The sequence below is a fragment of the Schistocerca piceifrons genome, chromosome 11, assembly GCF_021461385.2.
Source record: "Schistocerca piceifrons isolate TAMUIC-IGC-003096 chromosome 11, iqSchPice1.1, whole genome shotgun sequence".
Taxonomy (NCBI): Eukaryota; Metazoa; Arthropoda; class Insecta; order Orthoptera; family Acrididae; genus Schistocerca; species Schistocerca piceifrons.
This window is the reverse complement of record NC_060148.1, coordinates 115,248,227-115,536,584: the sequence shown is the minus strand read 5'-3', so window position 1 is coordinate 115,536,584 and position 288,358 is coordinate 115,248,227. Positions and strand designations below refer to the sequence as shown.

The 288,358-nt window shown below is 40.0% G+C and overlaps 1 protein-coding gene across 4 annotated transcripts; it reads left to right on the top strand.

Annotated features, from left to right (window-relative positions):
• The first annotated feature begins 45,545 nt into the window (after positions 1-45,545).
• Positions 45,546-249,363, top strand: LOC124719619 (zinc finger protein 708-like). 4 transcript variants are annotated; one of them, XM_047244830.1, is made up of 9 exons: positions 45,546-45,569; positions 45,788-46,076; positions 47,589-47,678; positions 62,104-62,166; positions 94,816-94,908; positions 103,492-103,533; positions 147,512-147,571; positions 197,451-197,488; positions 246,433-249,363. In XM_047244830.1, the coding sequence occupies exons 2-9, from the start codon at positions 46,065-46,067 to the stop codon at positions 247,856-247,858; spliced, it is 1,824 nt and encodes a 607-aa protein (XP_047100786.1). In that variant the 5' UTR covers positions 45,546-45,569; positions 45,788-46,064; the 3' UTR covers positions 247,859-249,363. The 4 variants fall into 4 exon arrangements, with proteins under 4 accessions (XP_047100786.1, XP_047100785.1, XP_047100788.1 ...); XM_047244829.1 differs by lacking the exons at positions 45,546-45,569; positions 45,788-46,076 and adding an exon at positions 46,170-46,356; XM_047244832.1 differs by lacking the exons at positions 45,546-45,569; positions 45,788-46,076; positions 246,433-249,363 and adding exons at positions 46,170-46,356; positions 216,454-216,567.
• Positions 249,364-288,358: the final 38,995 nt, after the last annotated feature.

The window sequence follows — 288,358 nt, the reverse complement described above, 5'->3', positions numbered from 1 at the left end:
TGTATTTCTTGTAGCGGATGAAGTCATGAAGAATGTAGTGGCTAGAACACTCCAAAAGGTTACAAGTGCGATCTTTGCTGTATGGTATGAGAAAGTGAACTCTTTTCACATAAAAAAAGTAAAAAACGAAAATTATAAGAGATGTTTCTAGAATTACATTATTTCGTTCTTAAATATACTGTTTACTATTTGTAGTAACTAATAAACAAATAAAAATAGCAAGTATTGTACATTTTTATGGTTTGTTTGTTTTTCGTGTTATTACCCAGTACTTTGCGTGTCATTACCCTCAAGGGTGGGGAATACCACGCATTTGCACCTTTTTTTTATTTTAATGTTCAAAATTAAGGTACTGTTTATAACTATTTATAGACGATTGGAATATGTGGAGAAATGTCCATTGTATGGTATGTACTTATTTTCGTAGGTTTTAATGACGTAACGAATGGTTCACATCGATTTTTCCTTAGGTGCGTGTATTTCCCCCACTCTCCCCTACTCAGTCCTGCGCAGATGACAAGCTTTGGGTGTATGTTTTTGTAATCAACAATATAACATACGAATTAATTTTATTTTTACAGAAACCCCACCACAGCATCGAAGGAGTGAGCCATGAGGAAATTCTTCTGCTTAGACTTTAAAGGGCAAGGATTACTGCCAAGATTTTCTAATTCTTCTGGTAAGTAAGTGAAAATGGATGCAACAAAATACTTCATGCCTTTCAGCATAAGAGTCAAGGAGATGCTACATGAAATGTAGATTGGATTTCAGCCTAATAGTAAGTAAGTTTTAATCTGCCAGGAAGTTTCATATCAGCGCACACTCCGCTGTGGAGTGAAAATTTCATTGTTGATACAGATAAGTACATTGTAAATACTGTTTTTTGGGATTTAAAACACCAAAACAGTCTTGCACAGGATCAAACACGCAATCTATTCTGTAGTTGTACATTTCAGCCCCCGCTCCCCCCCCCCCCCCCCAAACTGGTAATACAACCCTCTTTACCTAAGAACACTTTATAAAAATCTATAAAGTGGTTTCCGATAACTTTGGGGACATACCTGGACTTCTAAGTGACGTATATAAATTTGTTACTCTACATTTGGAGGTCAACGACATTAAACAGTCCATTCCAGCCATCTTATCTCTACCCACGAAAAATGACGGTTCCCCGTTATCATTGCTTCCATGTCGATTTTTTTCCTTGTATCCCCCTTTCTGTCACAATGTACAATAATTTTTCTGCTCCAAGCAGAAGACATGCAACTTACGAGATGCGTAGAGACAGACTATATAGAGTTTTGTTTGCAGTCCTTAGCATATAGGTTCAATGACGGGCTAGCTCGTTGGGAAATAGAGGGTTGAGTCACGGCCGCCTGTATAAGAGGCCGGAGTCGTCAATCTGACAACGGCGTAGCCTGTGACGTCAGTAGGCCGGCTAGCGTGACCAGCTAGGTCGAGACTGAAGTTTAGATTTCGTCGAATGGAGAAGACGTGTCAGATATAAATACGCAATCACTTTTTTTTGTAGATTTGGTCCCTATAAATAAGACAGTAACCTAGAAAAGCTAATTTCTCGCAGTATTACGCCGACTTTATGTCGGAATTACGCATTTTATTCTCGTTTCCTTGCAACGATGAACTTTTCAATAACTCACATGTTCTTCATATTATGACGTTTCTTACCCGGGATTTGGATATACAAGTTCAGCAAACAATTTTGTGAGTTGCCTACTGACATTATTTGCAGACTTGCAATTATTTCAGTCTGTTATTTGGAATGTATTATCATATTCCTTCCTATATAAATGACAAACACCTTCTTGGAGGCTGCACCTTACGATGGTAACCCAGGGAATATTTTTGGCACAGCTTCTGGTAAAAGCTGGTCTTTGACGAGGAAACTCGTGACAGTTCCCATCAGAATCCTTGTAAATCTCCACTCTTGATACGTCACTTTCTTCAAAATGTTTAATGCAAACAACACTTATATTTGATGGAGTCGAGTCCTTTCTGGGGATATTTCTTGTCCATCGTTTTCTGTTTTCCTCTTAAGTAGGGAATCTGAACACTGAGATGTAACCCTCTTCATTGCTGGATTTGTCGTTGCTGTTGCAACCAGGAACACAACATTTTTCTGGCATCTGCAAATAGAATGATGCATTAATTGCTAACATCTCAAATCAAAATACTATTATGTAAAAATAGCAAATGAGAATTTAAGTGGACTGGTTTTTTTCTACTGCTTGGACATCACGAAACACAAGTATACAATAGAATCAAATGTGTAGAAATATTCATAATATTAACACAAATCACTTAGGAGAAGATTCTGATACTAACCTTATGAATTCAAAACTTTATTTTCGAATTGTATCTAGAATATAGTAGAACTTTTGTTGCAATTGTGTACACGAAAGTCGTTCACGTAGCACACTTGCACATATACATGTAAAAACACTACAAACTTCACAGAATTGTATACTTACATTGTGTTATATCTTCTACTGTAGTCACGACTACCTGCTATAATTTTTGCAAAGTCCAGTATAGCATAATTACACTGTAATGTCGGATAAAACAGACACCGCGAAAGTACGTAAACAACTGCTTCCGTTCGCTGCCTTATAGCCACAGCCATGCAGTAGGCCTTAACGTAACGTTGCCACATTTCAGTCCTCCGGCCTCTAATACAGGCGGCCGTGGTTGAGTGCTAGAGCTTTGAATCTCTGACTTTACCCCACGAATGCGCGAAAATTTTGCGACTCCATCCACATAGGAAGAGATGGCAAATCGTAATAAAATCATGACGAATTTATAAAGTGTTTTGGCTAATGACCATAGTTTTTGCACCTCCTCTCTGCTGATGACTATTTCCCACACTAAGAAACAATATTTGTGTCATGTGATGTGGGCTTCGTAACAGGTTTCACAGTTTGTGCATATGTATATGACTCTCACAAAGTAATGGAGAGGGTAGTTTAGCAATGATACAGAATTTGAGAACCATGCTGCAATGTTACTGGCTGATATCATCACGAGATCGAGGCGATGAGACGTTTTGTTGACGTGACAACTTGTCGAGAGTGGTGATTTGGAGCTCGAGTAATTGAGTAAAATGCACTGAAATTACATAAAACTGATATTTCTAGCGCCACAGCCGTCAGGAGGAGGTATTTTCGATACTTCATTCATTATCTAATGTCACCAGATTGTGGCTGGATTCGTAGTATTTAATATTAAGTACACTGATAAATATCTGACTCGTTTCCTAGGACGACACTGCTTGACTTGTGGGGCACATGGCAGAACGGATTGACATTTCTGACTTAAGGCTGTCGCGAATGGCAGGTACATAGAAAAGTTTTGGCCATCTAGCTAGCCAGTTCTTTCCCACAGCAGTGGCGACAAGTCCCAGTGGCCGCCCTCGTGGCACTTTCTGAATAGCTCAGTAAGTGATGGGCTGCCTCTGCTATCATGTGTGTTGCATGTATTCTCTGTGAGCGATTCAATATTCATCATTGCCAAGTGTTAGCACTAGACTATTGATAACATCCAAATTCCTGTGATTCCAATCACCATGACACCCTCCACAGTTGGGCGGCCCTCTCTGGTGGGCCTAGTCCAGCTACTTACCTGGCGCGATACATGAGATGGATCTACATGGAGGCAGCTAGTGCTGCTCTACTCTCTGGCCTGTGGCACTACGCGTGGACGTCGAGACAAGAGCACATGGGATGGCTTCAAATGGCTCTGAGCACTATGGGACTTAACTTCTGAGATCATCAGTCCCCTAAAACTTAGAACTACTTAAACCTAGCTAACCTAAGGACAGTACACACATCCATGCCCGAGGCAGGATTCGAACCTGAGACTGTAGCGGTTGCGCGGTTCTAGACTGTAGCACCTACAACTGCTCGGCCACACCGGCCGGCCACACGGGATGTTTGAGTGTTTTAATGATCTCTGACATCTTATGTGTGGCAACAACTACTACTATGGAATGGAACATAATTTAAGCTTACTCTATCTCAGTACAGTCCAGTGGACTTTGTCTTTCAGCAGAAAGATGGTAGTGGTGTTCATTGTTGTAACTATCTTTCCGATGGTAGACCCTTCCTCCTCCTTCTTCATCCTGGTACAACTGAGAGAACCAACTTAGGGATTATACAGAGCTTTAAAAACCCAGTAGCAACATCAAATTACTGATTGATCAATTTATTGTTTCCAATAGTGTTACTGTGAGTACACACACCAGTCCAACCCCTTCGCAGATTAAGGGCATAGCACATAACTGAACTGAAATTCGAAATTGGCAGCTACCTACAATATAATAGACTTCCTACCAAATGACCTAACTGTGCCATTACCCGCCAACAGGAGGCAAGGGGAAAAATCCATTAGGGTTTGGAAACTGGGCAGTTGTGGGATTGAATTCTGACAAATATACCAATCCTAGCATCCACCAAGGAAAAAGAGTATTGATTTAACAAAAGTATCAATTGTATTAATTAATCAAGCAAACTTATCAAGTGAGGGAAAAAGAGTATTGATTTAACAAAAGTATCAATTGTATTAATTAATCAAGCAAACTTATCAAGTGAGGGAATGCTTCCAAAACATCCACAGCCAGTGTTTACCAGGTATCTACTACTTTATTCAGGGCAAAGATGGGTTTAGTGTGGCACGTGACAGATGCTATCTACTTCTTCTCAAATTTCTTTGTTCAATATGCTACTGGTTTTCGTAGCAGTGGAAGTGTGAGAGCAAAGGTATGTGCCGAATACCAATGCCAGGTCTGTTGAGTGATGAGGGTCGTAGGGGAGGGGGATTGAAGAGAGGAGGGATGCGAAGGACATGTTGGTCTGTGTGTGTTTGCATACATTGGTTCACACAAACAAGAACCACTCACTTGAGTCAGAGAGAGGGAGAGAGAGGCAGGAAGTGAGGCTTGTATCAAATTTGAAAGGTATGCTGCTACCTGATGCTTTGTTTTCGGAGGTTTAGGGTGGTCCCACAACAGTGGTAGTCCCTGACAAGTGGCATGTGCAATGCCGTACGATAGCCTTGGTAGTCAGAATGTGATCGAGACTCATTTTTTCGCCAGATTTGTTTAGGGATGATCTGTGATGGTGTACCTACTTGTGGTGAGTTATCACGATGGTATTCCTTGCACAATCGGAATAAAAAAGAGCCGCAATTGTTTAAATATTCCATATTGGCTTGTGACTGACAAATTACTTAAATAAACAGCCTTCCATACACTGCAGTCAATTTCCTGCCTTTAAATAAATAAAAAATTGTATTCCAAACACTGCCTTGGATCTCATAAATTGTTTAAATAAACAATATTCCACATATTGCCTTGCCTGCCAAAAATTGTATAAACAATACTCCACACACCTCAATCAATTTCCCACTAAATACTCAAAATAAATAAATATATTCCACACACCACCTTGTATCCCATAAATTGTTTAAATAAACAATATTCCACACATTGTCCTGTCTACTAGAAATTGTTAAAACAGTATTCCATACACTGCAGTCCATTTCCCACCAAATAGCCAATCAATCAGTATTTCCAGATGGGGGAAGGCAGTATCCACCAACAAAACCTTTGCACACAAAGGGTTCACAATTTAGGCAATTAAACAAACTGAGAGATTGGAAGGGGGCTATTTGAATAACTCAGATCCGACCTGAAGCAGCTCGCATTCAATGGCAGAATAGCGGGAGGGGAAAAGTGGCATAGAACTGAACAATAGGTTAACGGGAGGTGAGAGGGTGGCAAAAAGTGCACTCGTAGCAGGAAAGGGGAGGGATGGAGAGGCAGTAGGAGGGAGTGGGGTGGTAATTAAACACACGGAGAGAGTGGAAGGGAGCTATTTGAATAACTCAGGTCCAAACTGAAGCAGCTCATGTTCAATGACAGAATATCGGGAGGGGAAAAGTGGCGTAGAACTGAACAGTAGGCTAAGGGGAGGTGAGAGGGCGGCAAAAAGCGCACTCATATCAGGAAAGAGGGGGGAGGGAGAGGCAGTAGGAGGGAGTGGGGTGAGGTGGGGATTGTCCACATGGGAAGGTGACATGTAATTGCTGGACAGGGTAATAGTTGCACTTTCCACACCAACGGCTCTGCACAGGCAGTACTTTTCCGCCAGTTTTTTTTTTTTTTTTTTTTTCCTCAGTGGGGAGGGAGAATTGGGAGAGGGGAGAGCTGGAGATTTCCCAGAAGGAGATAATTAATTGATAATTTTAATTAATTAGCCAATTAATTTGATATCAAATGTGTGCTTGCATTGGCAATGGGGAGGGGGGAAGGGTTGGAGATTTCCCAGAGGCATGAGGGAGGAGAAGGGTGATGGGAGGTGGCTCAAAATGGCTCTGAGCACTATGGGACTTAATATCTATGGTCATCAGTCCCCTAGAACTTAGGACTACTTAAACCTAACTAACCTAAGGACATCACACAACACACAGTCATCATGATGGGAGGTGGTGGGGGTGTCAAAGAAGCACATATTACCCCTCAGCAATAATAAATTAACCCCCATGGAGTCATAAATCAGTCAACTTTGCCAATGAATGAAAGAAAGAATGAATAAATGAATGCATACCCCTAAATGCATGGAAACTGCCCAAACAAAATGTGTAAGAATATAGTTTATCCCACTACTGACAGGCTGTCTTCTGAAGTACTTATGTCTACCACACTTTCCTGGAATGTTCCTCATTATACTCTTGTCTCTGCTGAACATAGACTGCCAAGGAAAGTTAATGGGTTCTATTACTTAAGAAGTCTTTGAGCCACTCACGTATCTGAGAACCTATTCCATGTGCTTGTACCTTTGTTAACAGTTTGCAATGGGGCACTGCATCAAATGCCATTCAGAAATTTAGGAATATGAAATCTGCCCATGGCCCTGGAACCTGGTTCGAGGCTATCACTTAAGAAAAGGGCTACCTGAGTTTCATGTTTCATGCTAGCAATGCTTTGTAAATCCACACTGTTTTGTGGACAAGAGCTTTTTTATCTCACGGAAAAATATTATATTTGAACTGAGAATATGTTGAAGAATTCTGCAGTAAATGAATGTGTAGGATATTGGACTGATATTTTGTGGGCCCATTCTTTTACCTTTCTTATATAGAGGAGATACCTGCACTTTTTTCAGTCACTTGGTACATTGGGCTGGACAAGACATTCTCAATAAATACAAGCTAAGCAAGGGGTCAGTACTGTAAAGTATTCTCTGTAAAACTGCATTGGGATTCTATCTGGACCTGGTGTCATATATGTTTTCAACTCTTTCAGTATGCCAGGGATGCCTATTACTGTGTTCTTCATATGGGAATCTGTGTAATAGTACAACTTCAGTGTGAAAGATTTTGTAAACCATTTTTGCTAGGTTCTGTTGCCACACCAGACTGGTCAACAAGTGAGTGGACAGAAGCCTTTGATCTGCTTAATGATTTTACGTAGGACTGAATCTTCTTGGGTCCTCATCAAAACCTTTTACGAAGGTATGATAGTGATAGCTGTTGTATGCTTCACACACTGATGCTTTCACAGATGCACATATCTCAATTAACTAACTTTTACCTATCATCATTTCTGTTTTCACTTTTGAAAGTAGAGTGCAACAGTCTTTTGCTTCCTCAGCATTTTATGAATTTTCTTATTAAACTATGGTGGAGCTTTTCCACCCTCAATGCACTTATTTAGCACATACTTCTCCAAAGTGTGATTTACAGTCCGTTTAAACTTTGCCCATAATTCCTCTACATCCATTCTATTTGAGCTAAATGACGTCCATTCATTGCCTAACTGGAATGCTAACAGTTACCTGCTCTTTCTAGCAAAAATAGTCTTCCTGTATTCTTGATTCATTTATTATCTTTATTAATCATCATTTCTGTGATAATATCATGATCGCTAATTCCTGTCTCTATACTGACACCATCGAGAAGGTCAAGCCTGTTTGTAGCTAAGGTCTAAAATATTTCCATTATCTAACTATCTGTTCACAAGAGTTATCAGAAAACATATCCAACTGCCTCTCTGTATCCCTGCAATTAGTCTATAGACATCCCAGGTCATACTCAATAGGATGAATCCATCTCCAACCAGCACTGCACAATCTGGTATTTCCACACTTGAATGACACTAATACTGCCGTGGTGGAATGGAGTTGCCAGTGAACCCTTCCAACCATTAGGTTCATCTCAGCTAGACTTGTTATGTGCATACAGATGGGTTCACAGCCACACTCAAATTTGACCTCAGTTGGGGTAATTTTTTTGTCAACTGCAATAAACACTTCTCTTCCCCCCCTCTCCATGGCATCTAATCTGTCTCTTCAATATATCTTCCATCATCCACTAAATATATGAGAGCCTTCTACTTTGCATCTCAGCCAGTTCTCCATCGTGAGAATAATTTGAGCACAATAAATTGCCTCAAGGGCACTAAATTCAGGAACCTCATTATGGGTAATTCAATTATTTACTGACAAAATTTTGACAGTCAAAGGGTCTTTACTCTGAATATGGTCTTATTTTGCTATCTGCGTGTCCACTAGATACTGTGCATCAGTGTGCTCTTTACATAATCACTGTGGTACATAAAATACAATTTCTAATATTCTCTCTGTAAGTTTGAGCTTGTTTTTGTTTACAAAACAAAGAGCTCCCACTCATCAAAGACATCATTCATTTGCTACCAAAAAAATCTAAAATAGTGAAGAAATTACATGTAGGCAATATAAATTAAAAAGCTGTAGGAAGGGATGTGGTCAAGAAATTGATTTGTAGTTAACAGGAAACCCATGGGAATTAGGACAACAGAAACGCCAGCCGGTGTGGCCAAGCAGTTAATTCAAATTATTCAGACACTCTTTTCACAATAAACAAACAGAACGAAAACATAAAAATTAGCTCTCATCTTCTCCCATCCAAAAGGGTCCCTTCCAACTCTCTCTGAACAGAAACACACAAAAACTGCACTTATGTCCAAATTGTAAGTAAAACTCACAAACTCAACATGTAGAAACCTCACATTTTCTCTCAACTAATAATTGAATGTGAACAACACAACAGTTTTGAAAACATTTAAATTTAGATATAGAGAACACCAAAAATTATGTACACCATCCGGACATGATGTCACATGGTATAACAACAGCATGTTGTTAGTCAGAGCTCATGCCTGGTATCAAACTCCTTCAGGTGACCTCAGCTTTGAATCTATCCACATCATGTATATGTAATATGCACCCAAATCTGCCACAATATTATTTACACTATGTTTCATACAAATTCCTATGATAATTTTTCATATACTGATTGCAATAGTTTGCTTCTCTTCCAGAAACCATATTAATTAAAAGCAATGTCTAATTTCAAATCTTACCAAAGCACACTAAAGAGCTTTTGACTGAGGCAATCAGTCATTATAGACACTTTGACACATGCAAAGAAAGATCAGAATCCAGACTTCATAATAACATATTTTCACTTTCCTGAAACTAATTAATTTGAAAGTTAATTAGTATTAAAGTTTTCATCCACCAAAAATTACAGTTGCTTCAGTGAACTTATACCCATTTAATTACCAAGTTTGCCACTATACTTCTGTTTCCTTATGGTTTTTGCACCAAATGGCACTTCATTAATTAATTAAGCCATTAATTATGACTCTACATTAACTATAGTAATTTACTATGTTACAAATATACTTGTAAATTAGTAATTCCCAGTATAGACAAATACAATAGTTCTGTAGGTAATCTTTTGTATTATATTAACTCACTAGATATACTGTAAACTAAATTCTTTTCTAAACATAAAGCTCATAATCTAGTAAATTTCAGCTTAGTAGTTTTATAAACAAAGATGTAGTTTCTGATATCCAATAGGATCCATATACAAGTCCTTAATTATGCACCCCACCTGAAAGTGTACAGTACACAACTTACATTGCCATGAAAGTCTGCTATTGATCAACATCATGCAATAGCTTGTATTACCTTTTATGGCTTCTTTGATTCAAACTGGGAGTAAATTTCATTTTGCATGCCGCCTTGTCAACAAACTGGAATTTTATGCACTTGTGTATTATGTCAAGAAGTGTAGGGTGTTCACTGACTCTAAATGGACTTTCTATTTAAAAGTGCAAAATGCACTGTGACTGTCTTGCCCCTGTCATACTTATTAGCAGGAGGTTGTAATTAATTGCATGTGAACAACATTTTATGTGAGGGCTGAAAGTGGTTATTGTGTTACTAAGAGTAAGAGCATAATTTAATCAACACTGCACTTCATTTAAGAATCATAAAACAAGGTTGTATATGTGGAATAGCCTTAGAAACAGACTGATTATTTAATGACAAAAACAAAAGTTTAGCAACCAGACTTTAAATTCTAAGACATTTTCAGGGGTAGACTCCAACCACGCTTTATTAGTTCTGAATGGTAGCTTAAAATTGAAGAAATGGGGAAAGGGTAGGAATTGAGGAGACTGGAGCTGGATAAGATGAAAGAACCAGAAGTTGATAACACTTTCACAGCGTGTATCAGGTAACAGTTGACTAAAACAGGGGAAATGAATACAGTGGAAATCAAATGGGTAGTTTCAAGAGATGAAATAGTGAACACAGCAAAGGTTCACATAGGTATAGAGACAAAGCCTCGTAAAAATCCTTGAATAACACAAGAGACAGAGAATTTAACTGATTAAAGGAGAAAATTTGCAATGCAGCAAATGAAGCAGGGAAAGGGAACATAAACGTTTAAAAAATCGAATTGACAGTTAGTGCTTATGGCTAAGCATCAATAGCTAGATTACAAATGTAAGTATGTAGAAGCATATTTCACTAGGGGAAATATAGATACTACCTACAGGAAAATTAAGGAGGCCTGAGAAGCAGCTGTATGAATATCAAGGGCTTAAGTGGAAAAACAATCCTAAGCAAAGAAAGGAAAGCCAAAAGGTGGAAGGAGTATATGAAGGTTTATACAAAGGAGGTGTTCTTGAAGGCAATATTATTGAAAGGGAAGTGGACGTAGATGAAGAAGAGATTGGAGGTATGGCACTGCAAGAAGAATTTGACAGAGCTCTGAAAGATCTAAGTCAAAACAAGGCCCTGCAAGTAGACAATATTCCATCAGAGCTACTGACAGCTTTGAGAGAGCCACCCATGACAAAACTCTTCCATCTGGTGTGCAAGATACCCTCAGACTTCAAAAAGAATGTAATAATTTCAATTACTAACACAAATTCTTCACAGAAGAATGGAAAAATTGGTAGAAGCCTACCTTGGGGAAGATCAGTTTTGAATCTAGAGAAATGTAGGAACATGCAAGGCAATAAAGACCCTACGACTTATAGAAGATAGGTTAAGACTTAGAGAAAGCTTTAACCATTTTAACTGGAATACTCACTCTTAAATTCTGAAGATAGCAGGGGTACATTACAGGGAGTGAGGGGCTTTGAACAACTAGTACAGAAACCAGATGGTAGTTATAAGAGTAGAGGGGCATGAAAGGGAAGCAGTGGTTGAGGAGGGAGTGAGACAGGGTTGTAGCCTATCCCAGATGTTATTCAATCTGAACTTTGAAAAACAGTAAAGGAAACAAAAGAAAAATTTGGAGCAGGGGTTAAAGTTAGAATCACTTTTCTGAAAGTATATATCTGGAGTGTAGCCAAGCATGGAAGCTGGCTGAATATGGATGAACAGTTTAGACAAGAAGAGAACAGAAGTGTTTGAAATGTGGAGCTACAGAAGAATGTTGATGATTAGATGGGAAGATCACATAACTAATGAAGAGGTATTGAATAGAACAGCAGAGACAAGAATTTTGTGGCACAACTTGACCAAAATAAGGGATCAGTTGATAGCAGACATTCTGAGATATCAAGGGACCACCAATTTAGTATTGCAGGGATGTGGAGGGAGGGGGATAAATATCTTACAGGAAGACCAAGGGATGAATAAATAGGAGAGGTTCAGAAGATATAGGTTGCAGTAGTTATTTGGAGATGAAAAGGCTCACACAGGATAGAATAGCATAGAGAACTGCATCAAACCAGCCTTCAGACTGAAGATCATAACAACCAACAACAAAAATTATCTGGATTTTTATTATATTTCATTATACTTACTTTCAGTCACGTGACTGAACTATGTTTATTTGCTCAGAATACTGCAGACAGAAATTAATGAAACAATGGTAGGAAATACAAGGAAACCATGTACTGTTGAGCCGGACATGGTTGATATATAATTTTTTCCTCTGTTTTTATGCAAATAATGTTTCTGTAGCCCATCACTGTAGTTCTAGGCCTCTAGAAAACAGGAAATCAAATAAAAGCAGTCACATGGGTTGTAGCATAATGGTGGACACTATAATCATGAGTGCATTAGCTCTTAAAATATAAAAGTAAACAGTGAAATATATGTGTCATGTACAGAAATCGCAGTATTTATGTAATCTTAAATGATCATGCATCACAAAAATAGTGGAAGGAAGGAAAGCTGAAACAGTAAAACATAGTGGAACAAATCAAGATGCCAAGTGGCAACTCTTAACATGAAAATGCAGTTAATGTAGATAAAATTGTGAAAATAGGTGAGAAATATGTACTAATTTCAACAAATCATTGTGTTAAAAAGTGTACTTCTTTCCATTGTAATGACAGAAAAAACAGATACAGAAACTAGTGTGACACTGGGAAATTACAATTAAGAGAGAGTGTGCAGCGACCACATCATATTTTGACCGGCCAAAAACATGATCAATAATAAATTTCAGCTGCTGTTATTACAGGAAACAAGTCACAAAAGGTATTATGTGTACAAAATGTGACGTGGTATAACATTAAGGTTGTGGTGACACTAGCCCAAACCAAAAGTTCTGGATTTGTAGGAACTGTTATGAAAGAGATTTAAGTATTGAATCTGAAACAAGTGGACTTTTTTACAGTTACTTAATGAGCTAAAGAACTTAAAAGCAAATATGATATGGTGGGGAAGAGTAAGAAATATTTAAATGCAGAATTCAAAAGGCTGAAAGAATCTATGTTTGCACAGAAGAGAAAAGAGGAAAAAAATCAGAGTTAAACCATGTAAACTTGAAATCTACAGAGATGACAGTATTAAAATACCAACCATTGCCAGACTCCAAAACCAAAATGTACATTTCAATTAGAAGAAAAGAAGTAAAACAAAAATCCAAATGAAAGAATAAATTATTTCTACAAACTTATGGAGGTGTGAAACAAGTAACATATAAAAAATAACAAGATGATCATAGGCCAAAACATCGAGAAATCATAAAATTTGAAAAAATGTCCTTCTAGGAAACAATACAATATAGATGTGACACAAAAATATGTGCAGACGGCCATGACAGAAAACTTGCTAAAACTTTATTGTATGAGGAAGATGTAAAGATGAAATAGTAAAGAACTATCCCATGAATGATCCAGGTACACTGTCAATTCTATTAATAGCAGGGTCAAATGGAAATGAGCGTATGGCATCATTGGCCAGGAGGCCTCATCTGGGGAAGTTCGGCCACCAAGTGCAAGTCTTATTTCAGTTGACGCCACATTGGGCATCTTGGACACCAGTGATGAGGATGAAATGATGATGAGGACAACACAACACCCAGTCCCTGAGTGGAGAAAATCTCCAACACAGCCAGGAATCGAACCCGGGCCCACTTGCATGGGAGGCGAGTATGTTACCACCCAGCTAAGCAGGTGGACAGCAGGATCAGGTGACATCTACCACAACGAACACTATACAAGATATGGCACACACTTAAATGGAAAGTGAAAGTCTTTCATAAGTAAAAAAATTGCATATTTAATAAACAGCTATCATTTTGTGTCCCAACATACAGATACCAAGACATTACATCAAACTACCGAAAATGCCTCAAAATGCCAGAAAATACCTACAGTGCAGACTGTCTCCCTATATCACACGGAACAGCTAACACACTGTTCACAGATGGCAAATTAAATGCAGAAAATAGGGAATACTCGATTGACCATTGACGTCGTTACCCCACCAAAAACTCTATTTTAGCATATCCAACATACTGACTAAACATCAATCATAGCTCCAGCAGAAATACGAATAGCATGCAAACCATTACACTGACCACGTCCAGTATAATCAGTGGGACAACCATAGGAAAAAAAGTGTTTTGGGTAGGAGCAAACTAAAAATTGAATAATAAAATTAACACCATTCAAGACAAAGAACACTGCAAAAAAACATCGACATTGCTAAAAAAATAAAATCTGAGAAAACCATACAAAACACATCATAAGATCACAGTATATAAATAAAATCATATCTGTATGGGGTCAGTAAAGTATCTCAAACTGTGTCGTTTCATTTGTATGAGTACCTGAACCTGGGTTTCAGGCTGCATCCCCCATTTATGTTAGATGCTTAGGTGCTATTCCAGAACATGGAGAGCCTTGGCAGTTCTGTTAGTGTGTAAGAGGAATTTAAATAGACTGGGGTGGCAGTGAGAATCTGGATCGAGGAGGGAGGTATGCCACGGTAATCCATGTAGTCATGTGAAACACTGTGCCAAGGTGGCTAAGTGACTAATGCACCTTCCCAATAAGAAAGAGACCCAGGTTCGATTCCCAGCCTTGGTAAAAAATTTTCACTCGCTGCTTCAGTCTATATACATAAAATCATATCTGTATGAGACCTGTACAGAATGGCAGCCAGTCAAGGAGTGATTAGGGAATTGGTTGTAAAAATTTATTTCAAAGGCCCCAGTCAAATCTTTACAAGTCTTCTCCCAGAACAACTTCTGCTGTGCCTACATGACACAAGTTGCTTGCCTTTCAGAACTATGGCAGTTCTGTCTGGTTGAAGCTGGTGAAAAGAGACATCTTGGGCCCTCTGATGAAACTGCTAGCAAATTCACGTCATCGGTTTTAGTTAGTAACATGTTTGGGATACAGGTCATGTATGTGGACACTGGAAGGTCCTCCAGAGCAGAACACGGTTGCTTCCCCCTCTTGTGATCTGGACCTCGACTAGAACAGACGCCTTTCTTGAGAGGCCGATCCTCTGTCTCTGCACCAACATAACTTAATATGAACCTTACCTTCTTAGGTGCGCCCTTTGTATTCCATACACCGAAATATATTTTCTTTATTTGATGTAATTTCCTGTTTTGCCATTTAACCCTGGATACTCACTCAGAAGTCCTGACCACTCAACCTCCAGTACATTATGGTCATAACCCGTATGCAACAACCTTCTCCCTCTCCCTGCAGATGTCAGTATCGTGATTTGTTCTCACTGTTCAGTCCATGGGGCAAACATTTACTTTTGATTCATGTATGATACTGTGTGGTCGGTCAGTATTCGCCACTGTTATTCTGCTGCGAGCTGAGCCTACGAACCTGCCTGCTGCAGCTCGTTGTCTACAATGCTGCACCAAATGCTGCGTTTGCACATACTACCGCCGGGACAAAGGGGACAAAGTCTACTGTGCTGCCTCACTGCCTCCCACAGCATGCCGCACTAATTAATGCATACTGAGCACGCCGAGCCACACACTTGGGTGCTGCATGTGGGGTGACCCCATTTGACGGTCACAGACGGCCCAGCTTCTCATTCACTGCCCTTTAACTCTGAGCCTGGCATCAACACATGGAAAAAAAATGTGAGACGCATTCATACCATTCACCTTGTTCATCAAGCTCACAGGCGCGCTACCCAAGTCCAATGCCACTCCTCTGCCATTGTTGCCACACAGAGGCACCGTCCCACGTTCTTTGCCAGTAAGACTACTGCAGCCTTCTCCATTAGTGTCATGGACTCAATGGCCAGGCCGCATACTTCTGCTGACCATGATGCTGCCATGTGGTTGTCATGTGTGTATGGTCCTCAGCTGCCACTGGCATCGCCACCGCATTCTTTGCGTAATAACATGACGAGTGTACTGTAAGCATTGCAGCCATGTCTTCAGAGAAGAGAGTGAATAAGGACTCCCCGATCGGTAAATAATAGTGTAAATTTAGGATCTTATACAGTTATTGCCTTTTGTCTGGACATGTCTTTACTTACAAGAACGATCTGGACATTAAACTTTTGTGAGTATAGTTATTAGTAGTAGGATGACCTATGTTCTGTCATGTTTTGTTAGTGCAGGCCGCATGCATTCGGGCGCAAAATTGTTTTATTTATGACCCCTACCCTTCCCCTTAACCCATTGTTCTCTTAACTGATTTATGACTCCCTGCGGATAATCTGTCCTTCCAAGAAACCCGCCCCCCCCCCCCCCACACACACACACACACCTCTCCCTCCCCTCAATCTCCCCATTCCCCTCCCCTTGCTGATACAAGTACACTTTCAGGTCTCAGTTATTCGAATTGCTCCTTCCACTCTATCAGTTTGATTGACTAATTAATGAAACTAATTGATAAATTAATTAACCCCTCCCCTCACACCCCCACTCCCCTCTCCTCTCCTCCCTCTGGAAAGTGGCAGGAAAAACACTCATTAACTGGCTATTTGATGGGAAATCGACTGCAGTGTATGGAATATTGTTTAAAAAATTTCTGCTAGACAAGCCAATGTGTGGTATATTGTCTATTGAAAGAATGTATAGGATAGAAAGCAGTTTGTGGAACATAGTTTACTTATTTATTTAAAGAAATTGTTGGGTAATTGACTGCAATGTATAGAATACATATTTCAATATTTTGAGGTCGATAAGGCAGTATGGAATATTTCAACAATTGCAGAGCATTTTTAGTCTGATTGCACAAGGAACACCATAATGAAATACTCATCATATGTAATTACACTGTTCTAAATCTTCCGATCATGAAGCATGCACTGTTCGCCTTCCACAAGAGAGCACCATGCGCCAGCTGCCTCACATATTCCTGCACGCACAGGCTGGGAGACAGACCTGCACACAGTCAATACTGAAAGTCATGCTAATCTCCAAACAAAGCATCAGGTATTTACATCCAGGTATTTACATCAAGGAATGAGTTGAACTTGACATCCATTCATGGGTTATTTCTCTTTGTGTGCCTACGGACACATTGGCAAAGGCCCCCACAGATTCCTCATTCAAAGAAAAAAAACATGTCAGGATTGGTCAATAATTTGATGCTGCACTTCGTTTTTGCATTGCATCTGAAGACAACCCAGGTGCTGCAATGAAAGATGGGATCCGAGAATATGTAGTCATACACAGCCCAGAAATTTCTCAAAAACCTTTGCAAGCAAGTGCACGTCTACGTCCATGTAAAGCCACGCACACTCTTCTAACGTGGAAATGTTGAATTCCCTCCAGACATTCACACAATGCTAACAGTCTGCAACCAATTTGACATCACCTGTAAGGTTGCTGGATAATGCAGTTAATTCAGGTATTCTGGATTCGTTGAGTTTTGCCATACTATCCAGATACTCGCATGGAAAAACCCTCCTCCTAGTGAGAAGATGGGACCTTTTCCTTGTTGGGAAATGCAGCTCAAGTTAAGTACATATCCTCCTGAGGTACAGTTTCAGCGAGTTTATGGAGTGGTGTCTGCATAAAATGTAACATGACGAGGAAGTGGAGCATAACACGTGTTTTGTCATTTGGAGAAAGAAATATATTTTCTGACACTCTCAGGCAGGACACTGACCTGATCTTTCTTCATGCCGAAATCAGTCAAGTGCTCAACGAGAAAGTGAGCATCATACCCGCTTAAATTATGGAAGAAAACGGGTATATGCCTTGGTAACAGGTACTTTAAATTACACGTATTGTGAAATGAATCATGGGACTTCCCTGTAAGATAACAGTGGTTCCTACGAGGAGTTTCTGCTTTTTTATCTAACGGTAATCCACAAATATGACAGTCAATGGTGTTTTTGGTCAAATTTTAATCCTCCTTCAATTTGGTCATGGGTACATTGTTGTTGTAAAGCTTAACAAACTCCCTTGAAATTTTTCGACCTCAGTGCTTGGCCAAACTGTAGGATTATCCCCAACATACAATTTGTAGCGGTTAAGACTTGATTCATAGGACGATGCAATTTGGCATGTTGCTGCATATGATATGTGTTTTTCTCTAAAGGCAGTATTTGAGGCTGTAAAGTCACCTTCACAGTTGAACACAGGAGCGACAAGGCATTCAAAGTCGGTGTACACCACAAACTGGCACTGCCATCATCATACACAAAGACAAGGAACACACGAACATCAAGCTCCCTGCACTTGAGAGACTAGAAGCCACAGTTGTCAGGGTCAAGTTCAATGCAGGCAGCACCACACTGATAATGCTGTACAATCCTCCTAAAATCATAGTAACATACGATACCAGCAGAGTTCTCAACATCGAACGGGAGGGCGGGGGGGGGGGGGGGGGGAAATTGGAGGAATCTCCGTTGGAGATCTAAACACAAAACACCCCAACTGGAATTGACGAATATGTACCTCTAATGGCAAGAAACTGTACGAATGTGCACTAGGCCAAAACTACATTATACTTGGGCTGGACATTCCCATGTACATGCCAGCACAAGCCCAACTCAGGCCAGATGTGTTTGATATAGCCCTCATCAACAGCATCACATGCATACTCAAGATTATGGTTGAAAACTATCTGCACTCAGACCACATGCCTGTAATACTACACACAGAAGAAACACTACATGATACAGAATCACGCAGAATAGTGAACTACAAGTACACGAATTGGACCCTGTTCATGGAAACACTTGACGGTCTTATTCCAGACACTCGTGAAATTATCAACACACAACAAATTGATGAGATGGTGGAGGCTCTTACTACTGCTGTCCAAGACACGATGAGTGACGCCATTCCACACACAACACCAAAATAACACTCGATGGCCCTGCCCCAGGAAATCCTTATCTCAATGAGGAACTGCCTCACGAGATATTGGCAGTGTACCAGAAGCCTGTTCTATAAACTGCACACCAACAGACTCCAGGGTATAATACAGGAGAAAATACAAACATTTCGAAATGAGCAATGGGGGCAAAAACTCGTAGGGCTACATACCACACATTGTGGCATGTGGAAGCTAGCCAGACACTTCACCAGGGAGAAATATTACATTTCTACTCTACAAGGACAAGACAGCCTTCTCCACCAAGGAGAAGGCAGAGCTTATGACTGCACTCGCAGTGTCTTTCATGCCGAATCTGGCTCCTTCAGATCCAGTATTCACACGTGAAATGGACAAGGAGGTTACAACACTTGTAGCCCAGCCTATAAGCGATGAAATCTGATGTACTAGTACAAACGAAATTACTTGGGCTATAAAGCATACCAATGCTAGGAAAGCCCCTATGCCCAATGGGATTCTAAACCATATCCTCCAGGAGTTCATGGATAGAGCTGGAGAACACCTTGCACACATAACAAATGCCAGTTTAAAACACCAAAACTTCTCTGACTTTTGAAAGGCGGCCAAGGTCCTGATGTTCAGGAAGCCAGGGAAGGACCACTCCCTCCCACACAATTACTGACCCATCAGTCTGCTGTGCTCACTCAGTGCGACTGTTGAGAAGGTATTGCTAAAATGCATCACTAGGCACTGCATCGCCAATGAAACCCTAAGGCTGGAGCAATTCATGTTTAGGAACCACCACTCAACAACACAACTTCTCTGCATAGTCGAACATATAACACACGGCTACAACACAAACAAAGCAACAGAGGCCATGTTCCTGGACATTGAAGAAGTTTTCGACCATCTCTGGGACAATGGCCTTATACACAAATTAAGCGATGTTGGTTTCCCTGATGAACTCACACATCTCGTACACTCATATCTCATGAACAGCTGTTTCAACACTGACATGCAGAGAAAACAATTGACACAATATGGTATCCAAGCAGGAGTACCCCAGGAAAGCATCCTGGGATTCATCTTGTTCAATTTCTACATTAATGACCTTCCAGCACAATGTTAGTGATCTATGAAAATGACATGGGCATCCTTGTACAAGATTGGAAACTGTCAAACATAAATTCCTGAATATAGATGGCACTCAGAACTTCTGAGCCTTGCTTGGAATGATGGTGTATTAAAGTAAATGTTGACAAGTGTGAAGCAGTTCTGTTCACACAAAAACTAAAGCTACTGCACGAACATCAACACTGTCGACATGCATGCCCAATAAATTTCCGAGAGAAAGTCAGACATCTTGGTGTCTGGCTGGGCCTGAAACTTACATGGGGGAACCACAGTGAATCCATTAGCATCAGAGCCCACACAAGACTCACAAAACTCTACTCAGTGCTCAACAGGGAAAGGAAACTGAATAGGAGGGTGTTGAGGTCCATATACATCACACTGATTAGACCTCTGATGATGTGCGCAGCTCCCATCTGGGGATATGCAGCTTCTACACACCTACAGATCATACAGAAAAAAGTGCTACATGTCATAGCAATGTTGCATACTACACATACACTGTGGAGCTTCACAATGAATACCACCTTGAAACCCGCAAGGAAGTATTCAAAAAACTCACCACATGCCTATACAGGAACTCGAGACACTCGAACAATCCTTTCATACTTACTCTGTGGAACTATGATCACAACCATAGGTGAAAGCATAAGTGGCGAAAGACTCTATCAGCTAGGCATAACCACCTATGGTTTGCTAACATACACCAACAAATGACAACATCAGTGAGCCCCTGCATGTCAGCAACATTGACTGGATATGATAGCTGCTATTAAAGCCAACCGACAGGCTACAGTATGGAAACCAACAAGCTTGCACACTAATGCACAAACAAACTGCCAACACTACCCTACACTGTGAATCTGATATATGACCTATCAGACACAAAACTATGATGAACCTAACTGTTACAGGTATGCTGATGCTGACCGAGAAACCAACAATGGCAGCCAGCAGCAGCAGCCGCCGACTAACGACACAGCATAATGTCAAAGATTTCTACCTGCATGATACCCACTACTAACAAAGCCTACCCTTGCATGACCTGTCATAGACAGTAAGAAAACCACTAGTGTCTGTACAACCTGACCCAACTATCACAGAGTTTTTTTCCCTTGGCTCTTGCCCTGGCATATATTTCCCTCTGCCCTTCAAACCGCTACCCTTCGTCCAACTATTGACCCAATCTATCTACAAATGAGTGTGACCTCACTTTAGTGAAAACTAACCCTTAAGCAAATGTGGCACTAGACCTTTTGCATCCCCTGTATCCACAAAGGGCTGTAGTCTGGATTGCTGTAAACCAAGGCCCTTGAAGGGCAATGCAGTAACCATTGCTCAGAGTTGCTTTGCCTAGTCACTGCAAGCACGTACTCCTTGGCATGCATTGGGAGTTTTCAGCTCAGGCAGCAACAGTGCAAACCTGTGTGGTAAGAAGGCTACTTTGCAGGAACTTGACAACCCACCCCACAATGGGCTGGCTACTGTGCTGGGTTTTGGGTGTATTACTGTATTAAATTCACAGTGCAAAGATGGAGCATACACTGCATTGGGTGACCTTCCCTGCATGATCCGCACTTATGTAGAATTTTGAAAATTGGTGGCAGGTCAAACCCAACAGTTGGGACCATGTGTTTATTTGATGAAAAGTTGTAGAATATGCTGGAAGTGGAAACTCAAGGCCCAATCATAAACAACGTCCAAGCAGTGTAGGTAGCAAGATAACTGTCTGGTAGAGAAGCAGAGGGAGAAAGGGATTGTGGAAATATAAGCAAGCAGCATAGAAAGGAAGTAATGCTACAAATGCGTGGGCCCCGTGGTAGCCACAATGTACTCAAAGAAGAGTTGTGACCCCCACTGGGGGGAAGCCACAAGGAGGAATTTGGCCTGTTGTTGACTAGAAGATAATTTTGTATTCACTATCATTACCCAATCTCCACACATGTTTGCATGGTTCAAGGAAGCTAAGGTTTTCGGCATGCCAGATTTAAATCAGCCATACTACCAAATACCCCTATGAGAGTCGTCCAAGGTCTTAACTACATTTAGCACAGATTGGAACTTATATGAATTTCATTGATTTCTGCTCAGCCTTTCAGCAGATGCTGCAGTATTGTAACAACTCCTGAACCAAGTCTTCAATGGGATTAAAATTGAATTTCTGTCTCATTACCATGATAAGATGGCAGTACATCTATGAAAGACCATTTCTGACATCTTGAGATAGTTTCCAAGAGGTTACACAAGGCCAGCCTTGCAGTCAATCCTGACAAGGTGAGGTTAGCTTGTCCCTCGATACAGTTCCTTGGGCACGTGGTATGTGCAGAGGGTCCCACTATAGATAGTGCAAAAGTTAGGGCGATTACGAAATTTCTTATGTCCTGAATGCGAAGCAGGTGGCAAGATTTACAGGCATGGCTAGCTTTTTTACTAAATTCATTCCTAGGTTTGCCCAGAAGGCGGCCTCCTTGAATGCTTTGAGGGAAAGAGAAGTGAAATTTCAGTGAGGTGAGGCTCAAGATGCTAATTCCCTTGCTGTCAAAGAGGCCTTGGCGGCATCACCAGTCTTAGCACTGTCAGATTTTGATAAAACATGTATCATTCAGACTGATGCATCAAGACAGCTATAGTGGCTGTCCTCCTACATGAACATTGTGAAGGGTTTGTTCAGTTACCTTTGCTTCGTGTTCACTTAACCACTTGGAGCAAAATTATTCTTCTTATGATCTTGAAGCATTAGCAGTCTTATGTTTGAACTCGAGACTAATAATCAGGACCTTACTTGAATGCCAAGGCACCCTAGAAGAACTGGGCACATAGCTCAATTGCTGACATGAATATCTGCTTTCCAGTTCAGGATAATACTCGTCAAGAGTGGGGACAATATGGCCACAGATGCCTTAAGTTGAATGTTTGACAATCAGGACCAGAATGAACAAGATCTGGAGGGAGATCGGAAGTTGCCTTATGAGATCAATGCAGTACTGGCTGAGTATCCCATACCGGTTTACAGAATTGAGAATTATCAGAATCGGGATTCAGAGATAGAGCTGGTGATTAACAAGGGCAAGGAGAGCTGCACCTACCTATTGAAGAAAGAACATTTTCATTGTCAAAAGTGGGCTGAAACTCAGGTAAGAATTGTGGACCCAGATGCTGCAGCAATTTCTCTTTTACACTACTTTCATGTGTCCCCAATAGGTGGCACCCTGGACTGTTTAAAACTAGGGAGAAAGTTGAGGAACATTTTGTTTGGGCAGGTGTGGACAAGAACATAAGAAATTTTGTCAGGAAATGTAAAGAGTGTGCTTCTAGTCAGCCTGCACAGAATATCTTGTCTAGACATATGGTCTCACATCCTATGGAACAAATATTTGTGCCAGCCAGAGTGGCCAAGTGGTTCTAGGCGCTACAGTCTGGAACCGCGCAACCGCTATGGTCGTAGGTTCGAATCCTGCCTCGGGCATGGATGTGTGTGATGTCCTTAGGTTAGTTAGGTTTAAGTAGTTCTAAGTTCTAGGGGACTGATGACATCAGAAGTTAAGTCCCATAGTGCTCAGAGCCATTTGAACAAAATATTTCTAAATTTTGTGGGTCTATTACCATGTTCTAAGAAAGGAAATTTATCTATATATTTGTCAATATGGACACTGTCTCCAGGTTTACCTGGTTAATAACTAACAGAATGGCTACTGCAATGGCGGCAATAGAGGCTCTGAAAGCTATATTCGGGGTGTTTGGTCCTAGTTGAATCGTCGGGTATCTGATAATGCTACAACTTTCACCTCCAAGGAATTTAATAATTTTTTGTTTGCTATGAGGGGGGGGGGGGGGGGCATCACCAGACTATCCCATACTATCCCAATCCCTCTCTCTGTTGCTGAAAGGGTCAACCAAAATCTCCAAGCTGCCCATAACACTTACCATCAGGAGATTCAGTCAAAGTGAAATAAAACCTTGAGATGGTTAGCCTATGCCTTTAATACAGCGAGACATGAGAGCCATTTGCATATGCCAGTTTGACTAATATACATGTATGTCCTGAATTCACCACTGGGCAACTTGTGAAGAACTGAGTATTTGTTAGCTGAGACGTTCTCACCTTCCAAGATTAAAGAGCAGTCTCATAAGGCCTGGAGAAACATTCACCTGTCACACTAGAAATGGGTTCAAATGGCTCTGAGCACTATTGGACTTAACATCTGAGGTCATCAGTTCACCAGAACTTAGAACTATTTAAACCTAACTAACCTAAAGACATCACACACGTCCACACTAGAGGCAGGATTCGAATCTGCGACGTAGCAGTTGTGCGGTTCCAGACTGAAGCGCCTAGAACCACTTGGTCACAGTGGGTGGCCGCAGAAATGGAAATTCCATTACAATCAGAAGAGACTACCTTGAAATACCATGCAGAGGACAGAGCTTTTTGGAAGAATTTTGCAGCCAACAGCAAGGACAAAAATTCTTCAGAACCTACTGCCCTGATTTAAGGGTCCCTTCATCATTCAGGGGGTTTGTTACACTGCTCACAGCTGTTACACTGCTCACCAGAGTGGTGAGGTCCTTTACGCACCCATAAGACAGGTCAGACCATTTGCTTTGTAGGCCTCATCCACTGGGTATGGCTCACTCCCACAGGTAACATAGACTTTTGTGGGGGAAGGTTCCCCAGTTGGTTTCCTCCTCTGGCAATGTGCATTTTTCAACATTGAGGTTCTACCACAACTCCTGTGTATACCATGGTGTGTTGGTCCTGCCTAGATGTGTGAGTAATTGTGCAGTGATGTTTCAGTGTCAAAGGTGACAGCCTAGGTACTACAAGTGAGGCCGGACACTCAGTTCTGAATGACCATTTACAGCTGCAGCATATGGGCACCACAGCAACGAAGCAGTTCTTGGCCAGGCTTGCGGCTGAAAATATCAAATGTGTCTATTGGAATTAAGCTCTTCAAAAGTGTCGAAACATGTCTTTGATGGTTTAGTCCTATGCTGCTATTCGGCATTTTCATTATTAGTTGGATTCAGTCAGGATACTTTTTTTGTGGGGTTTTCGGGCGCAAAACATCTAAGGTCATAAGTGTCCAGTATAGAAACATAGAATGCTGGGACTGCAAGGGCAAAAAACCATTGTGAGATCCAATACAAAAAGGAACAAAAAACAAATCTAAAACATCAAGACTTTATGTAAGAGTATCTTCTAAAGGATGTCGGCAAGACACCAGAGTCACCAGGTAGAAATAAAATCTCTTTTGTCATATTACTGCTTTTAAAAAAACTTAAAACGCAAGCCGCAGCTCGCTCGTCATCCGCTAAAATGTCCGGCAAAGTGGGCAGCAGCCTGACCCTGAGACATAAGTGGCTCAAATGGGGGCAGAGGATCAGGAAATGTCTGACGGTTAATGGCTGGCTACAGAAAGGACTGCCAGGTGCAGGGTCGCCACTCAGCAAGTGGCAGTGACTAAAGTGACAGTGCCCTATTCACAATTGAGCTAACATTACTTCCTCATGGCGAAATGGCTAGGAGGAAGTTGACTGGGCTTTTGGGAGAGGTTTGACTTCTCTGAGTTTGTTCTCATGAAGGGAGCACCAATGGTCATGCCAAAGTGACATGATATGCCAAAAGAGAAAAGTACAAATATCTTGCCAGGGAACAAAGTAAGAGGCGGGCAGACCGAGATGGACTGTGGCCTTGGCTGCACCATCATTCCCTAGCACACCAACATGGCCAGGAACCCACATGAAAATCACTTGGGCTCCCCCATCCGAGATCAAATGGAGGCGTCCTGGATCTGTGGAACGACAGGGTGGACTGGATTGGGATCATCCAGACTCTGAAGGGCACTGAGGGAGTCAGAGCAGATCACACAGCAAGTGAGCTGGTGCCTCCAGATGTAGCGAACAGCTTGATGGAGGGCAAAAAGTTCTCCTGTAAAAATTGTGCACTGGTCAAGAAGTCGGTAGTGAAACTTATCAGCCCCGATGACAAAAGGGCAGTCAACACCGCGGGCAGACTTGGAACTATCATGTACAAAAATATGCTATCGGCAAGTTGTGAGTGAAGTTCGAGAAATTTGCAACAATAGGTCAGCTCGGGAGTCGAATCCTTCGGGAATGAGTTGAGGTCAAAACAACAATAAACTTGTGTCTGAATCCAAGGTGGTGAAGGGCTCTCTCCCACTCAGAAAGTGGCAGGAAGCGTGAACTGCAGCTGCTGAAGCAGGGGACCAAAGTGGACGTCGGGAGGCCGCAGAGAAAAAACGTACATGTTGTACTGGCAGTCAAGAATATCATCATAAAAAGAGTCAAAGGTTGGGTGGCCTGGCATAGAAAAAAGCCGTCACGCATACCTACTGAGTAGGATGTCGTACTGGTCTGACAGTGGTAGTTCACCGGCATCTGCATAGAGACTCAACAGGGCTAGTACGGAAGGCACCAGTGGTGAGACGGATCCCCAAATGATGTATTGTATTTAGGTGGTGTAAGATAGATGGCCATGCAGATGAGTAGATAATGCATCCATAATCCAACTTGGAGCAGACAAGAGATCGATAGAGGTGGAGGAGGACAGTCCAGTCAGCTCCCAAAGAAGTATCTCTCAATACAGTCAGGATAGTGGAGACAGTAATTTGTAGCCAAGTTTTGTGGTTAAGCTCAGGCAGTTGTTCCCATTGTCTTTCTTGAATGCTACTGGCAGAGTTCGATTAAACGTTGAAACTTACTTTATACTTTAAGAAGACAATGCCAACAGACCACGTTGGTTGACTATGAGATCTAAGACAGCTAAGTTGATTCCTCAGCTTCTTGGTGGCGTTTTTCATCATATTAAAGTGCAGTTAATGACTGCAGATTGCTAACATTATTGTTCACCTGTGTATGACATGTTAATTTCCTTGTCTTGTTTAGTGGTGCAGCCATTGTGAGATACTGTATGGACTGCCCCTGAGAACAGCTGTGCTTCATAGCCTTGTTGCTAAGGAGAACTACAAAAGCATGTCCACTGTAATAAAACAATGGAAGCAGTGAAGTGCTGCATCACCTGAGTTAGTAAATTTTAAGAAAGAGTGATGACCACAGCTGATAAGCTGGGTATGATTACATGGGCTTATTTAACATCATTTTGCACAGCAACTTAGTGTCCACACGGCTACAGCCAGTTTGGCTTCACTTGCATAGCTATGCCCCATTAAGGTTAAACTATTGCAATGCAGTTGTGGCTCTGAGAATGTATAGTGTGTCTGCGTGACTTTTTTGAATGTAGTGGCCATTGAGCTTGGCCAGTATTAATTTAGTGTAGTAAATTTTAAAAAGCCTTGTTGCTAAGTTGTGTTAGCCTATGCTGTTCAAATCGAGTAATCATGTCCTTCACCATTATAAAGTTCTTTTAGCATAATAAGTTGTAAAAGCCTCATTGCTAAAGATGGCGACCTGTTAGTTTCATTTAGTAACCATGAATTTGGCCACTGTTAAGTTTAAGTTGTAAGAACCTTGTTGCTAAAGCCTGATTCCATTTTGCTTGCCATTTATGTGATTGATGGTTAAAACATTACCCAAGTATTGAATGGTCTACCGCCCTCTCTTGTTCTGTGATATTTATACTTATCATGGGGCTAAGTAGTTCAGCTTTGGTCATGGGCTATCCCCATTAGAGCTTAAAAGGTTGATAAAATAACTTAACTATTCATTGGAAACTTAAGTTGTTTAGCTCACTGCTATCTTACTTCCAGAATGAAGGTAGTGATTGTGGTCCTAGTTTCACGGATACTGCTGCAGTGGTTTGGACATTTGGTGTGTGTTCAAGGCTCACCATCTGATCTTGCGGGAAGCTTTCCTGGGAGGAGGGTGGGGTTGTGGGTCAGCCAAGATCCCGAGCTCCATCAGGATTGAGACAGCATTCACTTCCTGCCATACAGTGGGCGACGGGTGTTGACCATCTGAGAGAGCCTGATTTTTAACTGTTGAAACCCATTTAAAGAAATTAGAAAGACCAATTACATTCTAGCCTCAATACTTAATAATCAAGCCCTCCAGTCCTACATTATCACAAACAGCAGTTTCATCAGAAAAGGAAAGTCATTATTCAGTAAGGCAGCTGTAGTTAAAGCAGGTAATTACACTAAAGACTTACTACAGTATTTGCAGAGCACATTTGTTCACTGAAAGATACCATAAGTGATGTACATCCTAGAGAAATATGACACTGATGACATATACAACTGTAGCAGTAGAACTGAAAACAAAACAGATGAAGAACATACAATACTAAAAATCCCACATATAAACCATACCATGAAGAAATCTGGGGAAATATACTACAACCTTAAATACACATGCTGATTGCTGTGTTATAGGAAGGCATATTAGCAGTATCACTAAAAGCAAGTAGAGTACAGCCAGTATTTAAGAAAATATAAAGAAGTTAATTTTGAGACTACAGGCCAATATCACTGATCCCCAATTTTGCTAAAATGTGTGAAATGATAATAAAGAATAAAATTTCAAGTAATGTACTCATCGCAATATGGTTTCATGGAAGGGAAATCAACAATAACGGAATCAACAGATTTAGAAGACCATATTCTGAGTTCACTTGACAGGCAACAGGAGATCTGTGGGATCATTGTGGACCTATATAAATTATTTGACTACATAAATAATTCTAGGATAATGGAGAAACTCTATCAGTGTGGGATTCAAGGGAAATGCTATGAGATAGTCAAATTGCATATTATGAATAGAAAACAGTAAACCGAATTGAGACGTATAAGTGGAGAGAATATAATCAATTACAGATGTGAATTAAAAATTATGAGACCTCATATGGCACAAGGTTCAGTACTTGGGTCATTCTCAATGTCACAGGTTCTCAAAATTTTCCTCTGATGGAACATATTGAAAATCCTGGTGCATTGATGGAACACCTTATTTATTTTGAAGGTCAGTAATGGTCAATAATATTTCAAAAAATTAGAGAGATTTATTTTAGTCAGTGATAACTTCAATTTTAAATGATAACACAGAAATCATAATAAAATTTTTAACAAGTGATTAGTATCACCAAAATGTCAATAGAGGGAAGAGAGGGAGGTGGGATGTGGAAAAGGTGGGAGTGGGAAGAGGAAAAGGGGTGGGGGGGGGGGGGGAGAGAGAGAGAGAGAGAGAGAGAGAGAGAGAGAGAGAGAGAGAGAGAGAGAGAGAGACCATGCCACTCCTAGCTTTTCATTGAGCAGTTATTAACGTCCCATGGAACACAATTTGGAAAATCCTGCTCAACGTAACTAACATCCCGGAATGTGTAAAACAGTTACTTACAATGTATGCTGATGATACTACCATTATATGTGCAGATGAGACAAAGGGAGCTTAAAATGGAAGCACTCATACATACTGAAACTGCTACGGTCGCAGGTTCGAATCCTGCCTCGGGCATGGATGTTTGTGATGTCCTTAGGTTAGTTAGGTTTAACTAGTTCTAAGTTCTAGGGGACTAATGACCTCAGCAGTTGAGTCCCATAGTGCTCAGAGCCATTTGAACCATACTGAAACTGCAAATAAATATCTAGTACAAAACAATATTCTTATAAATCAGTCTAAAACATTGTGACACTTCCTGGCAAATTAAAACTGTGTACTGGACCGAGACTCAAACTCCCGAGTTCAAATCTCAGTCTGGCACACGGCTGTAATCTGCCATGAAGTCTCATATCAGTGCACACATTGCTGCAGAGTGAAAATTTCATTCTTAAAGCAATGTGTGTATAATCTAAATATTAAACAGTGAGGCAATTAAAAGGCAAGTGACAAAAAAATTTAGGAACTATTATAGGTGAGCATTTAACATGGGGAGAGCACATAGATGTACTGTGCAAAATGATAAACAAGATTTTCTTCATACGGGAAACTGCAAAAGTTGTGGATGATAAAGTCCTCAGAACAATGAACAATATAACTTGTTACCATATTAATCCTACTCAATTTGTGAATGGGGAAGAGCACAAGATAGCTGCTTAAGAACAATATTTAAAATTCAGAAAGCACTGAGATGAATAGCCAAAAAACCGCCCAGACAAATTTGTAGACAAGCTTTTGTACACCAAAAACTTATGAATGTGCACTCACTGTATATATATCACAATATGATGGCAATGAGAGTAAATGTTAAACACCTACCAAACATGGAGGTACATTACATTCTAGCTAGAGGGAAGGAAAATAATTACACAAGACAGTGGAATCTCAAACTAATAATAACAGACAGATGGTTCTTTAAGAAGTTTCAAAAATCAATTAAGGAACTAAAGAAATTAAATGTATTTTACAATAATTTAAAAGTTTATCTTCCAGGGAAATGTGTATATGGTATGAGTGACGTTAAATATCAAATTAAATATTAACTGTTACATTCAAACAGAAAATATGTAATAGCCTCATATGTGCCCATACAATGTCATCCTGCTTTCTTTACTATACATTTACTGTATACATAAAATTGTATGATGCACCCTATACTCTCAGTTGAAAATTATCATCTAAAGTCCACAGGCAAGGAATAACGAAACGTTACATTTCTATTGTCACTGTGACATACACGTTAAAGGTGGCATTTTTCTGACCACTACACAAGAAATAAATTTCACAGTGGCTGGGGAACACAGAGCATCCATTGACAGGCACTAATTTACAGCTCTCTGTGTCTGAAGAGATACAAAAAACATAGTTCAAATGACAGAAAATAAGAATTATTGTGAGGTTATTGTTAATCTTTTATGCAGTTTAAACATCATAGTTTCTGTACATAACAAGGAAGAGTATCGTACGTTGAACACTATGGAAGACACACTTTGCTTATCCACATAAAGTGTAACTCAAGTGTTATGTATACTTTATTCCTCTCAATTTTGGCTTGAAGTGACAACAGTGGTTCAATGTCCCAAAAATAGAAAATAGTCTCTGTCGCAAGTGTTGTATTAATATTGACACATTTTCCATTCTTAGCTTACCTTCAGGTTACCTTAAACCATCGAGACCACATCAGACATATTTTATTTATCAATTTGTGTTCCGTTGATCCAGTATACAAGAGAACTGCATAGATTTGGAACAAGTCATAATTATATATGAGGATGGTACTTATAGATGCTAATAGATGCAAATTGTAATATGCATACAGGAACAAAATATGCAAATAATTACCAGCTTAGACATTTCCAATAGTGAACAGAGGTATACAACAATCAAATAACACACTAAAATTATTCAACAATACAAATTTGATAGAACTGAAGTTCATCAGCAGCCTGAGTGAAAATTTCTGTGCTAATGTAAGTAACTGTATTCCACTACAAATTGGTAATAGTAAATATTAGAAGTACAATGTGTGTCTTATCTAAATTACAATGTAGAAATGTTTATATTAAAGAATTCATGCAGAGGGTAATGGGAGTTTTCCAGAAGACAATCCTTTAATTTACTTTTAAACTGTGGTATTATACTGGTATTTTTTTCCCCCTTTTGCACCTAAGATCCAGCACGGTAGCCAGTCCGTTGTGGTGGGGCCGCCATGTACCCTCTTGGTTGTAGCCCCCTGACAACACAGGGATCGCTCTACTGATGCCTGCGCCGTTAACTCCCCACGTATGCCAAGGAGTAGATGCCTATCCTACTGGGGTATCGGGACTCCCGGCAACGGCCATCCTGCCAGGTGGCCTTTGCTGTGGCTGGGTGGCGCCCGTGGGGAGGGCCCTTGGTCAGAGTAGGTGGCATCAGGGCAGATGACCCGCAATGAAGCGTGGTACATCATCTCTCGCTGGTGGCCAGCTGCCAGCAGTCTCTAAGCGTTCTCGGGCTCAATTTAATGCTAGAAGTACGATCCGAAAACGTTCCCCTCCCTGGCCACGCCATGGGAAGAGTGTAAGTCTCAGGATGGAGGTAACAGTTATTCGCCCCGATTCTTAGTTTGCACGAGAGCTGATGGGGAGTCTTTTCTCTCCACAAAGCCTCAGTTCTTCGTCGAGCATTTAGAGGACAAGTTTGGGGAGGTGGAGGGCTTGTCTAAAATGCGCTCTGGGTCAGTACTGATACAAACGGCATCCTCCGCCCAGTCACACAGGTTACTTGCTTGTGACACGTTGGGGGATGTTAACGTTACTATTACACCACATAAGAGTTTAAATATGGTCCAGGGTGTTATTTTCCATAGGGACCTCCTTTTGCAGTCTGATGACGAGCTGCGCGCTAAGTTAGAACGTAGAGGTGTTCATTTCGTCCGGCGCGTCCATCGGGGTCCGAGGGACAATCAGGTTGCTACCGGTGCCTTCATCTTGGCCTTCGAGGGTGATACGTTACCGGAAAAGGTCAAGGTGATGGTCTACCGATGTGACGTCAAGCCCTATATCCCTCCCCCGATGCGGTGCTTCAAGTGCTGGAAGTTCGGCCATATGTCTTCCCGCTGCACTTCCAGCCTCACATGTCGAGATTGCGGACGCCCATCTCATCCCGATACTCCATGTGCCCCGCCTCCCATCTGCGTCAACTGCGGGGAGCACCATTCACCTTGCTCGCCAGACTGCAGAGTGTTCCAGAAAGAGCGCAAAATCATGGAATATAAGACCCTGGACCGGCTGACCTATACTGAGGCCAAAAGGAAATATGACAGACTCCATCCCGTGAGAATGACATCTTCTTATGCAGCTGCTACAACAACTGTGCTAGCCCCATCAGTTTTGCGACTTCCAGCCAGCTCGATCAGCAGTAAGACTCCTCCTGCCCCCTTGCCCATGGGGGGCTCTACCCAACTGGTTGCTCCTGCACCACCTACCTCAGGAGCAACCTCCTCCCACCCGTCGGAGACATCCGTCCCCGCTTCTCAGCTGGAGAAGCATCTAACTTCTTCAGCTACTCTCGCCCGTAAGAGTTCCCTTGGGACCCTCCCTTCCCATGGTTCCACCAGTGGGAAGGATGACGGCCGCCAGTGGCATAAGTCCTCACCAGCGGCCGGGCGTAGGGCTTCACGATCCTCCTCTGTCCCGGAGACTGAATCGGTGAAGCCTTCCCAGCCAGTGAAACCCAAGGTTCAGCGAGAGAAGTCCAAGAGAAAGACCTCTAAGGCCAAAGAACTTGCGGTGGCACCAACCCCACCGCACCTTTCACGCTCTGCGTCTGTGGATGAAGTCGAGATTCTGGCGTCCGCTGAGGACCTTGATCTCGCTGGTCCCTCAGACGCCATGGATGCCTCTCGTACGGGTACTGAATCGGTGGCAGTGGGTGAACAAGCGGCGTAAATTTTCTTCCCAGTCCTTTCACGCCTTTCTCAGCCATGGACAATATCATCCTCCAGTGGAACTGCGGCGGTTTTTTCCACCATCTAGCTGAGCTCCAACAACTTATCAGCCTTCGCCCTTTCTTCTGCATTGCTCTTCAGGAAACTTGGTTTCCAGCAATGCGAACCCCCGCCCTCCGTGGCTATCAGGGTTATTATAAGAACCGGGCAGCATATGAAAGGGTGTCGGGTGGCGTCTGCCTCTATGTCCTTCACACTCTGCACAGCGAGTCTGTCCCTCTCCAAACACCTTTAGAGGCTGTCGGTGTTCGAGTGTGGACGCCACAGGCTGTTACCATCTGCAGTCTTTACCTTCCGCCGGATGGTGATGTCTCGCAGCATGTCCTGGCTGCGCTGATAGCCCAATTGCCGCCACCTTTCTTGCTATTGGGCGACTTCAACGCCCATAACCCTCTGTGGGGTGGGTCAGTGGCAACAGGTCGAGGCGCCATCGTTGAGCATTTATTGTCGCAGCTCGATCTCTCGATTTTAAATGATGTTGCCTTCACACACTTCAGTGTGGCGCATGGCACATACTCCGCCATTGACCTTTCAATCTGTAGCCCTAGCCTCTTACCGTCTGTCCAATGGAGTGTGCATGACGATCTGTGTGGTAGTGACCACTTTCCGATCTTTCTGTCACTACCACAGCGTCACTCTTCTGGGCGCCCTAGCAGATGGGCTATGAATAAGGCTGACTGGGACTTGTTCTCCTCCACTGCCGCTCTTGAGCCTCTCTCTAATGACGACATTGATGCGGTGGTTCAATCGGTCACCACCGGCATCGTTACTGCCGCCGAATCTGCCATTCCCCGCTCCTCTGGGTCCCCTCGGCGGCGGACTGTGCCTTGGTGGTCGCCTGAGATCGCTGCAGCGATTACAGATCGCCGGCGGGCGCTACAGCGTCACAAGCGACATCCCTGCATTGAACACCTGATCACCTTCAAACGGCTGCGTGCGCGGGCCCACCGCCTTATCCGCCAAAGCAAGCAGGAGTGCTGGGAGCGGTACGTGTCCACCATTGGCCTCCATGTCACTCCATCGCAGGTCTGGGCCAAGATTCGACGCGTCTACGGCTATCGGCCACCTGTCAGCGTCCCTGCACTCTCACTGAATGGAGCAGTTTGTACTGACTCCGACGTCATTGCAAACCACTTAGCAGAGCATTTTGCTATGAGTTCCGCTTCTGCGAATTACCCTAAGGCCTTCCGCACCATTAAAGAGCGGATGGAACGTCGGAGTCTTTCGTTTCGCACCAACCAACCAGAATCGTACAATGTTCCATTCAGTGAGTGGGAATTCCGCAGTGCCCTTGCCGCTTGTCCTGATACCGCTCCTGGACCAGATAGTATCCACTGCCAGATGCTGAAACACCTTTCAGTGGACTGCCAGCGGCGGCTCCTCGACCTTTACAACCGTATTTGGGTCGAGGGTGAGTTTCCGTCGCAGTGGCGGGCAAGTATCGTTATCCCCATTCTGAAACCAGGCAAGAACCCTTTAGCGGTGGACAGCTACCGCCCCATTAGCCTCACCAACGTTCTTTGCAAGCTTCTCGAACGGATGGTGAGCCAGCGCTTGACTTGGGTACTGGAGTCTCGGGGCCTTCTGGCTCCACCTCAGCGTGGGTTCCGTAAAGGCCGCTCCGCCGCCGACAATCTGGTGAGCCTGGAGTCGGCCATCCGTACTGCCTTTGCCCGCCGGCAGCACCTGGTCGCTGTCTTTTTCGACATGCGGAAGGCGTATGATACGACATGGCGTGATCACATCCTTTCTACGCTTCATGGATGGGGTCTTCGGGGCCCTCTGCCGATCTTTATCAGAAATTTTCTGTCGTATCGTACCTTCCGCGTGCAAGTCGCAGCCTCATATAGTTCAACCCACGTCCAGGAGAACGGTGTGCCACAGGGTTCTGTTTTAAGTGTCTGCCTGTTTTTAATAGCCATTAACGGGCTCGCTGCGGCCGTGGGAAATTCTGTCTCTGCTTCCCTGTATGCTGACGATTTCTGCCTTTATTACAGCTCTACTGGCATTGCAGCTGTTGAACGTCAGCTACAGAGTGCTATCCGCAAGGCGCAGTCTTGGGCTGTAGCTCATTGGTTCCAGTTTTCGGCAGCCAAGACCTGCGTACTGCATTTCTGCCGGCGACACACTGTCCACCCGGAGCCGCGGCTTTATCTTGCCAGCGAACTTCTTTCAGTGATGGAATCACACAGGTTTTTGGGGGTGGTTTTCGATGCCGGGTTGACTTGGCTGCCTCATATCCGGCAGCTTAAACAGGCGCGTTGGCGGCATCTAAACGCTCTGAGATGCTTGAGCCACACCCGCTGGGGCGCCGACCGATTTGCCCTGTTGCGGCTCTACCAGGCGTTAATCCAATCCCGTCTGGATTATGGGAGCCTGGCTTATGGCTCAGCATCCCCCTCTGCGTTGCGGGTACTGGACCCAATACTACACAGCGGGATCCGACTTGCCACTGGTGCCTTCCGCAGCAGCCCTGTGGACAGCATCCTTGTTGAGGCAGGTGTCCCTCCACTGCGGGTACGACGCCAACAATTACTGGCTGCTTATGCTGCCCATGTTTTTAGTTTGCCCGGGCATCCAAATTACCGTGTCCTGTTCCCGCAGTCGGTCGTCCATATGCCGGACCGTCGGCCCCAATTGCCGTACGCGTCAAGGAGCTTCTCTGTGGGCTTGGGTTTTTCCCCGTTCCACCTCCTTTCCAGGCGCCTCTGCGTACACCCCCGTGGTGTGTTCCTCGCCCTTGCCTTCGGCTCGACTTGGCACAGGGCTCGAAGGACTCGGTCCCTCCAGAGGCCTTCCGACGCCGCTTTTATTCCATCCTTGCCACGTATCAGGGCTCTGGAATTGTTTACACCGACGGTTCGATGGTTGCTGGTCGTGTCGGGTATGCGCTAACTCTAGGGGACCATTCCGAACAACGGTCCTTGGCAGCTGGCTGCAGCGTTTACACTGCTGAGCTGGTCGCCATCTTTCGAGCCCTAGCGTATATCGGCTCCTGCTCAGGTGAGTCCTTCGTGATCTGTAGCGATTCCCTGAGCGGTTTACGAGCTCTCGACCAGTGTTTTCCTCGTTCTCGTCTGGTGATGGCTATCCATGAGTCCCTGCATACTCTTGCGCGTTGCGGCCGCTCTGTGGTCTTTGTGTGGACCCCCGGTCATGTTGGTATCCCGGGCAATGAACATGTTGACCGCCTGGCGAAAGAGGCCACGTGTAAACCATCTCTGGATGTTGGCCTCCCAGAGACTGATTTGCGGGCAGTCCTCCGCCGAAAAGTTTTTGCGCTTTGGGACGCTGAATGGCGCGATCGGATCACACCCAATAAACTCCGTGCCATTAAGGAGACGACGACTGTGTGGCGGTCATCCATGCGAGCCAACTGCAGGGACTCAGTCGTCCTTTGTCGGCTCCGCATTGGCCACTCCCGGCTAACACACAGTTATTTACTGCGCCGGGAGGACCCTCCTGTCTGTCGCTGTGGGGCGGCTATGACAGTGGCCCACATTCTGTTGGCCTGCCCCCTTTTAGCTGTGGTCAGGCAGACATTTGCGCTGCCTGATACGCTCCCTGCCGTTTTATCTGATGCCCCTGTTATGTCTGCCTTAGTTTTACGTTTTATTAGGACAGGGAGTTTTTATTCTTTAATCTGAGTGTTTCTGTTTTATTTTATTGTTTTGTGTTGATTCTGGCCTTTGGCCTATGGTTTTAAACTAAGTTTTTAATGTGTTTTCGGTGGTTAGCTTTTCCATTTTTTTTGTTCCTATGGTCGGCCAACCACCGTCACACTCAGTGTGATTCTATTTCGTTTTGTCTGGTCCTTGTCTATGTTTCTTTTGTTGTCTGTCTCCTATTCCGTTGAACATTTTTTTTATTCTCTGTGGGTATTTTTAGTATTTTGGAAAAAGGGACCGATGACCTCTGCAGTTTGGTCCCTTTGATCCTTAAACCAACCAACCAACCAACCATAGTCATGAAACACACTATTGGCTTTGCACATGGAGAGGTTCTTAATTAAAAGGCGCATAAAGGATAGGATGTATTGTGAGGTCATTGTTAATCTTTTATGCAGTTTACAATATTTCTCCATGAATGTCTTCTGTTAACTGACCTTATAATTTGGCTTGCTCTTTTCTGAATGACAAATACTTTATTTTCCATTGATTGGTCACCCCAAATATTATGCTATTGGACAACAATGGATGAAAATAGCAAAAATAACCAATCTTACCATCATCACTATTAGCAGTTGCTGCTATAATATGTAGAGCATAAGTTGCTCAAATAAGTCTTTCTGAAGTCCAGAATGTGGCAAGACCAATTTGGTTTATTAGGGATGAGGAGGCTTAAAATTTTTGAAGAATAAACTTTCTGTGTATTATGCTCATTACAGCTTAGATTTATGCCCTCCTGAACTTTGAGACCCATCAAAATGAATGTACGTTTATTTCCAGCTGGACCACTTATGAAGATCATGGAACACAAAGTTGGCACATGTTGTAATGTCATCATCTGGTATTTTTTTCTACTAAAAGAGGTGTATCATCACCAAAGAGAGTAAATTTGCTGGTAGCCTTTGTACAAAGAGAAACGTCATTAATAAAAATAAGAATTTAAAAGCTGTCATATCAAAGGCTTTTAAATATGACTAACATGGTCTCTTACAGTAACTGCAAGAAAGAAGTCATTACTAATAAAACACTTGCAACAGAGACAGTTTTCTATTTTTCAAACATTTAAGTATTATGATAAATGAAAAAAATAATAATAAAATAAGAAATAAGGAAAGAAAAACAACAATAAATGTATAGTGACTTTGCTGAATAAAACCAGTTGCCTACTGTCAAGCAATTTTACAGATAAAGAAAAAAAAAAGGTTGAAATTGAGCTTGAACCTCCTGCAGGCTCACTGCTTTATCTATTTTGGGAACATCTTAATTTATACTATTATCCAAGAGGTTTAAAATCCTGTTCTTATTAATGTAAATAAGAACATTACATGATTTGTACTACATCATTTACGTAGCACTTGAAATACATTATCTCTAGGCTCATATGTCATTATGAAGATTGTTAACTATGTTATACTATTTAACTTAGTTGACCCACAGAAAATGAATATTAGCAGCCTGTGAAGTTCATTTTTAGCAGACAATTTTCTATTCTTTCTTAACACAGCCATTTTCTGGTATGTTCCTTGTACACATTCAAAGTTTTATAGCCCTACCCAATTTAGAAAAATCACTGTCATATTCGAACCTCTAACCATTCACTAGATTCAAGCACACATACAGCAACGTAAAACAACCAACTATTGATTAGCAAAAACATTTTATCTGGTTAATTTTCTCTTACTAAACTGATTACTGAAACAGCTTACTGCTGTATGGTCATGGTGAAAGTTCTGATGTCATGCAATGCTCTTTCTCAGTGAAAAATACATTTACCTCTTGGCTCTTCCTGAACCATTTGCATTTACACGTTTGTACAAAAGAACTATCACATTATGCTTGTATTAAACTGCCCTGCAACTTGCACTGTTAACACATTCTTTACAGACCTATAGCACAGAACGGAGTAATTAAATGAATGCCCAAAGCGTTCTGATTGGCATCAATTAATACCTACTACAGCTTATCCTTTCTTTGCATTTCCATATAACTAATACTTGAAATATGACTATAAGCACTTCAATCCAAAATATTCATTATTACACAATAGCTAATGTTATAATCTAGAGAAGCTGCAATTAGATTGCTATTGTCCCTAGTCATCTCTTCACAAATATTATTGCCACACATGAGGGTATGCAAGGCAATATGAGCACAAAAATACTGTCGATGTGTATCTAATACGTAACGAAGTATTTTAACAATTACTTTCACATTTATTGGAGATCGCGGCATAAACTACAGCAGAAATTACACTCAATAAATCACAGTTAAGTCGTTAGTTTTGTGAAGTTACAGAATATACACGCACAAATGTTATTGTATGTATCAAGAACAGCATCTTGACTAGGCGCTATACATACAGGACCTTGGGTTTTCCATAAATGTACAGCATATGTATATAATACATATCACAATATTACTGGGTAAATTATCATCCCTCTTTCGGAATCGGAAAACTTACATGCTGCTAGAAAATAAGTCTGATGGCTTTTTTGCATTAACCATTATTCCATACTATATTCACGCACTGTACTAAACTACTATCAATTCGCCGGGGCGACTGAAGCGTCCGATCCCACCCACCGGCGTTGACCCGTGACTTAAGGCTGTTGTGGTGTGTGACGTCACGACGGCGCGGAATTTAGTTTGTGAGAGTGGCGTGTTTGTAGGTGTCGTTTTGATGCGATCGGTGGTGCTCTCTAGTGGTGTGTTAGGTGATGTTTTTGGTTTAGTTTGCGAGTGTGGTGTCGTGTGTGAATTTCGGTAAATTGCGTTTTCTATGTCTTTGGTAGGTATGGATATGACTGACAGGATCAACAGTTTTCGGTTGTCGGCTATGATGGGGGACAGTGCGTTGTCTCTAAAAAAAATTACTTCAACTATTCGGATTTTTGGATGAGGTCGTGAAGTGTTCAGTATGTCGTGAAGAAATGAGGCTTACTTAAAGTTCCGGCATCTCGGACCAGGGACGGCTGTATGTGGAGGTCAAGGGAAGTGTTTGATCCCAATGTGTGGGTATTGGGAGATGTTTTTGAGCTATATAGGTCAAGGGAAGTGTTCGATCCCAATTTATGGGATCGGGAACTGCTGTTGAGTTGTATAGGTCAAGTGAAGTGTTCGACCCCAATTTATGAGATCGGGAGCTGATGTTGAGCCATATAGGTCTAGGGAAGTGTTCGATTCCAGATGATATTGTGTTTATTGGTATTTGGGGAGTTTTGTGACGTCTGTTTTTTTTCGTCGTTTTGCGTGGTTTTGTATGAGGGTGGGTCTCTAAATTTGTTTATATTTAGTTTGTCCCCAAGCAAAAACCCCCTATTTCCCGCGCTTGTCCCGTTAGTGTCATTAGGCTTTTTGTGGAACGTGTGTGTGTGTTTCTTTTTCGATGTATTTTCGTCCTCATAATGTGTAAGTAACCTTATATGCGCCATATTGGAATCGCGGTTTATGGTCGTTTCCGCTATATTTGTGATGCCATAGGTCAAAGTAGACGGGCAGGATCGGACGCTTCCGTATTTCCCAACGAAAACAACACGAATAATAATAATAATAATAACAACAATACTTTCACCAAAAGTTACTATGGCATCATAACATGACGCGAGCAAATGCAACTGTATCCGATTATGAGTTTACTGTTATTTCTGAATAATTCGTTGTTTTTATTCATTCATATATGCAATCTGTTGATTTTGTTTAATATCTGGGATTCTGGGAGACCTTACATCAACATTAGTTTAGACTCAAGACTCAGACTGAACACTCCTACGCTGCTACGTCAATGAGTCAAGAAAAAATTTCCTCATTGAGCAAAAAGGACTTTTCCATCTTCCTGGCGGGATCAAATGATATACCTAGGAACGAAAAAAACGATCTCTTAATCTCGCTAAAAAGAAAACTGTATGAGCTGAGAGGAACAAATGTTATTGTTTTTTCAGTGCCACACCGTTACGACTTGATGGAATGGTCCTGTGTAAACAAAGAAATTGAAACTGCAAATAAAGAGATGCAAAATATTTGCAAGCGGTTTGAAAATGTAAAATTTGTGAACATCAGCAATTTAGGGAAAAGATTTCACACAGCACATGATTCCCATCTAAATGTACTTGGAAAAAACGTAATAGTAACAAAAATTTTAGAACTTGTAAATAAAATCTCAAATGTGCAGTTTGATGATAGAAAAGTCATACCTCTCATGGACAGGAAGTGTGTGTATCCTGTAGAATCCAATGTGAAATCTGATGTCAGTGAAGCTACACCCCTCCAAGACAAATGTGAAATTTTATTAATGCAAGTGAACACTCCAAATATGAACAATTCACAGAAAGGCACAGCAGTTATAGAACAACAAACACCCGAAATAAGTGAAACAGCAGCAGCACCATCATTATCAGCAGAAGCAGCAGCAGAACCAACAACGACTGGAGCAGCAACACAGCAATGCTTAAGGAGGAGCCAAAGGAAAAATACATCTGTGTCATTCAGTGATAATTTTTTATGGTTTCAAGCCAAGAAGAAAATAAAAATGTGAAAAACCAGCCTGCTAACTCACAGATAAGTCACAACAACATCCTATTTTTAAACATTCAGGGTCTTGAAAATAAAGTTGAAATTCTGGAGGAGTCATTGCCACAGAATAAGTATTCTTTCTTATGTCTATCAGAACATTGGCTTAAACCGGAACAAATACAATACTATGTACCAGAAGGTTATAAATATGGAAACAGTTTTTGCAGATCTCAGTACCGTAATGGTGGTACTGTTATCTATGTTTCAAATGAAATAGAGTGTAGAGAACTAGATCTTAGTTGGGCATGTGTAGAGAAACACTTTGAAATTACCGGGATCTTATGTGATATGATGAAAATTATCATAGTATGTATCTACCATTCCCCTGACTCAGATGATAAAACTTTTTTAGATAATTTAGACAGTGTACTCTGCTACATAACGAAATGGAAACAGTATGTAACTGTAATTGGGGGAGACTTTAATTCAAGCTTTGATGTAACATGTAACAAACCCAGTGTAAATAAGTTACTGAATATGCTAAGGCAGCACAACTTCCATCATGTAAATTCAGAACCAACAAGACTACAAGTGTGCTTGGACAATGCTTTTGTCAACTGTGCTCGTGATATGTACTCCACCAAGGTAAAGGAATTTGTTTTCTCAGACCACTCCATGTTAACGGTAGAGTTAAGACATTTTATAAAAGGGGATGAGAGCAAGGCTGCACAAAAGTTAACAAAATCTAATACCTTAATATTAACAAAACACAATCTCATAAAACTAACACACCAGCTGAGCATAACAAACTGGGACAAATTATTTCAAAACTGTGATTCCAGTGCCCAAACAGTTTATGAAACATTCCACAATTGCTTAACAGATATTTTAAAAGCCCATCTTGTTCAAAAGAAATACCATAAAACAAGAAAGGGTAAATTTTGGTACACCAAAGAACTGTAGAATCTAAAAAATAAGCTACTGCTGTTGAAGAGCCTTGCCAAAGTAAACAATTCTAATGAAATTAAGGATCTCGAAAAAATCACTAAGAAACAGTATAAGAAAGAGTTGCAATTGGCGAAACTAAGATACAACACAAATTTCATAAAAAATAGTAAAAACCAATGCAAAACAGCCTGGTCAGTAATTAATACTGTTAAAGGTGAAGTCAGAAACTTCGACAAGACAGTCCCAATACCAGCAGATATATTCAATAAATATTTTGAAAGCTGTGCTGATGATATCAAAAAGCTGATCAGTAAACCCAATGTAACATGTATAGATTATCTGAAGAGAGCAAACCTAAATCATAATAGGGCCAGATCATCATTGAAACATTTCAAAGAGGTATGCCAACATGAAGTTCTTAAAATAGTCAAAGAAATGAAAAATTCATACAGTACAGATATTTTTAATATGTCAAACAATCTATTGAAAGAAATCATACATTACATTGCAGCACCATTAACATATTCTATAAACCTGTGTCTCATAGAAGGGTTTTTTCCTGATCCTCTCAAGCTATCCAAGGTAACTCCAGTCTTTAAGAAGGGTGTCAAATCAGATCCTGCAAACTACAGACCAATTTCACTAATTCCAGTACTAGGAAAAGTGTTTGAAGGCATAATATATAAGCAGATGTATGAGTACCTAGAACTAAATGGTATGTTAAGTGCATCACAGTTTGGTTACAGAAAAGGAAGTTCAGCTATACATGCCATAGAGCTCTTAGTCAGAGACATTCTAGCAGCATTTGAGGACCATGCGCACGCACAGGTAACCTTATGTGATCTGAGCAAAGCTTTTGACTGTGTTGACCACTCACTTCTGCTCTCTAAACTTGAGTACTATGGAATATGTGATAAAAGTTTAAAACTCACCAAATCATACCTCAATAAAAGGAACCAGGTGGTGAGTTCAGGAAGTCATCTGTCAAACATACTCGAGGTTCACCATGGAGTACCACAGGGATCTAAATTGGGACCACTTCTTTTCCTTGTACACATAAATGACTTACCAGGAAATATAGATGTAAAGACATATATGTATGCAGATGACACAACTTTTCTGTCTGTAAACCATGTACTTGATAACCTTGTAAGTGATATGAAATTGGCAAAAGAAAACGCAACATCATGGTTTAATGCCAATGGTCTGCTATTAAATGAGGAAAAGACCCAGAATATGTGGTTCAGTCTATCAAAGACTACAAAAATAGAAAAACAAAAGGCAAAGTTTTTAGGTATTGTACTTGACAACAGTCTAACATGGAACTCTCATGTTGATCACATAGTGGTTAGGTTGTCAAGAGCTATATATTTGTTGAAGAGACTGATGTGTTGTGTGACATTTGAGTACGTAAGGACAGCGTACTTCGCCTTTTTTCAATCTGTTTTAAGGTATGGGTTAATACTCTGGGGAAACAGCAGAAAAATAAATGAAATTATGGTGATCCAGAAGAAAGCAATCAGAGTAATGGCTAAGGTAGATAATAGAACACATTGTAAACCATTGTTCATTAAATATAGAATTTTAACAGTAATTAACTTATATATTCTTGACAGTGTTAACTACATACTTGCTGAACTACCTAATTTAAGTGTAACAAATGAAATGCATGGCTACTATACAAGAACGTGTACTTCTCTGCTGTTGCCACAAAATAGATTAGCTAAAACTAACAATAGTCGTAAGTATATGGCAATTAAAATATATAACAAATTGTCTAAAAATGGGTCAATCAAGCCTGACAAATTATTTAAAGATAATGTTCATAACTTCTTGTTAACTAATCCATTCTATTCATTAGATGAATTTTTAGAAATGCGCAATATCTACTTAAATATGTAAAAATTTATTTTGTAAAATTAATAGGTTAAGTGAACTGACGAAGTCTATTGCACGTAACAATGCTGAATGACTAATAAAGAATCTGAATCTGAATCTACCAACAAGGAAAACGTATTGCGTTCAAAGAAAACGAGCTGCGGAAGAGGTGAAGCTGAACCTATCTTGTAATACCATCCATTGACAATGAATTTGGTTGTGTAACAGACAGTTGTGTCATGAGCAAACACAAATTCTTATTTGTTTGACTCTTAGACGTTTTCGAGTGAAGTTCTACGATCATCAGGGGGTTCATTTATTTTATAGTATTAAATACTGACGTTTATGTAGCTGTCTGACTTAAGGCCCGTCCACACGCAACGATGTGTCTGCGCACATCATATCTGCGCAGACAGATCGTTGCGTGTGGACAGAAGATTTGCACCAACCTGCGATGTGTGCAAACCTGGAAGTTGGAGGTTTGAGCGAAACCTCTCAAATCTGAGGGTTCAAACCACTTCTGCGCAGACAAGTTGGAGCGTGTGGACAGGAGGTCGCCGCAAATCTGGCGCGAAACAGCTGTTTGCTCAGTCTAGTGTTTGTATTTGTGCACACAGGGCATTAAAATGGCCGATACTCGTCAGTGTTCTCGAGAGTTTGTTAGTGAATTCATTGAAACATGTAGAAACCACCCATGTTTGTGGAAGATTAAAAGTAAAGAATATAGTGACCGAGACAAAAAGACAGCACCATACAATGCTCTAATTGAAAAATTGCGGGCTTTTGACGCCTTGGCAAACAGAGAAACAGTAATAAAACAAATTCGTTGCGAACTGTTTACTGAAAAGAGATATCCAAAGTTCAGAAATCTAGAAGATCTTGTGTAGGAGTAGATCAAGTATACAAGCCAACGTTATGGTATTTTGATCTGCTTGGCTTTCTTAAGGTTCGCCCTGCAAATCTCGCAGTAAATTTATGTGAGAAAACTGCTTTCGCCTTAGCAGCCACTGTCTACACCATTTTGATCGCTTTTTCTGTTTCCTGCGGTTGGTCGGAATGTTTTTTGCAACACAAATTGTGAACACAGAGCACAACAGAACTTCCTCCATTTCTGTATTTCAGAATAACTGAATTAAATTTTTGACGTTTACGGGGAGCGTAGTCGCTTGCCACTGATATTTTTTTTCTACGCCGAGAGATGACGGGCGAGTAGTAGATTGTGGTTTGTTTCGTGTGAACACACCAGTCACCACATTTGCAGCGATCTTTTGCGTGTACAGACATCTGCGTCGATGTCTGCGCACTGCGCAGACAGATCGTTGCGTGTGGACCGGGCTTTATGTAGTATAGCTGATATTTTCCTCTAGTTCGTCATTTTTTGTGATTCCGGTTTTTCATGCCTCTAGAGAGAATGTAAAATATGCTTTGCAGTATCCACAGAGTCACTGCTTGTCGAACGTGCATCAAAAATGGAAAAATACGAACTACAACCCCAAGATGAAAACATCTTTCCAGTTAGGTTCTCGTCATTAAGCAGCCATTCTTGATTCTAGCGAAGTGGTCGCGATCTTGTAGCCAGTAGAATGAACAAAAACTGCGTCCTCCAAGCAGTAAAAAAGTGAGGAGGATTAAATACATGAAAGAACGAAAGACGAATATTTATTTTCGAACATAAACCCAACTACAATTTCCTTTCTATTATAACTGGGTAGGACCCATGAAGCAACTTGTGAGTATATTTTTATGAAACACTCGTATCTATTTCTATCAATGTTGTAACAGTTTAATATGATTTAGCCGACAAACTTCACTGCGATTTTATCGACATCTGAATGACTGTGATTGGGTAACGCTTGGAAAATGTGGTGACGGAGTGTCGAGAGGGACAGCTTGTGCAGTTGTTTTAGGTTATGTCGTCTCGATAAAACGTCGCTGTTAGCTTCTATGAAGTTGCAAGTTACGAAAAATATTACATGTGCGTAGGCCCATATCGTCTTGTAAAGTGCCCGGTAATTTGTCCACATGACATCTATGCATATATGTTTTCCCGTAGTTTGTAAAAGGCTGTTTGTTTACCTTGCGATCTCAAGTGAAAATGAAAATCGTCGTTAAATACTTTGTGATGGGCGAGAGAAGACGTGTAATGAAATTCGTACAATCACTATACTAGTATGTTTATGTTAACTTGCTTACTGCCGCTGATGATGTACCTAGTTGTGAAGAGACAAGAAGTGTGTTAGCTGTGTAGCTGCTCCGGATTATTGCGTGTGAAATTGGGTACTAATCTTAGTATTTCAGATTCAAATACCAGTAATTTATACATCTTATCAGATAATGTTTGTATTGGAATGAAAGAAAATGCTGTAGAAGGTATTAGGCCATGTCTGTTGTTTACTGTGGCTGTTCAGAAAGTTTTGAGCACTTCTCTAGTATGAACTTAAGTACGGGAATTATTAAAGTTTCCGCCGTGGCAGTAGTTGTTCTACATTTGTATATACAGCAATGATGGGGATGAAATGCATATTAAATTGCCTGAAAAAATTACCGTCTGAAGGCGGCTGAATTCAGAAGGGGCAGAATTTCATTTTATGCCTGCAACGTAATAAGTGAGAAACAGTGTATAGAATGACATATGTGTTCATAGATTAAGCCTTTGTGTCTTATATGCGATTAAGAAATACAAATTCTCTTTTGTTCTTGGTTATATCAGTAAGAATCGGATTATAAATGTGTTGGATGACAGCATTCATTACCAAACGTCCATAATATATTTAAAAGCATTGAGCTCACAGAAGGCTGCAAGCTTCATTTCAAATTTTCTCATCATGTGTAAAATCGAGGTTGGCCATAGTAAATTGTTTTATTTGGAAAAATCTCTTTGCTTGTATGAGTCGCTTTGCATGGCCATATTGCTGAAATTAGAATTCATTTGGAAAGCTTAATATTCATGTCTCATAATGCCTACATTATTATAGTGTACCATTGGCCCCTGTTTCAAAGAAACATCAATAATCATTTTTTTCCATTGCATGTGATTTTGATCTGACATTTTGAGGTAATTTGTTTCAACTCTTCTTAAGCAGGGAGCTGTCGATCTATTGGCATTATAATTTGCTTTCTTTAGGCAGTGTTAAATTGGTTTTGTGTGCACTGGCTCATATGTTGATGCTGTTCATGAGTTCTGTTATTGTGATAATGAATTTTGAATATGACTGTTTTTATCTGATTCCTTGTTTTTCAGGGCCTTCACACTGCAGCAATGGATTACAGAAACATTATTTGGATAAAAACAGAGCCAACAGATGAGATATCGACTGTGCCAGACTCCACTGTAAGTAGTTTTCTTGTATTGTTTTAATAATTTCTGTGTGTAGTATTCTGAACGAATAAACATAAATCAGTGATATGCTTGGAAGTAAGGAGAATGCAGTGTAATACAGAATCCAGATCTTTTTGTTAAACATAATGATCCACAACACTGAATAAAGTGTGTGTGTTGAACATCAGACAGAGGGAATAGTTTGGATTAAATATTTAGCAGAAGCTAGAGAACTTCTTAAATCACTACTCATTGACATTTATAATACATAAGCATAAACATGGAGCTTATTCTGATCTGCTTCTTTTAAATATCAACTTCAATTTGCAGCTAGAAAGTTAGGTAGACTTACAGTAATTTTTTTTATTATCATTCGATGTTTGCTGGCACATAAAATATTTGTTTTGTAAGTAAGGTTGAAGAGATGTTTACTGTGATCACTGGTGTGATAATTAAGCTTCTGTATTCTAATGTATACATTAGCAGTTCTCTTTGAATATGTAAACAGTATGTCAGTAAATTTCATTTCAGATAAAATTCATTACTGCACCTCAATAAATAGTTGATAGCACTCTGCTTGCACTGTGATAGATTACAATTTCAGTGATATTGTGGGTTGAACCAATCGATACCAGGCTTTGGCTGTAACCCTTGGTGGAATGATGTTCAAACGGTTCAAATAGCTCTAAGCACTATGGGACTTAACATCTATGGTCATCAGTCCCCTAGAACTTAGAACTACTTAAACCTAACTAACCTAAGGACATCACACAACACCCAGTCATCACGAGGCAGAGAAAATCCCTGACCCCGTCGGGAATCGAACCCGGGAACCCGGGCATGGGAGGAATGATGTGGCATATGATGTCATACGTGCACAGGGGTCAACAGAAGCAACCGATTCCATTTGTTGCTTTGACTCATGACATAATAGTGGTATTGTAATGTTGAGTTGGTTTTATTTGTAGATGTTGAGTTGTTTTTGTATGGTGTCCTGTGAGGGTGGAAGTGGACATGCTGAGTTTTAGGTGTGTACCAAGTTCATTTGAGTTTTGGCTTGTATTGTGCTAATTTGGTCTTCAGTTCAAGTAGTTCGTGGGGCAGTGTGGGTTGTGGAAGTGTTTACAGTGAGTTATTAAGGTTTTTTGTTTATATGTTTGGCATTTTTGTTATGTCTGATTATATTGGTGTTGGTTGTGCATACAGGGGTCTATGATTTTCATTGATTTTTTGGTTGGGTGTGGATATGACAGTGAAATACATAAGTGCATCGTTACATTCTGCGAGGGTGGTGATATGGTGTCTGTCACACAAACAGTTTCTGCAGATGGGCGGTCTCACTGCTGGTGTCACATTTGTGGTGACAATATGAGGTTGACAAGAGTTCCGGTGGCTCAGGCCAGGGACATGTATCTGTGATGTCAGTGCGAACATACCTGGCAATCTATGAGATGTGGTACCTGGTTTGAGAATTCTAGATTAGCCCTGTGGGAAATTGTCTTGCTCTCTTATTATTTTTGTCGTAAGTCCTTTATAAATATTGCTGCATATGAGGCTGCTGTGTGAGAGAGAACTGTTTTGGATTGGATACCTGTTTGTCGAGAGGTTTGTTCGGAGTACGTGAAATGTAGAAGGAAGTTGGTTGGGCCAGGTGTGGTTGTTGATGAAATTGATAAATCACTGTATGGTAAGAGGAAGTATGGGAGGGGCAGTTCTCTGGTTGGTTTGTGGGTGTTTGGGGGGGGGGGGGGGAGGGAGGGTGGTTGTTACTTCAGGGGATGGGTACGCTGATTGTGTTTTTAGGGTTTTACTGAGCTGCAGTAAGAGGTAACTAGTGGGTCTGATTGAAGAATATATTGAGGGGGTAGCACTACTGTTTCTGATGCATTTTTGTGGTGTAGGGGTTTGGGGAAGAGGGGTTATAATCATTGAGTAGTTAACCACAGTAGTGAGTTAAAGGGTTGTGACAGTGAGGCTTGTACTAACATGATAGAGGGGCTTTGGGAGCAATTAAATCAGTTATAAGGAGGGGAAGAGGCACTCGTACAACCTGCAATCTCATTTGAATTACTATTGCTGACAGAAGATTTTTTGAGGGGAGGATGTATAGGGAGAAGTTGGTGAGTTAAGGTTTTCTTTCTGTGTGTGTGTGTGTGTGTGTGTGTGTGTGTGTGTATGTGTTTGTGTAGGTCTTGTTGGTAAGTAATTTTCGTTTTTGTTTCATTCTATAGTGATTGTGACATTTTGTCTGTTCTGTATCTATAGTAGGTTGATTGTGTTTGAATTGATGTAGTGAATATGGAGTATTTGAGTTGTTGGGGTTTTGGTTCCACCTTCGGAGTTCTAGGTGCTGTTTTTTTGTCATCAGAAGCTGCGGTTGAGCTATATAGGTTAAGGGAAATGTCCAATTTCTGAGGTGTTGTTGGTGTAATGGAATGTTGTAATGTAAACTTTTTTGGATATTATTTGTTTCGGCATAGTGTAGTTATTGTTGCGTATTTGACTTATCCCCACCCTAAAACCCCAAATTTCTGTGGTTGTCCTGTTAGTTTCACTTTATTATTTTTGGGGTGAAACATTGTATCATACTTATTTTTCTTAGTGTTTGTTTGCGTGTGTATTTAGTGACATCATTGTAACCATTTTGTATACGCTGGAAGTAGCTGCTTCCATCTCATGGTTCAGAGCAAACAGGTTGAATTGAATCCTTCTGTAATGCCATACAGAGAGATATAGTAGAATACTGATAATGTAACTCTGTTTGTATATTATGTTTTGAGTGGAAGTTGCGATGATGACCTTCACCATAGCCCGTGCTGCATATTATTTTGTAAGGTGACAGTTGGGTTTTGAGTAGGCGAAACCAAGTCCTCTGCCCTGAGAATAACTATAATTCTTGTTATCACATTTATTTTACCCCTTTTCAATATTTGCAAGTGGTGTATGTTTACTATTTTAATTGTGATGTCAGTTGAGGTGGTTGAGATTGGCAGGTTCAGATTTTCTAGTAAATACCTCTAAAGACTGTGTTATAATTTGATAAGGGAGATAAACTTCAATTAAAATAATAGTCTTACAAGATTAAAGTCGTATTTGATGAATACTAGTTTTGAAGATTTGAACACTGCTTAACAATGGATATGTCACATGGAAGCTTGTCTCACATATTGAGTGGATGGACTGAACCTCCTTGGACCCTTCAAAAACCATATTTAGTATATCATGTTAATTGAAAGCCACTGAGATAGCAAAAATACATAGTACTTCCTACACAGTCTGTGTATTTTATGTCATAAATAGATGCATTTGACCTCTCTCCCCACTTTTCCAGCAGTTGTTTTTATTTGTTTGGCCAGTATCACATTGTAAGTCATTGTACCAAATGCGTGTTTAACAGGTCTGTGTTCAAACTGAATATTGATGTATTTTATCCCTCTGTGAGGATTGTTCATTGTAAATGTAGTAGCAGAATGTCACTGTGAATTCAGTGTAAATATTCATGGTAGCAGAAAAAATGTTTCTCTGCTACAGTTCCTTAATGTTGATAGTGGCATGTGCAGTGTTACATGGCTTTATGCTTAATTACAGACTTACTATTTTATCAGTTGATTTGTTTTCACCACGTAACGCCCGCTGTGTACGTCGTTAGTTGCTGAGCAATGTATCACTTTTCGTTCTGATGCCGCAACTCTTCCTTTCCTATATCTGTACTACTTTTTATCTATATGAATGATGAACTATTGGTTTTGCCATTTAACAACTTTTCAATAACTGTGGAAGTATTACAGGCATCGCGGCCCACCTAATGTGTCATCCGCCTATACGTTTTACATGAACCTTTAAAGGCTTGATCGATCTGTTTACAAAGAGAAAGCAGAATATCTTTTCCTTTGATGTTGTCCAACAACGACCTAGGAAGCTCGACGCCCTCGCGGCCCAGGCTCTTCTGCGGCTTGCAGTAGTTTGCAGCATTCGTTTTATTCCTTGCTCACGTGCCGCTACGTCGAGCTTTCGTGGTGATCGTTGGGGAACGTCTTCCACGTTATCTGCAACATAAATAAATTTTCTTCCCACAGTGTTTCTGAAAACCCAAAAACAAACTTACAGAACATAATAATAATAACTGTTTTTACAGTTATTCGTATAAGTCTCGGTCGATTTAATGAGGGGTGAGACAGGCCTAAGCCTTGTGACACCACACATGCTATGCTACGTAAACTCTTACTGGGACAGGATGTGCTATTACAAAGATGTCAACCCAGTAAGAAATAACAAATAACATTTATTAAAAATATTTTACAGAATGGTATCTAACTTTGCTAAACTTTGATGTATGGCGGATGATGTCCTGAACATGATGCAGTGGTATGTAACTAATTTTGCAGTCTCTTGACAGTCTGATATTGTCACTGATAGAAATCTTTGCAAAGACTCTGTAATTGTTTATGGTTCCCTGTGAACAGCAACTTTAGTGTCAGAAGGTAATCTTCAGAGTATTGTGTGAGAATTTCCAGCACTGAAACTACTGTCTGGCTGCTGGTGCGGAACTGTTTGTTTGTCCGCATCTGCATCCCATTCTATTTTGAGTCCGTCAGTGGGAAGATCCCTGTCTGCCCAGTGGAGGCAAAAGCTGTGTAGTCTGCAGTTGACATTATTTCCTATTGGCTGTCTACACTGTGAGTGGACATATACGATGTGCTGAAGGAGGTGGCACAGAAGCAGGAAGAAGTGTGTGTTAGGGAGCACTATCTGGAGGCTGCTCACATGGAACTGTTAGATGTCAGGCAAGGGTTTGTACCTGTATGTTGGTGGTGGCCTCATGTGGTATTTGGTGTGTACTTCTTGCCCAGTACACAAATTTCCTCAAAAAGTATGTTGTGAGGTAGCCCTAAGCAGGTGGCTAACCGCTACTGAAGTGTACAAGGCGGAATGCAAAAAGTATCTCCATCACTTCTTTTCTGTTTATGACCATCCCAAAGAATGATATTGAGGCTGGGCTGTTATTACACAATAGGAGAGTCAAAATTTTCATTGCCTTTTAGCCAGCACATATTTACATTCTCAATCTACATGTGCTGCAGTCATATTAATTATTTGTGTGTTAATACTCACACAAAACTTAATCATGTGATGTGCTGTTCATTGTTGATAACTTGTACTTTAATCTGGTGAATTACATTGCTTAAGGTGGGATGTAATGGGAAGTGTAAACATTTATTTAATAAGTCATTAAAGCCATACTTATTAATTTACAAATCCAAAATTTTACATATGTAAAGCAGCTGAGTTGTGATTTAATGGAAAAATATAATAAAATATGCAGGATTAATATTTTTCCAGAAATTGTAATTTTTAATTTTTTATTGTCTTTTTATAAAAAGCCATAACTCATTCTAATCATGCAATTAATCTGAAAATTTTACTGTAGGGTCCTGAGAAGGTTATAAAACCACTGAACTACAGTTATTAATTTATGGTACAAATTGTATCATTAACAGAGTTTTTAATTTTGCGTATCCAAAATTAACTTTTTTTTCTACACACAATCATCTAAAAATCAGAATGTAATTGCAGGATCTCGTAGTTTTTAGTTCTAGAGAGACAGCAACACGTTTGAACAGTTCCTGAAAATTTCATAGGATTAGCACATGTACTTCTTCAGAAAAGGCTTCTAATAATGTAAGAGATGTTAAACAGAGAAAATGAGGTTCAAAGATTTTCTTCTCACACTTATACATGTAATAAGCTTACCTTAATTTTAAAATCCGCCACGTTTCTCTTCCCTCCTTTTCAAATCTGCCCGGCCTGTATTTGCAGGTAAGACACTGATTTATTAGCTTTCTTGACCCTGCTATTGTCGATGGTGTAAAATACTTTTGTTGTAAACACACCAGGATCTATACCAACTCTCTTCAGCACTTCAAATCTGCCATTATTTCTGTTATTGTAACGTAAAACTGCATGATAGACACTTATTTTAAGTACTTCAAGTCCACAGAATGTCCTTTTTGAGCATGTAATCCAAATTAAATTATTGAGGCTTTCAGGCTTTCATTTGCATTTTGTGTCTTTCTGTGAAGACACTTCCTCAATAAATCAGGGTTTGCAAGGCACCTGAATGTGGGCTTCAATGCATTCATAACAGGTTCTGTGGTCCACAACTCTTTTTGTGGATACGTGCGTGGCGTGCACGGGGCCCTGAGCTAGTGCAGTTCTCCTTCCTTTCCAGGCTGTCTTGTTCTCAGCTTTGGCGTTTGAGATTCTTTCTTCTGTCCCCCTATCCCTTTCTCTCTTTCCTCCCTGTGCGTGTCTGAAGGCCGACCCAGGCGTTCACACACATAGCCAGTGACGGGGTAACGTGTAATTCCCCGCCCTGGGTAGACAAGTAATGCACGTATGTACCCCCTGATAGAGGCCAGGCCCAGGGAGTGGTGATTGCCTGAGCTGTTACCTTCCGAACATGCCGATTGGTCCCTCTGTCTGTTTCTCGGGAGATGTGTCCTGAGGTGTGAACAATCACCTAAGGTGGGAGTGCCCTCTGAGAGGGCCTCCACAAGGAAGGAGCGCACCATCGGAGACGCTGGCAATCATGTGGGATTCATCCACAATAGATTTCTCTTCTTCTTCTTCTTCCATGTCTTCTGTCCAAAAATGAAAGCTAGATGAAACTCCTGTTCCGAAAATTCTACCACCAGCACCAAAGTTTCTTGTTGTCACAATATCTGATGGTCACGATTTCTCAACAGTCAACCCTTTTGTCATTCAGAAGGGTGTAGGTGCGATTGCTGGACCAGTGAAATCTTGTACTCGGTTGCGCTACGGTACCTTACTGTTGGAGACAGAGAGCACCTTCCAGGCCCAAAAATTACTTCGAGCCACACTCTTACACGCATTTGATGTACAGGTGGAGGCCCACCACACCTTGAATTTGTCGCGTCATGTGGCATGGTGTGTAACAGCTCACTCGACGGACTAACTGATGCGGAGATTCTGTCTTTCCTCTCTGATCAGGGAGTGATGGCCATCCATCGGGTTGTGAAAAGGATCGACAAGGACCTCATACCAACCCGAACTATATTCCTGACTTTCGACAATGTGCAATTGCCTTCACGAATTAAAACGGGTTCTGAGATCATTTTTGTTCAGCCGTATGTACGCAACCCTACAAGGTGTTACCAATGTCAGCAGTTTAATCATACACAGCAGTCTTGTTCAAGTGGGGCTAAATGCATTACCTGTGGCAGGGACGCCCATGAGGGTGACTGTCCACCTCCGTCCCCTCGTTGCATCAACTGTATGGGCGACCATGCTGCCTCCTCTCGCGACTGCCCCGTCTACAAAGATGAGAAAAGTATACAGGAAATTCGAGTGAAAGAGAGGGTGTCGAGCTCGGGTGCTCGCAAGTTATTCAATAGCAGAAAGCCCACTGTGCTTCTGGCAGGTAAATACAGTACTGTTTTCACCTCTCCTTGGCCTACCAGGGAGGTAGCTACACAGACATGTGATCTAACATTTAGTGATTCGGTGGTCAGATTGGCCAGTGCTAAGATCACTCGATCAATGTCTCCTCTTACTCCCACTGACCCTAAGGCTCAAACATCATCATCTGGTACTGTTAAGACAGGGACCTCTAAATCAGATGCTTGGACCTTCGAAAAAAGAAGCGACACGCGAAGATTTCTTGCATACTCAAACTTCATAGCCATCAACTGTTACTTCGACAAAATGTAATTCTTCAAAGAAGGCTCATAGAAACAAGACTTCTCCTGCGCCACCCAGTGGTTGTCATCCCCGGCTATCTTCAGTTTCACCAGGCCGCACCGCTTCGAGCTGATCATCTGGCCTTTCACCGGTGGAGGAAGCTGCCCCACCTGACCAGCTCAGGAAGGTGGCAGACACAACTGTTGAGTTGATGGACCATGACTCACCACCTATCAACTGCAGTACCAGTGCTCCCTTGAAGCCAGACCCTCAGTGGCCATCGAGTTGACCCTTTCTTGTTTCTGCTTTTTCTTTTTGTTTTCATAATGGCACTTCTTCAATCGAATATTCGCGCCATTTGGTCCAACCGAGGGGAGCTAAAATTGCTTCTTCGAATGCACTGCCCGCTTGTAGGTCTCCAAGAAATGAAGTTACACCCATGCGATCGTATTGACCTGTCACACTATACCTCCATGCGTTTCGACCTACTCCCTGTGGCAGGTATTCCGGCTCATGGAGGGGTCATGTTGCTGGTTCGGGATGATGTCTACTATGATCCAATCACATTGCACACAGATCTGCAGGCAGTTGCCATCCGAATTATTCTCTCCACTTTCACATTTTCCATTTGTACTGTTTACACTCCATCATTGTCTGCCTTTACTATGGCAGACATGATACAATTGATTGCTCAACTTCGTACACCATCTTTTTTGATTGGAGACTGTAATGCCCACCATCCCCTTTAGGGCTCTCCAGCATCCTGCCCGAGAGGCTCCCTCTTGGCAGACCTTTTCAACCACCTCAATCTAGTCTGCTTAAGTACCGGTGCACCTACCTTCCTTTCGGACGCAACACATACCTATTCTCACTTAGACCTCTCATTATACACTATCCTACTTGCACGTCGGTTCGAGTGGTCTGTCTGACACATAATCAAGCGACCATTTCCCCTGTGTAATCCATCTCTTGCATCACACCCCCTTCTCCACGTTCCACTAGTTGGAACATCTCTAAAGCCGACTAAGGGCTTTTCACCTCCCTGGCTACCTTCAATGATCAATACTTCTCCAGCTGCAATAGTCAGGTTGCATACCTCACAGACGTTATTCTCACTGCTGCTGAATATCCAATCTCTTGTACTTCCTCTTCTCCACGGTGAGTCCCAGACCCCTGGTGGGCTACAGCATGCAGTGATGCTATTCGTGCTCGACGACGTGCTTTACGCTCCTTCCAACGCCACCATACAATGGCGAACTGTATCAGTTACAAACGACTCGTTGCACAATGTTGTCGTGTTATCAAAGGAAGCAAAAAGGCTTGCTGGGTGGCTTTCACCAGCTCATTCAACAGTTTTACTCCTCCTTCGGTTGTCTGGGGTGGCCTGCACCGGCTATCTGGCACCAAGGTCCACTCCCCGATTTCTGGCCTGACAGTAGCGAATGGACTCCTTGTGGGTCCTGATGATGTCTCAAATACCTTCGGCCGCTTTTTCGGGGAGGTTTTGATCTCTGCCCATTACCACCCTGCCTTCCTCCTCTGAAAACAAGCATAGGAGGCACGGCCAACTTCTTTCCAGTGTTTGAATCGTGAAAGTTACAATGCTACCTTCACCGTGTGGGAACTCGAAAGTGCACTCACCCGGTCCTGATCCTCTGTTCCGGGGCCCGATGGTATCCATATTCAGATGCTGAAGAACCTTTCTCCTGCAGGTAAAGGCTTTCTTCTTCACGCCTATAATCACATCTGGACTGAAAGTCATGTTCCTACACGCTGGTGTGAAGCAATTGTTGTTCTCATACCCAAACCAGGAAAGGACAAACACCTTCCTTCAAGTTATTGCCCCATCTCCCTTACCAGCTGCATCTGCAACGTGACGGAGAACATGGTAAATTCTCGATTGGTTTAGCTCCTTGAATCTCGACGCCTTCTTTCCAATGTTCAATGTGGCTTTTGTAGGCACCGCTCTGCTTTTGACCACCTTGTCAACCTTCATTATGAGCAATTTTTTGTGTAAGCGCCAGACGGTGGCTGTGTTCTTCGATTTGGAGAAGGCTTACGACACCAGGAGAATGGGGTGCCCCAGGGCTCTGTTTTGAGCGTGGCCCGTTTTGCCATAGCTATCAATCCAATAATGGATTGCCTTCCAGCTGACGTTTCAGGCTCTCTTTTCGTGGACGACTTTACGATTTACTGCAGTGCTCAGAGAACATGTCTCCTGGAGCGTTGTCTTCAGCATTGTCTAGACCGTCTATATTCCTGGAGTGTCGCTAACAGTTTCCGTTTTTCTGGTGAGAAAACGGTCTGTATGAACTTCTGGCGTTACAAACAGTTTCTTCCCCCAACCTTACATTTCGGTCCTGTTGCTCTCCCATTCGTGGAGCAAGAAAATTTGTAGGTCTTACATTTGACAGGAAACTTTGCTGGTCTCCACATGTTTTTACTTGGCTACTCATTGTACCTGTTCCCTAAATGTCCTCCGTGTTCTCAGCGGGACGCCATGGGGAGCAGATCGAATGGTCCTGCTTCGCTTATATCGGTCCATTGCCCGATTAAACCTGGATTATGGGAGCTTTGTCTACTCCTCTGCCCGGCCGTCCATCTTACGCCGTCTAAACTCTATCCACCATCAGGGGTTACGTCTGGCGACTGGAGCATTCTACACCAGCCCTGTTGACAGTCTGTGCGCCGACGCTGACGAATTACCGCTCAACTACTGGCGCGATATGTTGCTTTGTCGGTACACCTGCCGACTGATGTCAATGCCCCACCACCTGTCATATTTCTTCTTCTTTGACAATGCTTTCGACTGCCAATACAGTCTGTACATCTCTGCCCTGTTACCTCCTGGAGTTTGCTTTCGTCGCGTGCTTCAGCAACTTGATTTTACCCTACCTACGACTTTTCGAGTGGGTGAGAGCCCGACGCCACCTTGGCTCCAGGCTCAGGTTCACGTGCACCTTGAAGAAGAGGACCCCAGATTCGATATACTGCTCGAGGTTTGTCAAACTTCGTTTGAGGCTTGCTAATAACATCTTTATTTACACAGATGGCTCCAAGACTACTGCTGGTGTCGGATGGGCCTTCGTCGTTGGGGATAATACGTTTCAATACCGGCTCCTTGACCAGTGTTCAAGCTTTACAGCTGAGCTTTTTGCTCTCTATTAGGCTGTTCAGTATATCCGCTGCCATTGTCATTCTCCCTATGCATCTGCTCTGATTCTTTGAGCGCCATTCAGAGTCTCCGTGACACCCATATTCGGACCACCCTCTCGTGCAATGAATTGAACGGTTCCTTCAATCACTAGCTGATGCTGGCGCTTGTGTCCTTTTTTTGTGGATTCCTGGCCACATTGGTGTGCTTTGTGTCTCATCAACTGATGTTGGTGGGGTTAGGGCCATCAAACCGATCCTGATGGCTTGGACGACCTCCTCACACCCTTCCCGGCGAGAGGCGGTCATTTTGGCCAGGTTGCAGATTGGGCACTGACGATTTAGCCACCACTACCTGTTATCCGGTGACCCCACCCCGCAGTGCCCCTGTGATCATCCATTGATGGTGCACCATATTTTATTGTCCTGTCCCCATTTTATTCACTCTCGTGTTGTCCTGTGTCTGCTGTCTACCTTACAGGAACTTTTAGCTGATGACACTTGAGCAGCTGCTCGTATTCTTAGTTTTATAACATTGAAGGACTTGTCCAAGAAAATCTAACTCTTTTATTTTGTTTATCTGTGTCTTTGTAAGTACATCCTGTTGTTGCCCCCTTGCGTTTTTCTACGCTATTAGTGCACTAACATTTGTGGCTGGGCACTAATACCTTAGTAGTTGAGTGCACTAAAAAAAAAAAGTACTGCTAATTAGTGTTTTTGTGAATACATCCCATTTCTGTTGTTGAATGTACACCAATTGCCTATCGGACACAGATTGTGCATTGGTGTTTTGTCAGTGGATAGTTGGAAAAAAATTGCCCACACAACATGCCTCAATACCTCTAAATTGTGTGGGTTTTTCCTGATAGCTCTCCCATAAAATAAATGAAGAGAACCAATTTCTTTCAGAGTAAACCTGCTTTTTCCTCCTAGTGGTTTTCCAGCTTCACGTACTTCACCTTTCTTCTCTTTCAGCAAGTGACGAAGCCTACCACCAAGCCTCTTTTTGAATTGGCAAACACATTTCAACTTTTCTATTGTTGCATTGTACAGATTTTTGTCTGTCACAGCTTTGAACAAAGAGGAGTCCCCATCATAAAAGTATTTAGTATCTCTGACACCATACTGGTCCTCAGATCTGGAAAACATCCTAACTACTGCAGCAGCCTCCATGCCCCCACTTGAGCCACTATAATTATTAGAGCATGCTACTGCATGCCTTTCTTTCCACAGTTTCTCCCTGTCTTCATTGTTGGACATTTTCCTTGTTGCACGCTGGTGGCAGTATTTAGACATAATTTCTACGTCTAAAACTTTACCTGAGTCAATACCTATAACAGATGCAACTCCATATAGGGATGTGTGACCCCTTTTCATCCAGGTCCCATCTGCAGACACACATGGGTCAGTAACATTTGTAGGATATTCACTGTCATGAATACCTACTCTAGGATCTATTTTGTTTGTTTGTTTGTTTGTTTGTTTTGTTTTGTTTATTTCCCCCAATTCCTCAACCGCTTTCTTCATAGAAACTTTGGCAGTATCACATACACCTCCAGATATTTCTTTATTTATTTTTTCAAACCTTGCACAAGTTGGAGGCATGTTCAAGGAACCACACAATAAATTACCTCCTTCTCTGCCTTGTTCAAAGCATCTCATAGCATATGTTAACCTAAAATTGCTATCATATGTACCAGTGTCGATTTTTTTTGGAGGAGAAAAATGAAAATTAATAGCCACATAAATTACAAATTAATTTAAAATCACAAGCTATTCCACTCTTCTTTCTTCAACAACAATTGTGCATTCTGTATTTTTACAGCTAACACATGAACATGAAAACTTTATAGCCTGACAGTCAAGCTCTAACCTGGCAGACAAGATCTAAATCAGTAAGTCTGAATACGGTGGTATCCATATCATCATTGACACACCTGTACAATTCTCCTATTCCAAGTTTTGATGTGGAAGCTTAATTTCGAACTAAATCCTCTTTTTTTGTTGGTAAACCGATTTCCATGAAACTTCCATTTCCTAAACACAATTTTTCCACTACCCATTATGCATAAATCTTGACTTCCATGTGAAGGTGTGCAAATTCAACCTTCCACCCATAATGTGTGTTGGTATTGTCAAAATGTAAATAAACCACATGCAACAATGTTTTCAGGCAAAGGTATAGATGTCAGCCAAAGTTATCAAAAGAAAATAGCCTTCACACTGACAAACTCCGCTGAAGCAAGCAGTTTCCCAAATGTTAGAAAAGGTGGGAGTGGCCGCAAGTGCAGAGCAGTTTAACAATTTACAGGCATTTCTGAAGCTACTATCATCATAAAATTCACACACAACATAAACTGTGTAGATCAAGGAAATAATATTTTTGAAAAATATATTTTTTGGACCAAAATCCATTACATCCTCATTTAAAATTAATGCTAAAACTTAGTTCATGTTAGTTTTCTTCAAAATGTGGCAATATCATCCAGTTTTAAGGCTGAAATTTAATGGGGAAACTGAAACAAACTTTTCTGTCACCGTGAATTTTGTGTTCTTTCTTTCAGTTCTTTCACCTAGAAGAATTCAGAAGAAGCAACGAAAACACAAATGCAAGAACTCACACAAAATTAACCCTTGGAATATAACGGGGTAAATTGACTACCTAACCAAGAAAGTCTTCGTTGAAACGGGTCAGTCTGTGTAAGCTGAGCCTAGGAGAAACAGGGTACGAATGAATATCCCCCAACTCTCAGCCCCTGAACTTTGAAAATCTCATTTCTCTACATTTTTGTGACTTCAGTGTAAGAATTGTCATGCCTGTATCCAGGACATTTTGTTAGTGAGCGGGTTTGTGTATCATCCATAGGTATACGAAAATCACCTGTTGAGAAAAAGTCATTTGTAACAATATTACGAAAAAATAGATGAGCACTTATCGTGCAGAAGAAACATTGAGTAACACAGGGGCAACAGAAAAACTTATTTTGCATTTTAACTTCTGACCAAAAGGCTTCCTTTTGGTGTAGAAAATGCCTATACACATTCGCACAAGAACAATTTGCGTAAACATTCATGTGACCACTGTAGCAGTCTTTTCACTTTGCGTGTCAGAGACTCGGCATCTTTGCTATGTGTTGAGTAGAGATCTAACTTCATATTATTGTTGTTATTCAATCCTTGACTTTCCATTACTTGGCAAATGGTTTATGATATATATGACACATCTTTTCTGTGTGAATATCGATAACATAAGGGAAAGATGAGACACTAAGTTGCAGGCAGACACAGTGAAAAGACACTTACTCATTACCTTAGTCAGAAAAGGACAAAACTAATGTGTAAGTTTCTTTTCATTGTATCTGTTTGCAGTTTGACATGTCATCTTTACAGTCACTAGCATTCTATCTTTTGCTGATATTCCAACCTGGAGTTTCCATTGTTCGAGATAATTCCTCTCAGAAAAAAGAACTAGTAATAAAATTATTATTATTGTTAAACTTAATAGTGTCATAAGTTTTACAGAAAACTGTTAAAATTACAACTGCTTAAGCACACTAATTATGTGGTTTTATTATTACCACAGGTCCGGGTTTGCCCATCCACTGTGAACCTGAAAGAAGAATTGCAAGAGTGTGTGAATCAAGAGGTAATTCAAGAATTTATGTAACTATATAAAATTAAGCACATTTGAATAGTGCCACAGTTCTGATCATAATGGGAATGATAAGCAATGCAGCTCTCCATTGGCGTTCAGGCTTTCACTGTAGTGCTTGTAATGATTACACTCATTGTAATATTATAGGCCCCTGGCAAAAAACTAGGGAAAGCAGGCAAAATAGAGCATTATAATTTACACCAAATGAACCGAAGTATCGGTAAATGTTAAATTTGAACCTCCTCCCTTGTATTTTTCAGTATGGCATGGAGATAAAGATGGGGCTTCACTACTAGTCAGCTTATTACCACCACAAGATTTTTCTGCTTTTACATCCATTAGCTTTGCCAACTCTCAGCCAAATTGTCACCTTCAAACATAACCTAGATCTCAGACTTAGCTACAAATCAGACTGTCACCACAACAAAGACTTTAGGGGGGAGGGGGGGGGGTCGGTCCTCTCTCAACATTAGCCGAAGTAGTATCAGTGAGCTTGTGCAATAGTTTTAGCATGTATGTTTTAAGAATTAGTTCCTTGTATATGTCACTACAGATAAGAATTATGAGTTATTGTGATGATATACTTACGAATCAAAATATGAAAATTGCTGCCTTGACCGGGATTGGAGCCTAGATTCCACGCCTTAATGACTAGTTGTGTGAATAAGTCGGCCATCTACGTATGCATTCTGGACCCTGCCAAATTCTCATTGTTGTAGCATGTGATCAAGGCAGGAAAACCGTGTTCAATTTTTCCTTTTGTCAAAAGCAAATTTCTACGTAATACATTCAGTAATTTTTACTTGGAATAATTTCTTACTTCTCTGTCTGCAATCCTTTTTGGAATGTCTGATGACCTGTAAACATCTGGTATTTGAAACAATTATTTGTCCATATAAATTTATACATTTTTTCCTTAAATGTGGCAGATTACATAAACACATCTTCTGAATTCACAGTGCATGTGTGTGGGGTGGGGAAGAGGAGGGAAGGAAAGCACAAAAATGTTGTAATTTCTGTAGTAAATATGTACACATGATGATGGAGGTAGCAAGTCCCTCAAAGGCTATTCGAAATTAGTATTGTAGTTAGATTTAACAAGTATTTGTATTGCAAATAGTTTACTATTCTTTGTTGAGTGCTGATTATCACTATGAAAAGCATTCATTTTCCTCTCATAAGTTTTGTCAGTTTGCTTTATCTAGCCATCACTTTATAATTAGCAAAGATGCCATTTGTTATACAATCTTAAAATTGTTGGCATAGCTTGTGTAAATGACATTTTGTTGTAAAATAACCACACAAAGATGCTAAAAATCTTGTTTTCTGTTACTCTGTACCTAGTTACAACCTAGTGGTGATTGTCTGCCAGAACTTCAATGTAGACTCAAAGCCTCCAAAGTGTACATGATTTCCTGGCACAATAGCCACAGTCATCCTAGTACTTCCTCCAAATACTACATTTACAAATACAGAGAAGTGATGTCTTCTCCACACATTAGGCCCTCCTAAAATCTTGTGTGTGTGTGTGTGTGTGTGTGTGTGTGTGTGTGTGTGTGTGTTTGGCACCAGCATCCTCAGTAGAGACTACCTGCAAGCTCCTGTAAGCAGGATTGTGGTGATGGCGGCATACGTAAAACCACCTTGCCCTTTTAGAGGCCTATTACTCAGTATACACTGGACAGAAGGGAGGCAGATATTTCAAATGCTCAGGGCCAGTTTTATAAAGCAGTTGATCATAGATTTTGGGAAAAAAATTGTCACATTGAACTCTGAAATCTGTATTGTACATACATTACCTGCAAATTAATATGCCATGTACTAGTATCACCTTTGACTAGGAGAATCTCGGGGATCGAGTTAATTTCAATTGTAGTCAACAAATCATATAATAAAGACACTGCAAAACAATAGACTTCATGTTGTGTGACTAAAAGTTGAAAAATTCTCATGCTGCTGTAAGAATTTTTATTTTTAATGATAGGCTAAGGAGAATATCTGTGATGTAAATAATAGCTGCAGATAATAACAGCCACCCTAAGAATTTCTAGAGAAGACTTCTAATAATGTGAAAAATTTACAGGAATTTCATAGACACACAACGTAATTGTAAAAAAGGGAATGTGAAACGTATTTGCAATGAATAGCATGTGTGTGAATTATTTGGCAGGGAATAATGATCATCCTTTACAGAAATCCACTCTGTACTTTAATACTGCATGTCAGTAGCCATAGAAGGACAATAATTTAACTACAGAATGCCAATGTCAGTTATCAGTCATATTTATTGGCTAAGGTGAAAACTAAGTTGTTTCAGTGGCTCTGTAATTGTGTAAGAGTATGGATCTAAACAGTTTAGCATTCAACCCTTGTCAGTCCAGTTTCCATTTCCTTGTTTTCCATGTATTTTTCCTCTAATATTTGCAGGATATTATTTGCAAGATGTGAAGTTGCACCATGGGTTGGAATCCACTTTAAACTGTAGCCACCCGTACATCTGGAGAAGTAATTCTGATCAAAGGTCTGAGAAAGGCAAAGGTATACCACCTTTAAAAGGTCTATACCCAGTGAATGTTTGTGCTGGCAAAACCAATCTTGGGATGGGTGACTGATGGTTAATTAGTTAGTTAGTAAAGTTGGTGTGTAGATTCTTGGTCTGTGGATCATTTGTACAAGGAATTGTAATGATGTGGAATGAGTTGTCATAAGTACACATTTATATGTGAGTATGATTAATGCTGACCATTTACAAGGTTTTTTTAATTTTTAATGCAAATGTGAATTAGAAGCTGTTACCCACAATCTTTTTTGTGTAAACAGAAATCCTCCTGTAGAACAGACTAGTAGTGAGACAAAATTTTTCAGGTTTCAGATTTAATTTTTCTGGCTGTCAGAAATTTTATTTAATTGAGTAAATTATCAAAACTTTTGGTGGCAACATTGTTCATCCCCATTTTGTGCTGAAGGCAACCTCAGTGTGGAATAATGAATGTCATTATGTTACTGCACTTATATTCATCAATGTTCCTTTTGAACTGGACTGGATTATTTACAACAGAGTTCATGAGAGAATAAATGTACTGTGAAGCAGTAGTCAAAATGCCTGACTCCTTCAACAGATGTCTGCAAATGGTGCTGGGTGAGCAGCACATAATCTTCTTATAGCAAGTTTTTGATCAGTGCAGACTTTGTTTCTTAATGATGAGTTGCCCATGAACATTATTCCATATGACATTATTAAATGAAAATATGCAAAATGTTAACTTACTGATTTGTCTCTTCCCAAGATTTGCCATGATACAAAGTGCAAATTTAGCTGAACTGAGTTGTTTCAGGATTTCAGAAGTGTGCTTTTTCCATTTAAACTCTCATCCATATGGACACACAAAATGTTGTTGTTCCCAGTGTAGTTATTATTTCCCTACTTTGTGTTTATTATTGGTGTGGTGCCTCCTAATGTGTGTGTCAGAACAATAGCAGAAAACCATCCAGTAACACTTACAAGAACATTATCTACTTCTCCTTCTGTTGCTGTATATAGATTTTGGATGGTAACAACACTAATGTCATCTGGAAAATTACTAATTCTGCTTATTGTATACTGGGGATTTTGTTGTTCACATGTATGAGAAACAAACACTTTCTGCATCTGTTGATTAGATTAGCCAATATCCATTTGTAGGCTGTCCCATTAATTCCATGAAACGTTAGTTAACTAAGTTGTGATTCACAGAGTCAAGTGCACTAGATAGGTCACAGAGAATACAAACTGGTGCTATTTTGTTGTTCAATTCTTGTAAAATTTTATGAATGAATGCACAATGACTTTCTCAGTTGAAAGCCAAACTGTAGTTTTGATATTAAAGTTGCACAGGAGAGATACTATTCTAGAGTGAATCACCATCTCAGAAACTTGGATAAATGATGTCAGTGAAACATCTTGGTAGCTACTTACATCGCTGTTAAACTTTGCTCACATAGTGGTTCAACAATGGTGTGTTTCAATACGTCTGGAAAAATACACTGTCTTTGTGATGCATTACATGTTTCAGAAAATACAACACATATCATAACAAGTCTTCACTTTGCTGAAAAACACCATCAAGTACAGATGAAGTTTTATTTTTGAGAGAATATGTGATTTTCCTAATTTTAGAATGAGGAGTAGGTGAGACATCCATATGATGGAATATTATGTGAGTTGACTTTTGAAAATACCATTTTGATTTTACTCTTGAACTGCTTATCCCTGTGTTACAAAGTTTTGAAACACCCATCCACACTGAATGTTGCATAAGTTCTTGTTTGCATCGTGTTCAGCGAACTTCTTAAGCTCTGACTGACACCACAGTTTGCAGTATGTTCAGTTGAATCAAAGTTCTGCCTAAGAGCCAGTGCCAAATAATCATTAATTATCTGCTAGGAAACAATACATTCACTACCATGTTGGTTATAAAGATTAATATCTACAATACCCACCACCTTAATACATAATTTGCTGTTTCCTAGAATTATGAGTACTGCAATGGTCAAAATTCTGTGCTCAAGAGCTATAAATGCTGAGAGCTGTGTATTTTTGTTTACTTCAAAGATATCCATATCAATACTTGTCCCCATGGAGAAGTGTCTTGAAGAATTTGAAAAGTTTCTTCCACGTCGTGTCCTCCATTGTTGAAACACAAGACCTTAAACAATTTTGTAGTGTATCTATGATGTACAATTAATGGCTTGTAATCTATCCCTCCCTTCTTTGTCATCACTACTGTCTACGATGATGATGTTTTTTCATGAGATTCGAGATAGGTAAGATTTACAACCAACTTTTTTCCTATCTTTTCTTGCACAGTTGACTCCAATCCTTCATACCTAGGGGTCTGAATTTTGAAGCTGAAATTTTCACATTTTAAGTTTTCATCGTCTAATTGATCCAAATAAATGTGAAGAATGTCTGTGCAGAACTTTTGTTTTTTCGATGATTTATTGTGTGTATTTTACTATACACACGGTCTTTTGAATTTTCACATTAGCAAAGCCAAAATAACATTGTTCACCTCAACTAAATAAAAAGACCTCTGATCACACCAGAAGCACACTTTTTTCCACTTTGCTCTGCGGTAATAACATTCCAGAGGATTTTCAATTTTTCTTGACAAATGAATTTCTGTCAGTTTAAAATATTATTTTATGATGATATCAGGAATAAACATAATAAACAGTACTAGATTGTGTAATTAATAATAAAAAATTGAAATGTGCCGAATGTTTCATAATTTCAAATGTTTAAAAAAAATATAAGTGTACATTTAGAGCTAGTACATATCAAGTGTAACTACGAAAATAAAGTAATTTCTTTTCATGGGTTTTAACTTGAAATATAAGGTATTGTGTATAAAATTATATGAAATTTTTCAGAAAAATGGCTGATATAATACTGACATGTTGAAAATTCAAAAAATATTTCTGGTATCGGCTACTTCTGTTGACGAAAAGTAATGTTGCAGGAGGATGTCCCTTTACAATGTGCAGTCTGATGAACAGTCAGGTCAAATGCTGATTCAGTGCTTTTTCCAACCTACCTCACCTAAACTAAATTAATACTGAACGTTGTTCAGTTAGTGCAAGTTAAGTGTTATACAACATAGCAAATTTGTGAACTGGGTTCATTTTACAAGCTAAGATCAAAATTTACCCACATTCAGGGATGTTTAAAAAATTGATCATTACTGCAATGATTACTGATTCCACTATATCCCTGTATAGATCCGGTAGAAAGAGAACTTGTATTTTTATCTTTTGGTTCTTTGGTCAGTGCACCTGAAGACAATCTAATAAATGTAATTTTTCTCATTTGCACTATCCATATATTCCAAATTGTTTTTACATCAAGGCTAGGTTATTGTCTTCATGTGATTTTTAAGGAAGAGCTTGTATACATAATGGTTGACATTCATTAATTGCATGGATGTGAGGCACACGTTTGTTATTTTCCACATACTAATATGGTTGGGAAGGGAGTGAGACAGGGTTGTAGCCTCTCCCCGATGTTATTCAATCTGTACATTCAGCAAGCAGTAAAGGAAACAAAAGAAAAATTTGGAGTAGGTATTAAAATCCACGGAGAAGAAATAAAAACTTTGAGGTTCGCTGATGACATTGTAATTCTGTCAGAGACAGCAAAGGACTTGGAAGAGCAGTTGAACGGAATGGACAGTGTCTTGAAGGGAGAATATAAGAAGAAGAACAACAAAAGCAAAACGAGGATAATGGAATGTAGTCGAGTTAAGTCGGGTGATGCTGAGGGAATTAGATTAGGAAATCAGACACTTAAGCTAGTAAACGAGTTTTGCTAATTGCTGAGCAAAAGAACTCATGATGGTCGAAGTAGAGACGATATAAAATCTAGACTGGCAATGGCAAGGAAAGCGTTTCTGAAGAAGAGAAATTTGTTAACATTGAGTATAGATTTAATTGTCAGAAAGTCGTTTTGGAAAGTGATTGTATGGAGTGTAGCCATGTATGGTAGTGAAACAAGGATGATAAACAGTTTGGACAAGAAGAGAATAGAAGCTTTCAAAATGTGGTGCTACAGAAGAATGCTGAAGATTAGATGGGTAGATCACATAACTAATGAGGAGGTATTGAATAGGATTGGGGAGAAGAGGAGTTTGTGGCACAACTTGATTAGAAGTAGGTATTGGTTGGTAGGACATGTTCTGAGGCATCACGGGATCACTAATTTCGTATTGGAGGGCACTGTGAAGGGTAAAAATCGTAGAGGGAGACCAAGATATGAATACACTCAGCAGATTCAGAAGGAAGTAGGCTGCAGTAGGTACTGGGAGATGAAGAAGCTTGCACAGGATAGAGTAGCATGGAGAGCTGCATCAAACCAGTCTCAGGACTGAAGATCACAACAACAACAATGTGTGTGTGTGTGTGTGTGTGTGTGTGTGTGTGTGTGTGTGTGTGTAGTATAGCAGTTGTGCCTGATAAGTCAGTTTTAGTTGTCATTTATTTTCTATATTCAGGGGAGAATACGTCAGGGTAACATGTAAACTTGTCACAATCGAAGTGAAAAAAATGTTTCTAAGTTTAAAATGTAATTACATTTGACATTGCCTTCTGTTAGGTCATTGTCATCTGTCAGACATTCAACATTTTTCCAGTGACTGGGATCCATCCCTGAAGTGAGATGCAGGACAGTCGATACAGTACTAGTTTGTATCTTCCATGATTTTTTTGTTGTATCCAAAAACATTTTCCAGCAACACACTCCTCAGATGGAGGAAAAATTCAAGTTAGGGATGCAAAGTCAAGTGAATTTTGTGGATGTTCTTCAGACCTCTTAATTTCTACATTGCCAAATCACCTTCATTGGCAGAATTATTGTCTGTGCAAATGGCAATGTTTTTTCCCATCCAATTCATCTTAAAAAACTGATGTGTTGTTTGCCTGCTATCGGTTATCCCATGTGAATCACTTCATTACAAGAATCTGTTTTGCATCTCAGAAAAAATTGTTCACAACTTTTCAAGCACATGAGACTGACTTACTTTTTTTGTGTGGGACTCTGTTTGACTGCTGTTGTTTTTTGACTTGAAGCATGAGATACACATCTCATATCATCATCATCATCATTTAAGACTGATAATGCCTTTCAGCATTCAGTCATCTCATCTGTACTAACAAATCAGTACACACAATTTGTTTGTTTTTCAGTGCTTGAAACAAGCAAAACAAGAATTTTTCTTCAAATTTCTTGTGCTCAGTACTCACCCAAGGTGAATAATATTTAATTATTCATGAGATAATCCATCTACAATTTCAATTTTCCTTCCCATTAGACGATTCACAAATGTTTGTCAAAGCTGCTATGGCAATATTCGTTCCAACTACTTACATAGATGTGTTCAGGTGTGATAGCACACAAATTATTGGCACTCATGTAACTCTGAATAACAAATATTTAGTTACAGATACGTGTTGGTGATAAGCAAGATCTTGAGATTTGTAAATTGCAGTAAATTAACACTAAGCAAGATGTCTACCTACTCAATAAAGGAGTTTTCATTGCCTGCCTAAGGAACATTCCTGAACAAAACTGTAGATGCTGAATCAAGAGCACCTGTCTTGTGAACTAACTGACAGTTACGAAACACAACAGGTGATGGTCTCATTTGCTACATCAGTCCCTTAAGGATAAGTGGAACATCGTCCAAATATTGTGTCAGAAAATGAACGCAACACCTGGAGTGTATTTTGAATGATAGTACATGTTTTGAAGCTGAGGCTGGCTTTGAGGCACAAGTGTATGTCACATTTTTTTTTGGAAATAAGTACTCTGGTTTTACTGTGTTGAGATAGTAGCTGTTTTGTTGTTTTACCATTTAGTAAAATACAGGGTATTTGAGAATGAATGTATTGGTTTTAAGGCTCTGAAGCATTTATTACCTTCAGCTTACATTATACATAATCATGGTGTATACGACCCGGGAGATCCGGGAAAGACCCGGGAATTTTTTCATCCGGGAGAAAATTGGGAAAAACCCAGGAATTCTTTAGAGTTCTGGGAATTTTTTGTTGTTTTAGTTTTCAGCTAGTTTTTTGTGATTTTGATTGGTAAGAAGCAATACTCTAACAAAGGATATTACTGTATCCCGCTACTGCAGAATAATACTGCAGCAACAAAACATGAACGAGAAAAAACGAAAATAAAACTTTTAAGTTGCGAAGGAAATGCGCCACATACAACAACAAAACACAGTGCTTATATAAGCGTCTACCAACAGCAAAGTTTGTCAAAGGCTTTAGGAAGAATGCGTAATGCTTCATCACAACATATTTCCTCCCATGAGCCTGACGTGACAACTGTTTAAATTAGATCCGTTTGAACAGTTGTGTCGTGTATGAGTATTACGTTCTCCTGCTTCTGGTTACAGAAGTGTGGCTAGGTGTCACTATGTAATATTGCCCCAGTTCGGTAACACAGTAAATCCGGGACTGATGCATAGAGCAGTCTGAGTTGTGGTGTGGAGGTGTGTCGTCTCGACGTGACCTGTGTATACGTTCAGTGATTTTATTGTTTCCTCCTTGTTTATGGCTCCCACGTTAAATGAAAACAAAACAGATTTTTGTGACCAGGAGCTGTCAAATGAATTTATAGAAACGTTCGCATAATAACGGAAGGCTAAATATGTTATTAGTTTCAGATTTTGTTTCCACCTTTCTGACAGTGAAGCATTAATCGCCTTGCAGAACAATGAAGTTATTTTTGAAGGTTTGCTAAAGAGATTTGGCTTTTATTAATCTTTTCTGCTGAGGCAGTCAATTTATCTGAAACAAAGTGTTTAGTTTCACACTATTGGCTAGTTTCAACTGTTCGCTGTATTTCAAGTACACTTATGGCATTATGCTATACTAAAGAACCGAACATTAGGTAATACTGTACTGGTGCTCCATAAAATTTACATCCGAATCTGGACAAACGAATGTGCACTTTAAACCAAATTATGCATTTTAGTATGGTGCACAAAATTCCGATGCTTTTGAAGTATCCTCAGATGTCTTGTTTCTTTCATTACATAATGTAAGATCTTTTAATGTTTTACATGTTAGGAACATCGGGTTTCCTGTGTCATCGTAGCTGCGCAAGCGTGGTGTCACCTGTTATCTGTCACTCTCTGCCAACTGCCGAAACGAACCTATTTCTAACAGGTCGCGGGAAAATATTGCGAATGGTGGTATGAAAAGCGTTAAATTCAGAGCAAATTTCCTTTTACGCAAGATGAACTATGTGCGGGAATGTACGATGAATTTCTTAAATCACAAAGAGTTTGACTCATTTAAAAATCAATTCTTTGAGGAGGACCGTTTAGAAGATTTGCAAGCCCAGAAAATCGGACATTTAGGTCGTTATTAAAAATTTTACTGGCACATTTGCGTGATGTGTCTTAAAGTGTAACACGCGCAAAGATGATCAACATTATATGTGCAAGCTTAGCTTCTCTTCCAGCTTATTGATCTTGGAGACCAATATTATATGTGAGTGCTATGTATATTAATTTAAACCATTAACTTTTCTTATTTGTGTGTTCGCGCTACTTAAGTGTGATGTTGCTGTTGGCTGACTACATCAAGTGTCGTGTGCTGTCATCAGCTGGTGAGATCACATGACATGAGCTATGACACGCTTACAAAAGTGCAGCGCAATCTCGATTTCAATGCTTCAGAAAGTAAGATGTTTGGTGCAATCCGAATTTATACCTTCATAATTCGAAACATATGCAGCGTACCTGTTGCTGCACATCAAAGGTCTTTCAAAACATTTTTTTTTTAAATTTTATTTTCTTCAACCCCCCCCCCCCCCCCCCCCAAGGTTAGTTTTCGTTTTCTAAAGTGCCAGGAGATTCTCTGTCGGCATATGAAACCATAAACAATCAAAGGACTGATGAGTTTTACAGTGGCAAGGAAGAGTATACTGTCACTTAACACGGAAAAAGTCTCTCTTCACCCGGGAAAAACGGTATTTTTAACTGGGAAATCCGGGAAAAATCCGGGAATTTTTTTCCTTGTCCGTGTATACACCCTGATAATAGTAAAATGAAAGAGCAAGTCAAACAGGGTTTTTTTTGCAAATGTTCAATGCGAGCATCATTTGTCACACATAAATTTAATAGATGAGTTCTTCCCCAACCTTGTTCAATGTGCATGGAGTAATTGTTGCAACAATGCTGTTCATGAAGTCAGGTTTATCAGCTGGTAGGGGAGGCACCGATACATGATCCTTTGTGAACCCCAAAGTTAAACTGCATGGCATCAAACTGTGTGTGAACATGGAGGTAATGCAAACCAAGCTCTTGTCACCCAGCTCCTTATGACCAATCCATTGGTCAGAGACAATGTGGTATAATCAATTGCATAATCGCATATTGAGTTATACCAGTTAGGTGGCACATAATATTGCTGCCAAATAACCTTCTGTGGTTCAGCTTTTTCCAGTTGAAGGAAGAGCTGCTGTTCTAGTACAACAAGATGAGAAGCACGAATTACAGTTGCTTCAGTGAGAAAGCAAGGCCATAAACTTTCTGCTGGGATATGGAGCAAAAAAATTCAATTGAATGGAGTCTCATTGCAACTGTCCACATAGGTGTAATGTGGATTCATCACTGAAGACCACATGATTGAAAATACGCTCCATACAGAAACTTTTCATATACAAAATTGTCAAGTAAACCATAGGATGTAGTCTTTAGAGCTTCTTACAACTGCAAACAATAAGGACATAGTTGTGTCACCTTATGTCTCCACACATACATCACTGGAACAGTTAGTTCACAAATAGCTTTCTTAACTGATTTCGTGGGCTACGCGTGAAAGACTCTCACTTGTTCAGCACATTCATCAGTTATTATTGGTCATTCCCTAGTATTCTCTTTGTGCACAGCTACACAGACAAAACCGAGTTGCTCTTTCATTTGCTGAATTATAATTGTAAGTTGCGTGTAATAAAAGCTACATTACTTTAAAAGCTGTATATTCTATTTCAAGCACCCTGTATTTATGGTTCATGCTTCTCTTTTGATAACCCAGTGTGGGCCCGTGTACAGAGTTTGTGGAGATAGTGACACCATATGTGTACAACATAATGTGTGCATGTGGGCAGGTTGTGATATGCAGAAAGGTAGGTGCCATTAAACATCATGAGGCTTGATGTGAGCGAATGCATACAGCATGGTTCCACAGGCAGCAAATGAAGTATGATGGTACAGGCCTTGGATTGATGAATCCACTGAGCAGTTGAAATGTTTCACAATATTAGAGCTCTTTTGACAATGAATGTTTTGAAAGGCCAATAAGATCATAGATAACTCAATTCTCCAGCTGGTTGTGCCACACATTTATGCAGCCTTTATAGAATTAAGCCATTGTTTTACCATGATGTAGCTTGTTGGGTGGTAAATGTCCTCTAGTAATGGAGAGCAGGGCAGAATTTTCTTAGCTGGTTAAAGAACTCTGGCCTTACTTTTTGGCCTTGGTCTGTGCTAATGTCCAGCAGACAGCTAAAGTGAGAAACCCAATTTGAAATGAAGGGAAAGGCCAGCATCTCAGCCTATATGCAAATTCCCCAGTGGGCACATGCACATAACGGGCTATTGTACTGTGCTGACATTTTTGTATAAACCGAATGGCATTATTACAGAAGTCTTCGGAATGTCTGTTCACCACATGAATTTGCATAAGTCTTTGCACAGTCCAGTACACTGAACACAGTAGCGTCCCTGAGAATTCAATTGTAGTCACATAATCTTTTAACTGCCCCAGATGTGCTCTCCACATTCAGCAGTGGAGCATGACACGTTAACTCATCCATAACAGTCAAAGGGTTGGTAAAGGAACTGGATATGAGTCTGGAATTGTTCGTGCATTCAGGGCACTGTAACTACGCTGCAGGTGCCACGCCAAATTTTTTGGTTATAAGGGGAGTAACGCTTTCCATGAGCTTTAGGCTAAACTTTGCCTTTGCAAAATGACCAGAAGATGACTCTCTAAGATGGCGTGAAACTGGCAGTCCATCATTAGTTTAGCCAGGGCATCCAATTTGTCTAAAGGGTGATCATAATCTGCCTGTGTTATTGCTGATATTCAGACACCATTGCGTGGCACTATAGTGCTGATTGATGGTGGTGCTACTACTGCATCCTGAGTTTCATCAGCAAGATCTGCAACAGTGTCCAAGAATGGTTGTGCCTGAGATGCTACTATGGCTTTAACCTGAGCCAGAAAACAGCTATTCCAAAGCATACAGAGTAATGAGTCGGGTACTATTCCCACGTCAACTTTACTATATATGTGCCTAAGGTATGGTGACAGCTTCCCAACTTCGATGTCTTCTTGCATTAACATTTGACACACATGCTCTGTTTTTCTGCAGACACTTTGCAATCCAATCCTGTTGGCCATTTGCTACATGAATTTTGTGCAAGAGGTGATGTGATTACAACCTTAAATTTGGCAACATAGTGATGGTAGAGCTCACTAACCACTAGCAGACTTGGTAGAATCTGTGGATATTCCCGAATTATGAAACCCAGCTCCAACCTGCACAAACCATAATGGCAGATTATCAGGCCAGAATGGTGCTAGTCGCAGGGCATGCCATGACACTGTCATACCTTTAGGACTTGTGGAGTTTTGTATTTTATTAGTTTGAAAATTGTGTAGTCAATCCTCTTCTAATATCTGTCGGCTTATCAAGTCAGTGTCGCCAGTGTCAGTGGAGCTGTAACAATATCCTTTCAAACCATTTAAGTTTGTGCGTTTGGGTAATCCATCATGATAGCACAGCTATTGGAGGCACTTATGTAACTCTGAATAACAAACATATTAAGGATAAGAAATGGGAGGAAGTTAACAGCAGGCTAGATGAGTGTATTCAGCAAAGATCACCAAACATGACATCTATCTTGCACGAAGCTTTACAATAATTAACTAATTATTTATGGTACAGTATACTATATCCAATTCCGATTTTCCTACTCATTAAATGATCCATAAATGTTTAATTGCAGTTCATCCAATACCATATTATCCAATGTCTAGTTGCTGTCTTACAAAATTATACATATGTATAATCTTCACAAGAAATGAGGACATACTTTAATTCAATTATTTCAAAGCTCTGAAAATGAAAGAGGAGACTACTTGTGACCTTTCGTGAATTTGAGTAACTCTACATTGAGAATAAACCAACCAAAGCGGAGAATATTTTATGGGGCAGCATTCCAATTTATTTATTTGAGTATTATTGTTGTACTTCTCAGTTCAAAGGCTGGTTTAATGCCACACTATTCTAAACTGTACAAGTTTTTTCACCTCAGAATGACTACTACAGCCTTTGTTGCCTTTCACCTGTTATCGCAAACAGGTATTTGGTTTCCTCTACATTTTCTTATCCCTCCATCCCTCCCTCTCTCCATCTCTATATCCCTCCCTCCCTCCCTCCCTATATCCATCCCTCCCTCCCACCCTCCCTTGCCTCACAAAGTAACTATGCCTTTATGCCTCATACTGTATCCCATCAATCTTTCCTTGTCCTTTGTCAAGTTTTGCTGTAAATTTCTTGTGTTCCTGATTACATTCAATTCCTCTTTATTATTTATGGAGTATTACCAACTATTCTTCAGCATTCTTCGGTAAATGCACATTTCAATCAATTCTTGTTCTCTATTTTCCTTGAGCTGCTTATCGACCACTTATCAGTTCTGTACAAGTTTACACTCCAGACAAATGCCTTTAAAAGGGACTTCTTAACACATTAAAGTTATATTTAAAGTTAACAAAATTGTTTTTCAGAAAACTTTCTTGTGCTATAGCCAATTGCCATTTTATATTCTCTGTACTTTGGCAATCATCAGTTACTTCACTAACCAAATGGCAAAACTTGTCTACTCCTTTTATTGTCCCATTTTCTAATCTAATTTCCTCACCCTCAGCTTAGTTAATTTGACTACCCTTGTTTAACTTTCATGGATATTTTTCATATTACTTTTTTTGTGGCATACTGTTCAGCTGATCTTCCACATTCTTTTCCATTTCTGACAATTATGGTAACATCAGCAAACCTTTAAGGTCCTCCTTGTCTCTTAATCCCCTGTCAAAATTGTTCTTCAGTTTCATTTCTAGTTGTTCAATTTCCAGAGAGAATAGTATGGGGACAAGTTACAACAATATCTCACATTGTTAACCAACACAGTTTCCCTTTTGGTTCTTCTTCAGCTCTTCGAACTACAGTTAATTTCCGTATAGTTGTAGACACACTTTCACTCCCTTCAGTGTATCTTGGATAATTTAAGAATATCGAAGACCATGTGCCAGTTAACATTCTCAAAAGCTTTCCATTTATTTTCATGGGCTATAAATATTGGTTGGCTGTTCTTCAATGTGTTTCCTAAAACAAAACCTCAAAATTAATACTGCTTCCTGTATTCCCAATTTTCTGGAAAATCCACCGTGATCTCCCCACAGACTGGCTTTTAGAAGTCATTCCATCCTTCTGTAAATAATTTGAGTTGATGTTCCACAACCACAACTCAGTAAACTGATTGTTCAGAAATACTCACATCATTCCGTACCTGAATTCTTTGGAATTTGGATTATTATATTGGCCATGAGGTCTGAGGGTGTATAAGGTGTTATATTTATCCTGCATATCAGTTTCGTCAGTTTTATCATAGTCCTTTCTTGCAGAGAACTTAGTACTTCTTAAGAAATATCAACCACTCTAGGTGTCTTGATACATTGATTTGTTCATATGTTCATTGGTATGTTTAGATACCATCAAGGAAGGGAACATTCTAGGTGGAATGACTTAAGATATACATTAAAACCACACAGAGATGGCACATAAGCTTAATCTGCGTTCTGTTTTGTTATAACCCAAGGAAATTGTACTTTATTGCTCGAACAGTACACACACATGGAAGACGAGGTACTGTAAAATTAGCAGTACACAAGTGGTTGGTGGAGCCTTGCACTACAGGTTATATAGTCATTAGTTCCAAGGGGGGCCGCAGCTGCCAGAATGTGCACACAGTTGCTGTTGTATTAGCATACCAAGTGGCCTCTAGTGGCCAAATCAAGCACAGACTTTATGCGCAAACTATGAAGTGATGTACACATTAAGCTGGTAGTTAAAGCACTCCTCTTCCATTGCATGGAGGTGAGCACTATGCTCATGTCCATTTCTTCTGTGGGCAATGCAGGTTGTTGAGTCATGTGATCTACTGCCACCATGCGTAGGGTCGTAAGTGGCATGAGTGCGGACAGGTGCAGTGCCTGCCCTCTTGTCTAAGGCCATATGGTAGGACAGGCAGCACTGGTGCAGCTTCCATTTCCATGTCTGATTTCAACAATAGGGAAGGAGGTTGTGTTAATGGTGAAGGAACATGTGGCACTGGTTGTGATGGAGGTGGCAGCACTGGTGGTGTCAGCTGCAACAGTGTGGGACATGGGCCCCCACCATGGTCCGTGGCAGTTGAATGGGGCATCCACTGCAGAGGAGATAGTTGTGAAAACATTGACAGTGGCGACAGAGAAGGTGAGGGTAATGGCCGCGATGTATTAGACGGCTGGGCAGACAGACGACACGGGAGACGGAGGCACAACTAGCGTGCAGCCACCCGTGGGAGGTCATAGCTGGTCAGTGTGTCACATTGCCCTCCCCTCAGCCATGCGGATGTCGCAGAGGCATTGGCCACTGGTACTGCACTGTGCTGGCTGATGGCCCTGTGTCGGGCAGGGCAGATATAGTGAAGTCCAGGGCCGATGTCCATGGAACAAGTCTGCCGGACTCCTATTGCCAACAGGGGTGAACCTATAAGAACTGAGGAACCAGTCAAAAGCTACTTCCGGTGAAACAAATGAAACACATTTCTCATCTGAGTCTTTAAATGTTCATGCCAGTCATTCAGCTTCCCTGTTCGACTGAAGGTGGAAAAGAGGAGCCATACATGGTGAACGCCGCTTTCTTCACGAGAATCTTCAAATTCCTAAGATATGAACTGGGAGCTGTTGTCTTTAACTAATGTATACAGAAGACCTTCCATTGCAAAAATTTTTCACAAAGCTGAAATAGTAGCCACCACAGAAGTATACAGAAACTACCAATAAGCATGAATTACAAGAAGCCAAAAGAGATTCAAAACAGGTCCCACGAAATCTACATTAATTTGTTCCTAAGGCTGCTGTATCTGGCTATGGTGTCAGACAATCACAGGGAATCACTTAATGGGTGGCTCACTGTTTGCAATCTGCCAGAACTAGCACTATTTCTCCATCAGTGCCTACCCGAAAAATGCATGTATGCTAATGCTTTTGTATGTGATACACCCCAGTGCCACACATGTAACAAACACGTAACCTTACTCTGAAGGGCAGATGGGACTGTAACCTGGGGAGCAGTGTCCTTTGTAGCTAACAGCAGCCATCCATTCCAAACAGAAAGACTTCATAATGTAAAATAATTTCTCAAAGGATTGGAAGCATGATCCAGAGGTTTATCCAGCCAGCTGTGTTGCACAAAAGAAACAATTTTAATTAAAACAGGATCTGCAGATACCTCAACCACAGTTTCAGTGCTAGTAACAGGAAAAGCATCAACATTTTGAGCTTCTGCGTCTAAATGAAAACAGTTCTCCTTTGTCAAACTCTGGATCCTGGCCAGTTGGCAAGTGCTAAAAGACATTTGCATGTTGCACTATAAGCCGAAAATATATCTCATATCATGACAGGAAAAGAGTTCACTGCTGTAAGTGCTGTATGCCCTTGTTCGGCAAGGACACCAAAGCGTTAAAAAGAAAGACCAGTGGTTTGTGGTCTGTGATCAGGTGAAATGTAGACTTGTGTAGAAAAACATAATTTTTTTATAAAACATACGCAATCACCAAAGCCTTTTTCTCTTTCAGAGAATAACACTACTGACCCTACTGCATTGAACTAAAGGATTTAAGAGGTACGTGCAATAGGGTGTTCAGATCCATTCCCACACGTGTCAGCAAGGATGGCACGAAGATCAAACTCAGATGCGTACATTGCTAACGCAGTGTGCTGGTCCAGCTGAAAAGTGACCATACAAACGGCCAACTGCAGCTTACATTTAAACAACTTAAATGTCCGGTTGCAAGCTGGGACCAGTGAAAACAAACATCCATATGTAACAATGTGTTGAGCACTTGTGGCACAGTAATAATGTCTGGTGTGAATTAGTGCAATATGCAATTTTGCCTAAAAATGCTTGTAATTCTGTGATAGATGTGGGGTGTAGTAGTAGGTCAATAGCATAAATAAGCTGGTGCAATGGTTTAATGTCAGCATGTGACACTTCAAAACCCAAATAAATAATGGATGGTTGAAAAGCTGTCTTTTCCAAATTGCACTTTAACCATGCAGACTGTAAAACAGAAAATGGAGTGCAAAGCTTCTGCAAATGTTTCTCTGTGGAGGTGCTGGACACTGCAGTGTCATCTAAATAGTTGATGCAGCCTCAAACTGTTGCAATAAGTTGCCCTAAGATGTTGAAAAATAGGTGGCGTGCTTGCTACATCAAAAGGCAAATGATGGTATTGATAATGCTCAAATGGGTATTGATAACTATAAGGCATTTAGATTCCTCATTGAACAGCAGCAGTAAATATGCCACTCCGAAGCCAGTCTGTGAAAAATATGGCCCCCAATAATATTGTTAACAGATCATCAGGGTGCAGAATAGGATAGGTATTGATGATTGACTGTGGAGTAATAGATTTTCAAAATCACTGCAGAGGTGTTATTTACTGGTAAGTCTTTTATCACCAGTAGTGCTGACCATTCACTGGAAGAAATAGGTCGAATAACATAAAGTGATTGAAGACACATTAATTCTGCTGTTGCTTGATCCTGTGAGTTTACTGGTACCAGGTGGATCCAGAAAAAATGCTGTCAGAGAGACTGTTTCATCAGAATATAAGCCTGACATTCTGTTGCACCACCCAGTCCTGGGAAGAATAGAGAGGAAAATTTGACACAGGGTATCTAACTGTTTATATGGAAGTTTATCATAAACCACATGCACTTCATCATTGATGCCGAATCAAAATCGTTGAAAAGCACCCAAGCAGAATTTCAGTGCATACATTCTCCACAACTAGGAATTTTAATGAAAAAACCACAGCCTTGGAAGTCACTGGTGCAGAAAATGTTCAACAATGGGAATGTGTTGTTTCGTATTACTCATCAACCTCTGTGACACTGGTGTCAGAGGGGGAGAGTCCAAATCCACATAAGTCTGAGAATTCACCAGTGTTGCTACAGCCCGCGCATGCGCGCACACGTCAGTGTATATCTTGCTTTGGAACACTGTCACTGCTGACAAACTGTTCATATCAATGTTCATTTCATCCTCACTCAGATTTGGGAAGGAGTTAGGAACAGAAGCAATGTGTCCTTCGTTATGGCACCTGTTACATGTTTTCCAGCTCTTGGGACACGCAGTCCATTCGTGTTGAATGAAGCAGTGTGGGCATAAAGGCAGTAGAGCATTAGCCTGTCACTGTTGTGATTCGGTCTGTTGTCACAAATGACAATTACCTGTACAACATAAAGACATCTGCTGGACTGCTGCAGTAGAGTCATATTCCATTGTGGACTGACTGAAGGCTGGGAAGTGTGAGAGGGACAGATTCCTGATATTTCAGATCAGGCTTCCACCTGACTGCCTGCAGCCCATGAAACGTCAAATGACTTCCAAAACGGTACAATTTTCACATTGTAGAACTCACTCTTGAACTTTCCTATCAGGAGAAAAATGTGTTGCATCACGAACCATTTGATCTCCATAGGATTCCCTATGAAAATTTATCACAAAATTATTATGGCTAAGTCAATGTATTTCTGCTGCCCATGCCCTATATGACTCTTTTGGTTGCTTTTTGCAGTGGTAAAATTCCACATGAGCAGCCATAACATATGTTTACAGTGGATTTAGAAAATAACTCACAAGTGATTGAAAGAAGGGCTGGAAAATTCTTGTAAGGGGTTGGGCTGACGCAACAACTGATACACGTGAGGTGAAATCCATGACAAAAAAGGGCCTTGCACAAGTATATGCATGTTACCTTAAATGCTTGGAATGTTGCTACAGGCATTTTTTGTGTATGTCCTGGTTCTCTGCTGCATCATTGTATACAGTGAGTGGCAGAGTGGCAACGGGTATGTTGTTGGCGGGGCTCCAGGTTGTGCCAGTGTAGTCGTTAAACTGGAAATAGCAGCTGTCAATGCTGTTGCTTGCAAAGAGATTGAAGCACTGCCTCCATGAAAATTAAACTCAAAGGATCAATGACTGATGTGCAACATGTGGAGTCAGGTACTGTACTAGCCACCAAAAAAGTGTTCTAACTCCAGAACACAGTATGTTATTGCTCAAAACAGTACACACACACACACACACACACACACACACACACACACACACACACACACACACACAGAGACACAAAAATGTAAGACAAGGTAGAATGCAATTAGCAATACACAAATGGTTGGCGGAGCCTTGTGCTCCAGCCTACATTGTCATTAGCTCCATCAAGGGGTGGTTGCACAAGCAACTGCTGTCGTATTAGCAAGCCAGGCGACCTCTAGTGGCTGAACCAAGAACAAACTTCACGTGCCAACTATGAAGCAGTGTACACACAAGATTGGTAGTTCAGCAGGTGTAAACAATAAATTATCATCTTTTGCTTTATACAGGTTTGTGCCATCAGTAAATTGGTAAGGAAGGTGATATATTGAAAAAAAGATTTGTGTTTCAGTGATCTGTCAAATTTTTCTTGCAGTAGCACTTCCCTGTTATTATTTAGTTTAAAACCAAAATTCTTAGGTCTGAGACATGTTACAGGCAGGCAGTCCTGAAAACAAGAACAAAATAAGAACAGAAAATATTCAGTGGTTTCCAGATGGTAAGGTTAGTATACAGGGTGATTCACAAAGGTATGCAAATATTTTAATATGTTATTCTACCAGTAAAACTAAAGGAAATAGTTCATATAAACATAGGTCCGCAAATGTTTGGTTATGGAGTTATGACTATTAAAAGATTTTGTCTGCAAGTTTATCTACTTTGTTAATACGAATCTATCGCAGAACTGTACAAGGTTAAAGTAAAGTACAATTTCCATTTATTTAGTTGTTATTGGTCTGGTGAATCTGATAAAACATGTTCCAGATGAGTATCTGCAGTAGTTTTGCAGAATATCCTGAGAAGCAAAGGTTATTGTACAAGTAAATTTGTATACTTTCCATTAAGACTGTAGAAACATTTGTCATTGTTGGCAACCGTTAGTGAGTTGTTTCTCATTTCCTAACCATGAAATGAGTTAGTTCTCTGTATTGTTCAGTGAAAGAACATAACAACAGTGTGTTTAAGTGAAACCACATGGTAAGTGTTCTCGATTGTAGATTATTTATGAAATAGGGATGCCTATCAAATTTATGACCAAGAAATGTTGGTTATTTATGGCAAATGTGATGGTAATGCTATGGCTGCAGTTAACAATTCCTAAAGTGTGACCCTTTAGTGGAAGATTTCAAAATTTACGAGAGACAAGTTCTCTACCTAGCGTTTATTATCAGTGCGAGATCTCGATACATGAAGACAATGATGGGGATGTTATGGATGCTGTTCAACATAGCCTGGGTACCAGTACCCGACACATCTCTCAGCGATTAGGCATTTCACAATCTAAAGTATGGCGTACACTGAAGTAAATAATCTGTATCCTTACCATAAACAAAAAGTGCATCATTTACATGAGGGAGATCCTGCTATTTGCTTGGCGTTGTGCAACTGGTTAAATACTTATCAAGTGTTACACAAATACATTTTATTTACTGTTGAGGCACACTTTACTCGAGATGGTATAAACAATTTTCATAACAAACACGTATGATCTGAAGCAGTCCGCCCCGGTAGCTGAGTGGTCAGCGTGACAGACTGTCAATCCTAAGGGCCCGGGTTCGATTCCCGGCTGGGTCGGAGATTTTCTCCGCTCAGGGACTGGGTGTTGTGTTGTCCTAATCATCATCATTTCATCCCCATCGACGCGCAGGTCGCCGAAGTGGCGTCAAATCGAAAGACCTGCACCAGGCGAACGGTCTACCCGACGGGAGGCCCTAGCCACACGACATTTCCATTATTTATTTATCTGAAGCAAAACCATATACTACAGAGCAATGCAATTTGCACCAGCAATTTAGCATTGCAAATGTGTTTTCAACATGGTGGTGCACCTCTAAATTTCACCAATGCTGTTACTGCACATTTAAATGAACATTTTCCCCCAGAAATGGATTGGTCTTGGTGCTACATGTATGTGGCCACCGAGATCATCCCATTTGACACCAATGGATTTTTGTGTATGGGGATGGATGAAAGACAGTTTATGAGGCATTACTTGCTTGAATTATGAATGCATTAGGCAAAATTAAGAACAACCCTGTGAAACTGAAACGAGCAACAAAATCTATTCATACATGTGCAGCTAAATGCATTGAACTTGGAGAAAGTTTTGAACATTTATTGTGAATGCATTGTGAAAGTATTGTGAAATTGTATGAACACTGTACAACTTCCTTATCACTGAGCTTTGTTTTTGCTGGTTTAACATGAATTCATACAAGCTATGATTCTAATAACAGCAGATTATCTGACACATTCATGCAGTTTCAGTTAACGTTATTACCGCCACTTTTCCAAACTTAAATTCTCTTTAACTTCTGTTGCAAACATTGTATAATTGTGTGGAATTTTTAAAAAAAACGAATGGGGCCAAGTAATTAATAAATTAAAAATTTAATGAAATTACTTCTTTGGTTTTCTAGGTGTTGTTAACCTTGCACAGTTTTTCAATGGCTTCATATTAACAAAGTTGCTACATTTCAGGCAAAATCTTTTATTAGCCATAACTCTGTAACTAAACATTTGCAGACCTATGTTTGCATGAATTTGTTTCTTTAGTTTTACTTGTAGAATATCATATTAATATATTTGCATATTTTCATGAATCACCCTGTATTTCATCAGAATGAATGGAACTGAAAAAAAAAGGTATATTCACAAATTCGATATGATGGAGCAGATCATATATTAGAGCTATTTTCTGTGCCTATGTAAGCACCATGTAACCACAGGGACAGAAAAGTGAAACGTAAGTGGAAGTCATGTGTACTAAAGAGTTTTGCGCTAGTGTTCGTGTGTTTACAGTGGTTCTGCACTTATATGAAATATACCCCATACCTGAGAAAGGTGTGTAAAGAGAGAGTGGTGACACAAAAAAAAAAAAAAAAAAAAAAAGAATCACATATTGTAGGATAATTCAAGAAAACCAAACCTTGCAATGCGAGTGATATTGTTCTACATACCAAGTTGAATAATCATGAATTAATAGTGATTTATTTCATAAAAACAGTGTGTCCTCACAAAAATCTGTGTCAGTTTATCTGTGGCCCTTGTCCATTTAATTTTACCCTTCCCTCCACAAGCAAAGACTCATCTGAAAGGATATACTTTTGTGAGAGTGATAAGCACATAAAGCTGTCATTTTCTTTACCTTTTGTTACATTTCATCGTTTGGAGTGGCATTTTCTGCCTTCAGCACATTTGCACAGTTCTTTCATCACCACCACAGTTCTTTCATCATCACTCATTCAACCGGTAACATAGGTCCCATCAGGAAGGATAACCTTCTGACATTTGGAATAAGTCAAAGTATTTAAACAAGTATCATAGCTACAATTACTTTCGACTGGGTCACATTTATAAATTTCTGTATCTTTATCCTTGCTAACATGGCCTCCATTTCTGCTGGTTGCAGCTGGATGATTTCCTTTCATGGATTTGCAGATGTGTGGTGGAATGTCCCCTGCCTCCCCCACTACTGCATGTTGCCTACTGGAAACCAGCCTGCTGAGGGATGTTCTGTATAGGGAGGTTCAATTTGAAGCCAATAGAGTTGGTTGTTATCCAAGCCACAGTTTTGCAGCATGGGACTTCTTGGAAAATTTCTGAAAACTCGCATATTTTCTTCTGGTGAAGGACAGTAGTAGAATGACGCCAGAATAAAATTTGCCATTTATTGAATGGTTTTATAAAATTAATGACAAGAGCCCAACAGAACATTTATGACATGCCAAATTAGAACCATGTAACAAGAACTATATTAAACTTCTCATAACTGGGATTCACAGCCATGTGAAATTTTTGGAAAGACATCATGTTTACGCCAGTGACAGGTAAACTTTTTGTTTCCACTATTGCAATTTTGGCCTTGCGCCATTATCAAGTGCAGGTGTTTTGGCTTTAAACCAAGTCAACTTTATACAGGCTGACACATTTATATGTCATTGTTATTTTTGCTGTTATATACATTCGTAATGCTGCTAAGTAGTGTGAGCACACATGTTGATATATTGTAAAACAGCACAGTCTGTACATACACATGTTCGTTCCCCCATCACTAGCAACTTTTGCACTAAACCACAGTAGTTCGCTGCTGTGGTTTAGTGCAAAAGTTACTAGTGATGGGGGAACGAACATGTGTATGTACAGACTGTGCTGTTTTACGATATATGAACATGTGTGCTCGCACTACTTACCAGCATTACAAATGTATATAACAGCAAATAACGAGGCCATATAAATGTGTAAGCCTGTATAAAGTTGACATGACTTAAAGCCAAACCATTTGCATTTGATAATGGCCTAAGGCCGACATTGCAATAGTGGAAATAAAAAGTTTAACAACCATTGGCATAAACATGATGTCTTTCAAAAAGACTTTATTAAACCTTCCTTAATTGCAATCCCTGTAATTACCGTATTTTTCAAGAAATGTGTCACATCCTTCATTGCAGCTTCCTGTAATTATTGTATTTTGCAAGAAATATGTCACAGCACACTAAGGTGTGCTGAAAAGTGATGCCTCCAAATTTTTTATGTGAATACTCTTAAAGCTCTTTAAATAAAAGAAACAATCTACATGATGTTTAAAGCTATCCCGGCGAACTGATTGTTCCATAAAAACACAGGAGAACTGCCGGATATCAGTAACGTTCTGCCACGATATTTCGGCGCAGAGTCTTCTGGCCATCTTCAGGTGAATGCCACTGTAGTATTACTGATGAGTACATGCTGAGCTCCGCTATTTAAAGCCTTCTGAGGTGACATTGCACATGTGCTGCTCAGCGTGCGCGTTCATAATGGCTCCGTGCGCTGCGCCTCGAGCCCTCCACTGTGAAAGCCTGGCGTATCGGTATCAGGTCGATTTCCATCTTTATGCAGATAACTATGTTGAATACGAAGTTTCTCTATAACAGGATTCCAAGCAGAGTTTAGCTGATAACCGCTATCTCGATTGATGAGAGTCTCATTGTCAGACAATCTTATTTCCACAGATTCATTGATAATCGAGCTCCAAAAGTTTGATGTATGGGCCAAAATTTTTGTGTCGTCGTATTTCATGGGATGGTCTGTGGAAATACAATGTTTGGCGATTGCGGACTTGGTGGGTTGGAGAAGGCGAGTATGCTGTTGGTGTTCCACAATGTGTTCCTGCACAGTTCCTCACCAATGGAGAGGATAGCCCTCCGTAACTTACGAGCAGATGTGGATACAGTAGTCTTAAAATCTGACAAAGGAAACGCTACTGTCCTCATGCCAAGGGATGACTATATTAATAAGATCAATGTTTCATTGTGTGATTCAACGTATCGCAAAATCGATAAGGATCCCACGGGCCGAGTGGTGCGAAAAACAGCAGAACTTTTATCAAATAGTTTTCTACCGAAGGTGGTTATCAAGAGACTGAAACCAAACAGTTCAGTTCCACCTAGGCTATATGGACTGCCTAAGATCCACAAGGAAAATGTGCCATTACGTCCAATTGTGAGTAACATTGGAGCAGCCACCTACGACCTAGCAAAATTCTTGGCATCTTTGCTCAAACCAATGATAGGCAAGTGTGCACATCACATAAAGAATTCTGGTGATTTTATCAGTCGACTTCAGTCACTACAACTGCAAAGTAGTGACTTATTGGTCAGTCTTGATGTGGTTTCACTGTTCACAAAGGTGCCTCTGGTGGACTCACTACACCTCATTGGCAATATGTTTGGTGCAGACATTACAGCGTTGTTTGAGCACACTCTCTCCTCTACATATTTTATATTTAACAATGAGTTTTACGGACAATCTGATGGTGTCGCCATGGGGAGTCCCTTGTCTCCCCTGGTGGCCAATCTTTTTATGGAGGATTTTGAGGAGAGAGCACTCGACTCTGCCATTTTTAAACCGACAGTATTTTGGCGGTACGTTAATGACACTTTTACAGTGTGGCCTCATGGTCTGGACCGTCTCCAAGAATTTTTACGTCACATGAACTCCATACATGAGAACATAAATTTACCACGGAGATAGAGAAAGATGGTTGTGTGCCATTTTTAGACGTCTTGGTACGACGGAAGAGTGATGGCACACTTGGTCACTCGGTGTACAGGAAGCCCACTCATACAGACCTATATCTACAAGCTACTAGTTGCCACCATCCAGCACAAACAATGGGTGTTCTCAAAACCTTGGTCCACCGTGCCCATACTATCTCTGACGCCAACAGTCTTCAAGCGGAACTGGAACACCTGCAAAAAGTATTTTTGAAGAATGGCTTTTCACCTAGGCAAGTGAACAGAGTGATGAAGACCTACAAATGACGGAACAAGGAAGAGGAAGAGGCTTTCAGGTCGACTGTTTATCTACCATTTATTGGGAATATTTCTTCACAGATAGGCATAATATTGAGAAAGTATCAAGTGAGAGTCATCTTTCGTCCTCCTTCCAAAATTTCATCACTGGTGGGATCCGTTAAAGACGACCTGGGCCTGCGTAAACCAGGTGTTTACAAAATTCCGTGTGAATGCGGCAAATCATATATAGGCCAAACGACACGAACTGTGCAGGAACGCATTGTGGAACACCAACGGCATACTCACCTTCTCCAACCCACCAAGTCCACAATCGCCGAACATTGTATTTCCACAGACCATTCCATGAATTACGACGACACAAAAATTTTGGCCCATACATCAAACTTTTGGAGCTCGATTATCAATGAATCTGTGGAAATAAGATTGTCTGACAACGAGACTCTCATCAATCGAGATAGCAGTTATCAGCTAAACTCTGCTTGGAATCCTGTTATAGAGAAACTTCGTATTCAACATAGTTATCTGCATAAAGATGGAAATCGACCTGATACCGATACGCCAGGCTTTCACAGTGGAGGGCGCGAGGCTCAGCGCACGGAGCCATTATGAACGCGCATGCTGAGCAGCACATACGCAATGTCACCTCAGAAGGCTTTAAATAGCGGAGCTCAGTGCGTACTCGCCAGTACTACTACAGTGGCATTCACCTGAAGATGGCCAGAAGACTCTGCGCCAAAATATTGTGGCAGAACGTTACTGATATCCGGCAGTTCTCCCGTGTTTTTATGGAACAACGTTCTACATCTTTGTTCTTAAAGTCTGTATATTTGCAGCTCTCTGCCACTACAGGCTGCTGAATCACAGCATGCTGTAATTGAGTTTCAAATTTAAGGAGTTTGTCCACAGATGGAGCATTTTCTCCTTCATCATTACAATGACAGACCACACAAGAGCCCTGCAGCATCTGCAACAGTCTAACACCTTGGGTACACTATCATTGATCATCCTCTATACAGTCCCAACTTGGTCCCATCTGATTTCCATCTGTCTCTAAAATGTGAAGGATACCTTTGAACACTTCACTTTGATAGTGATGTGGTACAAGCAGAGGTTATGTTGTGGCTTCATCAACAAAGTCAAACATTGACGGTACCAACAAACTGGTCTCTCACGGGGAGAAATGTCTTCATCGCCAGGGTGACAGTGTTTAGAAATAAATATGTTGACATGGAGGATAAAACTATAGAATCTTAATAACATTTGTTTTATTTGAAAAGGTGTAAGAGTTTTCATATAAAAAATTCAGAGGCTTTTTATCTTGCCCTTGTATATTAGGAAAGGCTGCAGTGGCGTGACTCGTTTGTGTATCTGTGTGTATCTGTACTGTTGGCACAAACATGTTGCATGGGGGAGAAAGGTTAACTGTAAAGAGAGCAGACTAAAATATGGTTCCTAAAGTGGGACAGCTGCCTCTCCAGAAGCTGCAGAGGGAACATGCTGAAAGATTCAGTTAGATGACCTTATTAGTCAACAGGCCTGCGCTGTGTTATTGCTGTGAATGGTGTGAAGGAAAACTACAGACATTCAATTTCCTGCAGATACACATATCTACTGTATGATTTAATTATGGTAGCATTATCTAAAGTGAACTATTCCATGATTAACATTCAGATCTCTTGAATAGGGATAGGAAACTAGTCAGGAGGAGAATGTTGCAATCAGATAAATCAAACTTGGCATTCTGCAAGTCAGAGGATGGAATGTCTACCCAGTATATTGGGTAGATTGGTACGTGCACTTAAAGGCAGAAGTACATATCTTAAAGTGTGGTAGCAGGAAGAACAGGTTTTATGTTCAGGTGAATAGAGCTTTATGAACAGAAACACAAATGCAGTAGACGTAATACTGAATAAAAAATATCACATTTAATCTACTGCAAACAGTGTACTGAATTCCATAATGTAATCCAGATAGTCACAAAGCCAAGACCTACAACAGTAGTGCAAATATATGTGCCTACTAGATCCACAAATGATAAAGCAATTGAAAAAATGTATAATGAGATAAAAGAAATTATTCAGATTGTCGAGGGAGATAAAAATTTGAGATGGGGCTGGAATTTGATTTTAGGAACAGGAAAATAGTACAGTAATGGAAATCAGTATAAAGGCATGAATATTTGTTGGAAAAATTGACATTGTTGGCTGGAATAATTGTGTACAGTGTGTATGCAATAGTCTGAGAGCCAGTATGACAACAAACACAGTCAAATGGTAGTGCAATTGATGTAATACAGTATATAACAAGACATCAATGTTTCAGGTGGTAGATGGTATAACTCAATATAGAGGAGCAGGCTCTGTCTGGTATTACTGTGTACATATTTGCCTTTACCACAAACAAGAAACACACTATTAATGGCAGTGTGAGTTGTGTACATAAACCATGATTGTGACACTGTCATATGGGAAACAGCATGGGATGAAAAAGATCAATGTGTCCAAGGTAATGGAATTATCTGACCATCATATCACTAAGAGGTTGAACCATTCAATTACAGTGATTGATAATTTCGTTAGATTTGGTGCACGATATGGATGAAAGGAAAATACGAGAAAAGTAGAAAATTATATGAGTCACAGAAAGGGTTCCTTTTGTGCAAAGCAGGGGCTATAAACTGTTGTTCTTCTCAACTTGTTCCTGATTTACACTTGTCAGTAACTGCCAGATGTGTACAAGAAATTCTGTCAAGTTCCAAACATCTTGCATTCAAGGAATGACTGCAGAAACCTGCTCTAACACTCAAACATAAATAAGCTAGACTGGAGCTGTTCACTGAAGAACATATGTGGACTTCAGATTGGGATACAGAGATTTTCAGTGATGAGAAGAAATTTAATTTAGATTTCCAGTTGGACTTCAGTATTATTGGAATGATGTGAGGGCTGTGCAGCAAGTAAGATTGAACATAAATTTTGGTGGCAGAAGTGTTGCAGTTTGGGCAGTCTTCGGGACTAAACATAAATCAGCCATTGCTTGGCTAAACACAAGAATGGACTCCTGAGACTTACACTACACTGAGATGCTAGAGCCAGAATTGATTAGAATGTATCAGAACATAGGCAATGAATGTCAACAAGTTAATGCATCTACGCATGTTTCTGCTACATGCAAAGAGTGGTTTGAAGATACAGATATGGATGTTTTGCTCTGGTATGCGCACAGCCAGGATAGGAACCCCATGGAAAACCTTTGGGGAATACTTGCAGAGTGTTTTTGCCACAGTTGAAGGCAATTTGAGGTTGTATGTGAGCTGAAAAGTGCAATAAATATCACTGCAAGAACTACAAATTGCAACAAAATCAACTCTGAAGAGAATTTTAAACAAAGGAACCAACAATCCAATAACACAACAGGACAGTGAGTGTCTTTATACCATCTTCCATCCAGGAAACGCAAATGCCTTATTTTGCTACGTTAAGAAAGAAGCTATGTAATTCCATCATAATAGTGCGTGTATTATATATATGTACTACATTCATAATAAATTTAATACAGTATGCTACAGACATTGCAATATTACTTTCATTGCAACTGTTCCTTTATACCGATTTCCAATACTATAAAAGAACTGAATGGAGAAAGAATAAAAGGGGAAACTGTCTGATAGAATTTTGTATACAGTAGAATTTAATCATTGCTAACACTTGGTTTAAGAATCCTAAAAGGATTCTTTACATGAAAGGGACCTGGAGACATGAGAATGTATCCGATTGTATAATGCCGAAAGAGAGAGAGAGATTGATTTCGAACCCAGATTTTAAACTACAGAATGTTTCCAAGAGCAGTTGTGCATTCTGATTATAATTTATTTTTATGAACTACTTATTAAAACTGAAGAAATTTAGGAAATTTGGTACATGCAACTTGGATAATCTGAAAAAACCAGAGGTTGTTGAAATGGGAAATTAGGCAGCTATTGACTAAAACAAGGGAAAGGAATACTGTAGAAAACAAATAGGTAGCACTGAAATTTGCTAATGGCAATGTATTTCTGTCAAAAATGGCAAAATACTTGGGAGATCAACTGAACATAATTCTGTGTATCTTGGAAATGGGTTATGCAGTGAACATCACCAAATGTAAAACAGTGTTGCTGGAATGTAGTGCAATTAAATTCAAAGATTCCAATGTAATTAGATTAGAAAATAAGACAATATAGTAGTAGTAGTAGTAGTAGTAGTAGTAGTAGTAGTAGTAGTAGTATGTTTTACGTTTTACTATTTGGGCAGCAAAATAACTGATCACTGATGTATAGAGGATATGAGACCAGTAATAGCAAGAAAAACTTTTCATAAAGAGTGTATGTAAATTTCTAATAAAATTTCAAGTGTTATGAAATACCTTCTGAAAGTAACTTTTGTGCTGCAGCCTTGTACAGAAAAGAAATGTGGATATTAAACAGCACAGAAAAGAGGGGAAGACAAGCTTTTGAAATGTTGCGGATAAGGCGGGTAGATCAGGTACCCACTGAAGAGGTACAGAATTGAATTCAAAAGGAAAGAAATGTATGGCATAACTTATCTAAAAGAAAAAGTATGTTCAGAGGACACATCTTGTGCCATCAGGGAATAGTCAGTTTGGTAATGAATAGAGGTTTGGGAGTTGAAAATTGTAAATACACAGTAATCCATAATTACAGGAAGCAGTGTCAATTATGGGGGTTTTAATAGTTATGAAATGATAGAGACTGTCACAGTATAGAGTAGGGTGGAGAGCTGCCTCAAACCAGTCTTTGGACTGATGATGATAACCATGACCATAACACATACAGAAGTCTAGAATTGTGCAGCATCAATTATTTGTTGTATGTAACCCAGTCTCCCTTCCTCCCTGCAGCTCCTTCTAGTACTGTGGAAATTATTTCCCGGTGTATTAACATGCCCTATCATTGTGTCCCGTTTTCTTGTCAGTATTTTCCAAATGCTTCTTTCTTTGTCAATTCTGGTGACAGAAACAAAGGAAAAAATCCCTTGGCTCAAGAACTGCTAACAAATGTTGTTCAAGTGCTGTTTTATATGAGAGTGGTAAGCACATTGCACAAAGATATTGAAATTCTGATAGATTGGAGGCACAGTAATATAACGGATACCAAATTGTTCAAAGTTTGTAGAGAGAGTTTCAAGAGATAATCCAGCAGTGCAGTGTTTGAAATAGGTTTAAATATGTTATAAAGACCAAGCAAGAGACCAACAAGACAAATAGGGAGTTGTGATATTGACAAGTAAAGAAATTTTCAAGAAAATACAACACCCAAAAAGTGGTAAATGATGTAGTTTTGGAACCAGAGTGAAAGCATTGGACATTATATGCATTGTCGTTAGAGTGAGAGAAAAGGGGAAACTTCAAGGCAAATAGCATCTTCAGTTACAATGTACAATAAGTGTTACAGTATTTCATTTATAAAGGGACATTGTTGCTGTGTTACTTCAGAAACTTCTTTTTTGATAATGTTGGCAAAATTGAAGCCATTCACTGACTCAACATCTCGTTGTGAGCCCTTTGACTGTGATATTAGTTGAAGCAGCAGTTTAGTGCAGCATTGCTCTGGTGTGGTAGCAGTGTAGCTGTTTATTTGAAAACACTTGTTTCTCATTTTACTTAGAATACTGGGTCCATTTGATTTCAGGGATACAAAATAGTCAGGTCAGTAAGTTACTTTGGGCTTACCCCAAGGGAGTATTAAAAAGTACTTACTGTTCATTATATATGTAAATGATAGAGCAGAGGACACTGAAAACCCTGTGAGGCTGTTTAAGGAAGCTACTGTTCCATATTGCCGCAACACCATGGATCTGTAGCAACATTCTTTAGGCATTACGTACTGTATCATATATAAGTGAACAGTTATAAGTGTAACCCAGCCATAAAGAAACTGTTTCTGGAACACTTGTTTTGCCAATTTATGAGTATAGAATTGTTACTGGGAAGGTTAGTACAGGAGATACAGAAGATTTAATGAACAGTGATGCAGTTCATCATGAGTGAATTCAGTATGCCAAAGAGCCACGTATTACTTACCCTGTATACTATTATACAGTTAAGTATGCTGCTTATGAGACAGAACTGTGATTGTCTACAAAGATTATTGAGCAAGGTAGCATAGATATGAAACCGTATTGATGTAACTTAGAATAGCTGCTCAGAAAATTAGTTTCATTAAATTTCCTTGTGTGTGAGAGATGAGAATCATTGCAAACGGGATGATATTCATAATAAAATATTGAGAGGCATGTAATATATGCAGAAATGTGTAAGAAATCATAACTGAGATTTTCTTTTCCTTTCTTTCAGTTTCCTGAACATCCGTTGGTAACGCTGGAGTCCACTAATTGTTCCAAGGAGGAAACACAAAAAAAATTGGGACCAGAAGAAACTGAGAACATTGTAAGCACTAATGTCTGTGAGGTACTGCATGTGGAACAAAAAATTCCTTGTCTAATGGCAGAATGTAAAGGATGTGTTACAAAGAAATAAGTCATCTGGAACTAAGTGCTGTTTGTAATTTCCCACCATCCGTGTACAGTTCTTCCTGATGCAGGTTTTTTCTGCCACTTTGTAGCAATTGTGAGGAAATTCTTATTAGTGCTTGGAACAATATTTATAGCCATACCTACAGCAACTCTTCTTGAAACCGAACATTTTGTATAATGCATGTGTTGGATGTTTTAAATCCAAATTTAGAGGAGCAGTTAGAGGGAAATGGATAATTGCAGAATAATAATTTGACATGTTTCTCTTTAAATAATGCCTGATTCTTTCATCTTTCCATGGCATTCGGCTACTCGTTTTAACAAATCATGTACATTTCTGTTTTTTGTGCCGTGGAGGTTATCAAAGGTAATAAATATAACTATGTGATAGCTCACTCCTATGTAGGTTGATACAGGATTCCAATATATATGCAGTGTTGCTAAATTCCATGGTACATTCACAGAAAAACTTTTGAATTTGGCTTTAGCATGCAGTTCTCCACAGAGAACGATTTGTAACAATACAGATTGTCGTGGCAGAGCTAAGCAAGAAGAATAATCTTGGTATATTTTGTGAGCTTGCTAACGCCTTTTGTGGAGTACAAAACAATTCACTATGTGATCAAAAGTATCTGGACACCTGGCTGAAAATGACTTCCAAGTACGTGGCACGTTCCATGGTAATGCAGGATTTCAGTATGGTGTTGGCCCACCCATAGCTTTGATGACAGCTTCCATTCTCGCAGGCATATTTCTGTCAGGTGCTGGAAGGTTTTTTGGGGAATGGCATTCTTCATGGAGTGCTGCACTAAGGAGAGGTATTACTGTCAGTTGGTGAGGCCTGGTACAAAGTCGGTGTTCCAAATCATCCCAAAGGTGTTTTATAGGATTCAGGTCAGGACTCTGTGCAGGCCAGCCCATTACGGGTATGTTATTGTCATGTAACCACACCACCACAGGCCATGCTTTATGAACAGGTGTTCGATCATGTAGAAATATGCAATCGCCATCACCGCATTGCTCTTCAACAGTGGGAATAAAAAAGTGCTTAAAACACCAATGTAGGCATGTGCTGTTGTAGTGCCATGCAAAACAAGGGATGCAAGCCCCCTCCGTGAAAAACACACACACTATAACACCACTGCCTCCGAAGTTTACTGTTGGCACTACACATGCTAGCAGATGATGATCACCAGGCATTCGCCATACCCACACCCCGGTATTGGATCGCCACATTGTGTACCACAATTCCTCACTTCACACAACGTTTCTCCACAGTTCAGTCATCCAATGTTAGCACTCCTTTCACCAAGTGAGGCATTGTTCGGCATTTACTGGTGTGATGTGTGGCTTAAGAGAAGCCTTGTGACCATGATATCCAAGGTTTCTCGCCTCCCGCTAAACTGCTATAGTACTTCCAGTGGATCCTGATGGAGTTTAAAATTCCTGTGTGATGGTCTGGATGCATGTCACCTATTACACATTATGACCCTCTTTAACTGTCTGTGGTCTCTGTCAGCCAACTGACAAGGTCGGCCTATACGCTTTTGTGCTGTACGTGTCCCTTCAAGTTTCAACTTCGCTATCACATTGGAAATAGTGGACCTAGCGGTGTTATGGAGTGTGGAAATCTCACATACAGGCGTATGACAAAAGTTAAACCCAATCACCTGCCAACGTTCGGAGTGCCCCAGTCTGCTCTCTCATGATATCTAATGAGGACTGAGGTACTGATATGGAGTACCTTGCAGTAGGTGGCAGCACAATGCACCTAATATGAAAATTGTATGTTTTTGGTGGTGTCCGGATACTTTTGATCACATAGTGTACTTCATAAAGTAATATGATGTGGAATTTGTCATCCATCTTGTGTGATGAAATGCAGATGGTCACATCAACTGCTTACCTGCTGTTGACTAGTTAATTCATTATGCACTGTCACTCCCAAGATGCTGAAGATATGTTTAAATGTGGTCCTGAGTTTTACTGATGCACTGTTGACATATTTACGTGTCCCATTCCATTGACCTCTCACAGCTGTGAACGAGTTACTTCCCTATCTTGGTCAATGCCAAATTTTTGATTATTTATGATACAATACATGTGCCTTACAATACATGTGCCTCTTTCTGTGATAACATTTGCAAGAAACCTCATTACGATATCTTGAACTTTTTATGAAATTTGATGACTGTTATGACAACATGACTCTCAATGCGCAGGGACGGGAATGGGTGTATCATCAGACCGTCTGTCTGATATAAAAATCAATAACTCTAGAACAAAATCAGATATTATTCTACTCTCAATTTTATTTAAATTTTGATATTTTAGCTACATTTCATAAGCTCTGACGCATGAGCCTAAAATCAACCATACACAAAGTTTGTGCAATTTGTTTTTTTCTCTCCAAACTTCTTAGAGTTCCGCACAATAATTTACTTAAATTGTTGTAGCACAGTAACTGTGATGTATAATGAAAACAAATTCTGTCAGTTATCGAATTAAGATATCAGATTGTTAGGTATGCACAGAACTGAATAACTGTACGAAACAGCATTATCACAACAAATGAGTGCAGGGAGCATGGATGCCAAAGAAGTGTTTATGGTGAAACATCTTCACACAGTGATATTTGCTGAAAGGAAATTATAAACAACTTTGTGAGTGCAACACAGTTCAGATATGGAAGTATATAAAAATTTTCCCACAAATTTGTTGCCCATTGGATTATGTAAGGTAATTAGTTTGCCTGTATGTTGCTTAACTGGTTCAAATGGAAGTTTAGTCCAGTGATGATCTTCCAGCACTTTGTACAAGTGAAAATATAAATTACTTGAAAAGTATGTAATCTGTATCAGTTCCAATATACTGATAATCAATATCACAAAGCGAATTGCACCTTAGCTCTGGTTTTTGAATGTCACCTAGAAAGAAAAAAATAAGACATTCATTGCCCATGTATGTGTAACTGTTACGATGTATGACGAGAGAGAAATAAGATAATTGAAATATTACTCAACGCCGAGGTCATACTAGTTCAATATCTTTATTCAGTTAGTTTTGTAATTTGTCCTTACATTTTTTCTAAAGTGATTCTTACATAAATCCTGAACAATTTTGTAAAGAAAATATATTTTGAATGTAAGACCTGCAAGCACTTGAGGGAAAAGATTCAATGGTTGAGGGAATCTAGCTCTTCAGAACAAGCAGTTTGATGGAATGCACCATGGTGATGAGAAGGTTGTTTAGAGAGTTTCAAAATGTTCACTTCAATATCTTAACAACTGAGAGAATACAAAATTATAGACTAGAATTTTCCCCAGGATATTGCAGTCATGGAGGAAAGATATACTGGGAGGTGAGCTGTTACATTGGCAGACTACTACATGACTGTAGACGTGGATGCTCAAGAAGCAACTTATAAGCTGCAAGGCAAATGGAAATGCAAAGCCAATTTATAATTTGATTAAAAATCTTCAAAAGTCAGTTAAGAATTTTGACATTAACAAAAAAGTATTTGTTGTACTGAATATGTATTCTAGCAGTACTTACCATTATTTTCTCATTCATAACAGGTTTATGGTTCTCTGATAATTACTATAAGAAATTTTAAAGAGCATGGGAAATTATTCTTTTTTTTTTGGTTTTATTTAGTAATTTTGTGAGTTGGTGTTTTTTGAATTTTATCACTGCAAATGTCTCATATTACTCAAATAGTTCATCATCTCAAGGATTCACAATTATGAAAAAAAATTCCTGTATTAAACTTTCAAAGCTACATTATGATCTAAATAAGTATGTATATTAATGGTATAAAACTGGTTATGTATTTCTGAAGCTGGTGCTTAGTATTTATTTTAATGTCTGTTTTTCATCATGTTATATCTAAATAAGTGTAGCAATCCTAAATATAAATATTTTCAAATATTTGATAACACTTCATTGCATAGTTTATCAGATGTGAATGTAGTTACTACATTTTTATTATTTTTTGTTTGAAGTAGTGTTCATTTAATCTCAAACATCATAATAGTTGCTCAGGACCCACTGAGTTCTGCTAAATGATGGACACATCTGAAAGCTCCATGAGTACTGGTCTTACTTTCTGTAGCATGTGCTTACAATTACCTGAATCCCTCAAATTCTTTTATGCATGTTGCCAGTAGCATGCTTTGACCTTGGCGTAGTACTGACTACAAATAACAAAGTAGTTTTTAGTGTAGTCCCCCTGATGAGAAAATCATATTACTAGATAATACCAGAAACTGCTGCTGCACCTATAGTCAGACCAAAATAAATCATTTTTCACCAGTTGTACCATGTTGTCAACCAGTCTGGGCTGTGTGAAACAAAAAGAAAATTTCCTAAGTTAATGTATCCAGTGTTATCAGGTCATAGAACCCAGTTCTTTTCAGATAAGCCTGATTACTTTGTAGATTTTGTAGACAACGCAACAAACCTAAAACTATCATCCAGCTGCATTCAGAGATCACCTATGATATGAAAAACTGGTGGAAGATGTAGGATGAAGGAAAAAAAAAGCAATCAACAGTAGTACTGTCCCATTAGTTATATGGAACACACATTCACTCAGGATGCAAGTGTAGAAAGTGAAACATGATATCCGAAAGAGCTCCCTGTTTCTGTTTGCATAAAGTATATTTCAAATTGACAAATTCATCTGTATTGTAAGTTCATATTGCCTTTGAAACAAGTGCCAATGTTAGAAGTTGTTTTGGTAACTGATGCATACCTCTCCTTACCTTTCTCCTCACTGCCATCTTTCAAGCAACTACTGCAACTGTGAATGTGGATAATATGATAACAGCCCTTTTTTCATAAGTGCACCTCTACAATGTCATACTCCAACTTCATCATGAAGCTCCCACTTCCAAGGTATCTGAATAAGCAAGTAGTGATAGAAAACTGGTAACAATATATAAGCTGGTTTAGCTGCAATCCATTTCTCACTGTTAGAGTTGAGATAAATATGACGAATGTCTGAGGTCAAACTGTATTGTGCCTGGAAAAGAGATTTATTTAATGCAGAGGATTAGCTTTAAAAAAAGACTTATTAAAAATACTTTGCCATGTCATGAAAAACATGAAATCTGTACACTATATACAAAAAATGAAAATTTCAAGAACAAACGGAATTTTGGAATGAAATGAATAAACTCAATAAGACAAATAATGGTCAATGCCATAGCGACCATAGCAGTGAGACAAATGAAATTGAATTGAATTCATTGTCCATAAAGTTCAGTGCATTCTTCTTAACACTTGCTGATAACACAAGGATAGGAAACAGACCATCAGAAGTAGAAGCATTAGACTTACTTGACAGACATTGTATGCTCCTCTAGCTGACATGTTTTGCGTTACCACAGATGAAAGATATAACAAAATCGGTATCTCACATAAAATAATAACTCTTCTGATTATGGCTGTATTACAACCGAAGTACTAAAATTTTGAAATGACTTTGTAGCACTCCCCTCACCCCCAGATCTTCTGCACACCATATTACTTACAAAACATTGGCATGTTAGAAGTAACAGTCATTGGCAGAAGTGCAGTAAAGCAAGTGACCTCTAGTTGCAAGCCCCTCTACCTGCATAAAAATTTGTCAGATTGTAGTAAAATATAGACCAATGTTTGTCATGATCTTCTAACAAGAGCTCTGTTTGGCTTCCATAGAGGCTTGTGTACAAAGAAAGTCATATATGAACTTACAACTCAGCACTGGAAGAATTAGACAAAAAATTACCCCACATGAATTTTTTTTTTATGTTGGCAAAGCCTTTGAATTTTGTTGTTGTTGTTGTCGTCATTCTGAAGACTGATTTGGTGCTGGACTCGCATTCGGGAGGACGACGGTTCAATCCCGTCTCCAGCCATCCTGATTCAGGTTTTCCGCGATTTCCCTAAATCGTTTCAGGCAAATGCCGGGATGGTTCCTTTGAAAGGGCACGGCCGATTTCCTTCCCAATCCTTCCCTAACCCGAGCTTGCACTCCGTCTCTAATGACCTCGTTGTCGATGGGACGTTAAACACTAACCACCACCACCACTGATTTGGTGCAGCTCACCATGTCCTCAAGAAATTTAACAGCTATAGTTTATCCTTGCTTTCGTTCATTCAGTGTCGTGTTGACTAATTTTACAATGCCAAATAAATCAACCATGTCTATTGTAGCCCCTGCAACAACTGAAATAGATGCTGCCCCTTGTCAGCAACCATATGTTACTCTTCCTCGCCTTTTCAAAAAAACATCATGTTCACATCTCGAACCTAGCGGTACTGCGCAGTGATATGTGTAACATATGTTAAGGAAATGACACCTAGGATGGAAACTTCAAAATTTTTAGATCTCTGTGTAGAGAAGAGTTCAAACTAAACGAAAAAAAGAAAACATTTTGGAACTCATAGAATGACTTAGTTCATTCATATTTGCACTTCAAATCATTTCAGTTCTTGGGGAGAAACAAGTCAGTAAATTCACGTGTCTTGCATATCTTAATTCAATAATGTCTTGTGGAAAAATCTTCTGGGGTAACTCAGCTTTAAGAAAGAAAGCCTTCATTGCACAAGAATATTATGTGGTGCTAACCCATGTTGTTTACGGTATATCTACTCCTTTGTGAAATTTCTTGTGAATAATCCACTACAGTCCAAAAGGAACAATGATGTAAGTACCTACAGTTCCAGAAGAAAAAATGACATAATTTCACAATAAGGGTGAGGTTATCCTTAAGACATAGAAGAGTGCACCATGCTGCCACCAGAATCTTTGATCATCTATCCAGTGACAAAAACTGTCAGTCAGACAGCTAATTTCAATAACAACTGAAAAATTTTCTTCTTGACAATTTCTTTAGTTTCATGGAAAAATTTATATTTATCTGTTGTGTAAAGAACGGTGGCTAGGACTTACTAATATACATACATGTACACATTTTTTTTAAAAATACCATTGTAAATGATCAGTATGTATCCATATTCACTTGTGAATGTGGAATAACTCATGGCACATTATTATTAATCTTAATGGTACAAAGGATCCATGGAACATGGAACAGACTGACTAGCCTCCACAGGTAACCTTCCCGTGTGGTTGCATGTACGGTGCTGCTACCTGTATTGTTGAGCCATGGAAGCCACCCAACTGCATGTGTCTATGCTCTGTGTGAGGATATAAATTATCTGGATCTTTAAATTATACCAGGGAAACAAAAATGGAATGATGGTAAAGGCATTCCCTCTAGATTTATGAAGTGATGTTATCAACACAGGCAGCAGAGTTTCATATTAATAAATAATACTACAGAAATGACATCATGTAGAATTTGATGCCCTAAGGTTTTAGTGTTTGGTCCACTTCTGGTATGATAGCAGTAAACAGATTAAGGGTCCAAACATGTACCACGTTGCCAGGAGGATAATAGGATGCCCTGATTACTGGTTCCCAACAGACAGCTTAACCTAAAGTAAGATGACTCACAATGTGCAGTTGCAAAAAAAGTGAGAATAACTTAAAAAGTTCCAGAAGTAAATATCAGTGGGCACTCATTACATGAAATCTTGGAAGAGCCTCTTCAAGGATCAAGATTATGAAGTACTTAGTTGCTAATAAATGAACTCCATAATGGAATATGTGGTTAACAATTAATTAGGGTGAATTATGGCATCACAGCCACACTACTTGAAGAAAGAGCAATATCAATATAAAGTATTTATACCAGTGCAAATATCAGAATAAGAGTTCAATATATGGAGTCTGTAATAGGTTTCCAGTGGGCATTAGGCAGAACATTGAACATCTTCAGCTATTACAAAACCTTTTTAGGAAGCCCTTTAATCTATACAAATATTTGGACTGAGGGATGCAATGTCTACGTGGTTTTGGCTTTGCTGGTATGTAGGTACTGAACAATGTTACAGAAGTGTTCAGTTTGAGCAATAAATAAAAACACGCTTAGTAAGAGGAGAGCCAGTGTATTTTTTTTTTTTTTTCCCCCCGAAGTAGTCACTGTCCCATTTTTAAAGTAATCCAAAGAAATGTTCATAATTGTTAGTGTGAAAGTATTGGCACTAGTCTCAATTATTTATCGTTAGTATACTTTAGAGAAGATGTCTGCAGTGGATTCTTTGGGGCTATTAATCTATATTTTGAGGTGTTCTTCATCCCTGAAAGTTTTAATTTCTTTCAACTAATGTACAAATGAATGAATGCATGAATGACATTAATTAAAATGTGAAACTTCTACAATGAGGAAAGTATGTAATCTTGGAAGCCATGTTTTAACCTGACATGTGACATTACCTCATTCTTCTCTGCCTGTGATAGGACACATTCTGCTGATACTAAATGTAAGAATTTTCTCATGCAAAGAATCAGTGCATGTAATGCCTTTACAGTGATAGTATTCAAGCTAATCAAATTCATGTCTTCAAAAGTGGTTTTATTTATCTCTGTTTCTTTTTGTTACAGTTATACGTTCCTGAATTTGATCCTCAGGCAGTTAAAGAGGAGGTGAGTTACTATCATACATTAATGTCTAATACTTCTTTCTTTTCCTCATAACACACTCTCTCTCTCTCTCTCTCTCTCTCTCTCTCTCTCTCTCTCTCTCTCTCTCTGGTTTAGTTTTTATCTATTTGCATGATTATTGCTTTGAATTTTGGAGGGTAAGGAGTAGTACTCTTAGACAGAATTACATTTAACTGCATGTGAAGTTTTTTTATGCAACATAGTGAAGACGGGATGGAATTCAAAATTGCTGCAGCATATTCATTGTTAGAAATGAGATATTGAATATCAAAAATATCACAGATAAATTTCTGTAGTCTGGTTTAAATAAACTGGTAGTTGATTTTGGTCACTTGCTACTACAGCTTTGGTACATTGCTTGCTAGCTAATGCTCGGTTATAGGTGACACACAAACTTTGCCAGTAAAGTCTGTTAAGTGCTGTTACCTGCGTGTAACAGGGGGCACTGTTGGAAACAGCTGCTGTGAGGTATGACAGGAATGTGAGATGCTCTGTCAACAACTGATTTTACGTGATCCATGACTGAACTGGGGCAGATAATCTGTTTTCTAGCACTGAATTTGCACTCTTCCTAACCTAACGACAATATTGGATGTGCAATATAACTGAGACAACAGCAGTCAACCTGTAGCAGAACTTTTCATCACACTTGCTTTGTTCACAGCAATTAAAGCTAACCTCTGTGAGCAAATTCACCACAGAAAAAATTGTTTCAGAACTAAAAGCAAACTACTTTCTCATTTTCACCTGAACCTATCCTCAGACTGGTTACATGAGCTGACATGTTACCAACAAATGAACAGTACTGGTTAGTACTCAGTTGCAGGTGATAGGTATCACAGGAAGCTTCAAAATGAAAAAAGAATCATGGAAAGGAAAAAGTAAAGGCAAATAAAGAAGTCAGTACATTGATGAAAGTAACACAGCAAAGGATAATAAAGAAGAAATTAGATTTCAACCTGCTAATTGAATAAAAGTAAAAAAGTTGTTTTCATAAAGATTCAAATGTAAACAGTTTTAAAGCACTTAGCAAGATTCACACCCACAATCATCTATTTATGAGGCATGAAACATGACAACTATACAACACCACTGCTTATCAGTACAATGTTATATTTATGACTCTGAAGACCAATAGCAGTGATTTGTTGCCTTCAAGTACTTTGGCTTAATGTAATGTTGTACAAGCCTTATCTAATTTCAGCCGACATCTGTGGTGGTGATAACTGTATATGTGGTTCTGAATTGCATCTTGTGCAAAAGGATCCAATAGTGCTTGGTTAGTATGAAATGTGCATATTTTGTTACTCTCCCTCCCTCCCTCCCTCCCTCCTGCCTCCACCTCCACCTCCACCTCCACCTCCACCTCCCCACCCCCTCCCCCCTCCCCCTCCATCTCCCCCTCCCCGTCACCCTCCTCCTCCTTGTCCCCCTCTCCCTCACCCCCCACCCCTCCCCCTCCCCGTCACCCTGCCCCTCCCCCTCCCCCCCATCACCCTCCCCCCCATCCCCTTCCCCCCCGTCCCCATCCCCTTCCCCCCCCATCCCCTTCCCCCCCGTCCCCATCCCCTTCCCCCCCGTCCCCATCCCCCTCCCCGTCACCCTCCCCCTCCCCGTCACCCTCCCCCTCCCCGTCACCCTCCCCCTCCCCGTCACCCTCCCCCTCCCCGTCACCCTCCCCCTCCCCGTCACCCTCCCCCTCCCCGTCACCCTCCCCCTCCCCGTCACCCTCCCCCTCCCCGTCACCCTCCCCCTCCCCGTCACCCTCCCCCTCCCCGTCACCCTCCCCCTCCCCGTCACCCTCCCCCTCCCCGTCACCCTCCCCCTCCCCGTCACCCTCCCCCTCCCCGTCACCCTCCCCCTCCCCGTCACCCTCCCCCTCCCCGTCACCCTCCCCCTCCCCGTCACCCTCCCCCTCCCCGTCACCCTCCCCCTCCCCGTCACCCTCCCCCTCCCCGTCGCCCTCCCCCTCCCCCTCCCCGTCGCCCTCCCCCTCCCCCTCCCCGTCGCCCTCCCCCTCCCCCTCCCCGTCGCCCTCCCCCTCCCCCTCCCCGTCGCCCTCCCCCTCCCCCTCCCCGTCGCCCTCCCCCTCCCCCTCCCCCTCCCCGTCGCCCTCCCCCTCCCCCTCCCCCTCCCCGTCGCCCTCCCCCTCCCCCTCCCCCTCCCCGTCACCCTCCCCCTCCCCCTCCCCGTCACCCTCCCCCTCCCCCTCCCCGTCACCCTCCCCCTCCCCGTCACCCTCCCCCTCCCCGTCACCCTCCCCCTCCCCGTCACCCTCCCCCTCCCCGTCACCCTCCCCCTCCCCGTCACCCTCCCCCTCCCCGTCACCCTCCCCCTCCCCGTCACCCTCCCCCTCCCCGTCACCCTCCCCCTCCCCGTCACCCTCCCCCTCCCCGTCACCCTCCCCCTCCCCGTCACCCTCCCCCTCCCCGTCACCCTCCCCCTCACCCCTCCCCCTCACCCCTTCCCACCCCTCCTGCTCCCCTCCCCCCTTCCCACCCCTCCTGCTCCCCTCCCCATCCGCCTCCCTGTCCCCATCCCCCTGCCCCTCCCCCTGCCCTGCCCCTCCCCCTCCACTTCCCCTTCCCCCTCCCCTCCCCTCTCCCCTTCCCCTCCCCTCTCCCCTTCCCCTTCCGCCTCCCCTCTCCCCTCCCCCTACCCCCTCCCCCCTCCCCCACCTCCCCCCTCCCCCACCCACCCCATCCCCTTCCCCTTCCCCCTCCTCTTCCCCTTCCCCCTCTCACCCCCTCCCCCTCCCCCCTCCCCCCCTCCCCCTCCCCCCCCCTCTCTCTCTCTCTCTCTCTCTCTGTGTGTGTGTGTGTGTGTGTGTGTGTGTGTGTGTGTGTGTGTGTGTGTGTGTGTGTGTGAGAGAGAGAGAGAGAGAGAGATAAAATGTAAAACAAAAGGGGCACACCCCAGATACAAGATTGAACCACATCAAGAAAGTAAGTTTCACAAGGAGTTGGAATTCAACTGGCTGTTTGTTGTGGCAATTTGGCAGTAATGAACAGTTGAGATGTGACACTGAACACTCTGGTAGGAGGCAACCAGCTCCAGAGTGTGAAGTATGAACCAACAAGTAATTTTAGTCATACAATAGTCTTATTGTTAGTATGGGAATGCTATTCTGCAAAGTGCAGTAACCATGAGTTTAGTGACAGCTTACACATCTATTTCTTCAGAATTATATTTGAGATCCATTAATCCTTAGTTTTTAGAACAATTGAATCCTTATTCAGCACACACGTTTAAGGAAGGAAGATTAGGATTTGACATCCCATCGACAAAAAGGCCATTAGAGGCAGATCACAAGCTTAGATTGTTTAAGGAATGGGAAGGAAATCATCTGTGTCCTTTCAAATGAACCATCCCAACATTAGCCCGGATCAATTCAGGAAAATCACGAAAGATCTTGTCCAGGATGATCAGATGCATATTTGAACCATAGTCTTCATGAAAGTGAATCCAGTGTTCTCATCACTGCACTGCCTTGCTCAGTACTACACATTTTCTCCCCTGACAGTAGCCTTCTACTGTCAATCTGATAACGCCTGAAGGACTTCGAGAAGTAAGAATATCTGAACTGCTGTACTCAACTAAGTATACTGGTGTGTGGTGAAGATGATAAATATTGGACCATAAATCCAAAGGTTTAAGGTAGTAGCATCAGTGCCTCTGGCAAAGTGTGAGGAATGACGAGTTCCAGCTTTGTTTTGAATCCTCACTAAACACTGATTCCCAGATAACTGGTTGGGTAAGATAGTTAAAATGTCAAAAGATGGCAAGGGCCACTTCCAGTAGGACTTGTAAAGGACTGGTGTTCAAAGTAACTTTGTGGTTAAGTTTAACATGGGGCTGCAAATTATAGTATGACCTTAGATGTTTCACATCTGCTGGGGAACTACCAGACGTGAGTTAGTTACATGTTCCATTGATTGTTCACATGATTTCCATAAAAATAATACACAATATATGCCTGTTGTTGACATTAAAACAGTGTTAAAAACTGTAGGGCTCACTTAATACACAGTACTGAGAGTGAGAGTATGCAGTACTGAGAGTGAGAGTATGCAGTACTGAGAGTGAGAGTATGCAGTACTGAGAGTGAGAGTATGCAGTACTGAGAGTGAGAGTATGCAGTACTGAGAGTGAGAGTATGCAGTACTGAGAGTGAGAGTATGCAGTACTGAGAGTGAGAGTATGCAGTACTGAGAGTGGGTGGAAGTAAAATATTGATAGTAGCAAGATGTTTAGAACAGGTTCTATTGTTTACTTAAATGACAGGGTAAATGTGGTGAAATATATTTGTAGCAGTAGGTAACAATTTTAAATCAATGGTATGCAAACAGGTATGAGTGTAATTAACATTCAGAACTGGGATAAAAGTTGTAACTGAATTCTTCTGTCAGCCATCAGTCGGCCACAAAAATAACTTATAGCTTCTAACAAAACCCCTGTTTACTAGAACAACTGTATCCAAGTCATGCCAAAAAACAGGTGAGGAACTGTTAATTGTCCCTCTGAGATTCTTGGTATATGGACATTGGGAAGATACTCAACAAACTGTGCGGTAGATACAAAACATAAGATAATTGTTGTTAATCTTGAAAGCCAATGGTTTAGTGAATTGTGGTTGATGAAATCTCAAGCTTTTTGCAGATAATGAAGCTTTCTATAAAAGGGTCTATCTGGTAAAAATTCACTAATAACTGGTCAAATCTTGCCAAAGTATAAACCAGATGCAAAGACTGACAACTAGCTCTTCTTAACATAAATTACGCGAAGTTGTGCAATTTATGAAAAGTAAAACTGTGGTATGCTTTGACTACAGGCTCAGTCATACCACACAAATATCTTGGAAATAGGAAATGGAGCAACTACGTAGGCTTAATTGTAGGTAAAGCAATTTTTGTTTTACGATACATGATAAGCTAGTGACAAACTGCAGTTTGTAGAAAAAACAAATATGCATGCAAATCACTTGGAAAAACCTCTACTTCTTGATATCAAGTGAGGTGATGCATTGGTTAATGCACTGGATGTAGGTTGTTAGTGATTTTCCTAAATTGCTTAAGTCAAATGTTGATATTATGAGAAGGAAAGTTGCTACTCACCATATAGCAGAGATGGTGAGTCACAGATAGGGACAACAAAGACTTTCACACTTAAAGCTTTCAGCAAATGGCCTTGGTCTCACACACACACACACACACACACACACACACACACACACGAATGAAGTTTCATGCAGCTGGTGTGTGTGGTGGGGGGGGGGGGGGGGAGGAGGGTGTGTGTGTGTGTGTGTGTGTGTGTGTGTGTGTGCACGGGTGCGCCCACATAATTGGGTCTATTGTTGACCGAAAGCTGTTGGTGTGGAAGTCTTCTTGTCATGCCCATCTGTGACGCTGCACCTCCGCTGTATGGTGAGTAGCAACTTTCCTTCTCATAATATTGTTACATTCCATCCTGGATATTCCTAAGTCAAATGTCAGCATGATTGCTTTGAAACAGAATGGCCAATTTCCGTCCTTGTTCATAATTAATTTGAGATGGTATACCATCTCTAATAACATTGTTATCCAAAGGAAATCAAGCTCCGATCTGCATTCCTGAATTGCTTCGTTCCTTCATACTTGAGTGTGTTGGACCCACATCTGGTCAGACTACATAGAGACACTGGTCATGTACAGAGAAGGTTAGTGACAATTGTCAAAGGCTTGTACAACTGACAAAAAGTGTAATATAAATTTTGGTAGATCTTAACTGGTGGACACGCAAAGAAAAAATGCCATACAACTTGTGACCATCTAGAAAGAAAAGTTTCACCCATTAATTGAAAAGCTGGAGAGTACGTGGGATGGCTGGCTGCTGTGGCCAAGCTGTTCTAAGCATTTGAGTCTGGAACCGCGCTGCTACTGCGGTCGAAGCTTCGAATGCTGCCTCGGGCATGACTGTGTGTGATGACCTTAGGTTGGTTAGGCTTAAGACAGGCTGTTCCAACCAAACTCCAGGGAGCCGGAGCGCTCTGGAGCACTCACTGCGGCAGCTTGGAGCCTGCGTGGAGGGGGAAGTGAACTCACTGCCCCCAGGCCACATGCAGCTGCAACAGAGGCAATTATCTGTGTTCAATGACAGCTATGACTAGCTGCGGGAGACCTGTACCCCTATTGGAGGATACCTTTCTATTCATAGAGAGGAATGGTCGTCCACAGTGTCTTGTATGTCATAAAGTATTTTATTCTGCGAAGAGGTGCAATATACGACGACATCATACATGTCTTCATGCAGCGCACTACAATCAGGTAGAAGGTGTTGCACGCAGAGAACTGGTAGCCAGTCTTAAGAACGACATACCAGGAGACGTAACTTTAAAAACGGTTTCGTAAATCGGATGGTATCAAAACATGCAACATAGTTCGTGTTCTGTAATGCGTTTATAATTTTCAGGTGAATGAGAGCGGAGACAACATGAGAGCTGAGAAAACACTACTGAATTTGCAATTCGAGCAAGCTACAGGGTTTCTCACATCATTGTGATGAGTGGCAAGCCGTTTTCACTGAGACCGCTCGTAAAATCGTGCATGGTAGCAGTTGCAGGATGTTTGTTTCCAAGGGAGGTGCAGGCAATTAAAGGGGTTTGCCTGCTGAAGCAAACAATGTCTCATTGAATCCTGGACATGGAAGCAGATTTAGAGACACAGCTCAGGAAAAAGGCGGAGAGCTTTGTTGCATTTTCGCTAGCGCTTGACAAAAGCACCAACATATCGGACTGTGCTCAGCTTGCAGTCTTTGTGCATGGTGTCGACATGGAGCTGCAAGTAACTGAATAACACTTGGATGTGGTACCACTTGATTACACCGCAACAGGATGTGACATTTTTGAAGCTGTTTGTGAATCAGTGGACAATATGAATTTGCCATAGGATAAGATCCATTCTGTAGCGACAGACGGTGCACTGCAAATGATTGGGCGTCACCAAGGTTTTGCTTCTCGTTTGAAAAATAAACTCAGGGACGACTTCAGGAAAGACATTTTGACTCTTCATTGTTTTATTCACCAAGAGGCACTGTGTGTTGGAACAGCAGAGCTAGGTGGTGTAATGAAAGATGTTGTGAAGTGTTTGAATTTTGTGCGGCGTCACAGTATGAATCATCGCCAATTCAAAGGATTCCTGAAAGGTATGGAACGGAGTATGGGGATATACCTTACCACAATACAGTTTGTTGGCTGAATTGGGGAAAAGTTCTTGATGTTTTCTTTGCCATTCGCAAGGAAATATCCCTTTTTCTCGAAATGAAAGGGGAAGAAATGCATTGCCTGAAAGATTTAAAATGGATATCAGACCCAGCATTCCTAGCTGACATAACTGTGCATCTGAATAATTTAAATCTGTCATTGCAAGGCAAAGGGCACCTAATCGTTGACATGCACAACCAGATCAAAGCATTCATGGAAAAGTTATGTTTATTTGAGAGGCAGATGAGTAATGGACATTTAATGTTCTTCAGTCATATTGCTTCTTTAAAACTACCTGAAGGTACTACTTTCGGCAATTACCAAGCAAAGTTAAAGCAGCTCATCACGTCGTTTGAAACACAATTCTGAGACCTCACTAGTTTGGAAATGGAACTTAAGGTGTTCAGCACTCCTTTTTCAGTTTTCCCTGATGACTTGTCATCGTCACTTCAATTGGAGATTATCGATTTGCAAAATTCAACTTTGTTGAAAGAGAGGTACAACAACACGTTGGATTTGTCGCGATGGTATTGTTCATTATAGCAAAAAACATTTCCCGAGCTTCACAACAATGCCGCTCAGATCATGTGCCTGTTTGGGTCTATGTATTGTTGTTGGCAGCTTTTCTCAGCAATGTAAAGTGTGAAAAGTAAGGAACGATGGTTTCTTCAGGATGCAACAATGAAGGCATCCTCTGCATTAATACTGCGAACTCTTTGATACCTGATATTTCCGATCTTTTAATAAAAAGAAAATGTCGAGCTACAGAGGCCCAATAAATTTACTATGCAATTTCTTGTAAAATAGTTGTTTCTTATTTATTTCCTGTACATCCTATTTCCTTGTGTAGCATGTCACCATGTCTTAGCAGCTAAGAGTATGAGGTTGTTGATCTTGTAAGACGCAGCTGGCACATCAAAATGCTTGACTTGCCACCTGCCTCAGTCAGCCGTGCCACGTGCCGGCGTGGTGGCCCACTTGAATGGTCACAGCGAGCGACACGGCTCCCTGGAGCAGGGAGCGCTCCACGGCTCACAATGGAGCCAACAAGGTGGAACAGCGTGGTTTAAGTAGTTTTAAGCCTAGGGGACTGATGACCTCAGATGTGAAGTCCCATAGTGCTCAGAGCCATTTTTTAAATATTCAGGATGTTAATATTTACAACAACTTAAAAACCTGAGAATACTCGTCTGTCGTTACATTGAGTCATTTACAGATGTGGTCGCAACAGAGCACAAGAATGCTACTTTGATAATATTACAGCATCTTGAAACCCCCCATTGGCTAGCTGCAGTGAAACTTAGAGGAGGAGAGATTCTAGTTGCCATTTCCTTTTGCTGTGTAGAGATGTTGTTATGTGTTTGGTTTTTCCCTTTGTTTTTTCCCCCTATTATGGAGAGTGATGAAAAATTTGATATAGAATTTGTTGGGTCAGAAAGTGACTCTTCAGACACTGACAGTGTTAGTGAAGTGATGACAGATCAAGAAAGTGACTCAAGTGATGTTAGTTTTTCCAGCATCAGAAAAAATATGAAATAGAAACGGCTGTGGAATTGCCTCTTGCACATCCAAGATTTTTGTTTACTGGAACATCTTCAGACTTTGCACAGAATGACTCCAGATAAGGTGCAATATGTAAGTAAAATAATGGGCAATGAGTTTGTGAATATAGTAGTTACTGAGAGTAGTAGATATACTCGAGATAAGAACATTACTGGCTGGAAGGACACACAGTGATCAAATAAGGTTCTTCTTTAGTATACTACTGTTACAAAGTACTATGATCAAACCAAACTACCAGATGTATTGATCTAAACCTCCACTATCTGCAGCTCCAATACGAGGTGCATTCAAGTTCTAAGGCCTCCGATTTATTTTCTAATTAACTACTCACCTGAAATCGTTGAAACTGGCGTTACATCACGACGTAATCGCCCTGCAGACGTACACATTTTTCACAACGCTGGCGCCATGATTCCATGGCAGCGGCGAAGGCTTCTTTAGGAGTCTGTTTTGACCACTGGAAAATCGCTGAGGCAATAGCAGCATGGCTGGTGAATGTGCGGCCACAGAGAGTGTCTTTCATTGTTGGAAAAAGCCAAAAGTCACTAGGAGGCAGGTCAGGTAAGTAGGGAGCATGAGAAATCACTTCAAAGTTGTTATCACGAAGAAACTGTTGCGTAACGTTAGCTCGATGTGCGCGTGCGTTCTCTTGGTGAAACAGCACACGCGCAGCCCTTCCCGGACGTTTTTGTTGCAGTGCAGGAAGGAATTTGTTCTTCAAAACATTTTCGTAGGATGCACCTGTTACCGTAGTGCCCTTTGGAATGCAATGGGTAAGGATTACGCCCTCGCTGTCCTAGAACATGGACACCATCATTTTTTCAGCACTGGCGGTTACCCAAAACTTTTTTGGTGGCGGTGAATCTGTGTGCTTCCATTGAGCTGACTGGCGCTTTGTTTCTGGATTGAAAAATGGCATCCACGTCTCATCGATTGTCACAATCGATGAAAAGAGAGCCCCATTCATGCTGTCGTTGCGCGTCAACATTGCTTGGCAACATACCACACATGCAGCCATGTGGTCGTCCGTTGGCATTCGTGGCACCCACCTGGATGACACTTTTTGCATTTTCAGGTCGTCATGGAGGATTGTGTGCACATAACCCACAGAAATGCCAACTCTGGAGGCGATCTGTTCAACAGTCATTCGCCGATCCCCCAAAACAATTCTCTCCACTTTCTTGATCATGTCGTCAGACCGGCTTGAGCGAGCCCGAGGTTGTTTCGGTTTGTTGTCACACGATGTTCTGCCTTCATTAAACTGTTGCACCCACGAACGCACTTTAGACACATCCATAACTCCATCACCACATGTCTCCTTCAACTGTCGATGAATGTCAATTGGTTTCACACCACGCAAATTCAGAAAACGAATGATTGCATGCTGTTCAAGTAAGGAAAACATCACCATTTTAAGTATTTAAAACAGTTCCCATTCTCACGGCTGGCAGTAAAATTACATCTGCCATTCGGTGCTGCCATCTCTGGGACGTATTGACAATGAACGGGGCCTCATTTTAAAACAATGCGCATGTTTCTCTCTCTTTCCAGCCCGGAGAAAAAAAATCGAAGGGCTTAGAACTTGAATGCACCTTGTATTTCTCTGGTTACTTAGCTGCAATTTTTGACACTAAAGAAATGCCTTCATTTTTCATAAAACTCAAGTTATTACCCTGCTAGCTGTACAAACCTAAATCTAAACAAAATCTTGCCTCTTTTTAGAACATATCAATAAGAAATTCAAAATTATTTGTACTCTTGAGAGGGATGCCACCATAGATGAGTCTTATGTTACATAAAGGGAGATTAGGTAGGTTTCAGTATCCAGCTACCACTAATGAGCGCAAGATATGGAATAGACCTACATGTTGTGTGATTTGAAGTCTGACAATGAGTAGTCTGTAATTATATATACAGATAAGAGTACAATATTTGATGGTGAATAGAAGGATGTGCCCAATCATGTCAAGAAGTATTGACGCTAATGAAACCACTTCTCAACAAGAGCTACTGCCTTACAGTTGATAATTTCTGCACCTCTCTGCGACTATAAGATCTCCTTATTGCTAAGAAAACTGACATGTGACCCTGTGCAACCTTCTATAAAACATATGCCACTGAACTTTTGTATTAATAAATGGAACAAGGGAGATATTGTTGCATTTCAGAGGGATAAATTTACAGCAATGAGATGGAAAGACAAGCATGATGTGCATCTTTTGAGCACTATCTGCAATACAAAAATTCAAAATGCAAATATAAGGTGCAAACAATTAATAAAACCAGCAGCAGTCATATCATATAACGACCTAGTGGGAGGAGTGGGTAAAGTTGCCCAGCATATATTAGACAATCCAGTAACACAAAAAGAGGGAAAAATACCGCAAAAATATTTTTCCATCTACTTAAACTTGCTCTTAGGAATTCAGTCAGATTGTGCAACAAATGTGGAGGAACAAGGAGTGTTCTTGGCAGTGACTGAGAAGATGACAGTTGAACAGGAAGAAATTATCTTCAAAATAGCTGGTTGTTCATCCATGAGCAGCAGTCCTTTTTGTCCAGCTGACCATCATTTACCATTGTTCATTCTACTAATGGCAAGGAAGCAGAATCCTACCAGATGATGTGGGATTTACAGCCGAGATCATGATGCAAATGGGAAGAAAAATGAGAAGGACTCGTGATATATGTGTGAAGGTAGTGATGTACCTCTATGTATTGTACGATGCTTCAGAGCCTTTCACACAGCCACAGACGTATGAAGATGATTGTTGTGCAAAAGTGTATTATTGTAATTTTTGTTGTTTAGCAAAAACACTACAGAAAGTTTCGAAAGAGATTTGGCCAAAATACTCTGTCCTAAGACAGAGTTAGTTTTTAAAATTGCAAGTATAGTGGGGGTTTTAATATAGCGACTTTTTAACAGTTTCCAATTGCCCATTAAGTCAATAATTTGCCAAACTACTGTTTGAAATAATCTATAATCATAATAGAGTTGAACATAAGCAGTTAAAAAAAACTGCAAATTTTTGTGTCCACTTCTACAGAAAAATTGTTTAGTTACAGTGTTAAGAAGTCTTTCTGTATAGAAACTATGAATATTCCTCAGCTCCGTAAACAACTGTCATGCAGAGATTGTACAGACAAAATTAATCAAATACCAGCTTGCACAGAGGTGTGTAAGCCGACATTCTTCCTATAATCCATCTGTGAATGGAACAGGAAGAAAGTGTAATATATGTTGTAGTAAAAAGTATTTTCTGTCATAAATGTGACAGTGATTTGCAAAGTGTAGGTGCAGGTATACCTGTAGTTACCAGCAGGCCATGAATTTTCTTCTTCTTCTTCTTCGTCTTGGCTATTAAGTCCTCTTGTTTCTGCGCCTCTATGGTCAGTGGTTAGTTTCTATTTGTCGCTCCATCTGTTTTTTTGGTCTACCTTTGATCTTTTCCAGTTGGTCACAAATTTATCACCTAGTTTCATTCCATATTGTGACATGGTCTTTCAATTTAGTTCTGTACTGTTCTATCTGTCCAGTTGTGTTTTTAAGTACTCATTCTTGTGTGATTGTTGTTCTCATCATACCAGGCACTCAAAGCTATCTACACTTCTTAAAAATCTGATTTCTACAGCTTATATGCTTTGTTCATTTTCGGCTATTGTTGTTAAAGTCTCTCTCCTCCTCAGGGGACACCGCCTTAACGTAGCACTGTCCGTGCGGGCGAGGAGGTTTGCGTGCTCCGGATCCGGAGGGCTATGCCTGCGGTAGCGTAGCTACCAGCAGGGTCACCCATGCCGGACAGGCCAAAGGGGAGGAGCCATACAAAGTGTGTCCCACAACGATCTATCGCTTCCCTTTCCTATCCCAAACCTGTCCTCACCATTTCCTTTTCCTGTCATTCCCTGGTATATGTACAAAAGGGCAGAAAGACCTCTATAGGCGTGGAGAAGCCAATCTTTCTATGGGAGAAAACCCCGAATGAAAAATCCTGGTCCTCCAGGTTGGGGGTTGGCGACGGGCTACCAACCCGTCCTGGAAAAAATAATCACCGGTACTAGCATCACAGAAGAGCCTTGGATAGGACTGATCTCTGTAAAACGACTTGAGCAAGAACAAGGACTACGGAAAGAAATACAACTAGGGACCTGGAATGTCAGAAGCCTATACCAACCTGGGGCAGCAAAATGTGTAGTAAGGGAGGCAGATAAGTATCAAATTGATCTATTGGCCCTGCAAGAAACAAGGTGGACAGAAACCGGAGCTACAGAAATGGAACACTATGTCATATTCCATGGAGCCTCAGAAACAAACCACTCACTAGGAACTGGTTTTGCAGTGAAGAAATCACTCTGTACCACTCTCATAGATTTTAAATCAATCAACCCCAGAATCTCACTCCTAACCACAGACACGGGAAAACACATACTCACATATATAAATTGTCATGCCCCAACCGAGGAAAGCGATGACATCAAAAAAGATATTTTCTATGAGGAATTAGACACGGTTTTAGACAATGTACCAAGTGAACAGTACAAAATTATCCTTGGAGATTTTAATGCGAAAATAGGGAAAGAAGCAGTCTTCATGGGGACCATCGGAAAGCACAGTTTACATGATGTGAGCAGTGATAACGGCACTAGGCTGGTTAGCTTTGCGACTGCAAAAGGCTTGTTTATAAGTAGTACTGATTTCGACAGGAAGAGAATATATAAAGGAACCTGGGTGTCTCCAGATGGGAAAACAGTGAACCAAATTGACCACCTAATTGTAGAGAAGAGAATAAAGAAGTGGATATAAAATGTTAGAACGGCAAGAGGTGTGGAATGTGGATCAGACCACTTCCTTGTCAGAGGAAGGATGAAAACAATATGGAGAGCCAGGAAGCACAAAAGAATGCAAAGAGTCACGTGATATGAGCATGAGAGTCTGACTGAAGATAATATAAGAAGAACTTTCAAGATAGCACTAACAAACCGTTTTGAGGCTTTGAATGAAGAGGAAGGAGATACTGTGGTAGATCAGAACTGGAAGGCAATTGCAGAGACCATTAAAGAAACAGCCCAAGAAGTAATCCCAAAGCGAACTAGGGGAAAAAGAGTGTGGTTCAATGAGGAGTGTGAGGGAGCTATCAGGGAGAGACAACGGGCCAAACTACTGTGGATACAAAGCAATATGCAAGAAGAAGAAAAATCGAAGTTTGATGAAACATTACGGCAGACCCAAGCCACATTGAGGAAAGCAAAGAGAAAATATGTTAAAAGTATCATGGAGGAAGCTGAACAAGACTTTCATGGAAATAGGTATAAAGAACTTTATAGAAACGTGAAAAGTTTTAAAGGAGGGACATACCATCAACACAGATTTATAAAAGATGCCAATGGAAGAATGTTAAAAGGAGATCAAAAAATTGGAAGAAGATGGATGGAATACTTCAGAGAATTACTAAACTCTGATGAACCAACCGAACTACTTGAGTTTGATGAACCAATAACAGTAGATCCAGAATATCCTCCACCCACCATTGAAGAGATAAGGATCCAGATTAAAAACCTTAAGAATGGTAAAAGTCCAGGTGAGGACGGTATTCCTGCTGAACTTCTCAAGGCTGGAGACGAAATCCTCTGTTTCAAAATCCACAAGCTAATCGAGCAAATTTGGGTAAAACATGAAATACCAGAGGAATGGAAGGTAGCTGTGATATGCCCCATATATAAAAAGAAAGTCAAATCCGTATGTGACAACTACAGGGGCATAGCGCTACTCAACACCTGTTATAAGATCTTCTCCAACTGCCTATTAGAACGAATAAAACCTATAGCAACAGACATAATTGGAGAATACCAAGGAGGTTTCCAGGCAGGGTGATCAACCACGGACCAGATTTTTGTCCTGAAACAGGTCTGTGAAAAAATGTACGAATACGGACGAGAGATACATCTCCTGTTTGTAGACTTCAAGAAGGCTTACGACAGTATACATAGACCTAGCCTGATTAGAACTATGACAGAGTTTGGTATACCAAAGAAGTTGGTCAAACTGGTAGAGGTATGCCTAAATGATACAAAACTTAAGGTTAAGGTAGGCAATCAAATGACAGAAAGCTTCCAAGTTGTAACAGGATTACGCCAAGGAGATGGGCTATCACCTGTCCTCTTCAACCTGGCACTTGAGAAGGTAATGCGGGATTTCAACAAAGAAAACATCAAGGGCATTCAAATTGGTAATGAACACATTACATATCTGGCCTATGCAGACGACATTGCACTATTAGCATGCACACAAGAAGATCTGAAGAGAAGTATCCAGACCTTGGAGTTATTGGCAGCTAGGATCGGTCTACAAATTAGCTCTGAAAAGACAGAGTATATGACCATAGGAAGAAAGATCCAGAACTCTCAAGATTTAATTGTGAACAACACCAGGTATAAACATGTGAAAGAGTTCAAATACCTTGGATCATTTTTTACAGAAGTAACATCAACTGAAGCAGAGATAAAAGCACGACTGCAGGCGGGAAACAGATACTATCACTCTCTAGACCCTATATTAAAATGTAGAAGTGTCTCGCAACAACTAAAGCTACGGTTGTATAAGACATTAATAATGCCACTAGTACCTTATGGTTCTCAAACCTGGAGCACTCGAAAACAAGACCTTAAGCGACTGCTAACATTTGAAAGGAAAGTCCTCAGGAAAATATTTGGACCAGTCAGAGATCAGACTACTGGAGAATGGAGAAGACGCCATAACACTGAATTAGAAGAGCTGTACAAGGAGCCTAACATCTTGGGAGTGATGAGAAGCAAAAGACTGCAATGGGCTGGACATGTTGTTAGAATGGAGGCAACAAGATGGCCCAAAATCACAATGGACTGGATCCCGTCAGGCAGCAGACCAGTGGGAAGACCTAGAAAGAGGTGGATCGATGGAGTGAGAGAAGACCTGTTGCAGCTGGGAGTCACGGAAAACTGGAGACAGATAGCAGAAGACAGAGACGGATGGAGAGCTCTAACTGTGGTGGCGCGCGGTCCTCTGGGCCTGATCGCGTGGTGGTGGTGGTGGTGGTGGTGGTGGTGATGATGATGTTGTTAAAGTCTCACACCATAAAATATTTATTATTAAATACAAATATGCTAAATACATCCAATTAAATCTGTCATACAGTTATTCATGATTTTTAAAGGTTTAATGTGATTAAACTGCTAAGATTGCAAAAGTGCTAATGAAAAGGAAAGCTGCTTTTGCATTTTGAGTAGTTAGGTCTATATTTTAACTTGGAGATTGAACATAACCTCAACATATATTGTGGATACAATCAAAATTTGTTACAACTCCTTTTATGAGATATGTATAGTGTGTTTCACACATGAATGATTTCAGTAATCCAGCTTCCAGTAAAGTGGCAATTAGAAGTGGAATATTTTCCCATAGAAATCTGAGAGTTAGCACAAGAATGAAAATCCATGATACTATATGGAAATGGTGACAAAGAATAAACTGCTTGTATTCCATTTTATCAAGTAATCCAAAGAGAACATTGATAGTTACAAATACATTTTTATTCAACCATCATCATATGAGTCCACACACGTGAACCACTGTGAAGTGCATGGCAGAGGGTACCAAATATTCAGGTTAATTTTAATCCTTTCATGTATGGAACATACAAAAAATGGTTGCATCAATTCATCTGTGCTCACTGTAGTGTAATCTTGTCCTGGCAAACACAATGGAAGAGATAAATAGGGGTTGTGGTATATTCGTAGATGCATAATTTAAAGTTGATTCTTAAAACTGTGCAAATAGGCCTTGCTTCTGTCTTTAATAGTCATGGGTGACTGGAATTAGAGTGTAGGAAAAGGGAGAGAAGGAAACATTGTAGGTGAATATGGATTGGGGCTAAGAAATGAAAGAGGAAGCCGCCTAGTAGAATTCTGCACAGAGCACAACATAATCATAGCTATCACTTGGTTTAAGAATCATGAAAGAAGGTTGTATACATGGAAGAACCCTGGAGATACTAAAAGGTATCAGATAGATTATATAATGGTAAGACAGAGATTTAGGAACCAGGTTTTAAATTGTAAGACATTTCCAGGGGCAGATGTGGACTCTGACCACAATCTATTGGTTATGACCTGTAGATTAAAACTGAAGAAACTGCAAAAAGGTGGGAATTTAAGGAGATGGGACCTGGATAAACTGAAAGAACCAGAGGTTGTACAGAGTTTCAGGGAGTGCATAAGGGAACAATTGACAGGAATGGGGGAAAGAAATACAGTAGAAGGAGAATGGGTAGCTTTGAGGGATGAAGTAGCGAAGGCAGCAGAGGATCAAGTAGGTAAAAACACGAGGGCTAGTAGAAATCCTTGGGTAACAGAAGAAATATTGAAATTAATTAATGAAAGGAAGAAACATAAAAATGCAGTAAATGAAGCAGGCAAAAAGGAATACAAATGTCTCAAAAAAGAGATCGACGGGAAGTGCAAAATGGCTAAGCAGGTATGGCTAGAGGATAAATGTAAGGATGTAGAGGCATATATCACTAGGGGTAAGATAGATACTGCCTACAGGAAAATTAAAGAGACCTTTGGAGAAAAGAGAACCACTTGTATGAATATCAAGAGCTCAGATGGAAACCCAGTTCTAAGCAAAGAAGGGAAAGCAGAAAGGTGGAAGGAGTATATAGAGGGTCTATACAAGGGCGATGTACTTGAGGACAATATTATGGAAATGGAAGAGGATGTAGATGAAGATGAAATGGGAGATATGATACTGCGTGAAGAGTTTGACAGAGCACTGAAAGACCTGAGTCGAAACAAGGCCCGCGGAGTAGACAACATTCCATTGGAACTACTGACGGCCTTGGGAGAGCCAGTCCTGACAAAACTGTAGCATCTGGTGAGCAAGATGTATGAACCAGGCGAAATACCCACAGACTTCAAGAAGAATATAATAATTCCAATCCCAAAAAAAAGCAGGTGTTGACAGGTGTAAAAATTACCGAAGTATCAGTTTAATAAGTCACAGCTGCAAAATACTAACACGAATTCTTTACAGATGAATGGAAAAACTAGTAGAAGCCAACCTCGGGGAAGATCAGTTTGGATTCCGTAGAAACACTGGAACACATGAGGCAATACTGACCTTACGACTTATCTTAGAAGAAAGATTAAGGAAAGGCAAACCTACGTTTCTAGCATTTGTAGACTTAGAGAAAGCTTTTGACAATGTTGACTGGAATACTCTCTTTCAAATTCTAAAGGTGGCAGGGGTAAAATACAGGGAGCGAAAGGCTATTTACAATTTGTACAGAAACCAGATGGCAGTTATAAGAGTCGAGGGCCATGAAAGGGAAGCAGTGGTTGGGAAGGGAGTGAGACATGGTTGTAGCCTCTCCCCGATGTTGTTCAATCTGTATATTGAGCAAGCAGTAAAGGAAACAAAAGAAAAATTCGGAGTAGGTATTAAAATTCATGGAGAAGAAATAAAAACTTTGAGGTTCACCGATGACATTGTAATTCTGTCAAAGACAGCAAAGGACGTGGAAGAGCAGTTGAATGGAATGGACAGTGTCTTGAAAGGAGGATATAAGATGAACATCAAAAAAAGCAAAACAAGGATAATGGAATGTAGTCTAATTAAGTCGGGTGATGCTGAGGGGATTAGATTAGGAAATGAGACACTTAAAGTAGTAAAGGAGTTTTGCTATTTGGGTAGCACAATAACTGATGATAGTCGAAGTAGAGAGGATATAAAATGTAGACTGGCAATGGCAAGGAAAGCGTTTCTGAAGAAGAGAAATTTGTTAACATCGAGTATTGATTTAAGTGTCAGGAAGTCGTTTCTGAATGTATGTGTATGGAGTGTAGCCATGTAAGGAAGTAAAACATGGACGATAACTAGTTTGGACAAGAAGAGAATAGAAGCTTTCGAAATGTGGTGCTACAGAAGAATGCTGAAGATTAGATGGGTAGATCACATAACTAACAGAAGCTTTCGAAATGTGGTGCTACAGAAGAATGCTGAAGATTAGATGGGTAGATCACATAACTAATGAGGAAGTATTGAATAGGATTGGGGAGAAGAGAAGTTTGTGGCACAACTTGACTAGAAGAAGGGATCGGTTGGTAGGACATGTTCTGAGGCATCAAGGGATCACCAATTTAGTATTGGAGGGCAGCGTGGAGGGTAAAAATCGTAGAGGGAGACCAAGAGATGAATACTCTAAGTAGATTCGGAAGGATGTAGGTTGCAGTAGGTACTGGGAGATGAAAAAGCTTGCACAGGATAGAGTAGCATGGAGAGCTGCATCAAACCAGTCTCAGGACTGAAGACCACAACAACAACAACAACAACAACACTGTCTTTAAGCATCTGACAGTTTGGTTCTTCCAGCATCTCTGTAAAACTCCCATGAAGTCAAACATACGTGTAACTATCGGTGTTGTGCTCCTTTGCGTATGTGGCACTGAGGACCATAAGGGCCTAAAGCACAACATCATGGTGACCCATATGTGTGTGGATATCAGTGAAAATAGTGAGATTGCTTTTCGTGAATGTTCACAAAAATCTCAGAATTGAAGGTGGTATGATGTAGCAATAGTCTATGATCCACACCTCAGGTGAGAGCTCCTGCAAAATCAAAATGCATAGTACTAGTGAGTGCATGAGTGAGTGAGTGAGTGAGTGAGTGAGTGTGTGTGTGTGTGTGTGTGTGTTTTCTGCCCTTGGAGAACTGTTGTACTGGTATGAACATTCTATCAACACCTCATACCTGTTGTTAAGGTGTATAGGGATTGCATTACAACAGCGTTCAAAGTGAGCGATGCTGGGGAGGCACACAGCTGCAAGTGTGTGCTCACACATTGAACAATGTAATGACAAACGCTGCCGGCTGGCCACCTGGAAGATCACAGCAGTGATGACCCAACAGGGCACAGTAAAACGTAACAGGCTTTCATCGCTGCAATTGTGCAACGTAACTTCTTACTGTCCCCAATGCTGAGCGAAGTGTGTAACTCTTCTTCTCTGAGTTTTCTCTTTGTATAATATCTGGGTGTTTCAATGTATGTGAGGCACTGTGTATGTTGTTAATCACTAAATGACAAAGCCAAAAGAGGGTAATTGCTTTAAAAACTTATTCGTCGCTTCAAAAACTCTCAAAGACTGACACAATACTGACTTCAAAGTCTGGATAAATACGGGTTTTCTTATGAGTACTGCCGCTGGCCCTCAAATATGTTATAACAATATGATGTCAGATCATACTTTGTTACAATCAGACTTTGTATAGTTCACAGTTAAGTTTTAATTCAGTTAATGAAATTGGTTATAAAATTTGGTTGTACTATGTTACAGTATTTATGAAACAGTTGTTGTTGATGTTGTTGTTGTTGTGGTCTTCAGTCTAGAGACTGGTTTGAGGCAGCTCTCTCTCCATGCTACTCTATCCTGTGCAAGGTTCATCATCTCCCAATACGTACTGCAACCTACATCCTTCTGAATCTCATTCATATCTTGAAATTTCTGTTCTTCAGAAATGCTTTCCTTTCCACTGCCAGGCTACATTTTATATTCTCTCTAATTCGACCCTCATCAGTTATTTTGCTCTCCAAATAGCAAAACTCATTTACTACTTTAAGTGTCTCATTTCCTAATCTAATTCCCTCAGCATCACCCCACTTAGTTCAACTACAGTCCATTATCCTCGTTTTGCTTTTGTTGATGTTAATCTCGTATCCTCCTTTCAAGACATTGTCCATTCCGTTCAACTGCTCTTCCAGGTCCTTTGCAGTCTGTGACAGAATCGGTGAACCTCAGAGTTTTTATTTCTTCTCCATGGATTTTAATTCCTACTCCAAATTTTTATTTCGTTTCTTTTACTGCTTGCTCAGTATACAGATGGAGTAACATCGGGAACAGGTTACAACCCTGTCTCATTCCCTTCCCAACCACTGCTTCCCTTTCATGCCCCTTGACACTTATAACTGCCGTCTTGTTTCTGTACAAATAGTAAATAGCCTTTCGCTCTCTGTATTTTACCCCTGCCCACTTCAGAATTTGGAAGAGAGTATTCCAGTCAACATTGTTAAAAACTTTCTCTAAGTTCACAAATGCTAGAAACATAGGTTTGCTGATCCTTAATCTGTCTTCTAAGATAAGTTGTAGGGTCAGTATTCCCTCACATGTTCCAACATTCCACGAAACCCAAACTGATCTTCCCTGAGGTCGGCTTCTAACGGTTTTTCTATTCGCCTATAAAGTATTCGTGTTAGTATTTTGCAGCCATGACATATTTAACTGATAGTTTGGTAATTTTCACATCTGTCAACACCTGCATTCATTGGGATTTGAATTATTATATTCTTCTTGTAGTTTGAGGGTATTTCGCCTGTCTCATTAATCTTGCTCACCAGATGATAGAGTTTTGTGAGGGCTGGCTCTCCCAAGGCTATCAGTAGTTGTAATGGGATGCTGTCTACTCTCAGGGCCTTGCTTTGACTTAGGTCTTTCAGTGTTCTGTCAAACTCTTCACGCAGTATCATATCTCCAATTTCATCTTCAGCGTCTTCCATTTCCATAATATTGTCCTCAAGTACATCACCCTTGTATAGACCCTCTATATACTCCTTCCACCTTTCTGCTTTTCCTTCTTTGCTTAGAACTGGGTTTCCATGTGAGCTCTTGATATTTATACAAGTGGTTCTCTTTTCTCCCAAGGTCTCATTAATTTTCCTGTAGGCAGTATCTATCTTACCCCTAGTGAGATACGCCTATACATCCTTACATTTGCCCTCTAGCCAGCCTTGCTTAGCCATTTTGCACTTTCTGTCGATCTCATTTTTGAGATGTTTGTATTCCTTTTTGTCTGCTTGATATACGGCATTTTTATATTTTCTCCTTTCATCAATTAAATTCAGTATATCTTTTGTTACCCAAAGTTCATCTCTCAAAGCTATCCATTCTTCTTCTACTGTATTTCTTTCCCCATTCTTGTCAGTTGTTCACTGATGCTCTCCCTGAAACTGTCTACAACCTCTGGTTCTGTCAGTTTTTCCAGGTCCCATCTCCTTAAATTCCCACCTTTTTGCAGTTTCTTCAGTTCTGATCTTCAATTCATAACCTATTGATTGTGGTCAGAGTCCACATCTACCCCTGGAAATGTCTTACAATTTAAAACCTGGTTCCTAAATCTCTGCCTTACAATTATCTAATATGTCTGAAACCTTCCAATATCTCCAGGCCTCTATCACGATTCTTGAACCAAGTGTTAGCTCTGAATAAGTTGTGTTCTGTGCAAACTCTACCAGGGGCTTCCTCTTTCATTCCTTACCCCCATTCCATATTCTACTACTACACTTCCTTCTCCTTATCCTACTATTGAATTCCAGTCATCCATGACTTGAATTTTCATCTATGTTCACTATCTGAATAATTTCTTTCATCTCATCATACTTTTCACCAATTTCTTCGCCACCTGAGGAGCTAGTTGGCATATAAACTTGTACTACTGGTGTAGGCATGGGCTTCATGTCTATCTTGGCCGCAATAATGTGTTCATTATGCTGCTTGTTGTAGCTTACCCTCACTCCTATTTTTTAATTCATTATTAAACCTGCTTCTGCATTACCCCAATTTGATTTTGTATTTATAAGACTCCCACCATATCTATCTTTAACCTATCCATTTCCCTTTTTAAATTTTCTAACCTACCTGCCTGATCAAGGGATCTGACATTCCACGCTCCGATCTGTAGAACGCCAGTTTTCTTTCTACTGATAACGACGTCCCCATGAGCAGTCCCCGCCCGGAGATCTGAATGGGGGAGTGTTTTACCTCTGGAATAATTTACTCAAGAGGATGCCATCATCATTTAACCATCCAGTAAAGCTGCATGCCCTCGGGAAAATTACAGCTGTAGTTTCCCCTTGCTTTCAGCTGTTCGCAGTACCAGCGCCACAAGGCTGTTTTGGTTAGTGTTACAAGGCCAGATCAGTCAATCATCCAGACTATTGCCCCTGCAACTATTGAAAAGGCTGCTGCCCCTCTTCAGGAACTACACATTTGCCTGGCCTCTTAACAGATACCCCTCCATTGTGGTTGCACCTACGGTACGGCTATCTGTATCGCCGAGGCACACAAACCTCCCCACCAGTGGCAAAGTCCATGGTTCATGAGGGGGGCGAGGGGGGGGGGTGGAGTAGATGAAACAGTTAACGTGCCAAAATATATCATCATGACCAAATTGCATCAACTATGCATACACAATAATACTTGAATATATAATGTTGGAAATAGAGATATTTTTTTGTTACTAACATGAATCCTACATTGATAAAATTGGTGGAATGCTAAGTATGCTATATAACTCTGTGTAAACTAGGTGATGTGGTATCATATTCATCAAAATGGTTGGTATTGCAGTTATCATTTAATGTCATCCAGTTCTGCTATCAGAATGGGTCCAACTGATTCGTGTGATGGGCTAGTTGCTCTTGACAGACATACACAATAAACAACTACCAACCTTCGTGGTGCGTCATGACACCTGGCAGTCATCCTTTTGGTGGTGATTCAGAAACCTGATGATGCTGTCCACCGTTGCAGTGGTTTTAAACAGTCAGTCAGTGTTCAATTTGTCACAGATTTATATCCAATTCTGTGGCTGGAGGAGTTGTTAGCAAAGTTGTAAGGGGACCAGTGTTTTCCACACATTGACTTGCACAACCCACACCTGCCTTTGCCATTGAATGCAGCTTCTCAGACTTTCTGATACTTGACATCCCATTTGGGTTTTACCACTGTAGTTGGTGGCCTTACATTTCCTGATGGTAAACAACCTCAATTACACTGGCTTATGGGCTCTGCGCAAGAAGCACTTAACAAAACCTACAGTCAGTTTTACAATGCCTTCTGAAGAGTGGCCTTTGTTGCAAGCTAGAAAAGTGCAATATTTTTCTCCCCTAAAGTTTCATTTTTTGGGATGTGTGCTAAGCAAAGATGCCCGCCTCACTACAGATGGACATATCAAAGCCGCCACCAACCTGCCAGCACCAAAGAACCAGAAGGAACTAGAGTATTTTTGGGCAACATTTTGTATTATACTAAGTTCATTCCCCAGGCTGTGCACATCTGCCATCCTCTTAACTGGCTTCTCCAGAAGGATGGTAAATTTCTCTGGGCTGCAGATTGTGTGCAGGCTCTTCATTTCCTCAGGCGGTGTTTGTACTCTACTAGTTGTTTAGCTTCTTTTACATGGCCAATGAGGTGTCCCAGTATGACACTGGTGTTGTCCTCATGCATTGTTTGTGCTTTGCTGCTTGTTTGGCTTCTTTTACATGGCTAATGATGTGTCCCAGTGTGACATTGGTATGGAATGAGCTTTGTGGTCAGTAACAAAATTTTGCGACAGGTGAAGCAGTGTCAGCCATTTGGTGAGTGTGTCTAGTGTCTCACCATGAAACTGAGATATGGAGATATTACGCTGATCAGTGCTGATATTGCTCATTTTTACCTGTGTTGTTGGTAAAGAAGCCATGGCTCTTAGTGGAGACACATATAAAGCTGTAGTAATGTACATGAAACCTTGTTATCTTATTGCAGATGGTAGGTAGAAAACCACATCATAATTTTTTTAAATTTGAACTAATGAAATGGCAAGGACAGAATGCAGGTAGCATCTTTTTTAGTGTATACTGAACTGTACCAGTTTCTAGCTAGGTGCAGTCCTCAGAACAACCTAAACTGTCTATTATTTAATTTGTCACTAATTCTGTTGAGATAATTATATGATAATTCAACTAAATTGTAGTCAAAAATAAAGTTTCAAGGTAATATTCTTGGTCTTCATTAAATCAAGTAAAATCTCTCTCTCTCTCTCTCTCTCTCTCTCTCTCTCTCTCTCTCTCTCTCTTTCTCTCTTTCTCTCTCTTTCTCTCTCTCTAAAACTACAGTCTAGCTGTTATTATCCATTTAATTTAGAAAGACTGTGGTACAACGCATTCCAAGAACTGACTACATAAAGCAGTTATTATCCTCTTTGAAAATTAAACTGTTTATTGATTACTTGCAACATATGAAGCACCAAGATTTTCTGTTGAGCATTTGACTTACTCATTGAAAATTAGTAACCTAGTGCTAGCTGCTCCATGATTACCTCCCCACCCCCCCAAAAAGAATAATAATGATAATAATAAACATCTTGTGGAATATTTTGACACTAATTACAAGTAATATTTTGTATTCTAAAAAAAATACCAGTCTAACTAACATACATTCTAATATACAAATATTAATAACTGTGAGCTATGCATAAATTGGCATTTCTCTGGCTATTGTAAGGAGATGGCTTCCTGTCCTTATAAGAAATTATTTAAAGGAAATGACACGCTAACAACCTCTGGTCAATTCAAATATAAACATACCTGCTTCTCAGTGCTCTAAATGGGAATCGGGGACAGACTGGATGTGATTGACACTACCATTACAACTAAAACGAAGTAAAGCATACAGAAATCTTTTGTCAGCAGAAATTTACACTCTGAGTCATGCTGGTGTGTTGTGAGTACCCCTCAGTATTCTGTATACAGCTTAAATTTGCAGTTTAAGATTGTGTGATCAACAATTGCCGCTGATGAGCACGGAAATTTTAACATTTAACACTGAAAATCTATTAACAGACCTAAGGGGTATACTTACCATGTAAGAATATAAAATGTGTCAAATTGTTGATGCTGCCCAAACATTACCATGCACTTGTCACTTGTATCAACTCCATCAGGATCAAATATTTGTTTGTTAATGGAGTTATCAAATTGTGCACTTAAAAACTGTATGATTCAAAACTGCTACAGCAGTTAATCACACCATACTTCCATTGGTGCTGAATAACACTCAGCTGCTGTTAGGGCATAGTGCATTTAGAATACTGTGGCATTCCACTACAGCCAAAGGGTTTGAGAATGATCTGTTTAATTAAGTAATTGCTTCATGTTTGCTAAGATGATCAACTGAAGAACATTGCAAGATACACATTACAGCTGTGCTCCTGTATGATCTTTTAAAATTTCTTTTGCAGTTCATCTCGCGTATTTTACCAGAATGCTGTTTTCCACTTAGAATGTTTCTTTTTCTCTTAGCCTGAGTTCTGTACATGTAAACATGCCTCACTTTTATACTGTGTTCCACAACTGTCCCAACCAACCTCAGTGAACCATTTTTTCTTGGAGTATTCTCTTTTCCCCAGAGACTGCTTTACATTTGTGACTGTACTTTTTTTGTGCATGGTCAAACACATTTCATTTCAAGAATCAAATTTTATAGTGCCAGAATTGATGGTACTAATAACAGTTCATATGCTTTCATCATCTCAGCTTACTATATGTCTTTCCTGTGTTACTGTAATATCAAGTCAGTGTTCCCCTTTTACAGGAAATATGAGTGCAATCATGTACTAATGTACTTTAAGCAACTGGGCTATTGATTTTGTGTCCAAAACTAGAGACATGCACTGTGCTGGCTTCAACCCATCTAGCCCGTGTATCGCTGCCGGCCCATACGGGCTGTGTGCTCAGTCAGAGCAAAGAAACTGACAGGTCAGTTCACCAGCCTATTTACTTACCACCCCACTACGCTGTGTGCTCAGTGTACGGTACTGCCGAGCCCTCTGCCTGTGTTGCGGGGTACCTTGCATCTCTTTGCAATGTCTTAAGATATACGAGGAGAGAATGACTCATTTACATTTAGTGCTGTGTGATTCCTGCTATGAGTCAAATCATTACTACAATAACTGTGATTATCAGGGACTCCTCCTAACAAGAATACAGTGCCTTTAACATATGTTTGATTTGTGCTGTTTGAAAATTGAGACACATAATTAAAAGAATGTGTACACAGTAAATATATTCTGCAATTGCTACTAATGGCACAAACATTCTTATATATACTGAAACAGACTGAAATTACAAGGAAATATGCTGTTCCCCATGTTTTCACATTTCTTCAGTCTAGTTTGGCGTTGTAGTCAAAGCTCTTGTTTTCATGATTGTTGCTCATAAAGTGAATACATAAAATGCTATAATCTAAGATGTCAGTTGATGAAATGGATCACCAGTGAAAATCTGATACTGGTATTCAGTACTGTAATGAGAACTGGAAATGTAGCATCATATTTTGATGTTCAGCTATTCGTATTATTTCTCCTGGTGAAAGGTTACGGTTTAGTGCAGATCTTTAGACAAATAAAACCACAACATTTTGAACTACAGATGTATTGAAATTGAATTGCAGAAAGTAATATGCTGATAAACCAAATTCTGAATAGCAGTTTACTGCACTGTAAAATAAATATCACTATTTGTTGAGTGGATCCACCTGGCTGTTAGAATCATTCTTCTGTCCCTAGAAACTAAGAAACAGAATAAAAGAGTAGGCACCACAGACTTTTGTGCGTTGACAAGAACTGCAACATATAAACAAAATAATCTTCAAAATTACTATTTCTGCAAAATAAACCTTAGCAAATAGAAGTTATGCAGAATCAGCAAGTTACTAACATTTTGTGAACTGATCAGTGATGTTTTCTCATTGATAATCAGCCCTACTCACCTAAAATTTATTTCCTTAAATGCATTTTCTGCAGGGATTATTAGCATAGATTGAGCTAATCTGAAGAGTCTTGGAAACTTTTTTTCATGTACACTCCTTTATGCCAGCAGCTCTGCTGGATCTTCATTTTCAGAGTAACTTGCTAAGAAATGTGCAATTTCGTCTTTTATATTGCTTGTCCTCTTGCAAGAATCATCTACATGTATGTTATCTACCCCATTGCCACCTCAACTTTTCTTTGGTTCCATAGGGCAAAGACCACCTTCCTGGACTGGAACTGAAACACACGAACACACACACACACACACACACTGTTGTGTTACACTGACAGCACAACTGTGACTTACCATCCTTTAATGCACCATATGTTCTGCACACTGTACTATGCACTTCCTGTCTTTCTTCTGGCTTTAGATTCTTCAGATTTCGAATGTTAATACAAAATATGTTGTGAAAAGATATTCGCTACAAATCTTTATTTTCTCTTTCAGAAGAGATTCTGTCCTTTGCTTAAGTGCTGTGATTTCTGTCTGCACTATAAAATAAGACCTTAACAGTAGTCTCCTTTGGTGGCAATAAATGCTTGTTAACAAGGAAGTAGAAGGAATCCATACCAGTAACTCTAGTTCCAAGGATGTTGTTGATGTAGTTTCTGGAACAGACAAGTGGGAAATCGTATTGTAGTACGTTACCAAAACAAAAGGGAATGTTGGATGCTTGTCTGTTTGAAGCTTATGAGTGATGCATTAAAGCTTAGAGAGGAAATGAATCAAAGCCATAGTAAGCCTCTGTTCCAGCCTTCTAATTGATGCATTTGATTCCATACTGATAATGTGACTATGAACTCCTACATGACATTTGGCATAGACTCTGTTATATCAACAATAGTATTCAAACTGATATCCGTTATGGACTTTAATGTTTTGGTGACAAGTTTTCTTAAACTAATTTTTTTAAGTAATTCATGATATTCTTTGAAGTTATTAGTGTGAGTGTTTGTGACACAAATTCTTTGATAAATTTCTCTTCAGCTAACACGTATCTTAGCATTGTTGCAATGCAGTGTGGTGTACAGAAAAGCCGCTTAAACAGCGGAAGTGCTGACTTGATATTAGCTGTGTGGTCTATTACAGATATTCCGGCTTCTAAATAAGTGCCACAAATTCCATCTTCAAAAAGAAATCCCAACCTGCATGAAATATGATTTAATCTGGAATTCAGGATTCATATAGTGACCAGTAATGGTAACGTATTCAGTTTTAGTGTATTCGTCAGACCATTAATCCATTTCAGAGGCACATGCATTGGTTGCCAAGCTACTTTTGGTTTCCTGCTTTGATTTTTTTTTTTTAGTTGCTTCAGAAATATTGTTATATTGTTGACAGATGAAGAAGGACATTAACATTTATGCAGAGAGATTTTGCATACTTTACACATACACCTGGAAAGTCCTGACATAAGTTCCTGAACCCTTCACCTTTGACAGTATTATAGGAACATAGGTCCTGGGCATAGAGTCATACGCAGCTAATAATGATACTAGATTTTGTTCTTGAAGATGGCAATGAAGTGTTTCTGTGTCTCAAGAGTTTCTCAGTTTTAATGCATTTGCACTTTTGTGCAGCCTAATTCTTACTTAATAAACAGGTTAGGAAATGAACAACAGACCTTACTGATTCAATGATTCGGTATGATTCCTGACACAGTGTCAGTGGTGTCAAGGATGGTGAACAGTAACATGTTAAGAGACCATTTGTAATATATCTGGAATGTCTTCATGCTCAAACTCTATTAATCTGAGCTGTCTGATTGATTTGTGTGTCACTTGGCAAAACAATACATCCATGGTGTGGAACAATGTAGTAGTGGAGATGAGCCCAACAGATTATAGATTTTGGCTATGTCCCTTTTACAGAATAGGGACTGAATTGTCTTCCTGGTGATTTTTTACATGCGATTAGCATGCATCTTACCCGTATTGTTAGTCGCAAAACTTTATTTTTTATTTATTTATTTATTATATTTTTTTAGAGGCAATGTTTATATTGCAACCACACCACTATTGTTAACAAGTAATCAGTAGATTATAATGTAAATAATAAAATTTTAGTAAAATACTACATAAACAGAAATTTGATAGATTTGTGCCCACATAGTACTTGCACTTTGAAGGAAAAGTGGTCATTAAACAAGATAAAATATTAGCATTGGAGGGTTCTGTAAAAACAAGTGGAACAGTCCCACTTTTCTCTGTTACAATGTCCCTAGACTGCATCATAGTGTCATGTAACTGAAAGTCAGAAAGTTCATTTCAGTGTTTAGGATTTGATTTTCTACTACTTGATATAAGTCTTTTGAGGAATGTATGTTGTATCTTCTCAAAATAGGCAAATCAAGAAACTCCTTCCAACTCCGTGCTCTGTTAGAACAATAAATCTGTTGTGCACCATTAAAGCATTTTTATTTGAATTTCAGGTGTAATCTTACATACAACATTCACACTAACAGCCCATAGTTAATCAAACTAAGAATGTTGTGATACTAAATGTTGATAGTCAGTATATAAGAAGTTATCCTTTGATTTGGTATTAAGTTTGTTCTTATGTTTGCCAAAATACTACAATGTCCATTACTTAGATTATAAGTGACTTCTGCATAATATCCTGTGTGGAGTTTCAGCATATAAAGGCCTCTTTCACTTCATCAAACTACACTGAAGTGCCAAAAAAACTGGTATAGGCATGCATATTCAAATAAAGAGATTTGTAAACAGGCAGAATACAGAGCTGCAGTTGCCAGCATCTATACGAGACATCAAGTGTCTGGTGCCGTTGTTAGTTCAGTTACTGCTGCTACAATGGAAGGCTGTCAAGAATTGAGTGAGTTTGAACATTACAGTAAGCGTATGAGCAATGAGACATGGCATCTCGGAGGTAGCAATGAACTGGGGATTTTCCTGTATGACCATTTCACAAGTGTACTGTGAATATCAGGTATCTGGTAAAAGATCAAATCTCAAATGCCACTGAGGCCAGAAAAAGATCCTTCAAGAATGGGACAAACGAAGACTGAAGAGAATCGTTCAGCATGGCAGAAGTGCAACCCTTCTGCAAATTGCAGCAGATTTCAGTGCTGGGCCATGAACAAGTGCGAACCATTAAATGAAACATCATTGTTATTGGATTTTGGAGCTGAGGGCCCGTTTATGTACCCTTGATGACTACCCGACATAAAGCTTTACACATCGCCTGGGCCTCTCAGCACCGAAATTGGACTGTTGATGAAACATGTTGTCTGGTCAGATGGATCTTGTTTCAGATTGTATCGAGCATACGGATGTGTATGGGTATGGAGACAACCTCATGAATCTATGGACTCTGCATGTCAGCAGGGGACTGTTCTAGCTGGTGGAGGCTCTGTAATGGTGTGGGGCGTGTGCAGTTGTAGTGATATAGGATGCCTCGCAGAATGCTGTTCAGAAGAGATCTCCACCTCCTCATACTCTTATGGATTTATGGATAGCGCTGTAGGATTCATGGTGTGAATTCCCTCCAGCACTACTTCAAAAATTGGTCTAGTCCATGCAATGATGTGTTGCAGCATTTCTGTGAGTTCGCAGGGGCCCTACATGATATTAGGCACATGTACAAGTTTCTTTGGCTCTTCAGTGTATCTTAAATGAATTACTGTTAAAATCAGGTATTGTAAACATATCCCTTGTTGACTGCACCATCTTTATTACCATTATATTGCATTTTAGCAGCATTTTCAGAAGTTCATGAGAGTCACGGTGTACACATTATTACCGATTGTTGATTCAATTGTGACACTCTGACTAGCATGCACAATATATCTCCTAGCTCATGGGTGTGGTAGGTAGTAGGTGCCTTTCTAAGTGGCAAATTGTAGTTACAGCCTGTAAGAGTTGTACGTGTTCTCATACACATTCCCGATCAAAAAAGTGAAGTATACGTTAGGGGATGATTAAACAAAATGAAACTACATGGCTTGTGAGGGTATGTGTTGTTGTTTAGGTGCTTACAGAATTGAATCAAATTTACAGACAGGGTGTATATGCTCTGGGGCAACTATGAAATCTGGGAAAAACCTGGTAATTTTTTAGAATTATTGGAATTTTTCATTGTTTTAGTACTCAGTTAAATGTTTGTAATTTTAACAGTTGAGAAACAATAAACAGCAAAATGTGTCAAAGGTTTTACGATGAAGACTGTGGAATACTTCATAACAATAAACTGCTGCCAATGAGCGTGACATCACAATTGCTTACATTAATTTCGTTTGAGCAGTTGCCAGGAGGCTCACATGCATTCACAGTTACATTGCTTATGGGCAGTACCTTTTCCCACTTCTGGCTACTTGAAGAGTGGCAGTTCATGTATCATCAGTAGTAACAAGTGGCCAGATGCTACCTAGAAAAATTTTTCTGGCACGCCCAAGCTGCCAGATTTGTGCATGCGTAGAGCAGTCTGGGTTGTTGTGGGGAGAGGGGTAGTCTCCACATGAGCCGTGTTTACATTTAGTGATTTTGCTGTTTTCTTCTCATTTACAGTTCTCAAGTCAAAGGAAAATACAATGGGTTTCTTTGATTGGTAACTGGCAAGTGAATTAAAATACATTCACATAATTATGGAAGGCTAAAATACGTGATTAGTTTCAGTTTTTCCGATTTTATTTGCATGGTTTTGGGCAGTCAAGCATTAATCACCTTCCAGGACAATGAAGTTATTTTTGTCAGCTTGCTAAATAAATATGGCTTTAACTAATCTTTTCCACAGAGACAGTCAATTTAATGGAAACAAAGTGTTTCATTCCACACAATTGGCTAGTTTCATCTGTTCACCGACTGATGACCTTAGATGATAAGGTCCATAGTTCTTAGAGCCATTTGAACTGTTCACTGAATTTCAAGTGTACATTTTTATCTTCTGTCATGTATGGCATTATGCCATAATAAAGAACCAAACATGAGATAATGCTGTACTGGTATTCAAAGAAAATTTGCATCCTGAAAACGGCAGTGGAAAGCTGAATATCAGGCTAGGCATCCTATTCCATTTTTAACCTGAACATATGAATGTGCACTTTAAGCAGAATTATGCATTTAGTATGGTTTACAAAATTCTGATGCTCCAGTAGCATCTGATGTTCTATTTCTCTTATGTTGTCAACGAACACACACACACACACACACACACACACACACACACACACACACACACACACACGAACATGCGAGCTTCCTATGTCATTGTAATTGCCCATTCACTGTAACGCATGTTTTCTGGCTCTTTCTGGAAACTGCTGAAAAGAACCTATTTCTAATAGGTCACAGGAAAATATTGTGAATGGTACCTTGAAAAGTGTACTTTCAAAGTAAATTTCTTTTTGTGCAAGATGAATTATGTTACGTGTGAGGATGTGCAATGAATTTCTTAAATCACAGGGTGTTGACTCTCATTTAAAACTTGACAATTGAGGACTAGCCACTTAGAAGAATTTTGAGCCCAGAAGACCAGACATTAATGTCATTATGTAAAATTTTACTTTCACATTTGTTTTATGTATCTTAAAATGTAACACACGCAAAAAGACCAATATTATATGTGGGAGCTTAGCTTTTCTTGTAGCTACATTACGTACATTAATTTAAACCATTAACTTTTCCTATTTGTGTGCTCATGCTACTTAACAGTGATACTGCTATTGGCTGACTACATCACATGTGGTATGCTCTGAATATCTGCTGTCATTCACTGGTGAGATCACATGATATAAGCTATGATTGGCTTTAAAAAAGCACAGTTCAATCTTGATTTCAATGCTTCAGAAAGTAACGTGCTGTGTTTGGCGAAATTAGAATTTACGCTTGCATAATACAAATATGAAAATATGCAGCATAAAATTTGCTGCACGTCAGATATTTCCAAAACCTTTTTTTGCGAGTTTTTTTGTTCTCTGAAATGCCAGGAAGTTCTGCCTGGTGTATAAAACCTTTATCATTCAAAGGATTGATATTTTTACAGTTCTGAGTGAAAGTGTACTGTCACTTATCATGGAAAAAGTGTATTTTTCACCTTGGAAGAAGTGTATTTGAACATAGGAAAAAGTGCTTCTTTAACAGGGAAATCCGGGAAAAAATTCAAGAATTTTTGTTTTGTTTTCTTTTCTGCTTATAAACCCTGAAAGAACTTGAACATCATAAAGCTGTTGCATCATCTCCTGAAGCAAGCTGGCCCACAACAGTTGTAACCTAGTTCTTGGTATACAAGGCCTTGATAGAGTTGACACCTGAGCTGGTCCCCACACATTGTGTTTAGGACAGATCTGAGGATGTTGCTCGCCACAGGAGTACTTCAATCTCACGAAGACAGTTCAGAGGAACATTCCATGTATAGACAAACTTTGTACTTTTGTAAAATGGCGCCATAAAACTGTAGGTTGGATTTTAACATATGACACAGTATTTCTGTGACATACCATTCTGCTGTCAGAGTTCCCTCATTCATTACCAGCCATGACTTACGTCATACCCATTGGCTCCTCGCTCCCTGACAGCAGGAGTAACACCATTGTGCCTTTCTAAAATATCAGAGGACAGACCTTTTCCCAGGTTGCCACCATACTCACCAACGAGAGCCATGCGGGGTAGTGCAGAAATGTAATTCATTGCTTTATACAATGTGACACTGTTCATCATCAGACCATGCTTCATGGTCACAGCTCTCCTCCAAATGCAGCTGTTTGTGTTATGGTGTTACTGGCAGTGTACACATAGAGCAGTAATTCCATAGTCGAGCTGCTGCTAGTCTCTGACAAGTGGTGCTAGATGACACAGAATAATGTAGGGAGTCCATTATTTGTTCTTTGATGGCAGATGCTGATGTGAAGCAGCTATGAGCGCTGCTTGTGCAATACAGTGATTCTTCCTTGTGGTGGTTAGACTTCATTGACTGGAACCTTGCAAGTATACCTGCCTCTCATTACCATGCAGTCCAGCATCAGGTAATTATTGCATCTGAATGCAGCACAAATTTTGATATTGCATAGTTTGATAAGCTAACCAAATGGAGGCCCACAAAGGCACCTCATAGTCATCACTCAGCATCTTGCAATGTTCTTGCCTGTTATATACCCTACCAGGCCAGTTAACAATTAACACTATTGTACTCCGATGGCTGTTCTACTTGTCACAGAAAAATAAAAATTAATCATTAACATACCTGCTGGTAGCATGTACTTTTTTCACTTTTCTTCCATTGACTCAAAGTATATGGCTCACTCCATTGTTGGGAAACATTACTTCACTCAGACATTAACTGCTCACAAATTGAAGATTTGTTCTCCATGTACACTTTGAACGTATTCCATACATGTATTCAAAACTGTAAAAGCTGGTGACTTTAGATACATATGGTGAATTCGTACTGATACAGGGTGTAAGCAATAATAGCTAACAATGTACCAGAGCAGTATAGGAGAAGTAATGATAAAACAATTTGAGCTAGGAAATTTGTGCTCACTCAGACCCGGCAAAACCTCAATTTATCTTACAAAAACCTCAAAAGCCACAGAGCATGCACACAACATGTGCCTGGAATATCCTCTGATTTTCGTCTGTGTCCAGGTTAGATGGCTATTTCATTAACATAGTTAATTTAAAATTCCTGTGAGCATAATGAAAGGAAAAAGTGTTTTGTAAACATTATGCAAAAACATATTATATTTGTGATTAGATGTAAACTTAACTCCTACTAGCACAACAGTTTCATAGTAAAGGAACCAGAAAACAAAACAATTTTATCATTAATTGTGTGCCATTATTTCATAATATTTTGTGCTAAGAGTTATACGAACATCAGTTTTGCATCTTTAAAGTGCAAGAGCAATGGGTTTTAATATTAAAGGCCGATTTTAGACAAAATCTCCTGTGGCAGCATACGCACTGTAGCTTAGTGTGTATGAAGGCCAATTTGAGACTGTTTCTTGTCTTGATGGACCACAAGTGTCTTATTTCAGTGTGTGTGTGTCTGACTTCCCATACACTATTATGATACATTGTAAACAGTTACTCTTTGCGTCCTGTATATTATTGCGTGTTACAAAGGTAGCTAATTTTAGACCATGGAAATGACAAAAAGTATAATCAGTATGTGCTGCGTGATTTGTCTTTATGCTGCATCTGTACATGCTATATCATTCCACATCCATCCACATCCACATCCCTACTCTGCAAGCCACCTGACAGTGTGTGGCGGAGGGTACCTTCAGTACCTCTGTCGGTTCTCCCTTCTATTCCAGTCTCGTATTGATCGTGGAGCGGAGGATTGTTGGTATACCTCTGTGTAGGCTGTAATCTCTCTGATTTTATCCTCATGGTCTCTTCACGAGATATATGTAGGAGATTCCAGATAATGCATTGCATAGGAGGGAACCAACCACCTGAGCTTCTCCAACATATAGCATCTGCAAAGGCCTAAAAGTGCAGTTAATGCTGAGGTACATGTTGCTGTGCCACATGTAGATAAATGGTACAACTGCTCCTACCAGTAGTTCTGATTTTGATAGACTGGAGGAATGTTAAAAATAAACCAAAGAGACAAATTGTGAATGTAAAAAGTGTGTGTTGTTGAGCAACCCATAACACAGTTTAATATGAAAAAGATAGTGACTTTGAACGCTATCTCCAAAAATCCAACAGCCTAGTCATATTATACAGTTACGGTTTAACTGGCAGTAAATTAAGACAAAAGTAAGACTGTGCCAAAGGCAGCAAAAGAGAACTGTTACTTTGTCAGCGTAACATCTTGGTGAAGAGCATTGGTCTTCTCCAAGATAAAGATTGATGTTCATGAAGGAAGAACTGAGGCCCAAAAATTGCCACAACTACCTATCTTTTCTCCAGAAATTGAAGACTGGGAGACTTCAGTGGTCATGTCATATAACTTGCATGCCCGACCATATTTTTAACTAACTGACAGATTTTCCAACTACTCGTTGAAGTAAGTTTTTAAAATGACTGGATAGAATACAGATAACACTGTTGCTGGAGGCAGGATGTCAGGTCTGAACATAAATTTGAAGGTCTATAAATTCCATGACATACAATACAAAAGTGAAAGAACTGTCTAATTCTCAGCAAAGACCGATGTGTGTTGTAGCATTGGGATGACATCATGCCAGTACATGGTAGTAAATGATGCATCAGAAAATTGGCTTAGTTACATTTTCCTTTGAACAGAAGATTGGAATCATTTAAAATTATGATGATATTCATAAGAACAAAGGTGTGTAAATGTCAACTGATTTGATTGAGGAGGATAAAGAACTAAATTTGGAACCAGAAGGTGCTGAGAATTCTGCATGCATTCATTTTATATACACTCCTGGAAATTGAAATAAGAACACCGTGAATTCATTGTCCCAGGAAGGGGAAACTTTATTGACACATTCCTGGGGTCAGATACATCACATGATCACACTGACAGAACCACAGGCACATAGACACAGGCAACAGAGCATGCACAATGTCGGCACTAGTACAGTGTATATCCACCTTTCGCAGCAATGCAGGCTGCTATTCTCCCATGGAGACGATCGTAGAGTTGCTGGATGTAGTCCTGTGGAACGGCTTGCCATGCCATTTCCACCTGGCGCCTCAGTTGGACCAGCGTTCGTGCTGGACGTGCAGACCGCGTGAGACGACGCTTCATCCAGTCCCAAACATGCTCAATGGTTGACAGATCCGGAGATCTTGCTGGCCAGGGTAGTTGACTTACACCTTCTAGAGCACGTTGGGTGGCACGGGATACATGCGGACGTGCATTGTCCTGTTGGAACAGCAAGTTCCCTTGCCGGTCTAGGAATGGTAGAACGATGGGTTCGATGACGGTTTGGATGTACCGTGCACTATTCAGTGTCCCCTCGACGATCACCAGTGGTGTATGGCCAGTGTAGGAGATCGCTCCCTACACCATGATGCCGGGTGTTGGCCCAGTGTGCCTCGGTCGTATGCAGTCCTGATTGTGGCGCTCACCTGCACGGCGCCAAACACGCATACGACCATCATTGGCACCAAGGCAGAAGCGACTCTCATCGCTGAAGATGACACGTCTCCATTCGTCCCTCCATTCACGCCTGTCGCGACACCACTGGAGGCAGACTGCACGATGTTGGGGCGTGAGCGGAAGACGGCCTAATGGTGTGCGGGACCGTAGCCCAGCTTCATGGAGATGGTTGCGAATGGTCCTCGCCGATACCCCAGGAGCAACAGTGTCCCTAATTTGCTGGGAAGTGGCGGTGCGGTCCCCTACGGCACTGCGTAGGATCCTACGGTCTTGGCGTGCATCCGTGCGTCGCTGCGGTCCGGTCCCAGGTCGACGGGCACGTGCACCTTCCGCCAACCACTGGCGACAACATCGATGTACTGTGGAGACCTCATGCCCCACGTGTTGAGCAATTCGGCGGTACGTACACCCGGCCTCCCGCATGCCCACTATACGCCCTCGCTCAAAGTCCGTCAACTGCACATACGGTTCACGTCCGCGCTGTCGCGGCATGCTACCAGTGTTAAAGACTGTGATGGAGCTCCGTATGCCACGGCAAACTGGCTGACACTGACGGCGGCGGTGCACAAATGCTGCGCAGCTAGCGCCATTCGACGGCCAACACCACGGTTCCTGGTGTGTCAGCTGTGCTGTGCGTGTGATCATTGCTTGTACAGCCCTCTCGCAGTGTCTGGAGCAAGTATGGTGGGTCTGACACACCGGTGTCAATGTGTTCTTTTTTCCATTTCCAGGAGTGTATATACTGCATGTGGAGTAAAAGTATGTCATCTGCTTATTGAGGAAGGTGAATGATGCATTACAGTTAATTAAACATCGATTACCTGGTTGAAATTTTCCAGTAATGTTGTGTTATTGCACTTTTCTTATCTTTAGTTATTTGCAGGCCGTCAGGAGTAGAATCTGAGCAGTTGTAGCTATATGTATAACAATACTTGCTGTGACTCTTCTTGATATCAATTCTTTTGTGTACTACATGTCTGTCATGGGTGCCTAAAATTCACATTTATTACAAGTGTAAATTCTTTTAGTGTACATAAGTTGACATAGACCCTGCCCTAAAAAGAATACATACTGCTCTCTTGTATTTTCAGACAGGGACTAGGCGTGCTGCTTTAGGGAAACATTGAATATACAGGATGTTACAAAAAGATGCGGCCAAACTTTCAGGAAACATTCCTCACACACAAAGAAAGAAAAGATGTTATGTGGAGATGTGTCCGGAAACGCTTAATTTCCATGTTAGAGCTCATTTTGGTTTCGTCAGAATGTACTGTACGTCCTCGATTCACCGCCAGTTGGCCCAATCGAAGGAAGGTAATGTTGACTTCGGTGCTTGTGTTGACATGCGACTCATTGCTGTACAGTACTAGCATCAAGCACATCAGTACGTAGCATCAAAAGGTTAGTGTTCATCACGAACGTGGTTTTGCCGTCAGTGCAATGTTTACAAATGCGGAGTTGGCAGATGCCCATTTGATGTATGGATTAGCACGGGGCAATAGCCGTGGCACGGTACGTTTGTAGTGAGACAGATTTCCTGAATGAAGGTGTCCTGACAGGAAGACGTTTGAAGCAATTGATTGGTGTCTTAGGGAGCACGTAACATTCCAGCCTATGACTCGCGTCTGGGGAAGACCTAGAACGACGAGGACACCTGCAGTGGACGAGGCAATTCGTCGTGCAGTTGACAATAACCCACGTCACTGTATGGAGAGTGCTACGGGAGAACCAGTTGTTTCTGTACCATGTACACCGTGTGCAGACACTATCAGCAGCTGATTGGCCTCCACGGATACACTTCTGCGAATGGTTCATCCAACAATGTGTCAGTCCTCATTTCAGTGGAAATGTTCTCTTTACGGATGAGGCTTCATTCCAACGTGATCAAATTGTAAATTTTTCACAATTAACATGAGTGGGCTGACGAGAATCCGCACGCAATTGTGCAATCACGTCATCAACAGAGATTTTCTGTGAACGTTTGGGCAGGCCCCATGTTCTTCCACCTACGCTCGATAGAGCATGTTATCGTGATTTCATACGGGATACTCTACCTGTGCTGCTAGAACATGTGCCTTTACAAGTACGACACAACATGTGGTTCATGCACGATGAAGCTCCTGCACATTTCAGTTAAAGTGTTTGTACGCTTCTCAACAACAGATTCGGTGACTGATGGATTGGTAGAGGCGGACCAATTCCATGGCCTCCACACTCTCCTGACCTCAACCCTCTTGACTTTCATTTATGGGGACATTTGAAAGCTCTTGTCTGCGCAACCCCGGAACCAAATGTAGAGACTCTTCGTGCTCGTATTGTGGACGGCTGTGATACAATACGCCATTCTCCAGGGCTGCATCAATGCATCAGGGATTCCATGCGACGGAGGGTGGGTGCATGTATCCTCACTAAAGGAGGAAATTTTGAACATTTCCTGTAACAAAATGTTTGAAATCACGCTGGTACGTTCTGTTGCTGTGTGTTTCCATTCCATGATTAATGTGATTTGAAGAGAAGTAATAAAATGAGCTCTAACATGGAAAGTAAGCATTTCCGGACACATGTCCACATAACATATTTTCTTTCTTTGTGTGTGAGGAATGTTTCCTGAAAGTTTGGCCGTACCTTTTTGTAACACCCTGTATTTTGTTTTTAATTATATAGTTCAGGATCAACTTACACAAATATTATAACCAGCGTTGACTTACGATCAAGGAAGTGTGACCATACCTTCCCCAGGCCTTGAATTGAATTGACTTAGTTGCTTAAACATAGTCCTACACTTTCATTTGTACTGCACATTTAGGTGCTTCTTGACATATTTCTTGTTATCTAATAATATCCAAATGTGAAAGGAGCAATAAAGCCTAAGGACTGACGAGGAGTTTGTAGCACAGCATGTAGTCCCTTAGACAGAAGGGCACACAATACAGTCTTATTATATTAATTTTCACTCATTATTCATCATGGTCTGCTAGTATGTTAACAATGAGTTTTTTCAGACTGAGCTGCGTCTACGAAAATCTTACGAATTTGGGAGCACACACATTGGAAAATTTACTATTTGAATCAATTTGTAACAGTAGAAATATGTTTCCAACTCATTATTTTCCCAGTTTAACATCGCTATCAGCAGACATGATGAAGTCAGAAGAGCTGGCCTGGGTAGTGCTGCAGAGCAGTGCAGAAACCTGCCGTGGAAGTCACATGTAGCACATGGGCAGCTGTAAGCCGAATAGGCCAGTGCTTACACTGAGTTCAACTGTTGTTCACATTGCCTTGCACATCATGCTGAGTGTTGTTTGGTGATCAGCTGACAGCCTCCCATGCCAGCTGCATGCTGAGTTCTCTAGGATGGTTCAGACTTTTCATTTCCTGTAGACTGTTTTATGGCAAGTTTTCATTTCCTCACACATGGTATTTTCCCCAGTCATTGTTGAGCCCATTTGAGCCTGTTAAATGTTCACACCTATTGTGTAATGCAGTAGTGTTGCCACTCCGGTACAAATACTAAAATGGTGACGGAATGTTCTTATGTATTTGATGCACCTATTTTTTGTTTCCCTTTTCCCCAGGGTTAATTTTGGGCCACCATGGACCCAGCATGTGTGCAATACTGGTAGGAATACAAAAGAAGCAGCAAAGAATGACATCACTAATGAACCAGAATGTAGAGTTGCTTCAAGAGCTTGCTCCACCAGCAGCAAACTACACCAATGGTACAGGTTTTTTTCTGTACCCACAAAGCCCATGGTGTTGTTTGTTGGTTTTGGTCTTCACCACAAGTGCCCTGGGCAGTAATATGTGGCCTTTATTGCCGATTTTCAAGGTCTATTGCTTAAGTGTAGTTTTGTGTGTCCCAGATGTGCTGTCTCTTATACAGATTTGCTGATTTGGGTTGTGATTGTCTACTTAGTGCATGATTCTGAAATTCAGACTAGGGCATTAACTTTGCCCAAAGTTTCTTTAGACAACATCACCCAGATAATGGACTCATTTTGGATGATGATGGTGGCGAGGATGTCATTTCTGATAATTGGTGGGAGTGCAGTTAGGTGTGTGTGGTAAATGCGACCCCTGGTGCCCTGCAGATGTCCTGGCCTGCAATTATTAGTGACATCAAATGTCTCATGTGGACTTGTGGGGCTTGTGCACAGAACCAGACTGCATCAGCTACTGTGCCACTTTGTTTCTTGTCCAAACCAGAGCACCCTTCGGACAGGGGGCACGTCACTTGCGTGTGTTTGGTTTTGGACAGTAGTGTGATTGTTGATGATCATTGCATTGTCCAATTTCCTGCACATAGCCGAGCTGTCCTACACAATTTAGATTGCCACTGTTCAGGCATTATTGATTATTTTTGCCATTGAGAGTTTCCACAGGACCCTGGTATCCAATAATTGTAGGAAATTTGTGTTGCAGGAGTTTGAGGTCTTTTGTGTCTGCAGTGGGATTCAGTATCTCACTACCACACCATTTCACCTGACATCTAACTCAGACATGGAGTGCTCTGTGCGTACATTTAAGTTCCCCATGAAGCAGTTGGTGTATTTCTTTTTCCACAACAATGCATTGTCAAGCTTTCTGGCTACATACCGGGTGACATCAGACAACAGATGCAATCTGGCAGAATGTTTGCATGGGCACACGCCATGGGGCTCCTGTAATTGTTGCACCCAGAGTATCATGCTGTGTTTTTTTCTTAGGGCTGCTGTTTGGCTCCAGTTCTTCAGCCAGTGGCTGCTGGGTATTGTGCTGGGGCACAAAAATTGGCAGTTGTTTGTGATGGATGCCAGTTGGGACAGCAGACCTGTCATGCAATCAGTTGTGCCTGCACCCTGTCATGACTTCACCACCAGTCTTCTGGTCGTCTAGGTGACAAGATTGGTCATGAGATTGTTTGATGTGTGGACTCCCACTGGCAGCAGTGTGCTTTCCCATTGTCCCCCCTCCACACCATCTGCTGTTCTCCCATTGCCTACAGCCTTGGGCCTAGTGAAGTATGCACCTGCATCTGCTAATGTGGAGCCCATGGATTTTGATCCACTCCTCCTCCTCCTCCTCCTCCCCCGCTCCCCCCCTCTGCTTCCACCTGTGCCTCCACCTCACTTATCTTTCCTCCACTGCTGCTGGTGGACCCCTGTTGGCTCGTCAACTCCATGCCTTTCTGCTGTAATCAGTGTTGTTTGCATTGCCTGTTTTATGAACTCAGTCCGATGCTGGGTTCTCTCGTTCTGCACTAGACATAGTGGTCAAAGCCTGGCTATTGTCAGTCTTACTTGCCTTTCTTGGGAGGAGGGTTTAGTATTCCCACTAGTGGATGTTGTGATAGAGGCAGATGCCCTTGCCTGGATAACACTTCGTACTAGCGTGTAAGCCACCATGGAGGACACATGCAGTGGAGGGTATGGGCAGGTCCATAGATGGAGATGTTAATTTGTGGACAGCTGTAAGCCAAGTGGGGCAGTACTTACACTGAGTTCATCTACCGTGGACCTTGCCTTTCACATGATGTTGAATGTTGTTCCTTAGTGCTAAGCCAACGGGCGCCGATGCCAGATGCATGCTGAGTTATCCCCATGCTTGTCTCTGTAATGATTTATTTCTGTTTTCTGTAAATTGACTCACATGATGATTTTTTTGTTTCCTCTCATGGGGTTCTTTTCCCCGGTAATTATCAAGGCATTGTTTGCCCATGTAGTGCCCACACCAATAGTGTATTGTAGCAGTGTTGTAACGCCAGTGAAGCTACTAAGCCCAATTTGAATGTTTTAAGAAATCTATGTTGAACTTTTGTGATGAGTTGCTCAACAGTGAATTTAGATTCCTCATTAAGAATTGAAATATCCCAGTTGGGATCCATGGATTTTCAACATTTATAAAGGAAATACTTTTGATTAGCATCCAAGAAATACATGGGTTTGTGTTATAATCTGTATCAAAAATTGGTTGTTTCAATACTTCACCTAATATTTAGCAATACCTGTTTTCATAATGTATGAATAAAGAAATGATTCTAGCTCACAGCTAAGTACAGTAAATTCTTATTGTGCCGATAGCATAACCAACTAAAATTTGTCTATGGAATATAATTGAAAAGAATGATGGCATTAGCAGGACTTTTTGAGTGGCTGATATTAAGTTACATAATGTGTGTATCTTGTTTGTAGATGTTACTTACTGCTAAACACTTTGCAAGACCATCACAATATGTTCTTGTGGGACCATAATTATATGGGTAGCTTTGTCTCTACAATAATTTGAAATTTGTTTTCAATCATTCATTAGTGTTAAAAAATCTTGATTTCCCATGTATAATGATGGCAATACACAACATTTTAAATAAAACCAACAGCGAGATTCCATGTTTTTTCTTTGACTAAGGATACAGTACCAAAAACTAGGGTTCTAAACACAACAGTGTATTTTAATTTTCGTATTAATGCTCTTCAATTTGTGCAGGGTTTGGAATTTGATGACTGTCTTCATGAATGTGACCCATTGGATATGACAGATGAGGAGGTAAGCCATACTTCTTTAATGTAAAGATGTTATCTTACTTTAATTCTGACTTCAAGCTGCCATATAGTTATTTACTTAGTAAATAAAATTACATTTGAGTGGAAAAATGTGGATGATGTATTGGCTACTATCTAAGATGGTTTGAAACCATGGAAATTTGAAATAGTCTTTTTGTTGCATCTGCAGACTCAGCTGATAGAGAACCAAAAAATCAATGTGTGCTGTGAAATGACATTTATTTATGACTGTAAATAAATAACTATATAAACATTCTTTGAATATCAGTCAGAATTTTAATTTATGTTTGCCATCCCATCGAGTTTATCAAGGTAATTCGAGATGTTGACTGAGAATGTATATTCATGTGGCAGGATTCAGAAGTGGCTGTTTTTAAGCATGATAATGAGATCCAAAGTAATATGTTTACTGAATTGGGAGACTATTTGTGGGGCTGCTTCAGATGTACACATAAATCCACGTGTTTGATAATGTTTTAAAATGTGTGAAAATGCTATAACTTCTAAGAAATCTGTTTTGATAAATGATGAGGTCAGCTTCTATTCTTTGTTGCCCTCCCCATATATTACAGCTGAGGGGGACTTGTATATTTTTACAGTCCAGCTATATATTAATTAGAAGGAACATTAAAAGTATTGTGTTATGTATGACATGCTATGAAAATAAAGCTCTTGGACATGTACAGTGCAGAGTACTGACCTTGATTTAAAAACAAAGATCATAATTCAATCTCTTAAGTAGTAGACAGATAAGGAAATGGGAGTAAATAATACATCAGGTAGTAATGTAATTGAAAGGGGGAAGAGAAATAGGGAGCAAAAACCACTCTGAGTGCACTGTAGGAAAAAAAAAGTATTTAAAAATATAGGAAAATTGATCCTGCTTCCACAAGGAGAAACCTTGACTGAATGAAACATGCTTTTCAGATACATTTTTGTTGTTTCCTGTGCTGGTTAGTTTTATTTCATTACAGAAAAATTGAAGAGACACTACACCCTATGCAGTTACATTTTTGCTACTTTTTAAATGGAAGTAACAGTTCAACAGCAGAAAATTGTTATTGAAAGATGATACTGACGTGCTGTTGTTCAAGGAACTTCCACTTGATTTCAGACACTTTATACTCACAATAGTTCAGTTAGTTGTAATAATTGTTAATCCAAATATAAACTAAGGAGTTACTTCAGCTATATTTGCCTCCTGGTACAACCATCAGTGATGATTGAGGCAAGGATGTCTCCAAACACAATATCAGTACATCTCACTGATGGTGATGGAGTATTTTGTTTGCATTACTGCAAGTTCCAGCCAGGAGAAAACTCCTTCTTCCACTGCATTGATGATCAGGAGCAGTAGTCACTTAGTGCCAACACTTTAAGGTAAAGCTAACTTGTTCTCTGCGTTGTGTGTGCTATGAGGGTGTAATTATGGGCTTGTCAAGTAAAGAAAACATCCTGTATTTCTGATCACACATTTTGTATGTGTTACAAATATTTTTTGATCTTTCTAATGATAATTGCTGACAGTTTTGCTTATATTCTGTGTATTCTTAAATTTGCTAACAGCAGATATTTCTACACAGAAATCTCTATGTGGAACATCTTAGATTTTGCAAAGGACTTAAAAAAATTAAAGCCTCTAGGAACCGGTTCTCAGCCTTGCAGTATCCTAAACTTCTTTGCATTTTATGTGACGTAGTGCCAGAAATATCCTATCACATATTTCTCATGGTAGAACCTGAAATTCTGTTATTAAATTTGACTTGTTTAGCCATGGATGTTAATGTTTTCCTTGATAAGCAGCCTATTAGTTCTTACAATCTCAATAATTTTAGTGAATTTTTGTTCTCAATTTAATTTCTTCAAGAACAACATGGCAGCTGCGAAAACTGAACTCCCATAGGGAACTAAAGTATTATTATTAGTATTGGTGTTGTTAAGAGAGAGAGAGAGAGAGAGAGAGAGAGTGCATGCCAATTACAGCTATTACATAGTCAGTGACTTTTACTTACCTTAAAATTGTATCTCATATTTTTTGTGAAGATTAATGGTCACCATCTATTTTTCTCACAAAGTCAGTTCACACTTTTATAAACAGCCAAGAGCAGCAGCATGTTGACCCAATATGGAACATCAACTCTGTCTTGCTGAACTGCAAATGCTGGATGGTGAATTCGCTGTTATGAGAGACTAATGTTCTTACCAAAATTTTCAAGGGTCGTAAGATGAAGGGGCGAGTAGTGGTAGTTGAATTTATCAATTGCTGGAATGAAATTAATAGTGGATGCCCTTAACAAATGTCATAAGAACATTTCTACTCACTGTGGGAAACAGATAAAGGGTGTTGCACAAACTTTTCAAACCACCGTATTTGATTGCTCCAGAAGATATAACAGCAGCTCAGCAAGAGCAATAACATTAGAAGGCAGTCATATTGCTCTTCCTCTTTATCCTTGCATCTTGTTTTCAATTTAGACATCTAGTTGTTGTTTATTCGTGAGCAGAATATTTGACTGTTGAAGCAGCTTACGTAAAAACGTTTCTGAACAAATACACTACTGGCCGTTAAAATTGCTACACCAAGAAGAAATGCAGATGATAAATGGGTATTCATTGGACAAATATATTATACTAGAACTGTCGTGTGATTATATTTTCTCGCAATTTGGGTGCATGGGTCCTGAGAAATCAGTACCCAGAACAACCACCTCTGGCCGTAATAACGGCCTTGATATGCCTGGGCATTGAGTCAAACAGAGCTTGGATGGCGTGTGCAGGTACAGCTGCCCATGCAGCTTCAACATGATACCACAGTAGTGACTGGCATATTCTGATAAGCCAGTTGTTTGGCCACCATTGACCAAACGTTTTCAATTGGTGAGAGACTGGGAGAATGTGCTGGCCAGGGCAGCAGTCTAACATTCTTTGTATGCAGAAAGGCCCATACAGGACCTGCAACATGCGGTCGTGCATTATCCTGCTGAAATGTAGGGTTTCGCAGGGATCGAATGAAGGGTAGAGCCACGGGTCATACCACATCTGAAATGTAACATCCACTGTTCAAAGTGGCGTCAGTGCGAACAAGAGGTGACCGAGACATGTAACCAATGGCACCCCATACCATCATGCTGTGTGATACACCAGTATGGCGATGACGAATATACGCTTCCAATGTGTGTTCACCGTGATGTTGCCAAACACGAATGTGACCATCATGATGCTGTAAACCTGGATTCATTAGAAAAATGATGTTTTGCCATTCATGCACCCAGGTTCGTTGTTGAGTACACCATCGCAGGCACTCCTGTCTGTGATGCAGCGTCAAGGGTAACCACAGTCAAGGTCTCCGAGCTGATAGTCCATGCTGCTGCAAACGTCATCGAACTGTTCGTGCAGATGGTTTTTGTCTTGCAATTGTGCCCATCTGTTGACTCAGTGATCGAGACGTGGCTGCATGATCCATTACAGCCATGCGGATAAGATGCCCGTCATCTAGACTGCTAGTGATATGAGGCCATTGGGATCCACCACAGCGTTCCACATTACCCTCCTGAACCCACCGGTTCCATGTTCTGCTAACAGTCTCTGGATCTCGACCAACGAGAGCAGCAATGTCACGATATGATAAATCGTATTCGCAATAGGCTACAATCCAACCTTTATCAAAGTTGGAAATGTGGTGGTAGGCATTGCTCCTCCTTACACGAGGCATCACAACAATGTTTCACCAGGCAACGCCTGTTAACTGCTGTTTGTGTATGTGAAATCGGTTGGAAACTTTCCTCATGTCTCCATGTTGTAGGTGTCGCCACCCACGCCAGCCTTGTGTGAATGCTCTGAAAAGCTAATCATTTGCATATCACATCATCATCTTCCTGTTAGTTTAATTTCGTTTCTGTAGCACATCATCTTCGTGCTGTAGCAATTTTAATGGCCAGTAGTGCATTTATCATATTATTTATGCCAGTGCAGGGTGTTAGTTTGTCCCTATCCATGGTGTCCCTTCCAAACTTCCAAAATTTTAGAAGCTCAAGAAGAACTTCAGTAGATATGATAATGAAATGGTGTGATATGTAGGAGTATCTCAAAGAAGCTTTTTAATAATCATCAATACACCTCTACATGTTAACAATTGTTAACATGAAGAACATGAACTTTGTTTTCATTTCTTGCCATGTTCTTCGTAACATGTCATGTGTCACTGTTTTAATCACATCAGTATCACATCTTAACATACAATATCATCCTTTTTGGTCACATACATGCGGTCCTTCTCTAATCTAAGCAGGATAATTTTAAGGGAATGTTGGTGGCCAGGCAATGGGTTATCTGTACTCAGTCCAGCAACTGGGGAACTTCATATCCCTGAACTTCCAAACAAATAATGACCACCGTTACAGAGCTCCATCTTGTTGAAAGTCGATGTTGGTTTGCAAGTTTCATATATAAACTGCTCAAACATATCCAGATATGCTGACCCATTCACTATGTTTTTTGCCAAGCAGAACAATTCAGAAAACATGTTGTCAGGCATCATCAGATCCTCAGTGTAGGGCTGTTGCAAACATGTTCAATAGTAGTGTGCAGAAGTTCCAAGCCCCGTATCTGAACATCATGTTGATTAACCATTCCTGATACATCGAAGATTTCCTCATCTGAGAATAAACATATTTCTAGAAAGCTGCCATTCATGTCAATATGCTTCAGCATATCCATAGAAAATTATTGTCAGCATGGTTTGTCACTTGGTTACAGAATTTGCACTTTATAGTAATACATATGGTGATGTATGTGTACTACATGATGCAGTGTTGATCAGGGAACATCAAAATGCCTGTCGAATTTCTCTTTCCTGAGAAGTGCTTGTGTGATGTCCTCTGTTGCCTCTTCCAAAACACTATGATGTGCACCACCAGAATTTTCAGAACAGTTCCAGTTGCTAGAAACTTATGATCACAGTTCTTAACTGTTTCAACACCAGGTGAATCACATCCATACAACGTAGGATAATTTCTCTGTACAATAACTGGATATTTTACTTCTACAAACTACACTACAGCTTGTGCTCGCTATAGGCATCATTTTCATTTCATGCAGTCGTGCTGGACTCCAAAGATAATAGTTGGCATGTGATGTGGAAAATTCTCTGAGATGCTTTAGCATATAGAGCAGTTTCATCCTCATATGTACTGTCATTTTTTTCCTTTCCTTTAGCCTTTAAAATCTGGAAGATTCACTCTTGCAGAAATGATCAACTTCACATGCAACCTTCACAATGTGCCACAGACATTAAGCTAACAACAAAATAAAAATTAAAAAACACCAAAGCACAAAATCTACTACCATAAGAAGAGTATGTGTAGGGTAAGAGGAGGTTATCTAATTTAAGTGAACAGTATTACTGTACTTTCAATGGCAGATTTTGCCTACTTGACTTTGCCATTCTGTTCCATCAATGGGTGGGGTGAACAGAGGTGGCTCATAGTTGAAATTAGTGTGAGTGCTACTTCATAAAATCTTTAGCCTTTATTCTAAAATTGTGTAAAAGGAAACAATCATGTATACAAAGAAAATTTGTTCAGAAACTAGATAAAATCATAAAAGAATAAATTCATACAATTTTTACTTCTTAAATGTAAATTGCTACAGTTAAAGCTTGTTCTGTTGATTTTAAAGTGAAAGCCACTCTTCTTGTTTTAAATTGCTCAAACAGATAACATTTTTTGTTGTTTTCTGGGTGACAATGTATGAGTGGAACTCCCCATCACATCCCCCCTCAGATTTAATGGTAACAGAGCCTGTTAATAACTGAACATGTATCAAGCATGAAAACAGGAAGGAAAAAAAGCAAAACAGAAACAGTGAACAGTTCAAGCTCAAGAAGCAATAAGGAGCAGTGTAAAACAGCCAGGGCATTGTGGTTCAGTGATCATGGTGTTGGACTGCAAAGTTGACAAGCCATGTTCAAAGCTCTTTGTGCCAATTTCTCTCTCTCTCTCTCTCTCTCTCTCTCTCTCTCTCTCTCTCTCTCTCTCTCTTTGTGTGTGTGTGTGTGTGTGTGTGTGTGTGTGTGTGTGTGTGTGTATGTGTGTGTAGGTTTCCCTTGTGTGGAAATGGAAACTTAACTTCATTGAAAGCACTGCCAACACATTTACCCTTTCTGCATTCATAATGCATCTTAGAAAAGTTTTCATCCTTTCCATTGTTAAAAGCAGCATTCTGCCTCTTATTTAGTCATTGGAACTGCAACAGTCTAGGTAATTACATGATATAAGAGGCCGTCAAATGAAAATGAGACACATGGAAGAAACCTAAGTAAACCATTTATTATTTTAAAAGTAACTATCGTAACTCCTAATACATTTATCCCACTGTGAGGCAAGACACTCAGTGCCTTCATGGTAAAATGTTTGCAGTTGCTTCTGGAACCATAATTGTGCCCAGGCGTGCACCTCTTCATCCGAAGAAGATTGCTTGCCACAGGTGTCATTCTTCAGGGTTTCAAGAATAAGGAAATCACCTTGGGAGGGATTGCAAGTGTGGAGGATGTGTAAGTGAGACCTGTTGAAACTTCTGCAGTGTGCTCAAAACAACAATATGTGGCCAGGCCCGCATGTTATTGAGGTTTTTTCAGCTACACTGCTGAAGTTTCACTGGAAAGTCCATACTAATTCTTCATAGAGTCCTAATTTCTCCCCTTGCACTTTCCGTATTTATGAGTATAATCATTGTTCTGCAGGCCACAAAAATCTTCTTTCTGTGAAGGCATTGACCATCTTGCTTCACAGTAGGAAAAATGTATTAACATTTATGGTAACAACGTTTGAAATAATGAACAGCTTACTTCCTTTTTCTGTCTGTCTCATTTCTATTTGACTGCCCCTTACAGATTGCATGAGCAATATCATAGATATCAGACATGTAGTAGATTACTTTTAGTTCAGTTTCAGGCTTTTCTTTGTCAATAATGGTATGTGCTTCACTGGTCAGTACTATCTTCTCTGTAGGATGTCCATTCTTAAAACTAGTGAAGCATTTTCTTTGAATAATTTAGTATTAAAATATCTACAATTATATCAACACACATACAGTCCCACACTCCCTTAGCTTCTCCAGTGAGTGTCTTTGAAGGATTCTAGCAGGATTTTGGGGCTTTTTAGAGCAGTCCCGAAATTTTTTTTGTACTCATTAACTTTAAATTTGCTAATGTCTTGTGATTATGTTAATTTGTAAATTATGTCAACATGAGACATGGTATGATGACATTGTTATCATTTAGGTGTTCTAAAATTCGTGTTGCTGCTGCTGTGGCTTTATCTGCATTTGATGTTGGCCAATTTCAGTAAAGCAGCTTTTTAAGGGTTGTAAATTTTCATGCATTCTGTTTACGCTTGAGTATAGAAAATTATGTCTTACGATTAGATTAGATTAGATTAGATTAGTTTAGATCAGTTTTTGTTCCATAGAACCAAAAAATGAGATGATTCTCATGGATGTGGAACATGTAAGAAAGTTGTTGTTGCGGTCTTCAGTCCAGAGACTAGTTTGAAGCAGCTCTCCATGCTACTGTATCCTGTGCAAGCTTCTTCATCTCCCAGTACCTACTGCAACCTACAGCCTTCTGAATCTGCTGAGTGTATTCATATCTTGGTCTCCCTCTACGATTTTTACCCTCCACAGTGCCCTCCAATACGAAATTAGTGATCCCGTGATGCCTCAGAACATGTCCTACCAACCAATACCTTCTTCTAATCAAGTTGTGCCACAAACTCCTCTTCTCCCCAATCCTATTCAATATCTCCTCATTAGTTATGTGATCTACCCATCTAATCTTCAGCATTCTTCTGTAGCACCACATTTCGAAAGCTTCTGTTCTCTTCTTGTCCAAACTATTTATCATCCATGTTTCACTTCCATACATGGCTAAACTCCATACAATCACTTTCCAAAACGACTTTCTGACAATTAAATCTATACTCAATGTTAACAAATTTCTATTCTTCAGAAACGCTTTCCTTGCCATTGCCAGTCTACATTTTATATCCTCTCTACTTCGACCATCATCAGTTACTTTGCTCCCCAAATAGCAGAACTCCTTTAGTACTTTAAGTGTCTCATTTCCTCATCTAATTCCCGCATCATCAACCGACTTAATTTGACTACATTACATTATCCTCGTTTTGCTTTTGTTGATGTTCATCTTATATTCTCCTTTCAAGACACTGTCCATTCCATTCAACTGCTCTTCCAGGTCCTTTGCGGTCTGTGACAGAATCGGTGAACCTCAGAGTTTTTAGTTCTTCTCCATGGATTTTAATTCCTACTCCGAATTTTTATTTTGTTTCTTTTAGTGCTTGCTCAATATACAGAGTGAATAACATCGCAGAGAAGCCACAACCCTGTCTCACTCCCTTCCCAGGCAGTGCTTCTCTTTCATGCCCCTTGACACTTATAACTGCCGTCTGGTTTGTGTACAAATAGTAAATAGCTTTTCAGTCCCTGTATTTTACCCCTGCTACCTTCAGAATTTGGAAGAGAGTATTCCAGTCAACGTTGTTAAAAACTTTCTCTAAGTCCACAAATGCTAGAAACATACGTTTGCCTTTCCTTAATCTATCTTCTAAGATAAGTTGTGGGGTCAGTATTGCCTCACGTGTTCCAATATTTCTACGAAATCCAAACTGATCTTCTCTGAGGTCGGCTTCTACCAGCTTTTCCATTCGTCTGTAAAGAATTTGGGTTAGTATTTTGCAGCTGTGACGTATTTAACTTATAGTTCGGTAATTTTCACATCTGTCAACACCTGCTTTCTTTGGCATTGGAATTACTATATTCTTCTTGAAGTCTGAGGGTATTTCGCCAGTCTCGTACATCTTGCTCCCCAGATGGTAGAGTTTTGTCAGGGCTGGCTCTCCCAAGGCTATCAATAGCTGTAATGGAATGTTGTCTACTCTTGAGGTTTTGCTGTGACTTAGGTCTTTCAGTGCTCTCTCAAACTCTTCATGCAGTATCATATCTCCCATTTCATCTTCATCTACATCCTCTTCCATTTCTATAATATTGTCCTCAAGTGCATTGCCCTTGTATAGACCCTCTATATACTCGTTCCACCTTTGTGCTTTCCCTTCTTTGCTTACGACTGGGTTTCCATCTGTGCTCTTGATATTCATACAAATGGTTCTCTTTTCTCCCAAGGTCTCATCAATTTTCGTGTAGGCAGTATCTATCTTACCCCTATATGCCTCTACATCCTTACACTTGTCCTCTAGCCATCCCTGCTTAGCCATTTTTCACTTCCTGTCGATCTCATTTTTGAGACGTTTGTATTCCTTTTTGCCTGCTTCATTTACTGCATTATTATATTATCATCTTTCATCAATTAAATTCAGTACATCTTCTGTTAACCAAGGTGGTACAGACAAGCAGTCGTGTGAATTACTCTTGAACACATTATCTGAAAACTGTCTTGAGCAGCTAAATCAACAGCCAACGCGTTATGGAAATAGTTTAGATCTGGTAGCCACAAACAGACCAGACCTCATCGACTGTGTCAATGTTGAGACAGGGATTAGTGATCATGATGTTGTCATTACGACTATGGTTGTGAAAGTTAAAAAGTCTGTCAAGAAGGCTAGGAGAGTATTCTTACTAGAAAGAGCAGATAAGCAGTGGTTAGCACCCCACTTAATAAATAAATCGACTTCATTTACGTCTGGTACAATGGACGTGGAAGAATTGTGGTCAGATTTTAAACACATTGTAAATCACGCATTGGACAAGTATGTGCCGAAAAAGTGGGTTATGGAGAGAAAAGACCCAGCGTGGCTTAACATCGCAATTTGGAGAATGCTCAGGAAGCAAAGACAGTTGCACTCGCGGTACAAGAAAGATCGGGAGAATGAGGACAGGCAATAGTTTGTAGAGATTAGTACTGCTGTAAAAAGAGCGATGCGTGAAGCATACACTCAATACCACCGTCATACCTTAGCAAAAGATCTTGCAGAAAACTCAAGGAAATTCTGTTCTTACGTAAAATCTGTAAGCGGGTTGAAGGCTTCCATCCAGTCATACACTGATCAGTCTGGCCTGGCAATGGAAGACTGCAAAACGAAACCTGAAATTTTAAATTTAGCATTTGAGAATTCTTTCACGCAGGAGGATAGTACAAACATACCGCCGTTTGAGTCTCGTACAGATTCCCATATGGAGGACATAGTGATAGACATCACTGGGGTTGTGAAGCAGCTGAATGGGGTAAAAATAAATAAATCGCTGGGGCTTGATAGGATTCCAATTCGGTTTTACAGAGAGTACTGTACTGCATTGGCTCCTTACTTAGCTTGCATTTATCGTGAATGTCTTGCCCAACGTAAAGTCCCGAGGGACTGGAAACAAGCGCAGGTGACACCTGTATATAAGAAGGGTAGAAGGACTGATCCTCAAAATTACAGACCAATATCCTAACATTGGTTTGTTGCAGGATTCTCGAACATATCTCAGTTCGAATATAATGAATTTCCTTGAGACAGAGAAGTTGCTGTCCATGCATCAGCACAGCTTTAGAAAGCATCGCTCCTGCAAAACGCAACTTGCCCTTTTTTCACATGATATCTTGTAAACCATGGATGAAGGGTATCAGAGGGATGCCATATTCCTTGACTTCGAGAAAGCGATAGACTCGATGCCCCACTGCAGACTCGTAAGTTAGGTATGAGCATATGGGATTGGTTCCTAAATATGTGAGTGGCCTGAAGACTTCGTAAGTAATAGAACCCAGTACGTTTTCCTCGACGGTGAGTGTTCATCAGAGGTGAGGGTACCATCTCGAGTGCCCCAGGGAAGTGTGGTAGGTCTGCTGTTGTTTTCTATCTACATAAATGATCCTTCGCATAGGGTGGATAGCAATGTGCATCTGTTTGCTGATGATGCTGTGGTGTACGGGAAGGTGTCATCGTTGAGTGACTGTAGGAGGATACAAGATGACTTGGGCAGGATTTGTGATAGGTGTAAAGAGTGGCAGCTAATTCTAAATATAGATAAATGTAAATTGACGCAGATGAATAGGAAAAAGAATCCCGTAATGTTTGAATACTCCATTAGTAGTGTAGCGCTTGACACAATCATGTCGATTAAGTATTTGGGCATAACATTGCAGAGCAATATGAAGTGGGGCAAGCATGTAAAGGCAGTTGTGGGGAAGGCAGATAGTCGTCTTCGGTTCATTGGTAGAATTTTGGGAAGATGTGGTTCATCTGTAAAGGAGACTGCTTATAAAACACTAATACGACCTACTGTCGAGTATTGCTCGAGTGTTTGGGATCCCTATCAGGTCGGATTGAGGGAAGACATAGAAGCAATTCAGAGGCGGGCTGCTAGATTTGTTACTGGTAGGTTTGATCATCACGCGAGTGTTACAGAAATGCTTCAGGAACTCGGGTGGGAGTCTCTAGAGCAAAGGAGGCGTTCTTTTCGTGAATCGCTACTGAGGAAATTTAGAGAACCAGCATTTGAGGCTGACTACAGTACAATTTTACTGCTGCCAACTTATATTTTGTGGAAAGACCACAAAGATAAGAGAGATTAGGGCTCGTACAGAGGCATATAGGCAGTCATTTTTGCCTCATTCTGTTTGGGAGTGGAACAGGGAGAGAAGATGATAGTTGTGGTACGAGGTACCCTCCGCCACGCACCGTATGGTGGATTGCGGAGTATGTATGTAGATGTAGATTTCTACTAGCCCTCGTCTTTTTACCTACTTGATCCTCTGCTGCCTTCACTACTTCATCCCTCAAAGCTACCCATTCTTCTACACTGTTTCTTTCCCCCATTCCTGTCAATCGTTCCCTTACGCTCTCCTTGAAACTCTGTAAACTTTGTGGTTTAGTCGGTTCATCCAGGTCCCATCTCCTTAAATTCCCACCTTTTTGCAGTTTCTTCAGTTGTAATCTACAGTCATAACCTATAGATTGCGGTCAGAGTCCACATCTGCCCCTGGAAATGTCGTACAATTTAAAACCTGGTTCCTAAATCTCTACCTTACAATTATATAATCTGTCTGAAACATTCCAGTATCTCCAGGCCTCTTCCATCTATTCAACCTTCTTTCATGATTCTTGAACAAAGTGTTAGCTATGAGTAAGTTATGCTCCGTGCAAAATTCTACCAGGTGGCTTCCTCTTTCATTTCTTACCCCCAATCCATGTTCACCTGCTACATTTCCTTCTCTTCCTTTTCCTACTATCATATTCCAGTCACCCATGACTATTAAATTTTTGTCTCCCTTCACTATCCGAATAATTTCTTTTATCTCATCATTCCTTTCATCAATCTCTTCGTCATCTGCAGAGCTAGTTGGCATTTAAACTTCTACTACTGTGGTAGGCATGGCCTTCATATCTATCTTGGCCACAATAATGTGTTCACTATGCTGTTTGTAGTAGCATACCCGCACTCCAATTTTTTTATTCATTATTAAACCTACTCCATCATTACCCATATTTGATTTTGTATTTATAACCATGTTTTCACGTGATCAGACATCTTGTTCCTCCTGCCACCGAACTTCACTAATTCCCACTATATCTGACTTTAACCTATCCATTTCCATTTTTAAATTTTCTAACCTACCTGCCCGAGGTAGGGATTTGTCATTCCACACTCCGATCCGTAGAATGCCAGTTTTCTTTCTCCTGATAATGACATCCTCTTGAGTAGTCCCCGCCCGGAGATCTGAACGGGGAACTATAATTACCTCTGAAATATTTTACCCAAGAGGATGCCATCATCATTTAGCCATACAGTAAAGGTGCATGCCCTCGGGAAAAATTATGGCTGTAGTTTCCCCTTACTTTCAGCCGATCGCAGTACCAGCACAACAAAGCTGTTTTGGTTAGTGTTACACGGCCAGATCAGTCAATCATCCAGACTGCTGCCCCTGCAACTAGTGAAAAGGCTGCTGGACCCTCATCAGGAACCACACGTTTGTCTGGCCTCCCAACAGATACCCCTTCGTTATGGTTGCACCTACAGTACAGCTATCCGTATCACTGAGGCCTGCAAGCCTCCCCACCAACAGCAAGGTCCACAGTTCATTTGGGGGGGGGGGGGGGTCAGAAAGTATAACATAAAAAACATAAATCATTTAAATATAATGCTCTCTACCTTGATCATTTGTCAGGAGATCATCAAAATAGGCAAATACATTACAGTAAACTGGAACTGTTAATATTTACAGAATTATTACACTGTAGGACTGAAGGATTGTTATGTACTTTCAATAAATTTATCATACACAAAATACCTAATCTTGACTTTTGTGACCATGTGCTGTCAAAACTGAAATTCAACAGACATTTTTACTAAAGCTGGTCTAGCAGTCTCTGTTAAGATATTCATCTGTAGAGTAGAAAGAGTTGCCTCTCAAAAAATCTTTCAAGCTCTGTTTAAACTGTGCTTCATCTGCAACCAAGTTTTTAATGGTTGCTGACAATTTATTGAAAATGTGTGTTCCTGAATATTAGACCCCTTTTTTACCAAGGTAAGTGATTTTAGGTCTTCATGTAGCTTGTTCTTAGTTCTAGTGTTGATAGTATCTGTTGAGCTGTTGGTTGGAAATAGAGATATATTATGTGCAACAAATTTCATTAAGGAATAAATATACTGAAACGCAGTGGTTAGAATACAAAGTTTCTTGAGCAGGTTTGTATATGATGATCTTGAATTTACATCGAAAATGATTCTTAAAAGTAAGCAAAGTATGCATTTTTTTAATATTTATATCTCCTATGTCTGACATCATTCTCATTGCAAAGACAGACTCTCTTTAGGCACTTAAGCAATTCTGTGGTATGCCCTTCCCAACAGAGTTTATTATAGAGTTGTAACCTCAGAAATTTAATAATGTCAACCTCTCCAATCTGCATATTTTCATATGTTAAAGACGTGCTGCACGGAAATCTCGCACAGGTTCTGAACTGCATATAGTGGGTCTTATCAAAGTTTAAAGACAGTTAATTAGCTTTAAACCATTTATTAATGTCAGTGATAATTTGCTTAGCAACTATTTCTAAATCTGTACTTGACTTGCTACTTATTTCAATGTTTGTATCATCTGCAAACAAAACAAACTTGGCATGTGTAAATGTAACAGATGAGAGATCATTAATGTACACAAGAAAAAGCAATGGACCCAAGGTGGAACCCTAAGGAACACCACATGTGATTAATTAAGAGTCAGATGAAAACTGGCTGCTTACTGCAGAGGTATTTTACAATGACACTCTTTGTTTCCTGTTAGTTAAATAGGACTCGCACCGTTTTGCAGCACTGGCAGTGACACTATATTAGTCTAATTTACTTAAGAGAATGCTGTAGTTCACATGGGCAAAGGTTTTTGAAAAGTCACACAAAAGGCCAGGAGCCTCTAATTTATTGTCTAATGAATAAAGAACATTCTCACTGTAAGTGTAAATAGCTTTTTCTGTGTTGAAATTATTAAGAAACCCAGACTGTGACTTGGACAATATATTAGTTGCAGTCAGATGCCTAAGGAGACACTTGAACACAACCTTTTGAAATATTTTTGAGAAAGTTGTCAAAAGTTAAGTTTGGATGGTATCCTTTTATGCCCCTTCTTGTAAAGAGGCTTAACTTTGGCATATTTTCGCCAGTCTGGAAATTTTCTGCTGAAAAGAGATTGATTTCACAGATAACTTAAAGATAGAACTCAACTCACATGAGCACTCTTTGATTAACTTTGCTGATATGTTATCATATCCACTAGAGTACTTACGTTTTAAGTATTTTATGATGGATGCTACATCTTTGGGGGTCTTGAGTGTCATTTCCATTTTACTGACGTTATTTTTAAAGACTGGTCTCAGATACTCCATTGCACTGCTCACCAAACCTGATAACTACCAAGCTGTCAGTAACAGAAATGAAGTATCTTCACTATATTTTATACAGTTTTCATTTTGTTGCCCAATATAATTATGATTTTTTATAGTAAAACTGCTTCAATTTCTGGATTACTTGCTTCAATATTTTACGGTAACTACTAGTCATTTATTCCGTTCAGAAATTTCCATTACTGTTTATGATTCATATTTTGAAGTTCCACCTTGCAGAAGATGGGTGTGGAATGCTTACATTCACTTGCTTTTTGAGAAATATCACTCATTGTAGTGGCATTGAGCAGAATGTTGGAACAGGGAGAACATAAAATATTTTTATATTTTGTGTAATACTTAATGCATTTCTCATTATTAAATTAAGTTGATGTACATAACAGTGAATGAAATGTTGATTACTGTTAACTGCTGTTATTTTTACTTTAACTCCTGCTTTTTTCCTTTCAAGAAATCAGTACTTCAGGATATCTGAGTTGAGCTATCAGTTTGTCAATTTCATTGAAGAATTATGCCTAGTTCTGAACTATATTGTGATATGTTTTTGGCATTTTGTTTTGTAAAAAGAATCCCCCCAAAAAGCTCAAATTTTTGTGCATTCAATACATACCACAGAACAAGGACCTTATGAGTGTGTTCCAAAACATTTATCATCATCCGTGACAGCTATGAAGCAGACTTTTCGAATTTCTGCCCTTGTCTCCTCATGGGATATGGTATTTCTTGAGGTGATCAGGTTATTCATTCGAAATGGTGTTAAAACAATGTAGAAGACTGCACTGGTCTCTTAGTGTCTTCAAATTTGAATCTTAATTTAGATGCAAAATTTACAAATCCTCCAAATACCCCATGTTTACTAAATCATCTACATCTACATTGATATTCTGCAAGCCACCATACGGTGCATGGCAGCAGGTACCCTGTACAACTACTAGTCATTCCCTTTCCTGTTCCACTTGCGAATGGAGTGAGGGGAAAAAGGACACTCTATATATCTCTGTGTGAGCCCCAGTTTCTCATACCATATCTCCATGGTCCTTAGGCACAATGTATGTTGGCAGCAGTAGAATCATTCAGGTACAAATGCCAGTTCTCTAAATTTTCTCAATAATGTTTCTCAAAAGGAACATCACCCTCCCTCTAGGGATTCCCATTTGAGTTTCCAAAGCACATCTGTAACACTTTTGCGGTGTTCTAACCTATCAGTAACAAATCTAGAGGCCCACCTCTGAAATACTTTGATGTCTTCCTTCAATCCGAACTCGTACATATCCCAAGCACTCAAACAGTACTCAAGAATAGGTCACACCAGCATCCTATCTGCAGTTTCCTTTACAGGTGAACCACTCTTTCCTAAAATCTCCTAATAAACAGAAGTTGACCATTCGCCACTTTGCAATGTTGTGCCCAGATATTTAAATGAATTAACTGTGTCAAGCAAGACACTAGTAATGTGGTATCTAAAAATTACAGGTTTTATACTTCTACCCGCCCACATTAACTTAGACTTGTCCACATTTAGGGCTAGCTGTGATGCATCACATGAACTGCAAATTTTTGTGTATGTCTTCTTGCACCTCCCTACGGCCGCTCAGCGTCTCCCTACGGCCGCTCAGCGTCTCCCTACGGCCGCTCAGCGTCTCCCTACGGCCGCTCAGCGTCTCCCTACGGCCGCTCAGCTTTAACACTTTACTGTGAGCCATGGCATCATCAGCAAACAACTGTAGACTGCTGTCTACTCTGTCCACCAAATCAGTTATGTATATATCGAACAGCAGTAGTCTTGTCACACTTCCCTTGGACACTCCTGACAATATCCTTGTCTCTGATGAACACTTTCCATCAAGGGCAACATACTGGCTTCTATTATTTCAGAAGTTTTTGAGTCATTCACATACATGTGAACTCACTCCATATGCTCGTACCTCCATTAACAGCCTGCAGTGGGCACTGCATTAAATGCTTTCCAGAAATCTAGAAATATGGAATCTGCTTTTTGTGCCTCATCCATTGTTTGCAATATATCATATGGGAAAAGGGCAAGCTGAGTTCCGCATGAGTGAAAACCATTCTGGTTTGTGGAAATAAGCATCTAAGTCTCAAGAAATCTTGTTGTATTCGAACTTAGAATATGTTCAAGGATTGTGCAGAAAACCTAAATTAGGGATATTGGTATGAAATTTTATGGGTCCATTCTTTTACCCTTCGTATCTACTAGAGCACATGTGCTTTTTCCCAGTCACTTGGGACTTTGTGCTGGATGACAGGTTCATGATAAGTGCATGCAAGTTAAGGGACCATTGCCATAGAGTACTCTTTGTAAAATCAAACTGGGCTTCCATCTGGACCTTGTGATTTATTTGCTTTCGAATCTTTCAGTAGTCCCTCTATGCCATGGAAGTGTATTACTGTGTCATCCATACAGGAGTCTGTCTGATTGTCAAATGATGGTAAGTTTGTATAATACTCCTGCGTGAACGATTTCTTGAAAGTGAAATTTAAAACTTTGCCTTTCGTTTTGCTATCTCCAACTGCCACATAAGTGTGATCAATAAGGGAATGAATGGAAGCCTCAGACCCACTTACCAATTGTACACAAGACCAGAATTTTCACAGGTTCTCTGGCAAATATTTTGCTAACATGTGACAATGGTAGTAGTTATACTATGCTATAGATCTTTTCACAGATGCATGAATCTCTACTGACCTTTGCTTGTCATTATTTTTACATTCCCTTTTGAACTGAGAAAGCAATGTCCTATACTTCCTTAGCATCCTCCAAATTTTGTTATTAAACCATGTGGGTCTTTTCCATCCATTATCCAATTACTAGGCACAAAACTGTCCAGACCATGATTTACAATCTGCGTAAACTTTGTCCATAATTCCCGGACATCCACATTACAGAAACTAAGTGATGTCAATCACTGCCTAAGTGAGATGTTAACAAGTGCTCATCTGCTCTATCCAGCAGAAACAGACTCCTAGCCTTCTTGACTGCTTTATTAACTGTCATAATCATAGTTGCTATAACAACATCACAATCACTAATCACCATTTCTATACTGACTTTGTTGACAAGATCTGGCCTTTTTGTAGCCACATGGTCTAAGATATTTCCACTGCACGCAAGCTGCTGAGCCAGCTGCTTAAGCCATGTAGGGATGTTTCAAAGTTTCTAAAAAAGAACATGCACTCTATTATTCTGGACAAAATTTCATGATTGTTTTTAACCTATTTGTTATGCTCATTGATTGACTGTCTGTATGCCACACTAATGCTTATGGTTCCTAAAAGTGATGGTGAAATTCCATTGTCTAACACTCTGAGACCTCATGCTTTTCAGTTTATTCTTTCATATTGTTTATGTTTCTGCCACCATTCTGTCTGCATTATATCACCTCCAAACAGAAGACATTTTAAGCAAAATAATGTATGTTTTACTCCATAGCCACAAAGTCAACTTTTCCGTTAGGACCACTCAGAATTAAAGCTGTAAATATGTTTATTGCTGTTACTTGAGCCTGGCTGAATATCAGAATATTGTGTGTTGAATGACCTCTTTTTGTAACTGTAGCTTTTTCATGCAGAGACAGCTGTGAGTATTTAAAATATTGAAGTTCACTTACAGTCACAGAATTCATTTCTTGTGAATGAAAGGCCAAGGTTGAAGGTTTCTGTAAAATAAAATAAAAAAACAAAAACATGAATCAAATAGCTCGAAGAAGGATAACAATGTGTGAGGGTGAGTCAGATATAAACAGTAATTTTTTTTATAGATTTATGTAAGCTTCAGATAATTTCATATACACATACTAATTGTTCCAAATAATCTCCTGAACAGAAAACCCAATCTTCCCAGAAAGTAAGCACTTTATTGATACCATTTTTAAAATGAACGGCTATGATAGCAGCTAGTTGTGCACGAACACTTCTATATGACCATCATCATCAAATATGTCCTCTGACTGCTTCCTAGGGCACAAACAAAGGAAAATTGAGGGTGGTACATCTGGACAGTAGGGAGGAAGTTCTAGTCTGGTCCAGAACAATTTTGGAATTTTTTGTGTAGTTTGGGCAGTTGTGTGGGCTCGGTCATTGTTACGAAGCACAATTATGTTCCAGATCAGAACTGCATTCTTGTTCTGAGAGTATACACATTTTGTTTGGTGGGAAGATGTCAGTAGTGTGCAGTGTTTGCAGTATGGCATTGATGGAGAAAATCAATGAGAAACACTCCTTTAAAACCTTACCTACAGAGAGATGGTCTTTGGGTTTTGTGGCTGCAGATTTGCCTTTTTTTTTTGCCATTTTCTGTTGGTTTCTTTCTGTTCTGGGGTGTAATGGTACTTCCATGGTCAATAATCTGGTGCAAAAAATTTCTTCAGTTTTGTCGCACTTCAGTAGCCATTTGCACACCTTGAGATGACGAAATTTCTGCCGTATTGTGAGAAAGTGAGACACCATTCTTGCAGACACTTTCCAAAACGTCGTCACTAATTATCACCTGAGCACTAGTGTAGCCCATGCCAACCACTGGAGCAGTTTCAGAAACTGTTATCAAGTGGTTGTTGTCAATAAGCTGTCTAACCATGGGAATATTCTCCTCAGTCATTCTGGCCCTTGGGTGATGTTGGTGAGTTGCATTCTCAATTGTTTCTCATCCTCATAAAAACTATTTGTGCCATACACACACTTGAATGTGTTCAGGGTGTTGCCACTGAACTGTGAAGCAAGTATCTTCAAAATTTTTCATAATTTTATGTCCTCTGTTGGAAGACTTGATTATAATGCATTTGATTATAATCCATTTCACAACAAGTGACAGTAACTCCTACACAGACATTGCAATTCTGATTAAAGACACAGTACAACAACATTATAGTTGTGAAGAACAGTCAAGGGAAATGAAAGCAACAATGAGCGGATATTGTGACACTCTCTATTTACAAGAAAACAAGTAAAACAAAACTTCTGTTTTATCTGATGCACCCTCGTAATTCTACATTCAAGAATGTGGTATTAGTTTTTAAACACAGCACACACGGAGTAAAAATATACCTTCCACAACTCTCAGCCTTGCATGCAGCTTCCAGTGTGTGTGCATGTGCTCAGCAGCCAAACACCACACCACTGGAACTGTGAAACACATAGTACAGTGCAAAGATATGTGTGTCTTTTCTGAAAACTGTGGGATGGCAACTGAATTTAAGCTTAATGGTGGTATATTATGCAAATATAAACAAAGAATTAGAGAGTAAAGAATCATCATGTTAGATGTTGTTGATAATATCAAGCTGAAATAGGTGGTGCTGAAGTTCTACATCGCCTCACGTGAGTCATCACTGAATCTGAAATATACTGTAGAATGTTTTAAAATGATGTAACCTCTATTGTGAATGTACTAAATGTGATTGCAATTACCCATCGTAGCGCAAGCAAGACATTTACCAAGAATCTTAGAAAAATCTAGGCCTATGTAAAGTTACTAAGCAGGTCGAAGGTTTCTATTCAATCTCTCTGGTGTGCAAATGGGCACAAAAAAAGGAAAGCAGAAGTTTTAAATTTTTCATTAAAATCATGCAGGAGGATTGCAAAGATGTGCTGTCATCTGACTGCCACACAAACTCCCATCTGTAGGACATAAGAGTAGGCATTCTTGGTGTTGAAATGCAGCTGAATGAGTCAAAAACAAATTAAGTCATCAGATCCATTTGGAAACCAATTTCAGAGAGTATACTTCAGCATTGGCCACAGGCTTAACTTGCTTGTATTGCAGATCTGTCACCCAGAAGAATGTGTCAAGTGACAAATCTGCAAGAGCACATGTGAGGCAAGTGATAAAAGAACAGAAGAGAGATTCCTGGAAGGAATTGGTGACTTCCAAAAAGCAGTCCGCTTTCACTGCACAAGTTTGGGAATCAATAAGGTGGATCTTGTGCAAGGGCAGTATGTGTTGCCTTATGGCCTTGTTGAGAAATGGGATCTTGCTGGACGTGTGTAAAGACACTGCTCAAGTTTTAGCTGAACACATTTTTACAGTCACTGAGTCATCCAGACAAGTTTCTGCATTTCAGTGGTTCCGTAGGACTGTGGAGATGAGGAAGATCCATTTCTTCTTGCATAATGTAGGAGCAGGAATCAGCTCTTCCCACTGCCAGAGGCATTCCCCCATGACCTAATGATGTTCATTAAGGAATGCTCTGCCATCTGTGCCAAGGATAGATCCTCTCGTTTCTGTCGGATCATGTTTGATGAACAGTACCCCATGGCATGGAAAGAGGCAATATTAATTCCATTGTGGATACCTGGCGATGATCGTAGCACCTCTAATGGTTACCAGGGTGTAGCCCATTTCAGTTGTGTGTGTAAGACTCTTGATCATATGGTCAACTGCTGCCTCGTCTGGCTGCTTGAATCCCGAGGTCACCTGAACCACTCCCAGTGTGGTTTCAGGTGCTATTATTTCACCCATGACAACTTGATTCTACTGGATACGACGATACAGGTGTCCTTAACATTTGGTTTGTGTGCTTTTTACCTCGAAAAAGCATATGACACTACTTCGAGGAACAAAATTGTTTGCAAACTTAATGAATGGGTACTATGTGGCTGTCTGCCAATTATTATGCAATCCATTTCTCTAGGACTGGTGTTTTTGATATCGCGTTGGTGATGCCGTGTCTGCCTGCTATGTTGAAGAGAAACGGATCCCCCAAGCCAGTATACTCAGTGGCACATTTACCATACCTGTCAACGGCATTTCCTCTCTTGTCAGGAGCCCTGTCAAATGCTCTGTGTTTGAGGATGACTTCACAATCTTCTACTTTTCCTCTGATCTTCCAATGATGATGAGGCAGCGACTGTTGATCATCAGAAGGCTGAAACATGTGTGCAGGCAACTGGTTTTCGGTTTTCACCAGAGAAGACTACATATGTCAATTTCAACTGTGCTTGTCGAAGTTGTAACCGACCAGTGCTCACAGTGGGGAGGAGGGGGGGGGGGGGGGGGGTTTGCTGCAATATTGTACATTTTCAGGAAACTGTGCACTTTCTGGGTTTATTATTTGACTCGAAATTAACTTGGCTTCCAAACATTAAGGACCTACACACAGAGGACATCCAGTCATTGAATATTGGGAAATGGCTTAGCAGGAAAGCATGGGGAGCTGACAGGTCCCCTCTCATGCAGATTTATAGGGCATTTATAGTGTCACGTTTAGATTATGGGAGCATGGTCTACAGGTCAGCCCATCTTTCCTACCTCATGTGTTAGATGCTGTCCACCATCTGGACATTTGTATATGGACTGGAGCCTTTTTGACCAGCCCAGTTCAGTGTGTCTGTCTGCAGAGGCTGGTGAACCACCGCCCTGCATTCAATGATGTATCCTTTTGACAGGCTCTGAAAATCTCAGCATCACGTCAGTCATTGGCATTTACTGCAGTGGTCCAAACCAACTTACGATGGCTGTTCAGGAATCAGCCCCATGTAAACAAATCATTTGTAATACGTGCCACTAATTGTCTTAAGGATCTGGATCTATCAGATCCCCAAGTACACGACCAGGGATGGGATGCATTAGTGCCTTGGTGTCCGGTACAAGAAAATTTGTACTCCAGATTACATTTTTACAACTTTGTTTTCTTCAATTTTAAGTATGTACCACACTTTTGTCATTGTTGATACAGAAGGATATTAACAAGAGAATATCCTCAGTTGTTTCACTGTTTTCCCCAATAGGGTTTTCAAAGTGCGTCTTTCGGAACAATTTACAAATTATGATGCAGAGTTTTATGGCACTGGAGAGGATTCACAGATATCATCATACAAGGTTTTTTTGCCTGTTCCAACTCGCTTACTCAATATAGTAGACCAGCTGATTCAGCACATCCATGAGTCTTTACAGCAGCTCCAACACCATGGCAAGAAAGTGACATTTTGGTGGGTATCTGGCCATACCAAGATACAGGGAAACAACATGACCAACAAAGCAGCTAAGGGATCATGTTGGGGTGGTGTTGTCTGTCAATGTCCTATTGTGTTGCATGCTGTCACCTCATTTTCTGACGGGTGTGCAATGCATCAGTGGGAGACTGAATGTTTGAAGGTTACAGAAGACAAATTGTGGCTACCAAAATTGACCACACAGGCATGGCGGTCTTCATGTTTGCCTAACTGTTGAAAGGACGTTCTACTTACCAGGCTGTGCACTGGACATAGCCATTAAACACGTGGCTTTCTCCACCAGCTGGAGGATCCACCACCCTGTGAGGTTTGTGGTGTGCCACTTCCAGTTCCGCACATTTTGGCAATGTGTATCTTATATACAGATATCAGGGCAGCCCCCAGCCTCGATGGACATCCGCCCACCATCCTCATCGATACTGATTTCAGTGTTACAAGAGTGGTGAAATTTTATGAACTGTCAGGCTTTATGCATTATAAACTGCTCCACATGTGGGTACAGTCTTCACCCCCACCCATGAGATTGGCATGCTGACTTCCTGTTTGGGTGCTGGTGACCACGATGTTGAGCGTCCCTTACTTAGAATCATTATTTTTGTCATCATCTGGGAAAAACTACAGGTGACTCCCTTATAGAGAGTGTCCCACACGAAATGTTCAATATTCAGGGATATGACAGGAACGATCATTCAGAGCAAAAATGTCTAGTAAACATGGGCTCTAAAATAAATACCTTAAGGGCTGTGAGTACTTGTTCAATAGAAAAGCTGTGTTCCACACTAGTGAAGAAGAACAGGCACTTATAGCTCTACAGGTATGCACTTTAGTGCCCAGACTTTTTTGTTTCAGATGAGCTGGCCTCTGTGGCCGAGTGGTTCTAGACACTTCAATCGGGAACTGCACTGCTGCTGTGGTCGCATGTTCGAATCCTGCCTGGGCAATGAATGTATGTGATGTCCTCAGGTTCAGAATTCAAATATGATAAGTATCCTTCAGAGGCAAAAGCTCCTGTCAACAAATCAATAGATTTATAAAGCATCATATGTGCAAAACTCTGTTGGCCCTTTTCTTACACAATATCTGCAAACCATGGAAGATGGGCAACAGGTAGGTTTCATGTTCCTAGATTTCTGGAAAGTGTTTGACACAGTGCCCCACTCGAGACTGTTAACAAGGATCTAGCATTCCAAATAAGTTGTCCAGTATGTGAATGGCTCAAAAGAATTTTAATAAAACCATGTAAGTCGTCCTGCATTGTGAGTGTTCATCGAAGACAAAGGTATCATCAGATTTACCCAAGGCAAGTGTTCTGGATATGCATAAGCTATTTGGTGGATAGGACGAGCTGTTTGCTGATGTTGCTGTATGTATAGGGCATTGTAATCTTTAAGTGACTGTAGAAGGATCCAGCATGACTTGAACCTAATTTCTGTATGGTTTGTTGAATGACAGCTTGCTCTAAATATAGAAAAATGTAAATTAGTTCAGATTAATAGGAAAAACAATCATGTTCAAATATATAAGTAATGGCACAGCAACATCAATTACATATCTATACTGAAGCGCCAAAGAAACTGATACAGGCATGTGTATTCAAATACAGTTATAGGTAAACAGGCAGAATATGGCACTGCGGTTGGCAGTGCCTCTATAAGGCAAGTGTCTGGCACAGTTGTTAAATTAGCTACTGCTGCTACAATGGCAGCTTATCGAGATTTAAGTGAATTTGAACATGGTGTTAGAATTGGCGCATGAGCGATGGGACACAGCATCTCCGAAGTAGTGATGAAGTGGTGATTTTCCCATATGACCATTTCACGAATATACTGTGAAAATCAGGAATCTGGTAAAAAATCATACCTGTGACATCACTGCTGCTGTAAAAAGATCCTGCAAGAAAGGTACCGACGACTGAAGAGAATCACTCAACATGACAAAAGTGAAACCTTCCACAAATTTCTGCAGATTTCAGTGCTGGGCCATCAACAAGTGTCAGCGTGCGAGCCATTGGACGAACCATCACCAATATGTGCTTTCAGGGCAGGAGGTTCTCACGTGTACCCTTGATGACTGCATGACACACACGTTGTCTCACCTGGGCGCATCAACACTGAAATTGGACTGTTGACAACTAGACACATGTTGCTTGGTCAGACAAGTCTCGTTTTAAATTGTATTGAGCAGATGGATGTGTACAGTTATGGAGACAACCTCGTGAATCTGTGAACCCTTCATGTCATGGGGAAAGTGTTGAAGCTGGTGGATGCTCTGTAATGGTGTGGGGCATGTGCAGTTGGAGTAATATGGTTCCCCTGTTATGTCTAGATATGACTCTGACAGGTGACACACGTGTGAGCATTCTGTCTGATCACTTTCATCCATTCCTGTCCATTGTGCATTCCTACAGACTTGAGCAGTTCCAGCAGAACAATCTACATCTATGTGGATACTCTACAAATCACATTTAAGTGCCTGGCATAGGGTTCATTGAACCACATTCACAATTCTCTGTTGTTCCAATCTCGTATAGCATGCGGAAAGGACGAACACCTATACCTTTCCAAACGAGCTCTGATTTCCCTTATCTTTTTCGTGGTGATTGTTTCTTCCTATGTAGGTCAGTATCAACAAAATATTTGCGCATTCGAAGGAGAAAGTTGGTGATTAGAACTTTGCGAGAAGAGTCTGTCACAACAAAAACGCTTTTCTTTTAATGATGTCCAGCCCAAATCCTGTATCATTTCAGTGACACTCTCTCCCATATTTCGCGATAATACAAAACTTGCTGCCCTTCTTTGAATTTTTTCGATGTTCCGTGTCAATCCTATCTGGTAAGGATCCCACACCACACAGCAGTATTCTAAAAGAGGACAGACAAGTATACTATATGCAGTCTCCTTAGTAGATCTGTTACATTTTCCAAGTGTCTTGCCAATAAAATGCAGTCTTTGGATAGCCTTTTCCACAATGTTTTCTATGTGTTCCTTCCAATTTAAGTTGTTCATAATTGTAATTTCTAGGTATTTAGTTGAATTTATGGCCTTTAGATTTGACTGATTTATCGTGTAACTGAAGTTCAATTGATTGCTTTTAGCACTCATATGGACGACCTGACACTTCTCATTAGTTATGGTCAACTGTCAATTTTTGCACCCATACAGGTATCTTTTCTAAATCGTTTTACAATTTGTTTTGCTCTTCTGATGCCTTTATTAGTCAATAAATGACAGCGTCATCTGCAAACAACCTAACACAGCTGCTCAGATTGTGTCCCAAATCGTTTATATAGATAAGGAACAGCAAAGGGCCTGTAACACCACTTTGGGGAATGCCAGAAATCACTTCTGTTTTACTCGATGACTTTCTGTTAATTACTATGAACTGCGACCTCTCTGACAAGAAATCACAAATCCAGTCACATAAGTGAGATGATATTCCATAAGCACACAATTTCACTATAAGCCACTTGTGTGGTTTAGTGTCAAAAGCCTTCTGGAAATCCAGAAATACAGAATCAATCTGAAATCCCTTGTCAGTAGCACTCAACACTTCATGCAAATAAAGAGCTTGTTGCTTTTCAGAAGAATGATGTTTTCTAAATCCATGTTGACTGTTTGTCAATAGACTGTTTTCTTTGAAGTAATTCATAATGTTCAAGCACAATGTATGTTCCAAAATCCTGCTCCATATTGATGCTCATGATATGGGCCTGCGATTTAGTGGATTACTCCTACTACAGTTCTTGAATATTGGTGTGACCTGTGCAACTTTCCAGTCTTTGGGTACGGGTCTTTTGTGGAGCTAACAGTTGCAATACCCCACATGTGCAAGAACATGTTTCTGAGCCTGAACACTTCTGCTGGCCACCAAACTCCCCCGACATAGTTTATTGAGCACATCAGGGATACCTTGCAGAGTGCTGCACATAGACGTCTCTACCCGCTTCATACTTATAGAGATTTATGGACAGCCCTGCAAGATTTATGGTGCCAGTTCTCTCCACACTACTTCAGACATTAGTTGAGTCCATGCCACGTCGTGCTGCAGCACTTCTGCCTGTTCGCAAGGGCCCTAAATGATATTAGATAGGTGTACCAGTTTCTTTGGCTCTTCAATGTAGGTTCATATTGCAATGTGATATGAAACGAAATGAGCCTGTGAGGTCAGTTGTAGGGAAGACAAATGGTCCACTTCATCTGTTGGAGACTTCTAGGAAGGTGTAGCTCATCTTTAAACAAGACTACGCACAGGACACTAAGGCAACCCATTTTTGAGCACTGTTTGAGTGTTTGAGATACCCATCAGATGAGATTAAAGGAATACAGTGAAGCATTTCCGAGGTGTACTGCTATATTTGTTGTTTGTGAGCAGCAATCAACAAATGAGTACTTCGGAAATTTTACATGACCACAAATGGGAATCCCCAGAGGGAAGATGATCTTTTTGTGAAATACTGTTGAGAAAGTTTTTGTCAGTAGGGTCAGCAGCATGAACTAAGCCAAAATATGACATTTTATAAGAAGTCAATTCCAGTAACAGCAACATAATCTTTATTTGCTTATATTTACAGATTTCTGCACAACAAACTTTCCTCTCTAAATTTACATTGCCATTTTGAATTGCACCTGTGGTTGTTGTGAATACTCAATTTTCTTTACATCACTCATATTATCATTGACATTATCTTTATAAATTATATTTTTACGTACATCTAACTGGAGTTGATGATCGTCTGGCATCAAGGGTCAACTGTAAGCTGTCCATTATGAAACCACATTTGATTGAAAGACTGTAGCAGAGCATGTGAAAGCAATCAGTCAACTTTCTACCTATATCTTAAACATGAAAACTACAAAGCCGAACACATTGAAAACACTGTACAAAGTTTACACAAAATATCTAATTGACATTCTATGAATATTTTGGAAGAATGGGAGATGTACACATATATGAGAAATTTCCCTAAGAACTTGCGCCGGCCGGTGTGGCCGAGTGGTTCTAGGCGCTTCAGTCTGGAACTGCACGACCGCTATGGTTGCAGGTTGAATCCTGCCTCAGGCATGGATGTGCGTGATGTCCTTAGGTTAGTTGGGTTTAAGTAGTTCTAAGTTCTGGGGGACTGACGACCATAGACGTTAAGTCACATAGTGCTCAGAGCCATTTGAACCATTTGATCAACAACTATATACATACATACATACATACATAAATACATTAATCTTTGTTCCATAGATAATGGATATGACGTTTCATAATGATGTGGAATGTGTAATTTTAAATAGTTTTCTGTACATAAAATAATAATTTTTTCTTTATTCTTTTTATTTATTTTAATACAGTTACTACTTCATATCTAAGAATTCATCCATTGAGTAGGAGTAGTTGTCATTCAGAAATTCTTTTAATTTGCTTTTAATTGGTGATTGGCTACCTGTCAGACTTTTAATACTATTTGGCAAATGACCAAAGTTTTTTGTGGCATCATAATTTACCCTTTTCTGTGCCAAAGTGAGATTTAATCCAGAGTAGTGAAGATCATCCTTTCTTCTAGTGTTGTAGCTATGCACTTTGCTGTTATTTTTTAACTCGTCCTAGATGTAAGTAAAAATATAATTTATAAAAATGATAAATAAAATCATAAATAACATGTGTATAAGACTCACTTTTCCAAACCACAAAGGCACATTTGAAAATGGCATTGTATGCTGAAACAAGCGAACTTGTTGAACAGAAACCTTTGTATACGAGGTCTGTTCAAAAAATTCCATAACTTTGTCCACTAGCAGACCTTTCACATATTGTGCATAGTCTCCTTTGAAATACTCTCCTCCACAATTGATACACTACTTGTGATGCCATTTCCACTTTCAGGACCATTGTTGTTATGCATCTTGCTGGATCGCTTTAAGTTGCATCTGCTGCGAATTTTCTTCAATGTTTCCTATTGTTGCAAATCTTTATCCTTTGTGTGATTTACTAATTTGGAAATTAAAACAAAATCCACAGGAGGCAGGTCTGGAGAGTACAGAGGATGAGGCAGCACAGTGATTTTGCTTTTTTGTGGGATAGTCACAAAAGAACAGGGATGAATGTGTGGGTGCATTATTGTGACGCAAGAGCCATGAATTGTCTGACCACATTTCAGCCCCCCTGGGATTAGAATAGACCAGAGATATTCCTGCCTGTCATAAGAGGTGACTAAAAGGAGTCTTATCACCTTCCGGCCTGTATGCGATGGTCCCCTGTATGGTTTGACCTCTGCTTTTCAAAATTTTCCCAAAGAGCGAGCCAACTGGGGTACGGCACCTTACATAGTGCATCGTGTCCATCATGCATTGAGATCTTTAGCCCACTTTCTCGTCGTGGCATTGCAGTCCCGCTCATCCTCCATCTCTTGGGCAAGGACACCTTCCTGGGTGCATTTTCCTTCACCCACTATGTTGTGTCGTTTTCTTTGCCGATGATGACTTTGGAATTCTTGGCACCTCATATACATCACAGTAGCCAGTCTATTTAGGTGGGACCGCCATGTACTCGGTCGGTTGTAGCCCCCTGACTACACAGGGATACCTCTGCTGATGCCTGCACCTTTAACTGGCCACATATGCCAAGAAGTAGATGCCCATCACCCTAGAGCGTCAGGACAGCTTTTGCTATGGCTGGGTGGCGCCCATGGGGAGGTCCCCTGGTCACAGTGGATGGCATCTGGGCAGATGATGCACGATGGAGTGCACCACGTCATCACTTGCTGGTGATCAAATGCCAGCAGTCTCTAAGTGTTCCAAGTCTCAGTACAATGCAAGGAAATATGATCCTAAGTCATTCCTCTCCCTGGCCACACCAGGGAGGAATGCCGGTACCTCATATGTACAAGAGCTGATGCGGACTCCTTAGTCTTGATGAAGCCTCAGTTTTTTGTAGAACATTTAGAGGACAAGTTTGGGGAGGTGGAGGGCTTGTCCATACTGTGGTCAGAATCAGTCTTGATAAAAACAGCATCCTCTGCCCTGTCACGGGCATTACATTCTTGTGACAAACTGAGGGATGTTTCCGTAACCATTATGCACCATAAGATCTCAAAGATGGCCCTTCGTTTGCTGTCTGACATCGGGGTGTGCGCCAACTTAAAGCAATGAGGAGTTCGTTTCATCCGGCGCATCCATTGAGGTCCGAGGTCGCGGATCACACCATAACCGAGAAGATCAAGGTGTTGGTCTACTTCTGTGATGTCAAGCCATATATCCCTCCCCCAGTGAGGTTCTTTAAGTGCTGAAAGTTCGGCCGTATGTCTTCCTGCTGTACTTCCAGCATCATCTGTTGAGATTGTGGATGTCCATCTCACCCCAGTACTCCATGTGTCCCGCCTCCCATGAGTGGCAGCTGCAGAGAACGTCATTCCCCTTGCTCACCAGGCTGCAGGATTTTACAGTGAGAAAGGAAAATGATGGAATAAAAGACCCTGGACTACACTGAGGCTAAGAGGAATTTTGAGCATGTATATCCTGTGGCTAAGGCCTCCTCGTATGCCACCACTACGAGAACAGTTGTAGCCCCATCAGTTCTGAGAGTTCCAGTTGCCTCTCAGAGCTGGAAGACATCAGCTGCCCCTTTGATGGTGGGGGGCACTTCCCTCACTGTTGGTCCGGCACCACCTACCTCGGGAGCACTGTCCTCCAACCATCAGGGACACAAGTCCCCACTTCTCAGCTGGAGAAGTGTAAGTCTCCTTCGGCTCCTCTTGCTACAAAGTTGTCCCTTGGGTCACTCCCTTCCCAGGTTTCTGCTAGTGGGAAAGATGACACCTACCACTGGCTGAAGTTTCCAAAAGTAGATGGTTGTAGGGCTTCATGATAATCCTCCATCCCTGAGACAGAATCAGTGAATCTGTTCCAGACAGAGAAACCCAAGGACCGGCGAGAGAATTCCAGAAAGAAGACCCCCAAAACCAAGGGAATTGCGGTGGCACCCACACCAACTGCTGCCTACAAGCTCTGCATCTGCATCTGAGGATGAGGTAAAGATTCTGGCATCCACTTAGGACCTAGATCTCGCCAGACCCTCAGACACAATGGATGTAGCCTGTTCAGGAAAAAGTCGGTGGCAGCATGTGACCCTGAGGCATATACTGCCTCATTGAGTGTTTCATGCCTTCCCAGTCTCACGAACACATCATCCTCCAGTGGAATTGCGGCGTTTTTTTCCACCACCTGGCTTAATGACAACTGTTAAGCTTTACACCTGCTTTTTGCATCGCCTTCCGGGAGACATGGTTCCTGTCAGTGTGGTCCCCTGCCCTTCGTGGCTACAGGGGATATTACAAGAACCACAGCGAATATAATAGTGTGTCAGGTGGAGTTTGCGTTTATGTCCTGAACTCGGTATGTAGTGAACCTGTGCCCCTTCAAACTCCTCTTGAAGCTGTGGCTGTCAGGATACCGACAACACAGGAAGTAACTGTCTGCAACGTCTATCTCCCTCCAGATGGTACAGTACCCCTGAATTTATTGGCTGCACTGATTGATCAACTCCCTCGATATTTCCTATTTATGGGAGATTTTAACGCCTATAACTCCATGTAGGGTAGCCCCATGTTTACTGGGCGTGGCAGAGATGTGGAATTGTCCCAACTCGACGTCTGTCTCTTAAATACAAGTCGCCCCCACACATTTCAGTGTGGCACCTATTCGGCCATTGATCTCTCAGTCTGCAGTCCTGGCCTTCTTCCATCTACCCACTGGAGAGCACGTGTTGACCTGTGTGGTAGTGATCACTTCCCCATCTTCCTGTCACTCCCCCGGCGTCATGCCCATAAACGCCTACCCAGATGGGCTTCAAACAAGACAGACTGGGTAGCTTTCACCTCTGTTATCACTTTTGAATCTCCCTCACATGGTGCTATCGATGTTGTGATTGAGCAGGCCACTATAACGATCGCTCCTGCGGCGGAAAGCGCGATCCCTTGTTCTCTAGGGTGCCCTGGCGAAAGACAGTCCCTTGTTGGTCGCCAGAAGTCGCCGAGGCAAGAGCGTTGGCAATCTCTACAGTGACAGAAGTGGCACCCTTCTCTAGAGCACCTAATAGCCTTTAAGTGGCTCCATGCCTGCATTTGCTTGCTTATAAAACGACGAAAGCAGGAGTGTTGGGAGAGCAATGTGTGGATCATTGGGTGCCAAATGTCACCTTCCCAAGTCTGGACGAAGATCAGACGTCTTTTTGGGTACCAGACCCTAACAGGTGTCCCTGGAATTAACATCAATGGTGTGCTCTCTACCAATGCAGACGTGATTGCTGAGCACTTTGCTCAAGCCTGTGTGTCAGAGAACTACCCCCCAGCCTTACACACCATCAATCAAAGGAAAGTCCTCTCATTCACTACATGCCACAGTAAACCCTATAACGCCCCCTATAAAGAGTGGGAGCCCCTCAGCCCTTGCACATTGCCCCGACGCAGCTGCTGGGTTGGATTGGCTCGGATCCACAGTCAGATGATTAAACGTATCTTGTCTGACTACAAGCAATATCTCCTCGTCATCTTCAGCCGGTTGTGGTTTGATGGCGTCTTTCCATCGCAATGGCGGGAGAGCACCATAATTCTGGTGCTAAAACCCAGTAAAAATCAGCTTGATGCGGATAGCTATTGGCCCATCAGTCTCACCAATGTTCTCTGTAAGATGCTGGAACGTATGGTGTGTCGGCAGTTGGATTGGGTCCTGGAGTCACGTGGCCTACTGGCTCCGTGTCAGGGCGGCTTGTGCCAGGCTCGCTCTACCACTGATAATTATGTGTCCCTCGATTCTGCCATCCGAACAGCCTTTTCCAGACGCCAACATGTGGTTGCCGTCTTTTGTAACTTACGTAAAGCATACGACACAACTTGGCAACATCATATCCTTGCTACATTGTACGAGTGGTATCTCCTGGGCCCGCTTCAGATTTTTATCCAAACCTTCCTGTCACTATGTACTTTCTGTGCCCAAGTTGGTGCCTCCCATAGTCCCCCCTGTATTCAGGAGAATGTTGTGCAGGGCTCCATATTGAGTGTATCTCAGAGGCCATTTACAGCCTAGCTGTAGGGCTGTTGGTGTCCCTTCTCTGTATTCCGGTGACTTCTGCATTTCATATTGTTCCTCCAGTACTGGTGTTGCTGAGCGGCGCCTACAGGGAGCCAATCACAAGATGCAGTCATGGGCTCTAGCCCATGGCTTTCAGTTTTCAGCCACGAAGTCTTGTGTCATGCACTTCTGTCAGCATCATACCATTCATCCAGAACCAGAACTTTACCTTAATGACGATCCACTCACTGTACTTGAGACATATCGGTTCTTAGGACTGGTTTTCTGATTCCCGATTGACTTGTCTACCTCACCTTCGTCAGCTTAAGTGGAAGTGCTGGCAGCACCTCAAGGCCCTCGGTGGCTTGAGCAACACCATCTAGGGTGCAGATCGCTCTATGCTGCTGCATCTACAGAGCCCTTGATCAATCTCGCCTTGAATATGGGAGTCTGATTTACGGTTTGGCAGCGCCCTCGGTGTTGTGTTTACTCGACCCAGTGCATGACTGTGGCATTCGCCTAGTGACAGGTTGTTTTAGAACGAGTCTGGTGATCAGTGTTCTGGTGGACGCCGGAGTCCCTCAATTGCAGCTCTGACGTTCACAACTTCTCGCCAGTTCTGTTGCCCACATTCGTAGTTCTCCTGAGCATCAGAATTGCCATCTCCTTTTCCCACTCACAGCAGTTCATCTCCCATATTGGCGGCCCAGGTCAGTGTTCACGATTGCGGTTCGCATGCAATCCCTTCTCTCCAAACTGAAGTTCTTCTCTTTAGCACTTCCACTTGAGGTCCATTCACGTACACCTCCATGGTGTGCAGCTTGGCAAAGCTTCGTCTGTACCTTTTGCATGGCCCAAGGACTCTGCTAACCCCGCCGCTCTCCGTTGTCATTTCCTCTCGATTCTTGAACATTCCGGGGCTCTGAATTTATTTACACTTATGGCTGAATGGCTGATGGTAATGTTGGCTTCGCCTATATCCACAGAGGCCATATTGAACGGCAATCCTTGACTGCTGGCTGCAATGTATTCACTGCAGAGCGTGTGGCCATATCTCGTGCGCTTCAGTACATCTGTTCCTGTTCTGGTGAGTCGTTTTTTCTCTGTTCTGACTCTCTAAGCAGCTTATAAGCTACCAACCAGTGCTACCCTCGCCATCTTTGGTTGCAAACGTCCAGGAGCCCATCTCTGCTCTGGAACGGTCCACTCATTCAGTGGTGTTTGTGTGGACCCCAGGACATGTTGGAATCCGAGGCAACGAACTTGCTAACAGGCTGGCCAAGCAAGCTATGCGGAAACTGCTCCTGGAGATGGGCATCTCTGAAACTAACCTGCATTCTGTTTTAAGCCACAAGGTTTTTCGGCTTTGGGAGAGGGAGTGGCATAACAGTATGCACAACAAACTGTGTGTTATTAAGGGGCTGTGAATGAGTGGAAGACTTTCCTGCGGGCTTCTCACAGAGAATCAGTTGTCCTTTGTTGGCTTCGCATTGGCTGTATGTGACTCACACATGGTTACCTCCTCCACTGCGAGGACTGAACTCAGTGTTGCTGTGGTTTCCAAATGACAGTCATCCTCCTCTTGCTGGACTGCCCACTTTTATCCACTCTGCGGCAGACTTTTAACTTTCCCAGTACCCTACCTTCGGTGTTGGGCAACAATGCCTCAACAGCAGCTTTAGTCTTCCCTTATTCGTGAGGGTGTGTTTTATCATTTGATCTGAGTTTTAACGCATGTCCTTTGTCCCTCTGTGTCCTCCACCCTAGGACCTTTATGGAGAAGATATTAAGGTGTTGCAGAGTGGCTGGCTTCTCCTTTTTTATTCTCATGGTCCGCCGGCCTTTGTAATTTGTTTTCTTGTTTTTAATATCTTGTCCCTGTCTCTTGCGTCTTTCTGGGGTTTTCTTGTCCTGTTTTGTAGTGTTCGTTGTCCTTCTGTCATTTTTCTGTTTCTTCCTTTCCACTGTTATTGTGCCGTACATCTTCTTTTTTTTCCTCTTTTGTTTGGGTAATTGTTCTACTGGGACCGATGACCTCGCAGTTTGGTCTCTTTCCCCCCCCCCCCCTCCCGCCCCCCTTTTAAACCAACCGACCACATTCAGGCCATATCCTTCTCACAATTCCAAACAGGTGTCGCAACACATCCCTACAGTATCATCGATTAACAGTTTGTCCCTGTGGTATGAATTCATGATGACGTTCTTGACATTAGTTTCATCAGTAGATGTCGAAGGGCGTCCTGAATGAGGGACATCTTTGATTTGCATCTGGCCATTTTTAAACAGTGTGAATCATTTGTAAACGGAGTACGCCTTAAGCGCTTATGCCGTAGGCTTCCTGCAATATTTAGTGTGTCTATGTAAATGTTTTCTCGAATTTCACACAAAATTTAATGCAGACATCTTGGTCCTCTGGCTCTGCCATATCAAAATTTGCAAACTGTGTGACACATTTTAATCAATACATCACTGAACAATAGCTAACAGCCATACAACAATGAAACTTCCGGCAGTTACTCATTAAACACAAACGTGTGCAGGGCTCGAAACCGCATTTCAGTCCAATACACCATTGGCACAAAATTTACGAATGGTTTGCAATTTTTGAACAGATCTCGTACAAGTAAATAAGGATTAAATTGCAGCTACAAGATTTGAAAAATCAATAATTCAAGAACAGTCTTAATCGCATTTATTATTGTTATAATAGCGCCATCCGGTGTCAACCTGACGTAGGGGTCATCTTCTGGGCATTTACACCATTGGTCGACTGCTGGTGGTGTCACTCCTGTGTACATAATGGCAGGAAACTATAGTTCTTATAAAACTAGTAAGAAAGTTTAGAGAAGTGGTGTTTGTCATAGGCTGCAAAATGATCCTACAGCCACCCATGTACGTCTTGCATAAGAACAGTGAAGACAAGATACGAGAAATGAGGTTTCAGAAGGAAACACGTAGGGAAACATTTTTTCCTAACAGCATTTGTAAGCCGGACAGAAAAGGGAATGACTGGCAGTAGTAAAAGCAGTGCTTCCCCATTTACTGTTAAAAGATTGGTGTCCAATAGTGTGAAGAGAATTGAAGAGAACCAATAAATAAGGTCTCCACATCAGTTAAGAAAGTTCTTCTAAACAGTGATTTACGATTCGGAGTGTCACAACATTGTTAAATTCCACCATAGTAATGATATGCCAGAGCTGTCACATGCAGTCATTGATTATGTAAATGACATTCACAGGATGTTAAAAATTAAGTTCTTTCGAAGGCCATCTTTGCTAAATGAGCTCTCCATATTGAAAGAGAACCTATGTAAAGAAAGAGAAGAGAGCTTACAGAAAAGTAAAAACAGCAACCAACCTCTGTTAATAATGCTATTTATTGTGTACAAATAGTGTCATAAACAGTTAAGAACTGACCGGTTAATCATCAGATTGGTATGCACATTCATAATTAAATTAGTTAAAACCACACACACACACACACACACACACACACACGACGCAGAGCCAAAGAAATGGCCTGTTGGAGAAGTTACAACATGAACAGTAATGTTACAGTAGGAGGTTAACAGTGCATAAAAGTTTCACTATAAGCAATACATACTGCACGAAACTTATTTGTATCTAAAATGAAAATAAAAAATCGTTATTTATCATAATGGTATAACGAAATTTTACAACTGTGCATACATAAATATGATGAGAGTTAGACCCAAATTATCATTGTGACAGCTTACTGCCTGTGTGTATTAGGATTATGACAAATAGATTAAACCAATTAAATGTCTGTTTTATTTTAGTGTGGCATTTGATTTTTGGTTAGGCTCTGAATGTTTCAGTTGTAGGACAGAAAGCAGGTGGATGAAATTTTGTCTGGAGGTGAAATTGACTGAATCATTGTTTCCACTGACAAGTATGAAGTGGTGGTTTTTTAAAATGATCTTCTTATGTGGGATATACATCTATCTCATCAAGCAGATTTATAAAGCTATCTTTTTCTGTAGGATGCAATAGTTGAATTGGTGTCCAATATGTTTTACTATGCTCAAACAACCCTGTCTCAAGAAATAATCACAATAATAATTAAAGAATATAAATTCAAGTTTTCATGATGTTTCTGTCTGAAGTAATTTGTGCAGTTAGTCGTGGGCACATTGGTTGTAGATTGCTGTGCCTAAGTTGACTTTTGCAATAAAGAGTAGTTATAAAATTATACTCATCTTGAATTCTTGATGTTGTAGGTAATGGCTCAGCTTGTTGTTTAATTAGTTTACAGGGTATGTTCTCTCAAGAGGCCAAGGTCTTGACTTGTTTAATGAACAGAATTTTTTCTCTGATAGTCTTAATTCTTTGTAATGCATTCATGGAACAGTCGTGTCAATAATCAGGTTCTGCTCTCTTGTGTATAATTCAGTTGGATGATCTTTTAAATGAAACACTTTTTTAAGAATCAGTTTTATGTATTTCACCATAACAAAAATCAAAACAATCTTGAATATATAAACATGTGGCATAAATCATTGAAACTTTACAAGTTCCTGATACATAAATACAGTTGAGGAAAGTTCCTGATTTGCTTCTCACAGGCTGTTCTCTTTGAATCCATCTCACTGATACTTCCTCCTCAACTCTTTCCAGAACAAATAAAGTTTACAAAGATGTTATGGTTCATTAGTACAGAGAGTGTCACAAATGTCAATGCAGGCAACTGAGATATATTTTCTGTAGATAATATTATTTGATATACAAACATTTTGTGTAAAGAATGAATGATTTCATAACCATAAATATAATTTTTACATCAGATTTTTAATAATACGTGTTTTGCAAGAAGTAGGTTTATTTGCTGATAACTAGTAAAAGTAACAAATGTGATTTCGTGGGATAGTGTTTTCAGGTATAAAGAGAAAATATAAAGAAACTGATTTTTAAAATGTGATGGAAGAAATATAACATGATAAATGAAATTTAAATTGATGGTCAGCCATATATAACAGCCCTGAACACTTCCTTTTAGAAGACAAGGTATACAAATTTCAAAGAAACACTAGAAAAAGAATTATATTGAAAGATCCATTTGTTGACACAACTGTTTCGTCATCTACTACTGAGCATATGTCACAAAGGTAGACTCGTTTCAATGCCTGTTACGGGTTTTATGCATTACAAATGTGGCTTTTGATATTTAACTGATGGCATTGACACATTCCTTGCTTTCAGTCTCAAACCTCCTGGTGTGACCAGTGTAGTATATATTAACATTGCATTTGAATTTTTTTTATCAATATTTGGCTGAATATCCGTTTGTTTTGAGTTGTTACAGTTTCTTGTGTTACATAGTCTTAATGGTTCGATTATGAACAATTTCTCATTAATGTAAAAAAGTAATGTGTAATATGTAAATTATAAAGAATTAGTTCATCATTTTCAATGCAACCTTCAGAAAGAGAGAAATATAATAATAAAAGTAAGTTATTGAAAACACATTTTTCCTGTCTCTATGTATCTGTCTTCTTCTTCTAATGTTGAAAATAATCACTGTCCTCAGCAGTAACCATGCTGAACAAACATTAGCTACTGATAGGGCAAAGGAAAAAATCTTAAGAAGCGGATATTACACAGTTTTCCATCGTGAACAAAATTACGGAAAAGAACAAAAAATAGGAATTACACTTTGGTAGTCATAGATTTCCAAGCAGCATTGAGTTCAGTGGCTACCAAATCTGAAGTACCAGCCGTTGCAAAACAAAGCATTGATTCAGCCTATGTAAGTGCACTGAAGAGTGGTTGTGTTAGCCTCACAGTTTCCCTCACACTGATCATGATAGACAGAACTAAAGAGTCAGACAAAACTGGATATTGATAAAACTATTCTCAGTCCTCCCAGAAAAGTTTTTCACATTGCCTAATTGCCAAACAGAGAAAATAAGTGCAATAAACCTGTAACTCGGGGTGATAATCACACAGTGTAGCCTCACGGAAGAAGGAATTGTCTTTTGTACACAGAAGTAATGAGTGAACTCCTGTACAATGTGAGATTAGACCTGATAAAGTAAGGTACCTATTTCCAATGTTTCATTTGGATCTGGACACTGGACCAGTATTGGTTAAGTTTTTCTGTTTTTCCATTTTTCAGTGTCAAATTACCTTTTTAAGAACTATGGGTTAGTGACTATAATCTGTTTAAAATTACTTCAGGGTTAGGAACTTTTTGGAGGTAGTAAGGGGGAGCCCACAAGGAAGGCACAGACTGTATTCCACCAATTCTGCAATACCTATAACAACAGGAAGCATGCAGAGTTGTCAGACCTTCACCCCTTGTTTGTTGTGATTTTTACTGTTGGCAGAGTTATTATTGCATTTGTTGTTACTTTTATTTGTTGTGTGGTATTGAACAGTGTTTCACAAAGAAAATCATCAAAAGTTGAGTGGAAAAGTTCCACCTCAATCTCTCAGCTAGGGTATTGCCATACAAGGTTAGTCAAGATAAATGGTTTGTGTTACTTGCCTATTTTGAGACTGAATAACTTAATGGTGGCCTCTGCTATCTGTGAGCAATGTAATTGATAGAAGTGCTGCAGCTCTGAACATAAACAAGAATGGTAATGAGAAAGTTGGCAAGAAAATGTTAAAGAAGGAAAAGGAAAGTGGAAAAACATCAAAGGTTAAAATTCTTGAGTAAAAAACATGGTATGGATAAGTGGATTATGAATATACTTCCATTTGCTGAGAATGCAATTTGTCTTCAAGCTTATGATTAGTATTGTGGAAAGGAAAATTGAACACTTGGAAGTTATTGGTCACCCTTAAGGAATCAGGTCTTCTTCATGGCTGTCACATACAGTATTACACGGCCTAGGATTTTACTATGTACATTTCTGTAGCTGTAAGCTGTTGATGAATAGGGAGGATGTAGCTGCATGGCAATGGCAATTTGTAAGGCAGATCCTTGGCATCAGTATCAATTAAGTGGTGTGGCTTGATGAGATGTGGGTCAGTTATGGTCACATTATGAAGCAGGGCTTTCCAGTTGACATAAGTAAGGGAACATTGGCAATTCCTTCTGACAGTGGGGACAACTTATTCTTTGTCATTCAGGCACCTCACAAGATTTTCTCTTGAATGGTTATGTGCTTCTAAAGTCGAGCAGACAGGAGATCATCCTGATGAAATAACCTAATTATGTTAATAATGTTGTTCATAGAATCACTAATGCATAATCTGGGAATACTGTGAACAATTGTTGTAGATAATGCTCCTTACCATTCAGCTGTAGTTTACAGTACATCTGCCGTGACAAAGAGAAAGAAGGGAATGACTAATTGGCTTCAATTTCATAATGTTGATTTAAGTGGCAGATAACCCTACAAAGGTGGTGCTTATGGAATGAATACCCCTACAAAAAACACAGTTCCCCATATAGGAGCTGGTGAAGACGTATGAGTATACAATCAGTAGGCTACCACTTTGTTGCTACCATTTCAACCCAACAGAGTTAATATGGGCCCAAATTAAGAGGTAAATAACCAGGAGTAATAATAAATTTGCGTCTTCTGCAGTCTGAAAGCTCACAGAAGAAGCAGTTTTAGAATGTCATATCTGAAGACTGGAAGAACAACATACATACTTACACCTTCAGTGAAGGGGAAGACTATTTCATTTAATAACATCAGTACAGTACAGTGTTACTTACATCATCTGTGAGTGACACGAGTGAATTGAGTGGAATTTTTACCTCATCACAAAAGAAATTAAATATATATAGCATATTCAGAGTGAAATGCACAATTTACAGCAGTAAGTAGCTACATAACAAAATTATGTTTTTGGGAGTTTTGCCCCCCCATGAACCACAGACCTTGGCGTTGGTGGGGAGGCTAGCGTGCCTCAACGATACAGATAGCCGTACCGTAGGTGCAACCACAACGGATGGGTATCTGTTGAGAGGACAGACAAACGTGCGGTTCCTGAAGAGGGGCATTAGCCTTTTCAGTAGTTGCAGGGGCAACAGTCTGGATGATTGACTGATCTGGCCTAGTAACGCTAACCAAAATAGCCTTGCTCTTCTGGTACTGCGAACAGCTGAAAGCAAGGGGAAACTACAGCCGTAATTTTTCCCAAGGGCATGCAGCTTTACTGTATGATTAAATGACGATGGCGTCCTCTTGGGTAAAATATTCCGGAGGTAAAATAGTCCCCCATTCGGGTCTACGGGCGGGGACTACTCAGGAGGACCTTCATATCAGGAGAAAGAAAACTGGCATTCTATGGATCAGAGCGTGGAATGTCAGATCCCTTAATCGGGCACGTAGGTTAGAAAAAAGGGAAATGGATAGGTTAAAGTTAGATATAGTGGGAATTAGTGAAGTTTGGTGGCAGGAGGAACAAGACTTTTGGTCAGGTGAATACAGGGTTTTAAATACAAAATCAAATAGGGGTAATGCAGGAGTAGGTTTAATAATGAATAAAAAAGTAGGAGTGTGGGTAAGCTACTACAAACAGCGTAGTGAACACATTATTGTGGCCAAAATAGACACAAAGCCCACGCCTACTACAGTAGTACAAGTTTATATGCCAAGTAGCTCTGCAGATGATGAAGAAATTGATGAAATGTATGAGGAGATAAAAGAAATTATTCAAATAGTGAAGGGAGATGAAAATTTAATAGTCATGGGTGACTGGAATTCGATAGTAGGAAAAGGGAGAGAAGGAATCATAGTAGGTGAATATGGATTGTGGCTAAGAAATGATAGAGGAAGCCGTCTGGTAGAATTTTGCACAGAGCATAACTTATCATAGCTAACACTTGGTTTAAGAATCATGAAAGAAGGTTGTATACATGGAAGAACCCTGGAGATACTAAAAGGTATCAGATAGACCATATAATGGTAAGACAGAGATTTAGGAACCAGGTTTTAAATTGTAAGACATTTCCAGGGGCAGATGTGGACTCTGACCACAATCAATAGGTTATGAATTGAAGATCAGAACTGAAGAAACTGCAAAAAGGTGGAAATTTAAGGAGATGGGACCTGGATAAACTGAAAGAACCAGAGGTTGTACAGAGTTTCAGGGAGAGCATAAGGGAACAACTGACAGGAATGGGGGAAAGAAATACAGTAGAAGAAGAATGGGTAACTTTGAGGGATGAAATAGTGAAGGCAGCAGAGGATCAAATTGGTAAAAAGACGAGGGCTCGTAGACCTCCTTGGGTAACAGAAGAAATATTGCATTTAATTGATGAAAGGAGAAAATATAAAAATGCATTAAATGAAGCAGGCAAAAAGGAATACAAACGTCTGAAAAATGAGATCGACAGGAAGTGCAAACTGGCTAAGCAGGGATGGCTAGAGGACAAATGTAAGGATGTAGAAGCTTATCTCACTAGGGGTAAGATAGATACTGGGTATAGGAAAATTATAGAGACGTTTGGGAAAAGGAGAACCACTTGCGTGAATATCAAGAGCTTTGATGGAAACCCAGTTCTAAGCAAAGAAGGGAACGTAGAAAGTAGGAAGGAGTGTATAGAGGGTCTATACAAAGGCGATGTACTTGAGGACAATATTATGGAAATGGAAGAGGATGTAGATGAAGATGAAATGGGAGATATGATACTGCGTGGAGAGTTTGACAGAGCACTGAAAGACTTGATTCGAAACAAGGCCCCCGGAGTAGACAGCATTCCATTAGAACTGCTGACATCCTTGGGAGATCTAGTCCTGACAAAATTCTACTATCTGGTGAGCAAGATGTATGAGACAGGCGAAATACCCTCAGACTTCAAGAAGAATATAATAATTCCAATTCCAAAGAAAGCAGGTCTTGACAGATGTGAAAATTACCGAAATATCAGTTTAATAATCCACGGCTGCAAGATACTAGCGCGAATTCTTTACACACGAATGGAAAAACTAATAGAAGCCGACCACGGGAAAGATCAGTTTGGATTCCGTAGAAATGTTGGAACACGTGAGACAATACTGACCTTACGACTTAATTTAGAAGAAAGATTAAGGAAAGGCAAACCTACGTTTCTAGCATTTGTAGCCTTAGAGAAAGCTTTTGACAATGTTGATTGGAATACTCTCTTTCAGATTCTGAAGGTGGCAGGGGTAAAATACAGGGAGCCAAAAGCTATTTACAATTTGTACAGAAACCACATGCCAGTTACAGTGTCCGGGGGCATGAAAGGGAAGCAACTGTTGGGAAGGGAGTGAGACAGGTGTGTACCGTCTCACCAATGTTATTCAATCTGTATACTGAGCAGGCAGTAAAGGAAACAAAAGAAAAGTTTGGAGTAGGTATTAAAATCCATGGAGAAGAAATAAAAACTTTGAGGTTCGCCGATGACATTGTAATTCTGTCAGAGACAGCAAAGGACTTGGAAGAGTAGTTGAAAGGAATGGACAGAGTCTTGAAAGGAGGATATAAGATGAACATCAACAAATGCAAAACGAGAATAATGTAATGTAGTCGAATTAAGTTGGTTGATGCTGTGGGAATTAGATGAGGAAATGAGACACTTAAAGTAGTAAAGGAGTTTTGATATTTGGGGAGCAAAGTAACTGATGATGGTCGAAGTAGAGAGGATATAAAATGTAGACTGGCAATGGCAAGGAAAGCGTTTCTGAAGAATAGAAATTTGTTAACATCGAGTGTAGATTTAAGTGTCAGAAAGTCGATTCTGAAAGTATTTGTATGGAGTGTAGCCACGTATGGAAGTGAAACATGGACGATAAATAGTTTGGGCAAGAAGAGAATAGAAGCTTTTGAAATGTCGTGCTACAGAAGAATGCTGAAGATTAGATGGGTAGATCACATAACTAATGAGGAAGTATTGAATAGAATTGGGGAGAAGAGGAGCTTGTTTCACAACTTGACTAGAAGAAGGGATCGGTGGGTGGGACATGTTATGAGACATTGAGGGATCAACAATTTAGTACTGGAGGACAGCATGGAGGGTAAAAATCGTAGAGGGAGACCAAGAGATGAATTCACTAAGCAGATTCAGAAGGATGTAGGCTGCAGTAGGTACTGGGAGATGAAGAAGCTTGCACAGGATAGAGTAGCATGGAGAGCTGCATCAAACCAGTCTCAGGACTGAAGACAACAACAACAACAACAACAACAACAACAACAACAACAACAGTGAGTTTTGACGTTTCAATAAGAAGGCCTTATCAGCAACCAACTCCAAATGAAGTTCATGTCAGTTACATAGTCCGTATCCCACAAAATAAATATTACCATTTACAGTATAATTGCTGCAATACTGAAGTAATGTTTTTTGAATCACTTTTTTTTCTTTCTCCAAATACTTGTTGGCCTATTTAAACTATGTTTTCTCACCATGATATACATGCACACGTATTATATTTTGTTATATTAGACATAAGTAGGTGGATCAGAAAAATTAATAACATATTCATTATAAATTTAGAATTCTGTATCTCATAATGAAACCATACAGCTGACCACTTAGTACTTGATGCACAAGGAACCATTGTGCATCATATGTAACTGAAACTGTCTCATGTTAGAAAACTCTGACAGAGTTATGATTTGGAGTTGAAAATTTGACATATTTCTAAGATTTCATTCATTTCATCTGTTCACTTAACATCAATAACAAAAACGTTCCCCACACGTAGAAAAATCGATAACATCAGATAATCCATTATTGTGAACTGTCCATATTATAACTTAATAATTTGCTGCCTCAAATAAAGTGAAAACATACCGCAGCCCTTTGAGAACATGTCGAGGTGGGATCCTTATTTATAAAGAGGGTAGTTTGAGAGATTGAGCAAGCTGAATGAAGTGGAAGATTATTTGACAGTTCAGTGTGGGATGTGGCAACTCTGCTTTGCACCTCCACAATCTTCTGCTCAACTGCCAGTTCTAAAGTGATTTTGTACGACCATAGTACTTTGTGTATATCTGTATAAGTTACCACTTCAGAAACATTAAGAGAGATAATTAAAAGTGTTTGTAATTCTTCCTACAATAGAGTAAATGAGCCATTGCATTTTCACACTTCTTGTAAATGGTCATTATTAGAGTATTGTATTCCCAGTTTAGACTTATACCAATAAGGCATAAATTTTAATGTGAAAACTTTTCAAATGAGGGGTTTCTCAACAGTCAGTGAAGAGGTGAGTGCTGAGAATCACTAAGAGAGGCTGAAAAACAAAGAAATGAATCTGAAAATAGGTTAGAGTTGATGATCTAGTTAGGACTGTAATGAAAATTGGATGGTAGGGGTACGACATGGCCAGAAGAAGGTAGACATGAAGGTAGGCAGGCCACAAAAGTTAATTGTTGCATTTCAAAAGAAAAGAAAATGAAAAACTTGAAGGCGGTAGATGACATTGAAAAATACACAGAAAGAAAGTAAAAGTGTAAACCTGAGGACTCTAATGCATGGAAAAGTCTAGGTGTGGCTTTGATTCAGCAGTAGAAGTCAAATGGCTGCTGGTGCTGCCGATCGTGGTAGTGAATGTTTATGACCTTCAAATTACTGTGTAGCTGCATCTGTACATAAAATGAGAAATTATTAAGCTGTGGGTCTCTGATGTCACATGGAAACGACATAATTTCAGTTTTCATGAACTTCTAGGGCTTCTGTCTCTTCACTCACAATTTTCTGTATCTTTTGAACTATGCTTGTGTCCAGCATTTTATTATTTGCTATTCTGACTCGTGCTTCTAAAGTAGCTCATTCATTTCATGAATACTTATTGTTTGTACTGTTTTCTGCATTCTCAGGATAATTATATATATTAAAGGACATGTTATCGATATGTCTACCACAGAAACAGTGACTGTAAGGATGTATCAAGCAACAAAATACACTAGACTCTCAATGTTCTGGCCATTCCGCCCAGATATGAGTGCTGGATTAGTAGAAGTGCCACATTATTGTGAGTGTCTGTAATTTAGTTTAAACACAAAGGAAGTGTACTTTATTAAGTGCTAAGATACATTAACTTTCATAGAAGACTTACTTTTTGACTGTGTACATATACAGTAGTATCACTTACTATGAAACATGTCCCAAATTTTTAGTTGTCACAATAATGATAAACAATGTCAGCGCACTGCTGCCTTACAAGCATTACACCAGTACTGTATGTATCTGGTTGTTGCATAATGTTCTTCAGGAAGATGTCTGTAGCTTTGGCACCAGCAGCATGAGAAATCTTCATGCTCTCTCCTCAGAGATTAGATTAGATTAGATTAATACTAGTTCCATGGATCATGAATACGATATTTCGTAATGACGTGGAACGAGTCGAATTTTCCAATACATGACATAATTAGGTTAATTTAACAACATACTTAAGTTAATATAACAACTTTATTTTTTTGTGTTTTTTGTTTTTCTTTATTTTTTTTTATTTTTTTAATATTTTTGTTTTGGTTTTTTTTCTTTTTTTTCTTAATTTATATCTAAAAATTCCTCTATGGAGTAGGAGGAGTTGTCATTCAGAAATTCTTTTAATTTCTTCTTAAATACTTGTTGGTTATCTGTCAGAGTTTTGATACTATTTGGTAAGTGACCAAAGACTTTAGTGCCAGTATAATTCATCCCTTTCTGTGCCAAAGTTAGATTTAATCTTGAATAGTGAAGATCGTCCTTTCTCCTAGTATTGTAGTTATGTACACTGCTATTACTTTTGAATTGGGTTTGGTTGTTAATAACAAATTTCATAAGAGAGTATATATACTGAGAAGCTACTGTGAATATCCCTAGATCCTTAAATAAATGTCTGCAGGATGATCTTGGGTGGACTCCAGCTATTATTCTGATTACACGCTTTTGTGCAGTAAATACTTTATTCCTCAGTGATGAATTACCCCAAAATATGATGCCATATGAAAGCAATGAGTGAAAATAGGCATAGTAAGCTAATTTATTAAGATGTTTATCACCAAAATTTGCAATGACCCTTATTGCATAAGTAGCTCAACTCAAACGTTTCAGCAGATCATCAATGTGTTTCTTCCAATTTAATCTCTCATCAATGGACATACCTAAAAATTTGGAATATTCTACCTTAGCTATATGCTTCTGATTAAGGTCTATATTTATTAATGGCGTCATACCATTCACTGTACGGAACTGTATGTACTGTGTCTTATCAAAATTCAGTGAGAGTCCGTTTACAAGGAACCATTTAGTAATTTTCTGAAAGACAGTATTGACAATTTCATCAGTTAATTCTTGTTTCTCAGGTGTGATTACTATACTTGTATCATCAGCAAAGAGAACTAACTTTGCCTCTTCATGAATATAGAATGGCAAGTCATTAATATATAATAAGAACAACAAAGGACCCAAGACTGACCCTTGTGGAACCCCATTCTTGATAGTTCCCCAGTTTGAGGAATGTGCTGATCTTTGCATGTTACGAAAACTACTTATTTCAACTTTCTGCACTCTTCCAGTTAGGTACGAATTAAACCATTTTTTCACTGTCCCACTCATGCCGCAATACTTGAGCTTGTCTAGCAGAATTTCATGATTTACACAATCAAAAGCCTCTGAGAGATCACAAAAAATCCCAATGAGTGGTGTTCGGTTATTCAGATCATTCAAAATTTGACTGGTGAAAGCATATATGGCATTTTCTGTTGAAAAACCTTTCTGGAAACCAAACTGACATTTTGTTAGTACTTCATTTTTACAGATATGTGAAGCTACTCTTGAATACATTACTTTCTCAAAAATTTTGGATAAAGCTGTTAGAAGGGAGATTGGACGGTAATTGTTGACATCAGATCTATCCCCCTTTTTATGCAAAGGTATAACAATAGCATATTTCAGTCTATCAGGGAAAATGCCCTGTTCCAGAGAGCTATTACACAGGTGGCTGAGAATCTTACTTATCTGTTGAGAACAAGCTTTTAGTATTTTGCTGGAAATGCCATCAATTCCATGAGAGTTTTTGCTTTTAAGCAAGTTTATTATTTTCCTAATTTCAGAGGGAGAAGTGGGTGAGATTTCAATTGTATCAAATTGCATAGGTATGGCCTCTTCCATTAACAGCCTAGCATCTTCTAATGAACACCTGGATCCTACTATATCCACAACATTTAGAAAATGATTATTAAAAATATTTTCAACTTCTGACTATTTGTTCGTAAAGTTTTCATTCAATTTGATGGTAATACTGTCTTCCTCTGCTCTTGGTTGACCTGTTTCTCTTTTAATAATATTCCAAATTGTTTTAATTTTATTATCAGAGTTGCTGATTTCAGACATGATACACATACTCCTGGATTTTTTAATAACTTTTCTTAATATAACACAGTAGTTTTTATAATTTTTGATAGTTTCTGGGTCACTACTCTTTCTTGCTGTCAGATACATTTCCCTTTTCCGGTTACAAGATATTTTTATACCCTTAGTAAGCCATGGTTTGTTACAAGGTTTCTTACGAGTATATTTAACTATTTTTCTTGGGGAAGCAGTTTTCAAATGCATTTACAAAAATGTCATGAAATAAATTATATTTTGAATTGGCATCAGGTTCACGGTACACCTCATTTCAGTCTAACTGCTGTAGGCTTTCCCTGAAATTTGCAATTGTTAAATCGTTGACTGAACGTACTACTTTGGAGGACTGTTTAGTATTGCTGAATGGAGCTATGTCATATATTGTAACTAGCTGTGCACCATGATCAGAAAGACCATTCTCAACAGGCTGAGCATTTATCTGGTTAAACTTATCTTGGTCTATAAAGAAGTTATCAATCAGTGTGCTGCTATCCTTTACCACCCGAGTAGGAAAATACGCCCTTTTCTTCTTATTTCATCAAACCTGTTCTACACAGTTTTATTTCCTCATTCAGCCACTTAGCAAAATATTCATAAATGTCTCATCCTCCTGGAGCTTATAGAATGTTTAACATTGTACTTGACAAACAACATTGCTACATACATTACTTCTCCTTGGCCAACTATAGACCATTGGTGGGCCATGTTACTGAGAGGCCTGAGTACTGATAGCCACATTAGTGAAAGTTTAGTTTAAGAGTAAAAATGAACACTTCAAATATTCTGCAGTCTGAAAAGCTGACAGCTTACAAATATGTGTATGTTGTCTTTCACTGGTTTCACAGTTATACATATTTGAGTATTTGTATGTGTTAAGCTGTTCAAGACTACAGTCAGCAAAGTCAGTACCATTTGTTTAAAATTAAAAATTATTCTAATATTTTGGCCATAATTGAGAATGGCTGACACAATTGGGAATGGCTGAATTGTGTGGATTGTAACTTGAAGGACACTATACAGTATGTATAATGCTCGTGGCATGGGATAATGTGTAAATCTCCAGTTTAAATTATACTTCATGCTTGCAGGCAATTCAGTAGCCTTAAGGTTTAAACTTCCTGAGGGTGATTAAAATTGTGTGTTGGACTAAAACTCAAAACTGGAATCTGGCACGTTGTGGCTGGCACCAACACCATGTCAGGAAGTTTCAAAACTGTTCATGCAGTATTTTAGTGTGAAAGATTCATTCCAGGAACCATATGATTGTCTGATAGCGTCCACATTTATTTTTGTGATATGAATGTTGGAATTGTTCAGTAAGTTTAGCCCTCAGCTGAAATTCATCCCCATGCATATGTAAATGCATTTGCATCTGTCATTCAGCAAGGAAATATTTGTCTTTGTGGATGCACTGAGTCGTTTACTGCTTCTGACTAATTTTTTTGTATGTATCTGTAATGAAATAATTTCTATAAATATTTTGCATGTTTCCCACAGCCTCTTATTATACATTGTAAGTTACTTTTCTGTATATTACCAGTAGGGAGTAATCCAGAAGTAGCAGTTGTCAGAATAGTAGTAGTGTGTCTTAATTTTTTTGCTTACTTACCTTTTTGAAATCATTACCTAATAGTGTTATAAAATGTTTCAGGGGATAGCCTCAAAAAGACTTGCACCACACAGTCCAAGGTAAGGTTTTCATTATTCATTGAACTATTCTCATAGAAGTACAGTTAACAGAGTGTATTAGTGCCCCACTACTGGAATGTGGGGAGGTAAGCCTGACCCAGATCAAATGTACTTTCCAAATTAAAAAAGAAGGCTAGTAAACAGACCAGTTTTGATGTGGAGTTTAGGCACTTTTGAACATCTCACTGGGTGAATACCAGGCTGGTATCCATATCCAACTCAAAATGCATGCCACACTACTATTTAGAAAATGATCTTACACACACTCCAGGATTTGGGGGAGGAGGGTGAATAGGAGACTGAGGACTTCAGATGTTTAGTCTCCTAAAGCCCACAATCAACAGAGGAAAGTCCACTGGACCTGACGTGATACCAATTCGTTTCTACACAGAGTACGTGAAAGAACTTGCCCCCCCTTCTAACAGCTATGTACCGCAAATCTCTAGAGGAACGGAGGGTTCCAAATGATTGGAAAAGAGCACAGGTAGTCGCAGTCTTCAAGAAGGGTCGTCGAGCAGATGCGCAAAACTATAGACCTATATCTCTGACGTCGATCTGTTGTAGAATTTTAGAACATGTTTTTTGCTCGAGTATCATGTCATTTCTGGAAACCCAGAATCTACTCTTTAGGAATCAACATGGATTCCGGAAACAGCGATCGTGTGAGACCCAACTCGCTTTATTTGTTCATGAGACCCAGAAAATATTAGATACAGGCTCCCAGGTAGATGCTATTTTTCTTGACTTCCGGAAGGCGTTCGAGACAGTTCAGCACTGTCGCCTGGTAAAGTAAGAGCCTACGGAATATCAGACCAGCTGTGTGGCTGGATTGAAGAGTTTTCGGCAAACAGAACACAGCATGTTATTATCAATGGAGAGATGTCTACAGACGTTAAAGTAACCTCTGGCGTGCCACAGGGGAGTGTTATGGGACCATTGCTTTTCACAATATATATAAATGACCAGTACATAGTGTCGGAAGTTCCATGCGGCTTTTCGCCGATGATGCTGTAGTATACAGAGAAGTTGCAGCTTTAGAAAATTGTAGTGAAATGCAGGAAGATCTGCAGCGGATAGGCACTTGGTGCAGGGAGTGGCAACTGTCCCTTAACATAGACAAATGTAATGTATTGCGAATACATAGAAAGAAGGATCCTTTATTGTATGATTATATGATAGCGGAACAAACACATACCTCCCGTGGAGATCACGAATGTAAAATTAGAGAGATTAGAGCGCGCACGGAGGCGTTCAGACAGTCGTTCTTCCAGCGAACCATACGTGACTGGAACAGGAAAGGGAGGTAATGACAGTGGCACGTAAAGTGCACTCCACCACACACCGTTGGGTGGCTTGCGGAGTATAAATGTAGATGTAGATGTAGATGAACAGAAATACTGATTCTCATTAGCTCGTAGGGAAAATATTAGTTGTATATTGAGGACTTTTTCTTTATTGTTGTATTAACAGGCAGTCATATTACAGTATAAGGGAATATGATCAATATTGCATATGTATTTGGATTTAATGCTGTATGTGTGCTAGGTGAGAATGCCATAGTTTTGTGCTATTAACTTTATACACAAGTTAGCAGTAAAATAAAAGTGACTAAGTGACGAAATCTGAAAGCTGTGTCCTTAACTGCGTGCTATGAAAGGCCGATTTATGTAGATGGTTTGCTGATGAAATGAAGTGTGTGAAGTTTTCATTGCTCCATTTTTCTGCTTCCAAGTGCTGAGCAGTATTTTTATAGCAGGTAGTGACTAAATCTTTTATTGTAACTAGTTTCTTAATCAACAAATCAACGTAATGAAAATAAACTGTAATAACTTTCATGGAAATTCCAGAGTAATTTTTAATTCCCTTCTGGCGTTCAAAGAAATTGAATTGGTAGTAGATGCCTATTTATTTGAAGTTGAATCCACTGTCAACAGATATCGACATCCTTCATAAACAACACAAACAATGCGAAATGGAAAGTTTTAGTGCGAAGTGCCACACCCAAATGATATCCAACATGAAAATATGTAGGGTGGTGCATGAAAAATTGACCCTGAATACTAGAATTCTCATTGTTGCCCACCAATCATCATATATAGTTTTGAAGCTGCTGCAGTTCCATTTTGTGTTAAATACAAAAGTTGTGTCATGGTTAAGACAATAAAGAAATATCTCAGTGAGATACATCTTCTTCAAGAAAGAATTGCAATAGTGGAGGGGTATTTTTGCAAAGAAGTTTCTAGACTTTTCCATACAGACAGAGAGCAGTCTAACAGGATTTGGTGACAAAATGGAGTACTACAGAGTCAGTTGTGAACAAGAAAAAGACGCAGGCCCCACCTGTTTGTGCACCTACTGTGATCATGGTGATCAGAGTACAGTTGATCCAGAATCCAAAGAAATCAACACACAAATTGTCACAAGTGAATGTTTGTGCTGGGCTTCTCAACATGTTTTACACCATATAATGATGAAACCCTACAATATGTCACACTTCTTGTGAGCCAATCTCATGAATTCATGAGAGATTCAAGAAGAAAAGACTGTCAGTAAAAGATGTGGCTGCTGCTTTCACCTGACATAACCATGTATGATGTTTAACGGGGGATGTGGGGGAGGGGGGGGTGGAGGGTCTAAAGGGAGAAGTGTACACACATAACCCAATAATGTTAGAAGACTTGAAGGACAATACTCCTGATGAAATTTTGAGAATTGTTGCAACGGAGCTGTAAAAGTATATATTTACGTTTTAGCTTGCACAAAAAAGTGCATTGAATCATGAGGTCTTTTTAGCTTCTGGTGTAATGTGGTGTAAAAGGCAAAATCAATTCAGTAAATATAGGCTTTTATATTAGCTTATTTATTATTTATTTATTATCTAATACATGTTCATCTAATTTTTGTTGTATCTTTAATGGTGGACAACAGTTCATGTGTCGTTAGCAAGCAGTCTGCACTCGGGTCCAGTTTTTCAGTCGCCATCCTACATAAGGCAATACAATATTGTTTTAAGCAAATTTGATGTGACACACAAGTATCTAATTTTTCTGTGTTTGTTGTAAAAGCTTTGTATCTATTATTTCATAATGTGACACATAACATGATATTTGTTACAAACTACATCCACATTTATGTTTGTATTCTGTAATAGCATATGTTTCTTGTACACCACTGAAAATGAAAAGGTAAAGATGATGCTTCTCATTTATGATAACTTCACAAAACTGAGTAATTCCTGAACTTCAATACAAAATCTCTCAAGAATTTATTTCCATAAGAGTTTTTCTGTTGAATTAAAGTACTTCTTGCCTACTTTTTAGTCCTTTTATTGTGTTATGATTCAGTATCATCACTTCAGATGATTTAAATCATTTACATTCTGTACCATATTTAAATACCATTTGCTGTATACTTGCAACCATGCACAAGTTCTCTTTGTCTACCTGCTCAAAGAGCAGAGTCAAAACATGATATCAAGACACACATAGGAACTCCATCCAATACCTTATATTACCATCAAAGTTACAATGTGAGAGTCATGAGTCATAATGGGATACACCTGTAACATTGACCTTATTAACACTATAATTTCCAGTATTTGCAGATTCACTATAATTCAGACTTGTTGAAGTTGATTGTAGTCCAGGTCACCTGGTGTCTGATGGTATGTTAGTTCTTACTCACACTCTTGATATTCTGAGTTTCTGCACAGATCTTCTCTGTAGGTAATTATTTGTGAATATCTTCTAGAATTTCGTTGTGGATCAAAGTTTATGGTGCAGGGTTCTTGTGTTGTGGATAAGTTGTGCCCTTTCTTTGTAAATATGGGTATTTGTTCCCCTTCCAGTCTCAGCAAATTGTTATCTGTCGAAGGAATATGTCATAAATTATGCTAAAGAGGTAATGAATTTAGTGGACATTGATATAAGGATGTGGAAGTGTGATGTATGGAAGTTTGTCTCAGTCTAAGGAGCATGCACCGATAGCCAAAGTGGTGAAGGAGACCACTTAAGATAAGCAGGAAATTCAGGTTTGAGTCCCTGTCTGGCACTGTTGAGTAGTAGATTTATCACAGATATCAACGAATGTGCAGTCAGTGAATTAAATTTTGAACTATTTCATACAGGTTTGTATCATTAACATGTCTATTCTTTCAGATTTGTGTGATAAATTCTACATTCATTTGTAAGTCTTCCCGCTGACTTTAACTGACAAGGCAGTATTGAAAATTTTCTCATCAGAATCAAGCCCTCAAATGAATGAACGTCATTCACTACATTGCCATAAGGTCCTTAAATTTTAAGCTGTTTACAGAAATTGTTCAGATACTTCTCCCACCAAACAAATTATAGTTGTTTACAGAATTCAGATAATTTTTACCAAACCAAATGTTTCCATACAATTGATTTAGAATAACTTTTTACTCTCCATGTTGAAAACTTATTTGACACTAACAGCCTAAATACCACATTTTCAATTTACGCAGACAAGAATTCATCTTACAGAACAAGAAAATAGTTTCTCATCAGTATCATTTGCTTCACTCACATGAACTAATACATAAATATTCTGTGAATTAACTACATTCTTGTTTTTACTAATTACATCAATCACTTCAAAGTTTTCAACATAATTAACAGCATTAGTTATTCAAAAACCAAATTCCACTTCACGTTCCTTTCTTTTAACTGCATTTGTGGTTGTAGTAGCAACATGCTCAGTGTGGACTTAATTTTTTATCTTTTACTGTCAGTGTTAACCTAATTTTTTTATTCTAGACTGCAAAGTTTTATTTTAAAATTTTCACTCATCCCACTATCATTCACTGTTTTCAAGTTTCATGAATCAGTTTCAAAACTTGTCTGATTTAGTAAGTTCTTGCTGAAAATTGTTCACTGGTCTTGCATTAATTTCAGGTAATTGTTCAGCAGGGCTTGTTAACTTTTTCATTGTTTTTGACAATGTTGTTTTCCAACATCGAGAGTGTTTATTAGGTGTCATAGTTGATTCATTTATGGCTTTACTTGGTCAGAATTAGTTCAAACATCTTAAAGATTACTTTGATTGTCTTTTTGATAATTTTCAGCTGATGAAATGTAAGTAAAAATAAATGGAAGAATTGTACTAAGAAAAGTTTTGTAACTTTTAACTTCATGTGTCCCAGTTCATTGTTGCTGGTATTACTGTTAAGTTTCCAGTCTTTTGTAATTACATATATTGTTCAATAACAAATTTCATTGAACTATTTTGCTGCTATTCCTGCAACATTTTCATTCATTCTACCCTGGCTGACTCCTACAAGATGCAATCATACTTTTCTATTATCAACTCTGTTTTTACGATTTATCCATGTTATTTAAAACAACTAACCTCACAAGTATTCTTTTTTGTTTGCAATATGATATGTCATAACTGAACAATAAGAGGAAGTGAATAGTAATGTCCATAAATTTTAAACTCACATCATTTAAATGATTATGTTGTACTTAATTCTCATTCATCATCCATTCCATGTTGATATCATTGTTGGCACAATTTTAACCTAAAATCTATTGTATTCATGCATGCAAACTTGTTTGCCAGTTTTACAGCTGTTTGTATATGTCATTACATGTAACTCTGCAATCTTTGTCTTAAACTTCTCACATTTTATTAACATTTTCAATATAGTTGTTCTCACAGTGTAATCATGCATCATGTCGTCACCCTTACAACTTTCACAGGTGTATGCCTGACACAATAATACCTTCTAGTGCCAAGAACATGACTTTATAGGTATTACATTATATAGTTACTCCAGTGGTTTCAACATCAACATTGTAACAAAGGATTTTAACTTACAGCTAATTTTAATTTACCATTTATAATTGTTTCAATAATCAATATTAATGCCACCATTACTAATAATAATAATAATAATAATAATAATAATAATAATAATAATAATTGGTGTGGTGGTTGTTACTGTTGCAACCACTTACACAGTCACTAAACATGTGTGGCAATTTTCAGTTAACAGTATTTAAGTGTATTTTTCCACCTTTTGGTATCAGTATGTACATAAATCTCATGTTAATAACATCAAAGTTAAAAATATGGTTGGAAATTTGTTATCACTTGACAAATTTCCTTTCCATTCAGTTATTGTATGTGTCGCCATGCCTCCTGTCACATGGCTCCTTACCTAAAGAATTTAGAACATCATCTACTTCACTTTTCAACCTATATTTGTTCATTAAAGTTACCACTTTTCTTTGTTTAGTGCGAATTGCCACTTTTTTACCATACATATATTGTCTCTAGATCATTATGTAATTGGAATTGATTGTCTAATGATTTTACTAGACAGTAAATTAAAGTGTGATTGACAAACAATCTAAGGGGGCTGCTCAGATTATCACCTAGATCGCTTACATAAATCAGGAACAGCAGAGGGCCTATGACACTACCTTGCAGAATGCTAGATATCAGTTCTGTTCTACTCAATGATTTACCATCTGTCACTTCGAACTGTGGCCTCTGTGAGAGGAAATCACGAATCCAGTCACTCAACTGAGAAGATATGCACATAACTTGATTAATAGTTGCCTGTGAGGAACGGTGTCAAAAGCCTTATGGAGATCTAGGAATATGGAATCGATCAGAGATCCCTTGTCAACAGCACTCATTACTTCATGTGTTGCACAAGAACGATATTTTCTGAAACCGTGTTCATTATGTATCAATAAATCATTTTCTTCAAGACGATTCATAATGTTTGAGTACAGTATATTCTCCAGAATCCTACTGTAAATTGAGCTCAGTGATATGGGTCTGTAACTGAATGGGTTACTCCTATTCCATATTTTGAATACTGGTGTGACCTGTGCTACTTTCCAGTCTTTAAGAACAGCCCTTTCGTCTAGTGAGTGTTTGTATATGATTGCTAAGAAAGGCACTATTGTGTCTGCATAGTCGGAAAGGAACCTGACTGATATACCATCTGGACCAGAAGGCTTGCCTTTAAGTGATTTGAGTTGTTTCGCAACACCTAAGATACCTTCTTGTATGTCACTCATACTAACAGCTGTTCTGGTTTCAAATTCTGGAATATTTACTTTGTCTTCTTTTGTGAAGAAATTGCGAAAAACTGTATTTAGTAACTCTGTTATAGTGGCAGCATCATTGGTAACATTTCCATCGCTATTGCGCAGTGATGGTATTGACTGCTTTTTTTGCCTCTGGTGTACTTTACGTACAACCAGAATCTCGTTGGGTTTTCTACCATATTTTGAGACAATGTTTCATTGTGGAAACCATTAAAAGCATTTCACATTGATGTCCACACTAAATTTCGAGCTTCCGTGAAACTTGGCCAGTCTTGGGGATTTTGCATTCTTCTGAAGTTGGCATGCTTTTTTCTTTGCTTCTGTTTCAGTGTTCTGACATGTTTTGTGTACCATAGTGAATCAGTCCCATCTCTTACTAACTTATGCTGTATGATTCAATCTATTGCTGTCGATACTGTATCTTTGAATTCGAGCCACATCTGGTCTAAACTTACATAATTAGCTTGGAAGGAATGGAGGCACTCTCTTAGGAAGGCATCAAGCGAATTTTTATCTGCTGTTTTAAATAGATATATTTTCCATATATTTTTAGTGGTTTTGGTTGATATGGTTTCGAGCTTCGCTACAGTGACCTCATGTCACTGATTCCTGTATGTCTCCTTCCCCTCTCTCGGTGTTCTGATTTATATCGACCTGGCTATCCACCTGGTTTCCTATATTGGTTGCTATTTTGTTCGTTTTGCCTGTTCTTTCATCCTTTTTGGTGTTTCGATCATCACTTGAGGTTTGACCTCAACTTCAAAATTTCCTGTTTTTAGTGTGAGCCATTTGGGGAAGAACTCCCTCCTTAGCATCTACTGTATTGATTCCTCACCCCCTTTCCTTCTCCTCTCCCTTTTCTGCTGTAGCCCCCTTCCGCCCTACTACGTCACCAGCACATGTAGCCCGTCTGTGTGGTGGATCTGTTATGTACCCATATGGCTGAGTCCCCTGACAACACAGGGATCACACTACTGATACCTGAGCTGTTTCCTCCCCATGTATGCCAAGGAATGGTTGCTTATCTTCTTGGAGCATTGGAACTCATGGCTACGGCTGCCATGTCAGGCAGCCCTTGCTGTGGCTGGGTAGTGCCCATGGGGAGAGCCACTGGTTGGACTGGGTGATATCAGGGTGGATGTTTCATGCATGAAATATATCAAGCTGCAAAAATCTTTCTGTTCTGAAATGGCTGTCTCTTTGAGTGTTGAAGGATCATTGAATGCTGCTTCGTATGACCCGGCTACCTTCCCTGACTACACCATGGGAGGAGGGCTAAGCTCACCTGTGTGTGTCGACAGTGCTGACTGCCACTCCCCTCGTTTGATTGCCCAGCTTAAAAGAGAGTAAAGAAGATCAAAGAATACAAGTCCCTAGATCGCCTGTCGTATGCTGAAGTCGCCAAAACTATGAGAGACACCATCCATTTACACTTTCTTCAACTTTTGCCTCTGTAACTTCATTTCCTCCTTCCACCTATTCTTCACACCCACTCCATTCTCCTCTTCCCTCCCCCTCCTGCAGCTCTCATGACCTCCCATCTGGGATCTGCTCCCCATCCCTGGCCAAAAAAGTGCCCCTCTCCTTTGGCACCTGTTGATGATCAAACTCCCTCCTGGGATTCCTCTCCCCGGTGTCTCTCAGGCTAGAAAACTCCTACCAGCACTCAGCTACGAGACTCACCATCTGTGCATCGCAAGGTCACCCACTCTCCTTCAGTTCCAGATCTCGCAGATGCCTGTATCCCTCTGTGCCCTGCATTCCTCCACCTCTGAAAGAGAAGAAGAAATATAAATCCCAAGACAAGTCCCCGCCCCCCCCCCCCCCCCCGATGCGTCTGGCATGGCCCCTCCCCCCTCACAACCTGAGTCTGATATCTTATGGATGTCACCATATCCTTGTCAGTGTCGACTACTGATAGAGTGACATGACCCTCTCTTGGCTTCTTTGTGTCTAACCTGGACTCTCGCTACTTGATCATCCAGTGGACTTCAAACGGATACTATCGTCACCAACTGGAAAAGCAACATCTTGTCAGTTCCTATTCTGCGTTCTGTCTTGTACTTCAAGAAATGCATTTCCGTGATGACAGTTCTCCAACATTTTTGGTTATCAGGCATTCTGTCAGAACTGTGCTGGCTCCAGTGTAGCTTCTAGCAGGGTCTGCACTTTGGTTCACTTCAGTATCATACCCCCTAAATTGCAACATGGAAGCAGTAGTGGTTAGAGTGCAAACAACTCCGGCAATCACCATTTGCAATGTGTATCTCCCTCCAGGTAGGCCACTTCCTTAAGTTGAACTGTCTACCTTAACCCAGCAACTCCCACCCCAGGTACTCCTCCTTGGGAACTTATATGCCCACCACCCACTGTGTGGGAGTGTCACTTTAACAGGTAAGAGGTTCCTAATTGAACAGCTTATTACCTACCTTGATTTGTCTCTCCCAGTAATGGTTCCCCTACCCACTTCAGTGCCACTCATGAATGTTTTCTGCTATCGGTCTCACCATCTCCTCCCCTGCCCTCGATGCTTTTTTACATTGGTCATCCCATAATGACCTTGTGACAGTGACCATTTTCCAGTGATTCTATTGTTTCCCTGCTGCCATCAGGCATACAGGCCTCCATGTTGGGCATTCTGCAGTGCCAGTTGGACTTTATATACATCTGCTGTGCACTTTGACACCTCCCTCTCGAATTCCATTGATGTAGTCATGCAAGGTGTGTCTACCACTATTCTTCAAGCTGCTGGCACTGGTGTTCCCCTATCCACAGGTTCCCCTCGTCATCTACCAGTACCATGGTGAACCAAGAATCTCACAGTCACTGTCCAGGACCACCAATGGTTGCTGCAGAGATTAAAGTGACACCCTTCATAGACCAACTTCCTCACTTTTAGGAGTCTCCACGCTAAGGCTCCTTACCTTGGGAGTGCTATATTTCCTCCCTGGGGATGTATGCCTCTTCATTGCAGGTTTGGTCCAAGATCCCTTGCCTTCTGAGCCACCAGCAGTGGTCACCTGTCCAGAGGCTTAACGTTCAAGGTGCTCATGCACTGACACATTGGTCCTTGCAGAACACCTCGCGACACACTTCGTGATGGCATCAGTGTCCTCTTCCTGTCGTCCTACCTTTCTCCAGCAGAAATGCAGAGTTGAATAGACCCCCCCCCCTCCCCCCACTGTTTCATCGCACGCCACAATGAGCCCTGTAATGAACCCTCCATGGTATGGGAATTCTTACAGGCTCTTACCTGTTCACGAGACACAGCCTCTGGCTCGGATTCCATCCACAACCAGATGATCCAACACTTTGACATTCCCTAGAGGCAACATCTCCTCATGGTCTTCACTCACATTTGGCTCATGGGTGCTTTTCTGTCACAATGGCAAGATGGTATAGTTATCCCTGTCCTTACAACCAGGAAGAACTCAACACCTCTCGACAGATACCGCCAAATTAGCCTGACGAATGTACTTTGTAAACTGCTCGAGAGGATGACCAGCTTCAGATTATGTTGGGTACTCGAATCTCAGGGCCTTTTGTCCCCGATTCAGTGTAGCTTCCAGACAGGACAATATCCAACTGAACATTTACTCGATTGGAAACAGCCATCTGACAGGATTTACCCACCTCTGGAACCTTGTTGCAGTCTTCTTTGACCTACATAAGGCATATGATGTGGCTTGGTGCCATCACATTTAGTTGCCGTCCATGACTGGGGCTTCTGTGGTTCTCTTCCAGTTTCTATCCATCAGTTTTTATCTCACCAGCCATTCCAGGTTGGAATTTGGCACTTCACTCAGCACCACTTAGATTCAGGAGAACTGTCTCGTACAGGGTTCTCAGAAGAACTGTCTCGTACAGGGTTCTGTGCTCAGCATCATGCTCTTGCTCATTGCCATCAATGGTGTTGTGACCTCTGTGAGGCCTCTGGTTACTCCGGTGTTGTACGTCAACAATTTTTGCATCTGGTGCAGCTCCCACATGCTAGTATCTGCTGAGTGCTGGCTCCAAGGCACCATCCTATGGGCCTCTGCCTGGGCCATCTCTCATTGTTTCCAGTTTTCTCCTTCCAAAACGTGGGTTATGTATTTTTGTCGTCAAGCTACAGTACACCCCTATCCAGAACTTTATTTAGGCGACCACCACCTCAGTGTTGTAGCACAGCCCCACATTCACCACCCAAAGAATACATGTATGTGGAAGCTTAATTCTCTGTCTCCTTGCCCTGACAGTTTGAGATGCAGTCTGTTGCATTCTTCTCCATCTTTACTATGCTCTGGTCTTGTCCAGACTAAATTATGGTTGTCAGGTTTATGGCTCAGCAGATCCTTCCACTTGGAAACTGCTTAAGCCAGTCCTTCATTGTGGCGTGTATCTGGTTATTGGTGCCTTTCACACTAGTCACATTGATAGTCTCCTCACAGAAGTGGAGATTCCCCCTCTACACATAGAACACAGCCAACTCCTTGTTTCTTATGCAATTGGCCTTAACCAATTCCTTGACCATCCCGTGTACCCTGTGCTCTTTGCCAGTGAGGGATTCTCCCTCCTAACAGCCACTCACAGATGGGATTGCCAGTTGGGAAGTGTCTCACTTCCCTCCATTGAGATCTCCATCTCAACTCGTTGGACTGCACCCTGCATCTTTCCTTGCATAACATCCACCCTCCTTGGATGGTGCCTAGACTATGTCAATAATAGTAGTTGCTTTCCTTGTGGAGCAAGTTTGTGATTATTGTAGTCAGTTTTTAACATCATATTATTGTAGTAGCGGAACTTAGAAAAAGTAATATTTTACCATCAGTGAGAAGTGTGGGCTTTGCCGTAGGTTCGTGAGTAGTGGATTGCGATGTGAGACTTGTTCGAAGTATTTTCACTGGGGGTAATGCAGTGGGGAAGCCAGTGGGCATTCTGGTGAGATCCTCTCCGGGAACTGCAGGTTATGTAGCAAGAGTAAGTTGATAGAGGAGCAGGAGTGTAAGATCTGTGCCCTTCAGGTGCAGTTGAAAAACGCACAGGAGGAGCTAGATAGGATGAGGAGGGAGAAGGGGGTTGGGGAATTGGAACTGGCTGTTGGTAAGAGATCTGCTAGGAGAAGAAGATTTTTGGATAGTTTTACTTTTGGTGTTTACAATAGATATGACCAACTGTCAGAGTCTAGTGGAGAGGAATCTCTAGTAGCTGTAGATGTAGGAAGTATGCAGCAGACCTCAGCAGTTACGGTGGCTAGGACAGTTGCAAAGTCTAAGAGAAAGAAGAAGGTTCTGCTGTTAGGTAGTTCTCATGGTAGAGGTGTTGGCCAGCAGTTGCAGGAAGTTTTGGGGAGTGAGTACCAGGTCACCAGCATTGTGAAGCCTGATGCAGGATTGGCTCAGGTGACTTTTAACATAGGGGGGTTATGTAGGGATTTTACAAAAGAGGATCAGGTAGTGATTGTGGGTGGGGCTGGTAACAGTATTGATAGGGATGGGGAGTATGACATAGATGGTGACCTGGAAAAGATAGCCACTCAGACTGGCAACCCGAATGTGCATGTCGTGGAACTGTTTCAGCTTCATGATCGACCTCATATTAATACAGCCATCAGGCGTAATAACATGAGACTTGGGGGTGCGCTAATGACAGAAGGCATGAGTCACATTTCAGTGGTGTTGGTGGAGTCTATCAGCAGGATGGGTTTCACTAGACATGGCCTGCACCTCAACAGGTATGGAAAGGGGAGGTTGGAAAAGCTTATATGTGACAGCATAGGTGGGGGTGGTGGGATCACTCATGGGAAAATTCTGGTAGTTGTGGGTGTTAGAGCTGTACCTTTTTTAGGTTGAAGCCAGCTGACAGGTATTCCTGCTTAAGGGAAGTCTCTCTAACAAAGAAACCACTTTCGGCAAAGCTTAGGTATCCATCCGATTAATGAGGGAATTAGTATATTTCATCAAAACATACAAGGCATTAGAGATAAAGTTAGTGAACTACTTATAGATGTTGACTCTGAAATTATTGGTATATCTGAACACTTCTTAAATAAGGAGATAATTCAGAGGCTTCCTTTACCAGGATACAGGTTGGCTGGCAGCTTTTCTAGGAGCTCTTTGCGGTGTGGGGGAGTAGCCATGTATGTGAAAAATGGTATCCCATTTGAGTCAATTGATGTTTCAAAGTACTGCACTGAAAAGGTGTTTGAATGTTGTGCGGGTGTGGTTAAATTTAGTGGAGCTAAACTTCATACTGTTGTTATTTATAGATCCCCAGACTCTGATTTCACAACATTTTTGCTAAAGCTAGAGGAAGTTCTTGGTTCACTTTATAGGAAATACAAAAAGTTAGTTATATGTGGTGACTTCAATATAAATTGTGTAAGTGATTGTGCAAGGAAATGGATGCTGGTAGACCTCCTTAATTCATATAGTCTTATGCAAACCGTATTCTTCCCAACGAGAGTGCAAGGGAACAGTAGAACAACCATAGACAATATTTTTGTTCATTCGTCATTACTAGAAGGGCATTCTGTTAGCAAAATGGTGAATGGCCTTTCAGATCATGATGCACAAATTTTAAGTCTAAAAGATTTTTCTGCTGCAACACAGGTTAAATATACTTACCAACTTTTTAGGAAAGCTGATCCAGTTGCTGTAGAGACTTTTTTAAACCTTATCAAGGAACAAGAATGGCAAGATGTTTATAGCGCTGATACAGTAGACGATAAATATAATGCTTTCCTCAAGACTTTTCTCGTGCTCTTTGAAAGTTGCTTTCCATTAGAACGTTCAAAACAGGGCACTAGCACGAACAGGCAGCCTGGGTGGCTGACTAAAGGTATAAGAATATCTTGTAAAACAAAGTGGCAATTATATCAAAATGTTAGAAACAGTCACAATCTAATTGCAGTAGCCCATTACAACACAGTATTGTAAGGTGCTTAAAAAAGTTATTAGGAAGGCAAAAAGCATGTGGTATGCAGATAGAATAGCTAAGTCTCAGGATTAAATTAAAACCATATGGTCAGTCGTAACGGAAGTGGCTGGTCTGCAGAGACAGGTCGAGGATATAGAATCAGTGCGTAGTGGGAATGTCCGTGTTACTGATAAGTCGCATATATGTACAGTATTTAATAATCACTTTCTGAATATAGCAGGTGAACTAAATAGAAACTTAGTCCCAACAGGGAATCATATAGCGCTCGTAGAAAAAAGTGTTCCGAGACTGTTACCTGAAATGCTCCTCCATGATACTGACAAGAGGGAGATTGAGTTAACAATTAAATCACTAAAGACCAAGAACTCTCATGGATATGACGGGGTATCTAACAGAATACTGAAGTATTGTTCCATGTATGTTAGCCCAGTACTTAGCCATATCTGTAACTTTTCCTTTAGGTGTGGTCGGTGTCCTGACCGATTGAAGTACTCGGTAGTGAAGCCACTTTATAAAAAGGGAGACAGGGATAATGTTGATAATTATAGACCTATTTCTATGCCATCGGTGTTTGCTAAAGTTATCGAGAGGGTTGTATATACAAGGTTACTGCAGCATTTAAATTCACATAATTTGCTGTCAAATGTACAGTTTGGTTTTAGAAATGGCTTAACAACTGAAAATGCTATAGTCTCTTTTCTCTGTGAGGTTTTGGACGGATTAAATAAAAGGTTGCGAACGTTAGGTGTTTTCTTTGATTTAACGAAGGCTTTTGACTGTGTTGACCACAAAATATTACTGCAGAAGTTGGAACATTATGGAGTAAGGGGAGTAGCTTACAATTGGTTCGCCTCTTACTTTAAGAACAGAAAGCAGAGGGTAATTCTCCGAAATATTGAGAGTGGTATTGATGTTCAGTCCCAATGGGGCGCTGTTAAATGGGGTGTTCCCCAAGGATCGGTGCTGGGGCCACTGCTGTTTCTTATTTATATAAATGATATGCCTTCTAGTATTACGGGTGATTCAAAAATATTTCTGTTTGCTGATGACACCAGCTTGGTAGTGAAGGATCTTGTGTGTAATATTGAAACATTATCAAATAATGGAGTTCATGAAATAAGTTCGTGGCTTGTGGAAAATAATTTGATGCTAAATCACAGTAAGACTCAGTTTATACAGTTTCTAACTCACAATTCAACAAGAACTGATATTTTAATCAGACAGAATGGGCATATTATAAGCGAGACGGAACAGTTCAAGTTCCTAGGCGTACAGATAGGTAGTAAGCTGTTGTGGAAAGCCCATGTTCAGGATCTTGTTCAGAAACTGAATGCCGCTTTATTTACCATTAGAGCAGTATCTGAAATAAGTGACAGTTCAACACGAAAAGTAGTCTACTTCGCATATTTTCATACGCTTATGTCATATGGTATTATTTTTTGGGGTAATTCTTCTGATTCAAAAAGGGTATTTTTGGCTCAAAAATGGGCTGTTCGAGCTATGTGTGGTGTAAGTTCGAGAACCTCTTGTCGACCCCTATTCAATAGTCTGGGAATTCTGACATTCCCCTCACAGTATATATTTTCTTTAATGTCATTTGCTGTTAGCAATATTAGCTTATTCCCAAGAGTTAGCAGCTTTCACTCAGTTAATACTAGGCAGAAATCAAATCTGCATGTGGAATGCACTTCCTTGACTCTTGTGCAGAAAGGAGTGCAGTATTCTGATGCATCCATTTTCAATAAGCTACCACAAGAACTCAAAAATCTTAGCAGTAGCCCAAACGCTTTTAAGTCTAAACTGAAGAGTTTCCTCATGGCTCACTCCTTCTATTCTGTCGAGGAGCTCCTGGAAGAGCTAAAAAATTAAGCAAATTCTAATATGTTTCTTATATTTCGTTTTATCTCTTTCTACAATCGTGTTATAATTTCATGTATTGACTCATTCCATGACCATGGAGACTTCTCCTTAATGTGGTTCCACGGAACAATAAATAAATAAATAAATAAATGGATTAGCACCACTCTATTCCAGGGTCCTAAGATCTCTGTTGATCCTATGGTTTTCCATTGTGTTGTATATGCCATCCTTGCAGTGTTCCAGGGTGCCACCATCTTTTACACCGATGGTTCTAAGACAGTTGATAAGGTGGAGTAAATTTTCACATCTTGTACTGGCTTTGAACACCATTTATTGTTGGGGTCATGTAGTGTGTTCACAGCAGAACTTCTAGCCATTCACAAGGCCCTCCTTTTTGTTTTAATTTTTTTCAGATTCAATGAGCAACTTGCAGGCTATCGACTAATGCTGCTCTCATCACCCTTTGGTCTCTGCTATATAACCTTCTCTCTGCCTTTGGGCATGCCACCTGTTCAGTTGTCTTTCTGTGGGTCCCACATCATGTAGGCATCCCAGGGAATGAACTGGCTCATCATTTGGCTTATTCCCCATTTCCTTTCATGATTCCAGCTGCGGATATGCGGATCTACGTCAAATCTCTCTTTTCCCAAAAGTGAAATGCCATCTGGAGCGCCACTGCTCATAGTAATAAACTCTGCACAATCAAGGAGTATACTACAGTTTTGGTGCTCTTCCTCACTGCTCTCAGAAGGAGTCCACTGTATTATTCCATTGACACATTGGTCATACCTGGCTCACCCCCTTTTTTCTCCTACATAACATCCCACTCCTACAACGTTGTTGTTGGGCCAGACTGATGGTATCCCACATTTTTGTGGAATCCCCCTCCTTTCAGCCCTTTGTGCTAAGTATACTCTTTCTGATTCCTTAAACTTGTTTCCCTCCATGAAAGTGGTCTTTATTTCCAGATGTAAGGTTCTACTTTAGTCTTGGAGCAGGGTCAGGTTGTTGTGGTTGGGATTTCCTTTCCAGTCTTCCTTGTCTGTGGCCCCATAACCTCCCCCTTATTTCCAGTTTTTAGATTTGGTCTCACCTTTCATGCCTTTTTCTGTGTGTGTGTTTAATGTTCATTATTTTATAGTTTGACTCCTCTGACTGGATCCCTCCACTCTTAGCAGACCCTGACTAACTTCAGATTCCCAGAACTCATGACCTCGCCATTTAGTCCCATAACCCATCTCAGGTAATCAGTCAATAGATCAATCACTGTTCACCTTCAACTTGGTGCTGTGAGATTGCCCATCAATGGGGTTTAGCACCCCTCAACCCTTTCACTCTATCCAGTGCAGTGACTAGTCAACCAGCCAGCCCAGCCTGGCCGATTCCAGTGACACTGTGTGGAGGTTTGTTGAACTAGAATTAGATTTTCATCCCACAGTGGAGTGTGCACTAATATGAAACTTCCTGGCAGGTTAAAACTGTGTGTGTGACTGAGACTCGAACATGGAACCATGCCTTTTGTGGATAAGCTCTCTACTAACTGAGTTACCTAAGCATAACTCATCCATCACCTGTTCTCACAGCTTCAATTGTGTCAGTACCTTATCTCCTACCTTTCAGCCTTTTCTTCCAAGAGTGCTGCTCTCGCAAGTTCAGCGGGAGACCTTCCATGAAGTTTGAGAGGTAGAAGATGAGGTACTGGCAGAATCAACGCTGTGTGGATGGGTCATGAGTCAAGCTTGGGTAGCTCAGTCAGTAGAGCAATTGCCAGCAAAAGGCAAAGGTCCTGTGTTTGAGGCTTGGTTTAGCACACAATTTTAATCTGCCAGGAAGTTTCAGGTTTGTTGTTGGGATAGAATGGTTTGCATGCCTGTCACTGCAGCCTGACCATCCTACCCTGGTTTGTTATTGTGTCATGATTTTGTACATATACGACAATGTGGCCAACAAGGACCTGTGATGAGTATTTGGTGTGGTTTACATATACATCTGTTTAAATGTATCCCTTCTTTGTTAACACAATGGTATCACAAAGACATGCTATTTAGGCGAGTTTGTGGACTATTTGAATCCATTTATCTTCAACCAAGGATACTAGGGGTTGATGGATTTGTGTATGGTACATTGTTTTGGATATATACATGCAAACACCCATCTATCTGATTGCATTGTGTATGAGTAAGATTGATTGTAGATTGTTAGTGTTAGCACAAAATAGTGTAATTTGGACATGAACAAGCAGTCATTGGGTGTTGTTATGCAACTGTTGGTTTGGTTAACATAGAGCTAAAGCCTGCAAGGGGAACATTGCAATGCAAGTAGCTGAAGGGTTAGTGGAGACTGGGAGTAGGTGCCTTGGTCATGGGGCAAGGTTACTCTTTGTGTCATTCCTCTGCTCTCTGTCTAACTTGTCTGCAGGTACTGTGGGTTGTAGTCAACATAAACTTTCAGTCATAAGTATATAAAGAAGATTTTATTGCCATACTTTGGACCTACTCAAGTAGAGATCTCGGTCAGGGAGTGTGGTGGAAGTTGAACGTAAGAAAGGAAAAGCTTAGATCATTAGTTTTGTTTTAGTGGTGTACTATCTGTGTGAACTCTTGGCTGCATGTTACTCAGTTGTTCATGTGTGACCTCTGTGCTACCTTGCAGCTTACTCAAGGATTTGAAATTATGGATTCAGTTCTCATTGTACAGAGAATCCAGAATTTTGGTAGGTTGCAGAGGGGACATACCTGAAAAATTCTCAGTTTGGTTCATGCTCTCTAAAACCAACTTTCCACTCAGCAGTATAGGCAAGTAGACCTTGTTCAGCCCTATAAGGGAAAGAAGCATGCTGGGCTGAAGGCTACTTGGAAGGTTATAGTGTCTACATCAAAGTTATTTGCCACAAATAACCCTGGTTCCAATGCTACTGCATCGAACATAGCCTCAGCAGTACTGCCTACCACCTCTGAGTGCACTCAGCTGATAATCAACTCCAGCACTGGAAAAGACAATCCTGACAGTGCCTGTGATTCAGCAAGGGCACTGTAAAATAATATTATCAGTTTTAATGAAGAAAAATGGTATTTCTAATTAGCTTTCGTGTATTTGTAGTTTGCTGCAGCACAGGCAGGGAGTGTGTCATGCTGTTGTGGTGTGATGCAGTAACCAGGTGGTACCGCAAAGCAGTTGCATCAAGCACTTGCTGCAGGAACTCATGGATGTCACCCAACAATACTACAATACTGGATTATATGCAGAGGAATGCCGTGATGAAAGCAGAAGTCTATTTGTGTCTGTTGGCTGCTGACATACACCACTCATCTTGAGACTTTGGCAGCTTATTAATATCTTATTAGATGTGTTTCCAAATATAAAACTGCCAGCTTCAAAAGTCAAAATTAAAGTAATGCATTGTGTGCAGACTGGAGCTGTTTTCACTAAACTACTACAGGAGATTGTTGTGCCTGTGATGTCATAATGATTAAGTTCGATTCATTTGTATGTTTTTGGAATAGTGTGTTGGACCAGGTTTTCAGCAGGTTTCTAACTTCAGTCTTTGTGAGTTTTGTGCTGCAAAAGATTTGGTTGGACGATTTGAGGCAGGTGCATCCCAATGTAAGATAAATATGAAAAGGCAAGTTGTTCAAGTGTTCATGGATGACACTAATGTTAACAAAGTATTCGTAAAGAGCTGAAAAGCAAGCTCAATGTCGAGGGTAGTCCAGAGGGGTAACTACGACTCTTAGGAATTCCAATAGCAACCTTAGGTTTTGGTTTGACCTACTTTTGTTCCTTCATATAGCCTTCCTACCTCCTTCACACATGTTTAGGCATCTGTTAAATATTTGCTGATCCCAGACTGACACCATTTTATTTTCCACCCACCAAATATCACGAAACTAATGGGGGAAAACAGTAGTGCTGGTCATATTGTTGTAACTAACAGTGTGTTGGAGGGGAAAAATTTTAAATAGATTACATGAAGCACTCAGAAACTAAACAAGACTCCAGTCAACCCTAGTGCAATATGTCTTAAAAGTACCATGCACTGTATGTAAGCCACATGTCCCAAACCCCATAAGCATGGGATCCTCTGAATTACCTTCAACTTCGAGCTTGTTTTTCAGCACTCCTAGGAATGCCTTATTTACATTAGGGTCATCCCTGGGCACTTGAACAACTTGAATATTCAGATTCACCTGAAAATGGTATGCACATGCTTCAAATCTTTCAACTAAATCTTTTGCAGCACGTTTTCTCACAAGCACAGTTAAAAAGAGAGAGTAAATAAAATTATGATAATATTAATGACGAGTAAAGATGTGTTGTAACGAATGTCTGTACCAAAATACAAGACTGAACAATAAGCACATAAATGGGTTACCAGCCCGCATCTCGTGGTCGTGCGGTAGCGTTCTCGCTTCCCACGCACGGGTTCCCGGGTTCGATTCCCGGCGGGGTCAGGGATTTTCTCTGCCTCGTGATGGCTGGGTGTTGTGTGCTGTCCTTAGGTTAGTTAGGTTTAAGTAGTTCTAAGTTCTAGGGGACTTATGACCACAGCAGTTGAGTCCCATAGTGCTCAGAGCCATTTGAACCAATGGGTTACCAACAAATCAGAAGGAAAAATATCAACCCATTTTCTTGTAGATAACCCTATTAAATCAATGGTATAAGTAAAAAAGTACATAACATAGGATCACACCATAAGTAATAGTCATCTCAGGTGAGCAACCCTAGTACACAACATGAGATTTCAGATAGCTATTCATATTGCAGTAGTGGCAGTTGTTACCTAGATTGATATACCAGGGTGTATGCGACCCAGGACAACCACAAGATCTGGGAAAAACCCGGGAATTTTGTAGAATTCTGGAAATTTTTGTTATTTTAGTCTCCAGTTAATTTTTTGTAATTTTTTCTGGTCAGAGCCGATACTCTGACAATGGATATTACTGTACGCTGCTACTGCAGAATAACATTGCAGTAATAAAACATGAACGAGAGAAAATAAAACTGAAGTTGCAAAGGAAATGCGCCATATACAACAACAAAACACAGTGCTCATACAAGCGTCTGCCCACAGCAAAATGTTTCAAAGGCTTTAGGAAGACTATGCAATGCTTCATAACATCAAATTGCTTCCAGTCAGCATGACGTCACAACTGTTTTCAATAGATTCGTTTTAGCAGTTATGAGTGGGCTCATGTGCATGCACAGTTCAGTCATGTATGAGTAGTACCTTCTTCCACTTCTGGGGGAGGGTGGGGGGCAGATCGTGGTATCTGACCCAGACAGTGATTTCGGGGAGATGGGGGGCAAATTCATATTCTTGAGGGGGGGGGGGGGGGGAGAAACCTTGAAACACAGAGCTCCTAGCATCCAGCACACATGGGCCTGTCGATTATTCGTATGATTTTGAAACGCATACCTGTTGATTTCTTACTGAATCATAAGTTTATTTTTGAATTTGTGCATTGTGTATGTGATGTGTCTGTCAGGGGAATCCTCATCACATCTAGAGATAGACTTTCCTGCAGACAAAAGGGGATAGGGCTATACGAGCTGAGGGGAGTAAAGCTGAATGGGTGAACGCCAATCACTATCTGATTATGTGGTTGATTGGGTTTGTGAGTGATCATCATTATCATTACTAGCAAAGTACACAGATTCAAACTACCAGAGTGAAAATAAACGACTAACAGGAATAACAGGTAAGAAAGATTGTGTATTATCTTCTCGCTGTATCCCAGAAAATTAAATTTTCACATAATTTTTGACCAGCTCGCTACACTAGTAAGTCTCCGGTCAGCAGCTGCTTAAGTTCTGTTCTGTAAGTAGCATGGAATACGTGTTGTATGAACATGTAACAACGCCTAATCAGAAAATAATCACAGGATGACTAAATTGGTGATCGTGGCAGGGTTAGTGAAGTTAACTGGCGAATAAATTTTGACAATGGCAGGCATAGTTACATAATTAGTGATGAAAAGATTGTCTGTTAGAATGAGGAAGGAGAAGATACAGGGACATCACATAATTTGTGGAAGAATATGGCGATTCGAAATTTATATAAAAATTTCATGACTACTTTCTGATCTCGTGCTTCAGAAACTGTAGCATATGAATGAAATGTGGAACTATTTCCTAGCATAAAGCTTTTTGCATGTATGCCCAATAGGCATTGATATTGGTACTTTGTTGAATTATATTCTATCGTGTTATAAAAATGACAGCTGGCCGGAGTGGCCATGTGATTCTAGGCACTACAGTCTGGAACCGGCTGACCGCTACGGTCGCAGGTTCAAATCCTGCCTAGGGCATGGATGTGTGTCATGTCCTTAGGTTAGTTAGGTTTAATTAGTTCTAAGTTCTAGGCGACTGATTACCTCAGATGTTACGTCGCATAGTGCTCAGAGCCATTTGAGCCATATAAAATGGAGCATTTCGTTTATTTGGAGTGTGTGAAAATTGCTGCAATATTAGAAAAGCTTATTTTGTTTTATCTAGCAGACAGTGGAAAATAGACGTAATCAGATTGAGGAACCACACTAATCTTGTGTACTATTTGTAATAACAGCTTTTTCAGTATTAGACAGGGACATTTCGATTTTTTCATGTAGCAAAACTTTTGATAAATTTCGATGAGGTAACAGATCCTTTGGCAGGAAGGAAAGGCCATGTAAAGCTGTAGCAAGATTAGAGAGAAAAAACGCTAGGAGCTATGGATTGAAGTAATGTGTACTGTCTTGCTTGTCTCTTGTCTTTACTGCTTTTATATATCCTATATTTAATTTTATGTCACACAAAACCGCAAGTTATTAGCTAATAGGCAATAAAGAGTGCAAATTTTCTGAAGAGTTCTTGGTCTTCCGGTTATAAATAATCCCATCTGGTATTAATTGCGAGATTTTTTTTCGTTTTTAAAAAAAAGAAAAAAGAGAGGCAGGATGTCAAACAGGCCGACTGGGAGCAGGAGAGGCACCACAGGACATTTTAATTTTCACTGTCCTGAACATAATTTGATGGCATCCATTACAAAATATAAACGTTTCAATTCCACAGAGCGAAATACAGAGATGTGTGAGTGAAGAATGCTGTGTGAAGAGGCATGGCACTGCATTTTGGCACACCTAAGACCAAATAACATGTCTTACAATTCCTCGAACACATATGTTTATGTATCAGACTGTTCAGTAAGATGTGCACCACAAGATCAACATATTTTTGAAAATTTGAGTTTTTAAATTTTTGACGTCTTCCTAGACGCTCAAGGGAAGGGTTGGGAAGGGGGTGCCACTATCTACTATTGCCCTGGTTCGGAAATATCGTAGATCCGGGGCTGATGCACAGAGCAGTCTGAGTTTTAATGAGGAAGTGGGTAGTCTCCACGTGATCCGTGTATACATTTAGTGATTTTGCTGTTTCCTCGTCATTTACTGCTCTCATGTCAAATGAAAACAAAACAGATTTCTGTGGCAGGAAGCTATCAAGGAAGTTAAACAGATTCACATAGTTACGGAAGACTAAAATATGTTATTAGTTTCTGATTTTATTTCCACGTTTCTCACAGGCAAGCATAAATGACCTTGCAGAACAGTGAAGTTATTTTTGTCGGTTTGCTAAAGAAATCCGGCTTTTATTAATCTTTTCCACTGAAGCAGTCAATGTATTTGAAACAAAGTATTTAATTCCATACTATAGGCTAGAGTGCACTCTGTAATCTTCTATTACGTATGGCATTATGCCATAATAAAGAACCAGACATGAGTTATTACAGTACTGGTACTCCAAAAAAATTTACATCCCGAAAACCACATTGGAAAGCTTAATATCAGGTTGAGGCCTACTTCATTGGGAATCTGAACATACGAGTGTGCCCTTTAAGTATGCATTTTAAATGTGCACATTTTGTACGGTTCACGAAATTCCAATGCTCTTGAAGTATCCTCTGATGTCTTGTTTCTTTTAATGTTTTAATATTTTAATGTTTTACAAGTACGAACATAGAGGCTTCCTACGTCATCGTATCTGTGTAAGCATTGTGGCGCATGTCATCTGGCGCTCTGTGGCAACTGCTGAAAGGAAACTGCTTCACGGGAAAATATTGCGAATGGTGGTTTGAAAAGCATTGCTTTCAAATCAAATTTCCTTTTGCGGAAGTTGAACTATGTGTGAGAAAGTAAAATGAATTTCTTAAATCACAGAGCATTTGACTCTCATTTAAAAATCGACTCTTCGATGACGAACCATTTATAAGAATTTCAAGCCCAGAAGATCAGACACTTGCGCCATTATTAAAAATTTTATGGGCACATGTGTGATGTATCTTAAAGTGTAACTCGCGCAAAACATATTAACATTATATGCGAAAGCTTAGCTTCTCTTGCAGCTTATTAACATTAGAGAGCAATGTTAAATGTGAAATCTTTGTTTACCATGTAGCAACACTATGTATCTTAGTTTAAACCATTAACTTGAGTTCGCGCTACTGAACAGTTATGTTAGTATTGGCTGACCATATCACGTCTCGTATACTTTGAATATCCGCTGTCATTAGCTGGCGAGATCGCGTGAAATGAGCTGTGACTGGCTTACAAAAGTGCATCGCAATCGCGATTTCAATGATTCGGAAGGTAACATGCGATGTTTGGTGGAATTTGAATTCATACTTTCGTAATACGAAAATATGCGGTATACATGTTGCTGCAAATCAAAGATCTTTACAAAACGTGTTTTTCTTTCCTTGAGTTTTGTTTTCTAAGGTGCCGAGAAATTCTGTGCTCATGTATAAAACCATAACTATTCAAAGGATTGATAAGTTCCAGGGGAAAATAAACTGCCACATAACATGGAAAAAGTGTTTTTTCATCTGGGAGAAAATGTATTTTTAACCGGGAAATGTGGGAAAATTCCGGGGATTTTTTCCTTCTCTGTGTATACATCCTGTACACATAGTGGGCTATTAATGTTACAGTGTGCAATACTACAGTGTAGATAATTATGATCTCTTTCTCCATTCTACACCTAGACAGCACACTCACTGATAATTCATGCACTGTGCATGTAGATGTACTGTGCATATATCATCAATGAGTGTGCTGTTGTGCAGACTGGGGAAGGTGCACGATCCATAAGAGTTTGACTGAAGGCTGATGGTGATGACCTGGAGGTTTGGCATTAGCATTATGGAAACAGCATGACATTTTGAGTGTTCAAGGAATGCTGTGGTGGATGTCTTAAGCACATGCCAAAACCGAAGTGAAACCACATCCAGTCGTCATGGGGTTGAGCAGCTACCTATCATTGCAGATGTCAGACTGGTAAAACAGAACAGCAGTGAACTGTAGCAGAACTAACATCAGCCTTTAATGCTGGGCAGAGTATGAGTGAGTCTGAACACACACTGCACCGAACACTCCTAACAATGAGCCTCTGCCGCCAACAATTCGTGCATGTGCCAATGTAACATCACATCAGCAACTATGACCGAAATGGGCATGTGACCATGGACACTGGACGTTGGTACATTGGGAGAGCATTACATGGTCTGATGAATCCCGATATCTTCATCATCATGCCTACGGGAGGTTACAGATCTGTCATCATCTAGGGAAACAGTCCTTGACACTTATACAGCGGGACGGAGGCAAGCTGGCTGCGACTCCATTGTGGTCTGGGGAACATTGATGTGGGCACACATGGGTCCAGTGGAGCTTGTGTAAGGCACCGTGACAGCCTAGGAGTATCATACACTCATTCCAGACCACGTATACCCCTTTATGCCGATCGTTTCCTGATGGCATTGGCATTTTTCAACAAGATAGTGCACCATTTCACAATTCTCTGAGTGATGGAGTGGTTCGAAGAACACAGATTCATGTTCCAACTGATGTGCTGACCATCCATCTTGCCAGGTCTGAGCGTGACCAAACATATCTGGGATGTGATAGGACATGGCGTCAGAGCTCAGCGCCCTGCCTTTCTGATTTTACGGGTAATTGTGTGTGCAGGTGTGGTGCCAGTTCTCTCCAGCCACCTACCAAGGCCTCATTACTTCCATGCCATGATGGTTTGCTACTGTTACCCATGCCGAATGAGGACATACTGACTATTAAGTAGGCTGAACAGTATATGTAGAAGGTGTTTTGATATGGTCCTTGGCTTATATTACAGAGGCTATGCTGTATAGCTCTCGCCTCTTTAGTTTCTTACTTCTTTGTACATCGCTACATCAACTTTTGTTACATTTAGCACACCTCTGTTAGACTTTTATGGAGCAAGTTGTGTTCTTTTCTTATATCTATAATGACTTTTTGGATTTTCTATAAGCCATAAAAGAAATGATGTAGTCACATGATCTGTTTTACATTGTAAGTATTCATGAGTAGATTATGTTTATGTACCTATTACAAATTTTATATATTTTCGTGTACATTAATAGCCCCATTTTGTACTTTTATTCCATTTTGTACTTATTCACTCCTGTGAAGATGGTCCACAACCAAAACCAGTAGATATTTAGGTTAAAATAAAAACATCTGAGGTATTTTTTTTAAAGATGTTACACTGTATGTTTTGGGAAGTTTTCCAAACATTTCTTCCAAGTAATTTTCAGACGGATTTTAGAATGAGATTTTTAGGGTCTTGCATCTTATTTTTCACTTATGAAATTGCAGCATTTTGATGTATTGGAGATTGATCAAATTTCCTCACTGTTACTAAGGTGCATGTACACACGTGGGAATGAAGTGACACTTCTCTCGTTTTCTCAGTCATTTATGCAGATGAATCAGGTGATTGCTCAAAGCTTCTGAACTGCAACTCTTAGGCTGCTGTTAATAGTTTAATTTGTTGTACCTGTTTCACATACTGGTGAGTTTCTGCCTCAGTAATTTACATTCTTTGTCTACTCTTTCCCACCTTCTAGCTACATTGGTCATTAGTTGACATTTTTAGAGCACCTACTTTTAGTTCTAAACATGCAGGTGTACATCCAAGAAGTCACTAGATACTACAGCATTGTTAAAGTTCCTGATCCAGTTCTTATGGTTGGCATGAGACCAGAGATCTAGTGCCAGTGATGCAGCTTCTTTGTTACAAGAAACACTTTGCTGGCATCAGTAGGTTCCTAAGTTGCTCTGTGCAAGAACATAACGCCTTCCGGAGAACGAATGTACTAGTTCCACTCCCCATTTACATTTACATCTACACCTACATCTACATCTACATCCATACTCCGCAAGCCACCTGACGGTGTGTGGCGGAGAGTACCCTGAGTACCTCTATCAGTTCTCCTTTCTATTCCAGTCTCGAATTGTTCGTGGAACGATGGATTGTCGGTATGCTCCTTTGTGGGCTCTAATCTCTCTGATTTTATCCTCATGGTCTCTTTGCGAGATATACGTAGGAGGGAGCAATATACTGCTTGACTCTTCAGTGAAGGTATGTTCTCGAAACTTTAACAAAAGCCCGTACCGAGCTACTGAGCGTCTCTCCTGCAGGGTCTTCCACTGGAGTTTATCTATCATCTCTGTAATGCTTTCGCGATTACTAAATGATCCTGTAATGAAGCACGCTGCTCTCCATTGGATCTTCTCTATCTCTTCTATCAACCCTATCTGGTACGGATCCCACACTGCTGAGCAGTATTCAAGCAGTGGGCGAACAAGTGTAATGTAACCTACTTCCTTTGTTTTCGGATTGCATTTCCTTAGGATTCTTCCAATGAATCTCAGTCTGGCATCTGCTTTACCGACGATCAACTCTGTATGATCATTCCATTTTAAATCACTCCTAATGCGTACTCTCAGATAATTTATGGAATTAACTGCTTCCAGTTGCTGACCTGCTATTTTGTAGCTAAATGATAAGGGATCTATCTTTCTATGTATTCGCAGCACATTACACTTGTCTACATTGAGATTCAATTGCCATTCCCTGCACCGTGCGTCAATTCGCTGCAGATCCTCCTGCATTTCAGTACAATTTTCCATTGCTACAACCTCTCGATACAGCACAGCATCATCTGCAAAAAGCCTCAGTGAACTTCGATGTCATCCACCAGGTCGTTTACGTATATTGTGAATAGCAATGGTCCTATGTCACTCCCCTGTGGCACACCTGAAATCACTCATACTTCAGAAGACTTCTCTCCATTGAGAATGACATGCTGCATTCTGTTGTCTAGGAACTCCTCAATCCAATCACACAATTGGTCTGATAGTCCATATGCTCTTACTTTATTCATTAAATGACTATGGGGAACTGTATCGAATGCCTTGCGGAAGTCAAGAAACACGGCATCTACCTGTGAACCTGTGTCTATGGCCCTCTGAGTCTTGTGGACGAATAGCGCGAGCTAGGTTTCACACGACCGCCTTTTTCGACACCCATGCTGGTTCCTGCAGACTAGATTTCTAGTCTCCAGAAAAGCCATTATACTCGAACGTAATACGTGTTCCAAAATTCTACAACTGATCGACGTTAGAGATATAGGTCTATAGTTCTGCACATTTGTTCGACGTCCCTTCTTGAAAACGGGGATGACCCGTGCCCTTTTCCAATCCTTTGGAACGCTTCGCTCTTCTAGAGACCTATGGTACACCGCTGCAAGAAGGGGGCAAGTTCCTTCGCGTACTCTGTAAAATCGAACTGGTATCCCATCAGGCCCAGCGGCCTTTCCTCGTTTGAGTGATTTTAATTGTTTATCTATCTCTCTGTCGTCTATTTCGATATCTACCATTTTGTCATCTGTGCGACAATCTAGAGAAGGAACTACAGTGCAGTCTTCCTCTGAGAAACAGCTTTGGAAGAAGACATTTAGTATTTCGGCCTTTAGTCTGTCATCCTCTGTTTCAGTACCATTTTGGTCACAGAGTGTCTGGACATTTTGTTTTGATCCACCTACCACTTTGACATAAGACCAAAATTTCTTAGGATTTTCTGCCAAGTCAGTACATAGAACTTTACTTTCGAATTCATTGAACACCTCTCGCATAGCCCTCCTCACACTACATTTCGCTTCGCGTAATTTTTGTTTGTCTGCAGGGCTTTGGCTATGTTTATGTTTGCTGTGAAGTTCCCTTTGGTTCCACAGCAGTTTTCTAACTCGGTTGTTGTACCACGATGACTCTTTTCCATCTCTTACGATCTTGCTTGGCACATACTCATCTAACGCATGTTGTACAATGGTTTTGAACTTTGTCCACTGATCCTCAACACTATGTGTACTTGAGACAAAACTTTTGTGTTGAGCCATCAGGTACTCTGTAATCTGCTTTTTGTCACTTTTGCTAAACAGAAAAATCTTCCTACCTTTTTTAATATTTCTATTTACAGCTGAAATCATCGATGCAGTAGCCGTTTTATGATCGCTGATTCCCTGTTCCGCATTAACTGTTTCAAATAGTTTGAGTCTGTTTGTCACCAGAAGTTCTAATATGTTATCACCACGAGTCGGTTCTCTTTTTAACTGCTCAAGGTAGTTTTCAGATAAAGCACTTAAAAAAATTTCACTGGATTCTTTGTCCCTGCCACCCGTTATGAACGTTTGAGTGTCCCAGTCTATATCCGGCAAATTAAAATCTCCACCCAGAACTATAACATGGTGGGGAAATCTACTCGAAATATTTTCCAAATTATTCTTCAGGTGCTCAGCCACAACAGCTGCTGAGCCTGGGGACCTATAGAGACATCCAATTACCATGTCTGAGCCTGCTTTAACCGTGACCTTCATCCAAATCATTTCACATTTCGGATCTCCGTCAATTTCCTTAGATACTGTTGCACTTCTTATCGCTATAAACACGCCTCCCCCTTCACTGTCCAGCCTGTGTCTGCGGTATACATTCCAATCTGAGTTTAGGATTTCATTACTGTTTACGTCTGGTTTCAGCCGATTTTCTGTCCCTGGTACTATTTGGGCGTTGTGACCATTTATTAATGAGAGCAGTTCTGGGACCTTTCTATAGACGCTCCTGCAGTTTACTATTAGCACATTAATATTGTTATTCCCTGTTGCATTTTGCCTACTCCTACCTTGTCTCATCTCAGAAGGCATCTTGTCGGGCCTAGGGAGGGAATTCTCTAACCTAAAAATCCCCCATGTGCACTCCACACGTACTCCGCTAACCTTGTAGCCGCTTCCGGCGTGTAGTGCATGCCTGACCTATTCAGGGGGACCCTACATTTCTCCACCCGATAGCGGAGGTCGAGAAATTTGCAACCCAGCTCTCCACAGAATCGTCTGAGCCTCTGGTTTAAGCCTTCCACTCGACTCCAAATCAGAGGACCGCGATCGATTCTGGGAACGATATTACAAATAGTTAGCTCTGATTCCACCACGCGAGCGAGGCTTTCTCCCTTCACCAATTCCGCCAACCGCCTGTACGGACTGAGGATGATCTCTGAACCCAGACGGCAGGAGTCATTGGTGCCAACATGAGCAACAATTTGCAGTCGGGTGCATCCAGTGCTCTCTATCGCCGCTGGTAGGGCCTCCTCAACATCTCGGATGAGACCCCCCGGCAAGCAGACAGAGTGAACACTGGCTTTCTTCCCCGACCTTTCCGCTATTTCCCTAAGGGGCTCCATCGCCCGCCTAACGTTGGAGCTCTCAATAACTAATAAACCCCCCCTACCCGTGTGCCTGCTCGGGCCTTGCTGAAGGAGCAGCCACATGTCCACTCACAGGCAGAGCGGGCGATGCCACACGGCCAGCCTCCACATTTACCCTCCGCCTCGTGCACCGCGATCGCCGCTGAACCCGCCACTCCCCTTGGGGAGAGGGTGGCCCAACCATGCCCGGTACCCACGAAGATGTCTCGACAGCAGGGACAGTGGGTGAAGCATGTAACAACTGGGGTGTGTACCTTGCGACGCACCAGACTCCCCACTGCCGCTACACTCCGAGGCAGCAGCCTGAAGACAGCTGACCGCAGCTATCAACACGCTCAACTGTTCGCGATGAGTGGCCAGCTCCTCCTGCGTCCGTACACAGCAGTCACACATCCTATCCATCCTAAGGAATCAATTTACTGAAGAGACTTAATCAACTTTTAACTAGACTGCTAATTCACTAAAGGCGGCTGATTATTGACTAAACTGTGATTGCTAGCCACTTCTTGTAGAAAACAATGAAAATTGTACTACCTGTCTCTGACCTGTATTGAAAACAAACACTAGCACTACTGGCACTATGGTTGACTAAAGGGACTCTCTCTGACTGTATTCAAAACAAACACGAAATCTATGGAACACTATTAGTAGCACCCGACAATCAAAGCTTCCTAAAAGCAAAAACACACGAAAGAAGAAGTGACAAGTAAGAATAATACAGTTAATACGTAAACTAAGGTAGCTCGCTGCACAGCAGACGTGAAGCAGACAGCGGTTAGCTCATTGAAGTGAGATGGAAGTGGATTACAAGAGTGAATATTGAGGCAAAATACTTGTTAAACAAGCATTATTGTTATTGAGCAATATCAGGGATACCAGTTTCAGCTCAATTTTGGTAGATTTGCTCAGGCATTCTGAGCTCTGAGTGGACTGTTTTCCTTCTTCGACTTGTGGGAACAATGTCGTCCTCAATTCTCCATTTGAAAACACCCCCAGTGGAAGAGATATAAAACTAAAAGTGACGATATTAATTAATATTAGCTTAATGTTAAATGTTTCTGACAGTATCTGTTCGATAATAATGACTTGTTGTTGTTGTTGTGGTTGTCATGGTCCTCAGTTTGAAGGCTAATTTGATACACCCCTCCATGTTAGTCTATTGTGTGTGTCATGATCACTGCATACCTATCACAACCTTCATCCATTTGAACCTGCTTATTGTATTCAAATCTTGGTCTCCTTCATCAATATTTATGCTCCACACTTTCTTCCATTACCAAATTGACAATTCCTTGATGATGCATCAAATGTGTTCTTTCAACCAGATGTGTTGTGCCATAAATTTCTATTTTTCCCAATTTCATTCAGTGCCTCTTTATTTTTGTTCAATCCTGACATCCAATCATCAGCATTCTCTTGTAGCATCACATTCCAAAAGCTTCTGTTCCATTCTGCTCTGTGTGAATTGCCTATCACCCACATTTCACTTTTATACAAGGCTACACTGCAGACAAACAGCTTCAAAAAAGATATCCTTAGAGCTAAATTTAAGTTAGATGTTAACAAATTCCATTCCAGTATTTCAGATGTGTTTTCTTGCCATTGCCAGCCTGTGTTTCATCTCTTCTCTACTTTTATGCAAAGGTGTCTTTAATCTTGCTATAAGGAGTATCTATGCTTCTTGTGGTTATGCATGGTATCATCACATTAATGTGAGCCCCACCTATGTTTGTCCACAGCTCATGGTCCAGTGGCTAGTGTTGCTGCCTCTGGATCACAGGATCCTGGGTTCTATTCCTGGCCAGATGGGGATTTTCTGTGCCCAGGGACTATGTATTTGTTTTGTACTTCTCATTTCATCATCATCATCATCATTCATGGCAATGGCTAAATTGGACTGTGTAAAAAATGGGGCTTTCTAGTGGTGCTGATGACTACACAGTTAAGTACCTGACAAACCAATCACCACCACCACCTATGTCACAAAGACAGGTGGCAGAACTGGCAGTAGAGGGTATGTAAAGCATGTTTTGAGGATGCAGGAAACAGTGAAATCGTTGTTGTTATGTGGAAAGAGAGCAGCAGGTACCTGGTTCATGCACCCATGCCGAGTGCTGTTTATTGGCGACAAAAGCTGGAATTAGCATGCCACCACCGCAACTGGACTTCCACTGGTAAGGAGAAACAGCAAGTGCCATCACCTGACTTCCCATGAACTTTGCTCAGCAAAAGAGGAGTCAAAATAAGCGAACACTTGTCTCGGCTTATCAGTAGATAGTTGATTGTTTCGGAAAAAAGTCATGTTTTTTAAGGAACTTCATGTACCTTTTAACACGGAATATCTTCAGAATATATAGTGGCTCAGTGGTTAAGGTCATCGTTCGTAATTTTGCGCTCTGTATTTGAAAACTAATGATTGTTTTTATTTATTTTATTGTTTTTATTTATTTTATTGTTTTTATTTATTTTATAGTTTTTATTTATTTTTATGTTTTTATTTATTTTATAGTTTTTATTTTATTTATCTACCCATGTCCGTGGTAGGTTACTGAAAGCATCTTTCTTATGAAATTAGGAGTATAAAGGCATATTAATTGTAAAATCACAACTGGATATCACAATACGTCACACACATGTATTATGTAACATGTTTGTGGTACGTTGAGGGGCTACAATCTTTTTCAATTTCTTATGTGTTATTCATATTGTTTTTCATCAGGAGGATTTTGTGCATTTCCATGGATGAGACTAATCACAGAAACATTCAAAACACAGATATTCTGAATGGCACAAATGTTGCGTGAAGGTAGGTTTACCAAAGTGACATTTCTGTGTATGAATCTCACTCAGGAAAGAAACATCAATAACACTAGTTAAGATTTCGCGTGTTGGCAATAATTTTGCAGCAAACCATGCATTATGGGTTATTTTTCTGAAAACTGGCACTTGCACTTAGGAATCAAGATACTCTACAGGAATTTCACAAAAATAATTTCAAACAATTTTGTTCTTTTTTAAAATTAATTCACTTGACATACAAATTAGTAGACAAATAAGAACAATGTTATAGCAGTGTATAATGGAAAACATTCATAGAGTAATGTTCTACAGGCATGGGTACATAAATAAAACCGAAAATAAGTAATAATGGGGTTTCAAACACAGAGTGCAAAATTAAGAAGCCATGATGCTAACCATTGAGCCACCATGTCTTCTGAAGATATCACGTGGTAAAAGGTGCATGAAGTACCTCGGAAATACTTTACTTTGACCCCTCTTCCACTGAGCAATGTTTCTGAGGAATCCCATGTTCTCCTCATGAGTGGCAACATGTAGTCTTTTCAGATGAATTATGTTTTAAGCTCCATCAGATAGATAGCCAGTGGCATGTATGGCACTGCAACAGTTGTGAGAAGGGTCCACCCCTAGTGCACATGTCACACAGCTCATGTGGTTTGAAGAGCACCAGGATGAGTCTACCATGCTCTCCTGGCCACCAGACAAGCTGGATTTAAAACTGATAGCAAATCCGTGGGACCACCTCAATTGGTTTATTTGTGCCATGGATCCTCAACTAAAACACCTACTTATCTGGCTGCTGTATTGGAGTAGGCATGGCTCCACATCCCTGTTGCTATCTTTCGGAATTTGAATGATTTTCGTCCTGCTTTTCCGCACTGCAAAAAATGGACATTCAGGCTTTTACAGATTGTCACTTTAATATGACTGGACTGTACAGTTTTACATTTGCCCCCTAGCCATTCCTGCCTGTCATCTTTACACTTTTTGCCAGTCTCATTTTTTAGATGTCATTATTCCCTTTTGCCTGCTTCATTTGTCACATTTTGATATTTTCTTCTTTTGTAAATTGAAGTCAAGATGCCCTGTGTTATCCAGTGTTTTGTTTTATGCGTATTTGATCTTCTGCTTCCTGCACTATTTCATGTCTCAAAGCTACCCTTCTTCTTCGACTGTATTCTCTTCCCATGTTCCAGATGAACATAGCCTAATGCTCCTTCTGAAACACCCAACAGTCTCTGATCCTTTTCAATTTATTCATGTCCCATGTCCACAAGTTGCCACATACGTGTCATTCCTCAAGTTTTAGTTTGTACTCATAAGCAATAAAATAGGGTCAAACCTCATATCTTGCCATGGAAATGTTTCACAATGTAAAATCAGGTGACAAAATATCTATCGCACCCTTGCATAATCAGTCTGAAACCTTGCCATGTCTCCAAGTCTCTTCCACTTGCAGAGTCATCATTCATGAATCTTATTAAACCAAGAGTTAGTGATGACAGAATTATGCTGTGTGTAAAATCCTACTGGTCTATGACCTCCTCCTGTATTTTGTTCTCTTCCTTTCCCTGCTACCAAATGCATTCACTCAACACAATTAGTTTTTGGTCTCGTTTAAATATCTGTGCAACATTTCTGATTCCAGTACGTTTTCTATCAATCTTACAAACCACTAGTTGCCATACACATTGTCGTACAGGGTAGCCGTGTGGCCTGAGGCGCCTTGACACAGTTCGCATGGCTTCCCCCGTTGGAGGTTCAAGTCCTCCCTTGGGCATAGGTGTGTGTGTGTGTGTGTGTGTGTGAGATTAATTAGTGTGTAAGCCTAGGTCCCGATGACCTCAGCAGTTTGCTACCATAGTGGGCATTCCCTTAATGTCTGTAATGGCAACGATTATGTGATCACTAGGCTGATAGAGGCTTACACCCAATCCTGTTTTCTTATTCATTATTATACCTAGTTCTTCATTACCTCCTATATGGTTTTTTGTTGATAACTGTACTCGTGTAACAGGGAAGCCTATTATTCCCACCACCATGCTTCATTAATTCCCTATATGTGAAATGGGTGCCTAACCATTTTCCTTTTCAGATTCTTTAACATGCCTATCTGATTAAGGGATATAACTTTACATACTCCAACCCCTAGAAAGCTCATGTTGTTTTTCTTGATGACAACATCCTGCTTAGTAGCCGTGCCTGAAGACTGAAATGAGGGACTATTTTACCTCTGGAATATTTCACCCAAGAGAGTGCCATCACCATTTAACTATGCAGAGGAGCTGTATGCTCCCCAGAGAAATAATAGCTGTAATTTGCCCATGCTTTCGACTGTTTACAGTACCAGCACAGCAAGGGTATGTTGTGTAATGTTATGAGATCAGATTAAGCAATCATCCAGATGTTGCCTCCTGGAACTACTGGAAATGCTGCTGGCTGTCCTCAGGAACCTAATTTTTGTCCGGTTTCTACAGAGATACTTCTCCATTGCAGTTGCAGCTATAGTGTGACTATCTGTATCAATGAGACACTCAGGCCAACCCATTCGAGTTCATGAAGCATATCCGTAACACCTGCGTGTTGATTGACCCTACAGATAACAAATGTAGTGGCCCTGTAGTGAATTGCATCGATTTCTTCCTTTATTCTGACCTTGGGGGGATCCTAGACACTTGAGCAGTACTCATTAATTGGTCACACCAATGCTCTACGTGCAGTTGACCATTCACTTTCCCCACTACCATCCTTACATGCTCATTCCCTTTACTATCACTTTTCGATGTTACCCCTGAATATTTAATAAATGTGACTGTCTCAAGCAGTTCACTACTAATACCATATTGTAACCTTTGGGATTGCATATCCTGGGCGTTTACATTAACTTAAATTTATGCAAATTTGGAGCAAGTTGACATTCTTTGCACCAACTAGAAATTTTGTCTAAGTTATCTTATATCCTCATACAGTTACTCAATGGTGACACCTTCCCATACATCTCAACATCGTCAGCAAAGAGCTGCAGATTTCTGCTTGAGATGTCTGTTACATCATTTGCATATGTAGAGAATAAGTGTGGTCCTAACACACTTCCCTAGAGCACACCTGACGATACCCTTGTCTCTGATGAACACTCACCATCAAGGACAGTTAATGGTTTCTGTTACTTAAGAAACTTTGAGCTATTAACATATCTGGCAAGCTATTGTGCCTACTGGTACCTTCGTTAACAGTCTGCAGTGGGGACTGTATTAAATGCTTTCCAGAAATCTAAGAATATGGTATCTGCTTGTTGTTCTTCATACATGGCTTGCGGTATATCATGTGAGGAAAGGAGCATTTGAGTTTTGCATTAACTATTCTTTCGTAATCCATGCTTAACTGTAGACAGAAACTCTTCAGCCTCAAAGAAATTTATCATATTTCACTTATGAATATGTGGCAAACTGATGTTAAGGATGTTGGTCTGTAATCTTGTGGGTATGTTCTTTTCCCTTCTTATACACGGGAATCATGTGCACTTTATTGTAGTCACTTGGGGTTTTGTGCTGGGTGACATGTTGGTGATAAATACAAGCTAAGTAAAAGATAGTACCACAGAGCACTCCCTGTATAATCGAATTTTCATTCCATCTGGACCAGGTGATTTCCTTTTTTTCCTAACTCTTTTAGTTGCTTCTCTGCATTGAGATGACTATTATTATGTCCTTCATATGGGAATGTGTATGATGGCCAACTGATGGTATGTTTGTACAATCCTCTGTGGTGCTTAAATCCATCTTTCACAGCAACATGTGGGTGTGTTTTACTAGGGCATTGAAGGAAGGTGGGAATATATGACAGCAGTAGGGAAGTGCTACACCTGTAAGGAAATTAAATTCACATATAACTTTGCCGTGAAAAGGGGGCATCATGTTGAATAAAGACATGCAGTTAGCCCACCTGTATCAATGTTGGACTTCAATCACTTCTGCAGAGTGTGTCTCACATGTTTATGATGTGATAATTCCTACCCATTTATTTTCTAGTCTTATGGTATCAAATATATGTGTTGTTCCACAGTATAACCCACACACAATGGTCATGAAAAGGTACACACGTTACTGCACCTCTCACTCAGTTTCAGATACTAACCAGTAACACAGACTCAATGTCTTACCCTTGCAGCCTGTGCACATTGCACTGTTGTACTGAACAGCAAGGCAATTAGATTACACTGTGCACATCTGGCACAGAGCCAGAAGTCACCGTCCATACAATCTTCTCACAGCACTCTACATTGTCAATTTGCCTCAAGCCACCTCTCCTTATAGACATGTTTCTTTGTCTTTAGGCTCTGAGGCAGAACCCTCAGAATTATCATTCAGGAAACCATCACAACATTCAGGGATCAGACCCAGAAAGAGGTTTAATCTTATGACTCTACTTCAATTATGTGAGTTGAAGCAGAAAAGAGAAAAATGCTGTTCTGATAGGAAGCGAAATTTGTTTTGTTACCTATTTTTACACCACCTGCAATTTGTAACAAGTGCACAGCATGTGTAAGAACTCCCATAGCAAGCAGAAGGCAACACTATGATTAAAAATGTGTAATGTAAGAAACTTGGACATTTGTCTAGGGACAGGAAAACTTAATGCTGGCCAAGTGATTTGATCGGTTGCACTTAGCTGATGTCTACAGCATATAGTGCTCTATGGTGGCAGACAGTGAACCCTTAATTGGCCTTTACGGCAAGGAGCTGTTTGACTCAGTCCTCATGAAATTCAAAATTGTCTGTTAATTACTGAAATTTTTAATCCCATGTGCATTATTACAATTAAACTCACAATGTGTCATAGCACCTAGGCTGCTTGTGCAGTTTTTGGGGTCTTCAGTTGATGGTAATGAGTAACTTTACATAAATTCCCTGAAAACATGGCCAAAACTAAAATTGTAGATAAGTTCTCCTCAAAGTATGAGTAAGTTTTCAGAGAGAAGTGTTCCAATTCTTACTATCTTAACCAACTAATACTGTATGATGCTGATTGCCAGGGACTATGGAGATAGATTGGTGTGATGGCAGGACAAACATCGTGACACTGGTTTCCATTATTAGCCTGGAAGTTGATCTTTAAGTAACAACTTTATGTAATTCGCTTGAGAATTACATACCCAAGAGCAACAGTTTATAAGTAACTTTGTATTTTCATATAACATTCATTTCAGTGGATTAACTCTGCCGATAACACATAGACTTGTATTTATTTTTCTGAATCGATGACCTTTGCAGTCTGCTTCCTTCAACCCCACACACCAATGAACCAATTATTTTTCTCAGTACAGAACACTTATTAGTGTACTGCACTGACGTGGAGAATCAGAAACAGCTGACAGGCTTCATGATATAAGCTAGTTTTCTTAATGAGTCTGTTATTAGAGCAAAATCTATACAATAAGAATGTACGTAGTTTTTGTCAGTGTATGAAATATTTCGAAAACTGGGCAAATACTGTTGTGAATAGGGTCAGTAGTTGTAACAGGAAATTTTCTTGTTAAAGATGTTTCAGATGAAAAAATGCAGGAAATTAGAATTCTTGTTTGTTAACACAACTTTAGCCATGTAAAACAGTGTGAGCTTGGAATAAAACTGTTTGTAATTAATGTTTTTGCTGATAAATAAAGAGCAAATGAAAAGTGTCACTGCTGATGACACTGGTTTCAAAAAGTATGGCAAATTGTCAAAGCACATTTTTTTATGGTGAGAACTGGGACAAGGTAATTGATGATACGATTCTCTGAAATGATTTGTAAGCTTATTTTTGTTTCAAGAATGAGATATTTAAATTTCACATATAGCAATCAGTTCAAAAAAGTACATTTTTTATTTCATCAGTTTTGATTTTGATTAATTTTGATATGAATTTCAGATTTGAGAGGCCTTATATGAACCATGGAGCCCCCCTCCCTCCCCCCATGATCGATGGACCTTGCCGTTGGTGGGGAGGCTTGCGTGTCTCAGCGATACAGATGGCCGTACCATAGGTGCAACCACAACGGAAGGGGTATCTGTTAAGAGGCCAGACAAACATGTGGTTCCTGAAGAGGGCAGCAGCCTTTTCAGTAGTTGCTGGGGCAACAGTCTGGATGATTGACTGATCTGGCCTTGTAACGCTAACCGAAACGGCCTTGTGCTGGTACTGTGAACGGCTGAAAGCAAGGGGAAACTACAGCCATAATTTATCCCGAGGGCATGCAGATTTACTGTACGGATAAATGATGATAGCGTCCTCTTGGGTAAAATATTCCGAAGGTAAAATAGTCCCCCATTCGGATCTCCAGGCGGGGACTACTCAAGAGGACGTCTTTACCAGGAGAAAGAAAACTGGCGTTCTACAGACTGGAGGATGGATTGTCAGATCCCTTAATCACGAAGGTAGGTTAGAAAATTTAAAAAGGGAAATGGATAGGTTAAAGTTAGATATAGTGGGAATTAGTTAAGTTCGGTAGCAGGAGGAACAAGACTTTTGGTCAGGTGAATACAGGATTTTAAAGACAAAATCAAATAGGGGTAATGCAGGAGTAGGTTTAATAATGAATAAAAAAATAGGATTGCGTTAAGCTACTACAAACAGCATAATGAACACATTATTGTGGCTAAGATATACACGAAGCCCATGCCTACTACAGTAGTACAAGTTTACATGCCAACTAGCTCTGCAGATGACGGAAAAATTGATGAAATCTATGATGAGATAAAAGACGTTACTCAGGTAGTGAAGGGAGATGAAAATTCAATAGTCATGGGTGACTAGAATTCGAGAGTAGGAAAAGGAGGAGAAGGAAACGTAGTAGGTGAATATGGATTGGGGCTAAGAAATGAAAGAGGAAACCGCCTGGTGGAATTCTGCACAGACCACAACTTAATCATAGCTAACACTTGGTTCAAGAATCGTAAAAAGAAGGCTGTATACGTGGAAGAAGCCTGGAGATACTGACAGGATTTCACATAGATTATATAATGGTAAGACAGGGATTTAGGAACCAGGTTTTAAATTGTAAGACATTTCCAGGGGCATACACTCCTGGAAATTGAAGTAAGAACACCGTGAATTCATTGTCCCAGGAAGGGGAAACTTTATTGACACATTCCTGGGGTCAGATACGTCACATGATCACACTGACAGAACCACAGGCACATAGACACAGGCAACAGAGCATGCACAATGTCGGCACTAGTACAGTGTATATCCACCTCTCGCAGCAATGCAGGCTGCTATTCTCCCATGGAGACGATCGTAGAGATGCTGGATGTAGTCCTGTGGAACGGCTTGCCATGCCATTTCCACCTGGCGCCTCAGTTGGACCAGCGTTCGTGCTGGACGTGCAGACCGCGTGAGACGACGCTTCATCCGGTCCCAAACATGCTCAATGGGGGACAGATCCGGAGATCTTGCTGGCCAGGGTAGTTGACTTACACCTTCTAGAGCACGTTGGGTGGCACGGGATACATGCGGACGTGCATTGTCCTGTTGGAACAGCAAGTTCCCTTGCCGGTCTAGGAATGGTAGAACGATGGGTTCGATGACGGTTTGGATGTACCGTGCACTATTCAGTGTCCCCTCGACGATCACCAGTGGTGTACGGCCAGTGTAGGAGATCGCTCCCCACACCATGATGCCGGGTGTTGGCCCTGTGTGCCTCGGTCGTATGCAGTCCTGATTGTGGCGCTCACCTGCACGGCGCCAAACACGCATACGACCATCATTGGCACCAAGGCATAAGCGACTCTCATCGCTGAAGACGACACGTCTCCATTCGTCCCTCCATTCACGCCTGTCGCGACACCACTGGAGGCGGGCTGCACGATGTTGGGGCGTGAGCGGAAGACGGCCTAACGGTGTGCAGGACCGTAGCCCAGCTTCATGGAGATGGTTGTGAATGGTCCTCGTCGATACCCCAGGAGCAACAGTGTCCCTAATTTGCTGGGAAGTGGCGGTGCGGTCCCCTACGGCACTGCGTAGGATCCTACGGTCTTGGCGTGCATCCGTGCGTCGCTGCGGTCCGGTCCCAGGTCGACGGGCATGTGCACCTTCCGCTGACCACTGGCGACAACATCGATGTACTGTGGAGACCTCACGCCCCACGTGTTGAGCAATTCGGCGGTATGTCCACCCGGCCTCCCGCATGCCCACTATACACCCTCGCTCAAAGTCCGTCAACTGCACATACGGTTCATGTCCACGCTGTCGCGGCATGCTACCAGTGTTAAAGACTGCGATGGAGCTCCGTATGCCACGGCAAACTGGCTGACACTGACGGCGGCGGTGCACAAATGCTGCGCAGCTAGCGCCATTCGATGGCCAACACCGCGGTTCCTGGTGTGTCCGCTGTGCCGTGCGTGTGATCATTGCTTGTACAGCCCTCTCGCAGTGTCCGGAGCAAGTATGGTGGGTCTGACACACCGGTGTCAATGTGTTCTTGTTTCCATTTCCAGGAGTGTATGTGGAATCTGACCACAATCTATTGGTTATGAACTGTAGATTAAAACTGAAGAAACTGCAAAAAGGTGGAAATTTAAGGAGATGGGACCTGGGTAACCTGACTAAACCAGAGGCTGTACAGAGTTTCAGGGAGAGCATAAGGGAATAATTGTCACGAATGGGGGAAAGAAATACAGTAGAAGAAGAATGGGTAGCTCTGAGGGATGAAGTAGTAAAGGCAGCAGAGGATCAAATAGGTAAAAAGACGAGGGCTAGTAGAAATCCTAGGGTATCAGAAGAAATACTGAATTTAATTGATCAAAGGAAAAAATATAAAAATGCAGTAAATGGAGCAGACAAAAAGGAATACAAACGTCTCAAAAATGAGATCGACAGGAAGTGCAAAATGGCTAAGCACAGATAGCTTGAGGACAAATGTAAGGAAGTAGAGGCTTATATCACTACGGGTAAGATAGATAGTGCCTACAGGAAAATTAAAGAGACCTTTGGAGAAAAGAGAACCACTTTTATGAATATCAAGTGCTCAGATGGAAACACAGTTCTAAGCAAAGAAGGGAAAGCAGAAAGGTGGAAGGAGTATATAGAGGGTCTATACAAGGGCGATGTACTTGAAGACAATATTATGGAAATGGAAGAGCATGTACATGAAAATGAAATGGGAGATACGTTACTGCATGAAGAGTTTGACAGAGCACTGAAAGACCTGAGTGGAAACAAGGCACCGGGAGTAGACAACATTCCATTAGAACTACTGACGGCCTTGGGAGAGCCAGTCCTGACAAAACTCTACCATCTGGTGAGCAAGATGTATGAGACAGGCGAAATATCCTCAGATTTCAAGAGGAATATAATAATTCCAATCCCAAAGAAAGCAGATGTTGACAGATGTGAAAATTACCGAACTATTAGTTTAATAAGTCACAGCTGCAAAATACTAACGCGAATTCTTTACAGACAAATGGAAAAGCTGGTAGAAGCTAACCTCAGGGAAAATCAGTTTGGATTCCGTAGAAATATTGGAACACGTGAGGCAATACTGACTCTACGACTTATATTAGAAAATAGATTAAGGAAAGACAAACCTACGTTTCTAGCATTTGTGGACTTAGAGAAAGCTTTTGACAATGTTGACTGGAATACTGTCTTTCAAATTCTAAAGGTGGCAGGGGTAAAATACGGGGAGCGAAAGGCTATTTACAATTTGTACAGAAACCAGATGGCAGTTAGTGTCGATGGGCATGAAAGGGAAGCAGCTGTTGGGAAGGGAGTGAGACAGGTGTGTACCCTCTCCCCAATGTTATTCAATCTGTATACTGAGCAAGCAGTAAAGGAAACAAAAGAAAAATTTGGAGTAGGTATTAAAATCCATGTAGAAGAAATAAAAACCCTGAGGTTCGCCGATGACATTGTAATTCTGTCAGAGACAGCAAAGGACATGGAAGAGTAGTTGAAAGGAATGGACAGCGTCTTGAAAGGAGGATATAAGCTGAACATCAACAAAAGCAAAACGAGGATAATGTAATGTAGTCGAATTAATTCGGGGGATGCTGAGGGAATTAGATGAGGAAATGAGACACTTAAAGTAGTAAAGGACTTTTGGTATTTGGCGAGCAAAGTAACTGATGATGGTCGAACTAGAGAGGATATAAAATGTAGACTGGCAATGGCAAGGAAAGCGTTTCTGAAGAATAGAAATTTGTTAACATTGAGTATAGATTTAAGTGTCAGAAAGTCGTTTCTGAAAGTATTTCTATGGAGTGTAGCCGTGTATGGAAGTGAAGCATGGACTATAAATAGTTTGGGCAAGAAGAGAATAGAAGCTTTCGAAATGTGGTGCTACAGAAGAATGCTGAAGATTAGATGGGTAGATCACATAACTAATGAGGAAGTATTGAATATGATTGGGGAGAAGAGGAGTTTGTGGCACAACGTGCTAGAAGAAGGGATCGCTTGTTAGGGCACGTTCTGAGGCATCATGGGATCACCAATTTGGTATTTGAGGACAGTGTGGAGGATAAAAATCGTAGAGGGAGACCAAGAGATGAATACACTAAGCAGATTCAGAAGGATGTATGCTTCCCTAAACTGACCAATCAATTGCTGCAAATTTGGTTTATAATACCATAACTCCTCTAAAACAATTACAGCAGCGGAATAATTAATCTTATTTCCATAAAATGTAATTGCTAATTCATCAATGCGTTCTTGACTGGTAGGAACATGGAAGGCGAGGCGCAGGTCGTCCGGTTAGTTTCTTATGTGGTCCCACTTGCCATAAAAAAATTCCAACGCAGACATTGGCTGTAAACAATAATCTTTATTTAGAACGTAACGGTACCTTTTCTTTTACAAAATGTCATGTACACTCTATTCCTTACAACAAACGTTACATATTTCACTTCACTTTGTACTACATCATTCTTTGCAGGTTCATCACCAGCAATTTCTAATCCAATATAAAATGGGTTAATTCCTTGAAATAATTTGTTTTTTGCTCGACATTGTGTTTCCAAATCAGTCCACGACTTTACTTTTGATATGTCTGCACTAATCTCAGGCTTTGAATACGTTACAAACTTAAACCTATTTTTTCTATTATATTTACGCCATGGGACTCCAGATGATCGTTCTGGTCTAAGACTGAATGGCCCAATTTTTTTACTGCATGCTATACGAACTTTCTCCAAAGCACCTTGATCTTCAAATATTTTCTTATTAGCTCTATCATCCAGTGTCAAACGTTCAACTCTAACATTAATCCTACATACATATGTGACAACCTTATTAATTATTACTGATCCATACTTGTTAGCAAAGAACCTAAACTCATCTGTTATGTCATAATGTTTTAATGTAGTAAAGTTACTAGCATTTTCATCATATTTCTCAGTGGCGCCCATCTTTCCATACTCGAACCTAACACTATCTGATTGAGTATATTCTGTGCGCCACCTGCACATACGTCCAAAATACGGTTTAGTCAGAATCGTCCGTCGACGTATTAACCGCCTCGGGCGTGCAGCGCAACCCCTCCGGACCATCCTCATCCGACGAAAGGCAAACAACCTCCTCCGGGCTCTCAATATCCGACGAGTCCGACGCCACCTCCTCCTTCATAGATAAACAATGAATAATATGACAATCTGCGTGCACAACGTTCAACCGTGAAATTAAAGCTTCATCACCAATAGAAAACTCATTTGACACAAATATATGAAGAAGCTTGCACAGGATAGAGTAGCATGGAGAGCTGCATCAAACCAGCCTCAGGACTGAAGACCACAACAACAACAATATCTGTTACAATAGTACAAGAATGTTGTGTCAATATCGCCCTTTCCATAATTTTCTGTAAGAACAAGGTTTGAAACAGTGAAGACTAAAAGTCCGGAAAAATGATGTTGAAATATAATGTGTAGTAAAGATTTGCAGGTTAAATATAAACCTCTTTTCTTAAGCTTCTCAGCTGATTTTCAGTCTCCTACATAAAGGAGAAAAGTTATAACTGTCTGTATGTATTGTTAATTTTTGCAGAAATTCTGATTATCAGCCTGGTATGTTGGACAATTTGGTGATATAAGCTGTTATTGCTGCTACATGATGGGAGAAATTGCTTTTCCAGTTCTCAAATGAGAGATGCATTAAGCTAAACTAATGCACAGTAATTAGACTGCACAAACAGTACACAGAAGACTGCTATAAGCATTCACTGTCTGTGATCAGAAGCCACTAGAACTTGTAGAGCCAACTCATGCCAAGTCCACCCAATAGACACCATTATTTGCGCCCGCATCTCGTGGTAGTGCGGTAGCGTTCTCGCTTCCCACGCCCGGGTTCCCGGGTTCGATTCCCGGCGGGGTCAGGGATTTTCTCTGCCTCGTGATGGCTGGGTGTTGTGTGCTGTCCTTAGGTTAGTTAGGTTTAAGTAGTTCTAAGTTCTAGGGGACTTATGACCACAGTAGTTGAGTCCCATAGTGCTCAGAGCCATTTGAACCATTTTGAACCATTATTTGCTGTCCCTAGATATAAGTGAATTTCAGAAGGTGTAGGGCTACATAGAAGAGAAGTAGCGCTACTTTGTGACAGGTACTTTTGTAATATCCTACCTGTCTACATTCAGTATACAGGGGATAAATTGAATGATATGGAAATTCTGCAATTTCAGTACACCCTCAAGGTCAGTGCAGCTAATAACAATGCCGCACTGGACCTATGTGCAATTACTTGACGTGACCATGAAGAAGATTGAGGGCTATCAGACTGAATACCCAAGTAGGGCAGTTCTCCAGAAGAAGATACAAGAACTAACAGCCCTCCTACAAGGGCTGCCATGGACATTTGATGATAAGACCGCATCAAGCACTGTTTGACCATGGATTCAATGTGCTACAGAAGCGTCATGATCGAACTGATAAGAAGTGACCTCCACTGTTCATCCTGGCAGTAGATATATCTGAGAACAGTACAGGCTTCAAGAACAGAGAGCATGTCATCTAAATGATCTTCATGCTGGATATGCTAATGTGCTTTGACTTTTAAGGTGGAACCTCTCACAGCTGCATTCAGCACTAAATGTCAATGAATAGAGCACTTGACACAATAGTATTAAAGTCAGGTGATATGTAGTCAGTGTGCTGGTAGCCATGACAGTTGCACCCATAAGAAAGGTGGTCAGTGTCCTCTCTGTGTTGCAGCCTTACAGCATGCAGAAATTCTGGAAATGGGATCCAAGAGGCAATAAATTATGAAGCGAATGTGAAGAAATCAGCAAGAAGAAGAGGCACGGGAAAAGTGGTGGAGAAGTGCGGCACCCCCTTCGGTTCGGACCATGAACTTGGCAGTGGCGTCTACTCCATGTGCCCAGTTGTAACCAGTGATAGTGGTTGAAGAGCCAGCTCCACAGAGTTGAGCGAAGCCAGTCAGTGTCAGAACACAGACATGTGAAAATCATCAGAGTGGCAGTAGGTGGTAGAAGATTATAAGATGAGATACAGGGAATTTCCATCTACTTTTGCATGTTATTTTCTTTGGATTATCAGCTTGCACCTGATTCAGTTATGTATACTTCCTGTTCTTTTTTTTTTGCCAGTGAATTCTTTAAAGACGCTGCAAAATTTCACGTGCTTTTCTGGATCATAGCATTTTAAAAGTGGACATTGCTTGGACCCCTCACCTGTATCGTTTGGAATAGTCATCTGGATCACCATGATGAAGAATGATGTACCATGATTCCAGTCTGACCACACCAAGTTGTCTTCTTTGGACTTGAATACGCATCGATATGAGGGTTAGGGTCAATGCCTAGGTTTTGCAAAACCAGTTGCTGGAAGTAAGTCATTTAGTCTACTTCACTCTTTAACATTTGGCATTAGTGAACACACCCTCTAACCAGTACCATATGTGTCCACATACACTGACTTTGTCTGCCTACCTCTGTTCAGTACCTATATTGTCCAGTACATCTCTAGTTACCGCCTGCATTTTCTTCACATTTTCTCTTTGTAGGCAGTAAGTGGCTCCTCCAAAATTGCAATTGTAGGAAGTGTATTTACAGGATTATTAGTATTTATCCATATGCAAGTATGATTTGTAGAAATACTCTCTTCTGCATCCAATGTAGTATTGTGAATGGCTCTTCCTGTATAATTTTGTATGCCCAGTCATTGGCCCCAGCTACAGCAATCAGTCAGCAGCAAGTTACTGTCCTGTGTCAAGTGTTATTCTGTATTGACCTGTGGTGATATTTGCAATCTTGTAAATTAATTTTGTGGTTTGTTTGGGCATAGTTTGTACATAGTCTTTAAAAATGAGATCATTATCAAGATAAAGACCGAGTTAGCAATATGAGGGATGTCTATTAATTGAACATTGTTTAGTCTGTAAAATAAATACCATGTTGCAGATGGTTTACCTTTCAGCACTATGTAAGTTGTTTAATTTACTACGACTTGCAGCTTGTTCTGTAAACACCAGCTCTGCATCAGGGCTAAAGCTTCATTACATTTCGTTCCCCTCTGTGCTCTGCAATCACCTCAATCTGTGACCAGCTAGTCATCTGTATCTTTACCACAAATCCAGTAGCCTTGTGACTAGATCCCAGTAGCTCAAGAAGAGGCTTGCACTGCTCTCAAGTTTGGATTTGTTTTTTAAATTCTGCTGCACTTCACTCAGTGCTTTGATTATGGCTTACTTTAATCTTTTTTTAGCTGATCTATCTTTCCAAGTTCCAGGCATTATCTTCATAATCCTTACAGGCATGTAATTTCATGCAGGAAGACTTTTGGAGGTCCTTCCATTCCACTGGACTGTCCTGCTGTCAGTGTTTGTGGCTGCTACATCATATTCAACAGATTACATCTTAAAATGTTTACCTAATATTTAAGCTATAAGATCATTATTACGAAATTCCCACAATTCACTGTTTCTCATTTAATGTAACCAAGAAAACCAAGGCACCTACAGTCAACCGAATGACATCATTGCATCGGTTATTGACCCAGACAGAAACACACACACACGTGAGGCTGTAGCATGACAGTTCAGCACCATTGTAAATCAATGAGTAATGACCAAAGAACGATACGAAAAGGGTAACCTTGCAACTCGCATGTACTCTATACATGCATTTACTGCCACAGTGTTTTACATAAAACAACAAATACAGGATGGATGGTGTGCACTCAGTGCAACTAATCACTGCACGACATATAAACATAACTATAGAATGTATGAAGAAAATTAATGCGAACTCGAATAAAAGCTTTACTTTGGTGTCAATTTTTATATATTGACTTTCCTATTTTGAGCCAAAAATGTAACTGCAGTTAACATAGAAAACATGCAATATATGAGTGGAAAAAATGAAATTTTCCCATATAATCATCTCTTCTGAAAAACAGGCTCCTCAGGCTGTTTAACTCAGTGTACTGCTGGTGTTATCATAAATATTTGTTGTAATATTGTTACCAATACCACTGTAAACTCAATTTGAAACCACACAACGTTCAAGCTAGTTCTAGTTTATCTTGCCGCTTGTGAAACAGTTTCATCTCATAAGCAGTGAATGAGCAGGAATGTTCTTATGTGTATACTTGAAACAATTTCTCCATTAGAAATAAGAATTTGTAGACTATTGAAGTAATGTTTGTGTATCTAGAGAATGAGATATTTACTGCCTTTCTGTTCATGCTTCAGGTTGACTAAAATCGCTAATGAGTCTGGTAACACTGGATGTGAAGAAACACACCTGCAGGGAGTGACTTGTGAGGAGCTGGACATTGATGCTGAGAAATCGACACATGTTGTTGGTAGTGGATCTCTAAATCAAGTGTGTTTCTCTAAGCAGGATAATGGCCTATGTGCTAGAAATAATAACAGCTTCAAGGAAAATGAATTCACATGTAGTTCATGCAAGCAAACCTTTTTGTCAAAGTACAGTCTAATAATGCATGTATTTACACATATTGATGGTGTACAACCACCTGTACATATCTGTACCACATGTGGTGAAGTATTTCATACCCATGATGGCTTGAGTAGGCATTCAATGGTGGAAAAAAGGACTAGTCAAGAAGATAGTGAACAACATAGCACAGTCTGTAATATCAAACGAAACAGATCTAATATTTTTCGGGAATCCTATAGTCAGTCAAGTCCTTCTGTAACAAACAATGATGATAGACCACATGTATGTGACGTTTGTGGAAAATCGTTCGATGCGTTGCGCAGTCTTAAGAAACACTCTTTCATACATACTGACAAGAGACCACATAAATGCAAAATTTGTGGGGTTGCTTTTACTCGCTATTGTCATCTCAAGCAGCATTCTCTGTCACATACTGGCGAGAGACCGCACAAATGTAACGTTTGTGAGAAATCATTTATTCTGAGTAGTCATCTCAAGACGCATTCCATAATACATATCGGTGGGAGACCATACAACTGTGAGATCTGTGGGAAATCCTTTACGGCATGTGGTAGCCTGAAGAAGCACATGTTAATACATACTGGCGACAGACCCCACAAATGCCATGTTTGCGGGAAATCATATACTGTATCCGACACTCTCAAGCATCACTTATTAATACATACTGGGGAGAAACCTTACAAATGTGACTTTTGTGGCAAATCGTTTACAAGGTCACATAATCTTAAGGCTCATATTATACAACATACTGGTGAGGCATCACACAAATGTAATGTTTGTGGTGAATCGTTCACAAACTCTTGGAATCTAAATGTCCATACATTAATACACAATGGAGAGGAAAAACACAAATGCGATATCTGTGGGAAATTATTTACTAATCGTCGTGGTCTCAAGGCGCACAAATTAAGACATACTGGTGAGAAACCACACGTATGTAATGTATGTGGAAAATCATTTACAGAGTCTGGTGGACTGAGGAAGCATGTTTTGATACATACTGGTGAGAGACCACACAAATGTGTTGTTTGTGACAAATCATTTACAGAGTCTCGCTGTCTGAAGAAACATTACTTAATACATACTGGGGAGCGACCGTACAAATGTGACATTTGTGGCAAAGCCTTTACTCAGTCTGGTAGTCTGAATGCGCATAGGTTAATACACATTCACCATGGTACAAAAATATTATAACTGTGGAATATTTTAAAGAAATTTCGATAAGCTAGGGAGGTATGTTAATATAGAAGACAGATCTCACTAAAATATGTCACTGATCATCTGCAAAAACTCCACTAGATTTTTTAAGCAGTTTGTGCTGAAGACAGAAAACAGTAATTGCGCAGAGGAAATTGTTCTAGATATTATTATGATTCTATATCAGTGCATTGGGGAGAGCCCTGATCATTGTCAGGTGTGCATAGTCGAAAAATTTTTACAGGTTCTTGTGGAAAATCTTACATGTGGAAATGCAGACCAACTTTTTAAAGGTTGTATTTTGAGAGATAATTGTTGTGTGTGTAAACTGGCTAAAAGTAGCCCTTTGTATCCAGCCGTGTGTGTGTGTGTGTGTGTGTGTGTGTGTGTGTGTGTGTGTGTGTGTGTCAAGTGTTTGTTCTACTTGTCTCTTGAAAGATCTAAATGAAAATTGAGAATTGTTTTTAATGTATGTACCCCTTGTATTTAACCAGTGTAGTTTTGCTGATATTGCTAATTATGATTTATCCTCATGTAAGGTAGTTTTGTAAAATATCAGTAGAACAGTCTAAACAGCGACTTCAGCATTGTACATATGGTCGTAGTATAAAAAATATATATTTTCTCCTGTTGTAATAATCAGTGCACTTTTGGACACATTATTGAATTACATGTTTACGCATATATCAATACATTATTTAAATTTCATATACAACAGATAGTTTGAAGAAACTTTCTTTTGAGACTTTATTATTGATGTATGTGTGGGACATTGTATACTTTTATTAGTTAATAGTTATATAATATTGTTCATTGTATCAACATTTGTGTCTGAAGGTTGCTTGTGTAAGTTTCTTTATTTATACATGTATAATAAGGCTTGATTGTTAGTATTATCTGAAGAATCTGATTCCACCTCATATTAATCAATTGTGGTGCTTTTCTATGACATGCCTTTGCTATCAACTAGCTGTGGAATACATTACTGTTGAAATAATTGACAGTTCCATCAAAGATAGTTCTTTACTGTTTCTAAAAGAGTGGTATGTTTTGTAAATATAGGATAAAGTACTAAATCTGTCAGTTGCTATCTGTAAAATGGTATCTTCGGCTGCCTATGTATTGCAACCCGTTTTGATTTCTTATGTGGCAAGGGAAACAGAAATGAGTTTGATCCTGCTTGTCAGCCATTTGTCCTTATTGATTGGTAATACTTAGCCATTATGTATCTGCATTATGTAATGTGCATCTGGGCTTCCCTGGCGAAGAGACACTGAAGTATCATGGTGCAATGTGCTGAGTATTTCTGGAGTGCTATCTGTGAAGCCTGGTTATTTTATAAAATTTGTTACCACCAAGAGTACCATTATAGCAGGTGAAAAGAAAATAGTTCTTCATTATAAGGATTGCTGGAAATTAAGTCATTACAGATCTAGTGATTTAAAGGTGACTTTTCCGTCAACAGCTTGTAATTTGATTTTAATAAACTATTCTGATAATTACATATCATATTCAATGCACATCATGAGTTCAGTGTTCCTACATAATTATTAGTTGATAATACCCACTGTACTTCATGTGTCCTTCATGTAGTCTGTTGCGTTCTGTTCATACACCAATTATACTGTCTCATTTTGTGTGAGGCATGAAAGCCATCTATGACAGTTTTTGTTGCCAAAAGAATTGTGCTACTTCATAGGGAAATGGAGTATGCTGATCATTTCTTTCTTGTTCTCAAATATTGAAGTTTGTTCTGAACCTCTTTAAAATCATTTTAATTATATTCAAATGGTGTCAGAAAAGGTGTAGCTTCAGGAATGATTTTCTACTTGAGTGAGAACTTGATTCCTGGCAGGTGAGAGGTTACCCATCTAATATTCAAGTAAGTATATAATATGTAATACATGTCTTGTAAATTTGATATTTAACACACATAATATGTGTAAAAAGTTAAGTAGAATGGCTACAGAACATCTCTCATCCATTATTGAAAATTGGTGATGCATTTCTTAAATTTCCAATAACTTTTGCTGTGTTGAAAATGGATGACCTGCTTCGGTCATATAGTTAATAACACTCTCTGTCTTTACTGTAGCTTTCGAGATCAGACATACATAATTAGAAACTTTCATACTGAACTGTTGGTAGAAAGGAGAATTTCATCCATAGACAGCTACAAAGGGCCTAAACGGTTAGTGGGAATGTATGGAAATATCAATTTAGTGTGCAATTATGACATAAAAAGTTTAAGGGTAATGGAAATTGCTTGTATATGTTTTTGGTTATAGATGCATACTTAAATATCATAATTGACTGAAAATTAAATATTTTGTCAATCTGATACGATTCTTGCCCTATTCTTTACTGTACATATGGAATAAACATCAAGGCATTTCAAAAGCCTTTGTATTTGTCAGCGAAATATCTTGTGTCAAAAATAACATAAATAGTGAGTCCTTTGTTGATATTTATGTCGCAAGAAATATCGGTAACTGTGTGCTAAAGTTGACAAAAATTGTTTTCTTTCCAATCAAATTTTTCAGTAAATTTGATTTCACTTTATGCTTTTCGCTGTCTCTTTCAGAAATTTCGGATTCAGAGAACCATCTGTTATATCATTTTGTTGAAATATTAGACACTATTCTTACACCTGCTGGTGGAGACAACTTCAGATTGTTTCATTCAGAGTAAGTGGAAGAGTTACTGCATGCAATGACATGGAATAATACACCCTTTGTGTCAGTATTAGTATCTCAACGATCTGTCCCTTAGAAGAATAGTTGACAGTAAAAAATGCTGTGAAGCTAATCCTGATAAGCAGTAAGACATAAAGCAAAGTCGAAATCATCAGAATGAGATCACAGGAAGACATATCACTGAAACACAACATAGCAGCCAGATATGGGGTAGAAAATATAAATGACAAGGTGGTGCGAGTTAACTAGTCAGTAGCACTCTAGGTATAAAGGGCAAAAAGTGCCCATTTGAGGGCATTGCTGCAGCATATATGGAACATAGCATGCTCCCAATGTGGGTATATAAGTATACTAAGGGCGTGGTTATCTGCTCTGATATAATAGAGATGGACCCCATGGAGTTGTGTGAAGAGTGGAAGAATGTGGGCATCACAGAGGTGCAGAATTATATGAGGAGAGTCAATGGAAAACTGGAAAAATTGGCAACGTATATTCTAACACTTAGTATTCCCTCATTACTGGAACATATCCTTGTCAGCTATATCTGCCTTAAGGTTCACCCATTTCTTCCTAACACCATGTGATGCTATAAATGTCAAAGATCTGGCCATACCACTATGGGATGTAACGGGAAGGCTACATGTGGCAATTGTGGAGTCCTCACTCACGAGTCAGGGACTTCTTGTACACTTCCTCCGAAATGTGTTAACTGCTCTGGGGATCACCCAGTGTGGATCATGAAGTGTGGGGTTTACAATGAGGAAAAGAAAATTCAAGAGTTAAAAGTACAGAGACACATGCCCTATGGTGAAGCTAAAAAGGCTTTCAAAGCCATGTAACCACCGGTTTTTGCAGTTTCTTTTGCATCAGCCCTTAAAACACTAATAGCTAAGTGTGATGCCTTCATACAAATCCAGACCACAGATTCAGTACGAGCACATGCGCTTGTTACTGTACCTGTGAGGGGAAATGCTCCACTTGCAACTGATGTAGCTCAGAAGCCATCAGCAGTAGACTTACCATATACCACTCCTCAACTTCTGAAGTCACCGAAGCCATCCAAGCAACCCTGGCAGTCTCCTCCCCCTGTCAGTAAAGAAAAACGTCCTTCTAAAAGTAGTTCTAAGTCCCAGAAAGCAGTAGGTTAGCCTTCGGATCGATGAGCGCTCTTCCTTTCTGACAGCGACTGTGCTCTTGAAGCTACGGACCTCCAATCGGAGGAACTAGAGAATGCAGAACCGGTAAACGTTCCTCGTGACCTCCCCGGTAAATCACTGCCTCCAAGGAAGAAAGGAAAGAATCACTATTGCTAACCAATGGCTTCCTGAGGGACTCCTGTGTTGCAGTGGAATTTGAATGGATATCGCTCACATTTGGAAGAACTGCAGCTGCTGGTCCAGGATAAACATTTCTGCATCTGCATATAATAAATGCATCTTAAACTCACAGACACACCTACATTATGGGGCTACCACATATGCAGGAAAGACGATACTACTGTAGGCAGGGCTAAAGGTGGAGTGGCTTTTTTCTTGATGACGGATACCACTCCTCTCCTGTCCCTCTTAGCACGAGCATCCAAGCAATTGCTGACAGAACTCATCCAGGCACATCCGCGCCTATTCCTTCTTGTGGGGGACTTTAATGCCCACAATGTGCTGTGGGGCCCGGCTACTACTTGTTCCAGGGTTCAGCTGATCGAGCGACTCGTCCATTCTGAAGATATCTGCCTTCTGAATGTGGGTCAGATGACTCACTTTTCCACAGCTACAGGGTCTTTTTCAGCTATTGATCTTTGCTTTTGTTCCTCAGCTATTGCAGATTCAGTACACTGGGAAGAGTCTCCAGATTTACATTCTAGTGACCACTTCCCAGTGTGAATTCGTCTGGCGCCTAGGACAGTCGCCAGCAGGAAACCACGCAGGTGGATAATACAAAGGGCAAATTGGTTACAGTACAGTCGACATGCTATTTTTGAACAAAAGGTTTGTGCACAAGAGGCGGTGGCCCAAATTACTCATGAGATCCAAAGGGCTGCTGCAGAGTCCATCCACAGGTCTAGTAACCACCTCGGACAAAGGCCTGTACCTTGGTGGAATGTCGACTGTCGATTGGCAATCAGGGCCAGATGGACAGCTCTTTGGAACTTAAATTGGTGTCCAACTACAGACAATGTTCAGGTCTGCAAGAGCACATGCGAGGCGAGTGATCAATGAATGGAAGAGGGCTTCCTGGAGGGAATTCACAACTTCCATTAATTGGTCCACTTCTGCTGCACACGTTTGGGAATCAATAAGACGTATTTCACGCAAGGGTAGTCCCCATCCTCTTACAGTCTTGTCAAATAATGCGGTCTTGGTGGACACACCAGAAGAGACGGCTCACGTTTTAGCTGAACACTTCTTTACTGTTACTAAGTCATCCAGACAAGCTCCTGCTGTTCAGGTATTCCGTCAGACTGCAGAGATGAGGAAGCTCAATTTTTTCTCGTGCAGTGAAGAAGTACACAACCGTCCATTCTCTATGTGGGATCTGGAATCAGCTTTAGCTGCAACCAGAGACACCGCTCCAGGACCCAATGCGATCCGTTATACCATGCTTCGTCATCTGTGCCCTGAAGCGAAAGGTCAGCTCCTCTCTTGTTTCAGTCAGGTTTGGTTTGATGGACACTACCTCACGAATTGGAAGGAGGCAATCTTAATTCCATTCTGTAAAACAGGTAAGGACTGTAGCGCCCCTAACAGTTATTGGAGTGTCGCCCTTACTAGCTGTACGGGTAAGACTCTTGAACGTATGGTCAACCGCCACCTCATCTGGCTGCTCGAGTCCTGAGGTTACCCGAGCTGCTCCCAGTGTGGTTTTAGGCGCTACCGTTCCATTCTTGACAACTTAATTCTACTGGAGACGGCGATACAGGAGTCCTCCTTACGCCGAAAGCATTTAGTTTGTGTGTTTTTTGACCTTGTAAAAGCATATGACACTACTTGGAGGTACAACATCCTTCGCCAACTTCATGAATGGGAACCACGTGGACGCCTGCCACTTCTGATCCAATCTTCCCTTGAGGACAGTCGTTTTCGTTATCGCATTGGCGATGCCATGTCACATTGCTATTTTCCGGAGAATGGTGTGCCCCAGGGCAGTGTCACATTGTTTGCCATCGCTATCAATGGCATTTCCTCTGCAGTCAGTTCTTTGTTTGTGGATGACTTTCCAATCTTCTACTCTTTCTCTGATCTTTCAACAATGACGAGGCAGCTCCAACTGACCATTAGGAGGCTGGAAACCTGGGCCCAGACAACTGGTTTCCAGTTGTCACCTGAGAAGACTGTGTATGTCAATTTTAATTGTGCTCGTCAGAGTTTTATCCAACCAGAGCTTACTATAGGAGACCTTATTTACTTTTTCAAGACACAGTGCGCTTTTTGGGTTTATTATTTGACTCGAAAGTAACATGGCTCCCACACCTGAAAGACCTAAGAACAAAGGACTTCCGGTTGTTAAACATTTTGAAATGCCTTTGCGGAAAAACATGGGGAGCTGTCACGTCCCACCTCTTACAGTTTTATAGGGCATTTGTTCGATCACACTTAGACTACGGCAGCGAGGTCTATGGATCGGCCTGTCCTTCCTGCCTCCGGATGTTAGATGCTGTCCACCATGTGGGCATTTGGATATCGGCCAGAGCCTTTAAGACTAGCCCAGTTCAGAGTCTGTGTGCAGACGCTGGTGAACCACCACTCTGGATTTGGCGACATATCCTTTTGGCTCGACAGGCACTGGAAATCTCGGCGTCACCTTAGTCATTGGCATTTAGTTCAGTGGTACAACCCACTTTCGAACGACTGTTCAGGAATCGGGCCCAAGCGACCCAGCCATTTGATATACATGCTACGGATTTCCTCAAGGATCTGGATCTCTCGGGCATGAAAATACACACCCAGGGATGGAAAAATCTGCCACCTTGGTGTCTTCGGAGGCCTAAAGTGATTTTAAGCTAGACACAGTACCCGAAAAATTGTACTCCAGATATCGTTTTTACGAATATGTTTTCGTCTATTTTAAATATGTACCCTTAGTATATTTATACAGATGGATCCCAGCAGGGAAATGTTCTTGGTTGTTCTGTGGTTTTCCCTGATAGGGGCACTAAAGTAAATCTTCCAGAACAATTTACAAATTATGATGCAGAGTTATGTGGCATTGTAATGGCACTGGGGAGGGTTCACAGACATCACTGTACGAGTTATCTTGTCTGTTCAGACTCGTAGTGCACTGCAAACGCTTCACCAAATGTATCCAGTAGACCCACTCATTCAGCTCACCCATGACTGCTTACAGTGGCTCCAATGCCATGGCAAGGAGGTGATCTTTTGCTGCGAACCTGGCCACATTGGGATGCAGGGTAACGACATGGCTGATAAAGCTGCCAGGGAAGGATGTTGGGATGGTATTGTCCATCAATTTCCCATCCCACTGTACGCCATTGTCTCATTTTCTTACAGATGCATCATGCGTTGCAGGTGTCGAACAACTAACTGTGGTCACTCAAACTGATCACAAAAGCTTGGCGGATTTCTTGTCAGCCTCGCTGCTGGAAGGAGGTTTTGCTCACCAGACTGCAGATTGGGTGTAGCCATTTCACACATGGCTTCCTCCTCCAGGGGGAGGATCCACCTTTCTGTGAAGTTTGTGGTGTGCCACTTTCAGTTCAGCACATTGTGGCTACATGTGTCTTGGATACTGATATTAGGGCAGCCCTTGGTCTCTCTGAAGATCTGCCCACTGTCCTCACACATACCGATACCAGTGGTAACAGAGTGGTGAAATTTTGTGAACTAACAGGTCTAATTTCTAAAGTGGGGAAAAACGGCAGAGTTTAGTACATTATAAACTGCTCTGCATGTGAGGACAGCCTTCGTTACCACTCATAAGGTGTCATGTTCACTTTTCGTCAGGGCACTGATGACCAAGATGTCGCGCGCCCCCTCAACCTAACTCATCATCATCATCATCATCATCATCATCATCATCATCTGTTCCCCCATTACTAAATCCACTTCTGCCTCCTCCCAACCCCTGATCACCTTCCCTCCTCCATTGCTGCACACTTTTGCTCCTCCTCCCACCATTTTCCCCGGCTCTTTCTCCACCACTATACTGTTCAGCTCTTCCTCCTCCCACTATTTTGCTCAGATCTTCCTCCCCCCACTATACTGCTCAGATCTTCCTCCCCCCACTATACTGTTCAGATCTTCCTCCCCCCCACTATTCTGCCCACCTCCCTCCCTGTCATTCTACCCAGGTCTTCCTCCCACCATTGTTATGACCAGGTATTCCTCCATCATACTGCCCAGCTCTTCTTCCCCCCATCGTTCCCCTCCTTCATTCTAGCCAGCTCTTCCTCTGTCATAGCGCTGCACAACTTTTCCTCCGCCATTCCTCTGTCCAGATCTTTCTGTTCTGGTTTAACCACAAGTTCTGACATGATGATCAAGAATGTAAGATCAGAGAGGGCTGTGAGGCGACGTCAGCCAGTAGTATGCTGATGAACCCCGCTCTAGAGCGACACCAAGACAGGAGTAGCCTCTATACGAAGAGAATATACGCGCTGGGCCACCTAGTCCCAGCCGGAGTGGAAGATGAGCTGTCATACAAACACTATAGGGGTGACTTATGAACTGTATTGTTTTGGTTGCATTGGAATTGTATATACCGAAGGACATTGAGTATTTGCATGCCGCCATTTGCTTGCGACACACCTTTGTGAATATGCAAAGTTATGTATTGCCAATTGAACTTACTGTAGAAACTCCATTAATACGATTTGCTTAAATTGTTGTCTGGCGATCTGAGAAAACAGCTACAGCTTCCTAAGCACCCTATATTAGATGAGTGGGCAGACACAAAAATTGACAATGAGTATTAAAAACAAGAAAACCGTACCTCGTGGCCATGGAAATTTCTTTTATTTTGCTGATGCCATAATTCTCTCTTGTCTTTCCTTTGCATGGGTGTTTACTTGCTTTAACAGTCGTGTTTTTGCTAAGCAGTGTTTTCAGGTGGCCATTGCAGAAATTTTCTTTGCTTTTGTATTTACTTTTCTTGTTTGTCTTGCCTTTTTTTTTTAATTTGTCCCTTCCAACATGCCCAGCCCACCTATCCCACCTTCTGCTCAGACGCAACAGCTGCCAGCATTAGATGCAATGCAGATGTTACAGTTTCAGAGCCAGCAAATATTTTCTCTGCTAAACATGATACAGTAGGTCATGGTGAGCCAAACTACTAACGCAGCACAAGCAACACCTACAGCAGTTCCCAGTGCTATACCTCCTTTTCGCTAGTTTCATGAACAAGAAGAGGAATGATTCGAGTGGTTGCAACAGTTTGAAGACCATGTAACTGGTCACAACGTACCAAGTTCTGTTAAACTTTCCCATCTATTGTCCACAGGAGGCAGTGCAGTGTTTAGACTCATCCAAAAACTGGTCCCTAACATCACTCAGAGTGAATTTTCGCATGATCAGGTTGTAGATTCGCTAACTAACTATGATGTCCAATAAGTGAATATGGTAGCACTAGGTATCAATTCTTTAATTGTAAAAACAGATTTGTAGGTTATGCCAAGAAAATGCAAATTCAAATGTGTTTGTTGTGCTTTATATTGTGTGATGCAGTCGTGTACAATATAATTGACGTGAAACTCAGAGAACAGGTTTTGAAAGGGTCTGATCCAACATTTCAGCAAGTAGTGCAAATACTCGATCAGTGCGATTCAGGTGTCCTGTCGGCTGAACAATTTGAGCAGCCAGCAATTTGTCAGGTTGAGTCCCTAGTAGGGTGACCAACTTTTCTAAACGAAAATAAGGGAGATTCTTATATCCTTGACAAAAAAATAATGGAGATTAATAGCACGGCAAAATTTCGCAAAAAATCAAAGCAGTATTTGTAAAAGTAGACTATTTATTTATACATCACAATTACTTACACATATTTTGCAACAGATTTTGCCTCAGTCACTAGTTTTACATCATTTTTAGCAAATTCAAAGAATTCACTACACAAATAAGGAAAATTCATGGCAACTTGTAGTTCAGATTTGATTAAGTTTGTGCTACTTCTGTTCCTTACATCAGTCCACTTATTATTCATAAGATAAAATACTCTCTCAGTGTGAGCATTACTTCCTGGTATACTCATAACAAAACAAACCAACTTACACAAGTTTTCAAAAATTTACATTATTTGATTTCAAAGTTGTAAAAACCTGTATCCATTTCTGGCTAACATTACCATCTAAAGAGACAGCACATTTAATTGCATCACTAGAACTACAAAACTCTCCATGCTGCAAAAGGAGCTCGCAACACGGGCACTTACACAGACGAACAGAATTAAGCCATCCCCTCAGTGTTATTCACGGCACAAACACCAAGACTGCTCTTGACAGGCACAGTGTTACGCTTATGGCAAGAAAGGACATGTTCAATCCATATGTTTGCAACGGAACAAACATAAGAATTCGGCCCACACTAAAATATCTAGTCATAAGGCGCATGTCACTAATGCGGTATATTCAAAATCTGCAACAAGCATTAGCAAAAGTAGCAAGCGAGCAGCTTCTTCAGTGTGATACCAGTCCAACAAACTTTCTGTTCATATCCTTCTTTATGGGAAATTTCAGTTGGATACAGGTACCTCTGTTACATTGTGGAACCGTCACACATATGAAATGTTAGGTTACCCATACTTGTCTGAAACGAGCACGCACGTGACGCCTTCCAATTGTTGGAAAATGTACTTTGCCTGCCATGTATCGCTCGAATACACGAATAGTGACATTTATGGTGCTACAATCCCGCAATTGTGAGAACATATTTGGTCTCGATTCGTTTGATTTGTTTGGCTTTAACATTCAGGGCAATATATTATCTGTTTCTGCATTCCACGCGAAAGACAGTGTAACTAGCTTGCTGAGAGAATTCTCGGAACTCTCACTACCGCTCAATGAAGAATCTCAAAAAGTGTGTGTAGTGAATACTCATTTGGGCTTACTTAAGTATTTACGTTTGCCTTTTGGCAGTGCTTCTGCATCTGCCATTTACCAATGGTATTTGGAACAGCTGACTGCTCAAGCACCAAACTGTTCAAACTATTTGGACGATATTATTGTAGCAGGTCATACACAAGAAGTCATATTGCAAATTTGCGTGCTTCTTTTTGTGTGTTATGCAGGATTAAAGTGTAGACTGTACAAGTGTGACTTGTTCAAACCTGAGTTGCAGTATGTTGGTCATGTCATAAACAGTCAAGGTGGACATCCTCATCAATCGAATTTGTTAGCCATACAAGATTTGCCAGTTCCTCGCAACGTCACGGAACTGTAGTCAGTCTTACGGGAAATGAACTACTATATTCAGTTCATACCAAATGCTGCACACATCGCAGCTCCATTGCATCGCTTGCGTCGTAAGAATGTCCCCTTTGTTAGGACAGAAGAGTGACAAGTGGCTTTTCAAAAACTTAAAGATGCATTGCTCAGTGATCGATGCTTAGTTCACTTTGATCCTGACAAATCAGCTGTATTGCAAGCTGACGCTTTCTCTTATGGAACCGGTGCAGTGCTTTAGCACAGAATTGGTGATAAAGACAGGCCTGTCGCTTTCACATGAAAAGTATTGTCCTAAGCTCAGTGTCACTATTCACAAATTGAGAAAGAGGCTTTAGCTAAAGCGTATGGTGTCACCAAATTCCACCACTATTTTTATTGCAGTAAATTCTACTTAGTAACGAATCAGAAGCGATTGCAGCCCTTGTTTCATCCGACGAAACCGGTTCGTGTGTGGACTGCCCAAAAATTGCAAAGATGGGCTTTGTTGTTTTCTCAATACCAGTACGAGATTGTGTATCGTCCGACAGCTAAACATGGTAATGTGGACGCACTTTCGCCTCTTCTGATTGGCCCTGATAGAGATTTTGACGCTTCTGCTGTATCTGTCACATCGATGCTCAGGATTCTGAATTACTTAAATCTTTACAGCCGAACTATAGGAAAATTGCACAGGCCACGGCAGCTGATTCAGATTTGAACATTTTCCTTACATACATTCGCACATATTGGCCTCATTCCTTGCATAGCATAAGGAAATCTGTAGTGCACAGGCACTTTGTACATCGACATAGCCTCGCCTCGCTATACAGAAAGGTGTGATTCTTGTTCAGAATGACGAGAAGATGCGTTGCTGTTTCTTCACCAACGACACTGGGGGATTTTTTGTACGGAACAGTTAGCATGGCGATATTGTAATTGGCAGGGTATGGACACCCAAATAGATGACATCACAGTGTCACGCATGTGCGGAAAATCAGTCTGCTGCATCACAAAAACTCTCTTCTTGGTCTAAGTCACAAGTAACATGGCAACGTGTGCACATAGACTTCACGGGACCTTTTTGCAAAGCTCGTTGGTTGATTGTAGTTGACTTGTATAGCAAGTTTTCTTTTTCTATATAAATGAACTCGATAACGTAACGTAGCACAGTTCAGGTGTTGTCCTCTATTTTTTGCCTCAAAGGTTTATGTGAAGTCATCATGTCAGACAACGGCCCTCAGTTAACGTAAAATGAATTTGAAACATTCTGTGAATGCAAGTACATTCAACATCCGACTAGTGTACTGTTCCATCCACAGTCAAACGGCAAAGTGGAACGTTTTGTCAGAACTTTCAAGCACCAGATGGCCAAAATTCGCTCCACACGCACAGGGATTAAGCATTCCAACTGTTTCTCGCCTCCCATCGTTCACACTCTCAAGATGGACCATCGCCAGCGGAATTGCTTCACAGTCATCATCGGACAGTGTTCCACCTGTTCCACTCACCTCAGCATTGGCGCTGAAGGAAGGCTGCAAGTGTTGCTTCGTGATGCATGATATTGTGTTTTACAGGGTATTTAGTGGCAGCAGACGGTGGGCGCGAGATGAGATCATCCGTCGACTTGGCGCTTGCATGTATCTCATTTCAGGTCCAGACGGAGTGCAGCGCCTACATCACAAGCAACTCCACCACTGTCATGTGCACAGTGATCCTTCTTTGCCTCTTCCCCCAGATTCACGGATCCCAAGGACACTGCAGCCACAGCAGTGGCCAGAAGGTGTCATCACAACACTGCGGGACGACCTCATGGAGATGGAGCCTTCGCCTCTTCTGCCTCCTCTTGTTCTATCGATGGAGCTGGACTCGCCCAAATGGCATTAGCCGATGCCTTCTACATGTGGTTATTGGCCTGTAGAGGTGGACATGTATCCTTCTGGTCGTTTTCCAGGGGATGTTTCCTCCAGGGTGAAGGCTGGATGGCGGGGTATGACCGGAAGCTTGATGTCCCCCCAGCCACCGTTTCCAGTCTAGCGTAGCGTAAACACGCCTGCCTCTCCCGCTGTTGTCGCGCTCCTTACACGGCGACGGTCTGTCGTTTTGTGGGTGGTTGGGGGGGGGGGGGGGGTTTCCGGCTTAACACCAAGCGCTGGCACGACGATCAAGAATGGAAGAGCAGAGAGGGCTGTGAGACGATGTCAGCCAATAGTACCCTGACAAACCCCTCCCTATGGCGACACCAAGACAGGAGCGGCCTCTGTGCAAAGAGAATACAAGTGCCACTCCATCTAGCTGTGGCAGAGTGTAAGACAAGCCGCCAATTAAACGCTACAACAGTGACATGTATTGTTTAGCTTTCACTGAAATTGTATATACCGAACGACATTGATTATTTGCATGTCGCTATTTGCTTGTCACAACCTTTGCGAATACGCAACGTTAAGTACTGTCAATGTAACTTATTGTGATAAACTCAATTAATACGATTTGCTTGGATTGTTGTCTAATGATCTGAGAAAACAGCTTCCTAGGCACCCTATATTAGATGAGTGGATAGACACAAAATTTCCTCCCCCCTCTATTCTGCCAGCTCTTCTTCCCCCCCACTATTCTTCCAGCTTTTCCTCGCGCCCCATTATTCTGCTGTGCCCTCTCCCCCCCCCCCCCCACACTTTTCTGCCTCTCTCTTCATCCCCGATCGTTCTACCCAGCTCTTCCACCCTCCTATTGTTCCACCCATGTCCTCCTCCCCCATTTTTCTGCCTAGCTTTTCCTCTTTCATCGTAATGCCCAGACGTTCATCCTGCCATCATTCTGCCCAGCTGTTTCTCCTGCCAACACTCTTCTTTCTCTCCAACCCCCTCTCCTCCTCTGCCTGTCCATTGCATCCTCGTCCCTTCTGTCTAACTGCCCCATCAACCCCTTCTTTCTCTCTGCTCCTCTGCTGTCCTCCATCCCCTCATCGCCCCTTTTCACAGTCTGTCCCTGCTCTCTCCTTCTCTCTATCCTTCAGTTCCTCCCAGCCTGTTCTCACTGTCCCCTTCCCCTTCTCGCTGTCCCCAGCCCCTTCGCTCCCCTTTTCTGTCCTCAACCACCTCCTCAACCCTTTTCTCTGTCCTCCACTCTCTCTTCGCTTCTTCTCTCTGTCCTCCACCCCCTCCGTCCTTCACTCCCTACTCGGTCCTTATCTTCATCCTCCACCCCGTCCTCCCTCCTCCTATCTGTTCTCTATCCCCACCTCGCCCATTCTCTCTGTCCTCCACCACTACCTCACTCCTCCTCTCTATCCTCCATGCCCTCCTCGCTCCTTCTCTCTGCACTCCACCCCCTTCTCATCTCTTCTCTCTGTCTGCTACATGCTCGCCTCGCCTTACTGTCTGCCTCTGCTTGCTCCTTGCACCTGTCTTCCCCTGTTTGCCCCCTCATCTTCCCCCTGCTGGCTCCTCCACCTGTCTATCCCCTACTTGCCTCCTCTCTGGTATCTTGTCACCTCGTCTGTCTACTCCCTCCTCACCGTTTCTCTGTGTCCATCTGTACCTCCTCCACTCCTATCTCTGCCCGTCTGGACATACTCCACTCCTCTCCCTGCATGTCCGCACTTCCAACCTCCTGTGCTCCTCTCTCTCTCTCTCTCTCTCTCTCTCTCTCTCTCTCTCTCTCTCTCTCTCTTCACTCCTTCCTTCCTCTCTTGTTCTGTCTCCTCTACTCCTCTCATTCTGTCTTTCTTCACACTCTCCACACTTTCTCTTTCTATCTCATCTTCCCTCCTCTATTTTTTTGTCTCGTCCTTCATGCTCTTTCTGTCTCATCCTTCCTGCTCTTTCTCGCTCTCTTTATGCCGCATCCTCTCCACTCTCATCCTTCCTGCTCTCTCTCGCTCTCTTTATGTCTCATCCTCTCCACTGTCATCCTTCCTGCTCTCTCTCGCTCTCTTTATGCCTCATCCTCTCCACTCTCATCCTTCCTGCTCTCTCTCGCTCTCTTTATGCCTCATCCTCTCCACTCTCATCCTTCCTGCTCTCTTTCGCTCTCTTTATGTCTCATCCTCTCCACTCTTTCTTTACATCTTATCCTCCACATCTCTCTTTCGATCTCATCCCACCTGTCTCTATCTCAGACTTCACCACTCCCTCTTCCCCTTGTTTCTCTTTCCATCATTTCTTCCCACCCCTTTCTCTGTCTTGGTCCTTCTTTCTCTGTACACCTCATCATCTCCCTCTCTCACTATCCATCTACTCCTCCTTTTCTCTTTCCAGCCATGTCCATGTGCATCTATAGCACCTGAGCACCTTAAGACTTGCAATACATCACACAAACACATCACCTCCCCCCTCTCTCTGTATCTCCTCCTACCACTCCCCCATCTTGTAATCTCCCTCTTTGAGCATCTCCTTCTTAACCCTTGCTCTGTCCATCTAACCTTCCTCCTCTCTCTCTCTCTCTCTCTCTCTCTCTCTCTCTCTCTCTCTCTCTCTCTCTCTGTCCCCCCTCTCTGCTCAGCCATGCCCATCTGCACATGCAGCCCCTACAAAGCATGCTAATACCATTCACAAACCACATCATTTGTGCTGAGCAGCCTGGAAGAAATGGGCTGAAAAGGCTTTTTGCCCATATCTCTGGTCCTTCGGGAGGTAGAAGGTTCTAACATCTGCATTGCTGTTTCCCAGGTAGCAGGTAGTACAGTTATATTTTAACGTCCAATGGCTTGTTGATGCAACCACTCTCTTCTGTCATTGGCTGTTTGTATAACTTCCATGTAATTCTCACATCCTATCCACTTTTCTATGGTTCCAAATACTTCATCATATGTCATTTTCTTCCTTTCTTTCTCAGCACCTTTACTCCCCTTGGCCTTCCAGATCGTTTTTTCTTTCTGCCACAGCTTGTTCCTATAACTTTGCACCATAGCCACACATCACCAACTTCAAGTCGATTGCTTTCCGATTTACATGTCCAACTGTCACTTCCATAGAACAGTGTATTCCATACACAAGAATTTGCAAAGGATTTTCTGACATATACTCGTATGTTTGCTGATTGAAATGTTTTTTATTCATAAATGCCTTCACTTCCATTAAGCATCTATTGTCCCCTTTGACTGTACTATCAAGATGACAAAATTGATTTACCTGCTCAATTATGATGTCATCAATTGTTATTTGCTATTAATTGCTCCCATATTTTTCCATACTACCATTACATCTTTTTGCAGTTTGTTCTCTTTCAGTTTCCATAGTTTATAAGTGTCTGAAAGGACTTGCAGCATTGTGTTCATTTCCTTTTCAGAGTCTGCGATTATCACAATGACACCTGTAAATCTGATAGTACTATACATTGTTTCGCCACGGGCTTTTATTTCCTTCATTTTCTTTTTCATGACCTGAATTGCATTGTCAATCTACTTATTAAATAAAAATGGAGATAGGGGAAATCTTTGCATAACTTCTTTTCTGATCCTGTTTTCTTGCTGCTTTGGGGTTCTGATAAAGTTTAGTAATTAGTCTTGTATCCTTCTAGCCAAGAGCCATTCTTTTATAGTTGTGACAAAAAGCTCCTTATTCACATTGTCAAAAGGTTTTTCTACCTAAATGAAGGTGAAATAAATTGTTACATTCATATACATTCTTCTCTCCTGCAGTATGTGCAAGGCAGAAATTGCTTCTCTTGTTTCTCTATCTTCTCTAGATTCAAACTGGTCTTGTTTACCATACTTACCCAACGGCCTTGCCACAGTGGTACCACCAGTTCCTGTCAGATCACTGAAGTTAAGCGATGTCAGGCTGAGTTAGCGCTTGGATGGATTACCATCTGGTCTGCCGAGCACTGTTGGCAAGTGGGGTGCACTCAGCCCTTGTGAGGTAAACTGAGGAGCTACTTGACTGAGAAGTCTAGTCAATTGACATACGGCTGGGGAGCAGTGTGCTGACCACATGCCCCTCCATATCTGCATCCAGCGACACCTGTAGGCTGAGGATTACACAGCGGCCAGTTGGTACCGTTGGGCCTTCTGAGGGCTGATTGGACGGAGTTTACTTTAGTTTTTGGTACCATAGTTACACACTTACATTTTTATCCTGCTTTTAACTGTATTCGTGTGTAGTTTTGAAGTGTGATAATATTGATAGTGTTCCATGATTGGTGCAGTTAAATGTCTGTTCTGTTTCTGGTGTGATAATGGTTCTGCATTGTGTCTGCTGGCATTATTTCTCTTTCATGGGAATCATTTATTACTCTGAATAATTGATATTTCACGTTGTTGCGTAAAATTTTCAGCAAGTTTGATGTGACTCCATCAACACCAGTTTTTTTTCCCTTCTCTGAGTCTCTGAAGGGTAAGTTCTGATTAACGTTCTCATGACTAGAGGGCTTTACATATCTCTTTCGCGTTCATTGGTGCCTTCACTTCGGTTATTTTCATTCTTGAAGTCTTTACCACTGTACAGTTCTTCTGAATTCAAACGAGTGAGTATCAAATCATTGTGTGTCACTGATATTCCCTCTTTATTTCTAGCTGCTACAGATTTAGTTCTAGGTTTATACTGAAGGGCTTTGATTTTCTTACAAATTCGGTCCTGTTTTCCCTTTCTCTGATCTTCTTATACCTCTTGAGTAATGGTTTTAGTCCTTTTTTCTCTTTATTCTCTGCATTTAGTTCTGGTGTGATTTTAAATTCTTTTGTAGTTAACTACTTTATTTTCTTCTCTGAGCTTGTTCCTTTCATGAATTAAGTTTACTATTTCTCCTATCATCTAATATTTCATGGTTCCACTTTTCTTTTTCGTAAATTCTTGTTTGTTGCTTGAGTTATTCCCAGCTTGATATTATTCAACAGAACTGGCTCATCACTTCCATTAGCTATTTTACTTATTCTTTCTTAAAAGCTGTTTTAGTTAATTTTTCTCCAATATGCGAATTGTGAGTGTGCCTTTATGCAAAACACTTTGTTATTTTTTTACTTATTTATTCGCTAAAAAAATTTTGGCGACAAATATGTCATCAGTGGGTTATTTAAATATAAAACATGCAGAAAATAGCATAGTTATACAAACACAGTAACACATTACTACATTTTCACTGTTCGTTTTTTTGGAATGTAGTTTTCTGTGGATACTTTCATCCACAGGTAGTTTCAATCCAGATATTTAACTCATCCATTTCTGCATGAGGAATTGAAGTAGGTGTGATGCAGTACAATTGCTAGGTAACAATTCGAAAAGAAGAATAACAAACATCTATTTATCACTTAAGCCCATTTGTTTGTATTAAATATTTTGTTATTCCGAAAAAAGAACCAAGCATGCTATACACACGGAACACAATATTTAACTTACGTACTCACGACCCTCTACAAGTCCTAGAAGTTTGTAACAGAAATTTCAGATCACACTGTTTACACACCTGCCATTTGACTGTGGCTTCACCCACGTATGTATAAAGTACATATGTCAGCCTACCACACCATTCTGACTACCTTGTCTTCATATTATTTCTCTGAAGGTGAATTGTATTTGGTAATATCGCCATGTGACCTGGGTTGTAATGTCTTATTGAGGAAACATCAGTTCAGTGGAATGCAGCAGTTAAACAAGTTTTACTTGTCGATCCTTATGGCAGAGGTCAGGAGATCTTGGCCTACAATGAACACACAGTGCATCCAGTTCTCCATTGGTAATAGATTCATGCAGTGATGTAAAGTTTTGTTCATCTGGCTGTCATTCTTCACTTGAAGTCGCCCCTCACACTGTTACGCAGTCTCTGAGCTCTGGAGGCAGCTAGAGTTGCCTCATGCAGTGTAACAAGGGGTCACACTGTGGGACTGTCTTAGATACTTTGCTGTAAGCTGTGGTGCACAGCCTAGCTTGTTGTGTGGCTGTCTCCTGTGTACATTCCTGTGTATGGTCGAGCTTACATTTCATGGCACTTGGGCCCATTTGGCAGCCAACTGCTGTTTGATTCCATTTAGGCTCTTTGCTAGTCACACATAGTGTAATCTTACAGAAGGATGTGTGTGGCAGTATCTTGTGAGTATGTCTGCAGGAGCAACAACATGTTGAGATGCTGCACAGGAGTCGTGACCATGCCCCCTGTATGTACATGATGTGATGTGCACTGTGCATATCCCAGAGACTTAATACAACAGCATGGGAAGTATCACACTGCAGTGAAGACAAATAGTGTAAAACATCTGTTAATTATTACCATACGTGTAGTCATGTTCTTGTGGAGGTGCAAGATGAGTGGAAACTGATGGAGCTTGCAGTATGGTGCAACCTTTCAGGTGAGACACTTAGTGTCAGCTGTGATGGAGTTATAGACATCCATGGAAATGCCTCAGTGCTGATGGTCCACAAAGCAGGCTAAATTACCAAACCATCATGCAGGGCAGTCTGCACTGCATGGGCTGGAAACACCACTCCCTCTCCCACCTACAGTTCAGGGCAGATGGGCATGTCAACACAACAGAGCATTACTATTGCTACTTAACATTCCTAATATGTAAGGTGTCCATCTGCAAGTGTAGTTGCTGTGAAGAAGGTTGGTATATCAGCTCACCAATATCCCTCTACACCTTCCTGTTACCTCACACATCTGATCTGCCTCTACTCTCTTTCCATATTCTCCAGTCCTCTCTGAATTATCTCCTCCTTATTTCCCTGTCCATATCCCTCTGGCCACCACCTCATTCCCACCCTCCCTGTTTCCCTCTTCTTCTCTCTGGCTCTCTTTCCTCCAAAACTGGTCCCTGCCCCTTCTCCCATCCCTCCACCTATACAGTTTACCTGGTCCATTCTGGCATTCTCCTTACAGCCGATGCCCCTTTCCTGCCCATCCATATCTCAGCTCAGCCATATCTATGAGCAAGTGTAGCCTCCACAAAGTATGCTGATACTACCTGCACAACATACTTGCCATTTGGAGATCCATACACGCTAGGATCTGAGAAAACACATTTCTTACCTGGATCTTCGCTCATGTGGGAGCTAGGACATTCTAATGCTGGCAGTGCTGTTACTTTTTTTTTTTTTTTTTTAGCAGTATGTGCACCAAGTTTGGTTGCAATCCATCCAGTGTAAACCACTGGATGGAAGGTGATGCTGGTAATCAGGGTGTAGGGATTTTATTTCTTTTGTTATTCGCTCTGTCACAGTAATTGGGACCAAGCAGGCAACCTTAGTCCTAGTGGTCCCCCACAACTTTAAATTATTATTTTAACAGCGTAGAAATTGTCAAACACACACAAATCGTGCAGCATACATTAATTGTGCAGCATACATTAAATATTCCCCAAAGCAGATTTGTTTATCCCCTCATTTAGGCCACCCACATTCTACAAACTGAATATAATACTACTAATTTCATTGTTTTACAAAATAATCATCATTGTGACAAAAACAAATGTACTTGAAATGTCAATTTAAAACAGGGATACTTGATATCTACTAACAAAATTTACTTTGACTTTTAAGACCATGAGCAAATAATTTTACCTTGTATAAATGCTATTTGCTAGATCTTGTATCAGTGTTGCGTTTTTATGCCCACACTAGTGCACAGATGATAAGAAACAATAACACTAAAAAATAATTAATATCATGTAATAACATTTTGGGAATACGTTTGTATAGATATCATTAGTATGTAATTAACATTGCATGTGCACAGGTTTATAGCCACTGCAAATGTGAAATGTTGGTACACTAACAACCGGTATAACCACCAGAACATTGATTGGAAACACGCATGCATTTTCTTGTACAGGTGCTGGATGTCAGTTTGGGGGATGGAGTTCCATGCCTGTTGCACTTAGTTGGTCAGTACAAGGACAGTTAATGCTGGTTGCGGATGACACTGGAGTTGTTTGATGATGTCCCATGTGTGCTCGACCGGAGGGAGATCTGGTGATCAAGCAGGGCAAGGCAACATGTTTACACACTCTAGAGTACGTTGGGTTACGACAGTGGCATGTGGTCGAGCTTGGTCCAGTTGAAAAACACTTCCAGATCGAATCACCAAACTTGCATGCAAATTTGCAGTGAGGGTGCGTGGAATAACCACGAGAGTGCTCCTGCTGTCATATGAAATGACAAATGATAACTCCAGATGTAGATACAGTGTGTTAACAAGCAGACCCTCAATTGGCGTCATTATTAACAACACATAGCCATTACTGCCGTCCAGTGAGCTCTCGCTTGATACCAATGAAGCTGCAAAGCTGTAAATCATGGTAATTTGGGATTGATGGAATGCACACTACAGGGTGTCTGCCTTTGAGCTGTCCTTGAATTTGTAACATTTCATTGTGTTTCTGTGGTGCCAACTGCTGCTGCAGATTAAGTACAATGCGACAGTGCCATATGCCATACATGATTGTCTTCTCTCTCAGTAATGTTACATGGCCATGCAAAGCCTAGTCTTCTTGTGGCTGTTGATCTTTATGACCCCCACAGCCAGCAGTCGCATACAGTGGCTACATTCCTGCCAAGTCTTTGTGCAGCATCACAGAAGGAACATTCAGCTCCTTGTGGACCTATTACCTGACCTCATTCAAACCCAGTGAGATACTGATAATGGGGTCTTAATCACATTAAAGACATGCCTGACTAACATCAATTCACCACATCTAATCTCAAAGGTAACTAAAGCTCATGATCGTTGCAGTGTGTATTTAAAGGAAACCTGTCCCCATAGTGCTGCTCCTAGTGCCTCTGTTATGGGACTGCGTGAAACCTGGATAGACATTATATTTTAGATATAGAATCATGCCTACCAACTTTTGTATATGTTGCATGACTCCTTGTCGGTGCTGAGATTTTTTTCTGTCATTGTGTGTAAGTTCAGCATCGAACAAATTATGATCAGTTAAAGGCGTTGGTACGTTAATTAGGTACGTCATGTTTACATAATTTCAAGTAAAATACAAAAATCTGTCCACAAATTGGAATTTTTTCACGTATCTTGTCTTTTCTTTACCTTTATTTAGCCCCAGCACATGATGATATCTAATTACATAAGCAAGTAAGAAATATGATATTTATCGAATTTTTTAAAAATGTACAGAGGCCCCATGGCCTCATCCAAGGGTGCAGGCACTGCCCCAAGGCCAGCTGGTATGTCGCTTCTAGAAAACAGCTGACTCCGCATAGAAGCTGGCCTTATGATGGTAAGTGCAGCGAAAGTATCCAACCTAAAATTAAACTCCCAAGTGGCCGCCAGTGGGGGTTGGAGTGGCCCCCACATAACTCTGCTGATCCGTACACAGCTGAAGTGCTTGGTGGCAACCTCTGCTGTTGCTCCCTCAGAGACTGGTGCCACTTCCCCATCGTAATGCAAAATGCCCCTGAACATACAGAAAAATTCTTAATCTACATGCAAGAAAGGTATATTTACACAGAATATTCAAACAAGTCTTCCTCACACCCTAAATAAATTACAAAGTTTCTTTCCACAAATCTGAGGGCCCTGTCACCTCTCTCTCTCTCGATATTGGAGACCCACTTTTGCTTCATTAATTCTTTCACAACTGAAAGTTTACATGATATTCCTATAATCTATTTTTATATGGATCATCAATTTCAGTCCTCAAGATGGTGAGGCCCCACTTACCACAGTAGATGAGTCACTGCAAGTTGTAGAAACCAACACAATCAGCCCACAAACATGCATCTTGTCATAACTCAAAATCGCAAAAAGGACAGTAAAATTACCTATGGACTCTACCATCGCATTATGCTTGACATCCAAGGATAAAGAAGTGGAACATATTTTCCTTGTAATCTAGACGCACAGACAACACTACGAACTGCATGAGATGTGTGAGAAAACTAATGAGACTATCAACACTGTAAGTGATTTGGCAACAGTGTGTTGTGCTACTTATGGAAACTGCTGTGTTCATCACTTCCAGATTGTCCTTGGGACTTTTTCCTTTTCCTGAAACTGAGAAATGTCTTCAAAGATCATCATTTTGCGATTCTGGAGAACACTGAAAAGAAGGTGACGGACATGTTAAAGGACCTAACTCTCAGCGCTGCTTCCAAAACTAGGAACAACCACTCTACTGGTCAACAGCTGCCGAAGGACACTACTTTGAAAGGAGGTTTCAACTTTGAAAGGTTGTTTGAAAAAAAGTAAAACTTTGGTAGATAAAAAACCAGTCTCACATACTTTTCTCACACATCGTCTGTTCTTCATTTGTTACCCTCTACCAGTTGTACAACAACAACAACAACAACTACTACTACTACTACTACTACTACTAACTCTACCACCACCACCGCCACCACCTCTACAGATACTATTATTATTATCAGACTTCCACAACTATACACATAGCGACTCATAATCTGCAAATCTTCCATAAACAAATTACCAATATTATTATTGAAGAGCAATAAAAATTACATAACAAATATCTTGTTCAATAATAATCTCGGATCTATCAACACTCAGAACAAACTGCTTATATGACCACACACAAAATAAAATCAAATTATGCAGCAAACTCCAAAAAATTGTCGAAGTTGCAATATTAATTCCTTCTATTACCTAACGATTACTTTCTAGCCTAAGCTCATTGTCAGATCATCCATTAAGCTAATGTTATTATATGGTTACAGCAGCCACACCATCATTCTTTCCAGTTAAATGTATCTTGTAAATTACTGCTGGCTTGAACTTTATTCACAGATCTGGTGAATGAAGCTAAGCACTCCACTAATTTATATGTTCAACTCGAATGAGTGATCATATGGCTGTCATATTGGACATTATTACGTAGTTTGGTGGATGATTTGATAATGACCTTTGACTTGAAACTAATCCTGAGGTAATAAAGAAAATTAGTATCGCAACTTCCACGGTCCAGTTTGTTGTGTAATTTGGTAAATCATACATTTGCCGTGGTCATGCCTTCCAGTATCCTCGAAATCAGTAAACAAAATAGAACGATAAACTCAGTGAATGAAAGTACAAACTGAGATAACTATAATAACATACATCAAGCCATATATGGTTGAAATACTTTTCTTTTCTTTCTTGTAAAATCTGCTCTTTCTGTTTTATCCTCTTTCCCTTATTGATACCTTCTCAGCAGATGTGAGTAGGTTTAGCTTCAGAGTCCAACAGTCGCCTGGTACAACCTGCAAAGCAGCGGATTACATATTTAGCGTTAGTGTGTTTTATTTGTAGTATCTTTCTTAAATTCCGTGTATGTTTTTCTATTTAAGTGGTGTAATCTCATCTTTTGTAACTTTAAATGCAAATTCAGACAAACTGTAGCACTGCCATTTTTCATATGTTAGTTTTAAAGAGGCAGCAGCCGTTCGTTTCAGCTTAAGCAGTCAGTCATTCAGTCAGTGAGAGTCGAATAGTCAGTCGTCTGTTACACACCAGCAGAACAGCAAGCTATGTATTTAGTTCTTTTTCTGTTTTTTAGTAGTATATTTTGCAGAGTCCGCTCATGTTTTTATATTTAAAACGTTTAATCTCTTTTTTTGTAACCACTGAGTCGGGCAGAAAGTAGCACAGTTGTCATTTCTTCTGAAGAGTCGGCCACACAGCTCATTAACACATAAGCCTCGACAGGTGGATAACAAGTTGATTATCTAGGTTTACGTCTATGCCTTTGCGGTGTACTTGTTCAGTTAGTCGTACTAGGATGGATAGCATGTGTGCATGCTGTGTGCTGACACAAGAGAAGCTGGCCACAGTTCACAAACAGCTGAATTCACTTTTGGCTACAGTCAGGCATCTTCAGGGTGCTGCCTCACTGTCTACTGGTGGCAGAGAATCTGGCGCACTGCATGGAACACCTTAGGTATCCCTTGAGTAGTAAGTGGGCAGGTTGGGTGCACTAGGAGATAATTTACTGACCAACCAAAAAGAAAAAAGTACATAAATTAAATCAATAAAAATTTATTCAAACAATGAATTTCAAATCATGAGATTCATTATCATTACTTTCAGTTCTCTTCATTCCTTTATACTTCAGCATAATATATCAATCTTCAAGAAACTGAAAGTCCCAATTAGTTATTATTATGTTAAATGTGACTGAAGAAATAATTTTAAATTTAGTGTCAGGCTCCACCCAACTTTTCTCTCCATATCTAGTCGTTAAATGTTCACATCCCATAATGTAATACAATTCATTTACTTGTAGTGCACTAATCATTTTAAATGAATTAGTATAGCTTGTTTTATCAAGCTTTTTCAGTGGAGTATACATTTGTTTAAAATAAACTTTTTATAAGACTATAAATTCTTAGTATTATAAATATAACTAATGTGTGGGATGAATTTAAATTTGGTATTTTTATTGACAAAAAAATAATCCGAGAGAGAAGCAACTTCAATATATTATTTCTAAAGAATATTTTAATCATCTTTAATTATAGAGCATTTGAGAATTGAGGAACATACTGGAAGTTTTAATATATTAAAACAAATTTATGAAGAATACAAAATGAGATTTAATAGTTACGATGGAACTGATATAGAAATATGGGAAGAAATTGAAAACTCAGGTTCTCTCTTTTTTATGAATGTAATATATGTAGCGAATTATAATTTACCAAAAATAATTCAAAAATATATTAAATCCTATTAATTTTCAATAGTTTCTCTCTCAATAATGAGAGATTTACAAAAAACAGAGAATACAATAAAAATCAACTAATAAATGTATGTCATTTGTACAACAAATGTGGAATGAATTTTGTTCTTACATTAGAAGATATAGAAATTTATTTTAAACTTATTAAATAATAAATAATTTTTAATATCCATAAGAAACTGTATCATAATTATCTAGAAGTACTCTTTTATCAGACTGAAATGACAATTCTTTCTTAGCCAGTTTATCAACTACAGTTTTAGTATCAATATATATATAGTGATCTGACTGTATTCTAATTCTATCTTTTTCTTCACCTCACTCTCAATCTTACCATAGATTCGCTATTCAGTTTTTCAGTATTCTTATAATTTAATGTGATTCCCTTTACTTACATCTCTGTCTTTTTATCATTTTTCTCATAATAGTAACTTTTCAGGCCAGTTGATGCCCAATCTGTCATTCTGTTATTTCCTAATTCATCAATCCATTCGTTTAACATAGAACCTGTTTCCACAGCATTTACTCCATTATTAATACATACTATACTATCTGTATCAAAATACATAACAGATTCCCTGGTTTATCTAAAATATCATACAATCTAATCCTTGCATTTGAGGTAGTGAATGCAGCTATAAAACTTTGTGGCTGTGTCACTTTCCACATAATAATCCTTGAAACTGAACTTCATCTGAACCATATTGCCATTAAGAAAATTTATATCTATATTATCTAATTGATCATCTGAACTATATCATAAAATTGCTGTAAAATTGTTACATATTCTGTGTGACTTACATTGTACCTTTCGTCAGTGTCCCCCATAATGAATTGACATGTTAGCAATAGTTCGTTTTCCTGCATTTTCCGTTATTCTATCAGAATCTAAGCCAATATCTAATTTCTCTTTAACTGAGTTGATACACTCTTTATCATTTTCAAAATTATGTGGACTGGTTTCTAATTTAAAATTCCAGAAAATTCCAGAAAATCTTTCACATAATTTTTAAATAGCATGTTGCTTGTATTCCTAAGATCCCACACTTCATAGACATTTAAATTTTGTATCCTTTTTATACAGCTTTCTTCACTTCATTACGCATCAACGTACCAGTAAAACTTTTTTCATCATCATTGTGATTACATTTATCTTTCCTTTCCTTGACCACATTTGACACACAAAGGAAACAATCTATCTCCACTTACTCTTACTGGTAAAACGGGATGATACAATCCTTTAGGTGGCACATCTACATTTTTAAACCATACCAATTTTTTGAATAGTATCTTGGTCTACATATTTTTCTCGAATGTTGTTCAGGATAAAAGTTGTAAATTGCACAGTAGGATACAGACTCTGTAAGTCAATATATTTCATTTTTGTAATAACACCATCTGCTTTAGCTGTTAATTTCATTGCATTTGTATGACCACCAAAAAATGCAAGTCTTGGATTCAGTGGTTCAACAATTCCAAGTAACTGTTATAATTTTTTAAGACTTTTATGCTCTGGGGAGTTAAGCCAATCATATTCCCTCATCACCACTAAATTATATCCAACATGTCGTATTTCTACATTTCTTCTTAAAGTATTTTGATATACTTCATGTGTTGTTTCCTGATTTTTATTGTTATTTGTCTCACTTTTAAAACATTTTTACAACCACGCCAAAAACAACCATGCTATTGGTAAACAGTATTAGTTTCTTTATCAAATGCATCTACGTTTGCACCAGCTATTGTTACTTTGCCACCATTCAGAGCATGCAAAATATTGTTATTGTTTAAACTGTTTAACCAAGCTGTGGATTCTTTACTGTAATTATCCTTCTGTTCTTTATCCAATACAGCAATTGTATTTTCAGCTACATATTTAGATTTGTATATAGCCATACAAAATCCAGCGATTGTCAAATAACAGAATGGATCAATATTAGCTTTCTCTAGAAATTGTTTTCTTAGTTCTAAACAACCTTTTCTTAAAATATCTACATCAGAATTACAGTATTCAACAATTTCTTTTTCATATTGAACACATAATTTTCTTTAAATCTGGATCTGTGCCATTTGAGACATGCTTCTCTATCTTTCGGCTTCATAGTGTCAACACAATAATATCTGGAAATCGTCCTATGTAATTTTCATTTCCTTGTGTATTGAACAAATGTGGGAAGTATTCCTTCTTCCATTCTTTGAAGTCAAATGTTTTTGTAAAACTACTGAGACACCCTTGTACCAAATTACTACTACCTGTAATTTTTAGTTCTAAATGCTTTATCCTTTGGGAACATGTATGAATAAATGTTATCAATTTACTTCTTTTCTTCGAATTTTTTACTCTTCTTGAACACCTCCATTTTCATTAGGTTAATAAAAATCAGTCCTTAATAAATGAATCCTCTTTCCTGTGGTTGTGGCATAGATACTTGTACGGATAAAGCATTTACACTTTTAATTTTTTTACTGTTGCTAGCATTTTTACTGTGTATTTTTTCATTTTTGAATTTGCAATACAATACAAATTCCATGAAAAAGAAATTGTGATCTATAATGACACACTACTGAAACCTGGAATAAATATTTTTATGTAATATATTTTTATTCTATGAAAATGGCGCCAACTCTGAGCACATCTAATGCAGTTATCACTAGTTCAGAAACACTTGTGATGAATGTAACCGAATTTATGTATCAAAAAAGTTATCAACTGAATTTAGGTACTTGGTTTAAAGATATTCAGCTTCCATTATTCTATGAGAAGAATGTGTAGATTACAAATAATATTTTAACTTTTCTATGTGGAATTCCAGACTGGAAAAATTTTCCACCTAGAAAATTGACACAATATTAAGAGATTATGTTAAATTTCTTAATGGTAACAAAACACCATACAAAGAAATAAAACACAATAATCCACTTTATTTACACTAAGAATATATTCGAAATGAAATGAAACCTGAATAATCTTCTTCAAAAGAAACTTTAAATATTCAGTACTGACATTCGATACAAAGCAATGTAAAGAAGAAAGAAAATTATTACATTGTTTTAGAAAAAGTACTACTCGACTATCTGAAGTATACAGAAATTGTTGAAAAAGATTAATCTCAAAAAAACTACTGAACAATAAGTGATAGAAATACAAGCAAAAAATCAAGAATGTCTACAACCAATAAATATACTTCTTATGCAGTAGAAATGAAGAAAGAACAAATTATTTACATAATTACATCCAAGCAATATGCTATAAACAATTATTTTAAAGGTGGTGGTGTATTGTCCATCAAATCATCTTTCAGAAGGATTATCTAGTTACAATAGTGGAAGACCTAAACAACATAAAAAATTTTGTGGCATAAAATATAAATGTACAGATTATAAATTAGTACAACATACGCATAATATTTATTTTGGTGTACACAGAGTAAATAATAGTAAAAAAATGTACAATATTCATTTTAATAGCCTATCTTATTTTGTTGACAAATTATGTGATCAGTCCAATAATACTGTTGACGAAATAAATGAGGAGAGAAAAAATATTTATGACGTAGTTTTGATTGTGCCTGCTATAGAACTTTATTTTATCTAATATATTTTTATTTATGTATAAATGGAGTCAGTCATAGAGCCTGTTAATAACAAGCTTGCATATAATGGTAAGCCTGCATCTGTGACTATTGATGAAGATAATAATCCATTGTTTAAAGCAAAAGTTTTGCTGAAATATTGGCATATAAAGACACTGACTATGCAATTAGAAAACATATTCATAAATATGATAAAAAGTATTTGGAAATTTTAACCCAGAGGGCACCTCGGGATTATGAGGTAATGAAAAATCATCTTTATTTATCAAAGAATTTCGGTTATATTGTTTAACTTTTGGATCGTAAAAACAACAAGTAAAAGCATTCAGAATATGGGTTATACATAAAGTATTACCAGCAATTCATGAATGGGGTGAATATAAGATTAGAAAAGAAATGATAAATTCTACAGAAATCAAATAGAATACAAAAATTATCGTATAGAAGGAGTTGAGAATATAAATCAATTGGCTGAAAAAGAATAGAAAATTTGAGAGGATCTGTTGATATGCCTTTTGATGTAGTAAACGGAAGAAATGAAGAAATAAATACATTATTACTTAATGTTGTTCCTCAACTAAATGATGAAAATTTAAGACCAACTTCTGTTATTTTAAAATATGGTTTTAATTATGAATATTTTCTTATTCAAGCACAGTTTAAACATGAACAAAAGCAAATAAATATTATCAGAAACAGATGTCTAAATTGTGAAGAATTTTTAAGAATTAATTATCTAGCAAATTCGATAAATTTAAATCATCGAACAAAAGAAACATTAAGAATTGTTTGTCATCAAAATTATTTCAGTACTTTGGATAATTATTCTTGAGAAGTTTTAAATCTGGCTTTTTATCTTAATTCAACTTAAAGAAAAGACGGCCACTAACAAAAACCATAGTAAAATAAAAAATCTTGTAAAAATTATTTGAAATAAATGGTGACAGTCTCAAAAACATGTATGTTGAATTTATTAGAATCTGTTCAGAATAACAACAGGATTGTTTATAATAATACAGAAATTTTTGTGATAATTGGTTAAGAGAATAATCCGTGGCTTAAAGGCAATTGTATTGCAGAACTTTTAGAATATCAATTATCGAGAGATGCTATCAGGATAAATGTTGATGAAGTTGACAAAATATGCATATTAGAATTAATGAATTTAAATAGTGATTTAAATTCGCTATCTAGAAATATACATCCTAATACTACGTTTATTAATGGATCAGGACTTTATTCTCTTATTGTATCATCAAAACTCCCAGCTGCAAACGAATTTTAAAAATGGGTAACACAAGTTTTACACCGATTAGAAAACATGGTGAACATAAATTACAATCAATATTTGACAAATCACAAGAAGAAACTGAAGATTTGAAAACTGATAAATAAATGGCTATGTGTGTTCTGAAGAAAAGGAGAGAAGACATTCAGAACTTAAGAGAACGAATTAATGAGAAAGATGAAATAATTAGAGAAATACAACCACACGTAGTTACACCAACTGAAGATACTAATTTGAGACATATGTTTATTCTTAAGAGCTATTTCATGATGAATATGAATGTACTTATTATGTCATTAGAGCACAACAAAGAAATTTACTAAAACAGTTAGATGAAATTATAGATAGACATTCAAACTGTGAAGAAATGTTGAGACTGGAATACAATCATTAACTCAATAAATTTATACCAAGGAATAAAAGAAAATTTGCGGATTGTTTGTAGACAGAATTATTTTTATATCTTGGATGACTATACAGAACAAGAATTGATTAATGTTATAATGAATCTTCATCAGACTGAATTAATATAAGTTTGTTTTTTAAAATATTTGTGAAAAATAACACCTTTTGTCTCCTTTGAAATTGAACAAGTAATTCACATTTTCGTCAGTTTATTGATTTATGAATGTAGAGGTTTTCATTCAAATAACATACAACTAGAAAGAATGGAAGTTCAATTTCATTCATTCTTAGTGTAGCCATTTATATAGAATAAATTTTATAAACAATGTACAAAATTACTTTTGTTTTATTTACCAAACTATTATGTGAATTACCAAAACACAACCATTTAACATAAACCTTATTACCTTTCTTGTTTAAAAGTTTCGCAACAAGATATACATCAGAATATTTGGTTTTTGGTAATTCTTGTTCATAGAAATATCCTTTGATATCTTTCAATTTGTATGTGATTCGATTAGAATAAATAACATATTCAGTTTCAAAAATTTCTGATGACCAACTGGCAATATATCCTTATTTAAAACGTCCTGTAAGTTCACTAATTTTAACTTTATCTCCTTTTTTAAATCTCGTTTTTCCATTAGACACAACACTAGTGTAGTCACAGCTTTTTAATTAGCTTCTGTTGGTTTCATTTTTATAGTTGAATGTTTTGTGTTATTATATTCGTCAAATAATTTCGAAACTAGTAAACCTATATATAATTTCCATGAAGAGAAAATATTTTTCACATCATTTCTTTAAGTGTTTTTTAAATCATTCAACAACAGATGCGTTTACTTCACTAAAAGCTGAAAGACGATTAATATTATGTTTTTTTATTCATTCTTTAAAATCTGTATTATAAAAATTTTCCGTTAGCTGTTTGTACATTTTTTATATTGTCGGTTTCTCTACGTATTTTTTGAAAAGCGTCAACTACATTCTTACCAGTTTTATTTTAAACCTGAATATGTCAAGCAAATTTGGAAAAAAAAAGAAACATCCAGAGCAGTTAATAAAAATTTAAATCTTTTATGAGTTTCAGCATTTCTTTAAATTTTCCAAAGTCCATTTTGACTAAATCAGCTTGCTATAAATCATCTTTACCAAGTGAAACAACATTTCTTCTTTTAAAATTTTTGCTCATGTTTTATGTAGTTCATCACTAATTTCTTGACGAATATTTAGCCCTTTGCCTACAATATTTTTTAAACACATTCACTCTATTTTCTTTTACATAATGTTCAAAGACCTTCATTTGTTTTTCTTACATTTTCAGTTTTTAATACGTGAGGATAATGTGTTTCAGCAAATTTTTTAGCCTTCAAAGTGTAGATACGATTATGATTATCCATTTCTGTAGAATAAAAATTTATTAAATTTTAAATTTTATTCTAAAGAGTTCAGTACTTCTAGAGATTTAGCAACTTTCTCATCTAAATTATTATATTTCAAATGTAATGATGTAAGTATTCTTTCTAGCATTTCTACGTTAGTTAATTTTTCACAAAGGCTTGTTATCATGTCGATTAAATCTTTATTATGATGCTCCATGGTACCATCACCAATACCATCGCTTTGCCTTAAATCTGTGAGCATTTTGTTATATTCATTCTTTGTGACAAAGTTCTTCTTTAATAAAATAATTATTCAACTGAGTTAAACTTCTTCTATTTTTAGGACTTATAACAAGATTTGACAATTCATTCTGTAAGTTATGTTTGGTAACTACAAGTTTTGCATCTATTGGATCATATACATTCGCAATTCTTTTACCTTTAATACCAATGTCATCTCTAGTTACTTTAAAAATGTCCTAAAATTCTTTCTGAAATTATTTAATTGTATTAATTATTTTTGAGTCTACTGATTATTGAATATTTTTGATTTTTTAAATTAATTCATTGTTAATTTTTGGATGTAATGATTGAAATCTAAATCGTTTATGAGTTTATTTTCAATAATGTCCATATATTAAAGCCAAAATATTATTAAACTTTTAATTATCTGACAGCAATTTAAGCACAAATAGTCACAAATGACAATATATTACTTCATTAACCCATATTTCATTAATCTTCTTAGCTGGGTTGTAATGTGCTTGCCTCCCATACAAGCAGCCCTTGGTTCGATTGCCATCGGGTTGTAGATTTTCTCTGCTCACTGACTGGATATTATGTTGCCCTCACCATCATTTCGTCCTCATTGATAGCACACATGTCGCCCAATGTGGGATTGACTGAAATAAGAGTTGCACTTGCCAGCTGAACTTTCCCAGATGGGACCTCCCGGCCAGGAATGCCACATGCTCATTTCCATTTTTTACTTCATTAAAATAGGAGTTCTCTCAGCAATGAAGTATACATCACTTTTTCCTACATAATTTACTAACTGTTTCGGTATATTGCTGCCAAATGAATCGAAAACAAATTTTACATCTTCAGTCTTATAATAACAAATCCAATGAGTACCAATATGATTAGATCTATCTAAATTAACTATTCCAGTTTCATATGTTCTAGGACGACTTGAATCAAGAAAACGCTACGAATATATTTAATGTTTAATTGTTTAATTAATTTTTCTATACCAAAATTACTTAATGCATTAGGATAGAAATCCATAATTTTTTGCGGTTTTTTCTATTGTTTATGTTCTTCCAATTATGGATCACTTTTTTCTTGTTTATTTCTGCAGCTGTGATTGCTGCAGGACCACCAGTAATTGATATGGTAATACAGCTAATAGTAATGAAAGAAGTCCTCATTCATGTTTTTTTATATATTCAATAATATTTTTCACAGCAGGAACACCTAATGTGATACGTAAATAATCGTTATTGTTTATATCTCTGTCTTTTTTGTGCATCAATTAAAAATGGTTCAATACTATGTAACTGTTCATTGTTTGCTTCAATTTTAGTTGATTTTGGTTTAGTCTTGCCACTGGGTAGCAAAGTATCTTCAACTGAAAAGTTTTCATTTATACTAATTAAAAATTTATAAGAATTAATATTATTTACACTCAGCTCCCATTTTCATCCACACCTAATACCGTACCTAATTTTCTCTTTCGATACATCATTCCTCTGACTGCAGTTGCTATTAATTTTTCTCCTAAAACGTACATCACTTGTATGCATTCTTTCTTTTGCAGCTAATTGAAGTTCATTATTTGCTTTGTCTTTTTTAAAATTTTTATTGCGTTTTTTTTTAAAATTCTTCATCTAATTTATTTATTCCTGGATCACCACGTGCTACTCTTTCTTCAAGATTAGTAAATGGCCCACAGTAATTAAATCATGGTAGATGCATCCCTGCCACTGATAAATCATTTAAAAGCCAATTGACTAAGTTTTTCACTTTTCCAAAGTATGTGGGGAAGTTTATTCAAAGTATGTGGGGAAGTTTATTCAAAATTCTGATCAAACACATAATTCCTTTTGGATTGTTGATGATGAAGTCACTAAATTTGTCAACATCTGCATTATTTCCACTTTATCATTGTGATAATTTTTATTTCCAGCCAATTCTTTTCCATGGATTACTGCTAATCTCTCAATTAATTGACAGACATCATTCCTCCAAACATATTTGATTGGTTTTTCTGAATATTTTTTTTTACTGTACCAAGTTTTTCTTCATCACTTAGCAGTGAATGATCTAATTTTTTTCTCTCAATGCTGGAAAAAAGTTATGAAGAATTTCTTTTATCAAATATTGTATTTATTTTCTCTACTCGATTTTATTTTGTTTGTATTATTGTCATAATATAGTGGTTCAAAATAGTATAATATAGCTGCATAATTTGATAAATAAGAACCTGTAAATAGTGTATTCATGTGTTATACAGCTATCTGTTCTTAGTTAAAGGATCCATTAATCCACCTGTACCTTCATACGTCCTATCACCAATAGTTAATTTATCTCCATCAAATTTTACTGGTAATTTACCAACAAATTTAAATGAGCCAACAGGTATTAATGTGAAAACCTTACCTTCAGTGAGTTTAATATATTCTAATATTCTTTCACATAGATTTATTTATTTAACATTTTTCTGTTTTTTCTCTTCTCCATAGTTACTCAATAAATCTTTTATTTTTGATTCACTTGAAGTAGGATCACACTGTGGACTTTCAAATGTTTAATTGGTGCTATATCATTAAATTCTTCTAACTGATAATGAGAATAAAGAACCATTTCTTTCTCAACTCTCAATTTTCTTCAATCGTGTTTAACACATTATCACCTAATCCTTCAATTGCCTGTTTAACTCGTCCAATTTCATCGATAACTAGTTGACATTTTTTAAATTTTTCGTATTCTGTTTGTGGTTGTTTTTTCATTTTTTAAATTCTTCTTTTAATCCATTTATTTCTCCTAGCTGTTTAAGAAATTCAGGATCGTATTTTGCGAAAAAGTTTTAGAGATGAAAAACAAAACTAAACTTTGTAACGTTGTGATATTCTGTATTTTATTCCTGCACTTACTTTCATTCAGTGTTTACTTATGTCTGCTGTAAAAAACCCCAAATTGATAATTCCAACACTTACTACACATTTCTTTAAAATCATGAATCTTTAAATCATCAACAATGGATTCATGATAATATGACTTAATTTTGCATCATCTTGTCTAAGAATATTTAAAAAATTTAGATTATCTCTGACTAATTGTTTGAACTAAGTAAAAACAATCAGTTCCTTTATGACTTCAACTAGTAAAATATTCTCTAACTATATTCTGATTTTGAAGAATGAAGTCATCAAATACTGGTACTGAATTATGTAGACATTGCTCTAATGGTATAATTTTCAATGAAGGTAGTATTTTTTTTGTTGCACTTATCTTCAATTTTTCACATCTTTTTATAAATTCTCTATATTTCAGTTGATCTAAACTTTTAGAATAGATGTACAAATGGTTAATTTTATGCCAGTTCAACCATACAGGTGCTAGAATATAATTACTGACCATTAACGTCATTTCTCCACAGCTGCTTGGTCCTATGATTGCATGTCAAATAGAATATGGTAAAATTTTACTGTGTTTATTTTTTGCTTTCTTTTATATAACACTTATTTTTGGTTCCCAAATTGTGCAACAGATAAAACAGTCTTGACTAAGTTTCATTTATTTAGTGAAAATTCTTAATAGTCAATCATAAGATTATTTTAATTAGGTGATTATCCATCTGTACTCAAAAAGAGATTGATCTATATGAGATGGCTTTAGTCATGTTGCACTGATTGGTTTTTAACTCCATATACTGCAGCAAAAAATAATAAACTATATTGCAGTGGAGAAACGATAGAAATTCCTGTAGATCAATATCAACTGAAAAATTTAGAAAAATTATTCATTAAAAAAATCCAAATGTTCATATTAAAGCAGATCAAATTTTAAAAACAATTTTTATTGAAAGTGATATGAAATGAATATAAAAGATAGTATAAAAGTATGGATAGATGCATAGAAAGAAAGTATAAAAGTATGGATATAAAAGATAGTATAGGTAATATATTAAGACTGAATAATCAAAATATGGAAGATAATAAGAAGGCTATTACTAAAGATGTTCCTAATATCATTCTATTTGAATTAATTAATATAAATTTCAATTTCTCTGAAGGAATATTTGTTAAACATAATAATCATTTTCATTGAGAAACTTCATTCAAGCCTAATGCAAAATTTTGTGGACCAGTAATTGATGAACAACATTATCCTGTATATATTCCAATTTTTGAACGTATTCAAGATTAAGAATTTACTATAACTGCTGAAAATGATACTTTGATTGCCTTTAACAGTGGGGTCACAGTAATTATAGAAATGTCTTAATCAATTTATTCTTATTAAATCGTGAACCAAATTGAGAGTTATCAGTTTTACTCATTCCCTGTGAATAGGAAGACTAAAAATTATCTGAATCTCCCCAATAAGAAAACAGAGATTAATATAAATATTGGATGTGGATGGGTTCATCTGGATCATGTACAATTATACCAGGTGATCAAAATGTCAGTATAAATATGAAAACCAAATCACGGAGTAATGTAGATAGAGAAGTACAAACTGACACACATGCTTGGAATGACATGGGGTTTTATTAGAACCAAAAACACAAAAGTTCAAAAAAAGTCTGACAGATGGAGCTTCATCTGATCAGAATAGCAATAATTAGCATAACAAAGTAAGACAAAGCAAAGATGATGCTCTTTACAGGAAATGCTCAATATGTCCACTATCATTCCTCAACAATAGCTGTAGTCGAGGAATAATGTTATGAACAGCACTGTAAAGCATGTCTGGAGTTATGGTAAGGCATTGGCGTCAGATGTTGTCTTTCAGCATCCCTAGAGATGTCGGTCGATCATGATACACTTGCAACTTCAGGTAACCCCAAAGCGAATAATCGCACGGTCTGAGGTCTGGGGACCTGGGAGGCCAAGCATAACTAAAGTGGTGGCTGAGCACATGATCATCACCAAACAACACGCGCAAGAGATCTTTCATGCTTCTAGCAATACTTTTTTTTGTTCTAATAAAACTCCATGTCATTCCAAGCATGTGTGTCAATTTTTACCTATCTACATTATTCTGTGGTTTATTAAGTTTTCAAATTTATACTGACTTTTTGATCACCCGGTACATGAGTTTTAGTATTATTGGAGCTGACGGTACTACAGATTTTCCATCATATGATGGAAAATACAATAGAAAATTGATTGATAACTATGTGGCAAAGTTGTTCGAGGTCAACACTATAAAGAAAGGAAACAATATTTTGTCTAGAGAAGGCCATCCATTCATTCCTTCATCTGCCCTTATGAGATATAGCTTGTTAATTAACCATGGAAGATCATAAAAGCAAAAAAATGAAGTACTTTTTCCACTAAATTTGTTTGGTGGATTTTTCAAAGATTATATAGAAGTGATGTGGGAAGGAGATTAACAGTTATTTTTACTTGGAGTTCAAGTGCTGGAGATGCTATTCTTAAATGGGCTGATAAGAATGATGCTGGAATTGAAATAAATGGTTCAAATGGCTCTGAACACCATGGGACTTAACTTCGTAGGTCATCAGTCCCCTAGAACTTAGAGCTACTTAAACCTAACTACCCTAAGGACAGCACACACATCCATGGCTGAGGCAGGATTCGAACCTGCGACCGTGGCGGGGATTGAAATAAAGGATACACTTCCATAACAAGGTAAAATTCGTGTTCCTGTTGTAATATATGAACCAGAATATTCACTAGAGTTAGAAGAAGAAAGACTAAAACATCAAAAAATTCCAATTTCTTTCTTTGAATCAGAAACTGTTGAAATAGACAGATTAGAAGGAAATTGAAATTTTGAAGTAGATATTAGTAATTAGGAAGGCATCCACGCGGTGGGTGGCGAGGGTGGGCAGGAGGAGGTTCTTGTTGGCGGGAAGGCAACGAATGTTATTGAACAAGTTACGGTGCTGTCGCGCCATGACAGGGATTTAGACGAGGGTGTCGATACGGGAGGAGGTAAAATGGGCCTGATTATGGGAGTAGGTGGCATAGGCGTTGAGGTGGAAGACGGATCAGGCGGCGAAGGATATCTACTGATGGGTGTAGGGGCGCTGGAATGGGTGGACATTCTGGAGGACGATGCTTTTTTATTCCAGTCTCTGATCACAAATGAATTCTTTAGACAATGACTGGTTTCTGTTTGTAATGACCATCCTCTGATCTAAAATACATGGCTGACGCATATAGTAAGCAGTGTGTCTTTTAACATAAAACATCAATGTTGTTGTTGTTGTTGTTGTCGTCTTCAGTCCTGAGACTGGTTTCATGCAGCTCTCCATGCTATACAGTAAAGCTGCATGCCCTCGGCAAAAGTTACGGCTGTAGTTTCCCCTTGTTTTCAGCCGTTTGCAATACCAGCACAGCAAGGCCGTTTTGGTTAGTGTTGCAAGGCCAGATCAGTCAATCATCCAGACTGTTGCCCCTGCAACTACTGAAAAGGCTGCTGCCCCTCTTCAGGAACCACATGTTTGTCTGGCCTTTCAACAGATACCCCTCCATTGTGGTTGCACCTACGGTACGGCCATCTGTATCGCTGAGGTACGCAAGTCTCCACACCAACGGCAAAGTCCATGGAAAACAGCAATATGTATCACAATACACTCTCATACAACCAGGGAAATGTACAGGTAAAATATGGTATAACGTACCTTTTTGCACCATGTCCTAAAGTGATACTGCCATAATGGCATCGTCAAAATATATAAATATAATCAGCATAGCATCGTTACATAGATTTAAAATATAGTGTAGAATAGGCAACATCGTCCATATAGTGATTATTGCCAACTAGCTACTGAAGTACAGTAGCATCCAGAAACCTGTTTGCCTACATCCTCCCTAGATGTCGCTACTGTGGGCTTGCTTATATGTAGTCATCATTTACGCAAAAACATAATCTGATAAAAGCACATTGTAGCAGACTTATTAAAATTGATGACTGTCATAGAAACCAACTGTGATACATTGAAAGATGAATGCATTTACCCATGTAAAATTATTAAAAGGAAATATATGAAGAGTATAGGTCCGACCCTTTTTTGTGGTGAATTTACGGTCAACTATTAATATAGCGTAATACAGTGCCTGTGGCAACCTATAAATTGCTTATGAAATATAAAACGTCTATATGACAGCTGAAAAAGAGACAGATCAGTGAACAGCACCCTCTGTAGGGTCGGCCACTAGGATCTTATGCAGGCGCGCACTGATCATAAGAACTTAACCAATAGATGGCTTTACATACATCGTGACATGTCTCCCACAGAAAACGTTTAAAGACCGTATAAGCATTCAATAATTAAAATTATATAGTTTGGCTATACATTCCATGAGTAGGTAGGAGATAATCAGTTACAGGATTAGAGCGACTACTATGTGGAAGTAAGGGAATGCCTTCTGTTCTCAACATAACTCATCAAGTAAGACTAGGTATAAATACGCGAGGCATTCTTTGGTTATCGTAATATGTTATAAAATGAAGCAAAGTAGGCATTAGGCATCCTAGTGGGCTCATGCTTTTTGGCCTTGTAAATTTCGAACTCCTCCAACAAGTCGAGAGCGCGATCCTTCTCTGCCCTGTGTAAATTACGCAAACAACTCTCGATATTGTCTACAGTATGGCCGGTTTCTCCTAAATGCATTGCTAATGCAGTTTTGTTATGTGCTGGAAAATGCTCCATGAATCTAATTTTAAAAGAGCGGCCAATTTGACCAACGTAAAATTTGTCACAACTACTACAAATGATTTTGTAAACCCCAGAACCGTCAAATTTATCAGAGTCTTTACTCAAACTGTGTTTTAAACGGAGTTTCAGAGTCTTGTTAACATGAAAACCACATCTAACCTTAGATTTATTCAAACACTTTTCTATTTGTTGGGACATTTTTCTGTAAAATTTCATTGGAATAGTTTTCA

Coding starts and splice junctions, on each gene's coding strand:
- LOC124719619 (XM_047244829.1), top strand. CDS start 46,321: ATGTGCGTAGGCCCATATCGTCTTGTAAAGTGCCCG. Junction 62,167..94,815: donor AAGAGTGTGTGAATCAAGAG/GTAATTCAAGAA, acceptor CCTTTCTTTCAG/TTTCCTGAACATCCGTTGGT. Junction 147,572..197,450: donor TGGATATGACAGATGAGGAG/GTAAGCCATACT, acceptor AAAATGTTTCAG/GGGATAGCCTCAAAAAGACT.